This window comes from Phoxinus phoxinus, assembly GCF_949152265.1.
Source record: "Phoxinus phoxinus genome assembly, chromosome: 4".
NCBI lineage: Eukaryota > Metazoa > Chordata > Actinopteri > Cypriniformes > Leuciscidae > Phoxinus > Phoxinus phoxinus.
The window spans coordinates 14,609,073-14,868,921 of record NC_136879.1 but is presented as its reverse complement, the minus strand read 5'-3'; the positions used below and the strand labels follow the sequence as shown (position 1 = coordinate 14,868,921).

Below are 259,849 nucleotides of genomic sequence, written 5' to 3'. Positions count from 1 at the left end.
TGAGAAACCGCCGACACGGCTTTGTGAGCTTGGCTGTGGATGTTCACATCTCGTTGAGTCTGGCACAGGGTGAAGGCCAAGACGAGTGTCGGGGCGTGGTCGGTGACCTTGGGGAGATACAACAGTATCAGCTGCGGTCCAGGTTTGGACACAGGTGAGGTATTCAGGCTGGGCGGTTGCCCATGCTTGGAGGGCTGTGTTGACAGGAGCAATGTTCGTGAGTTGGGACCCCCTTTTCTCAAACCAGAGATCTCCTTCTGGATCTAAGGTGACGTTGTAGTTCTTAAAGGATGGGAGTTCCAGTGCTGTCTGGTACTCTTTGCTCGGAAGATGGTACCATGACAGGTTACTGAGGTGTGAGATGGCACCTGTCGGTACTTGAGTCGGCATACTCGGGTTGAGCAGGTTGACACGGCTGGTTGTATCATGCTGTTCGTGAGTGACAGTGGCTGTGTGCGCAGGTGTGTTAGCCAGCCATCGTTCACCTACAATCTCTGCTTGTGTCTCTGTGACTTGTGTGCGAGGCTTAGCTTCAGCAGGGCAGCGTGTGTGGCTGACCAGGGGTTGCAACTCGCAGATTCCTTCAGTGTTGTCTCTGAGGAAGGGCTTGCTAGGGCAGAGATAATGAAAGTCTTTGGTCAAGGTGCACCCGTGCAGGTTTGAGGCCGGGTACAGCAGGGTGTCGCTGTCGTGGTAGGCCACCACATCTGGAGTGCATATCTTGAACTGGGTCCTGCTTTTCCAGGACCCGATGTTGACAATGTCTTTGAGCCTGGAGGTTTGGTTTGACTCGATGATGGGTAGGTTTAGGAGAAAACCCACTTCTCTCTGCTCGGGGTTGACGTGAAGTGGGGTGGCGCAACCCAGAGAGTAAGCAAGGTGTGTTTGTAGAGGGTCAGCTGGCGTGGTGATGCTGGAAGCCAGCACAGTTCGCACAAGGCTTAAGAGTTTCAGGTACGGTGGGATTGCACCTGTGGCTATGCTGTCATTGGAGGAGCTAACCTCCCACAGCATGTCTATCGTTAGCGCTGTAATCAGCGGAGTCTGGGTAAAGTCATTCTGGAAGATATTAAACAGCGGTTTCATTGAGTTCACAGTCTGGTTCGCTGCGTTGACACTGGACATACCAATGCTAAACAGGGTTCTGGCGGCAGCTACGGCTCCGAGCAACGCTCCCAGGAACCGTTCGGATCGGTGGTTGGTGCTTAGGAGTCCTGATTGCGTGACAGTCACTTTCTCAAGTTGGTTGAGCAGGTGTTCGACCTTGGCTTTGGCGTGAGAGAGGGAGTCCTCTGTCCGTTGGGCACTTGCCCAGATGTATGGGGCTGCGGTGCTGGGGTAGTGTGCTCTGTAGACCGGGCGGGACTGGGTGAGTCGACCATACACTGGCTGAGTGTAGGTTCCGCAGTCGGTGATCAGGAGTCTCAGTTGTTCTCTCGGTGGCAGCTGTCCTCTGGATGGCTGACAGCACAGCATGACGACCCACAGCAGCAACCTGGTACAGATGACAGGGAGAGAGAGAGAGAAAGGGAAGGAAGAGGCAAACGAGGGTTGTCTTTGGTTGGACAGGGCAGTTCTTTTGCTTTGTGGGTGGCAGCTAGGTTTAGCTCGCCTTGGCCCATGTTTTGTCACATCTTTCTGCCAGCCTGTCGCTTGCTTCAATGTCTCGTCAGTGACTCTGGTGCTGTGTTGTGCCGCACATGATGCATCATAGATAAACATTGGCATGACCCCCCTTTTGCAACTGTTCATCACAAGCTTTTGCGCTGTGATGTCAACAGGTGCAGAACCCGTAATGTTGTGTGTATGCAGCGTGTGCATGTTATGCAGCGGTTTGAGGCACTGGCTGTCAGTGAGCTCAAACGGCGTGCAAGGGAGGCAGGAGGGGTATAAGTGGAGGCAATGCAAAGTCTTTGTGGTGTCAGAAGCCCGCATGTCCGCTAAGTTGGGTGTTGCAGACAGCGGAGTCAGCGTAAGAGGCACAGGGTTAGGCAGTGTAGCCTGTAAGAGTCTTATGCAGTGTGTAGTCGCTGCAACCGTGAGGGCGGGTGGGTGGGTCGGGTGTGACCCCTGCTTTCTGTTTAGTGCGCCAGGCTTGGCGCGGGCATGAGTTTGGTCATGTAGCTGCAGGTCAGTCTTGACCTTGGGACAGCAGTTGTTAAAGTCTTTTGTGAGCTGGAAGGTGCAGGGTAGCGAACTTGAAACTTGACCTGGTGCTAAGTCTGTGTCGTTGTGACTGGCTGTGGGAGTTCCCATGAACTGTGTGACCTGACAGTCTGGCTCTGTGAAAAGTCTCGTGACCTCTGTGATCTGACAGTCTGGCTTGGGTGGCCTGTGTGACTGGATGGGGAGAGGTTCTGGCACTTGAGCCCAAAGAGTTCGCTTTTTGAAGTCCAGTAAGGGCTCGAAACGATCCAGCAGGTCTTTGCCAATGATGAGTGGATGAGTGTTCATTGGTGAAACGTACACAGGGTGAGTCAGCGACATAAAACCTATTGACAGGTGGATTAGAGTTAGCTGTTCAAACCGGATGCTATTTTGGCTGTATGAATGCACATTTAGTTCACAAGTGTGAGATTCAAGAGTTCGATTCTGTCTCTTAGCTTCAACTTTGAGTCTGTTGAAAAGTTGAGATGAGATCACAGTGAGGTCTGCTCCTGTGTCTATCAAGGCTTCAAGTTTTACTTCCTTCTCCAAAGTGCAGGCTAGGTAGGGTTTCCTGGCCACCCCCCTTTCGAGAAGGTTGCCCAGAAACGTTGGCGTCGGGGCTGTTGTTGTCAGCCGGAATGCATGACAGGTGTTGTCAGTTTGTGATGCAACAATGAGTTCACTAGTTGGTGACCGACCAACAGTGTTCTGGGGGGCAGTTGCATGGAGGGAGTGAGTGGAGCTGCTATTTGGTGATGTAACAGCAAGGTTCGTGGGTTGCGATTTGATAACAATGTCTGGTGGGTTGTCCCCGGGAGGGACGTGTGGCTTGCTGCGGGGGCAGCTAGCCGGGACAGCACTTCCTGGGACTTTGTGATGTTGGTCCCAGGTGTGATGTGTTGTGCTGTTTCGTGTGGGGTGTGCAGCTGTCAGCTGTGGTGCTAGAGTGGAGCTGTCAGTGTGTGATGTGACAGCTAGCTCTGTAGTCTGTGGGGGACGAGCAGTGTTCGTGGTGCTTGGCTCAGGCAGATGGCAGTCAGACCGGGTGTTGGTTTCAGTTCTTATGCTTAGACATAAGATGTCTGGTTCGTCCTTGTCTCTCTTGCGATGTTTCTTGTGAAGAAACTCTTTCAGCATCCTCACGATCTCTGCTGTCTCCGACGTGGCTGCGCTGTGTTTTTCTGGTGTGTGATAAGACTTGGGCTTACCAGTAGCATGTCGAGAGGGGTTCCAGGGCCGGCTTTCTGGGCTTGGAGTTCTGGACGGCGGGTGATGCGGGTCCCAGAATCTTTTAGAGCGCTCGCTCCGATGCTTTGGATGAGCACCGTCACGGTTGTGCTGCCCTCTGCTGGCTTGGAACGGTCTTGACTCTCTGTTGAAAGATCTGTGACTGTGGTGCTGTTGGGCGCCCTCTAGAGTCAGCTCTGAACAGTGCTCAGAGACAGAGTAGGTTGTGGGGTCTTTTACAGTCTTTTTAGAAATAGTCATTTGCTTGGTGTAAGCTTTGTGGACCAAGTCACGTAGCTGTTGGGTGGACATGCTACGTGGACAGGCCAGAACGCCTAAGAGATGACTCACTGTGGGATGCAGATTTCGGAGGAACAGCGTCCTGAAGTTGACATCTTCTTCCATACTGGGCTCGTTTCGTGCTCCGAAGTAGGCGTGTCGGAGTCGGCCGTAGTAGGTCTGTGGGTGTTCAGGTCGGGCCTGTTTGACGTCCATGGCGGTGAAGACCCCTTGTTCTGATTCTGGATCAGAGAATTCACGGATCAAAGCTTGTCGCAGTTGCAGGTATTCCTTTTTGACAGTCTCTGGTTGACGGTCTAAGAAGCTGCGTACGGCGCGGCTAGAAGTAATTCTGAGCAGGTAAAACTTGTCCCAAGCTGTCACGTTGGCGACAGTTTGCAGGTGAAAGTCAATGTCTTGAAGGTACGCATGTACATCATGGCCTCCTGCAGCATTTGGAGTGAACGTGGGGATGTTTCTTGCCAACTTGTCAAAGTCTGTGGGGGAGGAGCTGTTGCTGGGGGCCCAATCCGTCTGGGGGGAATTCTGACCCTTTTCAGCTCCGCCCCCTTCAGCTTTGGGAGCCGTGCCGCGTTGAGCGGTAAGTGTTCTCTGTGAGGGCTCCCCCCTTTCTGCTGACAGGGGTTTCTGTTGGCTGGCTGGTGTGTACCGGCTGGTCAGGGGAAACTTTGTGGTGTGTGTTTCCCCTACCCGGTCACTGTTAAGTCTGTAAGAATGGCTCAGTTCTCTGTGAACAATGTCAAGTTCGTCTCTGAGATTGTGTCTCTGCAGAGTAAGCTCACGGATTTCAGCTCTGGCCACCTGTAAGTGTTTTTCACTGGCTGTGGCTTTAGCGTTTTGTCTCTTAGTTCAGTCTTTGCTCTCTCGAGGAGAGCGTCACTTTGTTGGAGTCTTTCGTCGAGGTCTTTACGGGTTTCTTTCTCCGACTGTTCTCTTTTGTCTGTGTCGAGGCGAAGATCTTGCAGGGCCTTTCGAAGTCTTTCTACTTCTTTCTGTAGCTCTGGATCTGTGGCGTCCTCTTTCTCGGTCTGGAGAAGAAGCTGGTCTAGATGACTTTGGGTGTGGGCCTGGTTCCTCCGGGCCTCCTCTGCTTGAAGCTTTAGCGCTGCTGCTTCCTGCTCCAGGTTGATGTGGCTCCTTTCGCTGAGCCGTGCCTGGGCGACGAGTTTGTGTGCGAGGCTTCCGACGATCTTGGCCCAGTCCTTGTAGCTGTAGCTCTGTGTCGGATCGTGGGTCATCAGTTCGACCAGGTCGGTGTCCAGCTGTTCTCGGCTCAGGGGCTCTGCGTCACCGCCGTCTTTGGGCAGGAAGTCGGTAGTCATGGCTCTCAACCACGCCTCGAGTTCGTCCCACTGGGCAGCCATACTGGACGGCCTTCTGCCTCACTGTAGGAGAGAGAGAACACAGAACACACACACAAAGAGACCAATGCAAGTTTGTTTTAAGGTTAACGAGCTATAATCATACGGCTATGCCGTTTATGAGAATTTTGGGGCTAACTGATGCCAACAGTTAGACAGTTCGCGGAGCCAATTACTCGGGTCGACTGAGGACCTGCAACTATATGTCGTGACGAGCAGTAGCCTGGCGTGTCACGTGGTGGCACCGGCTGCTGGTGGTCACTCTACTACTTGGCTTCTTGGTGGCTCTCTCAGGTCACTGTTTCTAGGTGAAATGAAAGAAACAAATCACAACAGAACAAAGGATAGAACAGATCAAAGTGAAATAAGATCAAACAATAGTAACACGGTATGTGTTAGAGAGAATAAGGAGGCCTAAGCCTATTACCACTGCTAGAGTTTACGATAGGGCCTACAGGTGAGTGGGGCTATCGGGGTAGAAAACCTAGGAAGATGGTGAGGCTTGGAGAAAAAGATATGGGCCAAACACTTAAATGACCGGGGAATATCTAATATTCTGTGGCTTATACTAAGTGTATGGGTTTTACCTTATTTAGTGTGCCTGGGGTGAAATGAGGTCACTCAGGTGGGAGCCGGCGGCGCGGTCAACCTTCTCGACGGTCCCAAACACTCGACCGCAGTGGACCCGGGCCCTCTGTTACTCTGTGTACCACGGTGCGACCTTCTCAAAACAACTTGCGACCTTAAACACAACCTGGCAACGCCAAGGTGTCAACTGCCAGACAGCACGACAAAAATGGGGTTTTCCCCGGAACCCGGCCCCTGCAGCAGGCCCTGGTTCAGGTAATTGTCCCGAAATTGCCTTGTGTGTCAGCTGGCGTGGTTGACTTTACCCTTGGAGTGCTAAATTGCTGATGTAGCAGTTGCGTGCCACCCCAATGGTAAGAGACAGAAGAGTGCCGGTGTCGGTCGTGACGACCAGGTGACCCCGCTCGCTGGAAACCAACCAGAGATGACTGTCAAATCACCACAGCGCCCTAGGGAGAACTACACATAAACACACAAAAAGGGGTAAACAGGTGAAAGTTAAAGTCAATTAAGGCTTTCTTGTTTAACCAAGTTTAGTAATTATGTATGTAGAAATAAAGGCAAAGGCTTTGAAATAATGGTAAAACAAAAAGGGAATTATGATAATGTTGGTGATTATCAGAATAACCTAACCAAAAAGAGAGATAAGAAAAATTAGGAATAAAAGTAATAATAAAAAAAAAAATTTCTTGGAAAAAAAAAATTTATAATAAAAAAAAATTTTTTTTAATAAAATAAAATAATGAAAAGACAGGATGACCCCAGAAGAAGAGACAGGCCGCAGTAGTGGGTCTGTCCCACAAAAGGGGCGCACCTCCTCTCAGCGGTCAACCTGTTTGAACAGACAAACTCATTCAAATTAAATTCAAACTGGTTTAAATTCAAACTTAAATAAGCCTGTGCAGAAATGTAAAAATCAGAGTGATATTTTATAATAATCCAGATGACGTTAAAGTATCAGTAATTACTATGAAATAATCAGAAGGGAAAGATGAAATAAGTACACACTTCAAAAGAGTGAAAAGGGAAAAAGAGTGGAACCGACTTAGTATCCACAAGGCCACACGGTGGCGCTGTTTCCTTCTAGTAGATCTCAGTGGCTGGCAGCCAAACACAATTTAAATCCAAAATTTAAATCTGGTTTAAACTCGAATTTAAATAAGCGTGTAAGGGGATTGAGAAATCAGAATGATATTGTACAATAATTAAGATGCATTAAAGTATCAGTAATTATTATAAAATAATCAGACGAGAAAACAGAAATAAAGCAATTCACACAGAATTGGAAACAGAGAAGCGAGTTGAATGAACCGCTTTAGCGGGAGGCGGCCACTGGGTGGCGGACTTCCCTCTAACTGGGCTCTCAATGGCTGGGCTGGGATTTAATATAAGTTTTAATTCAACTCTTGTTTGAACCAAACTCAAAGTAAATGCACCAGTCAAAAGCAGGAAAATTGTCTAACACGAAATAATATTCGCACGAGCAAATAATTATTGCAAATAATTATTGAGAATTTATACAAGCTAATTCACTATTCATTATGATACTTGAATTTGGAATTTAGCAGTACAAGAGCATTATCTGAAACGGCCACGAGATGGCGTAGTTGCGCTCATGCAGGCTGACGTCAGTGGGAGGTGGTGCTCACGCAGGGTGACGTCGGTGGGGCGCGTATTTTGAGACTCAAACACCTAAAAGGACCTCTGGTGTTTAGTCCGCGGAATTACAACCAACTTTAAATGTGACGGAGCTCAGAGCGTTCAGCTCGGTCAGCGCGGCGCTGACTAATGAAAAGGACAAGATCTTTGCAGATCTTTGGGTGCTATTGCACAAGAGCGTGAAGCAGGATTTCGTCGCTGCAAAACACAATTGTGGGCAACTCCCATAGACATTAATCCAAATAGCACGGATTTTAATGTATTAGGTTTTCGATTGATTAGCTACGTCAACGTTAACCAGGAGTTTATCGTTTTGCTGAATTTCACTGGGTTAACCACAAATTCAATAACGATATTTGCATGCAAGGCCTATATATGTTTGAAAGGAATCTCGCTTAGAAACATATTTATTAATACCGGTAATACGCACGTGAGACTTATTCGTTCACAGCGATTTCACAAATATTAGAAATGTATCGACTGCAGAGATATTTCTTCATCTCTTAACAGGACATTTGTAATATTAGGCTAAATACTGCGCAGTGTACATAGCATTTAACAGTGCTAAAATTGTCTAGGCATTTTTTAGCAACTTGTTAAAGTGTAAGGTACTGACTCCGGCTTTTTGCCTCGGTCAGTTAGGAGTGAGTTCGCGTTTGCGACTTATCTCATAATTTCATAACACATGTGCACAAAAATTATTAATAACCATATAAACAGACTGAATACTGAAAATTGCTTATAAAACGAAGTTTGAGATTGCCCGCATTCTCCACCATAAAATGTAGACCTTATGCCTTATGCTTCGGACTCTGGGTCCGGATGAATTAGCTCAAATGATCTATAGGGAATTTTAATAACTAATCATGAATATGATTAATATTCTGCCTATTACAGTTACATTAAATTATCGAAATTGAAAATGTATAGATTATATGAATATATGAATAATCGATCACAACGTCTTATAATTCCTCATTCATATATCAATAATCTTATTTAATTTCGATTATGAGATAACCTTTAAGGGAAATTCATGTAATGATCAAATAGGTGTTTGTCCTGCAAAAACCATCAAAGATCACCCATCAACCTCTCAGTAAAGCCATCTCCTTATAAACTCCAAGAAACATTAATTTTCTGGCCGTGAACATTAATTTTCCTGTGTTTATAGAATTAAAACTAGTAAATAATAAGAGCTCTGGCAGCTCTTGGATCTTTTAATCTCATTGACTCGTTTTTTTTTACAAGCACTTTCACAGAAACAGTTGAATATATTGTTTTAATAAATGCAAACTACAGAATATAACGGAATACACATAGTGATTATAGGTTTTATACGTCTATGTACAGTTACTTACATTAAACAGACAAGACAAACGGGTAACAGATGATGAGAGAAGGAGAGTGATAGAGAGTTGGGGAGGGGCGCGCGCCGTAGCACGCGCTGAGATTGTAGAGAGATAGAGAAAGAGAGAATGGTCACGTGTGACCATAGAACAGCAAACATCATAGAATAACGAAATCACAGACCTTTGAGAGCCAACCAAAATGCATCGAACCTTAAAACATTAAAAACTCGTTAGAGTGGATACTTGCAAAAGGTCGTGTGTGCGCATGTCTGGATCTGAGGGGAGCGCGCGTTCTCGTGTCTGAGGCGCGTTCTCTCGTGTCGTTTCTCGTTGCTAGAGCACGTTTCCGCGGGAGCTTTGAAGGCTGGTTGAAAGTGAAGTTGCTGAAGGAATTCAGGCTCCGTTCGTTCGACTCGTAGGTGGAAACGACCAAAGGAGAATTTGAAAATGGCACAAAAGAAACTTTATAAAGAAAATAAAAGCAGGGAACTCCGTGAGGGAGTTTAGATCGGAGACGTCACATGATGAGCAGTGATGAAGGCAGGAAGCGCAGAGCAAGAGAGCGATTTTTGGGGGAGCTTTGGCCTTTAAAGAATGTATGGTTCACGCCTAGTTTGGCACGATTGTCCAATCACCTTCAGTGATCTGAGAGCGGGAAACTCTTCTTTGTCTTGTCTCGTGTAGTTTATGACAGAGCTCCAGGGCTAGTCATCTCTACGACTGAAAAGGATTCATATAGTAATAATCATATCATTGCAGTCTATTATCGAGATTCAACTCCGTTAGGTCTCAAGATTTAAAATGATATGAAACACATCAGGTTTACGGTTAGGCATACAACGTTTGATTATTATGCATTAGTATAGACATTTAAAGTTCGATTAATGTTACACTTGGACATATATATGCTTTCCTATGGTTTATACACACATCTTAACACAAAAGGGATATATTTATTACATTTAAGAGTGACTACTTAGCAGTCCTTTTTCTCTGTGCAAGACACGGGGGGGGGGGGGGGGGTCTTGGTGTGTGTGTGTGCGTGTCTCTCTGGAGACGTGGGTGTCCAGTTACATGAATTCCTTGGTGTGAGGAATTTGGGCTGGGTTCTATGGGGAGCCACCAAAATGTCTTGTCTTTTTCAGACAAAGAAGTATGTGTTCTTAATTCACCAATTGGCAGACCAGATGTCGATAGTCAATGTTGCTACATATTCCCCCTTTTTGTTCGATTAAGTCAGGGGATGGACTTCATCGAACAACAACTTAGCACAATGGATGACAGGTGGTTTGCTAGACTGATGGCTCAGCCCACATGAGGTTGAGGTGGTCGATGGTGTGGGGTTCTGTGAGAAACCGCCGACACGGCTTTGTGAGCTTGGCTGTGGATGTTCACATCTCGTTGAGTCTGGCACAGGGTGAAGGCCAAGACGAGTGTCGGGGCGTGGTCGGTGACCTTGGGGAGATACAACAGTATCAGCTGCGGTCCAGGTTTGGACACAGGTGAGGTATTCAGGCTGGGCGGTTGCCCATGCTTGGAGGGCTGTGTTGACAGGAGCAATGTTCGTGAGTTGGGACCCCCTTTTCTCAAACCAGAGATCTCCTTCTGGATCTAAGGTGACGTTGTAGTTCTTAAAGGATGGGAGTTCCAGTGCTGTCTGGTACTCTTTGCTCGGAAGATGGTACCATGACAGGTTACTGAGGTGTGAGATGGCACCTGTCGGTACTTGAGTCGGCATACTCGGGTTGAGCAGGTTGACACGGCTGGTTGTATCATGCTGTTCGTGAGTGACAGTGGCTGTGTGCGCAGGTGTGTTAGCCAGCCATCGTTCACCTACAATCTCTGCTTGTGTCTCTGTGACTTGTGTGCGAGGCTTAGCTTCAGCAGGGCAGCGTGTGTGGCTGACCAGGGGTTGCAACTCGCAGATTCCTTCAGTGTTGTCTCTGAGGAAGGGCTTGCTAGGGCAGAGATAATGAAAGTCTTTGGTCAAGGTGCACCCGTGCAGGTTTGAGGCCGGGTACAGCAGGGTGTCGCTGTCGTGGTAGGCCACCACATCTGGAGTGCATATCTTGAACTGGGTCCTGCTTTTCCAGGACCCGATGTTGACAATGTCTTTGAGCCTGGAGGTTTGGTTTGACTCGATGATGGGTAGGTTTAGGAGAAAACCCACTTCTCTCTGCTCGGGGTTGACGTGAAGTGGGGTGGCGCAACCCAGAGAGTAAGCAAGGTGTGTTTGTAGAGGGTCAGCTGGCGTGGTGATGCTGGAAGCCAGCACAGTTCGCACAAGGCTTAAGAGTTTCAGGTACGGTGGGATTGCACCTGTGGCTAGGCTGTCATTGGAGGAGCTAACCTCCCACAGCATGTCTATCGTTAGCGCTGTAATCAGCGGAGTCTGGGTAAAGTCATTCTGGAAGATATTAAACAGCGGTTTCATTGAGTTCACAGTCTGGTTCGCTGCGTTGACACTGGACATACCAATGCTAAACAGGGTTCTGGCGGCAGCTACGGCTCCGAGCAACGCTCCCAGGAACCGTTCGGATCGGTGGTTGGTGCTTAGGAGTCCTGATTGCGTGACAGTCACTTTCTCAAGTTGGTTGAGCAGGTGTTCGACCTTGGCTTTGGCGTGAGAGAGGGAGTCCTCTGTCCGTTGGGCACTTGCCCAGATGTATGGGGCTGCGGTGCTGGGGTAGTGTGCTCTGTAGACCGGGCGGGACTGGGTGAGTCGACCATACACTGGCTGAGTGTAGGTTCCGCAGTCGGTGATCAGGAGTCTCAGTTGTTCTCTCGGTGGCAGCTGTCCTCTGGATGGCTGACAGCACAGCATGACGACCCACAGCAGCAACCTGGTACAGATGACAGGGAGAGAGAGAGAGAAAGGGAAGGAAGAGGCAAACGAGGGTTGTCTTTGGTTGGACAGGGCAGTTCTTTTGCTTTGTGGGTGGCAGCTAGGTTTAGCTCGCCTTGGCCCATGTTTTGTCACATCTTTCTGCCAGCCTGTCGCTTGCTTCAATGTCTCGTCAGTGACTCTGGTGCTGTGTTGTGCCGCACATGATGCATCATAGATAAACATTGGCATGACCCCCCTTTTGCAACTGTTCATCACAAGCTTTTGCGCTGTGATGTCAACAGGTGCAGAACCCGTAATGTTGTGTGTATGCAGCGTGTGCATGTTATGCAGCGGTTTGAGGCACTGGCTGTCAGTGAGCTCAAACGGCGTGCAAGGGAGGCAGGAGGGGTATAAGTGGAGGCAATGCAAAGTCTTTGTGGTGTCAGAAGCCCGCATGTCCGCTAAGTTGGGTGTTGCAGACAGCGGAGTCAGCGTAAGAGGCACAGGGTTAGGCAGTGTAGCCTGTAAGAGTCTTATGCAGTGTGTAGTCGCTGCAACCGTGAGGGCGGGTGGGTGGGTCGGGTGTGACCCCTGCTTTCTGTTTAGTGCGCCAGGCTTGGCGCGGGCATGAGTTTGGTCATGTAGCTGCAGGTCAGTCTTGACCTTGGGACAGCAGTTGTTAAAGTCTTTTGTGAGCTGGAAGGTGCAGGGTAGCGAACTTGAAACTTGACCTGGTGCTAAGTCTGTGTCGTTGTGACTGGCTGTGGGAGTTCCCATGAACTGTGTGACCTGACAGTCTGGCTCTGTGAAAAGTCTCGTGACCTCTGTGATCTGACAGTCTGGCTCGGGTGGCCTGTGTGACTGGATGGGGAGAGGTTCTGGCACTTGAGCCCAAAGAGTTCGCTTTTTGAAGTCCAGTAAGGGCTCGAAACGATCCAGCAGGTCTTTGCCAATGATGAGTGGATGAGTGTTCATTGGTGAAACGTACACAGGGTGAGTCAGCGACATAAAACCTATTGACAGGTGGATTAGAGTTAGCTGTTCAAACCGGATGCTATTTTGGCTGTATGAATGCACATTTAGTTCACAAGTGTGAGATTCAAGAGTTCGATTCTGTCTCTTAGCTTCAACTTTGAGTCTGTTGAAAAGTTGAGATGAGATCACAGTGAGGTCTGCTCCTGTGTCTATCAAGGCTTCAAGTTTTACTTCCTTCTCCAAAGTGCAGGCTAGGTAGGGTTTCCTGGCCACCCCCCTTTCGAGAAGGTTGCCCAGAAACGTTGGCGTCGGGGCTGTTGTTGTCAGCCGGAATGCATGACAGGTGTTGTCAGTTTGTGATGCAACAATGAGTTCACTAGTTGGTGACCGACCAACAGTGTTCTGGGGGGCAGTTGCATGGAGGGAGTGAGTGGAGCTGCTATTTGGTGATGTAACAGCAAGGTTCGTGGGTTGCGATTTGATAACAATGTCTGGTGGGTTGTCCCCGGGAGGGACGTGTGGCTTGCTGCGGGGGCAGCTAGCCGGGACAGCACTTCCTGGGACTTTGTGATGTTGGTCCCAGGTGTGATGTGTTGTGCTGTTTCGTGTGGGGTGTGCAGCTGTCAGCTGTGGTGCTAGAGTGGAGCTGTCAGTGTGTGATGTGACAGCTAGCTCTGTAGTCTGTGGGGGACGAGCAGTGTTCGTGGTGCTTGGCTCAGGCAGATGGCAGTCAGACCGGGTGTTGGTTTCAGTTCTTATGCTTAGACATAAGATGTCTGGTTCGTCCTTGTCTCTCTTGCGATGTTTCTTGTGAAGAAACTCTTTCAGCATCCTCACGATCTCTGCTGTCTCCGACGTGGCTGCGCTGTGTTTTTCTGGTGTGTGATAAGACTTGGGCTTACCAGTAGCATGTCGAGAGGGGTTCCAGGGCCGGCTTTCTGGGCTTGGAGTTCTGGACGGCGGGTGATGCGGGTCCCAGAATCTTTTAGAGCGCTCGCTCCGATGCTTTGGATGAGCACCGTCACGGTTGTGCTGCCCTCTGCTGGCTTGGAACGGTCTTGACTCTCTGTTGAAAGATCTGTGACTGTGGTGCTGTTGGGCGCCCTCTAGAGTCAGCTCTGAACAGTGCTCAGAGACAGAGTAGGTTGTGGGGTCTTTTACAGTCTTTTTAGAAATAGTCATTTGCTTGGTGTAAGCTTTGTGGACCAAGTCACGTAGCTGTTGGGTGGACATGCTACGTGGACAGGCCAGAACGCCTAAGAGATGACTCACTGTGGGATGCAGATTTCGGAGGAACAGCGTCCTGAAGTTGACATCTTCTTCCATACTGGGCTCGTTTCGTGCTCCGAAGTAGGCGTGTCGGAGTCGGCCGTAGTAGGTCTGTGGGTGTTCAGGTCGGGCCTGTTTGACGTCCATGGCGGTGAAGACCCCTTGTTCTGATTCTGGATCAGAGAATTCACGGATCAAAGCTTGTCGCAGTTGCAGGTATTCCTTTTTGACAGTCTCTGGTTGACGGTCTAAGAAGCTGCGTACGTCGCGGCTAGAAGTAATTCTGAGCAGGTAAAACTTGTCCCAAGCTGTCACGTTGGCGACAGTTTGCAGGTGAAAGTCAATGTCTTGAAGGTACGCATGTACATCATGGCCTCCTGCAGCATTTGGAGTGAACGTGGGGATGTTTCTTGCCAACTTGTCAAAGTCTGTGGGGGAGGAGCTGTTGCTGGGGGCCCAATCCGTCTGGGGGGAATTCTGACCCTTTTCAGCTCCGCCCCCTTCAGCTTTGGGAGCCGTGCCGCGTTGAGCGGTAAGTGTTCTCTGTGAGGGCTCCCCCCTTTCTGCTGACAGGGGTTTCTGTTGGCTGGCTGGTGTGTACCGGCTGGTCAGGGGAAACTTTGTGGTGTGTGTTTCCCCTACCCGGTCACTGTTAAGTCTGTAAGAATGGCTCAGTTCTCTGTGAACAATGTCAAGTTCGTCTCTGAGATTGTGTCTCTGCAGAGTAAGCTCACGGATTTCAGCTCTGGCCACCTGTAAGTGTTTTTCACTGGCTGTGGCTTTAGCGTTTTGTCTCTTAGTTCAGTCTTTGCTCTCTCGAGGAGAGCGTCACTTTGTTGGAGTCTTTCGTCGAGGTCTTTACGGGTTTCTTTCTCCGACTGTTCTCTTTTGTCTGTGTCGAGGCGAAGATCTTGCAGGGCCTTTCGAAGTCTTTCTACTTCTTTCTGTAGCTCTGGATCTGTGGCGTCCTCTTTCTCGGTCTGGAGAAGAAGCTGGTCTAGATGACTTTGGGTGTGGGCCTGGTTCCTCCGGGCCTCCTCTGCTTGAAGCTTTAGCGCTGCTGCTTCCTGCTCCAGGTTGATGTGGCTCCTTTCGCTGAGCCGTGCCTGGGCGACGAGTTTGTGTGCGAGGCTTCCGACGATCTTGGCCCAGTCCTTGTAGCTGTAGCTCTGTGTCGGATCGTGGGTCATCAGTTCGACCAGGTCGGTGTCCAGCTGTTCTCGGCTCAGGGGCTCTGCGTCACCGCCGTCTTTGGGCAGGAAGTCGGTAGTCATGGCTCTCAACCACGCCTCGAGTTCGTCCCACTGGGCAGCCATACTGGACGGCCTTCTGCCTCACTGTAGGAGAGAGAGAACACAGAACACACACACAAAGAGACCAATGCAAGTTTGTTTTAAGGTTAACGAGCTATAATCATACGGCTATGCCGTTTATGAGAATTTTGGGGCTAACTGATGCCAACAGTTAGACAGTTCGCGGAGCCAATTACTCGGGTCGACTGAGGACCTGCAACTATATGTCGTGACGAGCAGTAGCCTGGCGTGTCACGTGGTGGCACCGGCTGCTGGTGGTCACTCTACTACTTGGCTTCTTGGTGGCTCTCTCAGGTCACTGTTTCTAGGTGAAATGAAAGAAACAAATCACAACAGAACAAAGGATAGAACAGATCAAAGTGAAATAAGATCAAACAATAGTAACACGGTATGTGTTAGAGAGAATAAGGAGGCCTAAGCCTATTACCACTGCTAGAGTTTACGATAGGGCCTACAGGTGAGTGGGGCTATCGGGGTAGAAAACCTAGGAAGATGGTGAGGCTTGGAGAAAAAGATATGGGCCAAACACTTAAATGACCGGGGAATATCTAATATTCTGTGGCTTATACTAAGTGTATGGGTTTTACCTTATTTAGTGTGCCTGGGGTGAAATGAGGTCACTCAGGTGGGAGCCGGCGGCGCGGTCAACCTTCTCGACGGTCCCAAACACTCGACCGCAGTGGACCCGGGCCCTCTGTTACTCTGTGTACCACGGTGCGACCTTCTCAAAACAACTTGCGACCTTAAACACAACCTGGCAACGCCAAGGTGTCAACTGCCAGACAGCACGACAAAAATGGGGTTTTCCCCGGAACCCGGCCCCTGCAGCAGGCCCTGGTTCAGGTAATTGTCCCGAAATTGCCTTGTGTGTCAGCTGGCGTGGTTGACTTTACCCTTGGAGTGCTAAATTGCTGATGTAGCAGTTGCGTGCCACCCCAATGGTAAGAGACAGAAGAGTGCCGGTGTCGGTCGTGACGACCAGGTGACCCCGCTCGCTGGAAACCAACCAGAGATGACTGTCAAATCACCACAGCGCCCTAGGGAGAACTACACATAAACACACAAAAAGGGGTAAACAGGTGAAAGTTAAAGTCAATTAAGGCTTTCTTGTTTAACCAAGTTTAGTAATTATGTATGTAGAAATAAAGGCAAAGGCTTTGAAATAATGGTAAAACAAAAAGGGAATTATGATAATGTTGGTGATTATCAGAATAACCTAACCAAAAAGAGAGATAAGAAAAATTAGGAATAAAAGTAATAATAAAAAAAAAAATTTCTTGGAAAAAAAAAATTTATAATAAAAAAAATTTTTTTTTAATAAAATAAAATAATGAAAAGACAGGATGACCCCAGAAGAAGAGACAGGCCGCAGTAGTGGGTCTGTCCCACAAAAGGGGCGCACCTCCTCTCAGCGGTCAACCTGTTTGAACAGACAAACTCATTCAAATTAAATTCAAACTGGTTTAAATTCAAACTTAAATAAGCCTGTGCAGAAATGTAAAAATCAGAGTGATATTTTATAATAATCCAGATGACGTTAAAGTATCAGTAATTACTATGAAATAATCAGAAGGGAAAGATGAAATAAGTACACACTTCAAAAGAGTGAAAAGGGAAAAAGAGTGGAACCGACTTAGTATCCACAAGGCCACACGGTGGCGCTGTTTCCTTCTAGTAGATCTCAGTGGCTGGCAGCCAAACACAATTTAAATCCAAAATTTAAATCTGGTTTAAACTCGAATTTAAATAAGCGTGTAAGGGGATTGAGAAATCAGAATGATATTGTACAATAATTAAGATGCATTAAAGTATCAGTAATTATTATAAAATAATCAGACGAGAAAACAGAAATAAAGCAATTCACACAGAATTGGAAACAGAGAAGCGAGTTGAATGAACCGCTTTAGCGGGAGGCGGCCACTGGGTGGCGGACTTCCCTCTAACTGGGCTCTCAATGGCTGGGCTGGGATTTAATATAAGTTTTAATTCAACTCTTGTTTGAACCAAACTCAAAGTAAATGCACCAGTCAAAAGCAGGAAAATTGTCTAACACGAAATAATATTCGCACGAGCAAATAATTATTGCAAATAATTATTGAGAATTTATACAAGCTAATTCACTATTCATTATGATACTTGAATTTGGAATTTAGCAGTACAAGAGCATTATCTGAAACGGCCACGAGATGGCGTAGTTGCGCTCATGCAGGCTGACGTCAGTGGGAGGTGGTGCTCACGCAGGGTGACGTCGGTGGGGCGCGTATTTTGAGACTCAAACACCTAAAAGGACCTCTGGTGTTTAGTCCGCGGAATTACAACCAACTTTAAATGTGACGGAGCTCAGAGCGTTCAGCTCGGTCAGCGCGGCGCTGACTAATGAAAAGGACAAGATCTTTGCAGATCTTTGGGTGCTATTGCACAAGAGCGTGAAGCAGGATTTCGTCGCTGCAAAACACAATTGTGGGCAACTCCCATAGACATTAATCCAAATAGCACGGATTTTAATGTATTAGGTTTTCGATTGATTAGCTACGTCAACGTTAACCAGGAGTTTATCGTTTTGCTGAATTTCACTGGGTTAACCACAAATTCAATAACGATATTTGCATGCAAGGCCTATATATGTTTGAAAGGAATCTCGCTTAGAAACATATTTATTAATACCGGTAATACGCACGTGAGACTTATTCGTTCACAGCGATTTCACAAATATTAGAAATGTATCGACTGCAGAGATATTTCTTCATCTCTTAACAGGACATTTGTAATATTAGGCTAAATACTGCGCAGTGTACATAGCATTTAACAGTGCTAAAATTGTCTAGGCATTTTTTAGCAACTTGTTAAAGTGTAAGGTACTGACTCCGGCTTTTTGCCTCGGTCAGTTAGGAGTGAGTTCGCGTTTGCGACTTATCTCATAATTTCATAACACATGTGCACAAAAATTATTAATAACCATATAAACAGACTGAATACTGAAAATTGCTTATAAAACGAAGTTTGAGATTGCCCGCATTCTCCACCATAAAATGTAGACCTTATGCCTTATGCTTCGGACTCTGGGTCCGGATGAATTAGCTCAAATGATCTATAGGGAATTTTAATAACTAATCATGAATATGATTAATATTCTGCCTATTACAGTTACATTAAATTATCGAAATTGAAAATGTATAGATTATATGAATATATGAATAATCGATCACAACGTCTTATAATTCCTCATTCATATATCAATAATCTTATTTAATTTCGATTATGAGATAACCTTTAAGGGAAATTCATGTAATGATCAAATAGGTGTTTGTCCTGCAAAAACCATCAAAGATCACCCATCAACCTCTCAGTAAAGCCATCTCCTTATAAACTCCAAGAAACATTAATTTTCTGGCCGTGAACATTAATTTTCCTGTGTTTATAGAATTAAAACTAGTAAATAATAAGAGCTCTGGCAGCTCTTGGATCTTTTAATCTCATTGACTCGTTTTTTTTTACAAGCACTTTCACAGAAACAGTTGAATATATTGTTTTAATAAATGCAAACTACAGAATATAACGGAATACACATAGTGATTATAGGTTTTATACGTCTATGTACAGTTACTTACATTAAACAGACAAGACAAACGGGTAACAGATGATGAGAGAAGGAGAGTGATAGAGAGTTGGGGAGGGGCGCGCGCCGTAGCACGCGCTGAGATTGTAGAGAGATAGAGAAAGAGAGAATGGTCACGTGTGACCATAGAACAGCAAACATCATAGAATAACGAAATCACAGACCTTTGAGAGCCAACCAAAATGCATCGAACCTTAAAACATTAAAAACTCGTTAGAGTGGATACTTGCAAAAGGTCGTGTGTGCGCATGTCTGGATCTGAGGGGAGCGCGCGTTCTCGTGTCTGAGGCGCGTTCTCTCGTGTCGTTTCTCGTTGCTAGAGCACATTTCCGCGGGAGCTTTGAAGGCTGGTTGAAAGTGAAGTTGCTGAAGGAATTCAGGCTCCGTTCGTTCGACTCGTAGGTGGAAACGACCAAAGGAGAATTTGAAAATGGCACAAAAGAAACTTTATAAAGAAAATAAAAGCAGGGAACTCCGTGAGGGAGTTTAGATCGGAGACGTCACATGATGAGCAGTGATGAAGGCAGGAAGCGCAGAGCAAGAGAGCGATTTTTGGGGGAGCTTTGGCCTTTAAAGAATGTATGGTTCACGCCTAGTTTGGCACGATTGTCCAATCACCTTCAGTGATCTGAGAGCGGGAAACTCTTCTTTGTCTTGTCTCGTGTAGTTTATGACAGAGCTCCAGGGCTAGTCATCTCTACGACTGAAAAGGATTCATATAGTAATAATCATATCATTGCAGTCTATTATCGAGATTCAACTCCGTTAGGTCTCAAGATTTAAAATGATATGAAACACATCAGGTTTACGGTTAGGCATACAACGTTTGATTATTATGCATTAGTATAGACATTTAAAGTTCGATTAATGTTACACTTGGACATATATATGCTTTCCTATGGTTTATACACACATCTTAACACAAAAGGGATATATTTATTACATTTAAGAGTGACTACTTAGCAGTCCTTTTTCTCTGTGCAAGACACGGGGGGGGGGGGGGGGGGGGTCTTGGTGTGTGTGTGTGCGTGTCTCTCTGGAGACGTGGGTGTCCAGTTACATGAATTCCTTGGTGTGAGGAATTTGGGCTGGGTTCTATGGGGAGCCACCAAAATGTCTTGTCTTTTTCAGACAAAGAAGTATGTGTTCTTAATTCACCAATTGGCAGACCAGATGTCGATAGTCAATGTTGCTACAGTAGGTTTAGCGGTGGGTTTAGGGATCAGGGGGTGGAGATGGGTAGGTTTAGGGGTGGGTTTGGGGATCAGGGGGTGGAGATGGGTAGGTTTAGGGATCGGGGTGGAGATGGGTAGGTTTAGGGGTGGGTTTGGGGATCAGGGGGTGGAGATGGGTAGGTTTAGGGGTGGGTTTGGGGATCAGGGGGTGGAGATGGGTAGGTTTAGGGATCGGGGTGGAGATGGGTAGGTTTAGGGGTGGGTTTAGGGATCCGGGGAGTGGAGATTGGTAGGTTTAGGGGTGGGTTTAGGGATCAGGGGGGTGGAGATGGGTAGGTTTAGGGGTGGGTTTAGGGATCAGGGGGTGGAGATGGGTAGGTTTAGGGGTGGGTTTAGGGATCAGGGGGATGGAGATGGGTAGGTTTAGGGGTGGGTTTAGGGATCAGGGGGTGGAGATTGGTAGGTTTAGGGGTGGGTTTAGGGATCAGGGGGTGGAGATTGGTAGGTTTAGGGGTGGGTTTAGGGATCAGGGGGTGGAGATAGGTAGATTTAGGGATCGGGGTGGAGATGGGTAGGTTTAGGGGTGGGTTTAGGGATCAGGGGGGTGGAGATTGGTAGGTTTAGGGGTGGGTTTAGGGATCAGGGGGTGGAGATGGGTAGGTTTAGGTATATGTAGGGTGGGAGGAGTTGGATATGGACCCTAGATTTCGTGTTCTGCAGTGAGGACCATCTGGAGCAAAGAAGAACCTTGTTTGTGCATGTGGAGTCCACCTGTGAAGCATTTGATTACTGCTTATTGCTGAACACAAACATTGACCTTTAATTCTCAAGCCTTTTTTTCCAACTGGTAAGATGTGTTTTAGTTGATCTGATCACAAGTAGATGAGGGAGACATTTCCGTTTACATCTGGTCTCTTTTGTTCACTTTCAACCACTTCTGTCCTGATTTCTTTGAGGGGAAGAATTTCCAGCAATGAAAACCTCAAGAAGCTTTATGACAAGTTTTACGGCAGTGATATCAAATGCTCATTGATGCTGTGTTTCAGGTAAGGTGCATTTGAATGAGAAATGCCTTCAAATAATGGATCTCACAAAACCACTGTATACCACCAGAGAGGAAATCAGTACGCCATACTTTTTTTTATTGTGATTACACTGTCTGTCTGGTACATTTGTCTTAGCCTATAGATTGTAAGTTTGTGAGTGTGGTTTTTGATTCAAATTAATGTAGTTTATTGAAATTATTGTTTACATTCAATATTACCAACATATAAAAAAAATAATGGCAAGTAATGTAAAATGTATACAAGATTAGAATTCTTTTTTGGGACTGGGCAAGATAAGGCTCAGGTGTGGCTCTGTTTTGGTTTACTTAAGGCTGATAATTAGTACCAAGAATAAACCCTTTTCTGTCTCAGGACAGGGCTAGTTGTGGGTTATTAAATGGATGAGGGTTTGGTTAAAAGCTGGTGTTGACATGCTTTATTAATGACTGAGAATCTGCGCCACTATTAAAACCACTTCTGGCCCAGTTCAGGCCCTGTAATGGTTATTAAATGGCTGAGATTTGGGCTAGTGTTGGCCCAAGTGTGGTCCATGTCTTCAGTCCGGATCTGAGCCACTACAGGGCCGTCATTCTTTGTGGTGTGTGGGCCGAGGGAAATAGGGTTCTGTGGAACGGAGCTGGGTCAGATCAAATTAGCTATGTGGGAATAAGACCAAACATTGCCTGTTTAATATACCTCAAATTATTTATATCTCATGTTTAACCACGATCTGCATACAGTTCCTGAAGGACTGGCCGAGATGACGCTGTTCTCTGCAGGTTCATGAGAGCTGAATGGCAGCTGACGGCCTGGAACTCACATCTCTAAAAACTTCTGAACAAATTTTAAAATAGGCATTATGTAGTTATTAGACCTCACATATGAGTCACATATGTGAGGTTTAATAACTACATGCCTAAAAAACTCTTAAAACTACATTATCATGACACAATAACAGTAGTATTTGTAAAAGATATGGTGGAATTGGTACGCTGATGATACAAACAGTAAAACGGTTAGAGTGCTGATACTGGGGGAATATCGCACAGCTGGAAAAGACTCTCAGCCAATCAGATTCGAGAACCAGTAACAACTGTTCTCTAAATTATATATATATACATACGTAGAATACAAAGAAGAAACAAAGACTTTGATATATACAACATAGTGTGTTTTTAATATATTGTAAGTTCTCCTTACATTTTATCATCAATATCATTGTCTTGCCTTATGTCAATAATCAAGTTTATTTATTTTAGAATTGTGGTTTATCCAGCACATGGAAATTATAATATATCAGTTCATTGAACAATCCATTTTTCTTTAAATGTCTTTCTTTTTTTCTTTCTGGCTTTCTTTCTGTTTGTCTTTCTTCCTTTCTTACAAATGTTTCATTCACAAAACATAACAAATTATTGACATGTTTCATGCAGTAAGTCAAGGCCTCATTCATATAGAAAGCACATAATCTTTGCGATGTAAAAATGGCTACATTTCCAATCAAGAGTCTTTTGATTTTAGTGGCTCTCCAGCTCAGAGTCTTGAGGAGAACAGACAAGTTTGAAATTGTCCATAGAAGATCTAAACGAAAAGTTTGCCCCAAAATAAAAATGCTGTCATCATTTATACACCTGCATGATTAAAACTTAAATAGGGACTGGAGCTTTCACGTTTCCAGTTTATTAAGGCCTTCTGAAGTGAAGCGATGCGTTCGTGTAAGTAAAATATCCATATTTTAAACTTCATCGTCTAAAATAACTAGCTTCTGGCAGACGGCCGTACGCAAGTCAACAATGTGACGTGAGCAACCCTTCTGACAGTTGTAGGTATTCTAGTAGCTGTGCCGAGAGAAATCTGAATCATTCCCTTCCGAATCTTGTAGAAACGGAGAGCGTGAGTATTAGCTGTCCATGAGCTAGCAGCAGGATCAACTTTATCACTCTCTATGGGCTTCTCCCTTGACTTTATAGGACTTTATGCCTCCACATCCCCCCGATTGCCTGCGAGCTTCTCCGCCTGTCTATACGGTAATTTCTCGGCTGTGCGACAGAGTCGCGTGGTTATGACGCAATCGTTAGCCTATTTTTACAAAAACTGCTTCTACGAGGTCATAACATAAGATACAATTTCTTTAGAAATAAATAATGGACAAATAGAGTCTTTGGACGCCTCAGATGTAAAGTTATTCGCTGTCAAAGTGACGCCAAAATGAATGGGAGTCAATGGAATGCTAACAGCAGGTGATGTTCTGCTACAATGGCGGCGCCCGGGGGAAGCTTCAGTTTCCGGCTGTTGGGTTACCCCCTTGGTTTGAACCACGAGAGGCGTCAAAGCTTACGCTACTCCTACATCATACATTTTCAAGTGTTACTCTTTTGGCGTAGGTCGACTTGCGTACGGGCATCTGCCAGACGCTAGTTATTTTAGTCGCTAAAGTTTTTTTTTTCTTACACAAACACATCGCTTTACTTCAGAAGGCCTTTATTAACCCCCCGGAGCCGCTTTGTGCACAAAAAAATATACCCATTGACTCCCATTACAAGGCTTGGGACATTTTTTTATATGACTCCAATTGTATTCGTCTGAAAGAAGAATGTCATATACATCTGGCTTCAGGGTGAGTAAATCATGGGCTAATTTTCATTTTTGGGTGAACTGTCCCTTTAAGTCTTCACTCTAAAATATGCTGGGTTGTTTCAATCCAATTTTGGGTAAAATATGGACAAACCCAAACGTTGGGTTAAAAAATGTAATTAAAAAATTCAACCCAACGGCTGGGTTTGTCCATATTTTACCCAAAATTGGATTGAAACAACCCAGCATATTTTAGAGTCTTTAAACACTGAAAATCTTGGCATCTGCCCAACATCTCCTTGGCTTGTTCAAGTAGCCTAGTGATTCTTGATTCAAAAGTTGTTGTTTTCCCCCCCAAATGAATTTAATGTTTAATCTGGTTCACACTAAATAATTCGCAAACTTGGCCAAACTTGTTGGTTTCTTTACACAAAACTGTTCATTTAAAAAGCCTCATACAATATAGGCACAAGTTGGGGTGATTTTTAATGATTACCGGTAATTTATGGTGCTTTTAAAGCTTTATTGGCACTTGAAAGCTGCAGTCCTTATTAATTGTGATAGTACTGGATAAATAACCAGCATATTCTTCAAAATGTCTCCTTTTCTGTTCCACAGAATAGATATTCAGAATAGATATTGTAACTGGAATGTTTGTAGCACAACTATTCATAGGTGCTTTGTTTGAGAAGCTTCAATTATGTAAAAATATTATATAGTAATATATTGTCCCTTTAAAGATATATAGGCATTGTTTACAATTAAATGATTTCATAGAAACCCACTTTTACAAACGATTGAAGAGAAAAAAAAGTCATAAACGGTTGTTGCATTGTCATGTATCTTTTTTTATATATATATATATTTTATATATACCCATAACTTTTACCCATACCCATAACTTTTTAGATTAGATGATACATTGGTTCTTTTGAAAAGTGGAAAAAAATTCTCAGTTGAGACATAAGACATTATAAAGATTATTCAATTTGGCAGCTTTTTATAATAAAAATACTAAATCCAGTTCCTTTTTGAGTAATTAAAACAGATCAAATTCCATACGTTAAATATGGTTTAATACTAAGCCACGGCCCTCCAACTCCTCCTCTGTTCTAGTCAAAGGAAGAATCTATGAAACAAAGCAACATTAAAGGCATGCTACCACTGACGTTTGATTTAGCTATGATGAGAAACCATTGCCTCAACCCCAAAAGACCCTCAAATATCCGAGGCACTCAGTGGGTGGCCTATCAACTAAAACCTCACCTTCTAATCGCTTCAACGACAAGGTCACATTTTTCTACACTTAAGTTTTTATTTTACACCCTCGCAGGATGGAAGAGACGAATGTGAACAAGAACACAACAACTTCACGACTGTGAGTGTGTTAAAGGGTGTCCCATTTTTCCAGGTTATCTCGAAAGGGTCTCTCGTATCGTCACAGGAAACAGGAAACTCTTATCTGCGCGTCTATCTGTCATTCAGTTTGGGCGAATCGGCACCCTCCTCTTCTTCATCTTTGTCGTCTTTTGCCCCAATCAGTCGTTGCCGAGCAAAGTCCTCGAAGATGATGTCATCATCACTAGGGACAAACAGTCAGAGAAGAATTCAGTTGTTGTGTTTCCCTAAAAGCACTTTTTGCCCTGCGCATTACACACTGTTCTTGTTTCTTATAGACAAAACAAATGCCAGAGCTAAAGAATTTGTAGGCAGAAGCAGACTTTTTTGTTTAGTAGATGTCTTGATGCTTTTGTAGAGTTTTTTTTTATTTGAATATATATAATATATATATATATATATATATGTATGTATATAGATAATTACAATAAATCATACACTACCGGTCAAAAGTTTGGAATAATTACGATTTTATAGTGTTTTGAAAGTCTCTTCTGCTCACCAAGGCTACATTTATTTGATCGAAAAATACAAAAAAAAAACAATAATATTGTTAAACATTATTACAATTTCTATTTCTATTTTTAAATATTTAAAAATATTATTTATTCCTGTGATCGAAGCTGAAATTTCAGCATCATTACTTCAGTGTCACATGATCATTCAGAAATCATACTAATATGATGATTTGCTTCTCAACATTTCTGATTATCAATGTTGAAAAAAAAAAATTGTAACTTACTTTTGTAACATTATAAAAGTATTTTCCATTTTAAATAAAAAATGCTAAATGCTAAATTCGGCAAATGCTAAAAAAAAGCCAGTGCATCACATATTTGTCTTTCGCTTCGGAGCCAGACGGTGAATGCTGTCCAGACGGTGAATGCTGTTTCTGCTTTATCGCTATCCACTATCGTGTAGCCACGGCCATCTCCCTGTGCGCTTCGGCACCAGAGAGAGCAACCCTGCATCTTTTTCAAGATGTCATTCAGACCGCGTGTTTCTGGATGCGGTCGATGATCTAGTTCTTCTTCTGACCAGTGAGGGCTTCCCCGCCGAGTCAACCTCCTCTGGCCCCTCACTCCTCTTTAACGGTGCACACCGTGGAGCTTCCAAGAGAGTGTGCTGGCCCTCCCACGGGGGTGCCAGTTGTTTCTTTTGGGGCTCCACCAGATGATCAGATGTCAGTTGCTGCATCGGAGGGGGAGCTAATGTCCTCTGGGGAGGAGGATACGGCTGCGCTGCCTCCTTCGGGTGTGGCAGCGTTGCCCGAGTCAGACCCAGAGCTCACGGCTATGCTTTCCCAGGCCGCCGCAAGTGTTGGGCTCGAGTGGAACCCTCCACCATGTCCCGAACCTTCGCGGCTGGGCGATTGGTATCTCTGGGTGGCCCGTGCTGGTTCTCAGCACCCCGCCCCAGTGCGTTTCTTTCCGGAAGTGCATGATGAGGTCACTAGATCATGGACGGAACCTTTTTCTGCCCGAAACCGGTCTGGTGCCTTTTCCTCCCTCACTAACCTGGCTGGCGGAGTGGCTAAAGAGTACGTGGAGCTCCCCCCAGTGGAGCGGTCTGTGGCGATGCAATTGTGTCCCAAGACCGCTACCCTGGGCGTGTAAGTTCTCATCCGCTCTTACGAGTAAGGCTTACTCAGCCTGCGGAGAAGCTGCCTCCGCCCTGCATGCCATGGCGCTCCTGCAGGTCTACCAGGCCAAAGCGCTCAAGGAATTGCACAAGGGTAGTTCTGACAGGGGTTATGCAGGAACTGCGTACAGCGACGGACCTCACTCTACAGGCGACGAAAGTCACTGCACGCTCCCTGGAGCGACACCTGAGGCCTGGTGAGTATGAGTTTAGGGGCGGCAGTTCATGTAGGTTGTCTACAAACCGGAAGGTTGGTGGTTCAATAACCGGTTCCACCTGACCAAGTGTCGAGGTGTCCATGAGCAAGACACCTAACCCCAGCTGCTCCCGACGAGCTGGATGGCGCCTTGAATGGCAGACACTGCCGTCGGTGTATGAATGGGTGAATGTGAGGCAACATGTAAAGCGCTTTGGTGGCCATTGGGTCTGGGAAAGCGCTATATAAATGCAGTCCATTTACCATTACCATGAGTGAGCCAACCAGGCAGCGGCCGGCCGCAAGAGGAGCGCCCAGCACGTCCAGGCCGCCACCAAACCAGGTGGCAAGCGTAAGGGCAAGCGCCCTGAGACGGGCGACCCAGCGTTGGAAGGAGTTGCGCCCCGGGAGATGGTGACCGCACCATTCCCCCGGATGTTTTTATCCGTTCCCTCCTTCAGGGTTACCATACGTAACCGAGACATTTCTTACAAAAACATGACGAATCTTAATGAATTATTCCAAATTTTTGACCGGTAGTGTTTACGACTGACAGAATTTTTGATTAAACAAAATAAATGAATACATTAAATACATTAAACCAGCATCCTAAGACATATGTGTAACTATTTATAAATATGAAGCTCAAAGCAGTTTAGTAGTTTAAAATCCAATTAAACCATAGAAAAGACTTTCACTTACTTTGTGTCAAATTCAATGAGGTTTGTGTCAATGGGGGCATCATTTTCTGGGGCTAGAACAGAAAGGTTACAGAAATGAATTTTGATTACAACTCTGTAGGTAATATACTTAATTTCTTACTTAAAAAAACTTGTATACTCCATTAATAAAGGTCTATACATACATAGTGATGTTTTTATTTGTCAAAACAGTAATTATTTTTGAAACAATAATTGTTCGTATAAATAAAACATATTGACCTTTTGACTCTTCTGCATATATTTTTAAAGCTGAAATTCACTACTGACATGTTAGGACACTTTACGAGTTAAAAGTCTTATTTTAAAGTGTATATTTTTTTTTATAAATATTTTTTTTTTTTTAATATTTTATATGTTATTCATAAAAATATATTTATATTTCCAGTACAAGTGAAAGTATATGTTTTAGGTGCCAGAACATGCTATAATAAATCATAACTAGTTCAAGAAAGCAATGTGAAAGCCGATAAAAAGGCAGTCTGGCAAATACCATCTCTGTAGAACGATTCCTCCAATGGTTTGGGATGCATTAATGTAAAGGGGAGCTCGACTGCAACATCACTGGAGAGGGAAACACAAATCATGCATCCAGTAGACATGATAACCAAATAAACCCCAGCCAACGCTGCTCCCAAACCTCAATCCCACCACTCATGCGGTGCTAACAGAGTGCTGGAACCACTGGCCTAAAAGCATCAGCACAAATGGTCCAGTAATTGATGGCATCTTATCAAGTGTCTGAGCCTGTCTGTGTTTCTGGCCAAAAGCTTGGCTACTTATAGGAATCTATAGTACTCACAATGGGCTGTGTAAGACACACTCTTCAGTATACGGTCATGCAGTCTTAGTAATGGAGCAGCTTTAATCCGGTTTCAAAGCGAAGGTGTCAAACATTTACACACATTACACAGAAACAGAAGCATTTCTGAAGAATGAACAAAAATAGCACAGTACCTTGAGGCAAGATCTCCCAGCAGTCTGGAAAAAAAATTTAAACATGATCTTACTGCAGGCCTATTACAATAATTAAGGCATTATTGATTTGGTGTGGCATATATTGACTCGGCAAAGTCATTTTAATGTACCCCTAGAATGCATAAAGAATGTCAAATTGATCAGTTAGTGTGTGACTTATTTTTTTGTGTATGTTTTTCAGTTATTCAATTATTTGATATTCTATGCATCTCTACTAAGTCATGACTTAGTAGAGATTTTGTCCCACATTTACATATTTTCTGGTCATGGGTTCAGGAAAATAAAATGTTTGTTTTCGTATCACTAACCCTTTATATATATACATATATATATATATATAGTTTTATGGTCATACACTAATTTTTCAAGCAATTTGACTAATAATGTAACAATATTTTTACACTTTCTAAATGTTTTTTGAATGGTCCTCTCTGCTAAACTCACAGTTACATTGACAGTTACATTACATTACTCTCTTGACTCTCTTACTTAATTTGAATAAGTAATTACTTCATGACTGCTAAAGTATGTTCTATATAGTATGGAATATGTGTAGTAAGAATGTAATGTGGACAAACTACATCCGCCATGTTTTTATTATCATGTGATCTGCCAGCGTAATTTTTAGTCGCTTCACTGCCATTTACAAATCCTCTCCCGTGGCCTCATGGGACAGTAAAGAGTCCCATAGTAAACTTCAGAATCTGGCCGGAAGTACAAGGTCATGGGAGTACTTTTTTATGAGTTCTGTGAATTCAGACATACTACTTTTGTCACATACTGTTTTTTTCCTACTATATATATTTTTTTGAGCTTTTTTCGAGTGATTGCTAATTGGTTGTTTACTTGCCCATGTCAAAAGAGCCCATCTTCAAGTCTCTCTGATATTCCATGACTCTGGTCCCTTATTCAATGTGCATCTATGGGATGTACCCCCCACAAAAATGTATGGTCTAAAGGCTGGTTCACACGGCAGGATAATTAGGCCGATTTTAGCCCCGATTCACCTCTTCCGACCATCTTAAGGATGCTCCGATTATCGTCAAATAATCTGATCAGATATTCCTGCCGTGTGTGGTGTGTTAAGACTGATCTCGTCTGCTCGGAAGGACGTCGGGACCGCTCCGATCTCAAATCGGGGATATCCAACATGTTGGATTTTTTTGGCCCGATTTCTCCTCGTGTGTGGTGTCCCCCGAGGACAAACGAACTCGCAGCCTGTGGACTGTGGCGTGTAGCCAATCAGAAATCGAGGTGACGAGGCGGCGAGGAAGCACCGGGAAACTAAATCAAAACAGCCGGCGGCATGGCGCACCAGAAAGTCCGGTAGATGTCGGAGATGGAGGATAAAGTTTTTTTTTCCGGTTAAAAACAAACTACAAACTATCGCCACTGCATCCTCTTTGTCCGCCATGATTGTTTACTCTGAAGTCACGTTTGATCTCGAGGGATTTTGCAAGATTTCCCGTCTGACCTGGGAATGCTCGGGAGTCAAATCGGTTCGTGTGTGATGTGTTGATTTTGCCGTGTGGTTGCGCACCACACACTGTACGACCAAAACTGTTAGACCCGTGATTTTTTTATCGCCGTGTGTGGGGTCTCTCAGGTTTGGAAAATCGCCCGACGATTTTAAAATCGTCCCGTGTGAACCAGGCTTAAGTTAAAAAAATAAGTAAAAAAATAAAAATCAACCCGTCCTTCGGATGAGACGTAAAACAGAAATCCTGACTCTCTGTGGTCATTAAAATTCCCATGGCATTTCTCGTAAAGAGTAGGGGTGTAACCCCGGTGTCCCGGCCACATTCCCTCCAATGGCCCTTACCAATCATGGCCACCTAATAATCCCCATCCACTAAATTGGCTCTATCACTCTCTCTCCTCTCCTGTATCTGGTGTGTGGTGAGCGCACTGGCGCCGTTGTTCTGTGGCTGCCGTCGCATTATCCAAGTGGATGCTGCACACTGGTGGTGGTTGAGGAGAGATCCCCTGATATGATTGTAAAGCACTTTGGGTGTACAGTAAACATATGAAAGCGCTATATAAATGCCTCATTCATTCATTCATTCATTCAAGTTCAATTGCTTAGAAAAGTGATAGCACACCCCTTCTTCAACCAGTTTCATGTCTAGCACAAATTCCTGGCAAGTGCTATGTAAAAAAATTTAACCGAATTGTAAAGTTTGAAATTTATTCCACCCTCTCATGCCACACAAGATGAGCAAAATGCAAACTTACCCTCCGCGGGACACCACCAGCTTCACTTTCACCTTATACGAAACAATGATGCCCAGAATTTCTTTATTGGCCCCCTCTCTTAACCTTTTAAGACAGCAATGCCATGGAAAGGTGAATTAATACACATGACAAGAAACAAAACACACTTTCAAATGGAAGAATCAGAGATTAGACTCACAATGTACTCGATGCTAAATTTGTGTCTTCATGTTTGAGTTTTCCATCCAGAGCCAAGCCGCGTTTCTCTCGGTTATTCGCCAGGAATGGGGTGAGAGTATATACTTTGCAAAATGTGGCACTGGGAGCCACAAAATCACTAGAACACGGCACAAAGCAGAGAGCAATGAGACAGATGTCAAGATGTGTTCTCGTACGGATTAAGCGCATGGTTTAGTTTGCAGTGTACATACTCTGATTCCTCTGTCGCCACTGGACACTTGTACTGGGCAGTGTTGAAGAGGCAGATATCAGCATATTGACGCACTGCAACGTTTTATAATAGAAATAAATGTTATTGGCAAGAGTTTCTTATCTACACACCGATGTAAATGCAAAGTCCATCTATATAAATAACTGAATGACCTGAAATCTTCATTTTTTTTACTGTCTTGTTTGTGTTGTTTGTGACATGGACGTTGACACTAATTGGTTCACCATGATAGTAAATCTGAAAAACATTATGCACATACAGCATCATGCAAACAACAAAATTAATTGATAACAGCAGCATAGGTCCAAAAAAAAATCTGTACTCTGTACAGTTTGTGTTTCTGAAAAAAATTGTATAGACTGATATGGAATTAAATTATTATCTACACTCATTTGCATCACATTGAGTTTAAGTTTTAAGTTTGTCTATGTCAAAACTGTGTGATCCAATTGGATGGACATTTAATAAACAATTCAAGTATATAAATATTACATTTAGACCTAAATATTCGTGTTTATGTTTTATTATCTTCAAGGAAAGACTCCAAACCTTTTTTAGATACTCAAAAATTTTGTAATAATAAGCAGGCAAAGGATTTAATCATATGTCAAGTCTGTAATGACATGCTGAGACCCCAGGTCTAAAATATGAAGAAATCGAATGAATTTTCATATGCCAGATATTTCTGTGAACGCAGTACTGATTGTAGCAATACACATTCATGCCAAATGTCTTTTTGGATTTGTTTTATAGTTATATTTTTGTTAAAGCTTCAATAATATCTGCATAAATTTCTAAGTTTAGCATAGAGTCATATCAAAATAATTTAAAGAGAAAATAAAAGCTATTTCTATTAGTATTAGTATTATTAGATCCTACTACTACTACTACTATACATAACATTGTGCCCACAGCATTTCAGTTGCAATTGCGTTTTTCCAACACTAGGTGTAGATGTAGATCAGTACAGCAGAATCCTACTGATGTTGCCTTTCCTCAATCAATCGTCAGATATTTAATCTTCTTCAGAGCGGCTGAATAACTACACAAACCCACCTCTTTGTCAAGTGAGGCCTCCAGGTGTAATGGTTTGTCTGACATGAGAAACTGCCTTGTGGTTTCAGCCATTGGCTGCGGGCCCGGCTTCTCTGGAGCATACTGCACTTTTCTGATGACAAGACGCACTGAATTCCTGTGGAAGGGCCAGTAATAGGAGAACCATATCATAATTTGTGACATTTATTGACTTCAACAAAAATCTATGTTGCAATCTATGTAATACATCTTTGCGATGTTCTGGTCTTCTTCTTTTTTTTTCAGACATTTTTCCGGACCATTTAGACCATAATCGCACATCTTTCTTCAACAAATCTCCTTTTTAAAGTATTATTTATATTCATGGCACAAATGGTGTGAGACCATTTATGAGTGTGAGCAAGAGTAATACACTTACGGAACAAAAATATATGGGAAAATACTGCAAAATATAATTCAATATATTACATCATACATTTCTATACATGTGAAACTAGTGCTTATATTTTTCAATATACTGCAATATATGCATTAACCATGTGGCAATATACAATATTGAGAATTAAAGACAAAAATAGCATTACATGTAATAAGTTGAATCCTTTATTGTGTACATATTGCACATACATGTTCCCACATAAGTGTGAATGTACACAACAGATTTCTAGTTCCCAGCATGATTTGCTTCTGACTGTTAAAGGAGAGTAAACGTTAAAATGAAGTGTTATTTAATGTGTTTTGTCCAATATTAATATAGGGGGAGATCTGCATTTAATGTTCTATTATTTTTTTATTTAAAAAGTTTTATTGTATGTGTGAGTTTTTGGTTGTCACCATTGTGCTGAAGAGTCGAGCCTGTGGTTCGGTTGACGATTGACCGAAGACCATTAAGACTATATCTTACTCTATAAACTACTCACTATAATGCCAAAATCCTCAAATGACTGTATGGGCCCTATCTTACACCCAGCGCAAATTACTCTGTTCACCGACGCATGTATCAATCCTATTTTGCACCCGACGCACAGCAGACTTTTCCCTCCACAGACGCACGTCGGTAAATTAGGGAATGAACTTGCGCTTGGGGGGGCGGTTCAACGAAAAGAGGAGTCGTGTTCTGGCGCAAACGTTCCCTGGTGCTATTTTGCGGTTTCAGAAAACAATTCCGCCACAGACCAGGAAAAACCTAGTCTAAAGTCAGTGGCGCGTTATTCAGATGCTATTTTAAGGGCGCATGCTTGGCCATAATGTAGCGTGAGCACAACGCGCATACACTTCATCTACACAGACGCAGCAGTTCATATTTTTGCAACACATTGGTATATGAGGACATCTGACAAAGTGGGATGTCCGTCAAGAATCAGGAAACAAAATTCTGAAGACTGTGAAATCACCTTTACCATCATGTAAGTTGCGTGCGCCTGCAAATCCGCCGTTATAATAGCAATCCACCATGGAACAAGCGCACCTGATCTTAAAGGGAATGTGAGAGGACGCTCTGATTGGTTTATTTCACGTTACGCCCAAATCACACCTATGAATAATGTAGCGACTTCAGACCAACCCATTTTAGATTTGCGTCGAGATCTACCCACAAAGTTTATTAAACTCTATTTAAAAAGTAACAGCTGTGCCCTCTTCAGCACAGTGATAGTCACCTTGCTAAATACTGTAGTACATGCTACATGTTTTCCAAAAACGCATACCAACAATGTTGCAAATATGCATAAAAGAAGAGTAATATTTTATGTTTGGCTCTGTGTCTGTTTCTCAGTTGGGTGCCATTGTGAAAGGTTGTACCTTTTGTGGATTTTTTCTTCAACATTTTCTGCACAAAAAGCTTTGACTTCAAAGTCAACCCCGCAGGCCTTTGCAGACAAGAAAAAAGAAAATGTTACTCTGGAGAGTGGAGAATTCTGCATAGCCCTTTTTACTCTATTAATACCAACATCATAAAACATTATGTGTGGGAAAATGTACCTTTCCTGTATCTTCTGGCCCTGGTTGTAACGTGACAGAACAGGGTAAGTTCGGAGTAATCTGTGAGTAAAGGATATTTAAACTTGAGATTGAAGTGGTGATGAAGGGTCCTAATTTAATCAACAGAGAATCCAATCATCTCTGCACAACATAACATAGTTGCCATTATATTAATAAAATCAGAAAGAAGTTTCACCTCGAAGGTGAAGGGGTAAGCATGTTCTCCGAGTTTCTTTATCAATCGCTCTTGTAGACGTGTCAAGCCCTTTTTCTCTTCAGGCACGGGAGGAAATGCCTGGATGTTGGCCACAAAGAGGTCTTTGCGGAACGTCAAGCCAAGAACGTCCAAGTCCTCCCGTCCATAGCGGAAAGCACATGTCAGTGTCACAAAAACTGTGGGGGAATTTAAAAAAAAACAGAGTAACATGTAAAGTTAATGGATTTACAGTCAACTTTGTTCTTCCAGTTCCTAATAAAAGAAAACCAGTTACATATGGAACAATTATTGACATAGACTGAGTGTACAGAGCTATAAAATTAATGTGGGTTGCACATCTCAGATGAGTGATGAGTGATGTTTGAGTTTATATTGAGATCTCTGATTTATGATGATTCCAGACTTTGGTATCTTTAAAATCTGAGTCCGGTTTATAACACTGAAACCTCTTCTGAATGTGCGATTAACAGGGTCTTCTTCTTAGGAGAAACATCTGTGCATCGGGAACTTCTGCAAATGATCTGTTCTTCATTTAAAGCACCCCCATTCTGCTATTTACTGTATAAGGTCTCCTACAATAGATTTTCATGCATCCAAGATCAAAAAACACTTCTCATAATCTACATTGTAGCATCACCACTTATCTCACAGTGTCTGAAACAGTTCGATAAAGGATTCAGCCTCTCTAAATTACTCCTTTCTGATTGGTCGGTTGGCCCTTCCTCAGCACATGATAAACAGTGATACGAATGGAAGTGATTGTGTCGGTTTTACCGTATCAATTCGAGCCAGATTCCTCATCCTTTGGAAGTGCATGTAAAGTGGATTTGCTTTGACAGTGCAGAGAAGATAGTCTTTTTGACATGTCGACAACACAGATCAAACTCTTCCAGACTCAGCTACAACTACAGTGTGTGTGAGGGTCAAAGTAGACTATGTTTGCAGGCAGCCATTGAAGACCATAGGCTGGCATTATGCAGATTTGTCACGAACCCACATGCGTTCGAGCAGTATGTAAGACTGGAATTACTGACGATTCATTTCAGTCAGTTCAGAATCGATTCTTTCTTTTGGGAAAAACTCCATGTATCCTGCACTTTGATCTTTTAGGGTGCTTTCACACCTGCCTCATTTAGTTGGGTTGAATCGCACTAGAGTTCGTTGTCCCCCTTAGAACGGTTCATTTGGGCAGGTGTGAATGCAGCAATCGCACTCGGGTGCGCACCAAAAGTGGACCAAACGCTTTCGAGTGAACTCTGGAGCGGTTCGCTTGTGGTGAGAACGTGATCTGACCTTGAACAGACCCAACTGCCAAAGAACTGCGCATTTTTAGACTAAACCAGCTGCCGTAGTCAGCGGCGCTGTGCATTACGTCACTGTTTAGCAACATTAATGCACGTCTCCTCCTGAAGTGACTTGCGATCATAGACTGTATAAGATGGACACAGCGACCCCATAGGTTTCAACGGAGAAAAGTGAAGCCAATTAGAAGCACTCACTTCCTGTTTGCCAGGCGTACTGCACAGGCTCAAACTGAGCTTGACGACGTAGATGTGACGTGAGCAACCTGTCTGACAGTTGTAGGTCTTCTAGTAGCTGTGCCGAGAGAAATCTGAATCATTCCCTTCCGAATCTCGCAGAGACGGAGAGCGTGGGTATTAGCTGTCCATGAACTAGCAGCGGGAGCAACTTTATCACTCTCTATGGGCTTCTCCCTTGACTTTATCGGACTTTATGCCTCCACGTCCCCCGATTGCTTGCGAGCTTGTCCGCCAGTCTATACGGTAATTTCTCAACTGTGCGACAAGAGAGTCGCGTGGTTATGACGCAATCGTTATCCTATTTTTACAAAAACGGCTTCTACGGGGCCATAACGTAAGATACAAGGTAATGGAGCCTTTTATACATTGTCGTGTTTCTTTAAAAATAAATAATGGACAAATGGAGTCTTTGGACGCCTCAGATGTAAAGTTAATCGCTGTCAAAGTGACGACAAAATGAATGGGAGTCAATGGAATGCTAAAAGCAGGTGATGGCTTGATAGCCAATGGCGGCCCCCGGGGGAAGCTTCAGTTTCCGGCGGATGGATTACCCCCTTGCTTGCGATGCGCCTTCGCCACGTGCAGTGCATTAAAACATTATTTTCAAGACACATCCTCGCTTCATTCTCAAATGTTATTGTTTGCCTGTGGTGTAGACAAACTATATAATAAACTATGACCAGGGATACAATCAGCCCACGCAGTCGTCTCTCCATAGTTAAAAGTGGCGCGTTGTCTGACGGATTTTCCTCCTCTTTGTTTACTTCCGTCAGTTCTGTTGGAATTTTCCCGCATGTTAATTCGGACCAATCGAAGCGCAGTTATGGAAATATGTTCAAGACACATCTGGCCAACGAGTGATGTGGATGTTGTCACGTTACTGCATTTTGGTTCGTTTCATCAATTCATCAACTGATTCGGACCAGAGCAATCAGTGTGAAAAGGAACCAAAACTCCTGAAAAATGCTACAAAATATAATTTTTCGCCCTTGGTCCGGACCAAATGAACCAAACTACAGATGTGAAAGCACTTTGCAGACCTTTTTCTAAAACTTTGCAGACCTTTTTTACTCACCAACAGCTTTTAACAGACTACATGATAGATAATATCCGGAAAAAAAGTATAATAGAGGCACTTTAATCTTGTTTAGGAGGAACAACTGTGATATAAAACATTGCTTTTTTTATGAGACCACATAACATATTGGTATACCATGGCTCATAAAAAATGGGGGAAAAAAGCTCCTCACCTTTTCTTTCTTTCAAGTACTCTGGATCAATTAAAACCACACCATCTGCAATAGGAAAAATATATTGTATGGGTAAAATGTCAGCTGCATAACAGCTTAGCTACGAAATTATTGTTCTTTATTACTTTAATTTGTAATTCAATTCCTCAACTATTTAAAAAAAAAAATATATATATAAAAAATAAAGTGTTTTCTTTGATGAATTATTTAGCAGATAATGCAAAATAATGCACTATTATAAGGTCAGACTTGATATAAGATGTCTTTAACTACTATGTACTTACATAAAAAAGGTTTAATGTATAGTGTAATTATGTACATATGTACTTATGTGTGTTCATGTCTTTTGCTGCTATTGAGGTCAGATACGGGTAATGTTAGGGACAGGATTGGTGGTTTAATTAGGATAAGTTGTAAGGGAAGAGATTATAAGAAATTACAAATTAAGTACACATACTCATTTATAACTTATTAATTACAATGAAACTACAATGTAACATGTTTACTAAGATAAAGCTAAACTAAAATTTAAGATTGTGATTCTTGTTGCCTACCGACAGGATCCACAAGGTCCACATGGTCAACGAAATCCCTCTTACCAAGGTACACAGTTAGCTGAAAAGACAATCATAAAATTAAAAATCTGCATAATTCAAACGAAGAACCATTTTGACTGAGCTAAAATGCCAATTTGCACCATTGTGAGTATGCACAGTTCTATATTTATCTTTCATTAACCTTATCAAAACAAATGCTTTTAAGTTATGAGCACAAATTTTGTAAAAAAGACCAATTTGTACCATTCGAGAATATATGTTTACATAATAGTTGTGTTGTGCCGATGCTTAGAAAAGCCTTTCCCAGCTTTTGCAGAAGGCTGGGTAATGAGTCACATGCCCCTCTTTCATATTCGCCCCACGCCCGCTTCCTGCTCAAGGACTGTTGTGGCGCACCACAGGTCTCCCTGCTAATGATATAGACTCGAGGCTAGGCTATATGCTAACCGCACAGCCATTGCGAGCTGGGACTCATCCGTCTGGATCACAAGCATCAAATACAATTTTGGAACAAGAGGTTCTTTGTTGTTCAATATTTGTGGTTGTTCAGACATAACCATTTCATAACAGGCTATGCTGTAGACACTGACAGAAAACATTTGAAGTATCAGATTCTAAACAACTGACACACTAACATGATCAGTAGACATGAAGGAGGGACAAAATGAACGTAATATTACCTTTCCATTCGGACTTGCCTTCTTGAACACCCTGTGGAAATACAAGAGGGACAAGTCACCTTTATTTATATATAGCGCTTTTTTTTCTTTTCTTTTTTAAACACATAACACATAAGACACAGCATGCATTAAATTACCCCTCGACAGATTTCACTGAAATAAGTGTCTTGAGAAATCACATTTAGCCCCCTAAATCATTCCTTCTGTAAGCTCCTTACTTACTTTTTTTACATTTGCTTAAATAATATATATATATATATATATATATATATATATATATATATATATACGTATACACACACAACAGTTCATTCTGGTTCTACAAGTATCTGTAAAGGATGTGAAGAGAGTGTCAACCAGTATAACAAAAATTGGGTCATGAATTTTAAGTCTTGCTTTGGATCATGAATTTTAACCTTGTCATTTAAATGCATGATCTAACCATGGCAGTGATTCACATCACCAAATTTAGTTTAGGCTTTTTACTAAACCAAATTGTTATTAAGGTTTTATAATCCTCAATATGTCTAAATAATAAATGAATATCTCCAATTTACCAGTATATCCAACTTTATCCATAAACATACAATACACTCATGTCCAGGGATATATGTATTATATAGTGTAGTAAATCTAAGCCATGATTATATCTTTGCAAATTGTATTATAGCACAGCTATATATTAAACAAAACAAAAGAGTAGCTGAGGGTGTTATGTACACAGTGACCAACCAACCAAACAAATAAAGAACATGTGTGTGATAATCAGTAATTCAATGAATATCCATGGCGACAAACGTAAAGAGAATAGAAACACAGGAATTGTCCATAAACTAATTAAGAGTCCTTGAAAAACGAAACAGAAACACTACAGATTGAGACTATACTGTAGGCCAATGTATGCAGAAAAAGTTGGATATTCTCACATTAAGTGATATTTAGTGTAGCAAATCTCAACTGCTTGACTGTTTATACCAGTGCACAATGTAAACTACTTTATCGCACAGCTCTATATATAAAGTTGGAAATGTACGTACATCAAACTTTATTCACATAGGCCTACATGTTTTATACTTGTATGGCGATACAATATAGCAAATCTCAACTGTTTGATTGTTTGAATCATCACAAAATGTAAACTATTATTACCCAGTGATAAATCTATAAGCAATATGTACTATGTGTATTGTGAAAAGTGCAAAATAAAAAGTAATTTGTGATGGCATTAAGTAGTCAAACATACAAAGGCCACATTAGCTGCAGTATTTGCAAAGAAACCCTTAACAGTTTTTCTTACTCAAGGTGCAGGATAGAACTACTGTTTATTTTCCAAGAAATCATTTTTTCTTTGTGGAAAGATTGACTGCCTCAGTGGCTCTGAAATAATACCAAATCTATTAGATCCTCACCCACCGTTCAGCCATTACTTTCACAGATAGCACCCTACAGCAAACAACAATAAATGAAGTCGTAAATCAGCCTGTGCTGATGTGATGGCCTACATTTTTAAAGGAAGGCGTTTTATCTGTTTGTATATGGCCTAAACTAAATGAGCTGTTTTCTTTCTGGACAAAGATTTAGGGTGCCACCCTTTGTAAACCACAACACAAGAAACAAATTAAAACATTTTCACATTTGTGAAATTGATAAAGTCAAATGTACAGAGGCTTAAGGCTATGTTCAGAATATAATACTGCAGCAAACTGCTTACGTTAAACTGCAAAGTATTCTGCAATATATCCTGCACTGATACTTCCTTTTTTGTAATCGATAAAACGTTTTAAACAATAGTATGCTGCGATATGCTGCATGTTACATGATCTCAATTTAGTGAGAGGTGTAAATAAAACCTTGAAAATACAATAGTTAATCTGCATCTTTAATCTAACTTTATTTCAATATAAGTATTATTAGTCTTTAAGTAGATGTCAAGATCATGTTCTGTTTTGTTGAGTTTCCGTGGGTTATGTTCCTGTTTGTCTGCCTGATTTCTTATAGGTTACTCATTAATTAATTATTCTGTTCTGATCCAATCTGACTTCAGACCTGTAATTCTGCCTGAATCATAATCATACACTGTTCACTCGTTGGCCAGAGGAGAACTGGTCCCCGACTGAGTCTGGTTTCTCCCAAGGTTTTTTCTCCATTCTGTCACTGATGTAGTTTTGGTTCCTTGCCGCTGTCGCCTTTGGCTATTGGCTTGCTTAGTTGGGGACATTTAATATTCAACAATAATATTGATCTGCCTGCATTGACACCATTATATGATAACTGAACAGGGCTGTGTTTCCCGTACAACGGCGTAACTCGCTGCTTAAAGCTATGGTCTACGATTTCAAAGATTGTTCATTATTAATAACCTCGTTTAGATGCTGGTTATGGTTCTACAGTACAATCCTAACAATATGAAGAGAAAAAAGAATTAAAAAAATCCATTCACTCTATTGGGTGTACAGCTGCAGAGAAGTTGACCAATGTAAGCTGTCCGGCCGGACAGCTTTACATCCTTATCAGAGGAGTGTCCTCATTAATGGACGTTAAGCTTTCAGAGGAAGCATTTTGGTATACGATAAAGAAGTGTGTTTTGCTGCGCTGCTCACGCTCAATTAAAGTGAAAGTACACTTTTGATGAACAAGATAAACATGATTTCACACAAAAAGTGCCCAAAATGCAAAGAATTTGCATGTCTAGTGCATTTTAAAAAGAACTGGAGTATGTCAGAAAAGAAAATGAAGACTTAAAAAATTAATAAATAATATATATATTTTTTAATTATTCAGTTTGGGTGAAAGTATGCTGTATTATTAAATAAAATTGTAAACTATCCAGAAAATATGATATAAAATAATAAATAATATATAAATAAATATAATTGTGCGTGCCACAACTAGTTGGCAATGATTTTAACTCAGGTAATGTGGTGACTCGACTCGGACTCGAACACTGGAGACTCCGACTCTTCTTTGGTGACTCGGACTCGGACTCGAACACTGGAGACTCGAGACTCCACTCGGACTCGAACTCAGGTAGCCTAATGGTGACTCGACTCGGACTCTTCTTTGGTGACTCGGACTCGAACACTGGGGACTCGAGACTCCACTCGGACTCGAACTCAGGTAGCCTAATGGTGACTCGACTCGGACTCTTCTTTGGTGACTCGGACTTGGACTCGGACTCGAACACTGGGGACTCGAGACTCCACTTGGACTCGAACTCAGGTAGCCTAATGGTGACTCGACTCGGACTCTTCTTTGGTGACTCGGACTCGAACACTGGGGACTTGAAATTCGACTCGGACTCGAACTCGAACTCAGGAAGCCTAATGGTGACTCGACTCGGACTCTTCTTTGGTGACTCGGACTTGGACTCGGACTCGAACACTGGGGACTTGAGATTCGACTCGGACTCGAACTCAGGAAGCCTAATGGTGATTCGACTCGGACTCTTCTTTGGTGACTCGGACTTGGACTCGGACTCGAACACTGGGGACTCGAGACTCCACTCGGACTCAAACTCAGGTAGCCTAATGGTGACTCGACTCGGACTCTTCTTTGGTGACTCGGACTCGAACACTGGGGACTCGTGACTCAACTCGGACTTGAACTCAGGTAGCCTAATGGTGACTCGACTCGGACTCTTCTTTGGTGACTCGGACTTGGACTCGGACTCGAACACTGGGGACTTGAGATTCGACTCGGACTCGAACTCAGGAAGCCTAATGGTGACTCGACTTGGACTCTTCTTTGGTGACTCGGACTCGAGCACTGGGGACTCGACACTCGACTCGGACTCGAACTCAGGTAGCCTAATGGTGACTCGACTCGGACTCTTCTTTGGTGACTCGGACTTGGACTCGGACACTGGGGACTCGAGACTCGACTCGGACTCGACAGTTGGTGACTCGTCAACAACACTGTGTCAAGCATGCACGTTTATGCTTCCATTCACCATACTTGATGTGCTCTATTTGCATTGAATAATGTTTATATGTGAATAACAGATTCTTATTCATCATATGAAGCAAGTCTTCAAAAGACTTGGGTTAAATCGCTTGATGTACATGGATTTCTTTTACAATGTCTTTATGTACTTTTTGAAGCGTCAACATTTTGGAATGGACTTTCAGTGTAGGGACAAAAATGTCTCAGGTTTCATTAAATATAATGTCATTTGTGTTTTGAAGATGAGCAAAAGTCTTATGGGTTTGGAACGACATGAGGGTGAGTACATTTTCATTTTTGGGTGAACTAACCCTTTAAATCGAGGCAGTATGATCAAATAATCAAGAAGCAGATTTAAAAATGCAGCTGATATCACTCTTATTCATTTGTGACATTAGAAATGGAAGGTCTAATCAAGCACATTGCATTGTGGGATACAGTGCCATAGATACTATTCATAAAGCCTTTGCTAGTTAAACTGCTCTAGCAGACCATGGCTAAAGTTAGACAGGTGAGGCGCAAAAGCTTCTCAACCTGTCTTTTCAGTGTCCTATGTAGTGGTAGCCTACAGGCATGTTTATTCTAGTTATAGGGCTTCAATTAAATTACACAGCTTTCCTCTCTGTTAAGTCCTAATGCTGCTGCAAATTAGCTGTGGTGTCTCCAGAAATCCCTCTGGGCACCAGCATATCCTCTCTCAACTTTACATCCTTATCAGAGGAGTGTCCTCATTAATGGACGTTAAGCTTTCAGAGGAAGCATTTTGGTATACGATAAAGAAGTGTGTAATGATGGGGATCTTACAGGCAGTTAGCAAAAAGCTGTTTACTATTAGAGCAGTGAGTGTGAACCATTAGCGACTTCAAAAACACAAGTTTGTGGGATTTTTATGGCTTTAGCATTATAGGACAAATTTGAAGTGGTTTTAATGGCACTGATGTACAAAATGTTTAGTGCAAAACTGATATAAAGAGACCACAATATTAGCTTCACAATATTAACCCCAATTTAGGGTGGCCTCAAAATTACTAGTTATGCCAAGCTCTAAAATATTTGATCTGGTAAAAATTATGAGTAGAAAATGTTTTTAACAAATATTTCTCCAATAAATCATGAATGGCAGGAAATGTCATGTAAAAAAGAGAGCGATCCCCGAAGAGTATTCAGCTCTCAGAACTAATGATACATATAGTTTCTGTAAACTAAAAAAATGGTATTTAACTATGTGCTAACATTTAAATTTGAAATCATTTGTAATAATTGCATGCGGTAAATTTTTACATCCCTCATGGAAGAACAAGCTTCTATTTTTACTTTATTATTACTGTTTTTGCAAATAGTGTGGTCTTTTCTATAGCTTTCCTGTAGCTCAGTGTTAAGAGCATTGCGTTAACAATGCAGTTGTGGGTTTGATCCCAGGGGATTGCACCATACCTATGTATAAATGTATAGGATAATGCAATGTAAGTCGCTTTGGATAAAAGCGTCTGCCAAATGCATAAATGTAAATGTAATGTAATGTCTAAACATTTGAGACCACTAATGATTCTTTATTATTTTACATCATACACTAATTGTTTCTTTTTTTTCTTCTTTTTTTTACATTTGTGTTTATTTCCAGGTTTGAATGAAAACAAACAAATTTTCAATGTGGTCTAAGATCCAAATTTATGTTTCTTAAGTAGATTTGTAGTATTCTCCAAGTTATGAAACAACATGTAAAACAACGTTACATTACTTTCATTCTTCACAAATGTTATTGGCACCATATCCTTGGCTCATGATTGCTGGGGTTTTTTTAACAGCATATGATAAATGAATGAAAATAAATCAGTGACTGTCACTGTTACCATGGTACAGCTGGCACTGCTTAAAAAAATTGAGAAATGTACCCTGACAGCACATTGGCTTTCGGTGAAAGAGACAGTCGGCATGACAATGAATGATGCATTTTAACACTCAGTGCCATGGCTCTAATTAAATAGGGCACTGACTTTACAATATGTTTTATTCACACTAAAAATTCTAAAAAGAAAAAGTGCACTTTGGAAAAAACAAAGTGTGGAACGTTGGACACTTCATGCACTCAACTGTCGCGGCTTTGATTACGTAGCGGAATGGAAGGGGCTATCAGACTCTGATGTCGAAAGACAAAATAAACTTCATACACAACACGGTTGAGGTCATTCGAAAAAGAGTAGGGGTGTAACCCCGGCATCCTGGCCAAAAATATGCCCATTGGCCTCTGTCCATCATGGCCTCCTAATCATCTCCATATACTGATTGGCTTCATCTCTGTCTCCTCTCCACCAGTAAGCTGGTGTGGTGGTGGGCGTTCTGGCGCAATATGGCTGCCGTCGCATCATCCAAGTGGATGCTGCACATTGGTGGTGGTTGGAAAAAAAAATATATATATACTTTTTACCCACAATAGTTCGTCTTGTGCTGATCTGCGACACGCCACACATTACGTAATCACGTTGGAAAGGTCATTTTCATACATTTTTTTTTTTTTTTTTAAATGACCGATCGTTTCGCTAGCTAAGACCCTTATTTCTCGACTGGGATCGTGGAGAGACTTTGAAGCTGCATAGAGACGGACATTTGAACCTTCTTTTGAACATTGACTTTGAAGCTTAGAGACGGACATTTGAACCTTCTTTTGAACATTGGGATAGATGGTTGCCATTGAAGTCCATTCTGTGTAGAACAATCCTGGAATGTTTCCTCAAAAATTTTAATTTCTTTTCGACTGAAGAAAGAAAGACATGGACATCTTGGATGACATCGGGGTGAGTAAATTATCAGCGAAACATTTTTTGAAAGTGAAATAATCTTTTAACTTGAGGTATGTCTACACGACAATGATGTACTACAAACTATTTCGTGTTTTCGCGTACAGAGGACAACTAGTCAAAAGATCCCCATTCACACTGATCCACGAATATGACTAAAACGCTGTATTCTGCCACCAGGCCAGTAGTTGGCGAGGTCACTTTGTATAGAAACACTACGCGACTATAGACTGTACACAAGCATTTGCATGACGTCAACGTTTTCACAAATTCAATTACAAATCAAGTACAATTTTTTGTAGTTTACAATTAGATGAAAAAAAATTCACTTTGAACAACACTTTCAGGCCCCCAAAATGGTGCTGTCATGTAAATGAACGGCCAAAATGCATAAAAAGTTTTCCGTTTCCTGGTGTAGTGTAAACGGCCCCTTAAAAGGCTGCTTGCTAGGGAATTAGGTATTTGCTAGAATGACTGATAGTAGGGGTGTACATGTTTTCTTCCAAAACCGTCATGCTATGGATGTCACAGTTCGGTGCAGAGAGTCAAACGATGAATACAAATTAGTCACAGATGATTCACACTCCAATTCAGAAGAGGGTGCAAGGTAATGGTAATGCAACGCTGTTTGATAACCTCCACAACAGAAAATAAAGCAGAGGAAGAAAAGACAGTCTATGCACCGACTCAAAACAAGGGCATTTATTACCAAGTCCATGGTAGTTTGGACTTGCCAAGTTTGTCTCAAGATTACAAACTCCCGAGGACGGGAGGACGCAATTTCGGTGATTCTGCAAATGGTACAACAGCGTTCTTGATAACGTCACTCAGCTCTCCTTGGCTACTCCAGTTATCTGTATTTACATATATTTACAATCAAACTAAATATGTACACCAGCCTGCCTCTTTTGGTTTTCATTTTAAAAATCTTTATTAATAGCCACACAAATGTGGTTCAGGCAACGCACACATTGATTATCTTCACTGCAAGTATATTTATAACAAAACGAAATATAAAACGCAAACCTGCCTCTTTTCATTTTCATTTTAAAAATATGAAACATGTGGGCCAGGCAATATAAGCACATACTCTGATTATCTTCACTAAATATACATTTATAATAAAATGAAATGACACAACCCTGCAACTACATACAATTCAGTAAACCGTGCAACTATCTCAGGGGGGACTAAATGCCGCTGGGTGAAACAAACTGATAGACATATACTGTATATATATTTAAAAAAACAGACAATCTTTTCACATACAAATGCTGGTAATTTTGGAGGGAATAAAACTAATGCTCTCTTGGTTTAAAAAAATTTGACAAACAAAAATCCAATCTTCATTTGCTTTGCTGAATCATCTTGAAATGTAAAGGATAAGTTCATTGATTTTGAATTAGCATTGTATTTTTACAATGTCAGTAGTATGTAAATACAATGTTTACTATTTCTCCATGTTACCTACAAAGATATCCCCATTCATTTGTCAGCAAAAGTCTGGCAGATGATGTAAACCGAGTCATTTTGCATCATCCAGTGGCCATCATCCATCTTGCCAGCCGTTAATTCCCCCTTTAAGGGTTCCTCTTCAGTCACCAGCTGGGATCATTAGCCATGGGACCAAGACATCCTACTACAGTACCATGAGCCAAAAAAGTAATGTCTTACTACCGAAGAGTTAAGAGCAGATTGGCAGCTACAGTGCTCCAGAATATGCCATGCGTATGCAAACACCTGGGAAGAGAAGCAGCCATTCAACTTGCCTCTCTGCAATCTCCAGAGTCAAATTGTCTTCATCTAAATCAATGGCTCATTCAGTGGAGCCTCTTGTTATGCTCCCTTGGCTCAGGCACTGGCAGCAAAATAATGACAGACAGTGATTTAGATCATTTATGGCAATTACAGTGAAATATATTCAGCCTTTTCACACCAAGCTTTCCTGAGAGAAATAAAGAGGAAATGATCAATAGGAAAAGGCAAGGCTCTAGAGTAACAAAATATTCATGAAGAGGAAAGGGCAGGATGTGAGATGTGATTATAAATAGAGCCTCTTCATTCTGTTCTGTCTAAAAACTGGTCATAATAGTCAGAACCTTTACAAGAGGAGTCCATGTTTTATACTCACACTGTGAACATTGGGGAAGCTACTTTGAAACTCTCTATCAATAAGGAAAATAATTCATCCTATCATTGAGACAGTCAATAATTTTTGATCAGATTCCAATCGGATACATGAATAATCGGATTTAGACTGACAGTGTGAAGCCTTAGGCCGTGTGTCCAGCGCTGTGAGCTGTGGGCGCTTGAAAGAGTTTTGGCAGTGCAGAATTTTTTTCAGTTGAGACGCTTTGCTTGCTATGATCAAAAATATCCACGGAAGTGTTACTAGTATCTCTTTTTACAGATAGTTTATTTCTGTATTGTTTCTATTTTAAAATGTTAATACAATGTAAAGTATTTGCTCTGGCTCTTGTTTTAAATGATTTTGTTCTGTTATTATGCTTGTTGTCATCTTGTTCACGCTGTACAGGCAGAATGTGACAGTTGGTCATGTGGTATTTGTCCCGCCCTGTGATTGGACGGCTGGGTAAAAAGTGACAGTGATCAGCGCTGTGTTTTACCCAAAAGTTTAACATTCATCAACTCTCTGCGACTGGTAAAAAACACTGAGCGTTCAGCGTGAAATAGACACTCAGAACCTCGTTAGGCTCCTGCCGTATTAATAATAATTGGAAAAATATGCTAGCCGTGGAGAAAAATACTTTGGTGGACAAAGCCCGGGACACACCAAGCCGACGGTCGGCCGTCGGGCAGTTTTAGTGCGTCGGCCGACTAAGTTTTCTCAGTGTGTTCCGCACCATCAACATATTGAATCGGCGTCGGGCCGTCGGTGAGAGAGAGAACTATGATTGGTTGTTCAACTTACTGAACGAGTCAGTGCACGAGAATAAAGGTGCGTGCACACTACAAGCGACTTTGTCGCTGCAGGTCGCCAGTGGCTGGCGGTGAGGTCGCTAGTGGGCGTTCCCGCTACTGGTTGCCTAGTAATGTTTGTGAGTGACATTCACGGATGTTTCTCCATGTTGTAGACAACAAATCCGTTTTCTTGCCACTACAAACAAACATTTTGGAAGAAAAATTCAAAATATAAATGGAATCAGTATAACATGCATAATATTAAAGATGAACGAGAAACTGTGAGTGCTTTTTGCTATCGCGGCTATTTAATTGCAACAAACGGGCAAATACCGGTCTATATGGGTCCACGAAACCAATCAGGCTCCGAGTCAGTACTGTGAACACCACTGTATGTACACGGAGATATATCACAACTTATAGGACAGTTTCTGACTGCTAAACTTAGCTTCTCGTTCAACTTGTCTCAAAACGGTGCAGATAGAAGGCTAATGTTATGTCATCTTACCGGAGTGTTCCTTGGTGAATATTTGAATATTAACATGAGCAGAGGGGAATAAAGAGTGTTAAGCAGGACTGATATTCAAACCGGACTGCCTTGTTTATGGTTTGTGTAGGCTATCTGCAGCCTGCAGTGTCGGTTTCCATTTTTGAACAACGAATATAGATTAATATATCTGCAGAAATAGACAGTCATATTTACGCGCATGCTAGCTGACAGTCGGCTGTAGTTCTCTCGGTGTGTTCAAGTGCAGCTTTTTTCTCCCGACGCGAGGCGACAACACAGTCTGCTTTCATCAGCGCTAGTTCTTTGGCGTCGGCTTAGTGTGTCTCTACCTTTAGGGGGCTTTCACACTGGCAGTTTAGTTCGGAACGGGGCACGGTTCGCATGAAAAATCGCTAATGTGAACGCTGTCATGCGGACCCGGGTGCGCACTGGGGTACCGAGTTCGGTTGCTCCCGAACCATGCCGCGGTTCGCGTGAATGTGAAAGCAACACGGACTCGGGTCCGCACTTGTTCAGGAAGTTAAGTGACCTGCACATGTGTTTTAGCTGATTATGATGTATTTAGTTAAATAAAACACATGTATGATGATGATAGTGTTGATGATTTACCTTGGATCATCATATGAATAAAAATATGTATATATGATTTAAATAATATATTTACATAGACCGCAACATTCTGGGAAAAAAAAAGTCCATTTTGATTTCATGGTAATTTGAAAGCCTGAAAAGGGTGTATATCCTTTAATATCCTTAATATTTTAACATTTAAAGCTAGAAAGATGAAATTGTCACGTGACATACTTGCAGAAGATCAATAATATATGTATGTTGTATAAATGATTTATTCATTTCTGTGATTTTTAATACATCCTGGCTGCTTCTACAAACCAGGAATGAATTAAAAATTAATTATTTTAGCTGAGCACATGACGTGGTCATGCCATAAACCCTGATTCATCAGGAAGGAAATTAGTTTGGAGAGATATTCCCAGCATGTCCTGTAATAATGCGTTCATGAAAATGTGTGCCTTTGACATGCAAATCAAGAAAGACTACAGTCATGTATAATGTTTTTGTTGATTTATTTTTATTTTATATTTGACTTTTTTATTCTACAGGATTTTATGACTGACTTTTAGAAGCAGCCGCAGTGTATATTTTTTATAATAAATTTTTTTAATGTTGAAAAAAATATATTTTTTTATGTAACACTCAGATCCAGAGAAGATTATAAAATAACATACGATGTATTACGAACTCAGAATAACAAGCCAACATGTGAGACAGTGTGCTATGCACAAACAACAGCCGACAATGTACAGCACAAAGGAAGGAACTTAAATACACAGTGAAGTTAAATACACTAAAAGATGAACAGCTGTGATGTTTATTGCCAGTTGTTCATAACATAACGGTGATAATTTAAAGGTTAAGTGTAGAATTTCAAAAAAATTCTCATGCAGTGCCAAATGGAATTGCTCAACCGAATAATATTTATATAAAGCCACAAACTGTTTAGAGAAGTCAACCTACAAATGGCTTAAATATAGTTGACAAACTGTTGCTACGGACACAAGGTGATCTTTGGCCTCAGGAAGTTGAGGACAACACTGGCTTTTTAATGCTGATGTAAGCCTTACTTTTTTTAAATTGCATGCATAAACTACAACCTACATTACTTAAATAGCCATAAATATAACTGTCATTTACTTTTTATTTTAAATATTACTGTTTTTACTGTATTTAGTTGAATAAATGGAGCCTTGGTGAGCATAAGATTCCTTCATACTTCGTTTGTTGAACGGTCTATCTATCTATCTATCTATCTATCTATCTATCTATCTATCTATCTCTATCTACTGTATCTATCTATCTATCTATCTATCGATCGATCTTTATCTATCTATCTATCTATCTACTGTATCTATCTATCTATCTATCTATCTTTATCCTATCTATCTATCTATCTATCTATCTTTATCTATCTTTATCCTATCTATCTATCTCTGTCTATCTACTGTATCTATCTATCTATCTATCTATTCTACTGTATCTATCTATCTATCTATCCATCTATCTATCTATCTATTGTTTTGGCACAATGTATTTCAGATAAACCAACCCCTAAAAGAAAATATCACATATTTTTGTGACATATTTAGGCTATTATTACCATACTATTCATAATATTAAAACTGTATTTGGTCAAATGTAACAATACTGTACATCTTGGTGGTCTTACAGAGGGTCATGGCTCCCTCAGATCCCACTGCAGACTGAAACACTGATATAAACAAGGCAATTACAACATGTTTTATCTTAGAATTGTGGGTCATACGGCACAGTAGACTTCACCACATGAAGCCATAGGAATTCATTCTTTTCTCAGAATAAATAAATAAACAAATACTTGCAGCTGTCTCTCTGACCTACATTTAGCCTCATTCACAAAGCCACATTAGAGTCGGCGGAAGGAACGACGTATTTAGGCGCATTTGAAACTACATTTGAATTAACCGTTTTGCTAAAACTTACACACAATCTTCAGAGAGATTATCATTTTCAGATGCATAACCATGAGACCAAACAAACTTGCTTATGATACAATTGAAGCTGTAATTGTTGGACCTTGGGATTATTGTTGATATATGTCGATATATCAGCAATGTGTCACCTAAATGTAATTTTATGGAAAGCTGTATGCAATTACGAACCCACCACAGCTCTACAATGGCTGATGTGCCCATACATAGACATTCCCTAAAAGCATTAGATTATGGCTTAACATAAACATGCCAAAGACAAAGGTTTCATGAAAATAAATCTGAGAGGCACCAGGAAGCTTTCAGCCCATAATGTGCTATCTCACTCCGGGTTTTAATAGCCAAGGAACATAAAGTAAGTGATGTCAAAGTGTATGTATGAATTTTTAAATATGGTGCATGCAAGACTATATGCAATCTTTACTGTACTCTTAAGCTAAAGCAGCAATACTGACTGGCTACCGGTGTCGTTAAATAAGTTAACTATTTAGACCTTGTTCAGACTAAATTAGTGAAAATGTTCTAATTGTGGGTGAAGCATGTTCTGAAAAAGTGTACTGTTTTTATTTACTTGTTATGAAGGCTCACTAAATGAAACCATCATTTCTATCAACACACTTTCATTTTTATTTATTTTTTAAGTTTGCAGATTTATCTCTTGTCTATACAATGAGAGGGGATGGTGATGGATGCTATACATTTCCAAAAAGGATGATACATGAATCATAAAAGTAGTCCATGATGTCAAGTACTCAAGTATGCTCCTCTAGTTAGCTAGGAAAAACAGAAGCAAAAAAATGCATCCAAGCCTGCCCTTTTAAGCTAGTTTGTCATTTTGATACCCAAATTCCAGAGTTGGATGAGTCATAAACTTGAAGGAGGGAAGAATGATTGCTGCTGTTATTGCTATTCTTTCCTGATCCCGGTCTGAATTCGGAGTTCTGATGCAGCCTGAATCATAATGACACCGTGTTCATTTGTTGGCCAGAGAAGAACTGGCCCCCCAAATGAGCCTGGTTTCTCCAAAGGTTTTTTCTCCCTTTCTGTCACCTGATGGAGTTTGGGTTCCTTGCCACTGTTGCTTAGTTGGGGACACTTAATATTCAACAATACTATTGATCTGACTACACTGACACCATTGTATGAGAACGTCTAGGTTACTAATGTAACTCCCGTTCCCTGAAGGAGGGAACGGAGACATTATGTCAGACTGACGTCATGGGGTCTCGCCTGGGAGCCCATTCACCTCCAAGTGGTAACAGAAAGAACCAAAAAACATTGGCCAGTGAGATTCGCATGCCAAGTCACACCTACCCGGACATACGGGTATAAATAGCACCAGCATTACTCACTTCATTCATGTTTTGCTGAGGAGCAGAGACAGAATCCCGGGCATTCAGCGGTGGTTCAGGGCTGTGGCAGGGGGGACATAACGTCTCTGTTCCTTCCTTCAGGGAACGGAGGTTACATTAGTAACCTAGACATTCCCATTCAGTTCCCATTCAGTCATGGGGTCCCTATTGGAAAGCGCCATAGCCACTGAACTGTGTTATGAGTGTTGGAGACGCAGATGTTGCTGTCAGCGATGAGTGCTGGGGCCGAACATGAGATATACAGATTCCCAGAGTAGAAGCAGTGAGTTTGGCGCACTTACCTGGCTCCGTGGGTCTCGTGAGGGACTGGGCAAGAGTGAGGCGATGCGTCCTCAAAACGCAACCCTCTGCCCGTGGAGAATGAGGGTGTGGCCGAGAGTGAGGAAGAGGAGCGTCGCTTACTGTCACCACGGACCCAGTATGACCCAGAGGTTTTGGAAACTTTTATTGAGAATGTGGGTACCAAGGGCCCCAGGGCCAGCAGCAGAACAAAAGCAAAAAGAAACACAAGATTCTCCACCCAGACTCTGGGGGAGACTCTTCACCATGTCCTGGATCAGAGTAGCTCTCTCCATCTCTGGGCAACCCGTCTTAGGGTTGCTTCGATGTGCACTTTGAGGGTTTAGCAGTCTGGATGGGCTGCGTCGCCTTCCTGCGGTTGGCTCGGGGTAGACGGGATGCCTCCAGTCTTCTCAGAGCTGGTGCAGCCGCAGGGAGATGCCCTGGACGACAAGCAGGCTGGGGGCTAGCCCGCGGCGGCATGGTGGCAGTGTCACGCTGGGGGAGGATGTGCTTTATGGCCTCTGTCTGCCTCTGGACTGCCGAGAACTGCTGGGCAAAGTCCTCAACAGTGTTGCCGAAGAGGCCGGCCTGGGAGATGTGGGTGTCGAGAAAGCAAACTTTGTTGGTGTCCTTCATCTCAGCCAGGTTGAACCAGAAATTAAGTTCCTGAACCACCAGTGTGGACACCGCAATTGCACGCTCCACCTGTGGAATGTCCACGTAACCCTTGGTGGTCCTGCTGAGTGGTTGCTCAGTGTGAGCAACCACTCCAGAGGTGGGTAGCTTAGCTTCCTCATCCTCTTCAGAGGACAAAAGCACTCCCCGATGCAGTGATCGACATCTGATCCTCATCCGGAGGCCCGAATGAGACAGAAGGTGCCTCACGTGAGGAACCCGCACCAACATTCGGCAACTCAATGGCAAATTGCATGCTAGAGGAGTGGGCGGTTCCTGGGGGCAGGCAAGACGAAGAAGCTCCCACTGTAACCCTCAGATCTCCCAGGGTGCTAACTAGACGGCTCTACTACGAGAAGCGGCGGGGGGCTGGGTAGCAGCAGAGAGGGCTCATGCCTCCTTATTGAAGAAGGAGAGTCGAGACAGCAATGCCAACATGGACATCCTCTCACAGTGAGAGCGTGCACCATCCACGAAGGCTCTCTCAACATGCTGTTCCCAGGCATGAGAGACAGCGATCATGGCCGTCAGATGAAGTCAGGTAACCGCATCCAGAAACACATGGACGAAAAGACATCTTGAAAAAGGTGCTGACTGGCGGTGCTTGCTCTTTTAGGGAACAGCTCTTTTAGCCGAAACGCCCATGCTGCAAGCTGGATGCAAACACAGCTGGAATGTGCCTTCACAACAGAAGAGATATACCACGACAGGCTGCAGGCAAAGTAGCAATTAAAATTGCTGTTTTAGGAGTCTTTTTGTCCTAATAGCAATTAAAAATGCTGTAATTTGCTCTTTAGAAATGTACTCTTCAGTAGAGGTGAGTTGGAAAGAGCGATCACTGTGCAACTGCTCAGCTCCCAAGCTTTTTTTGCAGAACTGCTTTATAGATTAAATAAAGAAATGTAATAATTGATGATCTTTACAATGGAACTGAATCAACGCTAAACTAACAGCTGAACAGCTTGTTGTTAAAGAAGTGCATGTTTACAAATATGAATAATTATTTGAAGCATATTGTATGCTTTATACACAGTGACAAAAGTCAGTTTAGTTTGAGTATAGTTTAGTTTTTAGTTTTTTCTATGCTGTTTAATGTGGTTAATCCAGGTGTAGCCTACTGTTGACCCGCAAAACTTAGCCGGTTAAGCTGATTATTATCCAAGGAAGATTGTTAGTTAAGCTTGTTAAGAAGTCCCATGCTGGTATTTTCAGTGGGGTATCATCCTCCTTTAATCAAAAACAAATAAGTTCGACTTCTAGTGGATTGTCTTTTTCACATCTAAAGCTATTATCTTAATAGCATCAAGCTAAGTTCAAACACACACTGTACGTTTAACAGCGAAACGTCTTCCACATTTCCACGACATCTAAGAACAGGTTAAATCTGTGTTCAACTGCATCCCCTTCATCCCATGCAGCCTCCAGCCCTCGGCCTCTGAAGACACAGGATGTGCACCCAGGAACAAAGAGCATGGGTGGGATCGAGGCAGGTGGGGGTTGACTGGGGGAGGAAGCGGAAAGGATAGATGACAGGCCCTCTCTGTTTAGCACGCTAAGCATGACTTCTGTCGGTCTTACACATGCAAGTCTTCATTCTCCAGACTATCTCAGACTATCAGTATCTATTCTGACAAGGAGGAAAAGTGCAGAAAACACTTAAACACCATCCTAACAATAGTGACAGACATGATCCATGATTAAAGAGAATAGCATGTTTTTAGTTCTATAGCAATATGTGGCACTCTGCACTGCCTCACTTTATGTTCTTGACTGTAACCAACAATTAAAATCATACAATATTGTCATCAATTGGGGAAAAATTTTAACCGATTTTTATTCCAGTAAAAAAAAAAAAAAATCTTTTTTTTTATTTTATGATCAAAAAAGTAGTGTAACTGTGCCAAAAATGCTAAAAAGCTTAAAATTGGTAAAATACTGTAACTGTCTGGACGCTTTTCATATAATGGGCAGACAGATAAATAATCTTATTGCATTTTTACATTGTTGTGTTTTTGTCAACCATTTAACCATGTTACAAAAAAATTGTAAGAAAAAAGAGTGTATACAGTTGAAACATTTGGGATCAGATCTTTGTGTTTTTGAAAGAAATCTTTCATGCTCAGCCAGGCTGCATTTATTTGATTAAAACTGAAACTGTAATACATTATTATAATTTTAAATAACTATATATTAGATTATGCATGTGATTTAAAGCTGAATTTTCAGTATCATTACTCCAGTCTGCAATGACATGATTCTTTAGAAATCATTATAATATGCTTATTTGCTGCTCAAGAAACATTTCTTATTACTATCAATGTTGAAAACAGTTGTGCTGCTTAATATTTTTCTGAAAACTGTAATGCATTATTTTCAGGATTCTTTGAAGAATAGAAAGTTAAAAGGCCTGGAAAACTGAATAGCATAGCTGATTGTCCAAATGAACCAGCGGGACGGGCTGGGAAGTGCTAGGCTCCCAAGCTCCATGCAAGCGGCACCAGAGGGAAAAACAATATACCTGCAGAGATGTAGTGAGGAGTGCTGGGGCTCAACCCGAGAAGGGGGAAAAGGGGGGTTTGAGGCTGAGAGTTAGGAAGAGCAGCGTCGCTAACTGCCAGACTGCACCAGTATGATTCAGAGACTGAGGAAACTACTCTTTAATTGAAAATGGACTAGAAATTAACTATTTTGAAAGAAACAAAAGATTCTCCATCCGGCCCTCTTGCGGGGAAGGAGTGGTGCTATCACCACCTCCTGATTCAGTGCAGCTCAGGGCCGCTTCGATGGATGTTTGGAGGGTTTAGCGGTGGCCTGAGGGATGTACCACCCTAACCCCCACCCTTTCTGCGGGGGTGGGGGCTCAACGTTTCGGCCGAGGTGTTGCTTCTGGTGGCCTCAGAGCAGGTGTAGAAGCCACAGGGGAAAACCTTCAGCGACGAGCAGACTAAAGGCTGGCCCTCGGCAGCCTGGTGGCGGTGGTATCACGGCGGGTCGGATGTGCTTGATGGTCTCCGTCTGTTTTTGTTCAGTTCCTGCATCGAACCGGCTCAGTACTACCCTCATGCATTTCTTTAAGTGCTTTGGCCTGATGTACCTACAGGATGACCATCGCACGCAGGGCAGAGGCACTGTAAGCCTTAGCAGCCAAGGGTGATATCAACCGCGAGCACTCAGGGTAAGGTGGAAGGTTTCACTAAAGCCTGTGGTGCCTCGGGAAAGCATGGCCGTCATCTCTGAAACTAATCACTGTGGCCCTGTGCTGTACCGAAAAAAAAAGCAGGCTGGGTGGCAGCAGAGGGGACTCCACCCTTCACAAGGAAAGAGTCGCAATCGCACTGTCGTCATGGTCATATTCTCGAAATAAGGACATGAACCATCCATGAAGGCCATGCTCAGCATACTTACGGCCCAAAAGTGTGACAGCGATTGTGGACGTCAGCGAGGCCAGGAAAACGACCGCATCCAGAAACACACAAATGGAAAGGCATCTTGAAAAAGACTATCGCTGACCCATGATTGCTCTTTTAGAGAAATCTGCTTTTTCACACGAAGCATCCAGGGGGGAATTGCTCAACTTAATTGTGCGTGTAGATGGCGAAACATCGCTGTATGCATCGTAAGTTCTTCCAGCAAAAGTGTTTTGATTGCTCTGAAGCAAAAATCTGAATGAATAGATGCAGGCACCATCTTATATACGTGTATGTCCGGGGAAGTGGCTAGACATGCAAGTTCCACTCACCAATTTCATTGACTTTTTGTCAACTCAGAGGTGATTGAGGCTACCAAGTAAGACCCCAAATGTCAGTATCGACATAATGTTGAAACTGACTGACAGAAAAGGGAACAGAGGGCTTAAATACATGGAAAGTGGTAATAAAACTGAACAGAAACTGGTGTGAGGGACTAATTAACAAACAAGGAAACTAACTAGAAACTCAGGCAGGCAAAACAGGAACAGAACTGTGAAAATCAAATGAATAAACACGTTACAACTTGCTGAATAAAAGGGATAATTTCTTCTTCTTTTTTTAAAGAATAATAAATTCTATTAAATCTGACTGACCCCCCTGTTTGCCTTTGTTTTTGTGTTTTTACAAGAGTATATGTTTAATTTAATGAATTTTATTTTTGAATGTTTACTGCTATAAAAAAAAAACAATATCACACAAATCAGGATTTTAAAATATAATTAAGAAATGTCCCACATTTTGGTAACAAGGTTGCAATAATATCTAACCTAAAATAAAATTAACTAATAATATATATGTTTATTCTGACCTCCTAAGAAATATGATTAACATTTTCGAAAGGTTAAGCTCCTCACTGTCCACTGCACTGCAAAATCTATATATATATACTTTTTAAATAGTTTCAGACCCTAATTTGTGCCCTATTCATGGAGAATACCATTGTAGGTCAGAGTAAAGCAAAGCTGCCACAGCTGAGTGAGTGATTAGCAGGTCAAGGCGATCACTGAATAACCTCTGCTGTACTAATCAGATGTTGAAGAAGAGAAAGCCATTCTCTTGCAGTCCATGAATAAAGAGAACAACAGGACAAAACACAGGGGAAGACAACCAGTTTATTGGCAGCTGCTTGAGACTATCTTGCTGTGGCAATAGATTTTGCTCATGGTTATGTCAGAGGCTTTCAGCCTGAATCAATAAATGAAGTCAGTGCTCTTAACAAACAGTGGTCGTGCCCTTTCAGATGGTGGGCTGAGAGCAAAGCCTCTCCCCTCACCACCTCCACTCATTCACTGGCAAACAACTGCCGCCCTTTACATTAAGCCAATAGAGGTGCTTATGATAATCATCAAATAAAATGGTAGTGGTATTTATTGTGATTAAAGCATCTAAGATCTACAGTTTAAAGTGAAAATAAACTGCCCCACTCTTGTTTAAATGGACTGAAACGATATACGATACACTATAAAAACATTGGCTGCAGTTGCCAGAATTTTACAGTACAAATAGAAAGACAGTTTTTCAAAGATTACAGGATGTGATTTTTAATTGACAAAATTCCATCAAAACACATATTCTAAAATAAGGTGGTACTCTGCTTAATATTCATTAATTGTAAACTAATAGTAATTCATATTTTTTGACATTTTTTTGTATTTGTATAGTGAATACAATTTTTGTTATTTTATGTGTACTGCCTTGTTAAATATTATGGACATTTTAACCATGTGTTAACATTAACATTTTAATGCAAATACTTTTTGTTTAAAAACAGGGTTTTGCTTTTTTGCCAATTACATGTTTTCTCTTATTATCAAAGTAATTTATACTTTATAAAATATATTTAAACAGTAATTTATAGTAGGCTACATTTACGTGTATTGTTTTGCTGAGTATTTTGCCAATTTTAACCATATGGTAACATACAATACAAACATACAGCTGATGTATTAACAAGCAGTAGTATTTTTTTATTTTTCAGATCAAAATATTTATACGTTTTACAGCGTACCTTAACATTTTGCAAAAATATTACTTTTTGTTTATGACCAACACAACAAAACATCTGAATTCAAGGAGCTTGAGCAAAACAGAAAGTCTGTATGCACTGTATGTCTGTCAGCTTAGGGAACCGCACAGAGACCACAAACTTGATGTTACCTGGCATGACAAATCGAATTGCTTCCTCATGTCATGCAGGTCAAAGGTCAATTGAATATATCCAGCGATTTGACACATTTAACAATAAAATTGTGCCAATCATTCTGATGTGTCCTGTCTGAACACTGTTCACAACCAGTAAGACATTCCCTGCTGATTCTGCTCTGATGAAATACTGTCACATTGTTTATGTGCAACTTTATGACTGATCGAGCTGTTATTTTAGTATGACTGATGTACTGTAAATTTTAAATTAGAAATTGTTTTTAATATATATATATACTTTGTTGTGTGTTTTTGTCATGTTTATGATTTTTTTTAAATAAGGTTTTGGTTTAGTTTTAGTTTTAGTTATTTTAGTACTTCAACTTTCAACCAAAATGATAAATGTCGCTTTTTGCAACACGCTGAAATAAAATGTTGTTGTTTTTTTTAGTTAATGTTTATTTTATTTCAAGTAATGAAAGTGTTTTTATGGGATTTAGTTTTAATTTCAGTTAACAATAATAACCCTGAACTGAGGCTTCAAGCATGCTCTCTAAAACTGGTTTAATATGCAACATTGAAAAATCTGATTATTTTCTTTGTGAATTGGTTTGTTTGTATGGCACATGATCATGAAGTGGATGAAAATGTTGACCTGCTGACCTCTACTCGGTTATAGAAATTAGGTTCCCTAGGGCCCCGGTGTCTGAGGGGCCCAACAAGATGATCAATAATAAACGCAGATCATTAGTCCCGATAGGAAGATCATTTAATAACACTGGGGTTTATTTTCATTATCACACAGAAGGACCAACAAACCCGCTTGCTCTGGTCATATATTTAAAATGACATTGTCCATTTAAAGATCTCTCAAAACTCTATTTGTTGGTATCTTGTAGTGTAGCTAATTGTATGGCAGAGCTGCTTGACTACAGTTTCACTTAAAATTACTGGTAGCTTTATAAACTCGTTTCAAAGTAGCTTCTTCAACACTGGAAGCACAAAACTGATCCTAGACTACTGTAAATGAGATCAGATCTGCAATAATCTCCTTTATTGTGCGTAGTTTAAAATGATTTTTGGCATAATTTTACTTTCCACTCTCCAAAAACACTGGACACATACACGTAACACTGTGACTAAGCCATGTGCAAAGCAACAAAACATCCAGCCACAAGTAATTTATCTATGCTGAAACTGAAAATGACAGTAAACACCAATCAGAATGCCAATCATACTTTATTTTTAATATACCAGCAGTGATGTTGTAGTCACAGATGTGCACATACTGTGATTTTACCAAGTACCTAAACACACACATACACCCCCCCCCACACACACACACACACACACACACACACCCATACACACACACAGCTGCACAAACCCAAACACATTTTGAATTTGTTTGTATTGTGTAAAGTGCTACAGAAATAAAGGGGACTTGACTTGTATGCATATGCAGTATATGTTTTGATTTTACATGATTTAGGTAGGTATGAATTAGGTAGCCTGTATTTAGTAATAGAAGAGGGTAAAAAAATGTCTTTCTTTACGAAAACATGGAGTTTTGATTTCTGAGTGGTCAAAGTATGTATGTATAAGTGTTTTCACACATATTTGTTGGGTGTACACAGTAGGTATTTGGGAAATGATTGTAGCATTTACACAATATTGCCAAATGTTTTAGGACGTCTGCCTTCACATGCACAATGCACATGAACTTTAATGACATCTCATTCCTGATCCGTAGGGTTTAATATGGAGTTGGCCCACCCTTTGCATCTATAAACAGCCTCAACACTTCTGGGAAGGCTTTCCTCAAGGTTTAGGAGTGTGTTTATGGGAATTTTTTACCATTCTTCTAGAAGCGCATTTGTCAAGTCAAGTCACCTTTATTTATATAGCGCTTTTTACAATACAGATTGTATCAAAGCAGCTTCACAGTGATAACATGAAAATAATACAAAAAACTATTTCATCATCGTCCACCTTTAAGGCAGATCTATAATATTGTTGAATATTAAATGTCCCCAACTAAGCAAGCCAGAAGGCAAGGCAACAGCGGCATGGAACCAAAACTCCATCAGGTGACAGAATGGAGAAAAAAACCTTGGGAGAACCCAGGCTCAGTCGGGGGCCAGTTCTCCTCTGGCCAATGAGTGAACAGTGTATGATTATGATTCAGGAGCATTACAGGTCAGAAGTTCAGAATGATTCAGAGTATTTGTCCAGTTCCGGTTGGTTGAAGTCGGAGTGGAGAGGAGGCGCTGGTCCTTCATCAGATCTGGATACGGCCTGGTTCCGGTGGACAGCGGTAAACCTCGGGATAGACAGAGAGACTAATATTTGTGAGCTCAGGCACTGATGTTGGAAGAGTCTGGATCGCAGTCTCTGCTCTAATTCATGCCAAGGTTTTTCTATCAGGTTGAGGTCAGGACTGTGCAGGCCAGTCAAGTTCTTCCACACCAAACTCGCTCATCTTTGTCTTTATGGACCTTGCTTTGTGCACTGGTGCGCAGTCATGTTGGAACAGGAAGGGTCCCCAAACTGTTCCCACAAAGTTGGGAGCATGAAATTGTCCAAATTGTCTTGTATGCTGAAGCATTAAGAGTTCCTTTCACTGGACCTAAGTGGCCGAGCCCAACCCCTGAAAAACAACCTCACACCATAATCCCCCCTCCACCAAACTTTACACTTGGCACAATGTAGTCAGGCAAGTAATGTTCTCCTGGCAATCCCCAAACCCAGACTCGTCCATCGGGTTGCCAGACAGAGAAGCGTGATTCGTCACTCCAGAGAACACGTCTTCACTGCTCTACACCATTGCATCCGACAATTTGCATTGTACTGGGTCTGGGTGATGTAAGGCTTGGATGCAGATGCTCGACCATGGAAACCTATTAAGCTCTACGCACTGTTCTTGAGCTAAGCTGAATGCCACATGAAGTTTGGAGGTCTGTAGCTATTGACTCTGCAGAAAGTTGGCGACTTATACTGTGCGCCTCAGCATGCGCTGACCCCGCTCTGTGATTTTACGTGGCCTACCACTTCATGACTGAGTTGCTGTTCCCAATTGTTTCCACTTTGTTATAATACCACTAACCGTTGACTGTGGAATATTTAGTAGTGAGGACATTTCACGAATGGACTTATTCCACAGGTGGCAACCTACCACGCTAGAATTCACTGAGCTCCTGAGAGCGACCCATTCTTCCACAAATGTTTGTAGAAGAGTCTGCATGCCTATGTGCTGGATTATATACAACTGTGGCCATGGAAGGGATTAGAAGACCTGAATTCAATGATTTGGAGGGGTGTCCCAATACTTTTGGCAACATAGTGTAAATGGCAGTGTTTTATTAATGAAATGCAGGAGCTGTTAGTTAAGTTTTATACATTATTTGTATTATTACTATACATTATAAATACATATCTGGCAATATAATATTATCTTTTAGCTGTTTATTACATTATTATATAATGTATTATATTTTCAGTGTGCTTCTATGATTTATTGTCTTGTTTTATCATTATCTCCACATAATAATAGTTGTCTAATAATAGTATAATAATAATAATATAATGTGGAAAACGTACTGCAGCTGTTTCAGTGTGCTTTTATTATGGGGAATGGAATGCTTAGCATGTTTACTGCATTCAGCAGCCTTTTGCCAAATTATGAGTTAATTTTATATTTAAAAAGAAGAGATAAATCAATAATCAATTAAGTATAAGTGTTACCCATCCCATGCACGTTGAAAAAAAGTTTAGTTTTAAAGTCTCTATCAGGTGCAGAATAACAGCAGCTTTTCTTGTGTAATTGCAGTTTTCTTACAAAAATACATTAAATACAACAAAACCGTTATAGGATTAAAGACATGTGCCTTCTATTATTGGATTCCATATCAATTTAATGGATTTGCCGCTTAACGGATCACGCACAAGAGACAACTCATTCTGAATCTAGACATTCGAACTGTGATTCAAGTGCTCATATGCATCATGGGAGATTCAGATTGGCAGGAGGATTCAAAAGCTACTGAAGAGCTCTGTGATACTCAAACAGTCCCAACACAAAGACATTTAAAGCATAAAAAACATTCAAAGTGAACAATGAATCAGAAAGAATACTAATTTATTTTAAATGTGGGAAGCACAAGTAGGACGCCAGTGCTGAAATCACTGCACATGAGATCCATAAAATAAATATTCTAGAACTGAAGGCTTTTGAAATAAAAAGCACTTCAAGTAACAATAAACCATTAAGGGCTATAAAAATGTTAAACTTGCTTACTGCACCGGAAACTCAGAAATCAACCTCTGAATTTAACGAGCGCATCAGTGCTGATAGCCTGATACAATCCTGAATTAGATTAAGTGCAACAACAAAAAAAGAGAGATTTTTTATCTCACAAAAAAGCACTTAAGCAGGAGTTGCAGATAATGCAAAACTTTATCACACAAAACATTAACTGCCAGAGAGTCCTGAGGCATAGTTTCTGGATTGAATGGGGTGTCGATTCAGAAGTAACATGGCTGATAATGCAAGTCCATAGATTTTCAGGGGGTTATATGTTCCTACAACTTTCAAAGAGCAGAAGCAGAATTGATTCTTTCACAACCATGTTTTATTTCATGCAGTGTCTGACTCTAATGGTCAAAGAAAATGACATGTCCGTTTTAATCTAGGAACTCTAAACAGGTTATCTGGTTACTCCAATATTGGCAGCTAGCCAGTAACAGATCATTAGGATCTTTCTTATCTTTAGGTTGCCTTTCAAGGTTAACTCAAACTTATCATATACTATTTGAAAGAATATGTGAAAAATAACAAGCATTAATCCTAATTTGGGGTTCACAAATATTCATGTTCATTTTACAATAACTAATTTATTGATTTATACAACTTGAAATGCAAAAAAAAAAAATTTGTAGCAGTTATGTTCAGTTTGGTTTTTATTATGACTCCACCCTCACACAAATCACAGCGCACTCCCTCTCCTGCTTACTGATCACACACACCTGCACGTCATCAGTCCTGCAATCACCTCCAGCACTTAAGCCCCACTCTCACTCTCAGTCATTGTCCGGAATCGTTTGCATCAAGACGCTAAACGCTGTGCTTACCTCTAGGACTCCAAAGCTATTTACCTGTTTCATTGTGATCTCTCCAAGCCTTCCTCGTTTTTCCTCATCTCCAGTGTGTCCTCCCGAGTCTGCTCCATTCCGATCGACCTGGAGAGCGTCGCACCCCGATCCAGCACACAGCCAGACCCAGAGCCCAGATTACCACTCTCGACCGCGGAGAACTCGTGCGTGCCCCCCGCAGACGGAGAGCTACCACCCGCGACGACGCGCCAGCCAGAGCCCGAGATGCTGAGGACAGAGCTGACCCTCGCCCCGGAGGAGGAGCTTCAACAGGAGTCTGACTAGGGGTGTGAGCCCACGACATCTGCAGGTGAGGGAACCCAATCAACGGAACACGAGGACTGGCTGATTGACTTCTCAGAAGAAACACCGTTTCCCACCCTATCCCACCCGTCATCTGCATCTTCGACGTTTTATCTCCACTCCAGTGACTGTATCTACTCTACCATCTTAACACCCAGCTCAGCCAGTCCTCCAGCCCCGCCGCTGCTGGATGTACGCAGTCCTACACCGTCTCCGGGGAGTCCCCCTGACGTCGAGCCACATGTCAGCCCACCATCCGCAGCTCCTGTGCATGAGGATCCCACAGCTCCGCCTCCAGCCTCGGTCCTCTGCACTCCATCTCGGCCTGTCGACCTGCCGGCTCCGTCTTGGCTCCTCCCACCCGCGGCTTCACAGGAGACCCTCGAACTGACGGCTAAATCGGGTTCCCTCATCCTGCCAGCTCCCCCTTGGTCAGTCGTCACTCTACCTCCGCCACGGACTTACGGTCACCCCTTCGGCTACAGCGGGCTTCTCCTTCCCCTTGGCGTCACCTCTGTCTTCCCTCACCACAATTCCGCCTCTGCTCTCGGGTACGCCGGCTCCACCTCCAGCGTTCGTCGCCGCTATGTCGCCTAGGTCTCCGAGTCCAGCGACGTCGCTTGCGCCCTCCAGCTCTCCGTCTGCGCCGATAGATCCACCCGCCGAATCTCCGTCGGTTGTTCCCCAGCTACCCTCAGCCCCTTCTCCACCTGGTCTCCTCCCTCCCTCCGTCGTGGGCTGTCGGTACTGGACTGCTCTGGGTCTGCGCCACCAGGCTCCTTCCATCTGTGCCGCCAGGTATTCGTCGTCATCCCTTCACCATCCTGTCACTTCAGCCTCTCTCCTTCACTTCTCCATCACCTCGTCCACTTCCAGAACCCCCTCGGGTCCTCCCTCCGTTGTCCTGTTACGGCGCGAGGACGCGCCTTGCCGGAGGGGGGAGTAATGTCACATTATGTTCCGTTCATGGACTTTCTGTTGTCATTCATCACTTGTGTTTCCCTGTCTGTGTTTCCCGCCACCAATCTGTAACCATGGACTCTGATCACCTTCCTCACAGCTGACTGTCATTTGTAATCATCATCACTGTGTATTTAAGTTCCTGTCTGCATTCAGTTCATGGTCTCACCCGTTCGCCTGTTCCTGAGTTTACTTTATTATAGAAAGTGTTATCTCTACCCTCATCTCCGTCATCCTTCCTACGAACCGTGACAATTTTAAGGCATGAAGAATTTATTTTCACAAGAAAACACTTTTAAATATGTCATTTTGGTGATCAAAGATGAGTTTTAGGGGGATACAATTATTGACTACAGGAGGACTTTAAGTGAAAATTCTACCATCATATTCTGGTTAATTTAGCTTTTTTTGTGATGTAATTAAGTTGTAAAAAGCCAAACAATTATTATATTGACTATATTAAGTAGCTAACATTTTGGCTTATGTCTAAAAAATATATAATGATTATGTATGTGTGGTCTTTATAATAATTATTTATTTAGAAAAAACGTTTTACTTTTTATGAATGTTTTTGTCTGTGGGAAAATAAATATTTTTGGTTAATATGAAAGCTTTGCAAACAGACTTTTACAATATGGACTTCGACAGTATTGCCACAACAAAGTAACTGTGTTAATTCTAATGCCTGATCTATGATCAGCAATTTCTGATATGTAATAATTCATGTACATCCTAGTGAAAAATAAATATACCAAAATGATATGTTTATGCTACATACAAACACATTTACATATTTATGTACTAATATAAATACTTTACAATTGTAATTTTGTACATGTAATAATAGCTATTTAATAATTTAATATGCAAATATGTTAGCCAATCACAGCAGTGGGCGTTTACACTGAAGTCTCACATCAGAGACGCCCCTTCAAAGAGGGCTAAAATCAGGGTAAGAAAAATGCCTTTTTTTTGTGTGTAAAAAAATCATACTAACGATATAACTGTACCCCTGGAAACATTATAAAACAATGCAGTTCATGACTAGCCTGGTTCTACCAGACTCTTGTACATTTCATTTGTACAGAGAGTCTGGCCTCTCTCCATTGACAAGCGTTAATTTCCTTGAAGGCAGGTACTCAGTTGAAGTTTAAAGGGGTCATGACATGGTTTTTTTTTTTTTATTATTATGTTCCCTTAGGTGCAATTATAGTATTACTATAGTTTTTTTTACAAAAAACTTTTAAAATGTAGTGATTTATGACCTTTTCCCACCCTGTTTCTCATCCTCTGATTCAAACAGTCTGTTTTGGGGGTGTTTCCCCTTTAAGAGTTCAGTGTTAACGCCCACTGTTATGATTGGCTAACGTCAGTGCCTATGCATCAATTATTAATGCCCCCAGCCAGAACATTTGCGGATTCAGCGTATTTAAAAAGTACTTTAAAGTTTTAAATACATTACTTACAGTTTGCGTCGTCGTTGTTGAGCCCAGAATAGTCGGCATGGACTTATCTTTGAGCAACAGTTTTCTGGCAAAGCCAGCATCATTTTGGGATTTGTTCTCAAAACAGTCATCCTTCAAATGTATAGAACAAACGCTTAAATTAACACTGCCGTGACTGGGACGTCCGCAAAAAATAAAGTGCATCCATTTTCCCCTGACGACTGGATCTTTCGCAGCGTATTCAAAGATGTTGTTTGTCCACAGCCAGGAACAGCACATCTGCGTGGCATCGTAATTTCCCTGTACACAGACCCACTCGCTGTCCGTCGACTGAACACTTGTGAGGCGCGCAATGCGCGGGCGCGACAATGATACGAAATGAGCGTAGTTGTCTTGCGCTTCAAGCGTAGTTGTCTTGTGACGGAGGTGGTCATATGCAAACGCTGGTACGTCACTTCGTACCGTGACGTCACTTCTTACCATGGATCCAGAACGAGCTGTATTTAGAGCTTGATTAAATAAATTATTCGTTTATAATGGGGAGGACCGGACGTCTTAAGCTATGAAACTTGCAGGACGTTTTAATGACACAAAGACCTCTTATATACCAAAAGATCAAGGCAAATTTGGTTTCTCATGTCATGACCCCTTTAAAACTATTGGATCTGCCCAGAGCTACTCTGGATCTGCCATAACCAATCACTAATGTTTGGTCGTCACGTATGACGCGCACAACTCAACGTCATCGTTCTCAGCCACTCCCTCTGTTCGCTGATTGGACCAGTAAAAAATTTACTGGAGAAAACCCAAGAATATACCACAATCCCAGACCTACTGAATTAAAAAATTAAAATTGAACGGAAGTATGTAGAAGGGCGGAGCCAGGCTAGTTCATGACCCCCTTAAATAAAAATGTACGGTCTGAACCAAACCTTTTTTTTTTTAAGTTGGTCCGAAGTATTTTTCATTGTATCAATAACCTAGATGAACAAATATTGTAAAAGCACTGTTTGTTTTTAGTTCATGATACAAATGCATTAACTAATCCTACTCCTACTACTACTACTACAAATCCAACTAACTGAACCTAGTTGTAAAGGGTTTCCTGAATGTCTTATTGGTAATGTTGTGAGAAGGGTGGTATAAATAGGTATAATAACAGAGAAAAGTAATTTTTGATCAGTATATTTAAGGTAATAACAACATCTACAAGTCACATAATCATGTATGAAGCAATAGATGATAGCCAATGATGCACTTCTTTTTACTTCTTGATCTCACTGGCTTTTGGAGGTATGCAATTTCCAGGAGCCAGAGTGTACATGTATTTATCGGACTCCCAGGAAACTCATGTGGTGGCAATTTTATGATATTCATTGATCTTTAGTAAAATATAGATGATTCAAAGAATGTCACATGTGTGTCTCTCACTTGTAGTGAGAGAAGATTATGTTTATGTACCTGGGGAGGCAGAAGGGAGAGGCACTCCAGAGAACAGACGAACAAGGACCTCTGACCTAGAATGTCAGAAGGCCATTTGGTGCAGGGGGCTTAGTGGGCCAACTAGTGACGAATCTAAACTAGTGTTATGGCTCCCTTGTCTATGGAAAACTACTGGATGGAAAACTACTGGGAGGAAGGCTCTGGCTTGAAACTAAGATAAAAGCTAGTTGAGTCTGTCCGAGGGTGTGTCACTCTTCTGCACAGGGTAACAACTGTGTATTAGACTGCTCCTATTCTTGCAAGAATAAATACTTCTATTTTATAATTTGACTCTGAGTGTCTCTTACGCAGTGATGTTTGTTTGATGAATTTTTGCCACAACACTCATATCTACAAATTCTTAAGTTGTTACAATGAGCACTTGTAACAACTAGAAAGAGCTAATCACTGCGAGGTTAATGCAACTGAATTTAATAAATGTGTTTAAAACAATTATTAACAAGCAAACAAGACATTTTTGAGCACGTTATATTCCACTTTTCTCTTACGTTTATATTTTTATGTATCATATTTCTTCTAGGAATACGCCAATCTGACACTCAGTATCTTATTGGTCCAATCAGGTATCAATCAAACAGGACTGCTCCAAATTCGATACTGCAAAACCAATTACAAATTGCTATGAAATTGCATTGGGCACGTCATTCTCCAGATTCAACATTCAAACAGAATGTCACATTCGGGTAGGGTAAAACTCGGTAAAACTCTCTTCAAGATGTTCTAACATTCCCCCTTTGTACGCATAAACTGAACATAAAGGCCTGTGCTTTTGTTTAAAAAGACTGTATTTTGTTGGATATTTTTGGTGACTCTGAATGATGTGGTACAAGCAATTGGGTGTCTGTCAGACGAGTGCATGGGAGTAGCAGACTGAATGAAACATTCATTATGAAAGGAGATTAAAAGCGAATTATTATATGTCCAGAAAAGGTGATTTTGTGCCACTCTGCATTGGAGCCTATCATACTGTTTTTTGCAATAAGAGATTAAGGTTTAGACTACGTTTTTGTTCTGTCATATCATTAAAAATTCTGCGTCATACATTGCAACAAAAAAAACTGTTTATTGTTTGTATTTATTAATGTAGTATGACCTATTACAAATGCAATGTTATGTCACAAATATAAAAAATAAACCATAAGGGTTTCAAATAAAATTAGTAAATCATATCAGAATTTTTAGAAACTATTGATTTATGTGGGTGATTATTGACCAATATAAACTGTAATGTGGTCTGTCTGTTTTTTTATTTTATTTATTTTTATTAATCGACAACACTGATGGAACCACTGAAAGTTTAAAAATATGTCCTATTTTAATAAGGGGTACTGCCTAAGAGTTTGGTTGTAACTAGCTCAATTATAAAGCCAGATTCCAAAAAGTAGTTTTCGCAGCGATGCCATATAAGAACTATTTTGGGTTCCCCAAAGAACCTAACAGTACACAGTAGGGGTGTTACCGTACATGTTTTCTTTCCAAACCGTCAGATGTCACAGTTCGGTGCATACAGTTAGATAACGAAAACAGTCAGTCACAGGCGATCCACACTCCAATCCAGAAGGGGACACGAGTGGTAATGCAACACTGTTTGCTAACCACCACAACAAGAAGAGACGTGCACCAACTTAAAACAAGAGTTCAGATGGCACGCAAGAGCTTGCTAGTAGCCTATACACTAGTAGGCTACTAGTAAACTAGTAGTTTGATTCATTTAAAAAAATGTAAACACGCTCCACTAACTTCAAGAAAAATGAAACTGGGATTGCAGATAGAGGCATCCTGTGTTTTTTCCTTATTTTACAAAAGCACAATGTTTTGTTTTTATTGTGAGTGTTGAGAGTACACAAATAAAAATAGCCTGTACCAACTAGCCTATCTCGGGGGGGACTAAATGCCGCTAGGTGGAACAAACTGTAATTTGCACTACTGTCTGTTCAAAATAATTGAAAAGAAATCTAACATTGGGGATTTGTTGCTTTTTCCTGTTGTACAGAACTCATACCGTGACCCCAAAACCGAGGTACGTACCGAACCATGACTTTCGTGTACTGTTACACCCCTAATAGTAACTTCTTAAAAGAACCATTTTCCTCACCGTGAAGAACATTTCAATAATAAGAAGAAACTTTTTACACCTTAAAGAGCCTTTTGTGCAATAGAAAGGTTCCATGGATGTAAAACGTTCTTCAAAGAACCACAGATGCCAATAAAGAAAAATGTTAAGCATGATTTAGAGATGATGTTGATGAGTAAACTGTTGAGTTATATCATAAAGCTTTGGGCTTTGAACACTGACCTGCACACAATCCTGCTGAGAGTTTAGAAACAGTGGGTATGTCCAGGTCAAATGTGTCCTTGTGTGAAATGTCAAATATCAATGGAAATGGCACTATGCCAAAACAGTTTGATACCTCCACCAACCTCTAAAACCTTCCTAGAGAACTGAAGCAAACGAATTACAGAAACAAATGGGTTACATTTATATAGTGGTTTCTGAAGGGTTGCAGTTTTGTTCCTGCTTGGGTCACAGAGAGGACGGAGTGGATAAAAATGCAACTGACCATTTGGCTAATTGTCCATTTAGCATATAGCGAATAGGCTGTGCTGTGCAAGTGCTCAAAAGGGCAGGTCCAAATCCAGCCCGTGTCCCAATCACATTCTCTCCCTCCACTTACCTGTCCAGTTTCACTGTTTTCATTTGAAGTAATACAACATTTTTTTTTTTTTACTGTAAAATGCTAGTAAAAAAACCTGCTAATTGGTTAACAGTAAGTTCGCTTACTATATGCGGGTAAAACTGTAATAGAACAAGCCTTTCACATTTCATGCAATTCTTCAGTAAAATACTGTTAAATGTACCATTTTGCACATAAGAACAAATAATCTTATATTTTACAGTGAAAAGCTTATGACATATTAAGAGTTTGCTGGTTTTTCATTTTAATAATTGTTTCTTCTTAGTTTTTTTTGTTATCAGTTATGCACATGGGAGCTGTATTCTACATCTTATGTTGTTAAATGAATGTTCATGGCATTATTTCAGTGTCATATGATGGTGGTGTTTTGTTTTGCACCTACATGCATTGCAAACCTACAGTAGCTAACGTTAACTGACTGCGTTGAGCCACTGCGATGTTAAATGGCCAATTACATCTTAGAACACATAGAATAAAAAAGAATAAAAAAACTGAGCAATTGTACAGTACAATGTCCTCCTGTAGCAGCTAATCCATCTGAAACACACGGCTTACCTTGTGCCTTTATCGCCCATCGCGAGGATCTGCGTGCGACACGTTCCCCCGAAACTCTTCTGCTAGTGGGAAAAAGATGAGAGGGGTTGTCGAGAAAAGAGAGGGGGGCACAGCCGATGGAAAACAGGAGGATGGAGAGAAAGACTGAAGGAAAGATAATTTACTACGCTGCGTTACAGAACCGCTGTCACTTAAGCTGCTCTCCTTGCGGTTTGAGAGCTTTCCAGATGAATCCAATTACAGGAGCATCTTCCACTGCCGCTTGCCAACAGACAAACCCCGCGTTTCCCAATAAAACAAGCGAAAGTCGGCGATTCTTCGCTGCCTTCCTGTGCTGCTCTGGTTCAAGAGTCCTTCAGGTGGGAATTTACAAAAAAATAAATGCTGTTTGGTAAATCCTAAAGCTATAGAAGCGTCCGTTTGATATCCACACTGCCTCCGTCTACCAGAGCTCTCACCCTCCCTTCCGCTGTGCTTCTCTCTCTCCTTCACTCACTGACATACACTCACTGCTGTCTCTCCTCCTCTCTGGGTGTGTGAGGGTATGTGTGTGTGTGCGGGTGCTGACTGAGGTGAGGTGAGTGGGTGATGATACTCTCCAACGCTGAACAGATTTATTCTCAGCTCGCCATCACTGTGTGAAACAAGCGCGCGCGGTGTCTGTCGCCGAGGCGACGGATGAAGCATTATTTAAATCTTGACATTGACATCATTTGAAGTGGTGTCGCATTTCGGTTCTAAACTCCCTAAGCAATAAATCAATAATGGACAGGAAGGCATATCAATCAGCCATTGAGTGGGTTTAAGATGGTTTTATTAATTGAGAAATCATCCCTGATGTTTTTAGAGTGTTTATCACGTTAAAAAAAAAAAAAAAAAATTGTTATTGGTTTAGAGTAGGCTATCAGTTCAGTAGGCTATAGCTATAAAATAGCCTAAATTCGTAATACAGTAAACTGAAATTATGATTTCTAAAAATGAACCATACAATGGAATCAACCAAGATGCATGGTATGGAAGTTTGTTTCCGCCACTGAATTAAAAAAGAAAAAAGGAAGTTGTGACTTTTTATCTTACAATTTTTATCTTCCAAAGTTGCGTGATATAAACTTGCAATTGTGAGGAAAAAGTCAGAATTGAGAGAAAAAAGTAAGAATTACGAGTAAAAAAGTTAGAATTGCATAATATAAAATTGCAATTGCGAATTATAAAGTCAGAATTGCGAGACATTTTAATTCACTCTTTTGCTGGGAGTTTGATTGGCAGGCGTTCTGACCAATCATAATCCCGCCATCCGCCATTTTGTCCGACTAAGCAGTCAGGAGAGTTAGTAGATTAATGTCGGTGGACTTGAACTTGAAAAACGGTGTGTGATGTCTTTCTGCGGTTGAAACAACATTCCTTCTGATGTTCATTCATGTTTATTTGATACTATAAATTTACAACCGAAGTTGATCGGTTCACAAGCAGCTTTAACTGAGGTGCTATCTGTCATGGCACATTAAAGAGTCACAAAATGGTATTTATTGTTTAAATTTCTTAAAGAAAAGACCAAATTTGAAAGCTGAGACTTTGTTTCATATCAAAAGTAACCTGCTCTGTCCCGTCTACTCCCTGTTCCGCGATGTATTTGTATATTGAGGACATGATGTGTGGCGTGAGAGCGCTATGGCTTGTCGGACGTAGCAACAGTAACTAAAGAGGTCTTTGCAAACGGTCAATTGTGAGTTTATAGCCCCTTTCACACAGCAATCCTGGTAAATTACCGTAAAATTATCAGAATGACTTTACCGGGAAATGCACAAATATGCTGTTCACACAAGCAACGGCGTTCTGGCTTTTTTCCGGTAAGAGACCATTCAAACATCAGCAGGAAAATACCGGTAAATTCTGTGATGTCAGTCATCAGAAATGATCTTTAAACGCAGTGCCGTTGTCTTCATCTGCCCGCATGAGGAGAATCACTTTAGTTTCACTTTCTGTTCAATTTGACCAAAAAATATAACATCTGAGTGAAACGCATAACGGATGATCAAACAGAATGCGTTTTTGTTCTTAAAAACGCGAGACGTACCTGATAGTAACCAACTGCAGAGCCGCAGCGTTGATGAATGGAAAAGGCGGCAGGGTCTCGTGCGCGACACGTTGAAAAAGCTGCGAGATGTGGCGCAACTGTCAAAGATGATAGTTTAGCACATATTTAAATAGAAAACATATTAAAAAGCTTACTGTAAACAGCGCAGAGTAATCATGTCATCTTCATAAGTCTTTATGATTGGCCCAAAGCAGACTTCTTACGCCAGCGCATTCTGACGTAATCATACCGGTAATCTTCATTCCACGTTCACACAGAGCACATTACCGTAATTAACTGGAAATGTTACAACTTCCCTTACTGGTAAAATGCCGGAACCAATTTACCGGCATTTTTGAAAAGGTCCTGTTCACACATGATCTGTTACCGGTAACTTACCGGTAAATTAAGACTGCATGTGTAAAAGGCTTAAATCTCGAAATTCCGATTTTTTTCTGCAATTATGACATTTTTTCTCAGAATTGCGTGATATAAACTCACAATTCTGAGGAAAAAAGTCAGAATTGCGAGATGTAAACTCGGAAAAAAAAGTTGTCCTTTTAATAAAATAAAAAAAATCATTCAAGCAATAACCTTTTTCATTTTTTATTCTGTGGCGGAAACAAGCTTCCATGTAATATAGCCTAATGATATTAAGATAAAAAATTACATATGACATCAGATATTACACAGCAACATTTCATAATTAATTCACTGTTATGACAAAAAGTGTAACTCTTAAATACATGAATATTCTAAATTGAATGCTAAAATCATGTTATATTGGCACTTTCCACAAATAGGATAAAATTTAGTGTCCCATTACACTTTTATTAGACACCAATCAAAAGTTGACACATTTTAAAACATATAAAATCTCTCAAACATTTACATTTCAAACAGTTACTGTAAGAAAGAAAAAATCGAACAAATTTTTTTTTTTTACTTATGGTTCACAAGCTATCACCAACTACAAACAAACAGTTTAGTCTCAAACTATTGGAACTCTACAAAGTGATAAATCTCCAACCCTGTTACAGTACTTACAACACAGTTCAATTATTTAATTTTGATGTTCATTTAATGAAGAAAACATTTGAAAGGGTTTAAACTATGTCATGACATGAATGTTGATGTTTCAGGACCTATTTTTAACCTACAGTATTAATAGAAAGTGCCTATTAGAACAAAGACAAGCATGGACTTATATTCTTATTTGCTCTTGTTCTTTATTTTCCAGTAAACAACAGACTTCATCATCACTTTGAACTCACTTTTGGTCCTTACTCTGTAGTTTTGCATGGTATAATATAATACATTTTTTGGTCACAAAACAATGATAAAACTAAACCTAACCCTAACAAATATAATAATAATAAAGAAAACACTTTCCCCAAACAGTACATTAAGCTCTTTTCAGAGAAAAGCGAATACAAAAATCCCTGTTTTTGTAAGAATTTTGCTGTTCAAACTAATTTAAATGCATAACCGTTATTCTCATATAGTCAAGATATCTATACCAGATGTTTTCTTGTCAACAGATGTTTCTCTGATACTTAATCTCATGTAGTGGCTTCATCGTTTTTAATTCACTTAACCAGATTATTTCAAATGTTTTCAAGCAGGTCATGAAAAACATTTAAACATATTTAATCAATCATTCAATCTCTCAATCTTTTTTTTTTTTCTTTTTTTTTTTTTGCATTGCATTGCAACATTTTCATGACAGTTAAGTACATTTCCATCTCAATTCTCATTACTACATGGTGAAAGATCATCATATATATACATGTAAACATATAAAGTAAAGTATTAGATTTACGGTAAGTAAGTTTAGTTTTAACTATGGTAGAATTGGTTCCACTGTTTTTAATTTATGCTGATAATATTTAAAAAAAATAATTGTGAATAAATACCTTCTTGTTTTATTTTGATTCCAGGATGAAATATGACCATGTTATAATTGTACAATAACTCACAATACAAGGATTTACTGTAAAATCAGTGATTTCTGCCTAAATCATTATTATATGGCAGTTTTAGCTTAATAAATATTCTAGACTTTACATTAAACTCTCTGGTCCAACAGCTGACAAGGGTAAGACGGGCATTAGACTTTCCTCAGCCGGCCTATAATTAAGTTGCAAATGAACGCAGCAGATTAAATGACGTGCCGTCTTGTGTGATCTCTGATGGCAGTAATTTGGTTCTTCAAAGTCAGTCAGAGACAGAAGGCCCTTTTAAATGTTAATCTGAGCGCAGTTTAGCAGTGAGCACACTGGGTCTCTACGGCAGCACTAAAGAGTGTGGCGGAGGGCAAGGCTTCCTCTCATTCATTTTTAAAACACCAGTCCCTTTTTATAATAAATGACCAGAGTGGATCCAGTATGACTGAGCTCTTCCCTGAGGCAGTGATTAACAACACACACTGGGGTCTCAATGTCTGAGACCGCTATAGTGAAAAATGTTTCTATTTTGCATTTTTCTAAGTTACTAATTCAAATTTGTCTTTTATATTTCATAACAAATTATATTAGCAGAATAACATTTTGAGTATTAAAACTCAAAATATGATATTCAGTGTGTCTCCCTTTTGCTTTAATGTCAGCAACACTCAAGCTGAACTTGAACTGTGCAAACCTGAAGATCATGTTATTCTGCACGTGATATTAATCATTATCATAATGATAATTTCACAAATTTGATTTAGTCGATTTCATTAGTGATCTATATCAATAAGATCAAATAAATCATAATGATTCAGATTTTCACTGTGGTAAGACATCTGATATATATTACGGTTCAAAGGTTTTGGTGTCTGTAAGATTTTTTAGACAGTCACTTCTGCTCAGCAACAAATCACAAAACACAGCAACAACAGTAATATTTGATATATTAATACAATTTAAAATATTTGTTTTATTTAAATATATTTTAAGAGTAATTTATTCCTTGGCAAAGCTGAATTTTCAGCATCATTCCTCCAGTCTTCAGTGTCACATGATCATTCAGAAATCATTCTAATATGCTGATTTGCTGCTCAAGAAACATTTCTTATTATTTTCAATGTTGAAAACATTTTTGTGGAAACAACAAAAAAAAATTCCATGATTCTTTGATGAATAGAAGTTTAAAAGAGCAGCATTGAATTTTTTTGTAACATTATAAATGTCCTTACTGTCACATTTGATCAGTTGAATGCATCCTTAAATTTACTAAAAAATGTATATATATATATATATATATATATATATATATATATATTATATAATAATAATACTATATGTGTGTATATATATATATATATATATATATAATATATATATATATATATATATATATATATATATGTATGTATGTATATGTATGTATGTATGTATGTATGTATGTATGTATGTATGTATGTATGTATGTATGTATGTATATATATATATATATATATATATATATATATATATATATATATATATATATATATATATATATATATATATGCATAACTTTGTAATATTTATATCTCTTTTTGCATTGCATTCAAGAATCAAAGTCATTGTGCGATAATATGCAATGGGCTTTAACCAGGCATTGAAAATGATGTCTGTGTTTTGGTCTCTAAAAATAGGACTGATATGTGAATACGCTGGGGTCGAGTTTCCACGTATTCAGAAATGTGCTGTCATGTTCTTAAAACTGGTTGGTTCCATTTTGTTCATGTTTCCCTTTGATATCAAATCCCAGAGGCTGAAATATCTGGTGCATGTCAAGAGATCTCCGATTTTAAAGTGGCTGGCAATTATAGTAAGAAGTCCAGCACCAGGAAGGCCTACAAATGCTTCGCCACGTCCTGCGTCAGTAATTCATTTGTAACAAGGTTTCAAAACAAAAACCCAGACAGCTCCGCTCGACAGACGCCAGACCCCTGTAACATTAGCACATCTGTTTGTGCTTTTGAATGACACGGCTTCTTAGCAACGACGACTGTCACAACACTGAGGGTCGTGCTCTTGATGGAGTGCAGGGTGTGAGCTTTTCCCGACAAGGTTGTGTTGTGATGACATCCCTGAGTGCATTTCCAGGAGTGATTTCAGTTGATAAGATGGAAAAAGGAGAGCCCATGTCTGGTCTCAGATATCACTCCAGAGCACAGCTCGACGGCTCTTGTCCACGCTTACCACGTATTCGCCCGACAACGACCAGGCTACAGCGCTTATTGGAGCACTGCAAAAAGAATGAAATCTTAGAAATCAATTTAAAGGCAAAATTAAAGAGATAATTCACCACATACCACACACAGACAAAATATTGACACAACAAGCACCATAAAAGTGGTCCATATAACTAAATTATGGATTCCAGTTATTCTAATGTCATCCTTAATACCAAGATATAGCTATGCGTGAGAAACAGACAGAAATTTAAGTTAACGGAGTGTCTATTTACACTAATGCAAATAGCCCACCTTGTTGGCAGAGGCTATTTACACTAACTCCACCCACTGACGTCTGGTTGGGCAGACAAATTTACGAAAGACGATGGATTGTCAACAGTAGCAATAGTGTAGGGGTAAAGTACATGACAGGAAGTTGTGACGCAAATCAACCCAAGTTTGAATCTGCCTTTTTCTGAACTTGCTCTACTCCCTTTTCCCATCACATCAGATCGGAAAGGCATTTATTTTCAATAAATTGAAAATAAAAAATGTTTGAAAAGTGGAAATTAAGTGTCTAACGGTTATTTAATAATAAAGTGTGTGTGTGTGTCTGTGTGTGTGTGTGGTGGGGTGGGGGGGGGGGTCAGTTAGGGGTGTAGGGAGGGCTTTATTTTCCCAATAAGGCGGCATCCATATGATAATTTACACTCTATGTTATTATTGCATACCGTTTAACGTACAACATTAACGTGCAAATAGTATCTGCCACTATTTATTAGTATAAATAGCATCTAACTATAATCTATTGCAACTTGCACTTAGTGTAAATACAGTTGTAATCGAAAGTATTCAACCCACATAGCAAATCAGGTTTATTGGCCAAATGTACAGACTGTCAGCTGTTTGCAAGGAACAAATCAAACAAAAGTAATTGAAATAGCTCAACACAACAAATGTTTCAAGTGGTTTCCCCAAACTCAACTGAAAATGCTACTTTTAATGACTTTTGTCTTTAATGTTTTAGTCTCAAAGATTATTCAACCCCTTCATGTCAAGCATATTTAGTACTTAGTAGAACAGCCCTTTTGCTGTTATGACCTGCTGCAAACGAGATGTATAACCGGACACCAGCTTCTGGCAGTGTTTCTGAGGGATCTCAGCCCATTCCTCATGAGCAATGGCCTCCAGTTCGGTAATATTCTTGGGTTTGCGTGTTGCAACCGCCTTCTTAAAATCCCACCAGAGATTTTCTATGGGGTTCAATTCAGTACCTGATGGCCACTGTAGAAACTTCCAGGGCTTCTTCTGCAACCAAGCCTTAGTGGAATTTAGGGTATGCTTGGGATCATTGTCCTGTTGTTCAAAGGTCCAATGACTCTCAAGCTTCAGCTTCCTCACTGACAGCATGACGTTTTCTCCTAGGATTTCCTGATCCTGCCTTCCACACGCTGCAGGTTTTCAGTGCTAGAGGATGCAAAGCAGCCCCAAAGCATCACGAGCCCCACCATGCTTAACAGAGTGATCTTTTCAGCATATACTTCATTCTTCTTCCTCCAGACATATACCGCTGATCCATAGAGCCGAAAACTTCCAGTTCTGTTTCATCGCTCCACAGAACAGAATCCCTGTGGCTTATTTATATGATTTTGAGCTGATCTATGCTTCCAACTGTGTCTTTAGTAACATTTAGTGCCTTCGCTATACAAAACCTGTTCCTTGTTTGTGAAGGGTGATGATATCTTCTCTTAACTTTTTGGACAATTCTTTTGACTTAGCCATATTTATAACATGCAGTCAAACGTGACACTCAACAAACCTACCCAGTTCAGATCTTTCATGTGTTCCCTTTCAAAAGCTACAATCGATGCTGCGCTGCTTAGCGCATTGGGAACGTCTTTAATCATGACCTGGTGTGAATATAGTGTGTAAAAACATAGATGAAATTGACCAGAAGTAATATAGCCTCGGCCGGTGACGTCATCGGTGCGCACCCGCGACGCGAGGCTATAAATAGATGAGCCGCAGGTGCATCGTCAGGTCTTTAGTCTTCAGAGACCTCTCTGTGTTTGGTGTGCAAGCATTTATCTCCTCTCTATCTACTACAGATCTTTGTTAGGAGTTATTTAGTTTATCACTGGGGACTGAATATTGAAAAAGCCATCAAAAAAAATGATGGACTTTGAGAGTACAGACTTCTCTCGTTATGATAAAGCGTGTGAGAGGTTACTCGAGTTGGTGACTCGTGCAGTGGCCAGATTACAGCTAGACTGCCCTCCTTGAGGATCTCCATGACGTTAACTTGTGCATGGGGAAACCTTACTCTTTGTGTATCTTTGTGCCCTCGACGTCAATTTCTTAGACTATCGTGGGTGCAGGGGCGTGTGCATACGATGATGCGCCAGTCTGAAGAGATGCTCACGGGCTATCTCATCTCTGTGGCTCATCATCATTTAAGGCGAGACACGGCAGGCGAAAACAGAAGGTTTTTTTCCCCGGTCAATTGTGAGATTTTGGTCTATTTGTCTTCAATAATATGTCTTCTTTCAGACTTGTGGTGAAAAAAAGTCCAAAATACACATTTAGGTCTTTATTTTACTACACTTTGTCTATTTGCGTCTGTAGATTTCTCAGAAATTCAACAAAAGTTGGCGTTATAAATCAACGCTCCGCGATCTCTGTCTGCTTCCTTTAATCTCACACACGTCTGGAAAGCGCTCTCTCTCCTGTACAATGCTGTCGGATCCAAATATGGTAATTTCCTTTTAATGATTCACGATTCAACCAATCGTAAAAGTACAATGGGCATTTAACTGTAAAAGCGGAATCTCATTGGCTGATGTCAATTTCTGACAAAGTGATTGGTTCAGATGCATCACGTGACGCGCTCTGACATTTAGATGTGTGTTTGTGGCTGTTTTTCTGGTCAGTTAAAGGCCATAAATGCTGTGTTTATAAAATTTTGATGTGATTTAGGTGGTTTGTATTGTTGTTGCTAATGATTTGATAAGATATTTTGTCAGTAAATAGTTGTTTCCACTAAAAAAGTATGATTTTTTACATTCCAAATCTTTAAATGCCTTTTTCTCAAAATTAGTTTTTTGTTATTCTCCAGTGACACATCTCAGCCTATGTTGCACCGATGTACACCAAACTTTCCAGTTATACACTTAGCAGTATTCTGAAGATATGTTCAGAGGGATTTGTTAATAAATCATTCCTGGCCTGATTCATGTGACATTTTAATAAAAAAAAATATGGCGAAAATTGTTTTTTTAAGGCTATGGACAGTATATTTTGATTTCCTAGGTAATAAAAGCATATATCCTGAAATCCCTCTAAACATCTTTTTTCATCTTATGTGTAATCAAAATGAAAAAATTATGTTGCACCTGGCTTTATCATATGTTCAGATCTATCTACCGAAAATACAGTATATGCAAAATTGCACATATTTAATGAGGTAATGCCTAATTTGCATAATTAAACATACAAATTTCAAAACCTTGTAATACATTTTTTTTATGAACTTGTGTAAGTGATCAACTGAGGAAGTTTTATGGTGATATCTATTATTTTAAAATTGTACCCTATTCACCTGTAGTGTCTCGCCTTAAGGAGTCAGCACTCCCCACCAAGCCGTGTATAATAACATCCACGCTGGTGGGGGTCAGACTGGTGCTGCTCTGCACACTATGGCAGTGTTGCAGGCGTATCAGGCTGATCTGATTTAAAAAAGGAGGGCTCAAAAGCAAAGTGTGGCGAGTTGCGTTCCCCCTCATAAAGACTGGGGACCGGCTCGTCACACTCAGCAGCCTTATAATATACCAGCAACAAAAATCCTGAGTGTTTTTTTTTGTTTTTTGTCCCAGGTCTGTGGGGGTTGTGCCCCTTCGGGATGGGGCATGTAAAATACATCAATCAGCTCCTACCTGACACCCTCACGAAACCACTGTTACATCTCTGCCACCTCTGGTGATTCGGGGGCAGCGGTTTCCAGTGAAATGTTGAAGGTTCAGTTGCTTCCTGTTATCGCCCAGGACACAGAACATTTAACATCCCCCCAATATGAAGTATTAAATTTGGTACCCGTTAAAGAGACTTTGGCAGCGTGAAAGCTACTGCCGGGGATCTCTTTTTATGCCCTAAAGACAGTAAAAAGGAGTATGTTGTCCTCCTCGTTTTAACGGTGTGTTTCCACTACCATAAAACAGGAGTAGGCGCATCTGCTGTCACAAGAAAGAAATGGGGGACTGCGTCTGTTTTTAGATCTTTGAGGCTCGAACGCTCAAGTTCAAGATGCTAACTATCAAGTAGATCGTGTTGCAAATTCAACATCGCGATTGGATCTTCATGGTAGATCTTAAAGACGCATATTTTCACATAGAAATATTGCCACAACATAGGAAGTTCCCGAGGTTTCCCTACACAACCGTAAAGAGTCCAGACACCTTCAAGCACGGCAGCATGGGTATTCTCGTTCCCAATGCGCTAAGCAGCGCAGCATCGATTGTAGCTTTTTCAGTGAACAGGGTTACAGTAACCCGGAACGTTCTCGCTCAAGCACACCTGGTACAACTAACGAAGCCCTTAATTAGTTGCATCAGGTGTGCTTGAAACAACACCTGTTTTGCAGATTTGTGATGTTATGAGGAATTATATTCAGGGGGTTGGATCATTTTGAGATGGCAGAAGTCATTAAAGGTTGCATTTTCTGTTGCTATTTAAACAGTGTAAATAGCATCTATCGCTAAGAAAATATGCTATTTTAACGTAGTGCAAATAGTCGCTGCCAAAAGTTAATATTTGCTGAAAATCTTTCTTCAAAACATGTCACACTTTAGGGTTCATTTAGTCATAATGACACATTTTGACATAATGATGGCTTATTTGAGAGTGACCACATTGGTTCAACAGTATAGAACAGTCCTTAATGACATCATCAATTCTGCTAATGAATTGCTTTGAGATCGAATTTACTGTATATATATTGTACACCATGTTAGTTTGCTTATTCTACTCAACAGCATGATCTAAGTCTAGATGTCAAGTCAAGTCACCTTCATTTATATAGCGCTTTTAACAATACAGATTGTCATCTATATTGAAAAAGTCAATATTAGTCATACTAACAAAAAACTATGCTTCTAACCACAGGTCGAGAGCTGTAGTTCCAAGTTTACGATGCTGTTTGCGAATGTTTTGTTGGAACTAAAGTTTGGAGAAACTTTGGTTTCTGACTCATTGAATTATGTTGGTAATGACAGAACTTACATACAGAACATACTTTTTCAAAAAAAGTATTGTTAAATTGGTTGACCATGGTGGCCCATCATCCCCGAGTTACCTGTGCATGTCTGGAAGCCTTTTTTCTAGGTTTCCTGTGTTCACATTCCATATGTACACGGCACCGTCCGCAGAGCCAGCTGCCAGGAAACTGCCATCTGGACTGAAATAGAGAGAAAACCCACAATTGTGACTGATGACTACAGACTGATACACATTACTCTGGAACTTATTCTCTCTAGCTGTATAAATCCCTCAGGCAAGTGATCTGATCAAATGTCAGGAACCTATACAAGACAAGACAAGTCTGTTCCTAAACCAAGTGAAAGACCTTCCAAGAATGCACTTCAAAGAATAGTAGCTCGTTTTATTTTATGCTAAAATGATGCTGCCTTCAAAGATACATAGTTTTGGACAAATTAGACATGGCATTGAGTATGCAATGAAAAAAGAAAATAAGATGGGGGACAGAGTCTATGAGAATAGAGTCCAATGTTGAGTGTTTCAAATCAGTTGAGGCTTCATTTCAGACAGGATGCAGTCTTAGAAGATAGCTGCCTATGTAAGAGTACTGTAGCCAATAACCATCTGGACACAATTTTCAAGTTTTTTTTGCTCTATTCCATAACACTGACTTCAAACGGTACTGTAAGCGATTTCAGCTTTGCTAACTTCTACTAGACTCCATTAGATCACCTTCTCTTTATAGCCCGCCCGCCCTCCGAAGACGTCAGCCAACCGATGTCAGCCAATCCCAAAGGCACAAAAAGACTAACAGGTAAAGAGCATTTCTGATTGGCAAGTTTTATGGTCGGCTGTTTACAGAGTCTAGGGCTGTTTCTCAATTCCAAGAACGCAAAGAACGGACTTGCGTTCTTGTGGAGACCGGTCTTGCAAGGCGACCTTAAAAGAACGAATTTGAAAGGACGCGAGGACACAGAACGCATCCTTGTAAAAATTGAGCCAAAGAGAAGACTTTTGGAATCCCAGAGCCCAGCCAGGATGGAAACCCATGGCGGCATCAAAAGAGGGAGGAGCCATGGCGCTGATTGATGGTGACCGAGTCAATGGTGGTGGAGCTCCAGGCGCAGATAGAGAGCCGATGGAACCGGGCTACTCCGAAGGCTTCAGTGGCCACGACGGAGCTGCAGCGATGAAACCATGAGGTGGAACAGAGGTACAGGAGGGCTGAGGCAGAGCCAGAGCCCAGCAGATGGCTTGTAGGTCCGTGGCGCAGGATGGGTTATGTCTGACCGAGGTGGAGCTGGTGGTCCGAGAGAGCCCTGTGGAGCTGTAAGCCGATGGTCTCTGGTAGAGGAGAGGTAAGGAGGAGCCAAGGTGGAGGAGTCAGGGTGACAATCCAAGGTGGAGCGAAGGGATCAGCGACCTGAAGCAGAGCCAGGGGATCCACATACCCGGGAGTAGCTAGCTCACGGAAGGCCTGAGGTAGATCCATGCCACTGAGAGGAGGCTGTGTATGCAGCACAGGGAACAGCAGAGACTGGGCAGAAAGAAAGGCTACCGTCTGAAGAGAAGGCAGGAGAGAGAGGCTGGGTGGGATCCAGTGGCGTAGAGCAAATCCACGGGGCACTCCCTGCGAACTGCAAGACTCGTTGGGGTGGGGTTGATTTAGCGTACTTGTATATTTACTCAGTTATTTAATAATTCACTTGATTTTATCACTGGAAATTACACGTGCAAAATCTAAATCAAGGTCCATTATTTTGTGAACAATTGTTGGTAAAGAAAATCTTCGGACACTATTGGACATATTTTCATTTTAAACCATGAAGGCAAGCCAGTGGATATCACGAAAGCAATGTGCAAACTTTGCTCTAGAGTTACGGCAGTGAAGAAGTCTCAAACCCCAGTCATATTTAAAAAGAATCCCAGGGAATTATCCTCTCCAAAATCAAAGCAACTGTCCATAGAGTCCAACAGAAACTCACTCACATTGGTGAGAGTTTGGGCGGGGTTATAATCCATTCCCTCGATCTCCACTAAAACTCCCACGGCGATAGACGATGTTGCTGAGTCACACTGGGTCAGACTCACTGTGGTTCTTCAGCTCCGGGACAATGGTCGGCGCGGTCATCCTCACAGGCTCCTCTATCGCGGCAGGTGGAAAATCCCCGTCTGTGGATGGCTCTGGCATCATCTCCATGCCTTGAGAGACTCTCCAGACAGCATAGGATTACCTCCCCCCATGTTCTCTAGAGCGGTAATAGTTAGCCCCAATCCAAAATAGTGACTTCAGGGTTCCGTCATCTAAGTTCACTCATTGGGCTAGTGTGTAAATGTGAATGGAATAATCCATGAATGAAAGTCCTCCCTGGCGAGGGAAGTGAAAGCTGTAGCATAGTCCATTTCTTTCATTTGGTGCGTTCTTCTGTCATGAACAGGCTATAGTAACACAAACTATGAAGAAGATAAAGATCCAATACGGTCTTTAGTAACCACTAACCACAGGTAAATCCAATCAGTGGCAGGCAGGCAGGCAAGCAAACACAACCGTAACATTGACGAGACAGGACAAATGATTACTGAAAACACAGGAATGTATATACACAGATCAACCAAGGTAATTAATAACGAACAGCTGAACGAAATCAAATGGTTCATGGTTACAAACTCAGGCGGGAAAACTGCAAAGTCTAAACATAACAGAACCGTGTATGATCAGATTGAACAGATTTATCATTCTTTGCACACTGCTAAATGTTTTGCCAGATAACAAATTACTTTATAGTAATTTGTTTTAAGATGAAAATATTATGTCTGAATTAACCTGACCAAATCAGGATAAATAAACAAAAGTATTTTTTAAGGTCCAGAATAGCTAGAAATAGTGCCTTAAAGTAACAACTGTAAAAAAAAAAATGTTCAGTATAGTTAAATATGCTATGTGCAACAATTAGTTTGAGTGAAATACACTGTTTCCTAACGGCAGTGGGCAGCCTAACAGAAAAGTGTTGGCCAATGAGGAAGATGTTGAGTTACTGTATATGCCTGGCACAAGGGAAAATGTTGCAGGGTGAAGGTGTTGATGAATGATTAAGTGACCATTGGGTTCCTGCTTGTGGCTCTCGCTCCCCTTTCAAATGTTCATGCCAGATCTAGCCGAGAAAAAAAAGCCACAGAGCATTCTGGCCTTACTGTCTCCATGGAAACAGTGTATATGTCTATGCAGGGAGGTGCTAAAAAGACTCATCTGTAAGACTCAGTTCTCATCTCACATCATATGGAGCGTGTTGCATTTACTTTCTAACAATGCTGAGAATATTGCATGAGGATAAGGGCTGCAAAAGCTCTAGGATTATAGAAAATACATCTGTAGTAATGTATAGTAATAAAAAAAATAGTTTTAATATAGTAACACTATAGTAATAATAATAGTAGCCTAATGTGTTTTTTAGGCTAGAAGAACACAACAACAAAAATGTTGGCAAAATGTAACCAAATCTACAGAGCAAACTAAGAAATCATATTGTGCATAAAGAATATGAATGTGAAATATAAAGTTAGATTCCAGAAAAAAATCCCAAGGAAAACTGATTTGTAGCTTCTGGAGGAGCTGCAAGCCAGTGTGATTTCACCTTTGCATAATTGAAGACCTACAGTAGCCATAATTCTGGAAACGTATCCACCAATCAGAAAAGTCGCTGTTACCATGAATATGGAATTCGGGAGGAAATGCTCCATTGCAAGAGTCCACTCCTAAATCACTACAGTGTAAATGAATCTCCCTACACTCTTAAACAACTTATATATTTGTATGTTTCAATATTTTGCAATAAACTTAAAAATATATTGCATTATATATAAATATATTGAAAAAAAACAAAGCATTTATAGTGTAGTGCTCTTTTTATAAAAAAAAATATTTCAAAAATACTTCTGGAAAAAAGTGTCTGTTGTCTAGTTTTATTTTAGTATCACTGATAGTTTTTGTTAATATTTTGAATTACATTTTATTTTTTTATTTTCTGTTTTAATTTTAAAGTTTTTGGGTGTCATTTTATTAGCCGCCCTAAGAAAAATGTCTGATGTCACGAAGGTCATGAAGTAATCACAAGCACAAGCCCTTTGGCCTTAAGGACCCGAATAACCCCCAGAGGATTCAAGCCTGGGTTCAAATCATAAATGTGTATAGAAAGGGCCAGCCTGACACAACACAAGCAATTAATAAATAAAGTCCCAAGAGACTCCTTTCCCACAGAGTGGGTCCTTTAACCCGGGTAAGAAGCCACTGTCTCCGAACTCACGTACACCTTAAACGTAGATGCGGATAACCCTGCTGAGAGGTGCTCCTGCAAGAACTCCAGCACTGAACCAACTGGGCAGTCCTGGCTCTGTACGGTGGTGCATACCATGAATTTGTTAATATAATGGGCTGGTCTACATCTACATCTAGGAGTGACATATAATGGCCTGGAGAGAAGATTCCTCCTGGTCGGAATCTCCCGAGGAGAGGTCATGTCTGCACCATGATATACCAGCCTTAACAGAGCAGGAGGTGTGGGGGTGAACCAGAAGAGAAAGTCAAGTCAAGTCCTCTTCATTTATATAGCGCTTTTAACAATGTAGATTGTTTCAAAGCTGCTTTACAGAGATAAACGGATAATTTAAGGTAACAGATTGTTTTGGCTTTATAGTGGTTCTTGAATAATGTTACTTTCCAGCTAAAGTTAGTTTTGATTGATTCACTTCCGGCGAAGTGATCATTTGTTATTAAATTAGGGGCCGCTAAGACGACACCGTTTTTCTCTAAACAGACTTTAAACGCGAACCTGTGAGAAACGCTCACGTGCGCATCAAGAATGAATTCTATAGTTCTATGCGTTTGAATATATATATGCGCAGGTTTGTAATTCCCTGCAAACCATGCCTAAACAAACTACTTGTCTTAAATTTTTATACAGAATTTTATTTTATCACTTCGGGTTAGGATAGCGAGCCGAATTTCCCCCCACAACGCTTTATCTGTAGAGTGGTAAAGGGATCCTCCATAGGGAGAGACTAGCTGGCCTACTCTTCTGAAGCTCCCGTTACCTGAGCGCCAGGAATACAGCCTTCATCTCCAGGCAATTTATGTGCCAAAAGAGATGTCTTCTCTCTGGGCTGGGTGACCATCCAGAATGGCACCTTAACTTTTTAGGGAGACATAGTAGTCACTGTCTTGCCTCCAGTGGGAACCGGTGAAGGCCTCTGTGTTTTACCCTTATCTTCTTAGCCAGCTTTTTAGCTGGAAATTAAATGTGTAGAAGAATGGCATCTACGCTAACTAATGTTAGTCTTTATGCTTATTCCGAGGTTTACTGTAATCATCTGGATCCGGGCCGTATCCAGATCAGATGGTGGACCTGCGCCTAGACACGACCACAACGCATCCCTGTCAGCAGAGGTTGTGTCAACTAGACTCTCCCCTGTGAAGGCCTCATCGACACGACAGCCATCGGCACTGATCCTCAACAAACTCATCTCCATACCGGCGTGATGACTCCGATCTTCAACCAGATGGAACTGGATAATATTATGAATGTTCCAATCCAATCTGACTTCTGACCTGTAATGCTGCCTGAATCATAATCATACACTTTCGTTTGTCGTTGGGCAGAGGAGAACTGGCCCCCGACTGAGCCTGGTTTTTCACAAGTTTTTTTTTCTCCATTCTGTCACTGATGTAGTTTTGGTTCCTTGCCACTGTCGCCTTTTTCACCTTTCTTGGCCTTTGTCGCCATTGGCTATTGGCTTGCTTAGTTGGGGACATTTAATTTAATATTCAACAATATTATTGATCTGCCTGCATTGACACCATTATATGAGAACTGAACTGAGCTGGACGATGGCATCACAGTTTTCTCCAAAGTGGCTATATACATAAATTAACTAAATTAATAACTTTTCTTTTTTTTTTTTACAACAAAATTAATCATCATTGAACTTACTTAAGCTGGACTGTGATGCTATTTTCTTCTGGAAACAATCTTTGTTGCATTATTTTCCTGTTATCTCTGTAAAGCTGCTTTGAAACAATCTGTATTGTAAAAAGCGCAATATAAATAAAGGGGATTTGACTTGACTTAAAGTTTTCTTGTGGAGGGAGCTCTAGAGTTTAGGATGGTCTCAAACACCTAGTTGTTAAGAAATCAAAGTATGTTGATCTCCCTCAGGGGCCAAACCCACAGTTTCGACATCTCCGGCCGGTTGAGGGAAGCGTCTGTTGTAAGTTTGTTACGACAACCAACCGTTTCAAAATTGATAATAAAAATAAATGTTTATTGAGCAGCAAATCAGCATATCAGAATGATTTCTGAAGGATCATGTGACACTGAAGACTGGAGTAATGATGCTGAAAATTCAGCTTTGCACCACAGAAATAAATACAATTTTAAATATATTCAAAATATGATTTCCGGTAGTTATTTTAATATTAGTTATTTCACAATATTACAGTTTAATTGTATTTTTAATCAAATACCTGAGGCCTTGGTGAGCAGAAGAGACTTATTTTTTTGCTAAACATAAAAACATAGTACCCCAAATGTTTGAACCGTAGTGTACATAAATAATATAATAATTAATATAATCTATAATATAATTATATATTTTTCCTTAGACTACAGTAATCTTGAATAGGCTTAATTTTCACAAGTTTTGTGAGATTCACTTTAACATATTATGCAACACCACAGCCAGAATCATCCAGATTTTTACCTGAGAGAAAATAAGATGCGAGTCCTGCTGAAACTAGAAAGTGACAAGACTAACAAATTAAATCCATCTCACCAGCTATCTCTACTCAGAGGGGTCAGAGTCTTCCCCCATTCATTACGGTACACGAATTGGATTTTCCATCTGTGTAAATCCACGTGACCTCTCCAATGGCAAAGAAAAAAAGTTAGGGTTGATGTAGATGCCAGAAGCGCTCGGCAGCACAGTGGTACGTTTCAGGGGTTGTAAGCCTCACAACGCACGCCATCTCGAATGAGACATAGCACAGACATGTCCTGTTACTGCGCATATTGATAGATGGTTAGCGACGGCTCATAGCGTCCTTTTTGATGTCACTCACCTGAAGATGGCCTTGGTGCTGTCACTTCCACATTTGAAGCCCTCTGCTCTGAAACAACAAAGACAAGCAAAAAAAAAAAAAATTCTTGAGTGTTCTGTAAATTGGACAACGAAACGAATCACGAATAAAGCTCATTCAGCTTTACAGAAAACTTTTTAGATGCTTCCGGCCATGTTCTGTATATATAACGAGTATCCTTGTAATTGCATTTTGACTTGCTTTAAAACAAAGGATAATGCTGAAAGGACTGTGGCAGTCACAGCTGTATCAGGGTATTGAATAGTCATGCTTTAAATAACCAATACATTTTTTCTCTCTTAGAACTTAAATGAATAGTGTGAGTCTATTTCAAAGTAAATTGCAGTGGCTTTAAAAGAAGGTAGTTTCTTATTCCATAATTTAAAAAGATTAAAAAACATTTTTATTGTAAAGCTGAATCTGTATCTGTATTTAGAAGTCATCTGTCATATACAGTATATATATATATAGACTTATACTACAGGGCCGTTGAATGCTTGAATCTGATTGGTTGACAAACGTTCTACGGTGTGCAATTATTTTCAGGGAACCGCACGGCTAAAGTAGTTCCGGCAGGTCTTGACCTCATTACAGTTTCATATCACTGCGCGTAGTCAACTGTAATAACGGACAATATGATACAATTCATAACAAGAAAAAGCTGCAGCCCCATGCGCTTGATCTGCAATTTTCAATGTCTAACTTCACAATCAATGGAAACATGCAGTTTAATTGTAATAAATAAAGTATATAGTCCTATACATAATCAATAGAAAATTAAACAGAATATTTAAATAAATTGATAGTCCTGTTGCACGGGTTTTTGTAATTATTGAAGATAATATAACAAATAAATAAAATTGATAGGCCTATACTTGTTAAAAGGGCTTTGTGTTTCATTTATTAGTCTAGTCTACTGTCACTAATAGAAAAAAAAAGAATGAACGAATTAATTAAAACGAATTTAATTAATAAATAAATAATAATATTGACGCACATGCTTCTCTCTAAGGGCGGTTATGAATGTAATTTGATACTTTTGACTGATCATGCACGCGTTTTCAGCGCGTTCAGTGTGTGTTCACAGCGGTGTTTAAAATCTGCTGTATTCACAGTCAGAGAATGTTTCTAGTGTCCAGCATTACTCTGCTATCAGCGGCTCAAACCTCCGCTAACTCTAAAATGACGTTCTGGAATTAGCAACGGAGCATGGGTTTAGATGCACAAGGAATTAGTCCTAAATACAAGAGCGTTTTAATGACAAAAACTTTACAAACGTCTTGAAATACATCATCTGAACAATATTTCGAGGTGTGGTAACTGTAGTATAAGCGGAATAATTGACGACAGACCGTTGAATTATTAGAAAAATAATGCACACCCGAGGTGTAACGGCCACTCTGCTTCGCGTCGTGACCGCATTACCACCTCGGGTGTGCATTATTTTTCTAATAATTCAACAGCCTGTCGTCAATTATTCCTTACTTATACACTACCATTGAAAAGAGGTAATATAATGAAATATTTTAAAATGTAATTTAGTCCTGTAATGAAAAGCTTAATTTTTAGCATCATTGATCTACTCTTCAGTATCACTGTGACAATCAGCGGCTGGAGTGCCCGCTTGAGCCACTGGGGGGCACTCCTTCTCTAGTTTTCATTTACTACTTATGGTTTCATTTGTACTGATTATGCTTTATGTCTTTCACCTGGTTTTGATTATGCTTGTTAGCTTCTATGATTTAAGCCTTGGTTTTCCTTTGTGTCTTTGCTCAGTATTGTATGTGTCTGACTGCATTACCTAGCGTTTTTCCAGTTCCTTAGTGTTTCCTAGTTTCTCAGTTCCTGGACTCCCTGCCTGTATCTGGTTTTCCCGTTTGCCTTGCCCCTGTATTGTACTTCTGCTGTATTGGACTGCTTACCTAGACTCTGACCCTCTGCCTGTGTACTCGTTGTGTTATCTGGATCTTCCTCTCAATAAAGCCTGCATTTGGATCTCCACTGTCTGCGTCCTCGAGCAGTTCATGACAATCACATGATCCTTCAGAAATCTTTCTTTGTGGTGCTCAAGAATGATGATCAGTTATGTTTGGTGCGCAGCTATGTCAGTTTGGCAATACCATGATCTCCCGTTGAACTACAGGAACTCTTCAACACTGAGAGTCAGACATTATTCTTAAAATGCTTTAATGCTCCATTGGCTTTTGGCTTGCTTGGTTGGGGACATTAAATTTAATTTAATAATCAACAATATTATTGATCTGCCTGCATTGACACCATTAAATGAGATGGCACAATGACATTTTCGGCATTCACGGCATTATTTTCCTGTTATCTCTGTAAAGCTGCTTTGAAACAATCTGTATTGTAAAAAGCGCTATATAAATAAGGGTGACTTGACTTATTGACTAACTGGTGGGGTTTTTATTTGATCGCTACATGCAGGTTTAACTGTATTTGGGGCTCAGAGAGTGTTCATTTTTAACGCTGAATAAAATCTTTTTCAGTTCTGTGTGTGGTACACAAAAAATCACAGCCACCTGTGCATAACCTCGTCTCAGATGTGTGTTTCTACCTGAAGGCCACCCTGTCGTTACTCTTTCTCAGGTCGACCAGCTGCAGGATGTCGTCCCGGGAGCAGCTGAGCAACTGCCTGTGGTTAGGGCAGAGGTCCAATGACGTCCCTATGCCCTGAAGAGGCACTTCCTGCGTGCAGGTCGCTGCCCTACGGAATACAGACATGGATTCATTTACCAGATTTCATTATATTTTAGTGCAACTTAAATTAAACCCAGTAAACATAACAATTACATTTTTTTTATTAAATAAGTTTACATACCACTTGCAGAATATGCAAGATGTTAATAATATAAACAACATAAGAGGTATCATAAAAATGGCATGTTCATTTTTTGAATACTGTCCTGAGCAAGCTGTTTCACAAAACAGATGTTAACACATCTAACACACAAGGCAAAATAATAACTTAATATTCACAAATAAATTATTTTAAAAGTTTACATACCCTTGACAAGTAACCCCAATCATCCAATTCAAAAAGTAATACATATTCTGCAAGGGGTATGCAAACTTAAGGGTAGAACTGTACTTTTATTTATTTTATTTGATTATTTCTGGGATTACTATTTGCTGTTTAACATGTTAAAAGTAATTCATTTAATTCGAGCAGCATTAATGTCTTCAATTAAAAGTTGTTATATTTTTAATGTTCTGTAAGAGGCAGCCACTTTTTTATAGGGCTGTAAAAATAGCTCAATAATTTCTGTGATTTCTATTTGCTTTTTAACACGTTAAAAAACGTCTCGGTTAGGTATGTAACCCTCGTTCGCTGAAGAAGGGAACGGACGCGTTACGTCAGAACGAAACTGACGAATTGGGACCTCGTCTGAGAGCCCAATAACCTTTGAGTGTAAACTAAACGAGCCAATGCACATTGGCGTGCAAGATTTGCATCACGCACCCTGCCCTGCTGGTATAAAAATATGGAAGCGCGAGCAATCGCACATTCAGGTTTTCAATGAGGAGCCGAGCTGGTGACCTGGCCGCTCAGCGGTGGTGAAGCAAAAAAACGGGACATGACATCTCCTTTCGCTCCTTCAGGGAACAAGAGTTACACACGTAACTGAGACGTTCCCTTTCAGTCAGTTACATTCGACGTTACGCCAGAACAGAAATTACGAATTGGGATCCCTACCAAAGCGCCACCATTGCTGCCCCTTCAGCTCCGCGTAAGCCACCTGATACCCCTCCGCAGTTGTTTAGACAACTGCATTGAGCTGGTCTCTGCACCTGTATATCCTATATTTTGCTCTCCTATAATATGTTATTTTATATATATGTTTAGATTTATTAATTTATATATATTTACTGTTTGCACTTCTGGTTAGATGCTAACTGTGTTTCATTGGCTCTGTACTTTTACTCTGCACAATGACAATACAGTTGAATCTGAGTCTGACCTACTGGGGTGGAAGATGGGACAGGGATTTACGCAGATATTCCTTCTGACCCATTCAGTGAGACTATTGCTTAACACCGGGAAAGCGTGCCTTTTCCAACGGGAAAGGAATTCTATCGAGACCACATCCTACCCGTAGGGAGGTGACATGTGGAAGTTACATATATGGACTGGCCACTGCTACATAAGGAAGGTCTACCGTGGAAGCCGTACCGTGGAAGGATACACATATGGGTTTGCCGTAGGGATCCCCTGGTGTTTACTGGCTACTTGAGGCGAGTATATGGGAGGACACTGGCTCTACACGAAGATTATAAAATCTGGAAAACGTGTTGGGTGTCGTTCAGCCCGAAGCTCTACATATAACTGTCAGCGATGACTCGCCCTGGGTTTGGTACTGGGTACAAGGGCAGCGCTTGGAGGTTCAACACCTTGTCCCTGAAAGGAATGGTGGGAACCTTGACCAAGTATCCGGGCCGGGGTCTCGGGATAAAGTGAGAGTTGGCTGGCACGAATTCCAGGCACGATTCGTCAACCAAGAATGCCTGCAGGTCCCCTACCTTCTTCACAGAGGCCAACACAGTCAGGAGCGCCATCTTTAACGACATGATCTTAAGCTCTGCTGACTGCAATGGTTCGAAGGGCGATCTTTGCAAGGCTGTTAGCACCAAGGAGAGGTTAAGGTGAGGACGGGAAAGATCTAGCCTCTCAGGGACGTGATGATCAGGTCATGCTTCCCCCCAGATTTACCATCTACTGCATCATGATGTGCGGCAATAGCGGCAACATACACTTTCAGGGTGGAGGGAGACAGCCTTCGGCATTTCCGGGGGTCTTCTCGGTGAGTAGAGTACCACTCTGCGAACTGGTTCCACTTCAAAGCGTAAGCGTGCCTTGTAGAGGGCACCCTCACCGAAGTGATGGTGTCGACTACCGCTGGGGGTTAGGGATGAGTATAGTTAAGGTTTTAACGGTATTACTACTCTTACCGATACTGCTTATCGATCCGGTACTTTAGCAGTATTCTTATCGGTTCTTTTTGTTATAAAAAAATATATATCTATTGCAAAAGAAAAGGCAATGCTTTAACAAAATGAATACAACATCTATTTGCAGCATTTTTGTGTTTTATATACATGAGATAGGAGTAGGACACGATAAGCAAAAACAAAGATACAAATTATATACACAGTGCTTTAATTTCAGGTAGGTCTACTAATATTACTGTTCAGGGAAGTAATACGGCCTAAAAATAAATCTAAATCATAGTTGATCATTCTTTTACGATAGATTCATTCTTATTAAAACTGTTTGTAAGTGAAACTCCAAGTAGGTAATTTTTACATATTTTTGTGTATATTTGATCGTTTAGACGCGCACACGAAACCCAAAGTATAATTAGCTTGTCTCGTTGCAGTCCGTTTCGGAGCGCGCGCCGCGCTTGCACAGACTTTTGTGCTATTAAAAGCTCTTTTTATTATCAAACACGTCCTGCAATTTAACAACATAGAGACTGAATTTTACAACAATCACTTATTGTGCTGATACTGACGTATGGGAGAAATTACAGTGCACTGCTGTGAAAGGTAGGAAGTTGCGCTAGACAGAATGCGACTCTAGTTTTTAATGGTTTTACCTCAAATATCTTCTTTTTATAATCATTGGAAGCCAAAATCTAAATCTAAAATAAAATTTGATTAATTTCACAGATCTAAAGTGTAACCACTAACCATACGTTTGAATGCTTAGTTCTGTCCTCCATCGTTACTGCAGAAGGCTGTCGTGTGGCGATATTTATCTCTCTCTTCTGAACTACGAATAGCAAAAATGCATCACAGACAAATTGTTTAATATTATTGATATTATATATAGAAATGGCTGGCGAGACCAAATGTGCAAGATAACGTCTTTTTAGCAATTATAAATAGTAAGTGTATTCATTTCTCCAGTACCGACAGCAGAACCGATAACGTCCAAGCTTATCGATACAACAGTCATTCATAATTCAGCACCGGGTTTCGGTACACATCCCTACTAGGGGTAGGTCACCTAAGTCCTCCACGTCCCGTTCAGAGACCACACGTGGAGGTTCTTGAGGTCTGGACGCGGTATTTGTATTTAGTGCCATAGGGTGCCCCGTCTCTGAGAAAGCAGGTCCATCCTCAGAGGAATGCATCAGGGAGCGGCTGTTGCGAGGAGCATGAGTTCTGGGAATCAGGTCCGGTCGGGCCAGCAGGTCGCAGACAGCAATACGTGGTCTTCATCCTCCCTGACTTTGCACAATGTCTGTGTGAGTAGCCTCACTGGGGGAATCGCATCCGTGCTGAGGGTCCCCTCGGTCAGGGAGTAAAACAACTGGCAGTGGGAAGTGTCTGGAGAGGCAAACAGGTCTACCTTTGTAGGAACAGTACGTGCTTGCCTAGAAATAGCTTTTTGAAGCGGCACAGTGCAAGCCGTACTGTTAGCAACTCGAGGCAGTTGATGTGCCAATGCAGTCGGGGTCCCGTCCAAACACCCGAAGCTGCATGCCCGTTGTACGTTGAACGGTCTGTGTCGAGGGAAAATTGAGACATGAAAGTACACGTCCTTCAAGTTGATTGCTGCAAAACAATCTCTGGGATGAATGCATTAGAAAATGCGTTTCTATGTAAGACATTTTGAACGGGAGCTTGAGAAGGGCCCAATTCAAAACTCGCAGGTCCAAGATTGGCCGTAACCCACTCCCATTCTTGGGTACAATGAAGTAGGGGCTGTAGATCCCTGACTTCATATTGGCTGGAGGGACCGGCTCTATCGCATCCTTCTCTAGAAGGTCTGCAATTTCTGCCCGTAAGACAGGAGCATTCCTGTTCAGCACAGAGGTGAAGTGAATGCCCCTAAACTTGGGGGGACGCCGGCAAACTGAATTACATGAGCCAGAAAGACGGGCTGGAGAGCACTAGCCAGGCTCCCAGAGACTGTACAAGTGGGACCAGAGGAGCCGGATCAGCTGCTCGGCCCCGAAGCGAAAAGCTGAATGTGCGATTGCACACGCTTCCATATTTATACCCGTGGAGTGGGGTACGCGATGCAAATCTCGCACGCCAATGTGCATTGTATCGTTTAGTTTACCCTTGAAGGTGATTGGACTCTCAGACAAGATACCAATTTGTCGGTTCCATTCTGATGTAACATTGAACGTGACTGACTGAAAGGGAACGCAATTAACGCAGCATTCAGTTTTTTTTTAAAATTCAATTCATAAAGTAGCTCATTTCTTTTCACTTAAAAAAAAACATGGCATTTGTGTCTATTAAAAAACACCACAGTGTTTCCTGTTTGGGAAAAGTGCCACTAGTTGTCATTATTGCCATCTGGCCTCATATTATTTGCGTATTGCATATTAGGACAGATCAAGCACCATGATGCCTGAAGGCGCATCTGAAAGTCTGAAATCTGTCAACTGCAGATCTCTATCGAGTTTAAGCAAACTGATGTCATGATAGTTTGTCTCATTACACTATGAATGATGGACATAATAAGACAAGAGAGGCGACTGCAGATGTGCAGCCCGAGGTCATAGTCTGCTCTTTCCTTTTATATTCTAACCAATTATCATTTGGACAAGGATAAGGAGAAAGATTTGGAATCTCAAGGCCTTTAACATATAAGACATCTGGGGTGTCGCCCTGTAAACCATAGGAGCCTTGTCTCTCTGAGCGTTGCACAAGACAATGATTTGAATTTTAATAGCAGAGACATGCATTAGTGTTTATTGCCTCTTAAAGCAGCATGCGAACAAGAGATGTTTAGTGAACACGTCTGTCATTAAATTGACACTTGAAAGTAACTCTTCTCTCCATAAGATTAAAAAAGGGTCAAAGCATTGCATGGAGAAAAACGCAAATGTCATAATATTGCACAAATCCTATTACAACAAGATGAGAGGAGAAACAATTATGTGGGCTGACAGTTGCTAGGAGACAAGCGAGCCGTCGGCTCCTTGGCAGCTGAGAGCTGTGGTTGCTGGGAGTGAATGAGAGATGTCAAGGACTGAGACATGGTGTAAATAATGGATCCTTTTCTACCTCTGTGGCGTCATCTATATTTGTAAGTTTCGTGAATTACGCTCGCCGTGAGGCTTTGTGAGAGCACAACTTTGCTGGACTGACATCCTTGGTGCTATTATTTCTCTTATCTCTTATCTCTTATCCAATCCGAGCAATCGAAACCCACTGAGATGCTGAATAACGAGGGTTATGCAACAAACGCTCTGTATTATTATTACAGGGTTGCTTCGACCGCTACAAGGTGATTGTCAAAGCAGCCTTATTTAAGAAAACCCGACCAGCTCCAGTGTAACAGACGATTTATGCAACAACATTAATATTTAGTAGCGAATGATGTAATCTGTTGTTACGGCATCACTGTAATGAATCAAAGACACCTGTTTGCTGTTGTTGTTTAAGTCAAGACACAACAAGGGTCAGATTTTAAATGATAGATATCGCCTTACCCAGTTGAATAATCACAGTACATTAAGACAATTTTTAAGTGTTACGCATTTTCTGAAATGTTATGTTTAAAATGCACTAATTTGCATACTTTTCCAGAACAAAAACCTGAATATTGGGTAAAGCCAGTTTCAAAATTCTAGTTTCATCTTATTAACATTTTGGATTTTTTTTTTTTCAGAGGGATTTTCGATATCTCTTTTTATTACTTCATAAATCATGAAATTGTGTACACAGCCAGAAAACAAATTCTCAGTGTTTTTAGGAATAATGTGTTATATAAACCAGGCGAATGATACATGAAGAAACCCCGCTTCAAAAACCTTGAGAATATGGATATGAATGAAACTGGAAAGTCTGGTGTAAGTGAGTTTTGGCTCAGTGCAGGAGAAAAAAAAAACTTTTAATAAACCTTAAAGAAATGTTTTGTAATAGAAATCTACAGATGCAATTGATCACGCGTAGTAATATAAACACTTAAATATGTAAATCTTTTCTTTCCACTTGTCTGACAATGACAAAATGGAAACAAAATAGCCCAAAATAACCAGTGCATTAAAAAAAACATTTGTTTTGAGTTACTTCCACAACGGTAGCTCTATTCTTGGCTTGCATGTGTTTTTGTCATTCAGATTAATATTTGTTGTTGTGGACAAGTTTGTCTCCTGTCATGTTTTGTATGTAATGTCTATGTTATGACTAGACGTCACGTCACTTTCAGAGTAGACCATTGATTATAATGAGCAATGTGGTTTTGTCATGTTGAGTCACAAAGTGCTGCTCGATTGCAGTGTTGAAGTTCTTTTTGAGTCACACTATTATGCCGTTATGAGAAAGGGAGAGTGTATTTGTCACCAAGCATGCGTGTGCACAAATTTGTGCGTGAAATCTGCGTACGAACATTTTCACGAATAAATCATGATTTACAAAAAACAAAAATGTATTCTAAATATAAGTATATAACTGAAAACACATGTGCGCAAAAAAAACCTTTTATATTATAATATATTATATTATTTACAAAGATTCGTTGAGGTTCTCGATTCTAATTGGCTGAGAGCCTTTTTCAGCCATCTTTCACAGCGAGTGTCATGGTGGACGAGCAAACCACCATAATTTTACAAATGCTCTTGTGTCACAGAATGTAGTTTTAAGAGTTTTTATGTGATAAATACGTTATTTAGACCTCAGATATGCAATGCATTTGTAAGTTGCGCCTTATTGTTTACAACCTTGTTTCGTCCTTTCAATATAAAAGTCTTTGCTGCCATCTAACGGTGTAATAATGTATCTTTCACTGAAGTCGAAATCACAATCTCTACAGACCCTTTCTCATTAACAAATAAAACATGCTATTTATATAAAATATTATTTATTGAAAAATAATATTTAAATAAACAATATTAGCCATTATAAAAGTACAAGAAGTTTGAACAATAGGAAATAAACACAAGCAAATAGTTCAGTCAAAAGTACAAATGCAGCGCTAGTTATAGTGCAGGATTTAAGTTTAATGTAAATATAGAGTTATGAAACTTAACTTTGCCCTTGGCCAAATTGACTTGCTCTGGAACAAGTAATAGATTAATAAGACCAAAAATTGCCCGTTTGATATACACTAAATCAATAATACTGTATGTCATGTTTAAACACTATCTACATAAGAGCCAGAGGCAAATTCCCGAAAGACTGGCCGAGATGAAGCTGTTCTCTGCGGGTACATGAGTGTTGAGAGGGCGCTGACGGCCTGGAGCTCACATATCTGAAAACGTCTAAACAAATTGTCTATATGTTTATATCTCTGTCATGGGAAATCCCCTTAACTGTTAAAAGGAGGAAGACGAATACATCGCTTTCCTCAGTGGACATTCAAATAGATTCTGTGATTATGAATAAAAGATTGACCTGAATATTATCAGATATGATGCAGATAAACAAACTCTCTTCATAATACTCTACTCTACATAATACAATAAGCTTCAATAAAGCAACTCAATGTTCCTTCGTTACTATAGTTCGTTACTCTAAAGTGACGTTTTAGAAATGTTTTTTTTAGAATTTAGAAATCTAGAAATTAGAAAAGGCTTGGGCTCAACTGTCAAACTGTCAACTTGAGATTTAAATCTATGGTGGAAGGAGGTAGTTTGGCACAAAGGAGGGTTTTAAAGACACTTTGTGTTTGTTTATTATTTATTTACACACTTGTGCCGTCAAACTGTTGTATAAACGCAATATCACACTCATAGCCGTGCGATGCGGCTGTGAAGCAAACGTTCTTCACGACACAATCACAGTCATTCAGAAAAGACCTAAGTTTTACAGTGGGAGTGGGATTTTGGATCAATGAGATTTTATAATGAACTATCAAGCAGGGTGACACTGAAAAGGCGACTGTGGCCGGTTAGGGTATGGTGCAACTTTCTTTATTAAAAGAAAATTATTATTCCAAAAAGTACACTGAACTTTTAATAGTTTACTTGTAATAGTTAATTTCAAACTGTGGTTGATGCAAAAAAAAAATTGGACTTGGAAAAATTATTTAAAAAGAGATTCCTTAAAAACCTGCACTCTTTTGTGTTAAAATAAATTAAATCTTACAAAAACAGGTCAAGTTCACAAATTTGTCTCCAATCAATCAATCAATCAATCAATCAATCAATCAATCAATCAATAGTCTGTCCATCCATCCATAATTTGAATTTAGAGGGTTGAATTATTTTGAATAATAAAACTTTACATTCTCAGAATCACTCAAATGTGTATTAATAAACTTTCAATAATAATTCAATGATGCCTTTGTTGAATTGTTTTCATAAAATGTTGTTCTCAGCAGCAGACTGTCTTTCAGGTCAAGGTGGTTGAATAATTTTGATTGCAACTGCATATATATTACAGTTTAAAAAGATTTTTTGCATAATAAAAATGTGAGATTTGTTTGCATCACAGTATGAAAACTGGGGAGGACAATCTGCTTACTTATTACTTGTCATGAAAACAAATGTAAACCATCAAAAAATCTTAAACCAACAAACAGGTTTAATTTTCCTTAAACCAAATACAGTTTCTTATGATTTTGAACTGATATATGAACTGAACATATTCCTAGAAGGTTTTGTGAGACTGAAGGGAGATTGGGAGCATTGAAGGGATAGTCCACCCAAAAAAAAATTGATTGTTTGGTGTTGGAACTTTTTCAATTATAAACCATCTAAATGTCGAACACATTCACCAGAGGGTTTACGAGTTTCCACTTGACGTAACGGTGTTGTGTAAATGTGTTGTGAAGCTGATAAGTGACAGCCCGCTACACTTCCGCAAGCCTCACAATGCGCTTACGTTTACACCAAGTGTAAACTCCACCATCTTGTGAACATGGCCTATAATGGTTTATACTAAAAAAGTTAAAAACATTAGTAGGCCTACCTATGATTTGGCTTCAGCAGACATTGATTCATGTTGGCTGTATGTGCTTATAGGAGCATGAACATTTGGGAACCCATTCACTTGTACTATATGGACTCACAAAGATGGATTATTTTTCTAAAAAATCTTCTTTTGTGTTCATCTGAAGAAAGAATGTCACATGGATCTGGGATGCCATGGTGGGATTTTCGTACGGACCATCCCTTTAAAGGACTATCATGTTTTTTGACTGAACTAAAAACATCAAAGGATTTATCCTAGAGAGGAAATCACATCTGGAAAATGAACTCCATGCAGATCAGCACGAATGCCTTTGAGCATCACCCGTCAACACGTGTGGAAGACGTTTCTGTCCGTGCGACTGGGCCAGTGGAGAAACCAATCTCACGCATTACCGCCACAGCGTTAACAAGCCGTCTCTCGCCAGCGGTGACAACACACACACACCGGAGGCGACACACTTTTAGGTCACCGTCCTAGCCTGACATGTGGTGACGGACGGCGCGCAGTGCCAGTCCGAGCACTGCCAGCTGAGTTCATTATTCACGTTTAATTGCACCAGCTGTACTTGAGTCAGTCCTGGAGACCTGGACGGTTGCTGTGAAAAGCACTATAGTGATCAACACATTTATGATGTGTAGGTTTTTACAATGCTACAAAGCCATCAAACCACCGCTTGTTTAACAAATCCAACAATACATTTCAAAGGCTATTGCTCTCGGACCAGAAAAAATGTTAATAGCTGGTCTGTGTACACAAGCAGACTCAGACCCTCTTTACACATGGCATCAATATCCGTCTCAGGTGATCTGATAACAAGTGCTTATGACAGAATAATAACAAGTGATAACAGTGTTTACACCACAGATGCTGTCGTCACATGCTTTACCTCCAAATGGACACTACCAGTCAAACAGTTTTGGTTCGGTAAGATTTTTTATGTTTTTAAAAGAAGTCTCTTCTGCTCAACAAGGCTGCATTTATTTGATTAAAAATACAGAAAAAATTACAATTTACAATTTAAATCAGCTGTTTTTTATGTGAATATAGAGTAAAGTGTAATTTATTCCTGTGAGCAAAGCTGAATTTTCAGCATCATTACTCCAGTCTTCAGTGTCACATGATCCTTCAGAAGTCATTATAATATGATGCTTGAGAACCATTTCTCATTATTATCAATGTTGAAAACATTTACATTTTTATTCCAGGATTCTTTGATGAATAGAAAGTTCAAAAGAACAGCATTTATATGAGATAGAAAGCTTTTGTAACATTAAACACTACCGGTCAAAACTTTGGGGTCAGTAGGAATTTTTATTGTATTTTTGGGGGGAAATAAATAAATACTTTTATTCATCTAAACCTAACCCTACCCATAACATTTCCCTAAAACCAGAGGGAAATGATAGTGAATAACACTGATGTCGAAGCACATAACCCTGGTAAGTTGACATTAAATGTAAACTTGTCCCTCAAATCTGATTGGTTGATTGGAATGTTGTTCCAGGGCCAACAAGGTTATTGATCCAGGAGCATGTTCTACTTGGTGAAACCACGTTCTCCATGGCCATTTACACATACTGTCCGTTTAAAAAGCCATGTACAAAGCCTTAGACAGCAAAAGCCCCAATGTTAACCACACTTTATACCAATAGTCAAAGTCTGGCTATGTCAGACTAAACTGATATTAACATTTCATCATAAGCATGTATTAAGATCATTTTTTATGTTGTTAAAAAGATGTGTAGGTAATGGGTGGTGTTGTAATTGCCCTGTTCTTACCTGCTGTCCCAAAACCGTATTTTTCTGTCATAATGGCTACTGATGATAAGGTACTCGGAGCACACAACATCACTGCAGAAAGACAAAACCTCAATGGTTTGTATGCCTGTGCAGAGAGAATTATGAAATTAGTAACTGATCTGTGGTAATATGTTGAGCAATGTATTGCAGACAGATGCGAAAAGTCTCATTGTTAATGCATGAGTGATTTGTTGCATATTTTGACATACACGCTGCCCGCTGGAGGTCCCATATCTTGACGGTCCTGTCCGCACTGCCCGTGACCACCTGCCTCTGACTGTATTTAAATTTGGCTGCTGTCACTTTACGAGAATGGCCCGTCAACGTAACCTACACAACAACAGCAAAGCACTTATTAATGAGAGGTTGAATCTCCATGACATATTCCGGGCCAAACTAAAATAAATAAACAAGACATTTTTATTGCATTAACAAAATGAAGACTATTTCTAGGATTTTTTATATATTTCATGACAATTTAATGATTTATGTTGTAATTAGAATGATTTGTGAAAGATAATGTGACACAGAAGTAATTGGAATAAATTACAATTTATACTTTTTTACAATTTTATCTGGATGCTAAGAAAATAAGAGCATTTTCTTAAAGGATATGATGTTTCTCATTGCTCTATCAAGACTCCAGATGTTGTGTTTCTTAAAATTTGTGAAAATAAAAACATAACATTAACACAACATTATTAAGGTCACATATCTGACCCAGTTCTCAATGTTTCATTTGTCCTCTTTATTGTCTCACTAGTAGTTTTTAGTTTTTATAGGACATATGGGTCATTCCTGTTATGCAGTACCTTTTGAACTTTGTACCTTATAAAAAATATATAATTTAAGTAAATATTTCTATATACGGTAAGTGCATATCAGAATCCCAGGCACCTTTTAAAAAAAATGTACCTCTATGATCACATAATTGTTATATTTCCTTCAAAGAACGAATACGATTTCCACCTTTAAAAATTGTGAGATTAGGCTAATATTTTATACAATATCTTAAGACATATATATGGGCCAATAAAAAGTCTAAGAATGACACACATCTGGGACTGTTTGCCTCCAAAATCATGAGAGAAGCCGATTCCTCCCCATAAAACTCTCCCATGCCCGCCTCACTGTCATGTTCAACACAAAGCAATCCAAGCCGGCACAGCAACACACATCTTTAAAATGGTTTATCCTGTTCTGTCTCATCTGATGATGCCCTGGAGTAATTCAGAGAGACAGACTAACCCACGGGAGGTTTGGGTGGGTATGAGGTGGGAAGCTCTGTTACCTTGGGAACGCTGTCCTCCAGCCTCCAAAATAGCGCTGACTTGTCATATGACGCAGCTAAAATCCGAGTGCCCTGATGGAAAAGCACAGTGACACATCCCACAATGCATTAGCACAGTAACCAACCACAGCATACTCAACTCAAGAGCCTTACAGGAACAGAATCCTTATATTGCTGACAAAGATCCTTCAAGGGCTCTTATAGTGCTAACAGCTCATTGGTACATGCTAATTAACAATGACTCATCAGATCATCTAAAGCAGAGGTTTTTATCTCAAGAGCCGCTGATTGGTTCTTCCAAGCCGGAAGCCGGAAGCTGGAAGCGCATCCAATCGAATTGTCTATCCTATATGCAACCTTATTTATTCCCATCCCCAGTGTTACGTGCATTGAGAATGTTGTTGTCCCTCCTCCTCCCCAGCTCCACCTGTCTGGATGTGTTACAGGATCTCCAGCATGTGTCCTAATCCCTGTTATTCTGAGCACGTTTCAGCAGTAAGCCTTCGCTCATGCCAGAAGCAGTGTAGCAGACCTAGTGTGCCAAGACCTATCCTACCTACACTCTAATCAAATAACAAAATGCTAATAAAATCTATTTTGAGAGTCGTTTTGACTTAAATATGACTAACGCTATAATTTACATTTTCACTTTCAGGGCCCTATTTTAACGATCTGAAACGCAAGTGTCAAAGCGCAAAGCGCAAGTAACTTTGTGGGCGGATCCCGGCGCTGTTGCTATTTTCCCGGCGGATAAACGACTCTTGCGCCCGACGCAAATCTAAAAGGGGTTGGTCTGAAGTAGCTTCATTGTTCATAGGTGTGGTTTGGGCGTAACGTGAAATAAACCAATCAGAGCGTCCTCTCACATTCCCTTTAAGAGCAGACGCGCTTGTTCCATGGCGGATTGCTATTATAACGGCGGGTTTGCCGGCGCACGCCAGGAGCGGTTCACAGCCAAAGAGACCGATGTTCTCGTCAGGGCCGTAAAACACAGAGAAGTGACATTGGGGATGATGGGAGAAACCCACCCAAATTAGCTTTGGTTAAACAGGCGTATCATTTGGGTAAATGTGTAGCCTAATCTAGATTTTTTTTTTTTTTATCTAGATAGATCTTTTTCACATCTTCACGGACACAACCTCCCTCGTGTGTTAATATTTTTCCTTGTAATAATGTATGATTTGCAAAAATGAAAACTGCTGCGTCTGTTTATAATTATTAGAGAATCAAAGTGGATGCGCGTTAACACGTTACATTATGGCCAAGCACGCGCCCTTAAAATACCACATCACTAACGCGCAACGCGCCACTGTCTTTAGACTGTTTTTATCCTGATCAATGGCGCAATTGCTTTCTAAATCTGGAAAATAGCACCAGGGCAGTTTTGCGGCGGAACACGCCTCCTCTTTGCGCTGAACCGCCCCCGCGAGCGCAAGTTCATTCCCTAATTTACTGACGTGCGTCTGTGGAGGGAAGAGTCCGCTGTGCGCGGGTGCAAAATAGGAATGATACATGCGTCGGTGTTCAAAGTCAATTGCGCTGGGTGCAAGATAGGGCCCTCAATCTCTCTTATTCTGCTTTCTAAAGACTAATTTGAAAACATTCAAATGAATTGACCGCTCGCAAAGACCCGCCCACCCTTAGTTACTCGCTATGTCCGACAAGCTACGTCGCTCTCACACACACACTGTTCTCACGCAGTAAAAAACACATCGCGGAGCAGAGAGGAGACTGACAACACACTGACAGACAGGACAGACCAGGTCACTTTTCGGTTACGTTTTATGTTAAACAAAGTCTCTCCTTTCAAATTTGGTAATTTTTTTAAAGAAATGTAAACAATAAATACCGTTTTGTGGCTCTTTAATGTGTCTGACAGATCGCTGTAGAGCCTCAGTTAAAGCTGCTCGTGAACCGATCATCTCTTCCTTCTAGTTCATTTATAGCATCAAATAAACATGAATGAACATCAGGATGAATGTTGTTTTAACCGCGGAAAGGCGTCAGTACACTCCGCTCTTCAAGTTCAAATCCTCCCATGTTAATCTACTAACTCTCCTGACTGCTTTGTCGGACAAAATGGCGGATTCGGCTGATGGCGGATTATGATTGGTCAGATCGCCTGTCAATCAAACTCCCTGCGAAGGGTCAAATGTGATTTTTTTTTTCTATTAACAGTTATTACATTAAGAAATCATAAACATATCTGAATATGGAAAATAAAATAGTTAATAATTGTGTTTTCTTGTAGCTTCCTATGAAGTTTTAATAAAATGGGGTGTGCTGGGTGAATAGGGTGAATTCAATTAACAGTTGCACTACTTTTGTGCATGATATAGCAGAGCAAAACGCTGCATCATATCACAAACTACTTGCAATCAGGTTAAACCAGGCACTAATTTGTGTGGTCAGTACTTTTTTTTTTACTACAGTAGTCGATTACAGATGTTCAGTTTAGGTCTGCACTTATTGAGTCAAAGTTTTCACTTGAGTTGTGTGTTTCATACAGGGTTCATACTGGAAACTGTGTAAACCTGCAGGGACTGACAGCTTCAGTGATTGTAAAGGGGGGCACTCTTGTACTGTGTCTTGTTTAGGCCAAAGTATACTATTATTTTTTCATGCACGCTGTCACTAGTGTATACATACAGTTGAACGCGTAACCTTTCAAATCATACTCCATTTGCGCAAAACACAGGCGGTCGACATCCACTCTAGAAAGTGTTATCTTTGTCTAGTGTCTACGCTATTTTTCTCCAAAAGTTAAGACTGAAAAAAAATGTCTTTGTATTCTTTTAAACTAAAGTTGCAGATATCACATAAACCTCCTCACACAAGCGCTCGTCAATGTGTTTTTGCAGTATTGTGTTGTTTTTGCAGTATTGTGTTGTTTTTGCAGTATTTTATTGTTGTTCCTGCTCTGTCTCTTGAGTTTAGTAACAACAGCCCCGGCAAGTGTTGCCACCTTGTGGAACAACTGATTAGTGCACAACAGATTCAATGCGCATGTCCGACCTTCTGGTGACGAAACTCTGTGTATAATTCATTTAAACAAAATTATGTGTGTGTGTGTGTGTGTGTGTGTGTGTGTGTGTGTGTGTGTGTGTGTACCGTAGGGTCGAACTCAATGCTGGTGATGCCCTCATTACTTCCATCTAACGTCCCTCTGTTCTGAAGAGTCCCTGTGTAAACAAAACACTGCACTATGTCACATCAAGCCTGGGAATATACACTAAATCCTGTTGTGTGTCTATTGACTGCATAATAGAGCTCATCACATGAGATCATGGTTTATCTACACACAGCGATGCTTGCCCATGCTAAACGTTCTGACATGATGGTGTGGTGTTTTGGGTGTTTGCCACGGCTTTTCTCTGTGGTTGCTAAGTGCTTGGAGTGGTTTTTATTGTGTTGCATTGTGATATTCTGGTCTCCGCAAAAAAAGTGATTTTCGTATTCATGGTTTTAGTATTTTTTTTATTTCAAAGAAATATCTACAAATCTAAAAAATAACCTTAGTTCAAATGCAAAAAATCCTACCGCATTGGCAGATATTTTTCTTGTTTTAAGAACAAATCTCACTTAATTTTGATAAATTTCTCAGAAAACAAGACTTCTTATCTTGTAGTCTCAAGTTAGTGTTTAGATATTGTGCTGACACCTGCTGGTGGCCACAGGCAGTCACATGTACTGACTAAACCGTTTAGTATCACTTGACGTGATTCTTTATTATCTATCTGAACTGTATATGTCTATAGTCTATATGACTAAAGCTGAGAATGAAACCGATCAGTTTTGTGATGTACCTGCTTCAATGTCCCACAGTTTGATGACTCGGTCAGTCCCTCCTGTAGCCAACAGGTTTGAACTGGTACTGAACCGCACAGCGTTGATTCCCAGCTCGTGAGCATCCTGAAAACACAAAACATACATTCATTTCTAATTCTTTACATTCACATGTATGTATCAGACATTTACATGTATTAAGACATTTTTTAATACAGAGCAACATTGCAGTTAGGTATACATTTAATCAGTTAATGCATTGAGTGTTGTAATCTTTTAAATACCCCTAGCAAATTCCCAAAACTGCCTAGCAACCAAGTAACCACCCAGAATCCCCTACCCTGTCATGCAATCGAACCCATGACCTTGGCGTTGAGAGCACTATATTATACTTTTTTGAGCTACCAGAACACTTTTATGCCGCTTACTTTTATTACAATTTAAAATAACTGTTTTCTATTTCAATTCATTTAAAATGTCATTTATTCCTGTGATCAAAGCTGTATTTTCAGCACCATTACTCCAGTCTTCAGTGTCACATGATCCTTCAGAAATCACTCTAATATGATTATTAGCTGTTCAAGAAACATTTGTTGAAAATAGTTGTGCTGCTTAATATTTTTGTAGAAACTGTGATACACTACCATTCAAAAAGTTTGGGGTAAATAAAATAAAACAAATAAAAATAATACTTTTCTTCAGCAAGGTTGCATTAAATTGCTCATAATTGACAGTAATGACATTTATAATGTTACAAAACATTTTTATTTTAAATAAATGCAGTTCTTTTTACCTTTCAATTCATCAAAGAATCCTGAAAAAAAATTATCACAATGTCCACAAACATATTATGCAGCAGAAATATATATTGATAATAAAAATAACCATTATTAATAATTTAACTGCAATAATAATTGAGCAGCAAATCCCGGTATTAGAGTGATTTTCTGAAGGATCATGTGACACAGTAATGACAGGAATAATTTAATAAATATATATATTTAAAATATTCAAATAGAAAACACTAATTTTAAATGATATAATATTTCACAATAGTACTGTTTTTTCTGTATTTTTGATCAAATAAATGCAGCCTTCGTGAGCATAAGAGACTTCTTTCAAAAACATTACAATTCCAAAAAACAAACCAAAAAATGATCAGAGCTGCTGTCAGAAGCTTTATCTCTCCTGCTTATTAATGCTGCAGGAACATTATTACAGTATGCATATAACATGGTGTTCACATGGCACCTCAAGGTATAATCTTGTTGTTAAAAAAACGTTATTTTAACATGGTACAAGTCCAAATACCAAGGTACAACAATGGTACTTTTTGTTTTATAGTAGGTATGCATCCCCATGCGTCTGATTTGAAGGAACTTCACTACTTCACTAATAACAATAGCTGTCATGCTCAATGTTATATCTATACACTCACTTACAGATTGTGAAACTGAAGAAGGGGAAAGAAACGTTGCTAAGGTGTGAAAATGATAACAAGCAGTGTATTACTTTACACTCAAGGGGAACTTAAAACAGCGGGCGATAAGCACTGCGATATTTTGCCATCAAGAATACAGCGATCTGAAGAAATTTCTTGATGAAAAACGATGATGAAATGACAAGAAATAGCATTGACGTGCCAACAACCAAAAGATCAACAGGAAATGCAAATGAGTAATTGTGACACATGTCCATTTAAGGAAGTGGAAACTCCTCTCCATAACACGACTCGGGCTGGTTCCTGCGGTCAGCTGTTCAAATGAGAAGGGGTGTCTGCACATGACAGAGCTGCAGTGTCCCACAGAAAGACACTGTTTCACAGCGACACACAGACGCTTTGTTCCACAGCCTCGTCATCCACAGACCACCATAGCGGATGTGCTTGTAAAACACCATCCCTTACATGCTATGACCCCTTCAAGAACCACAAGATTAATATTACTGGCCATTTAAATATCATCACTCCATCTACTAGTCCAACTGCTTATATAGGTTCCTACTAGTCAACATGTAATATAACAGCACAAAGTATGTGAGAAACATGTTTTGTTGTTGATGGTGTTGTAAACAGTAACACGCACCAGTGTATAAATCGCCTTGGTTGGGACTCTGGCAACCAGACAGACTCCTAGTGGAATAAAGAGATCTTCTTCTGACCTGCAGACTGATTTACCTCTGACCTTCCTCCTGGACACACAAACAACAGAACACACATCAATAACACTGATAAATACTACATCGTATATATATATATATATCACTTATCTGGCCATAACATTCATTTGGAGTTGGTTTTGGGAGTTCGAAAAGCTGGTAAGCACCTTTGAACTATCATTGGTCCGTGGCGATTATGTAATGAGTAATAGGCTCCGCCTTCTTTAAGGTGGAAATCTTCATTTCTCTGTTCAGTCTGTCGAGGTCAGATGCGAGTAAAAGTGAACACTAGAGAGCCACTTTATGGGAGAAACTGAAAAACTAATTGTTAAAGCAACTGGCAGTTTGTGCATGTTTAATACTCGAAAATTGTATAAAGTTGTGTCGGGAGTCTTTCGGTAACAGTCTCTTGCTGCAAAGGTATTTCAACCTTTTTTTTAACACCTAAGCGAAGAACGAAAAAGAACTTTGCCTAGTGTATTTAATTACCATAAAGTCACATTAGTGAAACTTCACAAGCAAAAAAAAAAAGTCACTTGAAATCTTCGTGGAGAAATCTTTCACAACCGCATGGAGTTCTATTGAAGTTATTAGATTTCAACTGTGAAAAAAGTAATATGCACTTACTTTCTAGTTTAGCAATATCCAGGTCTATATAGAATCTGATGACTTTTATTTCCTATTTTGAGGATTCTGTATTATATTTACCGGTACATATGGAACTGAGAGTACTACACTGTTATTGGCAGTTAAAAGCTTCAAGTTAATTTAGCTGTATAAAAACAGTCCATTATGTTGCTTGATACTGGTGTTTGTTATCATATTTTAATGTATTAACATAATCATAAACAGTAGTTTGTAACGCAAACAGTTTTACCATTTACTGCACTTTGTCAAATTTTCTAGTTATTTACATGCTAATGAATCCAAAGTCTTGCATATTCACAGAAAATAACGTTTTGTGTTGCAAAATAAGGTGGATAGTAACTATTTAATATTAACTAATGCTGCCTTCACGTGCTATCGTTATTATCTTATGCGAGGCAGAAATTGGACACTGTTGCCCTCCATGTCGTATTTACAACTGGGAAACTTGGAGATAACTTTGATACCCAAGTTCCAGAGTTGGGCGGGCCATAAAATGTGGAAGAGTATTAGTTTTTTTCTCAAAACTAAACCTTGTCTTGTGCATATTTACATATATGAACAATAATTTGAAGCATTTATGTTTTATACACAGCAAAAATACCTCTATTTGACCCAAATTCCAGAATTGTTAGCAAGCTTACTATTTAGATAGTGGAGTGAATGTTTATATGGTTGTCAACAAATGGGATGCTACATTTTATTAAAAAATTGTATCTTTGGCTTTTCTAAGATTTCCCTAATAAATAAGCAAGAATAACCCTTGTATCTTCCATTATATCTATTATTTCTGACAGCAAAGCTCTTGAAGTTATCGGTTTCACTTGAAGCACGACTTCAGAAGTGGGAAGTAGGATATTTCCGATAGCATGTGAAGGCAGCATAATTACTGCAAAGCATAATAATAACGTTTCTCATAAAGCAACGTACAGCAGTAATAATAATGTTTCCCATACAAACAACGGCTATGGAGATAGAATGGATGTGTCACACAAATATTATTGTATTTATTCAATTTTAAATATTTCAGATTGTTGCCAAGTTGCCAAGAGATGTGATCACATGGTGCAGGTGCCTATGATCAAGATGTATGAACTAGTTTATTCAAATCATATTTATATATATATTTACCATATTTTAAGTTCAGGTTAACTTTCCAAGCATTAATTGTTTGTGTGCTTTTTATGCTACGCATAATTAAATAATTAAAAAAATATGAATATTCAACTATGGGATTTCCTTTTGGCAAAATTGTATTTTATGCATGTTTATTGAGTATTTTTCTGATCTGCATATATATATTTTTTGCATTGATCTATGTGTTCTAGGTGTATATGTTTCTGTGTACCTATCTGAAGCCTTTTGTTTTTACACTAACTTGCTTAGTTTGTCTTCTGACTAATACGTTACTATTAAACGTAACATTCCCCAACACTCCCAACTTATGCTATACAGAGATACATCATGTTGCTAAAAACTTAAACTAAAAAAACTAAAAACTTACTCAAAGAGTCCTCTAATGGAGCTGATGATTCGGGGGGACGTAGCTGAAGCAGACCTGAGGAAACATTTACAATCTGAACAATTTGAAGAACTCTGAGATGGAAGATCAAGAAATGACTGTAATAATAATAATGCATAAATGCCACTACTGTTACCTGAAAAGTGCTCCATGGGATCTTTTGACTGTCTCTGCAGTTTCACTTTTGGGGGATGATGGTTCGGAGGGTGACACATTTCCAGACTCTCTGGCAGGCGAAAGCAAAACCATTGATGAAAACTCACAAATATAAAACAATAATTCATGATGATCCATATGTTACCACTTTATAATGTTGTTTATGCTGCCCACATATGCTGATTAAAGGAATAGTTCATCTAAAAATCACGTACTCACCCTCATGTCATTCCAAACCAACATAACTGTCTTTCTTTTGTGAAACACAAATACATAAACGACAATGCATTCTTTAACATGTCTCCTTTTGTGCTTAACCGAAGAAAACAGTTATACGGGTTTTGGATCGACACGAAGTCAGATTTACGCTGCAGTGTCACTTTATACAGTTGTTACTTACTCATTAATATTCACGTTCTTACTGGCAGCCATCTGAAGCTCTTTGTGAATACTGGCCTCTCTGGCTCTAAGAAAGAAGAGGAAATGTGATCAAGAAGGATGTGGTGTTTATGGAAATGGGCAAAACGTGCTCTCAAGATTTAGGAAAAAAGGAACATACAAACGAGCTGCCAGCAGAAAAGCCCAGCCGCTAAGAGAATGTGCTCAGTGGACTTTGAAATATGGCCTTTGTTTAACAAAACACCAATTCATTAACTACATTAACCATCTTCTAATCTAAGCCATTGAATTTTAATAATTAAATAATGTTTCTACTGTTGTATGACATGGCCTTGGTGTCGCTTACTCCTTGCTGACAGATGTTGCGTACAGTACAATGACCTCAAAACTTATTTGGACACTTTTAACGTAGTGCTTTTAGCTCCCACATTGTAACATATATAGGCCTGGTTTTGCAGACAACTGCTGTTAAATTAGAACCTTTATGTAGCTTTCAAAAATGTGTCTTAGAAAAAAACATTATTGGTTTGCATTTTGAGACAAAGCAATGGCATTGACATATTTTAAGATATTTCAGTGCAAGTTGCTTTCAGTTAAGACAGCTCAAACATGCACTTTAGTCTGTAAAACAAAGACAAAGTCACTGAAGTCTTAATCTTATGCTATTTTGTATTTAACATTTCATGTAGTGTGAGTGTAAAAGTTCTTAAAGTTGTAAAAGATCAAAGTGCACAATAAAAGGAGTTATTGAGTTATTAGAAGACACTGAGGGCTCTGGCTGGAATTGATATGGTAAAATTGGCGCAATCGTTACTGTTATCACTGTGTCTAATCCCTGAGGTAGGTAGGTTAACTTTATTGTCCCCAAGGGGAAATTTAGCTTGGGCACAGTGCGGAGTTGCTTCATAACAAACATCACAAAAGACATCACAAATCACAAAACACATCGACAGAACCTGAGAAGCATCGACATATTGTACTTCACAAAAAAAAAAGTAAACAGAAGAAAAACGGACATTGTTGACAACACATTTCCATGGTTTAAAGTGCAAGTGCTAAAGTGCTAGTGTGGTTGTTGCACATTGCCCCATTGACACAGTCTGTTGTGATTGGTCTACTCTGCTCTGATTGGTCAGATGGCTCAGTCTTTTTTGATTGGTCAGATGGCTCAGTCTTTTTTGATTGGTCAGATGGCTCAGTCTTTTTTGATTGGTCAGATGGCTCAGTCTTTTTTGATTGGTCAGATGGCTCAGTCTTTTTTGATTGACCTCTTCGGATTGGTTTGTTGTGATTGGTCTACTCTGCTCTGATTGGTCAGATGAGGAAGATTCGGAACTAAAATGCAGATATGGTAATAATAATTCATTACATTTATATAGCGCTTTTCTCTGCACTCAAAGCGCTTTACATAGAAGGGGGAATCTCCTCAACCACCACCAATGAGCAGCATCCACCTGGATGATGTGACGGCAGCCATATTGCGCCAGAACGCCCACCACACACCAGCTTACTGGTGGAGAGGAGACAGTGATGAAGCCAATCAGTATATGGCGATGATTAGGAGGCCATGATGGACAGAGGCCAAGGGGAAAATTTGGCCAGGATGCCGGGGTTACACCCCTACTCTTTTGAAAGACATCCTGGGATTTTTTGTGACCACAGAGAGTCAGGACCTGGGTAGGACATCCGAAGGACGGTGCTCTTTGTCAGTATAGTGTCCCCGTCACTACACTGGGGTGTTAGGACCCAAACAGACCACAGGGTGAGCGCCCCCTGCTGGCCTCACTAACACCTCTTCAAGCAACAACCTGGTTTTCCCAGAAGGTCTCCCATCCAAGTACTAACCAGGCTCAGCCCCGCTTAGCTTCAGTGGGAAACCAGTCTTGGGCTACAGGGTGATATGGCTGCTGACAATCGATAATGACTTGGCCATCTGAACAATAAGAGTAGACCAATCACAACAGACTGGGCCATCTGACCAATCAGAGCAGAGTAGACCAATCACAACAGACCAATCCGAGTAGTCCAATCAAAAAAGACTGGGCCATCTGACCAATCAGAGCAGAGTAGACCAATCACAACAGACTGGGTAATCTGACCAATCAGAGCAGAGTAGACCAATCACAACAGACTGGGCCATCTGACCAATCAGAGCAGAGTAGACCAATCACAACAGACTGGGCCATCTGACCAATCAGAGCAGAGTAGACCAATCACAACAGACTGAGTCATCTGACCAATCAGAGCAGAGTAGACCAATCAAAAAAGACTGGGCCATCTGACCAATCAGAGCAGAGTAGACCAATCACAACAGACTGGGCCATCTGACCAATCAGAGCAGAGTAGATCAATCACAACAGACTGGGCCATCTGACCAATCAGAGCAGAGTAGATCAATCACAACAGACTGGGTAATCTGACCAATCAGAGCAGAGTAGATCAATCACAACAGACTGGGCCATCTGACCAATCAGAGCAGAGTAGACCAATCACAACAGACTGGGTAATCTGACCAATCAGAGCAGAGTAGATCAATCACAACAGACTGGGCCATCTGACCAATCAGAGCAGAGTAGACCAATCACAACAGACTGGGCCATCTGACCAATCAGAGCAGAGTAGACCAATCACAGCAGACTGGGTAATCTGACCAATCAGAGCAGAGTAGACCAATCACAACAGACTGGGTAATCTGACCAATCAGAGCAGAGTAGATCAATCACAACAGACTGGGCCATCTGACCAATCAGAGCAGAGTAGACCAATCACAACAGACTGGGTAATCTGACCAATCAGAGCAGAGTAGACCAATCACAACAGACTGGGTAATCTGACCAATCAGAGCAGAGTAGATCATTCACAACAAATCAATCAGAGCAGAGTAGACCAATCAAAAAAGACTGGGCCATCTGACCAATCAGAGCAGAGTAGACTCTCAGAAAGGAGGGGTTTAGAGAGGCTGAATCCTTGATAAAACTATTTCAGACACTGTGAGAAAATGATCTCTGCAATATACAGCAATATGCAGTATTAAGGTGATGCTGCAGCTGCAATATACAGTATTATGAGAAAATGTACGTGTTTTTTGACATTGGATGCATGTAAATGTATTAAAATAATGCTATCATTTACTCACCAACAGGTCATTCCAAACCTGTATGACTGACTTTCTTCTGCAAACACAAAAGCAGATATTTTAAATAATTTTCTGCCCATTCAATAACTGTCAATGGGGTTCAACATAGACCACATTGGCTTTCATTGAATGGACAAAAAAAAAGCAGTGAGATATTTTTCAAAAATATCTGTTCCACAGAAGAAAGTAAGTCATACATGTTTGATGATGAAAGAATTTTAGTTTCAGGAACGAACAATCCCTTTAAATCCATTCTGCAGAATTAATGCACAATGGCTTGAATAAGAAGATGTGAGGTTTGTTTGAGAGTGCATTTCTTGCTTTTCTCTTTGGTGACTCTTATGGCGCAGTAATCACATGTTTGACCTTTAGGAGATTATTACTATGAATAATTATTGCGTGTAACTCTTTAACGTGCGTCCCCTCCCCCCTCTGACCTCACTCTCTTCTCATTGCGATGGTTCATGCGGGCAGCAGCCTGCTGTTTTAGCGTGATCATGTTCTCCAGGATCTCGGAGCTGTGGAGTTTCTCTTGCCGGTACGTCCTCTCCGTGCTCTGGTGCTGCTCCAGCAGAGAATCATAGCTTTGTTTCAGGAGTCGGTTTCCAGTCTGCACCTCAGCCACGCGTTCCTGAAGCACACTGTGCTCTAGGGCCAGGAGACTGAGATGCTTTTGGACCTCATACAGCCTTATTTTAAAAAACACACACACAAAATGACTATAGATATGCAAGATGTATGATAAAGTGGTTCCACTTTTCAATACTTCAGGAATTTGATTAGATATACTGTATATTGCAGAGTGTTCAGTGTCTTTTTCTGTACAGTGAAAGTGGTGTGTTAGCTTTCTGACCAACATTTCGGAAATTATTCACTGATAATCACTGAAGAGTCAACAGATTGAGTATGAATGAATGGCACTTTCTACATATAGGATATAAAATATGGTTTAAATCTCTCTTAAAAAATAAATCAATCAATTTGGTCCCACTCTATATTAAGTGGCTTTAAGTACTATGTACTTACATCGAAAAATAAGTGCAATGTACTTATTGTGTTCATGTTTTATTGTGAAACACTTTTGCTGCTATTGCGGTGTGATACGGGTAAGGTTAGGGACAGGTGTGCTGGTATGGTCAAGTTTAAGAGTGGGTTAAGGTATAAGGGAAGGGTCAACAGTGTAATTACAAATGTAATTACATACATTAATTACAGCTGTATTTATATGCAGGTATTTTAAAAATATAAGTACAATGTAAAAACATGTATGTACACAATAAGTCCATTGTATCAAATTAGTGACTTCAATGTAAGTACATAGTACTTAAAGCCACTTAATATAAAGTGGGACCCATTATACACACATTATATATGTATTTATATATTTATTTATATATATATACTGAGTATATATATATATATTTATTTATTTTTTTCAGTCAAAAGTTTGGAAATTTCTATTTTGAATAAATGCTTTTCTTTTTAACTTTTATTCATCAATGAATCCTGGGGAAAAAAAGTATTAAGCAGCACAACATTGATAATAAATCATCATATTAGAATGATTTCTGAAGGATCATGTGACACTAATGACTGGAGTAATGATGCTGAAAATGCAGCTTTGCATCACATATATAAATTATATTTTATTCGTATATTCAAATAGAAAAACATACAATTTTAAATTGTAATAATATTTCACAATATTACTGTTTTTTCTGAATTTTTATCAAGCAGAAGAGACTTCTTTCAAAAATATAAAAAATAGTAATGTTTCCAAACTTCTGACCGGTACTGTGTGTGTATATATAATGCAATTTTAATTCAACCTATAGACCAGTAGTGGCCAGCAGGGTTGACACTTGCTGATTTATAGTTATTTCATAACATAACAGCACAACACGTTCATATAAATCAAATAAAAATATTTGTTTAATATATTTGTTTGTTATATTACAAAAACATAGGTAACAGGGATAAATGCTTTGAAAATGTTATGTGACAATTGTGATTATTTTATACTACAATCAGTTTTATACATGTGTCAATATTAACACAGTCATAAATGTGTGTCATGCATTTGATGTGCTTTATTGTATGTTAATTTCATCTTAAATCAATCAGATCTAATAATTTTTAGATGTCCCTCTATCCCTTTAAATTCAAATATGTGCCCTATTTGTGGAAAGTGACACATTTAAAGGGCGGTGAGATGAGAATAATGTACATTCTGTGTGTTTTTGAGGTGTAAAAGAATAAGGTTTACTTGGTATGTTGTTCATCCAGTGTCACGTCCTTCATCTGGAGTCGCTGCTGCAGTTCCACCACTTGGTATGCGAGCTGCGAGAACAAAAACAAGTGGAAAGCCAAAAAAACATATTTCAGAGACGGAAAAAAGCCATGAAGGGAAACTCAAGACAGTGTAACTTCATTACTATATTAACACATGTTTTAAAGGAGTTGTCTATAGCTAGATACAGGGAAGAGGACTTGTGTGTCGATAAAGCAAAGATATGCAGCAGGTTTTATCACATGCTTTCACAAAAAATGTGCCGCTGATCTTAGGACAGCCTCAATGCCAGATTAGGTGTAAGAACTGGTTATGCTCGATGCTCAGACTATACAGTGATCATTTCCTAATGAGGAGTCTACGTTAGACTAATATGCTTTTACTACACGCTTTTGGATTTACAGGTGAAAAGCCATCCGTTCAGAGGAACTTTGGCTTGCTTGTGGTAGGTCTGGTGGTGCGACTGTCTGCGAACAGGAAGAGATAACAGCAGGCAAACCTGTAAACCTGTTTCGTGAAACATGTCACAACTTGTGCCATTGATAAAATTCAGTTTGTTCTATAACGGTTCATTGGTAATCCAAACATCAAACTGCTTTCTTATGAGAGAGTCTGATTGTGTTTTTCCCACACATACTGTACTCTGCCATCATCTCATACCTCACCGGTGGTCGTCTTTAGAGACGTCAGTGAGTCTTCAGATGAGGGGACCGATGAGGGCCTGCAGGGGAAGAAAAAAACAGCATTTAGAAATCAAGAGCAGGAACAGACTCACGGTTGAAACTGATAGAGTGTTATTTATATGGTAACCCAATGTAATTCAAAGGATTCATGCTAATGCTATGTTGTCACGTCGGTACAGCGTGGTTGGGTAAAGAGTTGCATATTGCAGATTCTGCATCTCAAAAAGACATAATGGGGGGAAAATAAATGATTTCACACGTCATGTGGTAACATCTACATTAACTTGTTGTATTCGTGTGAAAAATATGATTAAATATGACTGCATTAAAGGTTACTCCAACGAATTACATTTTCTAGGGTCACTTTTTCCAGTAACACATTATGACTCAAGAGTAATAGGTTACCTTGACCCTGATCCCAGAATGCCTTTGGTTATGAAGGCTCTCTGCTTGGACTTCTCCAGCAAACTGTGATCTACAAGAAGAACAATAAGGCAAACTACGTCTGAACATACATCCAGAGCATCATCTTTATATTTGTTTGAAAAGAGGCCAGCTGATGTTTACATGCACTCCAAGTGTGTTGGTTAATGAGATTTTTCATTTGCACCCAAGTGTCAGGATTCACAGAATGAGCGAGAACTTGCACAACTCTGAATTTCCTTTGTATCAGTGTTATACTCAAGGCAAATTAGACCTTTATAGTCACATTTTAATATTCTGTTCTTAGATCCAAATAAGCGTTCATAAAATGGAGCAAGGAGAAATGTCATAGCATATAAACTACATTATAACTATGTTATAGGTTAAATTCTAAAATAAAACAATATAAATAAATAATAGCATACATCCAACATTTAATAAAATATACTGTATATTGTAGAACTATATATATATATATATATATATATATATATATACACGTATATATATTTAAAAAAATTTAAATGCTGTTTTTAAATACTGTGTGTGTGTGTGTGTGTGTGTGTGTGTGTGTGTGTGTGTGTGTGTGTGTGTGTGTGTGTGTGTGTGTGTGTGTGTGTGTGTGTGTGTGTGTGTGTGTAAAAAAGCATTAAAAAAACTTTGAATATGAATATAACATAAACAAATCACAACATATAATACTAAATTATGATTTCACATGTTGTATTTTAACTATTTTGTATTTTGTGTATAATACATAATTTATTGTATTAAGTTGTTACAAGTTCCTAATCATATTTAAAATTAAATCAATTGAATCAACCATACAGACATGAAAGATACAAACTGCATCCAAAACAAGTTTCTTCCTTCTCATAGCACTGCATGCTTTAATGAGTTAAATGATACTAATAACATGAATAAAGCTTACATGACTCTATAATGTCCTGGAAGACGCTCGTCTGTGTCCTGTTGCGATGTCTCAGCTGTCTAATAATGTGACGCTTCCATGTTTCGCTCTGTTTAACTTCAGAGTTTCTCGCGCGCTGCAACGCGTCCATGATCATAAATAATAATAGTATCGTTACAACAACCTAACGTTACATTCTTAGACATAGTACATAGGTTTACGAGCCGTCATCTGAAACTTATAAGTATGTTTTCCATTGTTATGAAGCGAATTCATAGGAATGCGGCAGAAAGCGGTGCAGCTGTGCGCGCTGAGACGCGACGCGTCACTTCAGTGTCTGTCAAGTCCGTGTGCTGTAAACACATGGAGGACCCGCCCGCTTCTGTGACTTCTGATGAGTAATCATGACTAATCTGTGCGAGAGTCTCAAGCGCAGAAACAGAGCGAGCAGAGCGGCCAATAGAAAGAGCAGAAGATCAAATGGGCGTGGCCTATTGTCATGTATCATGTGACGGGAGTTACTTTTCTAAGCGATTAGTCATGATGGACCAATCACAGTCGACTCGTCGTGATTACAAGTTGCGGTTATTTTAAACAATTTATTCTTTTTTAAAGTACTTTTTTTTCATTCTGAAAATATGTCTGATAACTCCCATATACATAAAATATTTAAAATTTTATACATTTACTGTACTAATGAGTAAAAAAAACGTCTTTAAATTTGAATGCTGGCATGGCAGTTCGGTTTTCTGAGCACCAAAGCGCCTCCTGTCGTGACTAGCTTGGGTGTGCTGTAGTAGAAATAGTTATATTTGCGAGGAACATTGCCACCCAATGCGGAAAAGTGCTTCAGCTGTACAAACACTTCCCTAAAACACTACAGGCTTCTTTATTTAACACTTCAGCACAGAAACCTCAGCTCACACAAACGCTATTGTGATTTAATGTGCAAGACTGACAGTTTGCCACTATGAGGCTGAGAGTCGCACTTCAATAACAGTTTATGGATGACAAATACCTTTTGTTTTAATATAAAATGTCAGCTTAGTCTTAGTGTAAGTGGAAAATATTGGGTAACACTTTATATTACATTGTCAATTACAAAATCATTTCTGCCAAAGGCTACATATTAGCCTACTTTGATAGCAGTTGGCAAACTGGTGTGTGTTGCCAAACAATTTGCTGGGGAAGTTGCTAAAAACAGGTCGATTTGTTGCTAAAATTTTTTGCTAAATTACGTTTTGATGTCATTGTGCGATGACGTCAATGCATAGAATTCACAATAAAATTATATGGTAGTATAAAATAATATAATAGCCGATAAACAATTTTTCCAAGTCATCTAAATGACAAAAATTTCCCCCCTGTATGTGTATATATTATTTGTAAAAGTAATATTAACTTTATGCATTTTTTATATGATTATTGAACAGTTACAATTTTTTTAACAATTACATTTTTTGCATTTTCTTATTAACAAGTTAAACTACACATGCTGTACAATTCTAGTTTTAAGCTATGGGTAACGCATTGTGAACTAATAAATTAACGCATTACTTTTACATTTACAAAAAACATCTTAGCTACTTTTTAGTAACGCAAGTTCGCTACTTTGTATATGGTAGCTAAAATACAGCTAGCTATTGGTAGCTGTCAGTCCATTTTTGGACGGACAGTTCTCCTGAACCGTGAGTAAGTGCAGAGGTGTTGTGTGTAATCATGATGCTTATTGTAGTTCTAGACTAAATGTGAACAATGAACTCGCATTTACTCATCTCACTGCACAAAACACATTCAGTATTCCTCAAAATGAACAAAATCAGTGAAATGCACAATCAGAATATTACACAAACCTACAATATTAAAATAACACGCATGCTTCATGCGTTTAATCTCACTTTATTAGCCACACAGACGTGAATTTGCTCTTCAATTTGAGGCTTATTCATTTCACTTTTGGTGTGAAAGGGCCTTAACATTTGACAACAAAAATAACTTTTAATGGTATTAAAAAACAATCAAGCAAGTCCAGCCCAGATGAGAAAGAGTAACAGAATGCATTGCTTTCCATAAAAAGTAAGCAAGTAATGCAATTAGTTACCTTTTTAAGGAGTAACGCAATATTGTAACCCTTACCTTTTAAAAGTAACTTTCCCAAACACTGGTTATAGTTTGCTCTGCTGCATGAAGAAAATTCCTTAAAAACAGGGCACAATACTGTGTTGATATGAAGGAATTTTCCGTATTGATTTTTCACAGGTGTGTTATCCATATTTTAATTTAAGCATTGTGTTTTAGGGTTACAGGAAATGTCCGTTAACTTAGCGGATGATGTCCTGGCAGAAAATCAGTTGTTTCACAATTTTTTCTTGCAATTATAGGTACAAGCTAATAACAAGGTGCATCATACATTAACAATAGATCATACATTAACAATAGAGCAAGAGCCTTTTTTATCATCTGACGTGAAGAAAGAAAATAAGTTATTGTTAAACAAAACAAATATTTAAAATGTTTTCATTAATTACAAAAATGAAACCAAATATAAATATTTGATGAAAAGCAACTGGAATTTAGAAATGTTGCTTTTAAGTAAATGAAGTTTTATTTGATGTACTGATTTACTAAAACTGATTTAGAAATACAAAAAAAAACTAAATAAGACAAAACTAAATATAAAATAGGCTACACTAAAATACACCTACAACAAGCAGGGAAAAAAGTAATATAATTTTTTTTAAACTAATAATATTTTGGACATTTATACTATAATTTCACAGTATAAATTGGGTCTTTACACATGAAAATATAGGTCTGTGGCATTTAAAAGATAGAAAACACCTGGTACAGAAATTTTCTCTCTTATCCAAGCTTTAAAACCATAAAATAAATAAATAAAAATCATGGCGTCTTAACACTTTTCCAAAATGCAAAATTCCACGTTTTGCTAAATGATTTCTCTTGCTTTTCAATAGACTGCTCTTGATTTATAATGTGTCTTTCAAATGAATAAAGAACCACAAAAAACATTCATATTTAATTCATATTAAAATAATATTTTAAAATGTTTAATATTAAAATAGTGTAAATGGCTGATTAAAACATTTACAAAGCTTTCCTAAAAAGTTAACTATACATGTTCAGTGAAGAAGAATTGCACAACATGACGAAGCATGATCCGCACACGTGAGTCTCAGAGCCCGGTGCCTCAGGAAACATGATATCTACACATTCAAAACCATTCAGAACAACGCGACAACGGAACGACTCGTCGCTAGTCTGCGTGAAATGGTGAGAAACTACAAAAAGCATCAAACATCAAGAACTGCAACACAAAACTCATAAAGTACATAATTCAACTGCTTGTATTCCAAAAGTAACACTGTTTCAAACCTCTACATGAAATATGGAAAAAAAACGATTGAAGGCAAAGGTCCTGAAGAGTTTGCCTTGAGAAATCTTTAAAGGATAAAAATAATTAAAGTGTATGAGAGCAAATACACTCCGCTATTGAAATGTAGTGGAAAAAAAACTTTACAAAAAAAAGCTTTAAAATGCATGTACATGCTCGCTTAAAAGCATAAAACCAGCGCAAGACATTAAAGTTTAAAGGTGCTTATGGGGGCATGGCGTCAGAAGTTCCTCTCGGCCGATAAAGCGAGCCGTTACTCCAGTGCGGGCGGAGCTCCCTTTTCAGTCATTCGCAGTAAGAGCATCTCGGAGTATTTCTCCAGGAGGGCCACGGTCCTGTCGTCCCGCAGCTGGCGGCCGGGGGAGTCTTCCGGCGCGGGACGGGCGCGGGTCTCCTGTGGGCACAGCGAGAGTAACTCGCACTGTACGCCCACAAACACCTCCTGCAAAATGCTCTTCATCTGTTCCTGCTGCTCCGACGGCTCCGGGATGGAGCACAACTGCAGAGCGAACACAGGTTTACCATTAGATGGATTTAAGCTTTTCACTTTGAAGAATGCTATAGAAAAGGGGAATCCTCAAATAGCGGACCCTAGCTTGGACCCATCCAGACTGCGACAATAGCCACGTTTCAATTACCATTCAAATTGCGCAAATAGAAATTTCAAATTGGAAATACACCCAAAGGAAACGCGTCAATTTTGCAAAAACTCCTATATAAATCGCAAAAAGGTTTTTACGCTCGCAAGAAGCTTTTTCAGGCAATTTGAAAGGAATATTTCGCAAAACTGCAATGGAAACAGTTTTTCGCATTGAAAGGTCACCTGACGTACGTCACAGTCGATCGTTCTTTAAAGATGACGCGGTGTGTTTGGACAGAAGACGAGGCCGAGTTCTTTACTGTCTCGTAAAAGACAAAAGTATGAAGTGAATACTGGATTGTAAACCACAATGAAATGCCACAATCAAGAGGTTGAAGCAGAGGAAGGAGGAACACCTCATATGTGCGCTCCCAGTATGAGAGTCTTTAAAATGAGGATAAAGGACTATTCGAGTATAAATGCGCACGTGCTGTTACCGAGTGCTGCTGGGGATTATGCTGAGATTGTTAAATTGCCAAAATGTCTTTCTGTTAAATGTTTGTACTTTTAATATGGAACTATTATTCTGCTGTCTTGGCCAGGACTCCCTTGAAAAAGAGATTCTGAATCTCAATGGGATTATTTCCTGGTAAAATAAAGGTTAAAAAAAAACAAAAAACTACTACTACCCAGATGGAAATGTAGACATATTCCTAAGAGATATTTTCCGAACCTCCGCTGGGAAGGAAATATAGTGACTAGGGATGGGAACCGAGAACCGGTTCTTCTTCAGAACCGGAGCCCAGTGAATCGATTCCTTGGAACCGTTAGAATGCCTGCTTAACGATTCCGCTTATCGGTTCCGCTCGTTCAAATGTGACACGACGTTACACACGTGCTGCGTTGTTTTGGTTCAGAATGTAGCAAACACTATGAGAAAACATGGCATCGAGGCAGAAGCGCTCTGACCGCGTCCTAACTACATGCGACGGTGCGACACGTAATAAAAAATATAATTTTCCATGTTAATCAAAGTTTAACCAGCCGCAACGCGCAACGATTCTATTTGAAACAGATCCTATTTTACTGCGACGTCGCGCTGGAACAACAATCTCAAAGTGTGGCAATGATAATATCAGGTACTATTTATGTGCTTTATTTAATGTTAAAAGCGTGTATAATGTGACTGAATATCATTTAGTGCTCCCAGCTTTGTAGCTGTAAAAACAGCAATGGCTAAGTCACATCAGATCTTGAAATTAAACAAATGGAAACAAAAACGTTCAAAATGTGAAGAAAACCTGTGTATAATTTGACAAAGTTTGTTTTAGTGATCAATTGCCTAATCCAAATGAGCACTGTTAATATTCCAAAAGGCACAAGCTCTTCCTTAACTGTTTTCAGTCTGTTTTTATTTTTTATGGCACATAAATGGCAGTTTTATTTTTATTTTTTGTCCGGACCAATGAATGTGAAAATCATCAATTTGATCAGATATCAAACGAGTTAATACAAACAAATTTGTACTTAATTCCTCACCCCAATAAGAATCGATAAGAGAATCGATAAGGAATCGGATCGATAAGCAATATCGATAATGGAATTGGAATCGTTAAATTCTTATCAATTCCCATCCCTAATAGTGACCGGACCTTTTGAAAGTGTAATTGAACGCCCCTGCTATATAATTTCAACAGAAAAAATCAAATAAATATATATTACAATTTAAAAACATACAGTTGGTAAAATTGTTTAAATTTAAATTTTTTTTTTTTTTAAAGTTTGTTCTGCTCACAAAGGCTGCATTAAATCAAACCGTAAAAACGAATTAAACTACTTTTGTGAAATATTTTAAAATATAATTTCTGTGAAAGAACAGCCTTCAGTGTCACATGATCCATCAAAAAAGAAAATCATATATATATATATATATAAATATAAGACATTTCATATTACCATCATGCTGAAAACAGTTATGCTGCTGAAGATTTTTTCAGGAATATTTCTTAGAAATAAAAACACTACGCCTGGTTTCACAGACAGGGTTTAGATTAAGCCAAGATTAGGCCTTGGATCAATTAGGACATTTAAGTAGCTTGTATAAGTGCTTTCTAAGAGCCTTAGAATAGAAAAAGCATTACTGATGTGTGCATCTTGACAAAACAACTGTACTGACATATTTTTAAATATGCCGGTGCAAGTTGCTTTCAGTAAAAACGAGAACAAGAGAAATCACCTCGCTATAAAAGCCAGTTGCTTTATGGATGGTGTGCCAGAGTTCATTCACCATCTTCTTACACATCTGGACACTCAGCGACCCTGCAGAAAGACCTGAAGACAAAACAAACCAATCCAGTCAATAACTGCACTTACATACAAAACACACAACAACCCTACTACGGTAATTCGAATCCAGGAATATTCTGATAGGCATATTGTGTAAAAAGATTAACCTAACGGCAAAAACCTGATTAAGCCAATAATCAGACAGCAGACATAAACCCATATTAATCTGATTTTTGAGCAACGCAAACACGAAATTGGATCTGTGCACATCTAGATGGAAGTATTTATTTGTATGTATTAAGGAATACTTCAGTGTCTATGGAGCATCTCTTTCAGAATTAAGACTTGACCAGAATATTGAAACAACTGCATTCATGGTCAACAACTTATTTGCCATTTAATATGCATTTTAGTATGTAGCAGGGCTGAACAATTTGGTAGGAAAAAATACCAAATTAAGATTAATCTGAAGAAAAAAAAAACTGAAACATGCAAGCACATTATACTATATACATTTATATATTGAACTTTTATTTTGACGGAAATCCACAGGGGGACACACAGCCATTATATATTTAAACCAGTAATATCCTATACTAAACCTAAACTAATCTTGACAAACTATATATAATTTGAAAGCTTACAATCTCTAGTTTACATATTTGGTGACTGATTTTCAAAATAAATTACAGAGGAGCCGTAATTTATCAATGTGCAACAATAATATTTTCATACTCCTAAAGCGTGTTCAGACCTTTATTTTGAAATCGTAATGAACATGAAAAATCATGAAAGATAGTTTAAAATCTTTTAAAATCTAGTTTAAAAGATAGCATCCATTCAATTATTTTAGAAAAAAAGGTCTGAAAATGTTTTGAATATAAAGAAAATAATAATAGATTCACCATTTGTGATGTGGCAGCGAGTTATAATGCACATACGGGATCTTTTTGTGTTTCTTAGAGATTTAATTCATTTAAAATGTGCCAAACTTCCAACACTACTTCTGAATAGGATGTCTACTTCATAAATTGTATGAAAATTGTACAAATAATGGTTCAGATCACTCGGACAACATATGGAAATGGAGCCGCCCTTATATGGGCAGTAATGTCAACTAGTGGAGAAGTGTGGTACTGCGCACAAACAAAATCTCACTGAAAGCTGATTTTTTGAGATATCAGCCTCAAATTTGAAACACAACTTGTTCCGATTTTTGCCTTTGATTTTGTTGCATTTTCCTCCAGGTTTTGAAAATATATATTTTATATAAAATATGAATAATTAAATTTAACACTGTATATCTTTTTTCTGTTTAACTTTAATTTATTTCACTTCTACAAAAATCTGCCAAATGTCTTCTTTAAAACAAGACCAATCTTACATCTATATTCCAAAGCATTCTTGAATTACAACCATTTAAGTTCGGCATGTGCATTTTCATGTCTATTTAAAAAGGGGGAGTCGCTTAAAGGGTTAAAGCTTCTCTTTGATAATAGATCATTACGGATGTTGCTCTCAAAAGCGCGGATTATTATAAGCAATCCGAACTCAGAGACGGAGTTACAAATTACCTGTGTTCTCCCCAAGGCAGTCGTGTCCTGTCGAATCCTCTCTGTCTAGAGTTACTGCGATCTGACCCGAGGTCTGCGTGTTCTCGCATGACCCTGTAAACTGCAGGTCTTCAACCACCGTGTGACCGGCTTCCGACACTCTGGGCTTCCCGGAAAACATTTCGGACCCCGTTGAGAACCTGCCGGAAGTCTTCGGAGCCAAACTCTGCTCAATATTAATGATCTGCTTCCGACACTCTTTCCCCAGTGACCGCATCTCAGTGGGCGTCACCAAAGCCTGTCGACACGGAGACCCGGGACCTTCCACTTTCCCCAGACGAGTCTTGAGCGACACCGGAGACCAACTGGCCAGGCCGGGGCCAACGAGGTCCAATCGAAGCGCTGCCCGGGCACTGTGGTTTCCCAAGGCAGGAGTCGGATGAGACGGTCCCGAGGGAAGAGCCGAAGAGGAAGGAGGGACAATGTTCTCTTTGCTTTGCTCTACAGTTGTGTCCAGTGACGAGGACAGGGTGTTTAGCGGCGTTTCCTCCGACACACACACGTTCAGACCCTCCACAGAGTTGCTCTGCGCGATCTTAGCGCGGGAGCTTGCAGTCGGTCCCATGTAGCTTTGGCGGGAACGTGTGACCGATGCATCTGCATCCTTGGTGTTGCTGGCAGATTTGGTGGCAAGAATTGTTGTAGCGTTGACCGTATTATTGGCAGCTTTGGAATGAATGGTCTTGTTTGAGATTTCTGAAAAGAACAAAATACATATTTGGATTTGTGCTCTTTTAATAAAACTTCTAATGTGACTTTTAAAGCTGGTAGTTCAAACCCCAGTTGCACAAAGAAAACCAAGAAACAAGAACCACAACCTAAAAGAGATAAACTGAGCATGAAAACACCAAGGCTGCGTCCGAAATCACACTCCATGAGTAGGTACTAGGGCTGGGGATTGACAAATCGATTCGATTTCGATTCACAAGCTTGCAATTCGATTGCCAGAGCGATCTCATGCCACAGCGACAAAATGGTATTTGTGTTTTTGAATTTTGTAAGAACATGGACGTAATTAGAAATCTGAGACTTTGCTACTATTGATATGAAACAAAGCACAAAGATTATTGCGATTTATTACATGGCTTGGTTGAATTCTAATGTAGAAACTGCTAAGGATAACACACCTTTGCCATGAAAAACAGAGCGTTGCCATGGAGACAGTGTTCTTTAGCGGAAGCAATACAATCGTTTTTAAATCAAACTCCTTTTTAAATCAATATTGTGTCAAATTATTGATTTATTTGGTAGGTAGCCATGTAATAAGCGAGATAATGTAGAGCGAGTCCGCCTTACTTATAGGATGGGATGCGCACTACAATGTTCCATTCATTCATCAACTGAAAACAGGATGACTTGTGGGATTTAAGAATCGATATCAGTTTGTAAAAATGACAATCGATTACAATCGAGAAATCTATATTTTTTTACCCAGCCCTAGTAAGTACGTCATGACCATTAAGAAACTTAGGCATGTTCTTCTGCATAGTAGAGCATGAATAAGTGTAGTATGGATTTAACCTTGGTATACTACGTCTGCCATGTTGTCATGTGACCAACTAGTGTCAGTTGCACAGCTTTATTGCCATTCAAAAATCTTCTCCCGTGGATAGTAAAGTGTCCATTGGATGCACACTTCAGAAATTCGGCCGAAGTAGCAGAACTTTCAGGGAACTTTTCTTCTACGGTTTAATGAATACTGTGAATTCGTACCGTTTTCCACTTACTATAGTAGGGAAGTATGCGATTTGGGATGCAGCCAAAGACACCCATGTGAAATTATTCTGATTGGTGATTTTAAAACCCCAGACATTAAAAACCACCCAACACACTCTTACAGACCTCCCAGAGCATTTTTCCAGCGTAACAAAGATACGTTTCGGCAAGATTTCCGGGAAGACATCGAGGAACGTTTCTTGGTAACTGGAGGACAAGATTTTTTAAATTTTAAATGACTAAAACAGTGCCAGAACATCCAATATCTTCCAAATCACAGCATTTCTGAGAGGATTTTTTAAAATTATGTTGTTAAAGAGCTCAAACCAATAAAAGTACTTCATAAAATGAATATTCATAAAATCCATGTACTTTCTTAGAGCTGAAGACTGAAGTTACTTTACATGGAGAGGATCATCGGACCAGACATGTTGAGATCACATGACCAGTCAAATTCTATTCTTAAGGCCCCGATACACTTCAACCGAAATCGAAGAATGACCTGGAGTTTGAAATGGCTTCCCAGAGTGAACTTTCTAAAAATGTTTGCTCTGGCTGGTAAACGCCTTTGAACTACCATTGGTACATGGAGATTACATAATATGTAGAACTCATTGGAGTCTTCATTTCATTTCTTCTGTTCAGTCCGTTGAGGTCAGAAAGTCCACAAGAAAAACATGAACACCCTGAAGAACTGCTTTATAGTTACAATTTGAACAGACACGGACTAGTTTTTTCGTGTTTGATGCTATAAAGCATCTTGCTATTGCATAAAGTGCAATTTTTTCTCACTGCTGTCCTTTTTGTTGCATGTTCACTATCATTACATTCATCTAAATGCTGCTCCCAGCATCTTAGGACAGCGTTGAGATGTTTGCTAACAGTATACTGCTACTCTCTTGAACTTTTTTGCGATTCGGTATATAAGGGTCTTGAACACTTTCACTCACAGTCAGAAGTAAAATGCATTGTATTAACAGGTGACCGGACATACCACTCTTCTCATTCTCCTCAATGCTTCCACTGTTGTTTGACAGAAGCTTTGACTTGTCCTTAAAAGCAGGAGAAAAAGAAAACATTAACAAAAAGTCCAAAAGACAAAGACAGTAATTCAAACTATTGAGTTCGATTGAAAAAGTACTCATTTAATAGAATTTTTTTTTGTCAAAATCTCATATTGTTTATACTGACAGAACCAATATTATCATCTCCTAACTCCTATCATATCCTATGTTTATAGCTACTGTATAGTTTTACTTCGAGCATAGGAACTAGAAGTAGCGTGGCTTTTAGTTTATAGCCGCGTTTCCACCGCAGGAACTAGGATCTTTGGGCTGGTACTCTGTGTTTACATTGCAGGAATCAGGGTCTAAATGAAGTTCCAGGTAAATATTTCCCCCTCCGAAAGTCCCTGCTGGCGAGGTAGTACTTTTTCAAAGTTCGGGAACTTTCGGGGGTGAGACTTGAGCACTGAACATGCTGATTGGTTGTGATCACGCCGCATTTTGATTGGATGACTCCACGCAGCGTTCTATTTTAACCGACATTTTCAAAACTATGCGGTTCGTGGCTTCATGCAGTAAGAGTCGTCTGTCTGCAAATATTGAATTTAATAAAAAAAAAAATAAAAAAAAACGCACAGCTGGACCGACGACGAGGTTCAGGCTTTATTAAGCGTATTTGTGGAAGAGGAAATGTTCTGCGTGTTCGCCCCAGCCATCTCACGGCCAATGTCCGCATCGTCAAAATTTATAGCATTACGAGCTTTCTGAACATGCTTTAGTATCAGTGCTCGTCTCTTTTCTGCCGTTTTGTTAATTTCCTCGTTAGTAAACCAATACATCACAAGCAGCACAGTTTAAATCTCCTCCATACTTATTATAAATGTGCCGCTCAAAACTGATTACTGTGCGTCGCAGACTGGGACGAGCAGTCGCGCGCAGTTTACCTAATCTTCCCAGTACTTCAGACCGCGGTGTAAACGCAGAAAGCAACCGGTCTGGGGCAAAAAAAGTTAATCGGAAAAAAGTTCCTGGGACAAATTGTTCCGGGTAATTAACCGTTCGCAAAAGCCACGCCCCTTAGTTATTGTTACTACGCCCGTCAAACAATTGAGAACCAGACACATAGTGGGTTGAGCTCCATACATTAAGTGATTGGTTTTGGAGTAATGCAGCAGACATATCCTCCAGGGCACGACAGAAAGTATAGACAGAATAGCGCACGGGAGCAGATGCACAAAACAGTTTTTTTAAATTATATATCAATAATTTTTATTTGATCAGATATCATTTTACAAAACTGTTCTGCGCATGTGCTCCCGCGCGCACTATTTCAGTCACAACACTGCAATCAGAGGACGCGCTGAAACCATCAACTCTCGATGCGGTTCTCTTCATTCATAACTCGTAGCCGACTGAGAAGGATATATTTGTGTGAATAGTTGTGCAACTGCGCAAACTTTGTTTTGAAGTTTAATGTTTGAGTTCCAGAGGAATTTGTGACTGTGTACCTGTTCAACCACATCAAAGTTTCGTAATTAGTAAGTCCGTGCTCTCTTTTTTTTTCCTCTTGTTTGCTGACTGATGAGGGGCCGCAGTGCCGTAGTGAAACGTGTTTGTACATGTAGCCTATTTTTTTATCATAGTTGCAAGCAATCATAAAATACAGCATATGAAAAATAAAAATAAAATAAAAAGGTGAGAAACGCACCTCAGGTCGGGCTTAAAATATAACCGTAATGTTCGGGTCGGGTCAGTTTAAATTATTTTGGGTACGGGCCGGGTTCGGGCTTAAGTTTTAAGCCCGTGCAGACCTCACTGCCATAGGCGCATCGTTTCACTATCTTGCTGAAATCGCAATGTTTGACGGAGGTCCTTCTCCTTAGTTACAGTTGCTGAGCTAGGATTGGACGAGAACCGTTCGAGGGCGGGGTTTTGCGAACGGTCAATTCCGGTGGAAACGCGGTTTATGTCTATCAGATTTGAGGTCATCTTTCCTAGAAGTTTAATCCTAAACATTGACAAAATTAGCAGATATACACTTATGACTTAAAGGAAAAGCTCACACAAAAATGTAATTGTAAGTAACTTTATATGATGAACAGATTTAAAGGGTTAGTTCACCCAAAAATATAAATTGTAATTTATATTCTTTTTATTCACATTTGATCAACACAAGTACATAGAGCGCATTTGAGCTACTGTTTCCCATATTTGATGATGCACTCTATGTACAGTATGAGCATTTATCAATGTTTCAGAAGACTTGGATTAAACTACATCATAAAAAGTAATCTACATGGATTAAGCAGTGTTATGATCTTGGTGGAATGACCTTTGAACGCAGGGACCAAAATCATTCAGGTTTCAAATATCTTCACTTGCGTTGCAAAGATGAATGCAAGTCTCATGGGTTCAGAAAGAGATGAGTGTGAGCAAATGACATTTTCATTTTTGGGTGAACTATCCCTTTAAAGAGTTATGAAAACCTAAAATCACATTTTTGAGATGCTAATATACATAGGGGTTACACATGGAAAAACAAATGGCATCACACATTATTTTTAACAATAAAGAAGAAGTGGTTAAATTTAGGATTGCTTGCGCCATTTCATTCTTCTGGCTTTAAAAACAAAAGCTGAAGAAATGTCACAATGATGTGGCATATTAGTGTTCAGTCCGAGTCTAGACCGATATGAAGAACCAGCGCGCTCATATTGTATAATACACACACCATTCAGACTCCGAGTACATAACATTATTCATGAGAGTGAGTATCATACCGGTGTTGCGTCGAGGGTTTGACAGCCATCACTGGACTCATCGGGTATACTGGGCAGACAAGCGGCGAGCCGGCAAACAGCACTGCTACTAGACCCTACAGTGCTGAAACACCACACACACACACAACAATGTCATTTAAACCATGACTCACCACTACAATATACACAGCTACTTCACTCATTTCATTAAGATCTAAAAAGGGAAGGGATAACTAGAAGTGCAAGCTCATGTTTCTCCATCGCACAGCTTGACAGCACGCTGTGGACTCACCGGAAGCGGCTCTGAAAGCGGGAGAGGAAGCGTGTGGAGAGACTGAGACGGGGATTGAGGAAGTTACTCTCTGTGCCGCTGGGCTGCAGACAGCTCAAGTCTGTGTTGAACTTTTCTGCAAGACAGTTTCCACAGCAGATTAGATCGGCAATAATGATTTCAACATCATCTTAAGACTGGAATACACTACATGACTAAAGCATCATACAGTTTCCTCTGCGCCATCAGACGCCAACCAACGCAGACAGTCACCGGATTACAGTACACACACGACAAACACAGATTCAACATGTGGGGTAAACTGATCCAACAAAACCCCAAGTGTCAGTTGCCATCTTTCGGCAGTGTGAATTGGCCTATACACTAAGGCCTCATCCACACTACTGTGTTTTAGTTTAGAAACGGAGAATTAAAACGAACACAATCTCCGTCCACACCAGTGTTTTAGCTGCGTATTAGAATTGATCTCAGTCCACATTAAAACGACTGAAAACGCGGATCACGTGACCATTCACCAACACTGGGCATGCGCGTGCCGTTGTAAACAGCATGTAGGCAGTATTAGCATTGTAAAATGCAGAATTTACTTGCACAACAGCTGCTAGCAAAGACATGTAGTTGAAGACTTGTAATTCGTTATCCATGTTGCAGTCACTAACGTTACGTAGTCCAGGCTGGTTTTGTATGTTTTATTCCCGGGGACGGGTCATGTGATGGGTGTCTGACGAATCAGGGAAGGATACGCCATGACTGATGACACCCAATCATAGAGCAGAGCGTGAGCCTCTGCGTCATCGTTTGTAAAGTCCTCCGTTTTGACCGTCTTCACTAAAACGCCCTCCGGAGATTCAAAACGCAAAAAGGGGTCGGAGCGTTTCAAAACTTCTCCGTTTTAGGTCTTCGTTTTTGCCGTTGTAGTCTGGATGGGAGGTGCAAACGTAGCAAAAGGTCTCCGTTTCTAAACGAAAACGCAGTAGTGGGGATGGGGCCTAAACCTGCACCCATCATACACTACGCAACGGTCAACTCCACCTAATATCTGCACACTAAGAGTTGAACGACTTCTGATTTTTTCAAGTCGACATTTATGTGATGACAGTCGAGTGGATGTCAATTAGTCACCTCAGCTCAAGGTTCAGGGTTATTTGTTTATCAAACACACGTTGCCTTAAGCACAGCTATGGCATTTGACACTACATAACAGCTTATTTTTATCAGTTCTTTATATTTCTCAGAGATTTCTGCTCCTTCTGAATAAGATATAGATAAAGTAGCACAGTAAAGATTACATTTACATGAATGCATTAGTGTGAGAGAGAGCGATTGCGTGTGAATTGCACCTGACAGTGTTTCTCTACTAATAGTGAAGCTGTGGGTTTTAGTTACTAAATAAAATAGCTCAGAAAAGGAAGTTCTAGCATATTTTTCTGATAAATCACAGAACAGAGATTATAATACATTTCTGCGCTACTGAATGAATCTGTGTGCACGCGATCTTCACATGATAAGTGCGCTACGGTCTGTGTGTGTGCGTGTGTGTAATGCAGCATCAGTTTAGAACAGCGATTACATAATTTATCATGTCATGCATGTTTTACAGAGTATCCAGATGGTATAATCAAACATATCTTGTGGAGCGCTCTGTTAAAATGACAAATAACTGCATACTCAAAGTAAAAGTGGACTTTTTCAGGATACAGATTTATTATCCTGTTGCGCCCTCTATAGGCCATGAATGATCAGCGACTAGTCGACGTCAAGCATAAAGCGTCATCAAGGCAGACCATTGAAGTGGACTAATCTGTTCAACCCCCACTGCACACTGGCTCTGATTTTTGGCAACTAGCATTGACTACTACACTGTGAATTAGCAAAAAAAAAAAAAAAATCTTAATTTCTGTAGAGTAGCTCCGCCCTCCTATGTACTTCCGCTGAATTTTACTTTTCCTTCAGAACGTCGTCTGGGTTTGCGGTGTATTCGTGGGTTTTTTTCCGGTCAATTTTTTACCGGTCGAATCAGCGAACAGAGGGAGTGGCTGAGAATGATGACGTTGAGCGCTAGTTTGAGTTTTGAGTTGCGTTAGCGATTGGTTATGGCAGATCCAGAGTACACGCCTACAAGGAAGTCAACGCTTGTCAAAGGAAAGAGGCCAGACTATCTGAACAAATGAAATGTACGAGAGTCTGGTAGGACCAGAGTGTATTCCAGCCTTTAGTGTAAAACTAATGAAGCCCTTTGAGATATGCTTAATATACTCTTTTTCTCTAAACCGATCCTTTAACAGTCGGGCATTTTCAGACCAGCACAAGAGCTGAAGTTGTACCATTAGCAGCCACACCCAGAGTGTCGAAATGTTGGCGAAGCAGCGCTCCAGAATCTTCTTCATCCTCTTCCTCTTCCACTCCCGAGCTTCCCGTGGAGCTCACCTGACTGAGCGAGTCTGTGTCCTCTAAAAACAACAACAACAGATAAAGTCACATCAACAGGAGGATCTTCAGCTCTTCAAGGCCACTACTAGTGTGTTAGGGCACGTCGTGCTCTGCAGCACACAGTGTGTAATGTGACGTACGGTCATGGGGCTGGTCACTGTGGGAGGCTGGACTCTCAGCAGAGCAAGCGCTATCTGGGCTGAGCTCCTCGTCCTCAGGGTCACCACCTGACCCCTCACACAGAGCTTTAACATCGAACTCTCTAAAGGGAAGAAACAAAACAACAACAAAAGATTTATTATTAGTCAAGTCACCTTTATTTATATGGTGCTTTTTACAATACAGAATGTTTCAAATGCAACAAGGTTTGTTTTTAGAAGAAAAAAAAAGTGTCACAGTCCAGCTTAAATTCAGTGATGGTTAATTTTTGTTTTAAAAAAGTTATTTTTGTTGTAAAAAAAAGTTATTAATTTAGTTAATTTGTATATATAGCCACTCTGGAGAAAAGCGAGATGTCATCGTCCAGCTCAGTTCAGATATAATGGTGTCAACGCAGGCAGATCAATAATATTGTTGAATATTAAGTGTCCCCAACTAAGCAAGCCAAAAGCGACAGTGGCAAGGAACCAAAACTACATCAGGTGACTTAAAAGTACCTCAAATTAAATTAACTCAAATGTCACTCAATGTGGGGGACTGGTAACATCAATCAAACACTGGGATACCTCAGGGCTTGATACTTGGACCACTTCCTTTTCAGTATTCACCACAATGTGACAAACTCATCATCCAGGCATTTTCCAATATTAAAACAAATTGCATCGCAGCAATTCTCCGGTTGCTGGATAAGCATCTGCTAAACATATAAATGCAAATAAACCTATTCCCAAAATGGAAAAGGCACCACAGCCAGATGTTATTAGTGGTTTACCCTTCTCCGGTGGATAGAGCGGTGCTGTTGGCAGGGTACAAAATGTATCCAGTCTTCTCTGGTGAGCTGTGCTTGGGATTGAAGTTCTCCTCTCCATGTGGCAACTGCAGGAAATCTGGCCCTTGGAGAGAAGAGCTAAACCCATCTCTAGAAACCTACAAGAAATAAACAAACACTTTTATGTTTAAGTTATAGCAGCAGACAATTATGTGGTTACAATTGTAATTGAAGTTACTCTTGTCAAGACAAGCATCACTACTACTATTGGCTCATTCTTTGAGTATTAGATTTTAGGTTGTTTGTCCCACTAGATGGCTTGAAATATTACTCTCCAATATCTGGTCACGTGATGCCAGGGATAAAAGACCAAGAGTACCAAACTAACAAATAGGGTTCAGACAAATTTTCACTAATAAATGTCCATGTTTTTTTCCCAGTAGTTCATGATCAGTTGTTAAAGGGATAGTTCACTTGAAAATTTTAAATTCTGTAATCATGTACTCACCCTCAAGTTGTTTCAAACCTGCATTAATGTATTTCTTCTGTTGAAAACAAAAGATGATATTGTAAAGAATATGGTTAACCAAACAGTTGATGGACCCCATTGACTTCCATAGTAATTTTTTTTTCCGACTGTGGAAGTCAATGGGGTCCATCAACTGTTTGGTTATCCATATTCTTCAAAATATCTTCCTTTGCGTTCAACAGAAGAAAGAAAATGATACAGGTTTGAACAAATATTTATTATTAACATTATTATCATTTAAATTTAAAGCTGCAGTCCGGCACTTTTTTGGGTTTAAAAATATCAAAAAAGACATTTTTGAAAAAAAACGTAACCAGCCAGTGTTCAAAACGATCTGCTTGCCTTACCTCGATTCAAAACGGTAAGCTTGTAATAATGATTTTAATTCCAGTGGTACTGGTGGATTTCCGCGGGAATTTCGAGCATGTCTTTGCGTCATTACGTCACTTCTGTACACAGAGAGAAGGAGTCCCCGGCTAGCGTGTGTGGATGATGGAGGTGGAGATTTAGCTTAGCACTTGGTATGGCGGATCCCAAAAAGTTTAAAGCGACAATCACCAGTGACAACTGGAGATTCACCAGTTGTAAAACCCAAAAGACTTCGGACTTCAGAGTGGCTACAGAAAAAATATATTTTTCACGTTTTGACGTGATATAAGCAATCGTTAGATTTAATCAGCATGATATAGTTACTGCAATGCTTCCCCCACCCCCCGAATTTGGTCAGAACAAAAGTGAATGTTACTTGTTCAGATGACATTTTCCGATGAAAATTCTAATGTTGACACTTTCATAAAGTATACTCTGAGATTGCTGATGACAGTACAGTATCCACAGCGACGCGGCAGCCTCAATACATTGTGTTCATCCGCGCTGTTTCATGCCGATTTACTACCCACGCACAGTTAATAATTCCGCGATTAACTGCAATTGCAGATTTCGAACAGAGATGGCGACAAAGAGGAAAAACGACGGACTGCAGCTTTAAGCAAATTAAATGTAAGAAAACATCACCCGCCTCGAGAGCAGGCAAGACAGGACAGAGATTTTCTGGAGTGATTTAGATTGTAAAACCAACATTTATATAATAAAATGACACATTGAAAAAGACAAACTGTCAGAAGTCTTAAAGGGTCTTATAATGCTCTTTTCACAAGAATAAATATATATAGCATGTTAAAATTGTCACTTTTTGAGGGTGAACAAAGACTCATCGTTTTGTGTCTGTCCCTTTAAATGCAAATGAGCTGCTGCTCCCGGCACAGGGGGCGGAGCTTCAACAGCTCATGTCCTTTTACCTTTCTGAAAGTTTAATACATGCACTGAAAATCTTTTATGTTCAAACCGGAGTCAGACAATGATGGAGACTCAAGAAGAAGTGACAACATGTAGAAGCAACAGGACATTTCTGAATGGTTAGTTGATGAATTTATGTAGCTGAAGTGGAGTTAACTATCTTGTCACTGATTAGCATATTCTGTCATGACAATCTATAAATCGGGTTCAGGGGCGGGGTTTATGTAAATTTTAGGGTTAGTGATGTCACTAACCCGGGAGGAATGTCATGTAGTCCCTACCAGCCGTTTGTTGTAGTCCTTAAAAAACGATTTCTTTAAAAGCAAATATCTTCCTTTGCTTTGAACTTTGAGCGTTGTAACTGCAGATATTGTTTATGCTCAAACAGCAACATTACACACTAACTAAATTTAGGAAAGTGGATCAACCACCCCTTTAAGGAGTTTGATTCATACATTGTAAGTTCATGATGACGCAACGGGCAGTTTAACACTGACACCGTTCATGCTAAATTAACAAAACTTACACTGCAAGTTTTCTCCTCTTCATCCAGATCATCGTCTTCGACGCCTTCATCCAACAGACTATCCAAACTCTGCGGGTGGAAGCGAGAGTCTTCCTCGAACTCGTCCTCTCCCACGGCTCTGCTGGGAGTGTGTGACAGGGGAAGCTGCATGCTCTTCATCTCCAGTACTGTGCGGATGGCTAGCGGATCTGACTGCACTGCCCAGCGTCCCTGAGGCTGGTACTGAGCTCGATTATCTACGCCACTGCCATCACTCTCACCTCCTCCACCCTGCCATATCAAGCCGATCCATTCGTCATGACAGAATTCAATATGCAAGAACATTTATTGAGAACAGGAACATACATACCAGTCTGCGCACCCACATGGGCATTTTGCCATTGGTTTGGAGCACCACAGAATCCAGAGATGCTAAAGTGTAACAGTCAAGCCCATTAAATACAATTTTAAACAGAAAACTAGACATTTGCACTTGATGTAGGGCCCAATGATTCCCACCATGTGTAAAACGCAGACAAAAAAAAGGGCTATTAATAAATTAATTTACAGTATAATGCAGAATGCACCATTTTGGACAAATAAATCAAAAGTAGGGCTGAATAATTAATCAAACTAATCTTTTTCAGCATCTGTCTTCTCTATATTTGAACCATCTCCAGTGCTGCTCTGAATCACTTAATTTGCTAAAACTATTGTCAGATACATAATATTATTATCTTTAGTTTTAATTAAAACCATAAAGTAAACTGTTCTACGACTGTTTGCTAAAAAATAAAAAAATCATTTGATTACATTTTCAAAGATTAATTGTTAATGCTTTAATGCCTTCATCCGATAACCATCGTTTTAGAAAATTATTTTATACAATTTTATTAAATCACGAATCCAGAAAAATTCAAACAGACAATAGCATTTCTGAAATGGCCCTATTATTGTAAAAAAAATATATATATATGTATATATATATATATAGGTAAAGTTTTATGAATTCAACTTATTAGAAATGCTTTTTGATTATAAAAACTTAAACCATTAAAACAGAATCCAGAAAAAATACAACAGAAAATTAAACATTTCATAGAGCTTGAAAATTACATTTTTCTGAAAGTTTAATAAATTGTTAAGCTGTAGAAGTTGATTTGAATTAGACAAGTTTTTTGATTACTAAAATTATTTAATGATAAAAATGAAATATAAAACAGAATTTGGGAATGATCATAGGGCCCTAACTTGATGTGATCGAGAGGCTAGCCGAGAAGAGCACCATGAACGCACCATCCGTGGAGTCGAGTCTGTCTGGAGTCCTGCAGTCGTCCACAGCATCTTCTGGACTCTCCTCCGGCATCAAGCCCTCCTCCTCCTCCTCTTCCTCCATGTGAGGCAGTGCAGTACAGGGCACAGCGATGTAGGTCTCTCTCCTGAACAGCAGCAATTTAAAGAGGAAAATAATGAAATCAGATAGTCTTTCTTTTTTTACTTGTCTTAAAGGTGGTTTCTAACAAGAGGCTAAATGTCTTCACACCAAACAGGCAAACTAACTCACAAGTTGCTTTCAAAGCCTCATTGAGTTTATAAATCACGCTCTTGCAAACTATTTTAACGCAAACTTTTATGGAAAATGCCTTTTAAAAAAATGTATTACTTTCAGCTTTTTACTTCTGCCGACTGTATTTAGGCTTATTATATACACACTATAAAAGTCACTGTTTGGATTTAAACAGGCAAATATTTAACAGTCTATGACTGGATCATTATTGCAGTGATTATTATGTTTCTAGCATGTTGTATGTTTACCAACAGTTCTTCTAACTCTAATTAATGGAGTGTGTAGCTTTTCATTTCTTAAAAAACCATGTATGAAGACACATCGTGGCCATATTCCAGGATAGCAATGTCAAGATTCATCAGGCTCAGATTGTGAAAGGTTAAATTTGTTAAATGAAAACTTCATGATTGCAGCAATCTATTAAGCTGTATTGTGTACTGTACTGTGCCCAGATTTAAAACCTCTTCAAATAATTAAGATTTCGTTATAACATTTAAGACAATTCAAAATTTCACAGCTAAAATGCAGTGGGCAAAGAGGTCAGCAATCTATTGTCATCTGTGTAGCTAGCTATGCATGAAGCATAGCTCAGTCAAACCAGTTGTGAAGTGTACATGGGGAAATTGACTGGATTTTGTGCCCACAAAATTGACCAAACAAAAGCAAATGTAACCGCACCCAACAAGGTTTTTGTTGACGCTGCTCACTGCTAGTGGTACGTTTGCTAAATGCTTTGATCACCAATACAAATGCCCCTGGAAGCTGCTTAAAATATACATAATTTACACACACATCAACTCAAACTGGATCTACGCAAACACCTCTAGTGTGAATGTGGCATAGGAAGAGATGAGATTCGCCGTTTTCACGGGGCTAAATGACTCAACCTGATGACTTCTTGTTTGCTGGGGGCCCGTTGAACCCTCAGGCCTGCTTTCTGCTTTCTCTCCGCCAACCTCTTCCTCATGGAGTTGGTCATCTGAGAGTCCAGCCGCCACACAAACACACAGCTGGACACACAAACACATATTAGACCGTGATCGGAGTCAGTGAGTGTGTTATTAACATGCACTGAGGTAAGGTTGAGCAGAGAATATTTTTAAGAAAGAATTTGAAGGGTTGCTCCTAATGTCAGAGTATAGAATATCAAAATGTCACAAAAGCATTTGTATTAGTCTAATTTACTTCAGCCATTTAACAAAACTGGTGCCTTTCAGCATATGCGGCTCAATTCACTTGTAATCTCTATGCTTTACTACTCCCAGCTGCTCACCCAAAGATGAAATGAAATACACTTTCAAACATCAAAAATATATTAAATATTGCCATAAGTCAACTAAAGAAGATCATAAGCAATTGCTTATTACACAAACATGGTATTTATTGGATGCAAACCGCGCTGAACACACAGCAGTGCCACATTTTGACTTTAAATTGATCACTGAACGTTCAATGAAATCATCACCTATTGAAGTTTAATAATCACATTAACTGTATGATGATTCCCGTTTATTCATGCACAAATTTAAGACCTCTTAAAATGATAATTAAGACTTTTGTTATAACATTTAGGATATTTAAGGCTTTTTACAGCTTTAAATTTGATTTGACAAGACTTTAAGGACCCACAGGAATCCTTCAATCCACGTCTGCACGTTGTTTGATAGCGGAATAAAATGTTAAAATATTTAAAAGGTGAATGTATACCCCCTTTTTTTAATACTGTATAAAACAGTTTCTTGAAAAATCAGTACCGGTAATAAAAAAATTTTTTTTAAAAGATGTACCTGTCACCAGATACAGTGATCAGATGCCGGCAGTCCTGGCTGAACTTCATTCCTGTAACAATTTCTGAGGGGGAAGAAATGTTTGGTCAACAATAAGACGACCCCAAAACATTAAAAAATATATATATATAATAATAAATAAATAAAAAATTTGTTGTGTATATAATATATATATATTTCTGAAGAGTAAGAATTAAATCATTGATTAAGAAAAATAAACGTACCCGAATGTCCAAATAAGGTGGCCACACATTCGCCCGACTCATAGTCAAAGATGCAGATATTTTTGTCTGAACAACTGGTGGCCAGAAACATCCCAGAGGGATCCAACTGGACCTGAGAGCAGAAAAACTATTATTGCTAAAAATGCAAAGGATTTTGACTGCAAACAATTTACTCAGGTAGTCAGTTACACAATAAACAGCATTATACACACACACACCTTGAGCACTGTCCCATCATCATTCAGGGAGCCCTTGAAACACTTCTTCATCTTGCCACTCCTGACATCGTACACTCTGAAAATGCAAGAGACAAATTATTATTGTACCGAGCATAAAACAAACAAACATATGAATTGACCCTTTCAATCAGAAGTTAACAGTAGAAGCGGTAATAACACCTCACACAGCCCTACCTAATATTGCGGTCCTGGCACGCAATGGCCGTGTGTGTGCGCGTGGCGTCCAGGTCCATGTCATACAGTGTGGTCTTCTCCACTATGTGATGCGATCGTGAGAAGTTCAAGCCCTCCGAGGTCTTGGAGCAGAGACACACAACAACAATAGTTAGAAGGTACATTTAAAAAAAAGTGGCATTAAAAGGCACATTATTCAAAAGCAAATCCAAGAAATCTATTTGCATGTTAATTTTTCAGATTAACCCTTTGACACATGATGATGTCCACTACAGCGGACTGGTCTTTTAAAGCCTTTTAACCATTTCGTTTTTTTCCTCTCCGTTTAAAATTCCATTTTAATGTTTTAAAGGGGTCATGACATGTTTTTTTTTTTTTTTTATTATTATGTTCCCTTAGGTGCAATTATAGTATTACTATAGTTTTTTTTACAAAAAACTTTTAAAATGTAGTGATTTATGACCCTTTCCCACCCTGTTTCTCATCCTCTGATTCAAACAGTCTGTTTTGGGGGTGTTTCCCCTTTAAGAGTTCAGTGTTAACGCCCACTGTTATGATTGGCTAACGTCAGTGCCTATGCATCAATTATTAATGCCCCCAGCCAGAACATTTGCGGATTCAGCGTATTTAAAAAGTAGTTTAAAGTTTTAAATACATTACTTTCAGTTTGCGTCGTCGTTGTTGAGCCCAGAATATTCGGCACGGACTTATCTTTGAGCAACAGTTTTCTGGCAAAGCCAGCATCATTTTGGGATTTGTTCTCAAAACAGTCATCCTTCAAATGTATAGAACAAACGCTTAAACTAACACTGCCGTGACTGAGACGTCTGCAAAAAATAAAGTGCATCCATTTTTCCCTGACGTCTGGATCTTTCGCAGCGTATTCAAAGATGTTGTTTGTCCACAGCCAGGAACAGCACATCTGCGTGGCATCGTAATTTCCCTGTACACAGACCCACTCGCTGTCCGTCGACTGAACACTTGTGAGGCGCGCAGCGCGCGGGCGCGACAACGATACGAAATGAGCGTAGTTGTCTTGCGCTTTAAGCGTAGTTGTCTTGTGACGGAGGCGGTCATATGCAAACGCTGGTACGTCACTTCGTACCGTGACGTCACTTCTTACCATGGATCCAGAACGAGCTGTATTTAGAGCTTGATTAAATAAATGATTCGTTTATAATGGGGAGGACGTCTTAAGCTATGAAACTTGCAGGACGTTTTAATGACACAAAGACCTCATATATACCAAAAGATCAAGGCAAATTTGGTTTCTGGTTTCCCCTTTAATAAAATTTTAATTGGTTTAAAAAAGCATGTCTTACTAATTTAAATCATGGAACTTACACAATTTTACATATATTTATTAAAAGATTAGCACAAATAAAATTAGGGCCCTATGAAGTATAGGTGTTTTTTTAGTTATTTATTTATATTATCCTAGCATACATTTATATTTTACAAAAAGTAATATATATATATATATATATATATATATATATATATATATATGACATTTTTAATCTAATATAGAGCACCATATTAATTTATTTAAATCATTAAGCATTATTTTCTTTCCCTTCTTGATTTAATAATTGATGTATCAGAGGGTAATACATTGATAATATAAAATAAGTAAATAAAAAAACTAGAATGTGGAGCCCATGGCATATTTAGCCTGCATAATTGTTGTTGAATATCTCCAAAAGCATGATGATATTTTGAATGATCTGCTCATCTATCCGAGTGAAACCTCGATGCAGTAGATATGAGAAGATAGATGCCTCTATAACATTATAGCAGTAACAAATCTAAACGCAACCACTTCATCCTCACCTTCTCAGCAGATCGAAAATAGATGCTCTTGTCAGCTCCACAGCTGACCATACACAAGTCTGAACTCACACCTACAAAAACACATGCACGAAAGACAAGAAATGTATGAAATGTCCAAACAGCCGAAAAATTTGGTGGAAAACACTTTAGTTGAAGTATTTATTGACTGTGAACTGACCTGTGAATTTGATGGCAGTGATGGAGGCCGAATGATCGTAAACCGTCTGCACTAGGTTGCATTTCTTCTCCATGTCAAAGATGTGAATGAGCCGATCACGACTCGCAGAAGCCAACAGATTCAAACCTGACGGGAAAAACACACTCTTCTGCACTGTAGATAATGACAATTTGTAGTGATATAGACTACAACGAGCCAATCACGACTCAGCTCAGCATGTCTAACACTAGTGTACATTTCTCTTCTTCACTGATTTTCAACCTGCTTTGCATTGTGATGACAATGTCGGTAGTATTTATAAAGGAAGAATGTTTACTCGTTCTCTGTGTTGAGATAAAAAAAATATTTAAAAAATCATCCGGCGGATTTTTGAAAGCTCCAGGGCTTTAGTGAAAACTACAGATTATATTTCCACATTTTGTATCCCTGCCCACAGACCGTCGGATCGACAGAGGGTTATTAACAGGACAGTTATTGTAAGGGTAGAGTTATTATCTCTGGAAATGGTAACGTACTGTCACTCTTTAAACAGAATGATGGTAAAAAAGCAACACAATGACAACAGCTTTCTAATCTGGATGCGACTGTTGTGCTTCGGGACAAACTGACAATGGCACTTTGTTTCAGTTTTTCCTCTCCTTTTGGCATAAAACGTTGCCTACAAACACACAGGTTTTTCACATTTTCCGTCACGGCGTTCTCTCCGTATTCTTTGCAGCTTTTAGCCACTGCCCACAACACACTGGATCCTTCACTGGAAACTGAAAGTAACTCACTCCCGCTAAACATTTACTCTTTGAACTCTTGTACATTGGAACAATAAAAGTCGCCACCATTATGACTGAAAGTTTGCCAAGAGGCATTTCCTGCTAAAGCAAGGCGGTATTTGACTCTGGTCAAGCGTATCCATAGCAGACTGATGGGAGTGGCCTTGGACAGCAGCATGTCCAGTGCATTATGGGTGTTTCCCTACTTCTTTGGCAAAATAGCCTTTTTCCTCAGTTCTCTCTGGTAAGGTAGCACCAAATAAAAAATTAAAAAATTCAACTTTCTACTGCATAGGCAACCTAGTTTTACTGAAAGCTCATTTTGCCAATGGCGAAGAATCCCTTTTAAGCAGTTGTGCATTACAAAATCTATGTATTTGAAATAAAGGCTCACTTACCGGTCTCATTAGGAGAGAAGGCCAGACACAAGACCTCCGAATCATGAGCCTCGATCTTCAGCAGTTCGTCCATAAACAGCAAGCCAAAGATCCTGAAGAAGAGACCATCGATTCAGCATATATATATATATATATATATATATATATATATATATATATATATATATATATATATATATATATATATATATATATATATATATATACACACGATTTAGTTCTCTGCAGAGACCCCTCATTCCTCTCACCTCAGGTTCCCACTGCGGTCCCCAGCTGCCAAATGCTGTCCATCTGGGCTGATTCCCATCACCCTGATCCCAGATTTCCCATCCTGGCCTCCTCCCTCAGCTTTCTCAGCCTCAGCTTTGAGGTACTGCGTGTCATCGTCCACATATACTATCCTTGCAATGTCCTGCAACACAATCACATACAATGAACCAATGAACACAAGACGACACTGGCAAACCATTCTGTCATCATTTACTCTGTTCCTCCATATGAATCAAGTGGATTAATCCAAGTCCTCTGAACAGAATCAATTTATACGATGAACAGATTTAATTTAGGCTTTTATTCAGTTATAAATATGTATATTTTTCTTACAAAAACGCATGGCTTCACTTCAGAAGGCCTTTATTAACCCGCTGGAATCGTATGGATTACTTTTATGATGGATGGTGTGCTTTTTTTTGGGCTTCAAAATCTCAGGTAATATTCACTCCCATTATAAAGCTTGGAAGAGCCAGGATATTTTTGAATATAACTGTGTTCGGCTGAAAGAAGAAAGTAATTTAAAGAAGCCTAGGATGGCTTGAGGGACGAGTAATTTATGGGATAGTTTTCATTTTTGGGTGAAAAAACCCTTTAAAGGAGAACTCCGGTCAATTTTAACATTGAGCTCAATTTTTAGTAAATTTGGAGTGCTGTCAATACAAAGAACAACGACAAAAATCGGTGTTGCCTACACAGTGTTATCCTCTTTTTAAAATTTACACCCTATTGACTTGAATGGGGCAAGTTTTAAATGTAACCAGTTCTTAGTCTTATCATCCTTGATGTGTCATTACAAGTGCCCAGCCATGTTGAGTGATTCCTTCAGAGTGAACACGAGTGAATCTGACTGCAGTAGATGTGAAAGATATGAATAAAAATGATGTTATATCAGCCAGCGCAAATACCTGTATTTAGTTCCTGTTTTCGGTGGAAGTCCAAAGTAGTCGATTGTCGAGTTCACGCGCGTGATCATAGTAACTAAACATATGCGCGTGAACTCGACAATCGACTACTTTGGACTTCGACCGAAAACAGGAACTAAATACAGGTATTTGCGCTGGCTGATATAACATCATTTTTATTCATATCTTTCACATCTACTGCAGTCAGATTCACTCGTGTTCACTCTTAAGGAATCACTCAACATGGCTGGGCACTTGTATGACACATCAAATATGTTAAGAGGATAAAAGCAGGTTTAAAACTTGCCCCATTCAAGTCAATAGGGTGCAAATTTTAAAAATAGGATAACACAGTGTAGGCAACACCGATTTTTGTCGTTGTTCTCTGTATTGACAGCACTCCAAATTTACTAAAAATTGAGCTCAATGTTAAAATTGACCGGAGTTCTCCTTTAAGGATATTCAACCCAAGCCATCAAACTCACATCAGAGAAGGAACGCCAATCCAGAGCAAATTTTGTTTCCTGTGCATTAAGTTGCACGGATTAATGGTCCACCACAAGACTAATAATGTGCGCTAACAAAGTAAATGGGGTCGATTTTGATTTCATGATGACTTTAATATCTTCATTTGTGTTTCAAGGATGAACAAAAAGTATTTTAAGAGGACATTTAGAGCAACGGAGTAACGTCTGGCACTGTCGCAGCCATCAAAGAACATAACTTCACGAATCCTAAGTACTGTCATTTGTTCAAGCAATATCATCAATTACACCCGGGCCTAAATTTAGTTTTGGAAAATGAGGGGCGTTAGTAAAACTATGCGCACTACCAGCAATCAAACTCCGAAATTCAGGCACGGATAAATCAGATTCTATTATACAGGTATTTGTGAAACCATCATCCACGACTTTTCCAAAAACTTTCTGGGTTTATTTATTCTTCCCAAATTTTCCCAGGACTGAAAATTGGCATTTTAAAAGTACACAAGTTTTTCAGGTTTATCATGACCGTACGAACCCTAAACAACTAATTAAAAAGACAAAATATGCTTTCTCTGCTTTTCAGAATGATTATGAATTTTTTTTTGTAAGCTGTGACGTCCCGCCCCGATGCAGTCGTCCGTACCTGGCTGTAGAGGTTGTGCCGGAGGCCGAGAGCTGAGCCGTGACTCTGCGGGGACTCACTCCTCCACAGGCGGATGGTGTTATCAGACGAACAGGTGAGGAAAGAGCCGGGCGACAGACATGCTGACGAGTCTTCAAGATCAGGGTAGGTCTGCAGAGGACATTATGCATTTATGCGTGACGCTCATCTGATAATCTCAACATGAACTGGTCTGTGAGTAACGCACCTCCACACTCCACACACATCCGCTGTGGTACAGAGCTGAATAGACCTTCCCAACACTGCGAACGTCCCGCACGTCCCATACGTACACACTGTGGTCATTATACACACACGTCAAGTGCCTGCTCACAGGGTCAAAGGTTAAAGCCAGGGTATCTGGATACTGTGCTTCTGGGTTTGCACCGAACAAATGCCTATGAAAAGAGAAAAGATATGCAACGTTTGAGGTTAAATGTTTGATTTTAACATGCCGTTCAACAGGAAATTGTTTAAACAATTATACATATAAGATCATTCAAACCACAAGAACACTGGTAATTAATTTATTTTGCCAACATTACACACACACCAGAGTTGTTTTAGCATTGACACTATTATATTTTGTTAATATTTAAAAATATATTATTTTTTTTACACTTTGTTAATATTTCAAATTTGGATTTATTTTTATACATTATATTTTCATATTAATTCTAGTTAAAGTTAATTTGTGTCATTTTATTAGCTTTTTTATAAATAGGTTTATAGTTCTTGTTTTAGTTATTTTAGCACTAGCTGAAATTAAATATTAACTTAAAATATATAAAATTATTTTATGTTTAATTCAATAAATGCGAAATAAATCAAATGAATCAACATTAAACTTAGAACAGTTGTGAAGATAAAGCTATATGTCTTTCTGGAATACGTTCTTTATCATCTGAAACCTGCTGTGATTTATAATCCAAAGTTAAGGTACGCCGAATACACCATGTTTGCGATTTTTTATTTATTTTTTCTCACAAAAAAAGTGAACAAAGTATGTGAAAATGTTTGCGATTGTTCACGTTCGCCATTTTTACTTTTTAACAGATTTTTGGATACGAGTGAAGTACAAAGAATAAGAGTTTTAGTATAAATGGAAGCGAATATAGAAACATTTGGATTTGTGAAGAATGAGAGGTACGTGAGATCTGGATTAAAGCATACGCTGGCTTTCTATTTCTATTGTTTTGCAAGCTTTGAACAATATTGCACTGGACTCCATGTTAAATATTGTTTCTCCCACATCCTCATTCATTCACTCACACAGCCTTTTTATGCAGGAGATTTATTTGTTTAAACATTTATTTTCTTCCTTTCGTTTAAAGTAGAAAAACTGTAGATCAGATATAGTTTAAACTCAATTTCATCTTTGTTTTTTGCATGTGGTAAATGACGGTAAAGAGTCATTTTCAATATTTCATCTCACCTCACATGTAACTTGCCAAATTCCCACATGCCGGCAATTCAGTTTAGCTTTAAATTAGTTTAGACACCGTTTATGTTTTTTTAAACGAAATTCCATAAATTTGAAGATCTTTTTTTTTGAGTGATGGAAACTAAAATACATGTTTATAATGTCGGTAAATATTTCATTTAAATCACCAGTATTTTACATTATTTCAGACTGTAATAATAAAATGTGACTTGTACATCGATGTAACTAATGCGTTTTTTTCTCACTCACCAAAGCGATTTTGACCCAGTCCCTAACCATTCTGTCAAGTCTTGCTGTGTGTATTGGTGCATTATCATGCATTGGTACCACATACACGGATGTGGGAAAGACAGACTCAGAGAACAAGACATGTTTCTCATTGTCCACACCCTAAGATTTGACCAAAGGCTTGGCTTTAATTGCGCATTTAATTCTGCAGTGAGTTGGGCAGCTGTGGTTTTATGTTGTTTTGGATATAATCCGGGTTAGTACCCGGACATCTCTTTCAGACAGCTCCTCTTGCGTTGACAGTTCCTCCTGTTGGATGTGGCTCGTCTGATGTGGTGGGATGCCGACATTACCGTGGATGCCACAGATCTCGATATGGACTTACAGCGCTGGTCACAATGAGCCATCGAGACGCGCACGAACAATCTGTCCTCTTTTGAACTCTCCCATTATGTTGCAATATTTTATGTACAGCTGTGCTATTGCTCTGCTAATTCAACCTTCACACTCCGCTCTTACTGATGCACATGTATATGTGTGAAACCTCCAAACCCATATTGGCCAGTGTTTCAGTTTCATTGTCCAACCCCTGTATATTTACTGTTGATGGTGGAAGCAGGTGTTCACACAGGACGGGTCCTTACACCAAAACACAGTGCTCTCATGACACATCGGTCAAAACTGCACTAATTTTAACATGTGACTGCATCTAACATCATGACACTTAAATGGCATTGGCATGCAAACATACATTACTGTTATCAAATAGCAAGAAAAGGAAACCGATGCGTTTTTAACCAATTGATTGAAAAGTTTAAAGTGGTCATATGACACCATTTTAAAAAGTTCATTATTTTGTATGGTGTCAGAGGTGTACTAGAATAGGTTATAATCCTTTAAGGTTAAAAATATACTGTACATAACTCTAGCTCCTCTATTCCCAGTGTACCTAAAAACAAGCCGATTTCTACAAGGCCCTTCCTTCCGAAAAACCCACAGTGCTCTGATTGGCCAACTGCCCCAGTGCGCTGTGATTGGCCAAACACCTCGAGCATGTGTCGGAAACATAACGCCCTAAACCATAATCACGAGCTTCAGCTTTCAAGGCTTCTATGCAATTGTACACAGTTAATAATGTTATCTGTATTCAAGCATCAGTTTGAAGACGAGTCAGATTCTAAAAAAAGTGAATGATCAAGCAGGAAAACATTAAAAAGCATCATATGACCCCTTTAAGTCAACAAGCGTAGGCGGTTTTAGCTCTATTCCAGCCCAGGCTGGTGTGAAAGTGTCTCACCCAGGCTGTGTGCCCTGAGACACGTCGACCCCCAGGCAGTGTGGCCGGTGCAGAGTGGTGATGTAGCGCAGGTCCTGAGGGCTGAACACGCGCACCGTCCCGTCAGCACAACCGCAGAACACAAACGTCTCGCTCACCGACAAGCACTGTGATGACGTCGTCTACAGAAGCAAAACAAAGACACATGACTGCATACTTTATACAGAACATCCTATAAATCCTGTCCTATTTGTCTCTGAGACATGTTGTGTAATAAATGCTTGAATATTTTGTAGGGTTATACTGGGTTATTTAGGATGTGTGCAAATGTACTTTTTAAAATGGGGATTACTACAAATTACAAGGGACATTAGACTTTTTTTTTTAGTATTTGTTATTTTTGGCATTCTGCTGGTTTATTTCACAATAATGATCAACTGACCAAAACTGTATCATCCAAGAGTGCATCTGCTACTCAAAAAAACAAACCTATTGGTGCTCCAGAAAGGGGAACAAGACGAAACAATTGTGGGAGATAAAATTCCACATCCAGGCACTCACATTGATCATCATCTATGCCTGCATGTGGGATTTTATCTCTTCATCGCGATAGGAAAAACCTACAATGATCAACTGAAATTTATTGGCATTATATAAATGTTTAAAATGATTGATATAGAGCAATTTAAACAGATTTAAATTAGGCCTGCACGATTCGGGGAAAATGTCATATTGCGATTATTGAGATGAATATTGCGATATAATAAACAAATGGTTTCATGAGTCAACTTGCTTGGTTCTCAAGGAAAATGCACACACAGATTAGTAATAATGATGAAATGTGTATTCTCAACAACAACTAAATTATTGATAACATCAATAACGATCAATAAGCCATTGATGTCTGGATAAAAATCAACATTTATTAGGCTATTAGGCAAAAAATAACAAATTAATTTAAGTGAACTTCAAACAATCCTCACATAAACCCATAAAAATTAAAACAATATCATATACCTGTGCCCGTTCTGTCTAACAGGTAGGACAAAGGCTACACTACAGAAATTGAATAAAGTTATCAAACAGTCTGTGCTGCATAAATTATATATCGACCAATCCTTATTAAAGTTACAAAAGTTCTTTAGTCTAGAGAGGTTAGTAATGTTCTCTGTTCCCTTTGTTCTTTGATTAACTTTAATGACAGAGATAATTAGCGGATACTGTGTGTACTGTCCCTTTAAGACCAGCCGCTGCTGAAAAACTATTAACTTGGCTGTCAATAAATTTTTTTGTTTTTATAATATTTGAATAAAGAGAGAAGTAGTACATTTTCTTAAGTCAGACATAACTATTGGCCACTACTGTGTATTTATATACAAGTTACCTTCTGATGTTAATTTCGTGCAGTCACATTAAAGAGTGCCAAAACGCTATATATCATTTGAATTTCATAATAATACCTACATTACTATAATATTAAAGTTTAAAATTACAAACTGATTTGAATAGAAACATTAAGTTGTACATAAGACCTTTTTTTTATATAATAAGTTTATAATACAATTGGTGTCATAAAAACTATTGACTTGCCTGTCATTCAATTTTGGGGGTTTTTAATAATATTTGAATAAAGTGTGTAGTAAATCTTCTTAAGTCAGACATTAGTTTTGGCCACTACTGTATATGACCTTCTGAGGTTCACTCATGTTTATTTTGTGCAGTCACATTAAAGAGCGCCAAAACGGTATTTATCATTTAAATTTAATAATAAAACGGGCAGAATTTGACAGCTGACATATCAAAAGCAACAAAGCTTATTGCCATTTCTTGGATGGCGAAATATGCCTATTGTTTAGTGAAGTTTTGATTGAGAATCGATATCAGACTAAACTCAAGAACTGGATTAAACCCAGCCCTATTAGAGGAGTTTGGATGGATCACAGCAATGAAATGACTTGCCTTGAGGTCGACCCAGGAATCGAGCTGTCGGTTGCTGTTGAACTGGCACAGCAGACCCGTGTGTGTGATGCAGTAGGTGCTGCTGGCCATAGAGCCGCGGCCACACGCCAAACCACAGAACTGACTGTTCTGGTGCTCGCCGAGCAGCCCCGAGCGACCAATCAGAGGCACTGTGCTGTTCACCTGCAGGACAACAACAGGTGTTCAATCTCCACGAACGACGTGAAGAAAACGTGTGCATATGCTCTCTTTGGTAAGAAAACAAAAACCCAGCCACAGAAGGATGTGGGCAAACAAAGGAAACTGCACTAAACACACTTGAAGTTCTAAGGTTGCGAAAAGCACCAAAATAAATGTGCAGATGCCATTCACATTAAGAGAAAATGGCATTGCACGAAGTGTAAACTGATGTAAGATAGTGGCAGATGCTATTGTAGCACATTACAAAACAGCATGCAAAAAATAAAAACATTCTGTGTATATGCTTATAATTATTCAAATCTTTAAATGGATGCTGCCATATTGGGTGATTACTTGTCCCTCTACGACTACACCTCAAGATCCATAACATTTAAAAACAATTAAAATGATTCTAGATATTAAGTATTTTAAAACTGTGTTTTTCAGTGCATCTGTAGACAGCAGCAACATGTGTCAAGCGTCTCACCCGTCTTTCCTTTGAGGCGTCAAGGTACCAGAACTTAACATGTCTGTTCCCCGCCGTAACGAAGTAGCTGTTGTCCTCCGAGAACGACACCGCAAGCACTCGGCTGGACACCTTATTGGATGCGATCACAGTCCCCTTCTACAAGCAAGGAGAAGATTTAAAAGCATTATTTACATGTTCTTGTAAACCAGACTCACCAGCTGCGTCCCGATTGGCAGTTCCCTATGCAGCGTCCCACACTGCCGCAGCAAATACACCCTCATTTCGAGTTCAGATTCACATGAATAAGTGAGTGACGTCTTATTTACTAACTGGGAATCACAAAACTCCAGATGATACTAGAGTTGCGAAGTGTAGCTTTTAAACATGGTGCAATATAATACAAATAATAGTATGGCCTATATCTATAATCTCTATATCGAGAACAAGAGAAAGCGAGTCTGTAGGGAATGGTCTCAGCTTTCACAATAACAAACATTGCTTGTTCGTGATCCCAGGTGTAGGTAAGGGATGGAAATTAATCATTTTCATTTTGAATTTGTTCACAATACAAGTATTTAGTTTGTTCAAGGTAGAGTATGAAAAAGCAATTGCATGTGTCGAACTCGTCCATCCTTTGAAAGCTGTGACTGTGCGCGAGTGGACAGATCTTCCCACAAGCATTTGAAGACCGCATTAGCTCAAGTGACATAATGCTCCTGATTCTTTAAAGTCCAATGAACTAAAGTCTCCAATGGCTCTTTAAAGTTTCTTTAAAAACTCAAAGCTTTTTAGGCCCCGTTTAAACCTGGTATTAAGATGCGTGTCGGTCGATCGGATCACAAGTGGACGGCGCTAAATACAGGCGTGAACGGGGTCTTAAAACCTTTTGAGCTTGTCCACTTTCCACCACTTCCAGAGGTAGTCGAAAACATTATGGGAAGCGCACCAGCCAGACGGGATTTAAACTGTCAGATGGAGACCCAAGTTTGGTTTGAAGATTAAAATCATACCAAACGCAGTGTTCTCTCAGCATTCCTGATTTCTAACACACACTCACAGCGTTCGGCGTGATCTTGCGTCTGTCAGATCAGAAACTAGAGCCGCTACTCTCTGTGTGTTTTCCCATTGTCTCCTCCGAGTTCATGTGTAAATTGCGCGAGCTTATTTTACCCATTAGATCGAAAAACACATTTAACACCCATAGACCCTCCCCTCAAAGTAATCAGGACAGAAGTGGTGTAAAGTGGACAAGAGAAACACCATGTGTAAACGGGAACGTGTCTCTCGTCTACTTGTGATCCAATCAACCAAAACGCATTTTCTAATACCAGGTGTAAACAGGGCCTCAGAGGGGAAAACATTTTAACTAATTTGCATTAAACTATGATAAGGCATTTCATTTCTGCAACATCAACAGAATTGCAAGAACACCGTTTTCAAACCCATGTAGAAATAAAAGTTGTCAAGATTACAAGAATACTAATGCACTATTGTCTTTGTAATCTTAAACTCCGAGTCCAATATCACTTTTCTGGGGTTCATAGCATCCCGGCAGACGTCTGTCAAACCCACCTTCCACTCCCAGACGCTGACGGTCCTGTCGTGCTGGTATCCCACAGACACGATATAGCTCCCGTTGGGGGAGAACGACACGCACGCCACCCCGTACTTGTGGCACTGGACCTCTGCCACCTGCGCCCGCTCTGCCACGTCCCACACACGCACACAGGGCATGTGCCCGCTCTGCCCGGCAACAGGGAAAGAGACCGTGAACAGATGAAGAAGAGTAACAGTAATGCATGAAATCATAATAAATGTGTGCTAACCCAACATCCAGATTGGTCTACCCAACTATAGAGTGCAAAAGTCAGGTTACGAGAGTAAAAAAGCCTATTTATATTCTCTGTAGGGGAACTTATTTTAAATGCTAACTTATACAGCTTTTAAGACCTACTGCGGGCCAAGAGGTTGTTCATCGATTACATATGCCTTTGTTGAAGCCATCAGTTCACATTATAAGTGTTTAACAGCGGAATCTATGGTGAAAAACTACATTACCCATGATTCTGCAAAAACCTCCACCAATCAGAGAAACAAAACACTCCAAAAGAACTCTTTAGCCCCGCCCACTCCCATAATGCACTGCAAATGACGTAATAGAGTCAAGCTGTGTCCCAAATGACACACCATACACTATGTACTATATACAAAACATCTAGTGCATGAATTTTATATGGTAATTTTGACACTATTTACACTATAAAACGGCCCAGATAGAGCACAAGTACACAAAATGGGACACATCTTCAATCTCCCTTCGCTATCAAACCGCTTATACATGTTATATCAATTTTGCAATAAACTGAATAAATTGATTCCACACACATGTATTTAAAACAATAGCTTAATATTTGTTTATAGTTTTTATTATGTCATCCGCAATGCTTCATGGGATTGTAGTTCTTTTTCTCCTTAAAAAGGTGAAGTACAGTCCTGTACCTTTGTATCCGATTTTGTTCGGTTCATGGTTATTACTCATTAACAAAAACTTTTTAAAATCCCTAGGCGAAAAATGAAAGGAAAAAATTTAATGCATCCAGAACCAATGGCGCTGAAAAAGTAGACGTGCGCTCTATTGTGGCCAATAATGAGATTAAACCAGACTATATTAAAAAGTCCCTTTCAAGGAAAGCCTGTTCACTCGGCGGCCATATTTGCAACACCTCCGGGCCGCTCGGGCATCCAAGGCAAAGTCCTGTCTACTTGAATGAGGAAATCCTAAAAAAACTTTTCAAAATCTGACATCAACTGTCCCATAAAAGTTTCTTATGCTCAAATAGCGTGAAAAACATATTTCATAAGCACGCGTCTCACAACACTGAATGTTTTTATGGCAACAGGAGCTGCAGTGACGCTATGACTTTCTATATATAAAGTCTCTGCTATATTAAAAACCGATTCATTTAGGCTAATGTAGCAGGTAACTTGGATACTTTATTCGTACACACTGCAGAAATAGTATGAGTAGTATGACAGTATGCTATTTTAGATTTGATTTTCATTTACTAGTTTTCAACAGTCAGATAGTGAGAAAAAGCATGAGTGGAAAAAGCAGCCAGCGATAAATAATCATGTGTCAGAGAATGTAGGACAACATGAGCCTTTCAAGAGTTTAAATGGTGACTAATCCTCCTCTAAACGCAGCTGCAGTGATATGAATCTTGTGACTCAAACTTAAACCGTTGAAGGAATACTTCACACAACAGAGAACTGTGCATGACCGCCATCCCTAACCCATTTGAGGCTATTCTTTCTGTGAAACGCACAAGGAAAAATATCTGAAGAATCTTCCAGTGGCTTTTTTTCACTCACATTTTCTCTGAGTGAACTATTCTTTTACTTATCTGCCAACTCCCCAACGCAACACGCAGCATTATTAGTCAGACGCCTAAAAAAGTGAGGCATTGCACTGCACTTGTGATCTGCTGTCGCTACAGCGACTCTCTGTTGGTTTTCCGAGTTGGGACAGACACTGGGCCTCACTATGACGAGCGGGGAGCAGGAATGCGCACGGAGAAGCCCAGACATAAGCCCTCCTCTACCACATATGCAGAAGATAACCGTACGGATCAGTGAGGGACCGCCTCTACGGGCATTCAGCACAGTCGTCATTCTTCAGGCCCTCGTTAAACATCTCAGAACACTTACCTCACCAGTGACCAAATATTTTCCATTCTGCGAGAAAGCCAAAGCACTGAAGGTTTTCCTAAGTAACAAACACACGGATTTAATTCAGTTTCAATGTACAACACTATGCCACTGTAAAGATAATAAGCGTGTCTTTACCTGGATGTGTTAAATATGTGAGTCTGCTTGTTTTTCTTTGGGCTCAGGATGACAATAACACAACTGAAACACACAACATCATATCTGCATTAGTTCACATGTGAAAGAAAATGTGCAGTTTGGATTAACTACTGTCCAAAGGTTTGGCGCAAGTAAAAAAATACGTTTTTGAAAGTCTCTTCTGCTCACCATGGATGCATTTATTTGATTAAAATACAGTAAAAATTATTAATTACAACATACAAATTCGAGTTTTCAAACTGCTAAATATTTTTTGTGGAAACAGTGATACAATTTTTTTTCAGGAATCACCGATGAATAGAAAGTTTAAAAGCATTTATTTGAAATAGAAATATTTTGTAACATTATAAAATGATGAATCAATTTATAATGTCTGCATGCTTTCTTTTACACTAGTTTCGAAGTTTCTCTCGTTCCCACAGATGTCCGAGCAGAACAATCGCAAGTCTAACTTGCGTTTAAAGTTCACCTAAGATCTAAAATGGTCATTTACTCGTGTTGTTCCAAACCTGAATAACTATTCTTCCTCTTTTTAAAGAAAGGCTGCAGGCTTTTCCTTATAAATAAAAGCGAAAAGCTGTCGAGCTCCAAACATAGAAAAAAAGACAATAAAAGTCCTCCACACAACTCTATATTTCAAGTATTCGGATATCATTACAAAACTTTATGCAACAAACTAAGATTTAGGGGATAGTTCACCCAAAAATGAAAATTATCCCACAATTTACTCTCCATCAAGCCATCCTAGGTGTATATGACTTTCTTTCAGCCGCACACAATCAGAGTTATGATTAAAAATATCCTGGCTCTTCCAAGCTTTATAATGGGAGTGAATAGCAACTGAGATTGAGGCCCAAAAAAACAACATTTAGCCAAGTAATTCAGGTCCAGGGGTTTAATAAAGTCCTTCTGAAGTGAATACATTTATTTTGTAAGAAAAATATCGATATTTATAGCTTTATAAACCATCACTGGATTCCAGTAAGAGCCGTACAGAGATTATAGTTTATGAAGTTATAAATATGGATATTGTTCTTACAAAAACACATGGCTTCACTTCAGAAGGCCTTAATTAACCCATTTGGATTACTTTTATGTTGGATGCCACACTTTTTTGGGCTTCAAAATCTAAGGTCTCATTCACTCCCATTATAAAGCAGTCCAAATCGTATGGGCTACTTTGCTTCTTTTGAGCTTGACAGCTCCGGTCACCATTCAGTCAGGATATTTTTCAAAGATTAACTTTTTGTTTTACAAAAGAAGAAAAAAGTAACGTCAAAAGTGTGAGTAAACGTCAGTTTTCTTTTTTTGAATGACATAAGTGTGGCATTTTTAAAGTGTGGACACACAGAAAACACGTATATAGAGACAGTCGTAAGTTTACCCTGCAGGATAAGCCACTAAACCCGTGTTGTGGTCGCAGGTTAAAGCACTGCTGCTGGAGGCACTGATGCCCAGGACCTTCTCCAGGACGACCTGCAATCACAACACAACTTCATGAAACATTTCATACATCCAATCATCTCGTGCACGTCAACATTCAACGTGCATGCTGGTCAATGCAATGCAATAGACGTGCAGTTGTGTATGAATGACACAAAAACAATAACAAACTTCAAGAAGCCGAATGTAGAAACGGGAAGAGTGGTTGAGTTCTGGCCTGTGAATCATGGGTCGTGTTGTTGTTGCTCATACCCGGTTATGAATGTCTCGTCTGTTGCTCTGTCGAGCTTTCCTCCTCATGTTCGCTGGGATTGTAACGCTGTTGTTATTGACTTTCCTTGCTCGAGAGGTCAAACAACTTGCGTTTAGACTCGCTCCATCCGCCATAGTGCAACACTCCTTTAAAACGGGTCAATAAATAATCCACACTCTAATGTCACATATTCGTTTGCAATTAAAACGCGTTAAAAGCTGTCCATTGGTCAGAAACGCGAGCGCGCGGATATTTTATACTCGGTATAATACTGATTGTGGGTTAAAAGTTTTAGTTAATAAAGTTCGATGATGAGATGACTTCTATTTGTTTTTCGGCTGAAAACGAAACTTCGACAATGTACAAACAGCTGTAAGCAATGAAGTCCATGTAACGTGATCGGATCTGAGACTGGCCGTTTCAAACATACACCGTGCCCTGTGATTGGAGGAATCCCGCACGGGAGGCGGGATCACTCGTGTAGCTCGCTCACTATTGGTCGATTTATGTATGGGTTTGGCCACACGTCTCAACCATGGTCTCAACTTATTATCATCACTGCAAAAGTTGTGATCATAAATCCATCATCACAGATCCTTTTTGAACACATAATCATTAATCATGAACATAATGAAAGCAAGAATCATTTACAGTTTTTCAAAATGACAGTTACATAAACATTAGGGTAGACACTACATTACTGTTGAAGAAAGAGTTCATGAAATACAATAATTTTAGTAATTATAAGTACATAATTTTATTATTATTATGTAAACAGGGCACAAATAATTTAGGATTTTTATTTTTGGATGCTAGCTATATTTTGATTCAATGATTATTTTGACTCAAAGCTCTCACTCATTTTACATTTTATTTTTGGGGTATATTATATTGTAATTAGCAGATCGTTGTTGATACTTTATTGATTCTTACGAAATAATAACACAAATAATAATATAATAATTATGATAATAAAAATATTATTATTAATAACAATAATTATTTGTGTTATTTGATAAATAAACATCAATAATAATAGTTATAATTATTAACATTGCTTATGTAATTATTATTTAACAAATATACATTATTATTATTATTATTAATATAATATTATAATTATAGTTATTACTAATAATTCAATTAATGGTAACAACAATGATAATAATGTTTTTATTTATGAACCTATTAATAACAAATGTACTGATTCAATTATTCACTAATTCTATATTATAATTACCAATTATAATAAGTATTATTGTTACTGTTATTTATTTAAATAATGATCAATTATAATAATCAATAATATTAGTAATAATCATAATTATTATTATTATTGATACTGTAATACATAAACAAAATATTTAGAAAATAAATACTATCCTATATTCATAAACATCATTCATAATTAGTAATAGTCATTCTAATTGTAATTATTGTTATAATTTCTATCAATAATTAAGTTAATAAAAAAACAATTAACAAAAATATTATTTATTACAGTAATAACAATAATAATTGTATTTAAGTACAATTAAGTACAGAAATATCCTATATTCAGAAATAGTAACAATAATTATTGAGAATATATAAGTATATTATTATTATTGTATTATTGTATAAACAATTATCAATAATAGTAGTAATAGTAATCATCATAATTGTTATTATTATATGTGTCATTTAACAAATACATTTTTCATTTCATTCCTTCATTTAATTGATCTTTTTTTTAACTGAAGAGAAAATCCCCAGTATAATAAATGTCACAGTTTAAATCAGATATCCAGTGAAAGGGGGCGTGGCTTGACTGTGTTTAAAGCCCTGATTCTCCTGCTGGGATCCAGGATTTAAACTCACTCCGGCTTTTGGTGGTGTTTCAGATTCACACACACACACACACACACACACACACAACATCAGCGAATCGAAAGACAATGCAGAACTCCACTCAGTCTGAATCTGAATACGTGTTGGACTACGAGTACTACTACGATTACGTGGACCCGGTCTTTGTGAACGCCACTGCACTGAAGTACAACAGATGTGAGCTGCTTTACATCCTCTTCTTGATCCCAGTTCAGCTGATGTGCGTCTGACCGTCCGTCTCTCTCCAGACTCAGTTGTGCTGATCTTCTGGATCATTCTAGCTGCATTCATTGGCTTCTTCTTCTTGATTCTGTCACTTATATCACACACAGGCCAACTACCAAGGTAAGAATGAAAAAGCTAATTTCACTGTATAAACATGTTTATTTATCACACTGTGGCCATTTTAGAGATGTTAATTTTACATTGTTTTAAAATACTTTATTTGTGCAGTTGCTTTGTTTATGGTTTCTAATTTAATTTAATTCTCATACTGCTTTTTAATAACCAACAAGACATGTTGGATCTATAGACATACTCAACTAATTGGATAAACGACCAATAAATATTTTATGAAGTGAATATTATTATATATTTTTTGTTTATAGGGGTCCTCGTGTCAAAAAATCCGGTTTGCCATTAATGAAAGGCTATGGATCTCCTCAGAAAAGATACTAATAAGAAGCTGACACATGAAGACAGTAAAGCCATGATGAGATCTGATCCTGTACACGAGTGAAAACACACTGTTGAAAAATCACTGCCTACGAACTGACATTAAACCATGATATCCTGATCAATGTGTATCTCATATATATATATATAATTTGGTGATGGAAAATCAGATGTACATACAGTATTTACTAAAAAGTAACTACAAATATATGAAAAAAATGAAATATTAACATGTGATCATGTCAATAGATGACTGACAGTTCTGACATTTCAGCTGGTAATCTCAAAACCGTGGAAGCTTGTTTCCGTCACAGAAAATAAAAAAGGTGACATGATCTCGCCATTCAGAGAAATAAAAGTCGCAATCTCAAGTCTGAAAAATAAAGTCATAATTGTGAGATATAAACTCGCCATTCAGAGAAATGGAGTCAGATATGTGAGATATAAAGGTCAGAATTATGATATAAACTTGCAATTGTGAGAAATATAGTTGATATTTTGAGAAATAAAGTTGCAATTCTGAGATATAAAGTCAGAAATGTGAGATATAAACTCTCAACTGGCAGAAAAAAAAGTCAGAATTGTGAGATATAAACCAGCCATACTGAGAAAGTCATAATTGCGATGGATAAAGTCTAAATAGTGAGATACAAACTTGTCATTCTGAGAAATAAAATCAGAAATGTGAGATATAAACTCGCAATAGCAAATTATAAAGTCAAAATGATACATTTTCAGAATTTGACTTTAAATGCTTGTATCTCATGATTCTGAGAAAAACTATGAATTGTGGGACTTTTCTAGTAGTCATATCACAGTTCTGAGAACGATGCGAGTTGTGAGTAGCTTTTGTGCTGTATTTATTCACTGATGGCAGAAACGAGCTTCCATACAAAACGGTCAAATATTGGGCGGGTTTTTTTGGGCCGTACCAAACTATAAAAAAAGTGCGATGTAAATGCAATCATACTGAAATCATTAATAGGCACACAAAAAACACAAACACAAAAAGGCCCGTTCATCTTTTTTATTTTAAAATTATAAAATTACAAAAAGATCCACTTAACAATAACATCTATTACCATTTAGCGTAACAATGTGTGTCAGGGGTCGAGCGCAGACAGGATCTCTCCGCACATGAGCAGTGTGTGAGATGTGGGCGTCCTGCTGCAGGTCCTGGAGCGCATCAGTCTGGCGTGGGTCAGCAGGAGGTCAGGTGACCGAGCGCCGCTCCACAGCTCATAGATGTACAGAGACAGCAGCTTCAGACCGCTCTCTGACAACAAAACAAACAAGCAATATTTCAGTGCAAAAACATATCAACAAACTTAATCATCTTAACAGGGTTTTCAAAAACATTCTTCAATAAAGAGCTTTAAACCAAACTATCCAGCCTTCAGGGGAATAGCAAATGTTACCATCTTTGCTCTGAAGAGGGAAAAAGGAGCTAAAATTGGGTGGGAAGAGAGTACCTATAATATCATTACAGTGAGTGAATGAATCTCATCACTTGAAGAACTGCACGTGATGCGTAACCCCGGTTCCCTTTCAAACATTCGCTCGGTATCTCACTATGGGATATAGACAACTCCCGTATTGCAGATATACTGTCTGAAGCAGGCATGTCAACCAACTCAGTGATGTATGTAACAAACACACCACAACGAGTACTGCTTTTTCTTTTTTTTACACACTTAGGGCGGAATGAGCCAGTGATGACTCAGTGATATCCAGTCTATAAAATCGGACAAATGTGTGAGGCGAAGCCCAACTTGCTGCTGCACATGTCCTGAACTGAAACGCCCACGACGCAGCCAAGCCTCTGGGAGAATGAGCCCTCAGCCCCTCCGGAGGACAGAGACCCATGCCATTATAACCTAATATAATAGCTTCCACCACGCAGTGGGACAGGCGCTGACGCGAAATAGGTTTCCCTTTATGAGGAGTAGCCCATGAAACAAATAACCGATTACTCTTCCTTAGTGCTTTCGGTCTGTCCACATAGTGACGCAACGCACGGACAGGGCACAAGCAATGAAGCCGCGCATCCTCTGACGAGGAAAAAGGCTGCGGATGGAAACCCCGTAAATTCACCTGCTTACAGGCGAGAGCTGACTCGCTAACTTTAGGCACAAACGCTGGATTCGTTTTGAGAGTTACTCTCGAGTAATCCATAGCGAACTGCATACAGGAGTTATGAACCGATAACGCGTGAAGTTCACTACTAACCTGCTTTGCGGTTGAAAGAGCCAATAATAAAGCAGCCTTTAGCGAAAGGAGCTTTAATTCCACACTCTCTATAGGCTCAAACGGGGGCTGCTCAAGATACCGACGGGTGTTGACGCGCAGAAATTGCGGCCAGATAAACCTTAACAGTTGACAAGGCAATAAACATAACGCATCCGCGACAGAACAGAGAAAAGTGACGATGTGTGCGCACCATTGCTCAAACACAGTCCATTTCCGATCATAAGCAGAGCGCGATGAAGCCGCTCTGATTTGTTTCAATCACCCTCGGACGCAAACCCTTCACACTCCAGTTGACCCTCTCACGGGCCAGGCACATAGAGCCACTTTATCTGGGGCTGGGTGAAAATATGCATCCTTCAGATCGACTGACGTAAGCCAGTCCTTGGGACGTATAATTTGAGATAACGTCTTTAAGGTCAACGTTTTGAACTTGTATTTTCTGAGGGGGTTGTTGAGGTTCTCGAGCATTTAAAGCGGCAGATGATATCATGCCCCGGTGTGGGCACTAAGCTCATGTGAAGAGAAGAACCAGATATGCTTGAGCATTTGTGACATCACATCTTGTTTTTGTTTCGTTTAGATGTCTTTGGTCCATGTTGCGTTCACATTTCAGTCGAAGCACACCATGGGCCCTATTTTATGACCGAAGCCAGGGGTGGGGAACGTTGGTCCTGGAGGGCCACTGTCTTGCAGAGTTTAGTTCCAACCCTAATCAAACACACCTGAACCAGCTGATCAATGTCTTCAGGATCACTACGGCTACAATCAGGAGAGTTTTTTTTTCAGGGTTGGAGCCAAACTCTGCAGGACAGTGGCCCTCCAGGACCAACGTTCCCCACCCCTGATCTAAGCACATGGTCTAAAGCGCAGGGCGCAAGTGCACTCAGGGCAGGTCCAAATCCACTTTTGCTAGTTTAACGAAGGGAAAAATGTTTGGTGTGCCCGGCGCATGGTCTAAAAGGGTTGCCCCTATTCTCTTAATGAGTAATAGGTGTGTTTTTGGCGTACCGTGCAATAAACCAATCAGAGTCCCATTCCCTTTAAAAGCCAGTTGTGCTCGCGCTATGACAGATTCGCTATTTACATGGAGGAATTTGCAAGCGGAAAAACTGAACGCTTCTCTAGCGAGGAAACGGCTCTGCTCGTGCGCGAGGTTAAAGACCATCTACGGGACAAGCCGGATTCCACCATATCTTTATGTACACAATATTAATCTTTTACTTTGCAATCCTTTAATTTTGAATATATGGCATGTTTGTGTGCTGCTGTGTGTGTGTAATAAGCAGAGTGTACCCGCCTATAGGCTCATATTACTAATGCGCTCTTTAAATAATATAAAAATAACTGCGCCATTGACTTTACACCAGGTTTCAGTTGGTCAATGGCGCAGTCTATTTCAGTTTCCTCAAAATAGCAACGTGCCAAAATAATAATAATAATAATAATTTGTTACATTTATATAACGCTTTTTCTGAGACCTCAAAGCGCTTTACATAGAAGGGGGAATCTCCTCAACCACCACCAATGTGCAGCATCCACCTGGATGATGTGACGGCAGCCATATTGCGCCAGAACGCCCACCACACACCAGCTTACTGGTGGAGAGGATACAGCGATGAAGCCAATCAGTATATGGGGATGATTAGGAGGCCATGATGGACAGAGGCCAAGGGGCAAATTTGGCCAGGATGCCAGGGTTACACCTATACTCTATTTCGAAGGACATCCTGGGATTTTTAATGACCACAGAGAGTCAGGACCTCGGTTTAACGTCTCATCCGAAGGACGGTGCTCTTTTGGCAGTATAGTGTCCCCGTCACTACACTGGGGTGTTAGGACCCACACAGACCACAGGGTGTCGTAACTAACACCTAGTAGTAACCACTAACACCTCTTCCAGCAGCAACCTGGTTTTCTCAGGAGTCTCCCGTCCAGGTACTAACCAGGCTCAGCCCCGCTTAGCTTCAGTGGGCAACCGGTCTTGGGCTACAGGGTGATATGGCTGTAGGCAATGCGCCTGAACACACCTCATTTTTAGACCAGCAGCCCATGGGCGCAAAGATGGTCGCAAATACATTTGAACAACGTGGTGGAGCAGGACGGGAAAATGATAACTGCGTCGGGCTGAAACTAGCAAAACACACTTCCGTCGCATCTGGCGCCGCATTGTGCTGGGTGTATGATAGATAGGGCCTCAGTCCAAGTTCTCAGTCCACTTATTTTTTTTCCACCAATGTTCGGATGGCACTCGTTCAATTGATCCACACTAACACAGTTTGTTTTAATCGAAGTGTGAACACGCTAAATCTGAGAACTAAGTGCTAAGTCTCTAGAGAGGAAATGACGGGGATTGACTGATGTGCTCTATGGCTGTAGCCTTACCTTTCTTGGCACCATCATCTGTATTTTCAGACAGGCACGTTCGTAACACCGTCTGGTGGATGACGTCCGGAAACCCGCCGTGCGCCTCGAGCAAATGAACCATGACTCTAGAGAACAGCTGAAGGGTGTCCACTGTTGAGCCATGCTCTTGCGCTGTGTTGTGATACAACCTTAGAAAGTCCTTTCTCGTGATTTCATCGGACAGAACAGCGTCTACGATAGCGGAGCGCGGCAGAATGACGCTATTCACCCATTTTAAAAGAGCTGAGGTGCTGCCGTCATCATACGGGCTCTCGGTCAATGTCTTCAGGGCCCACTTGAGAGTTAAACATGCAGTTGCAACGTTTAGATTGCTTGAATCAGGCTTGTCTACGGGTTCAGGTTTGGGTTCCCAGTGTGTGAGGATGTTTCTAAGAAGTGGTTTACACTCATCCAGCAAAGCCAGCTCCAGTTTTTCCCCTTGTCCGTCTGCAGTCTCTGTCTGTTTTTCCATCTGAAGTTGAGCGTGCTTTGCTGAGTGGCATTTTCCTTGCCCTCTCTCTCTTCCAGAGCCTGAATAAACACATGAAATGTTTAGTTAGGAACAAGAATGTGTCAAAACATGTGATCTGTGTGTCTAACATTCATCTAGTTTCCACAAGGCCAAGGACTGTCCGTGTTCACTGCCGTTCAAAAGTCTGGGGTTGGTCAATGTTCGTAATTGTTTTTGTCAGAAGTCTTTTGAGCTCACCAAGGCTACATTTATTTAATTCATAATACAGTAAAAACTGTAATAATGTGCGATATTATTACAATTAAAAATAACTTTTTTAGTTTTACTTGTGATGTCAAAGCTGTATTTTCAGCATCATTACTCCAGTCTTCAGTGTCACATGATCCTTCAGAAATCATTCTAATAATATACAGATTTCATGCTCAAGAAACCTTTTTGTAACATAATAAATGTATTTATATTAGGGCTATCAAAAGATTAATCACGATTAATCGCATCCAAAATAAAAGTTTGTGTTTACATAATATATGTGTGTGTACGGTGTATAATTATTTATATATATAAAAACACACACATTCATGTATATATTTAAATATTTAAGTAATTAAATTCATGTAAATATGCGATTAGACTAATGGCTTAAAGAACTACTACTAGTCGTCTAGAAAAAAACTTAAGTCGTGCACGGGCAGCCCAACTTATTTCACATATTGTTGAACCAGCGTGTCACACGGGCGTTCTGAGCTAGCGTAATCTCCAGAAAGACTCTCTCTGCTCTGGAGGAAATATTACCACTCCGCCCACATGCTCCGGTGTGATAAAACGTGTTGTTCTTCTGTTGTCTGATATAGTTGATTGACAGCTTTTATGTGCGTTATTGGCAGCGTCGCCCTTTGGTTACATGAACGCGTCACTAGTGTAGTAGCAATTTTAATCTTTTCTTTTGCTTCTGTGTTTTCTCAATGATAATATATGAATGCCATATGTTCTGTATTTTGAGCTTTATGCTGTAACGTTGATACAGCTGTGATTGTGACACTGAGACAGAAGACCCTAGGCTAGGGAGGGGTTGAGGCAACCATGGGGGTTCCTCAGTTCCTGCCCCCTGGGGTGGGTGTTTATAGAATGCTTTGATGAGAACATTATAAAGACTACCAGAAAAACACCTATCTGGGTCTCACTCTGCCTGCAGATTGGGCTGTTAGGGTTGGTGGGTTTTCACCCTCACCCTGCAGCTGGCCTGTGTGGCTAGAATGGGAACTATTCTGCAGAATAAATGTATATTTTCTTTTAAATACAATTTGAATATTGACGTCTCTTTTGCCTGGGAATGCTGCGTTTGTTAAATATTGTTTTGCCACAACACTAGCGCATCAGAACCGAAAACATGGGGATTTTTTTAAAGACAATAATCGCACAACCTATTCATTATTCTATAATAAAATCAACTAATCGAATATTCGTGAAGTCTCATCCCTAATTTATACATATTTGTTTAAAGTATATGCTAAATTAAAATAACATTATTAACCTGTATTTATTCTAATCAAACCGTTTTCGTAACGGTAATGTTTAATCAGGAACGCAAAAATATTGATTCTGCTCGGAGTGAACCGATTGATATTTTTTGTTTGTTTTTAAGCCCTGATTTCAAACGACAGTGACAGAATTGGACGAACCCTTTAACTTGCACTCGGACTCTTACCCATCAGCTCTTTGACTCTGTGTTTGTTGACGAGGGTCTGAAGAGCGGACAGCAGTGAGGCGTCCCGGGCCAGTGTAGCCCAGCGCTGCAGGAGACTGAGCACTTCAGAGCACGACACTTTCTGTGGGTGTAGCGTCAGCCAGCCTGCCTCTTTATGAGCCTTCAGAGCTGTCCCATGATGCATCAGTACTGAGTCGAGTGTGTGCAGGACTGCCTTCAGCTGAAGCGCGCTCACACCACTCCTGATCAGGAACAGAGAAAGAGCAAATGGTTAATTAAAACGATATCCTTGCGTTTGATGAAGAATTGTGTGTGGTCCTATTCTGCTTTTTTTACATGTTCAACTTTCTTTAGTGTAATGTTGCAGTTTGAGAATGGAAAAGGTCTGCAAAGATACAAAGCACTCCAAAGGGAGTTATTCTTTATGCCAGTGCGCACGGTTTCTGAACTCACTAAAACGCCTCGTTTAAAGTCTTGAGTTTTCTTCTGTCACAATATTCCTCATTTAAATAATTCCCGCCCAAGGCAACGCAAAAAAGTGTCCTGGTCTGGTGGAGTTGTGTTATAGTGTGTTGAAACTCGCGGTTTGGTTTGAGGATCAAAACACGCTCAAAGCGCTTGACCAATCACAACAACACACTGGTCCATCCAACCAATCAGAGCACATAGTGCTTTTCAGAAGGAGGGGCTTCATAGAGACAGGAACTAAACAGAGCATTTCTGACAGACTGGGAGGAGTGGAGCTGCAACAATGGTGAGTATGGGAAAAATAATGTGTGTTTTGAAAAAATGTCAGTTTGAGTCCAAAAATAAAAACTAAGACTTTAAAAAAGGGGGCATAAAACATTAACAGAATCTACCCATAACATACTCAAGTATGCAAACGTTTCTAGCCAAGCAAGGTTTTTTTTTTGCATCAAAAAAAATCTTGAATTAGTTTTTCATGACCATTTCCAACCTTTCTTCTGTCGTTCCTCACTCTGCATGTTCTCCCACATTTCAGCCTGAACTGTTTTATGAATCTATCATAATGCAATGTAGTCTTAGCAAAAAGGCTGTTGAACGATATGTGACACGACAGCACGTTCAAAAAACCTGTTGATCATTTCACACAAAAAGGCTGTGATTCTTAAAAAAAGCAACAACAAAAAAATCTGCTTACTAAAAAATATTTTTTTACTTGCATGTTGCGTGACAATTAACCACCATCAGAGAGCTGTAAACATGTGAATGTGTCCTTAAATTATTAAATGTATTACATCTAAGGGGTTCTGTTAGAAAAAAGCTTGTGAATTCCTGTTCTAAGGCGTAGAGAGAAAGTGGAAAATGGACACGAAAAACTAATACATGACTGTTTTTGGCACAGGAAAACCATGATATATTATTATAATATTGTAAGCTGACCTCATGGAAATATGCATTTTTCACAGACGTTTGATGTTTTACGGCCTTACCCCAGATGCCTGATGACTGTGAGCAGCGTGCACAGGAACTCATTGATGATCGTCAGAGGAAGACATTTGCCTGAGGTCTGTGGCCGCTCTGCTGTAGTGCTGTGTGCTTCTGGCTTCCCCTCTTTATTACCCAGATTAGTGAACCACAGAGCATGAAGCAACTCGATGACCGAACTCAACAGCTTACTGTCAACATTCCTGCAGGAAACAACTCTGATCAGTTTCTAAAGTGACCCCACAACGGACTGAGACTGAAAACACATGTCAATGCTTAAGTTAAAGTGCAGCTGGTATATATTACATTAGTTAAATCACCTCTTTTCTATAATCTGTAGTATCCATGTCAGGACTCCATGCTCTTTGGTGAGGACATACGCTGCTCTGTTGCCATGAGCCGTCTGCCGCAAAACATTTATAATCTGAATCTGGGACAGCAGAGCAGAAAATTGTCAAACCAGCAGTTTTCCAGCGATGCCATGCCATATTACACAACAAGTATGACTATATGTGACAATTAGAAACGTGTATAGCACTTTATAAGGCTTTAAACCCTAAGTTGAGGTTTCACACTGTACATTCCTAAACCCTGGGTTAACGTCCTGATTTGCATATATGAACTGTCAGTGTCATCGATTGGACAAACGCCGCACACGATACGTTAACAAAGGCATTGCACATCCTCATATAATATATTGCAGACTGCCGTTTACTTTACTATCAGATTAATCCTGAACGGATAAATTCAGTGTCTCTGCAGACTTCAAAAGATCCCAGCGTCAGGAAACATGTCAATGATTTATTGAATAGTGTCCCAGATCACGGCAGAGGATTATATGTTTGTTCGGAGCATTTTTGTAAAAAAATAAAAATAAATTGAAGTCGTACAAATTGTTATTGAGAGTTTGCAAAGAAACTTTTGTTGAAAGATGAAGCAGCAAACTGTATCGGCTCTGACATCAGCTGCACCACAAACAGTAAGTCATTTTTCTTTCTGATTGGTTATTCTGGGATTTTGAGCGGTTGCTGATGTCTGATTGGTTAGGACAGAATGCAGTCCAGACTAACGAAAAAAAGTGAAACTATGGATTTGCAAGCGCGCACTGCAGTGATGCCTGCAATCACAGTTAAAAGCAAGATGTGCAGCACCAATCTGCCATATACATAACATCATAATGAGAACATTACTGTAAAAGAACATCGTAAATTATTTGTGCTTTAGTTGCCCGTGTTTCAGCGTTATTGTTACAGGAAGAGCGCATCCACAATGGGAGTTACACATTCAGACAAGCACGTCAAGTTCACGTTCGCGGCCCTTTGTGCAGATTCAAGTTGTAATATGACTTATGTTGTTGTATATATCTGATTAATCTCATATATGGTGCGTTTGGTTGAGTTAACGCGCTAGCAAATCGCTTCTGTTTAACGTTACCTATTTAGACCAGCTCAGGTTACTACACCTTTTAGGACTTCAAATTTCAGTTAATACATTTACAGTTTCTTCCTCATTAAAAATGTATATGACTTACTTGCGTACTTACTAATTTAAACCTAAAATAAAGTTTAGGATAATAAAATTAACAACAAAAGGTATTTAAAAAAAAAATTGGATTCTGCACTAGTCAAGAAAAATATTTTACATAAAATTACTTTTTTTTTAAAGGAACACTCCACTTTTTTTTGGAAAAAGGCTCATTTTCCAACTCCCCTAGATTCAGATTCAGATTATTTTATTTAATGCCATGTCAGCATTTAAAGCTATTTTCATGGCAAAAATTTAATTACAAAAATGCAAATATCATATAAATATAATAAAAACAGAACAAACAACAAGTCATTATACAAAATTAACTCCCCTAGATGATAATGATATTACACAGCGCCTGAAAGTAGTCCCCAGCTCGGTAACTTCCAACGTGACCGGCACTAAGTTTGTAATATCATTGCGCTGCTGGTACGGCAGTTCCTTGATTATTACGCAGGAATGAGAGTATAGTTACTAGTAATATTGGCCTAGAAAATCGCAACTTTCATTTTCTGTCGGTCTTAGTACACAATGTAACTACAGAAGAGTCAAGTTTAAAATAGGAAAAATATCAAACTCTTTGGTCATTTTTTTGAGAGAGATGCTAACGGTCTAATCAGATTGAATGATCTATGCTAAGCTATGCTAAAAGTGCTACCGCCAGACCCGGAGATCGGCTGAATGGATTCGAAAACGGTAAAACTCAACTGTTTAACTCTCGAGGGGAGTTGGAAAATGACACTATTTCCACAAAGTGGAGTGTTCCTTTAACATTTTTAGAGCTTATTGTATTCTGCAACTAATTCTCAGTTGCAACTTATTACAGCAGTAATTTTACACAGAGGAGACGTTGATGTGCACCTGAGAGGCCTGGTCACACAGCAGCGTGCTGCCGAAGCCCAGCAGGGTCTGATAGATGCCTTGCTTCTCACAGAGCTCGTAGCACAGCTTATCCCGGACCCCTTCCTCCAAAATACTCAAACCCCACTCACGCTCCATTTTGTGCTGGACAGAGAAACAGAGTCGAGTCTTCAGCAACTACAACATTCATTTGGTTAAAGACATGTTTATTTAAGTGTCTAATCACATGATCTCTGATGTTTCATTACCTCCAGATCGAAGCTGTAGAAGAGTTTGAAGAAGTCGGGAATTCTCTTGAGGTCCAGAAACTGAGTTCCCAGAAGAAATCTGCTCACCACCATGTACATGTGTTCCTCTGCAGCAAGGAAAAGTTGGACTCTTCACTCTTATTATATGTTAACAGGTCAAGTGAGCACTCGACTCTACGGCTCCATGAACACACTCACCAGGTCTCAAGATTTGCTGAGCGACTTTAGCAATGAAGGCCACGTGTACAAACGGTACCTGGAGGTTTCGCTTTTGGATCCCGTTCTTAACGGTGTCGAGCAAGTACAGTAGCTGGATATTATATAAAAACATAAATATTAAAATGAATAAATGCTATAATAAAAAAATTCAAAAGTTGGGGTCAGTAAGATTTAGCATTTATTTGATACAATACAATAAATAATATTGTGATATTATTTACAATTTAACATTTTAAAATCTATTTGAAAATATCATTTATTTGAGTGACGGGAATGCTGAATTTTCAGCAGATATTAGTGACACTCAGTCTTCAGTGTCACATGATTTTTTTTTTTTTACAGGATTCTTTGAAAAATAGAAAGTTAAAAAGAACAGCAATAATTTGAAATATATATTTTTTTGTAACAAATGTTTTTACTGTAACTTTTAATCCATTTAATGTTTATTCACTAATCTTACTGAACTCAAACGTTTGAAGGGTATATTATATTATATACAAAAATGTAGAGTCAAATTTTATTAATATTTCCCATTATTACAACACTGAAAGCAAAGTATAAAATAGCATAAAATATGGGGGGAAAAGTAAATAAATGGAGCAATCTTCAAATAACTCTTACTAACGGTGATATTTGACACTTGTAAACAGTGACACACGTCTCTACCTGTCTCTTCTCTCTGAATCGAGCGCCCTCCAGGTGCTGGTAAAAGGATCCCAGGACTTGGTACGCTGCGGCCCTCACTTTAGGGTCACAGCTGCTCAGGGCCGCCACTGCGACACCCAAAGCATGACTGGAGACAAACTTCTGGCAGTCCACCGCAGACTCTGATGAGAGAGAGAGGTCACAGCACGGGTGAACACATGTAAATAAACCACGAAATGTGTGACCTTGAAAAAGCAGGCTTGCATGCAAATGTTTCAATCTGATGAAATGTTTTAAGATATAAAAAAATCTTGACATATGTCTAGATACTGACTAAAATGTTTACAATGATTTTGTTGGCCATATAAAATTAATAATTAATTAATGTGAATATTGTGTTGATTTTATGGCAGATTTAAAGGGGTCATGACAAAGATTTTTAAAAACATTTATTACTTGAGGTACACTTATAATTTGAATTCAAATTTTTTATATAAATAAATAAAACATTATTCGTTTTTTGCACACAAAAAACGAATACTATATATATATATATATATATATATATATATATATATATATATATATATATATATGCGTATTTTTAAGGGGCGGCTCCTTTAAGGCTTTAAGTTATAATTGGCTATTTAACTCGGTATTAAAATTGGTGTTTTTAAAACATTATCCATACAAAATCGTCATTTACAGTGAAAGCATAATGAAATCATTCACTTATGTGCTGTGATGCAGCTGCTTTCAGATGAAATACAGCTGACTGCTTCATATGTCAACAAAAGTTAATTTGCAAACTTTCCGTTACACAAACCTTGTTTACAAAAACAAAATGCTCTGAACAAACATATAATCCTCTGACATGATCTGGGACATGCTATCAAATAAACCATCCACTTGTTTCTGATGCTGGGATCCCTTTGAAGATGCAAACGAGCTCGATACAAACTCGAGTGTGTGGATACATCAGAAACTGAACACACATCTGTAAACTGTATCCAGTGTAGACGGCGTCACTGATTATAATGGCTTATAATGACGCTCATATCCAGGGACACATCCATCCTCTGGAGGCAGTCATTTGCATATGTATTTGCCTATGTGACGTCACAGATCCCACAATATAAAAACGAGCCGCTTTTGGAGCTTGATTAAATAAATGCTCGACTGAAAATATCGACTGATACAATAAATTGAAGGAAGAAAAATCACTAATAACAGCCGGCAATATGGTCCCAATACATTGTATACAAGTGCTAGTCAAAGTACCTAAATACTAGTAAATACACAGAGCCAATAACCAGCATTGTGGGCATGCCATGTCAGGTTACCTGGGCGAAGGATGAAGCTGAAGAGAGGGAGGAGGAAACAGGGGTCATACAGAGATGACAGATCGACAGAACGCTTGCCTTCCTGCGTGTACACCCAGCTTCTGCTGCCCTGTGGAAAGAGTTACGTGATGTTCATGCATGACTCTAAAATGGTACATTTAATAGTAATTTAAAATGGTACAATTCATTTTAATGTAATAATGTAAACAGGAATAATTAAATTTAGAATTTGTTCTAAAGGTTAGTTCACCCAAAACTAACTAAAAAAGGCGTTCATAAGGAGATTGTAAAATAAATCCGTATGAAACAAGCGGTTTAATTCAAGAAAAAAATCACTTTATATGATGAACAGATTTCATTTAGGCTTCTATTTGCATATAAACAAAAGCAAACAGGACTAAAACTGTTAACTAGCTTACTACTCTGTTGACATTGCACTCCCTCAGGTACGCCTGTTAAACTTGTTAACGCAAATATCGAATCAGCCAATCACATGGCAGCAACTCAATGCATTTAGGCATGTAGACATGATCAAGACGATCTGCTGAAGTTCAAACTGAGCATCAGAATGGGGAAGAAAGGTGATTTTGAATGTGGCATGGTTGTTGGTGCGAGACGGGTATTTCAGAAACTGCTGATCTACAGGGAATTTTACGCACAACCATCTCTAAGTGAAAATATGAATTTAGCCAAACTTCTGTGGGAGAAAATGCCTTGTTGATGCCAGAGGTCAGAGGAGAATGATCAGACTGGTTCAGCTGATAGAAAGACAACAGTAACTCAAATAAGCACTAGTTATACCTATCTGCAGAAGAGCATCTCTGAACACGCAACACATCAAACCTTGAAGCACAAGAGCATCTCTGAACACTCAACACATCAAACCTTGAAGCAGAAAAGCATCTCTGAACACTCAACATGTCAAACCTTGAAGCAGAAGAGCATCTCTGAACACTCAACACATCAAACCTTGAAGCAGAAGAGCATCTCTGAACACACAACACATCAAACCTTGAAGCAGAAGAGCATCTCTGAACACTCAACACATCAAACCTTGAAGCAGAAGAGCATCTCTGAACACACAACACATCAAACCTTGAAGCAGAAGAGCATCTCTGAACACACAACACATCAAACCTTGAAGCAGAAGAGCATCTCTGAACACTCAACATGTCAAACCTTGAAGCAGAAGAGCATCTCTGAACACTCAACACATCAAACCTTGAAGCAGAAGAGCATCTCTGAACACAGAACTCATCAAACCTTGAAGCAGAAGAGCATCTCTGAACACACAACACATCAAACCTTGAAGCAGAAGAGCATCTCTGAACACACAACACATCAAACCTTGAAGCAGAAGAGCATCTCTGAACACTCAACATGTCAAACCTTGAAGCAGAAGAGCATCTCTGAACACACAACACATCAAACCTTGAAGCAGAAGAGCATCTCTGAACACACAACACATCAAACCTTGAAGCAGAAGAGCATCTCTGAACACTCAACACATCAAACCTTGAAGCAGAAGAGCATCTCTGAACACACAACACATCAAACCTTGAAGCAGAAGAGCATCTCTGAACACTCAACACATCAAACCTTGAAGCAGAAGAGCATCTCTGAACACAGAACTCATCAAACCTTGAAGCAGAAGAGCATCTCTGAACACACAACACATCAAACCTTGAAGCAGAAGAGCATCTCTGAACACACAACACATCAAACCTTGAAGCAGAAGAGCATCTCTGAACACACAACACATCAAACCTTGAAGCAGAAGAGCATCTCTGAACACACAACACATCAAACCTTGAAGCAGAAGAGCATCTCTGAACACTCAACACATCAAACCTTGAAGCAGAAGAGCATCTCTGAACACAGAACTCATCAAACCTTGAAGCAGAAGAGCATCTCTGAACACAGAACTCATCAAACCTTGAAGCAGAAGAGCATCTCTGAACACTCAACACGTCAAACCTTGAAGCAGAAGAGCATCTCTGAACACTCAACACATCAAACCTTGAAGCAGAAGAGCATCTCTGAACACACAACACATCAAACCTTGAAGCAGAAGAGCATCTTTGAACACACAACACATCAAACCTTGAAGCAGAAGAGCATCTCTGAACACGCAACACATCAAACCTTGAAGCAGAAGAGCATCTCTGAACACTCAACACATCAAACCTTGAAGCAGAAGAGCATCTCTGAACACTCAACACATCAAACCTTAAAGCAGAAGAGCATCTCTGAACACTCAACATGTCAAACCTTGAAGCAGAAGAGCATCTCTGAACACTCAACACATCAAACCTTGAAGCAGAAGAGCATCTCTGAACACTCAACACATCAAACCTTAAAGCAGAAGAGCATCTCTGAACACTCAACATGTCAAACCTTGAAGCAGATGAGCATCTCTGAACACAGAACTCATCAAACCTTGAAGCAGAAGAGCATCTCTGAACACTCAACACATCAAACCTTGAAGCAGAAGAGCATCTCTGAACACTCAACATGTCAAACCTTGAAGCAGAAGAGCATCTCTGAACACTCAACATGTCAAACCTTGAAGCAGAAGAGCATCTCTGAACACACAACACATCAAACCTTGAAGCAGAAGAGCATCTCTGAACACTCAACACATCAAACCTTGAAGCAGAAGAGCATCTCTGAACACTCAACATGTCAAACCTTGAAGCAGAAGAGCATCTCTGAACACACAACACATCAAACCTTGAAGCAGAAGAGCACCTCTGAACACAACACATCAAACCTTGAAGCAGAAGAGCATCTCTGAACACTCAACACATCAAACCTTGAAGCAGAAGAGCATCTCTGAACACTCAACATGTCAAACCTTAAAGAAGAAGAGCATCTCTGAACACACAACACATCAAACCTTGAAGCAGAAGAGCATCTCTGAACACACAACACATCAAACCTTAAAGCAGAAGAGCATCTCTGAACACACAACACATCAAACCTTAAAGCAGAAGAGCATCTCTGAACACACAACACATCAAACCTTAAAGCAGAAGAGCATCTCTGAACACTCAACACATCAAACCTTGAAGCAGAAGAGCATCTCTGAACACACAACACATCAAACCTTGAAGCAGAAGAGCATCTCTGAACACACAACACATCAAACCTTGAAGCAGAAGAGCATCTCTGAACACTCAACACATCAAACCTTGAAGCAGAAGAGCATCTCTGAACACTCAACATGTCAAACCTTAAAGCAGAAGAGCATCTCTGAACACACAACACATCAAACCTTGAAGCAGAAGAGCATCTCTGAACACTCAACACATCAAACCTTGAAGCAGAAGATCGTCTCTGAACACTCAACACATCAAACCTTGAAGCAGAAGAGCATCTCTGAACACACAACACATCAAACCTTAAAGCAGAAGAGCATCTCTGAACACTCAACACATCAAACCATGAAGCAGAAGAGCATCTCTGAACACTCAACACATCAAACCTTGAAGCAGAAGAGCATCTCTGAACACTCAACACATCAAACCTTGAAGCAGAAGAGCATCTCTGAACACACAACACATCAAACCTTGAAGCAGAAGAGCATCTCTGAACACACAACACATCAAACCTTGAAGCAGAAGAGCATCTCTGAACACACAACACATCAAACCTTGAAGCAGAAGAGTATCTCTGAAAAAGCATCTTTGGAAAAACGTTGCCTGGTCTGATGAGTCTGGATTTCTGCTGCAACATTCAGATGGCCGGTTCAGAATTTGGTGTAAACAACATGAAAGCATGGATCTGTCCTGCTGTGTATCAACGGTTCAGGCTGGTGCTTGTGTAATGGTATTTTATTGGCACAATTTGTGCCCCTTAGTACCAATTGAGCATCGGTTAAAAGCCACAGTCAACCTGAGTATTGCTGTCCATCCCTTTATGACCACAGTGTATCATCTTCTGATAGCCTCTTCCAGCAGGATAACAGGTCATGTCACAAAGATCCTCTCAGATCATCTCAAACTGGTTTCTTGAACATGACAGTGAGTTCACTAAACTCAAACGGCCTCCACAGTCTCCAGATATCAATCCAATAGAGCAACTTTGCGATTCGAAGAAACGGCAGATTCACATCATGGATGTGCAGACGACAAATCTGCAGCAACTGTGTGATGATATCATGTCAATATGGACCAAAATCTCTGAGGAATATTTCCAGCACCTTATTGAATCTCTGCCATGACGAATTAAAGCAGTTCTGAAAGCAAAAGTGGGTCCAACCCGGTATTAGCACCAACGTTTGGGTGGAATAGACTTTCGATGGAGAGACAGAAATCTCTCAGATATCTTAATTTGTGTTGTGAAGATGAAAGCAAGTATTACGAGTAAATAATGACAGAATTTAAATATTTGGGTGAACTAACCTTTTAAGACAGATACATTAGAATACCTTGTAAATGCTGTATGTTATTTACTCTCTCTCGCCTGTGGTTACCTGAAGGATGATCCGTCGCTGCTGTGGGAAGTGTGTCACAGTGTTTAACATCATGTCTGTGGTGAGCAGTGACAGCAGCTGCTCTGAACTGGGCTTCTGCCACAGGGAAGGTCCCAGGCTCTTACGGGCTTTATGGTGCTCCACCGCGGCGGGACCCCAGAGCACATACCTGACCGCAAACACACACATGCAGTAAACAACCCTTTTCTGTATGTGGAGATCATACTTAAAACGTGTGAAGTGAAATATGCTGAAACGTACTGAAACTCTGTGAGACTGATGTTGTTCTTCTCATATTCCTGGAGCAACAGTAGAAGCTTCTGGTCTGCGATAACCAAAAAACATTTCACTTAATCACATAACTGAACTAATCTCATACAAAGTCCAACTCAAATGAATCATGTCCAGTGGGTGGTGTACCTGTGGTGCTCAGCGAAGCTCCATACGCCCCCAGCAGCACGAGGAAGTGGTTGCTGTTACACACTTCAGGACATTTCTTCACCAGCGTGAGCAAGAAAGATACCAATGATTCTGGAAAACATTATTATTATTATTATTATTATTTTTAAACAACAATCATTCAGAGGAGGTTGTTTGAATCCGTAATCCTAAGTCTAAGGAACAGTGATATGGACAGAAGGCTTAGCAAGCAGAACTAAAAAAAAAAACGATATTTTTTTTTGAACAACATTAGGAGTGTAACGGTACACATATTTGTCTGACAATTATCGGTATGGGTCTTTCGGTTTGGCATGCATGTGTGGCGAACGAAAGCATTGTTTCAACCACTGAAAGTGAAGGACATTGTGTGTGGAATGTAAGTTTCCCAGCTAGGATGGGACAGTACTGTGTACATTGATTTATGTTGCAAAAACATCTGAAAATATTGAGCTGTTGTGGGAAAAGTGGACAATCCAAGTTGTCCTAAACATTAGACATGCTTTATATGAAGCGCTTCAAACTAACTCATACCTACTTTTTAAAGCAGACTGCCCTCCTGTCAGATGCGTGTCATTTCATTTTAGCAAGCAAGTCTGCGTTAAACTTCACAGACTTCAATGAATGAGCGAGGATGCACGTGCAACCCCAACAGATGGAGCGCAATAGAACAAGAACGCAATAATTATGACTAAAATATACATTTAGCGAAAATATTTTTCATCTAGAAGTAGAAGCACTTCCAACATCATCTTCCATTTACAGAAGGACTATAAACTGCAGAATGAAGAGTGTGCTATGGAAGCTTGTTTTCGCCAGAGTATAAAAATAATAATTAAAAAAAAGTCTCTTTCTCTCACAATTTAGACTTTTTTTCATGTAATTCGGAGGGGGGAAAAAGTCAGGATTACAAAATTATCGTAGAATTGTGAGATTTTGCGAGAAAAGTTGCAAATTACCTTTTTTATTTGGTTATTCTGTGGTGGAAAAAAAATGAATTGTGATGTAAACTCAGAATTCTGAGAAAAAAAGGTCGAGGATACGATATACGAACTCAAAATTGTATAAAAAAAAAAAAGTAAAAATAGCAAGATGTAAACTTGCAATTGCAAATCTGAGGAAAAAAAAGTCAATTACAAAATATAAATATGCAATTGAAAGAAAAATAGTCAGAATTGAACTCGCAACTGAGTAATAAAGTCAAAAGTGTGAGATATAAACAGATAATTACTGTAATTATTTTTTTGTGTGGAAAGCTTCCATAGTTGCAGCAATATTGATTATTTCAAGGACATAACCATTTAGTTTACTCTGTTTAGTTTAAAAAAGCATGTTTTGTTTTTTTCTCCCTTCTGTATCAAAAACCGAACCGTGACTTTAAAATCGAGGTACTGACGAACCGTGATTTTGGTGTACCATTAGACCCCTGATGAACATGTGTTCATGCACATACAATTTTGTACAAATTCTCAATATACTTATTTCTTATTGACTTGACTGCACTGACACTATTGGACTGAACTGAGCTGAGGACGACATCACTGTTTTCTCCAGAGCTGCTTTATAGATGAATTAAACTCGCTTCATATTGATCATCTTTACAGAGTTATTGACCTGAACTGAATCAACACTGAACTGACTTCAGCTGAATAATGGCTGTTTACTATTGTCTTTGTAGAGCTGCTTTACAGCCGAATCGAACTCTGTTTGCATCATTGATCATTATTTTCCTGTTATCACTGTAGAGCTGCTTTGAAACAATCTGTATTGAATATATATAAATGAAGGTGACTGACTTTAAACTGATCATCGTTAATTTAAAAATGACAAAAAACATCCAAATATTTACGTTTAGATGCCAATCAAAAGATAAGCTTCAAGTGTTCAGGACGTTGAGCTGCTGATATGGTTGGTCTCCATTACCTTTAGACGGATGAGGACTGTGGGACTCGTTCTGTGCGGCCAGCATCGTGGGCAGGAACAGAGAGTGACTGGTGGTCATCATGTGGATGGTAGACATGGGCAGCAGCTCTTTAGGCGTCTCTGGTCTTCCATATATGATCTCCACAAGGGTGTTTAAGGTCCCCAAAAAGCTTGAGTCACTGTATCGATGCCTGAGGGTGGGATTTTAAGAGCAGTTTAAGTTAGCCAGAGCGCACACTGATAGTGTCATCGGAGTAGTAAGCTAGTAAACGATGTGTCCTATTAGCTTTTGTTCATTAAAGGGGCTTTCGCACTGGATAGTTTTAGGAACGAGCCACCAGTGTGTTTCCAGCAGGAACTCTGGAGTGACGTGAGCCGTGCTTGTTGTGACTTTTATTTTGACGGCGCTGAGAACACCAGAGCCTGAGCAAACAAACAGCGCTCGCATTCTCCGTGTTCATTAGTTTACAATCTGTCTAACACGTTATTAGATATAACTTTTCATATACTGTCTACTTTCTATGTATAACAGTGCTAAGTGTATGTCGTGTGGTTGGTGTCCAGTGTGGCTGAGCAGAAATACATAATCATGTTTCTCTTGGTCCCCTCAAGTTGTGCTGGTCCCCTCAAATTTTCTCCTCAGCATAAAGGTTAAGAGGCCCATCTACCACTGGTTTCCATGTTCGTAGAGTTAATATAAAGGCTATAATCTGTGTTTATACAACATTTCTTTTTTAAATGGCGGGGCTGGTGTTTCCATAGACAGTATATAAAATGGTGTTTCGACAATAGTTCTAGGAACTATGAAAAGGTTCATCCGGTGCAAATGCCCCTAAAGGTCCCCCTGTGGTGAAAATCCAGTTTTTAATGTTGTTTATATGTCTATGTGGTGTTTTTAATATGCTTTAAAACAAACCATGTGCAGAATCATAAGTCGACAGCATTGCTGAATATTTTCTGCTTAAAGCTGCAGTGAACCAAAGACAGTCTCAAAAACACGGTTTGAAATCGCTGGTGTTTCTGACGTCACAAACTACCTTGTAACCAATCAGATCAACGTGTGATCATCAACCAGTGGATCTCTGAGCTGAGTGAGTGAGTGGAGGCGGGGTTCATAGAACTGCGTATAATAAATGAGGCAAGGGTGTAGAGTTACACTCAAGCTATTTTAAGGCTTTTCTTTTTTTTTGAAGGAAACAACTTTTTAAATATGTAATTTTAGTGATCAAAGATGAGTTTTAAGGGATCAAATGATTGACTGCATGAGGACTTTAGGTGAAAAGTCACTTACTTCAGCCCAGACTTGACAAAGGTGTTCCAGTCTGATGCAGTGATATTTTCTGGAACGATCTGCAATAAACCAAACAAGCAGTAAACATCAGCTGGATGTTGAGCTATTTACATCACAAACATGTGTAAGTGTACAAAATACTGTACAAATGTATATAACCACATTATGCTTATGTGGCACAAAAGTTGTTATTAGCACAGTTTATAACAAATAGTTGATGTATGTGGATAAAATAATAAAATGGACAATGGTATGCTGTATTAAAAACAACATTCACATAATTCACACAAGTACATAAAAGTGAATGCTTTGTCAATCAATTACAAGTGCGCTGTTATTGAAAATAATATGATTTCATAACTTCTGACTTACACCACATAAAGTTTAAAATATGCAGTTTCGATAGTAAAACAAAAACACTTACACGTTATCATTAGGCTAGTTTGAAACACTTTTCAACTGTAAACATCTAAGTCTGGAAACCTCAGTAACTTTTGAATAATATTAAAAGAAAAAAAATGCTAAATAACTATCAGTAAAGTCCTGTGTTCATGGAGCTAACACCACCCACAGGAATTATGATGATAACCTTAACCAGATGTTCATCCACCGAGAGAAGTAAGATGACAATGCTAATGCTGGACCCACCAGGAGTGACGTGAGTCTTGTCAGCACGGCCTCTTCATGAGGGCACTGCGGGTCTTTCTGCTCTTTATACACCGCAGCCAGCCAGCGGAGAGCGGCCGAGAGCAGAGACGTCCTCCACTGACTCCGTTCCTCTGAACCATCACACAGCTTCTCACTGATGCAGTCTGCCAGCTTCCACCTGAGACCACACGTGCCAGCTTCAGCTCAAGACCTCACATATTCAAGTAGGATCATGTCAAACAGTTCAACTTACTGGAATCATTTCCACGGGTCTCTTTTTTTAATGAATAGGTTCAATTATTATAATTGTTTTAATCATCTAAAAAAGCATAAATACTAAATCTATCCGTTTACTACTAGGTATTGTTTCATTAGTGCAGGGATTCACACACTTTTTTTTGTCAGATGAACCCGTTGACCTAAAATGTTTAGTTGTTTACTACAGATGTATAGTAACCTCCTCAGGTTTTAAGTTTGATATGTGTTCTCTGATGTTGGTTAATGATCACATGAAATGCATGCAAACAGATAAAACCTTTTTTAGCAATTGATTTACTTTTTTTATTATTATTAGCTTATATGTGTACTTTATACATATGGTCACAGAAAGAGTGATGAGTTTGGTAACGTTACGCTCCACGTGGACTTGTATATTTTTATCTTTCTCTGTTGTGTTTTTGTTTCTATTCATTACTTTTAGGTTGTGATCATTGGCTGTCACTACGTCACGCGTCAGAGCTGACGTTCCACCAATCCGCTGACGTCCCGCCGGGTTTAAAAGGCCCTTTGACCAGGAGAGAGCAGATCAGCGCCAGATCTCAGTCATCTCGCATGCATTGAGCTGTTTTGTCGAACCATGATCACGTATTTGGTATTGTTAATGTTTATGCTTATGTGGTTTTGAGTAACACTCCTTCGGGTTTGTTAATTCTGATGCTGACGTATTATTGCACTGTTCAGTGTTAAGTCACACCAATACTCGTGGTGCATTTGTGTGCGTGTGACCGATCCCTGTTAATCCGAACGTGTTAATGCAGTAACCTGTCTAACCATAGAGCATTTAGATTTGAGTTTCCCCATTTTGTGTTCTACTGATTGCTGGCCTCCACATCTGCGGTAGTTTTCTTGTTAGTTAGTTGGAGAGTTAGTTGCTATCATTGTTATTCTTTTTATTTAGTCAGCGTAGTTTATTTAAGGCGGCGTATACGCTGAAGATTTCGGGTTTGTTTCTACATTTTTCGTTTGGTAGGTAGTTTTAGAGGTTTTGGGTAAATTAGTTATGGGAATTATGTTTTGATTATTTCATTGATTTGGCGACACTCTTGTTTTTGATTATCCGTTTCTCTTTTACATTTATAATGTTTTTTTAGTTTTTTTGTAACTTCATCCATCTTTAAATTAAACGTTTTTAACGTTAATTCTGGTCTTGCTGGTTGTTTCTGCTACTTGCACACATGGCAACAGTATCTCACGCTAATGTTGCATAGTCATCCCGTTTACATCTTTAAGCATTTGGTGGTGGCAGCGGTGGGATTATTATTTGCTTATATGTGTACTTTATACATATGGTTTAGTTTGAAAGAAAGAGTGATGAGTTTGGTAACACTTTACAATAAGTTTCATTAGTTAACATGTTCATGCATTAACTAGGGATGCACCAAATCCAGGATTCGGCCGGATATTGGGCTTTTTGACAGGGTTCGGTTTCTGCCGAACCTTAGAATATTTTTCCACCGAACCGAACCCTAGGCTAGCGCTACGCTGGACGACGTCGCGCCGCCGTTGATTACGTGTCTGTGTTTACGTAGGTGGACTGTTCGAATGCAGTAAACTGTGAGAAAGTGAAAATGAACCTCGTGAGCAGAAAAGGTGTTGTTTGGCAGTACTTTCAGTCAAAAGAAGGCGATTCAAGTCCAAAAGTCAATTTGCAATGACGATTGGTCTCGTGGTGGCAAGGACCCTAAACAATACACAACATCGCCGCTGTTGAAACATTTGCGTATGAAACATCCGAAAACAATACGAGTTGTGCAATCTACAGACAGCAGCCAAACAGCAGCAACTTCAGGTACGGCAAAGGAAGGACAGTCACAGCTAAAGTCATTGGCCTATGGTTATTGTCAAAATAGTTTTTCCCACTTGTCATCCTGGAATAATGTTGCTTTTTTTTTTTTCTAAATGAAAAATACACTTCTGTGGACGTTGTTTACTTCATTGATGTGTTTACTGTGTTAATGGACTGAGGATGGGAGTAGGATTCGCTATTCAGTTTCGGCCGAACCCCAAAAATCTGGATTCGCTGCATCCCTAGTATTAACTAACATAAACGAACAATAAGCAATGCATTACAGTATTTAGTAATGTTTGTTAATGTTAGTTAATAAAAATACAGGCGTTCATTGTTTGTTCATGTCAGTTCACGGTGCATTAACTAATGTTAACAAATACAACCTTTGATTTAAACTATGTATTAGTAAATGTTGAAATTAATATCAACTAAGATTAAAAAATTTGAAAAAAGCATTGTTCATGTTAACTAATGTTAACTAATGTAAAGTGTCACCATGAGTTTACCTTTGATGACTGTCTGGTTTCTGAAGGATGGCAGGCAGATCTTTCATGAGTTGAGCGAGGTCGGCGGTCCCAGCAGCCAGTCGGATGAGACCGGACAGGACCTCCACATGCAGGTCGCTCGTATCGTCCCCTCGCTCTACTGCGTGCCACAGCTCAGACAGCAGAGCTTTCTTCAGGGCCTTCAGGACTGATTTATGAACTGCGTACAGCGATAGATAAGACCACATGAAACCTACTGTATGTCAAATACGAACAGCATTATTTGAGCCACTACACAGAAAGCAGCGACACTGACTGTCTTTAGGGCGGATGGGATCATCGCTGATGTCTCTTCTCAAGTAGGCGTTGAGTAGAGACAAGAAGCCGCTGCTTTGGGAGCTGATCTGCGCCAGGTTCGACGGCTCCAGGCACCAGAGCTCGAAGCGGAGCACATGTGTGGAGCAGTTCTGCAGGAGAACGACCCCCACGGCCTGGGCTGAAGGACTCTCTCTCTGCATGCAGTGCAGGAGAACGTCCGTCTGGATGAGTTTGGCCGTGCCTGGCTCCCGGGACAGCACCTAGAGAGAGAGGCGGTTTTACCGAAAGTGTGCAAAAAGACAATAGCATCTCATTATCACTACTCTGAAGGCCCTCGATATACTTCAAGCTAAATCGGAGAACGAACTGGTGTGACGTCATTTTGAACAAAAATGAACATGTTTACCCCTAAGTGAAGAACTTCCCCGTGATTATATCAGCCCCTTGAGTGTTAAGTTTCCCAGTTGTGTGTACCTGCAGCAGGAAGTCCTCGAGCGCCACACACTGGCAGGGCGTGAGGAGAGCAGCCAGACCTCTGAGGTGATCCTGAGACAGAGAAACACATCTGCTGTGGTCCTCAGAGAGCAGCTTCAGCACCGCGTGCCCGTACACGCTCAGCTGGCCCTCAGGGGCCACCAGGCTCTTCTGGGGGAGCAGCAGCAGAGCGGACACCACCTCCTTCAGGCCAGACGCCTCCATGAAGTCGTGCAGAGACAGCAGCGCTCGCACACACAGGGACTGCTTTCTGGGACAACTTCTGAAGAGCAAAACGGGTTTCTCAGTGATGCACCAAACAAAAAACTACCGGTACATACTATTTTGAGCACAATAAGACCTCTACAAACCCAAAACCCACTACAAATGACAAAATGGCCATTACACAACTACAGCACACTGAATATCACATCCCATAATGCAACACACTCAACTCAACACTTCCTTTCTAGTGTGTCTAATGAATTAGAAGTAACGGTCCCACTTTATATTAAGTGGCCCTAATACCTGTGAACTTACATGGTATCTACATGTGTACATAGTATGTAACTACAGTGTAAGTACACATTAGTACATAGTATCTACAGCTGTAACATTTGCGTAACTACACATATGTAACAACCCTCAGAATGGTATGTGTAAGTACAAATGTGTAACAGGACATTGGTAACAACATTTTTTTCACTTCAGTAAGTACACATGTGTAACAGTAATTATGTAACTACATTTTGTAACAACAATATGTAGCCTATTTGTTGTTCCACTTCCACATGCAGTTTTAGATACTGCAGTTACCAGTTGGAATACATGTATTTATGACTGGCAGGACTAATGTTGAATTACAACTAAAGTTTCACCTTGTGATACCAGTGTTACATGGTAACTCCTCAGGAACTGTCCACTTAATATAAAGTGTAATTGTTAAGGTAATTGTTGTGTACATCAACTGGTAACTGCAGTATCTAAGACTGCATGTGGAAGTGGAACAACAAATAGGCTACATGTTGTTACAAAATGTAGTTACATAATTCCTGTTACACTGAAAAAAGTGTTGTTACCAATGTCCTGTTACACATTTGTACTTACACATACCATTACGTGGGTTGTTACATACGTGTAGTTACACTAATAATACAGTTCTAGATACTATGTACCAATGTGTACTTACACTGTAGTTACATACTATGTACACATGTAGTTACCATGTTAGTTCACAGGTATTAGGGCCACTTAATATAAAGTGGGACCGAAGTAACAGCAACCATGATTTTTAACGCCTCTTCGTATATTAGACTATTATGCACCATTTTTGGTAAATTTTAATACAAATGCAAAACCACATTTATTTTAGAGATGATAACTGGGCGCCACTGGATTGTAGTGAGGTTTATTGTTGCACAATGTGTACTGTATTACATACTATGTTTTTAATTAAGTATACAGTATATAGTAAGAGGTATGCTATTATTCCATTTCGAAAATCTGTGATTCGAAACAAAAAGTCAAACTTAAAAGGGATTACTTTCAATTCAAAAATAACTGTCATTTCAAACCCATAAGACTTTCGTTCATCTTCGAAAACAAGATCTCTATTGAAAGTCCACACAACTAAAACTTTGACACTTCAAAAAGTTCATAAAGCCTCTGCAGTGTTTTAGATTTAAGAGATTATAAGACCTGCACAAATAAAATGAACACGGTATGTCCATACAGAACAAACCCACATCGTTTCAAAATAAATCATGCATCTCAGATTCTTTTCCTTTATTAAATGGGCTTATTCAACTTCAAAACAGGGTCACTGCAAGTTTAAATACTCAAACCATATATATATATATATATATATATTGAATAAAACTTGTCTTATGTACTAATATATAATAGATACGAATTAGAGGTTGATCGATATTGGATTTTACTCATCCGATAATAATGTGTTTAAAGAAAGGCAATAGGCAACACACATTATTATTGTGCTAATACTTGTTAAACCTATTTACTGGATGTATTTTAAGCATAATGCAGGACTTTTCATTGAAAATAGAGCAAACGATGCATCAACAATAGATCAAGAGCAACTGCTTAACGTTTGGACTTTGAACATGCAGCGCTCAATGAAACGTGCTTGCGTGACACAAAACAAACATTTGTGTTTTTAAGATGAACACTTATGGGTTTGGAAGAACATGAAGGTGTGTAATTGAAGACAGAATTTTACATTTTTGGGTGAACTATCCCTTTAATATCACAGTATTATTAACTGTATTGTAAAATAGTACGTAAACAGATACCTATCCTTTTAAACGGTATTCAACCTATCAGAAGCCGCATGTTTGGACATACTTGCTGGTCCTGTGGTGTAGTTCTGCGAGCACGGCTCTCTGCACGGCGGTGAGGTACGAGCTCACGATCTCCAGGCCGTCCAGGTCTCGGAGCGCGCCGGCGCTGGACTCCAGCAGGGTGAGCGTGCCCTCGGTCAGACGGACACACAGATGCTTCAGTCTCACTGGATTCAGGCTGTGAGGAGGGAAACAGCTCAGCTCCAGAGCCAGAAACCACTGCTCCACTGTGGGGTGTTTAAACACTGATCTGAGGACAGCCAGGGTGATCTGGAGAGCACAGGAAAGACAGGGATCAACGTAAGGACTCGATTCCTGCAGTCGCCATATTGGGGGGTGAGGGGGGATCGAATTGTGATTTTTCAGTCAATTTGCCCCACAAATGTTCTGTCAGAATATTTGTTTTTCCTGTGTTTGTTCTGTGTTAAAAAAAAATATATATATATATATATATATATATGTGTGTTCAAATATGATTGCGATTTACAGAGGGCTTTTTGGTAGGGCTGCACAATTATATTATACTATAATTCTGATTATATACCAATATGGCTTTATAATATTAATAACAACAACAATCCATCTATCTATTTTTAAAAAATGATCTAACACTAATATTGTATACAATAATTTAATAATATCTCTACAAACACACATTAAAAAATCTAAAATAAATATCGATAACAATAATACTAATAATAACAACAACAGTTATATAAAATCTTTCATACTAACATAATAATATTGTTGTTATTATTACATCATTTCCATTTTCCTGGCTTCTCTTCTGTCACAAGTAAATGAACAGTCCCACTAGGGGTGGGCGATATGGCAAAAATATCATATCACGATTTTTTTCAGGAAAATCACGATTCACGATTTTATCACGATTCCTTTTCATGTTGGTTTTACTATTTTGCAAGTGACTGAGCCTCACAGCCAAACTAATGTCCCTATTTTAAAAACAAAGCCTTAGGTAACAAAATATAAAATAAAAAAGAATGGCAGACATTTAGGCCAAAGTGGCGAAGATAAAAAATATTTGTCATTGTCTTTGTTATTAAAAATTAAGAACAAAGATACACATACACAACTTAATATACAAATAAAAAAAACAGTGCTTTATTTTTTCAGCTGTAGGTTTATTTAACAGCATTGAAGAAAGTAATTAAATGAACAAATATGAAAATAAAACACAACATCGACTTCACTGTATAAATTTTACATTGATTCTTATTAAAGCGACTATTGAAGTTCTCAGTCAAGAGTGAGTGAGATGCTCTTTGTATTTTGTTGTTTTATTAACAGGTATAGTTCTCCCAAAAATTTTAATTCTCTCAAGCCGCTTTAAACCCGAATAAGTCTCCCTCTTCTGTTGAAAATAAAAGTTATTTGAAGGAATATGGGTAAACAAACAGTTGATGTACTCCAGTGACTTCCATAATAGTTTTTTTCCTACTATGGTAATCAATGGGGACCATCAACCGTTAGCCACACTCCTCAAAATATCTTCTTTTGTGTTCAGCACAATAAATAAATTAATACAGGTTTGGAACAACATTAGAGAGTGAGTAAATAATGACAGAATTTTTATTTTTGGGTAACTGTCCCTTTAAGGACAAGCGGCAGCATGTTTACTATTAGGGCTACTGTCACTTTAAGATCTGCGCGCAACGAGTCTACACGCATTTGACAAGGCAGATTTTTTCTTATTTTTTTCTATTGTTCTTTCACTTTAGACATAACCAACTTTGTTTATGTAAACCTTGTGTGTATTTGACAGTATTAGCGCAATAAGATAACTTAGTTCAGTAACGGGTGCTGTTAGACAGGCTTTTAGTGCATGTGCGCGTCGGGTCTATTGCGCTCAGAAAAGCGCCCGTTAGAACAGCGCATCAGCAGCGAATGACATGTTTAACCGGCAAGGCTTTAAAGCACATGCAAATAATTCATTTTTATGAACTACAGTGTCCCGTTCCTCTGCATTTCATGTGGATATACGTCGCGCTGTACAGTATGTTGAGACGGAGGCGCCAGAAATGCAAACTGATAAAATGGACGATCCTACGATATTTCTTCAAAAGCAGATCGTGGAGACATTTTAATCGTCCACGATCAAAAATCGTAATATCGCACACCCCTAAGTCCCACGCTTCACTCTGAAACACGCAGCGCATATATTTACCGTATTTTCCGGACTAAAAATACGCAAAAGACTAAGTCGCATCAGTCAAAAAAACGTATAGTCCGGAAAATACGGTAATTCAATCACAGCCTTTGCGATTTGATAACCATACTAAGCAAAATACGACTACAGTCTTATTTTAATTAATCGCGCATTTATTTTAATTAATCCCTCCCCCAAATAATGTTTCTGAAATAACTCAGGATATTACTTTAAAATAAAACCAAACATTAAGATCAAGGCTGGCTACCTGTTTCTTATCAATGTCCTGCGCAGGAACATGGCTTGTGTCCAGAAACAGGTCCTCCTCGCCCTGCTGTCCCGCAGGCTCGGGCTGAGTGGGCTGTTGAGTGTCTGAGCTCAGCAGTTTGAGGAGGAGGGAGTTCAGCACTGCCATCAGACGGCCCAACACCTCAGCTGCCGTCTCCTTGGGGAGCTGCGGGAACACAGTCACAGTCATGAGGACTCACGCTCTTTCCTCAGACAAACTTTTCCCCAGATTTGAAGTTAATAATGATCACAGGAATACATTGTAATCATATTTCACAATATTACCGTTTAGGTGAGTATAAGAGATTTTTTTTCAAAAACAGTAAGAAAATATTTTGTCTGGTAGTGTAGTTTCAGGGATTTATTGCTTCTTTTTTTACTAGCTCATATGAAACATACTTAAGAAAATAATTTATTTAAATGTTAGTATAGTTTTCTGCAACTAAAGGGAGAATTAAAATGTACTCACCTTGAAGTGTTGTTCAGTACTTTCTTATGTGGAACATCAATTATTTTGAGAAATATCTGTGTGTGTTTTTACCATACAATGGGAAGTCAATGCTCAGCAAAATGGTTTTGTTACCAACACTCTCAATATGCGTTTATGTTCCACAGAAGAAAGTAAGTCGAGGTTTGGGACAACATGAGGGTGAGTAAATGATGCCAGAATACGTGTAAATTATCCTTTTAATACCTTGAATTGGACACTGTTTGCCCAGTTGTTAGTTTACATACAGAAACCACTCATATATATTTTTGAATGGCTCAATACCGAGTTGAAAGTGACGACGAAGCTTCTGAGGTAGAGAAGCACTTGATTGACAGCCACTGGGAATTGGGACACATCCAGAGAGGTCAGAGCGTCCTGTGCCGCCTCCTTAAATGAGTCCCGTAGGAAAGCATCTGCTCCTTCACTATAGATGGCCTTCAGCAGAGCGGTGAAACCGACGCTAGATCGATCCTCACTGAAGTCTTCAGTCATGAACTGTGAGAAAGATTGACAAGTCAATCAGGAACATCAAGAAAATGAGCTTTGAAACTCCACACAGCCATTTATATAAGAACAATTTATAATCTACATTTGAAACGGTATCACTTTACAATAATAGTCCATTTAATAACATTAGTTACATTATAAGTTGCATGCATATTTCTAGGTGAATAGTTAATAGTGAGAATTGGACCCTAAACTAAAGTGTTACCTACTAACCAACATATATATATAAAACATTTTGTTAACTTTCAGGCTAACTTTGTCTGAAGAGTCATTTTTAGTGAAAATTGGACCAAAAGTCTAGGTTCATGTACTTAAAGGGATAGTTCACATTGAAATAAAATGTTGTTATGTTTTAGCTTACCTCAAGGGCATCCAAGATGTAGGTGTCTTTGTTTCCGCAGTAGTTTAAATTTTGATATTTTTAGGTCAAACCGTTCTTGTCTGTCAGCCATATCATGCAGGTCTATGGTCACCGCCTCAGAGCATGCACAGAGAAGTCCAAATTACACAATTCCCCATCGCAAGTACACATTGATGGCCTAAGACACACGAAACGAGCGGTTTGTGTGAGAAAACGAACAGTATTTATACATATGTATATATGTATTAGTCCGCAGACTAAGCCAGAACGTGCGCACACGTCACACACCAGGAAGTGTGCGCACGCCCTCAGATCACTTGGACGTGGTTGTGTACAAGAGGTAAAAACGATATAAATACTGTTCGTTTTCTCACACAAACCGCTCGTTTCGTGTCTTAGGCCATCAATGTGTACTTGCGATGGGGAATTGTGTAATTTGGACTTCTCTGTGCATGCTCTTTGAGGCGGTGACCGTAGACCTGCATGATATGATTGTCAGACAAGAACGGTTTGACCTAAAAATATCAAAAATTTAAACTACTGCGGAAACAAAGACACCTACATCTTGGATGCCCTTGAGGTAAGCTAAAACATAACAACATTTTATTTCAAAGTGAACTAAAAGTTAAAATGTGTGGCATAACTGTTTTCAGCGTGAACCAATGAATCTATCAAGACCAGACAGCAAATTTGCTATGATAACAGACTGTCCTCCATCTGTGTGCCAAATGTCATAACTTCTCCTAAGTATGGTTTTATAAGCTTCCATACACACTCAAGAAGAAGATAAAGGATGAGATACTGAGTACTGAACCAACCAGTGTCTTGCGTGTGTTTTTGGGGAGCCATTGTGAGTAGTAGTGGTAGAAGGTGAGGACAGAGGCGTGAGGAGGCGATGAAGACTCTGACGAGTTGAGCTCTTCGTCGTAGTGCTGGAGGGTCAGACACAGAGCCAGCGGGTCCCGCTGACAGTGCAGGACATCACACAGGACCGACGCCATGTACTCGTACACCACACCTGAGCAACACACAGGGCATTGCCTACATCAACCTCGTGGAAACATTCACTGGTGCTCCAGAAGGAATCATGATGCATTAAGATGCATGAAAACGAGTACATTTCTCTTATTTTGTTTAAATATAATATTTGTTCACTTAGGACTGCCTGTCAGAAGCTACTTACGTTTACTTATGTGACAAAATAAGAACACTTCACCCTGATCTTCAGATTCAGAAAGTTACCTTTCCCATCTTTAAAACTCTCTGGCAGTTTGTTGCGAGCCTCTAGCACGGCGGGTACGATGGCGCTAAACGGGAACGTCTGGAGGATGATGTCTTCGGTGAAGGACGGTCCGATCTCCTCCACGTCCCCTTCACTGCCCTCCACTATAACATCAACCATGTCGAGCACATCTAAAACACAGAGTAAAACACATGTGTAACCCTCATCCTTCCCTCGTGTCCTGGAACAAATCCTTCCCGCGCGGAGTCAAAATGACCCGAAAGCCCTAAAATTATACTTCTTTTTTTTTTTTTTTTTTTACAGAAAGCTTATTTTATTTCATTTTGATAATATTCCTTTTCTATTATTAATGCATTTTTCTAGAGATTTTTTATTTTACTTGCCTTTAAATTAATAGATTTAATAAATAAATTATAAATAAATAGTAATTTAAGTACATTCCTCACATTCTTTCAACTTAAATTCAAAATAACTCACAATTTCATGCATGACCCTTTTAATTCAGCTCAAAATATCTTACATCGGGTGTCTTTCTCGACCTCTTGTGGAAAAAAAATGATATAACATGATATTTCATGACTCTAGCCAGTAGATGGCCTTATAGCACTACTTGGAGCAAATGAGCTCTTCCGCTGGGTCCTAAAGTCATTTAACTTAAATATGCATTTAGATACACATGTAGACAATATAAAATCATATTTGGTATTGTTTAATCATTTTTAGTTTGAATTTTGAGCATTTTTATTAGGGCTGTTTTTTTTTTGTTTTGTTTTTATCGATTAACAAGCTTGCAATTCGATTCGATTTTGATTAAATATTGATTATTTTGGACACCAGGTACAATACATAGCAAATTTTCTCAAGGAAAACAAATCTCTTAACTAATGCTGTAAACTATGGGAGTCAGTTGTAGCCTATTAGCCTAATATAATACTGAAGGTAAAAATTTACTGATTTGTGTAAACACTTAAATTACACTTATTTATCTGTATAATAATAAAGTTATATGAAATATAAACATTTAAATGGTGGCTGTCATAAAAACTTTAAAAACTGTAATACGGTGCATATATTTAGCAAAATGCTCCTCTCTAGAGCTAGGTTGGGGACCTAGTAACATTGCCGGGATTAGGCCCGGAACGTGCCATGTGTGAACAAAAGCCAGGATCAATGCCGTAAGGAGTGTGTCGTAGTGATGACGCACATGCCATCGTGCGACTCTGTTGCTCTTAGAAAAAGAAAGTTTGTGTTCGTCATCAACAAAGAAAAAACGAAAAAATGTCAGCAAACTGGAACGAAGCAGAGACCAGGAGCTCCTTACTATCCGTGCTGAAGCTGAGATTGTTCGCCAGCTTTGTGGGACGGTAGCCTACGCGATGCGTTAGTGTACATGTTTTCGACACGTACGTTACACGTCTCATCCTGACGATCATACCAGGATGTAAGAAATCCTATACATTATCTGTGTATTTTCTGGAATCTCTGTGTGAAAGGGGTCAAATTGACCCGCGAGAGAAGGATTTGTTACTTTTTAAAATTTCAACCACAAAACTCCTCGAATCCATTCAAAGTGTGTGTGTGTGTGTGTGTGTCTGTGTGTGTGTCTGTGTCTGTGTGTGTGTGTGTGTGTGTGTCTGTGTGTGTGTGTGTGTGTGTGTGTGTGTGTGTGTGTGTGTGTGTGTGTGTGTCTGTCTGTGTGTGTGTGTGGTTCAAGTGTGACAAAAGTCCAGGGGTTTTGGACCCCTCCGATGAACCCCTCATTTTTTTTTTTTATATATCAAAAAAAATATTCCGGGTCAAAATGAAACAAGGTTAAACAACTAAATCCATATTAGCATCCCTAACAGTGCCAGCATGACTGTAGATGTACATTTGAAACTGTGTGTATTGCTAACCGTCGATGTGTGATATGGGGATGCTGGCTTCGTCTCCCTCCTGGCCGCTCAGATTGGCCTGCAGGAACGCTGCCTCCTGGACCGCACTCGCTGCTTTCTCAGTGTACACGTGTGGGTCACACACCACGCGCATCAAAACCTGCACGCACAAAACACCAACTTCAAACCAATCGCAATGGTAAAGGGGATTATACTTAACGTTGATCAGAGGATAACATGTATGTGAATTGGGTAACGTTTTTAACTAAACTTAAATAAACTTTTAACTTAAAAAGATTTCACCAAACATCCCCAGTTGATTAATCACAGTACATTAAGACAAGTGTATTACACTTTACAATTACAAAGTATTACAAGTTTAGAGAAAACAGTTCCCTTTTAAAGACGGGTGAATTCAGGTTAATCGGGACACATTTTCCATTGAGATGACTGGGAAAAGTGTCTCAATAAACCTGAATTCACACCTATCTTTATTGCAATTGAAATCTAGACAAAAATAGTTTAAAACTTAATGAAACAAACACTTAAATGTGTATTTTGTACGTCTTCGTTCTAACAGTCTGAAAGAAGACAATGATGGAAGCACAAAAATCTCAAAACTGACCAGTGCATTAAAGTATCTTTACACCATAATTATTAATTGTTAACACTTTTTTGGGAGGATTTTCAAAACTCAAAAAATCTATATATTTTATTTATCAACACTTTGAAGTCAACATCACTTCAAAATGAACCATGTATTTGATTAGGATATAAACAAAGTCCTTCCCTAAATATTTTCTCACTGAAAATCTTGCTTCACTCAGGCATTAAACGACAAGATTATCAATTTATCATTCATAACACTGGCATGGATATGTAAAAAGCCCAGTAAGAGTGGTCAGAATGCAGTACATGGTCTAAAAACTGGACAACGGCCTCCTGCTGGGACGGGTCCAAACGTGCCAGACGGTCCAGCCACAACTCCAGCTCCTTCCACGTGTGCTCAAACACACCGCTGTCCCTCAACACCTGAAAGCAGAGCACAAGTCAGCACCCAGCGGACCATTGAGCAAAGTATATTAAAATATTTGGTCCCACTTTATATTAAGTGGCTTTAAGTACTATGTACTTACATTGAAATTAATAGTTTGATACAATGTACTTATTGTGTACATACATGTTTTTACATTGTACTTATATATTTAAAATACCTGCATGTAATTACAGCTGTAATTATTGTATGTAATTACATTTGTAATTACACTGTTGACCCTTCCCTTATACCTTAACCCACCCTTATACCTAACCATACCACCACACCTGTCGCTAACCTTACCAGTATCACATCTCAATAGCAGAAAAAGTGTTTTACAATACAACATGAACACAATAAGTTCATTGTACTTATTTTTCGATGTAAGTACATAGTACTTAAAGCCACTTAATATAAAGTGGGACCAAATATTTAAACATGTTCTACAATTCAAAGTTTTCATCTTCTTCTGTTGTTGGGTGCAGGTGAACTCACCTTTAGGACCAGCATCCTGGTTGAGGTCTTCAAGTAGCTACTGTTACTACTTACAAACATCTTAAGTAACAAATAAAAGACAGATTTCTCTCCTTTTTCTTGATCTGGATCTGCCAATTCCTATGTTTGGCCGGGGGGAAAAAACAAGAAAAAAAATTAAAATCTTCAACTTACCAAATAAGTAATCTGAAAAACATCAGCAACTAAACCAACTGTTGAAAAGACATACGGCCACGTAAACCTGAATAAAGTGAGTGTCAAGCTAACACACAAACGCAGCATCCAAGAATAAAAAGCTTTCACCTGAACGCGGAACCAGGAGAACTTGCTCGCAGGAAGTTCAAGAGCCAGTTGGAGAATTTGATCCTGTAGAACTGGAGGAACTTCCTGTTTCATTCCCCTCTCCGTCACAATGCCTGCAAACGTTTCAAGAAGTCACTCTCTCCTTCCACAGCAAGTTAGAAGCTAAATGCTCTTTATAAAACGGATAGTTCCAGTCCTTGATTCTGATTGGTTGAGCCGCGTTCAAAGCCGTTGTAAATTACTCAACAAACACACACCTGTGAGCGCATTACATTAGTTACTGCGCAACTGCCGTTTGTGGTTCTTCGTTGCTGCATATGTTGCTTAGCAACCTCTTTCGAACTACATTGCTTGGCGGAGGAATAAATGTGTTCTAACGTTATATTTTTTGTTGCTGGCGTTTATTTTATGAATAAAATAAATATTAAAATTTATATTTTTATGGAGTAACCGTTTTATAAAAGCAATAAGCCCCTTGAAGCCGTGTTTTACGGTGGATTTAAAACAGCTAAGGGGGTTTTACTCCACGTCGTAGCTAACAACGCCACTTAGCTGTTCTAAGTCCACTGTAAAACACGGCTTCGCTGGGCTTATTGCTTTAATGTCTGTTCTCAATTGTACCTTTCAGGAGTTTGCTGAAATCGAATTTGCTCTGGCTGACAAGGTGAGGCACGGCCCGCTGATACAAACACATCACCTGGAGCAGAAGAGCTTTCACCAGGATGAGCTGAGCATCGTCCTGCCGCGCTGAGTCAGAAAAAACACTTCATTTTTATAGTGTTAACAGCAAGTCTATATATTCAACAACAACAAAAGATTATTACGGTGTTCTTTGGTCTGTTTTTGATCCGTGTTCTTCGTCTTTGCCACATCTTCCTTCTCTTTCGAGAGCGACTGCCAGTTGGAAACCACACACATCATGTCCGGTAGAATCTGTGGCACCAAAAGGATAAATATCTGATTGTTTGTTTGTTCCCTCGGTTTAAACCCTTTCACTGCTGTCGTTTTTGCATCACCCTCACCTTGCTGAGCGCCTCTCTGTACAGCTGCACGAACTCCTCCATCACGGCAGGGCTGTGGACGTCTGAACTCTCCCAGGCCGTTTTGTCCAGGCAGAGCTCAATGTTCTTCTGAGCTCGCTTGAGGATAAACACCAGGAGGGAAAGTGTTGTGTGCTGGACCACCAAGTTATGTATCTATTAGAGGAAGAAGAAATGTCTCATTTTAAGATGACATAATAAAAAATAAAAAAAATTATCCATCTTTTAGTGTTGTTTATATGTCTATGTGGTGTTTTTAATATGCTTTAAAGGTGCCCTAGAATGTGAAATTGAATTTAACTTGCCATAGTTAAATAACAATAGTTTAGTACATGGACATGACATACAGTGAGTTTCAAACACCATTGTTTTCTCCTTGTTTAAATCTCGTTTTTGAAAAACACCCCTGAAAAACGGGCGAATCTCCACATAACACCTACTGTGACGTAACCGATGGGATCATTAATATGTACGCCTCCAAAATTTGCATAAGCCAAGCCCTTTCAGAGATACGGTGCTACACAGAACTGCGCTGCGCAGGTGAAGCACACACACACACACGCACACACACACACACGCACGAACGAACGAACGAACGAACGAACGAACGAACGCACATACACACACACACACGCACACACGTGACTGTTAAGTTCGTACTGAAAATAATGAATAAACTTACCACTCCGAAACGTCCATTTGCATTCTACAAACAACCGCTTGTTCCTCAAACCCTGTTTGCTGTGCCTCTCTGAGCTCTTGTAATGAGCCCACAGTGAAAGAGCCAATCAGAGCAGAACTCCTCATTACTATTCATGACCCTTCCAAATAAGGTAAAAACAGACCATTTCATTCTAGGGCCAATTTATAGGGTTGGAAATTGACCTGTAAAACCTTTTCTGGACATTTTAAATGGCTTTTTAACCCACATACCCTCTATGTAGATATCAGGGACAAAATTTAAATATTATTTCAACACATTCTAGGGCACCTTTAAGACTACCATGTAGATTCATAAGTCAACACCATTGCTGAGTATTTTCTCCTTAAAAATGCAGTGAACCAAAGAACAAAAACAAAAACACGGTTTGAAATCTGACGTCACAAACTACCTTGTAACCAATCAGATCAACGTGTGATCGTCAACCAGTGGATCTCTGAACTGGTGTGAGTGAATGAAGGCGGGGCTCATTTGCATATTCATAGAACTGCGTATACTAAATGAGGCAAGGGTGTAGAGTTACATTCATTCAAGCTATTTTAAAGGTACACTGTGTAGTTTTTTTTAAGTATTTTATTAGCTAAAATTAATTTTCTTATTCATAAATATGTCCTCATTGGTGTAAAATTACCTCTGCCAATGATCTGACTTATCCTCGTAAGCGAAGAATTTCTTATCTATATTTACATTGGACGGGCAAGTCTACGGAGGCTTCCATGTCGTTCCGCCATCTTGAAAAACTATAATAGCAGAGAGGGACAAAAAGCACTAGCCTACCACAACGCGTTTCCGTTCAGAGCCAGCGTCACGGAGATCACAAGGAATCCTCGTCGCCAAAAAAGCAAAAAAAAATATTTAAATGAAAACGTGACCGGCAAATTCAAAAAACGAGGGTAAATGTCGGGATAGCTTTTCCCAGGTGGAAAGAGCTAATGAAGGAGAAGGACGCTGAAGTTGCCTGCTTTCTTCTCGACGGGTAAGTCAATGTTACGGTCTAAATTACAAGCTGTAATTTTTCATTGCTTGGCTGTGTAATTCATCATATAGGAAGCATAACATGTATAGTTAAACTCGATGAAGTGCTATTGGAAGACATGTTGTTGTCATAGCTTCTTGGCACATAACGGCTACCGTAGTTGCAACACGCATTTGACAAAGCGAGGCGCTAGAGAGCACTATTTGTTTGAATGCGAAATACAATTTCACCGCTAGATGGGAGAAATTCCTACACAGTGTACCTTTAAGGCATGACGAATGTTTTGTCAAGGAAAAAACTTTTAAATATGTCATTTTGGAGGGACAGAAAGCTCTCAGATTTCACTAAAAAGATCTTCATTTGTGTTCCGAAGATGAACGAAAGAAAAAACGACATGAGGGTGAGTAAATAATGAACTATCCTTTTAATACCGGTAATAACGGTATAGCTAAAAAATATACTGCGCATCACAACTTCTGATGATGTGATTGGTTGAATCTTCCACTTACATTGAGACCTTGAGTGAAGAAGACCTTATTGCACACTGAAGGGAAAGACGTGACCAACACCATTGACAGCAGACGAGGTAAAGGAATCACTTCACCGCTCTGGAAAGCCTTGGACACCTCCGGCTGAGCCTCATAGATCTGTAACAACATCAAACCTTGAGCAAGTAGCATCTGTAAGATCCAGTAATGCAGAAGAAGTTACAACATAATTAAGAGGTACATTTTCCCCGTTATTACATGAACTCAAAGCACTGCACCAAATGACATAAACCACATGAAGCAACCAAAAGGAATCAGACTCACTTTCTTGAGCAGAGTGATGTTGTCCTGCCAGGCTTTGGCGATTCGTGGAGAGAACGAGAACTGGGTTTCTTTGAAGTATCTGGTCAGTATATCAGGACTGCCCTTCAGGACACCAACAACCAGCTCCGCCACCATCTCGTCCTCCGTCGCCTGCTTCAGCCCCACCAGGAACTGCAGGAGAACCAGGTTTCCGGCTCTGGGGATACAAGCACAAGATGGATGAAGAGCGATTTGGGCACAGTCCATCTTTTTTTTTTTTCATTTGAGAGTTTTTTTTTGGAAGCGTTTGTGCTGGTGTTGTCATATTTCACTGGGACAAGCTGATAAAACTGTTTTAAAGGCACACCGCGGAACTTTTGGCCTCTAGGGGCGCTAGACCTGTAACTTTCACGTCTAGCGCCCCTAGAGGCTATAGCCTGGGTTTCCCCATACTGCCTTTGCGCAGCGCGATTTTATTCTCGCTGAAAGGCAGTCTGGATACCATGGACCAGATTTTCGCCTCATCTAGGGAACCAATCACAGAACGGGGAGGGAGCAGCAAGACGATGACGACATCTATGCGACACAACTAAGCAGTTTGTTTATATCCATATATACCTTCGACCCTCATGTTTATCTTGCACAAACGGCAATAGTCGCTGAACGTCATTGTTTACACAAAAATATCTTACCCATCTTCTTCCTTGTCTAATTTCTTTCGCTCTACATACGTTGTCTGGTATAATGGAAACGATTGGCTATGAGCTACGTACAGGCGCATTTGATAGACATTCTTAGCACCCGATAAACGGCGCCGGGCATTCGTAAACCACGCCTCAAATACGAGAAAATGCACATGTGGTTCCCAGACCCAAGTCTCAACGAGAATTGGGTCTGGCGTTAGCCAGGCTACAAAGAACCAGTAAACAAAAATAAATATATGTAATTTCTACAGCAAACTTACAATAAAATGTGCTTTAGAGTTGAAATGCTAAATATTTAAATTTACCAATTCACAATGACCATATTTGTGCCCCTAGAGGCCACAAGCGCCGGAGCACTGTCGCAAAAGTCAAGACGACATCCACGATCCCTCTCGCGTTTTCTCTTTTTTGCCTCCTCAGAAGCAGTTTTGAACTTTTTCCTTGCCTCAGCCATTGCCAGGAGTCGAGCAGGTGGAAAAATAGTAGCAAAAGCGTTAGCTCCTTGAGTATATCAGAGCTTGTGGTCACGTGACGGTCGTAAAGTGATTAGTTCTCCAGGCATTATCCAGGTCACATGACCTGGCCAAAGACGGTGCGTCTTCTCCAAACTTACATAGGCGGTATTTCAAGAGGATATTTCACAAAGTCCGCGGTGTGCCTTTAAGCATATATGGATCATGTCTAATTTTGTATTTAGGTGATAGTGCTGTAATGTATTTTTGTAGGACAAAACACACAAGCGCATTTCTGGTTTCATCGTCCCGAAGTCAATGGTGTTTTTTATTGGGTTTTTGGTTAAATGCCTGACATAAGGTTTGAGGTTAACACAAGCTCAAGATATTTTTGAATGTTATTCTATGACATAAAATACATCAGTAATACCTGGTGATTTCTTTAAAGCTTTTTACTTGCTAACAAGTGGCTAAACGTGACTACAGAGGTTATAGAGGACATTAAACGTCTTCAGGCCAATCAGATCGACTCACTACTCTTTTTACAACCTCATTGTGTTTATAAATCACACTGTTGCAAATTATTATAACCTGAATGTTCAGGGAATCTGTTCTTAAATAAATACTGAAAGACTGGTCAGAAGCTTAGTGATGGTGAAGTCATGTGATGTAGATTTACTTTTTATTACACCAATTGTATTTAGGCTTCAAAAGTTGTGTATATTAGGGAAGATTATCATGAACAAAACATGTAAGATGCTTATTTTCTGCAATGATCCAAAAGTGTCCTATCCTAGTTCTGTGGCGGTCGTGGACTACCCATTAACCCTGTTAAATGAACTAAGAAATCAATTGTAGCTGCAAGACTGGCAACATGAGCATCTGAAGGACTCACCTTCCAGCGGTGCCCAGGCTCGGGTCATGAAAACTGATCCCATGTTTGCGAGAGCAGCATATGTCCAGCAGGAAGTTATGCACCAGATCCCTCACTATACGCTTCCCTGCCTCTTCGTCCTTCTGTTTACAAAAGATGTTCATTATTACGGATACAAAAACTTAAAGACAATATGAAAAGCCATTGGCAATGTATTAAACATTTGTAATGTAACGACTTTCTGAGCAAAACAGAACATGCAGTGGGAAATGTAGGACGAGACTTCTTGCTATCCATCAGAGTTTGATTGGATAATAAGGAGTGAAACATGGGATTATTAGATAATATTTTCTCCCATCTCCAACCTTGGTTACAACAGAAAATAGAGTCCGCTCGATTCAGCGAGAGTCGAAACACAGATCAACAGCAGGAGTTTATCTCGAGAGTGAGGCGAGCTGACTGACGAGACGATGGCGGAAGATTTGGTTTCGAAGCGCAATGTGAAAGCGGCAAATTATTTGGCAAAATTTTGGATTTAAACCCAACGCTAATAGGGAACCTGCAAAGGATTAGTTGTGTTTTTCTAGTTAAGAATAATGATGAATCCACCATTCAAGCAATGGCTGCCCCCGAATTGGTGCTAATTCGAAGCGGCCGGCATTCATAACGGTGTGTATGCGCATCTTACTTTTGCTTCGAATTAGCGATTAAAAGCCAGGTCCAAAAGAGGGAGAACTCCAACAATCCTGCAGCCTGAACCACTGTTAGGAAACCACCTTTACAGACGCGTGGTTCAGGTTAACCCTTAAAGACCTAGAACATTTTTGGGGAACCTGACTCGTCTGGTCTTTTCTTCGTTTTTCTAACTAATGTTTGCACACCGCATCAAGTGCCATATATCATTTTAAACAGGAGAACTTGAAGTTTCCATCTAGCTCATTTAAATTCCAAATTTTACATTCATTTTGGCATGGAATGGATGAATTTACCAGATTTAAGAAAAACGGTAGCACATTTTTAGTGATTTATTTTTTACTCAACTCAAACAAATCCTCCTGAAGTTTGGATTATTTCCTTTAGAAAGATTTACTTGGATATTCTAGATATCCAGATGAAATTTTGACTGCATGTAACAATCCCTAAGCAAGTTATAGCCATTTATTACAACATTATTATAGGCGATTTTCAGTGAAAAAAATGGTGTTTTTTCAATTTACTGACAATGTTGTGTCCATTATTGTGTGGATTAACGGTTCAAAAGTTATTAAACATTTAAGAACAATAGTTATTTTTAGCCGCCGGCCGCTGTATAGGTCTTTAACGGTTAAGCAATAAAATATTATATAGTCATTCAAATTAGTCATATTTAACTTTCTAATACAGTCAAATCTATTGGATCATTGTAAACCATAGAAATGAATGGATTAGTATTTTAAACAGGATTCGATTTCACGCCCCAAGTATATGACGTGTTGCATATAGTCTATAGTCAATAATCTATATTGACTAAAATGTCAGAGATGGTGTCATTGGGTGCAAGGGTGTCCAAATCTCTACTGTACCTCATTCTCATCCATGCTGACATCCACAATCCCGTTCCACTTATAGAGCGAGGCTATCTGTCTCAGGACAGAAGCACTGAAGAAACGCACTTTCTGAGTTTTCGTGATGGTCTTATTCTGCACAACCTATGGACAAACATAGTACACAGTTACGCACAGCATCTCACATTGGTAAATGGCATTCATGAGGGAGGGTCTTACTCTGGTTTGCAGGGTGGATAGAATCAGGTTTACAATGGAGATCCTATCATCTGTGAGGCCATTGGTCAAGATTTCAGACAAGAAATCTAAAGAGCAACAGAATTTTTTTTTATTTTAAGATAACTCAAAAAGCTAAATTCATAACGCACACAGATCCAGTCACTGATACCTTTAGTGTCCAGAACCTGGCCAATAGTTGTATTGTCTCCAGACATCAGGAATGAAAGGACAAACTGGATGTAAGCCATTCTAACATCTGGCTTTCCCTGGAAAAATAACAAGTATTACAACTGCATGAAAAAGCAAATTACACAACTACTATGAGTATATCCAACCTTACCTACAGTACACTCATGTTAAGAGGCATGCACTGTACTATACAGCAAATCTCAACTCGGTGATTGAAATATCATCAAAAAATTAAAACTATATTATCGGCGAGAGATATTAAAAGTTGGATTCATTGTAGAATACTAGTAATGTATTATAGCAATTATCATCTGTATGCTTGTTTATGTTAATAAAATGAAACCGCATTATCACAAGGCTTTATATATATAAAGCTTTATTCACATAAATACAGCAAACTATAAAGTAAAATATATTGCATATCTCAACTGCCTGATTTTGTATTTTGTAGCCAAATGCAACTATATTATTGCCCAGCTCTTTATATAAATATGTCCAACTTTATCCACATACATACAGCACTTTTACGTAAAGCAATATATAATATATAGCAAATCTCAAAAGCTTGATTGCTTGCATCATTTCAAAATGTAAAATATATGCAAACCCAGCTCATATCTGCTAAATATGATTATTAGGCATGAGAATATTAACTTGTTATAAATATTAATATCATGATCAATAAAAAATGCTATGTAAATACATTTGGACATTTAAAAAACGAATAGGGAGTGTTTTTATCACAGCCAGTCAATGTTTTAATTTAATATGCGTGTGTATTTAATGCATATGCATATGTATATGTATTGCAATGTATGTTTATATGTCATTCACCAGACTTCTTAAGTGACTTGCCTGGATAAATGAAGGTTAATTAACTGACTTAAGTCTGAGTATCAGGTAAAGAGGGTCTCATTTTGGTCCAGAAAGTTCATTTGTAAGACACTTTAGATAAAAGCGTCCGCTGAATGAATGAATGAAAATGTAAAGTTTGCAGTTTGTGAAGCACTTACCGTTTTGTCTCTTCTGTGAGCGAGGTTAGTGAGCCCTTTGCTGAACTGCATCAGACTGAAGATCTCCCTCGCCGCCTCCGCACCCTGAGACACCAGAGCGGACAGCAAACACAGGCACTGACGGACAAACCTGAAGAAAAAAGCAGGTGCGCAAACAACATTGAGTGCATTTGCAAACATTTGGTTCAGAAAGTGGTTCATTGATATGCCTGTTGTAACATGTACCCGAAAACCAATAAAGATAACGTCCTACAAAGATGATCATGAAATAATGCATCGTTCATTTGTAATAATGAAAAAGTTCAACAAGCTTCGAGAGATACCTGTGATTGTCCGAGTGTAGAGAGGAGAGCAGAAGTTTGATGTGAGCGGAGACCGTCTTCCTGACGATGTTGGATCCCACCATGCTCAGCTGAGACAGATCACTGGCCGTGCGCAGCAGGATCATCTCCAGACTCTGGAATATCAGCGTCAGCTGCAAAACACATCACATGCAATTTATCACTGTGATGCAAATCAGCAATGCCAAGCCGCACTCTTTGTGGAGCGAGAAGAACTGACGTTGGCTAGTCTGTATGGAAGCTTGAAAAAGCGAATTGCAGCTTTTTAATCTCACAAATCGACTTTTTTGAGTTTATATCTTGAGTTCCCGAGAGAAAAAACGGCAGAGTTTCGAGATATCAACTCACAACTCTGATGACTTTTTTCTCCCTCGAAGTTGTAAAATATAAACTTCGAATTGCAAGAAAAAAAAAGTTACAATTGTGAGATATAAACCGAAATAAAAAAGTTGCAATTATCTTTTTTTAATTGCTCGTTTATATCTCACAATTGTGACTTTTTTCTCGCAATTGCGAGTTTGAAATGATGATTGTGACTTTATCTCACAACTTTAAGAGTTTATAACTGGCAATTCTGACTTTTTTTCTCTGAATTTTCAGAAGTAAACTTGCTAATTTGAGGTGTGTGTGTGTGGGGGGGGGGGGGGTTGTGAAATAAAAGTCACACTTTTTTATTTTTTTATTCCGTGATAGAAACAAGCTTTCATAAATCTGCATACAACATGCATAACAAATTCATAGGCGCTGTCAGCCATAATCTGCAGCATGAATAGTGTGCATAGTAAGCAAATATCCCATATGGGATACCTAGATTAACTACTGTAAATGCCTAAATGTATATAACATTTTAATACTCTATCCTTCAGTACAATGTGACTTGACCTTACATTTCCTATGAGACGAAGACACTTTTACAAAATTAAATAAAAAGTCTGTTTATTTCTGAGATTTTAGTCAAGTCACCTTCATTTAAATAGCGCTTTTAACAATATGTTTCAAAGCAGCTTTACAGCGATAATAGGGAATTAAAGTAACAAAAATTATACCACCTACTGAATTATGTTCAAAAATAGTAAGGTCATTATGACCACAGTGTTGCATACTGCTGTGTGAAATATTTCTTATTGCATATTGTTTCATATACTATCAATTAAAAAGGCATTATTCAGTGTTACAATATAACACAGCAATATACAGTACCAGCCAATACCCTGGTTAAATTAAAATAATAATGGGAACACGTTATTTCGATGGTCCACTTTATACATTCTACTGACTATAAGTAACTTTGCAACTACATGTCAACTTATTCTACTAAACCCAAATAGTCTCTACTACAGTCTACCAATACTCTAATGAGAGTCAGTTAACATGTAGTTGCAAAGTTATTAATAGTTAGTAGAATGTCTAAAGTGGACCCTCAAAATAAAGTGAACCCCATAATAATAAAAAAGTACACAAACAAATAGATAAACAAATCCAAATTCTAATGCAAGACTTACTTCTGTCTCTGAATTATTTTCTTCCTCCAGTAATTCGAAAATCTCTGAACATTCAACTGAGATTTTTATGTATCCTTCGACCACATCGTAGAGGTCTTCACAGGGAAGTTTCTTCGCCATTTTTATGAAGGTGTCCAAACCTACATGATATTACAGAAGTGCATGTCAATATAATATCAATATCAAGTACATGCCATGATAACATTTATTTTCTTAGACACTGTCATACAAATAATCTAGATGTGTATATGGGTGATTCTTAGACTACGGGCACTTTTATGTACTTTGGTCATATTTTTAAAAATACATATAATTTTGGACAAATTCCTCTTTCTTAGTCAAACTAACAATAAAACAACCTTAAAAACTTTTTACCACCTTTCTATTATAATTTTTTCATACTTTTCAACCTCCTTATAGGTGTCAAAATCACTGTTTTCTCCTTGTCCCACACCCAGACTTTTTAACTTCAACAATGAAAATACAGTTTAAAAATATGAATTATCTGGTAACTATGAATATACCTAAATCAAGCACTAGTAGAATAATTAAAATACATTATAATATTTAATGTGAGACCACTATTAATATTACTTTTTATACAAAATATAGCTGTCCCACAGTATTGGTGTCATTTCCACCACAACACTGTAATGTCCCTTTAAAAAGTTTGTGTGAGAGATTGTTTAGGTGGTTTCTATGGAAATGTTCAGTGACATCAGAGCACATGTTGGACATGGAGGCAATTTAATTTTTCATCAAGAACATAAGAAGAAAAATCAAGGTAAATATTGCTTGATCAGTTTATATTTTTATTCTACGTCATTTCCAAACATGCTGTACCTTCAAGGGTGTTTTTAAAAAGTTACAAATTTTAAGTTAAATAAGAGTATTTTGCATACATGAAATGCTAGTATTAATTCAAAGCTAATCAGTGAAGCTATCTTCCATTTTTTCACAAAAAAATACAGAAATGTCATTTCCACCACAGTCATTTCCATCACACTGCCCTATGTGGTGGAAATGACAGCATGTGGTGGAAATTACATTTATGGTTACAAAGTACAATTGATTGATTATATTATAATGTATTACAATACTTTTTATATTTATATTATGATATTATATATATATCCCCCTCCTCCTTGAACTGCCACCTTATAGTGGTGGAGGGGTTTGAGTACCCGAATGATCCTAGGAGCTATGTTGTCCGGGGCTATATGACCCTGGGAGGAGTTCGGTGAGGCCATGGAGAAGGACTACCGGTTGGCCTCGAAGAGATTCTGGCAAAGCGTCCGGCGCCTCAGGAGGGGGAAGCAGTGCCCTACCAACACTGTTTACAGTGGAGGTGGGCAGCTGTTGACCTCAACTGGGGATATCGTCGAACGGTGGAAGGAATACTTAGAGGATCTCCTCAATCCCACCGACATGTCTTCCATTGAGGAAGCAGAGGCCGAGGGCTCGGAGGTGGACTCGTCCATCACCCAAGCTGAAGTCACCGGGGTAGTCAAGAAACTCTTCGGGGGCAAGGAACCGGGGGTGGATGAGATCCGCCCTGAGTACCTTAAGTCTCTGGATGTTGTGCGGCTGTCTTGGCTGACACGCCTCTGCAACATCGCGGAGTGTTTGGGGACAGTACCTCTGGACTGGCAGACTAGGGTGGTGATCCCTCTTTTCAAGAAGGGGGACTGGAGGGTGTGTCCCAACTACAGGGGGAACAGTAAGGTTTTTTATCCCGGTCATGAAACACTGGACCAGCTCTATACCCTCTCCAGGGTGCTGGAGGGTTCATGGGAATTTGCCCAACCAATCCACATGTGCTTTGTGGATTTGGAGAAGGCATTCGACTGTGTCCCTCGTGGCGTCCTGTGGAGGGTGCTCTGAGAGTATGGGGTCCGGGGCCCTTTGCTAAGGGCTGTTGTACGACCCTGTACGACTGGAGCAGGAGCTTGGTTCGCATAGAGCTTGGTTCCAGCAACCATATCACCCTGTAGCCCAAGACAGGTTGCCCACTGGCGCTAAGCAGGGCTGAGCCTGGTTAGTACTTGGATGGGAGACCTACTGAGAAGAAACAGGTTGCTGCTGGTAGAGGTGTTAGTGAGGCCAGCAGGGGGCGCTCACCCTGTGGTCTGTGTGGGTCCTAACGCCCCAGTGTAGTGATGGGGACACTGTACTGTCAAAGAGTGCCGTTCTTCGGATAAGACGTTAAACCGAGGTCCTGACTCTCTGTGGTCATTAAAAATCCCAGGATGTCTTTTGAAAAAGAGTAGGGGTGTAACTCCGGTGTCCTGGCCAAAATATGCCCAGTGGCCTCTGTCCATCATGGCCTCCTAATCATCCCCATATACTGATTGGCTTCATCACGGTCTCCTCTCCACCAGTAAGCTGGTGTGTGGTGGGCGTTCTGGCGCAATATGGCTGCTGACGCATCATCAAGTGGATGCTGCACATTGGTGGTGGTTGAGGAGATTCCCTCCTTCTATGTAAAGTGCTTTGAGGTCTCAGAAAAAGCGCTATATAAATGTAACAAATTATAATTAATTATTGGTTCGCATTGGCGGCAGTAAGTCAGACTTGTTCCCGGTGCATGTTGGACTCCGACAGGGCTGCCCTTTGTCACCAGTTCTGTTCATAATTTTTATGGACAGAATTTCTAGGTGCAGGCAGGGGCCGGAGGGTGTCGGGTTTGGGGACAACACGATTTCGTCTCTGCTTTTTGTATGGATGATGGATGATGTTGTCGTGCTGGCCCCTTCAGACCAGGACCTTCAGCATGCACTGAGACGGTTTGCAGCCGAGTGTGAAGCGGCTGGGATGAGAATAAGCAACTCCAAATCCGAGGCCATGGTCCTCAGTCGTAAAAAGGTGGCTTGCCGACTTCAGGTTGGTGGAGAGTTCCTGCCTCAAGTGGAGGAGTTCAAGTATCTTGGGGTCTTGTTCACGAGTGAGGGAAGGATGGAACGGGAGATTGACAGACGGATCGGTGCAGCTTCTGCAGTAATGCGGTCGGTGTACCGGTCTGTCGTGGTGAAGAAAGAGCTGAGCTGCGAGGCGAAGCTCTCGATTTACCGGTCAATCTACGTTCCTACTCTCACCTATGGTCATGAGCTTTGGGTCATGACCGAAAGGACAAGATCCCGGATACAAGTGGCCGAAATTAGCTTTCTCCGCAGGGTGGCTGGGCGATCCCTTAGAGATCGGGTGAGGAGCTCGGTCACTCGGGAGGAGCTCAGAGTAGAGCCGCTGCTCCTCCACATCGAGAGGGGTCAGCTGAGGTGGCTCGGGCATCTGTTCCGGATGCCTCCTGGACGCCTTCCCGGGACTATGTCTCCCGGCTGGCCTGGGAACGCCTCGGTGTCCCCCCAGAAGAGCTAGAGGAAGTGGCTAGGGAGAGGGAAGTCTGGGCATCTCTGCTTAGACTGCTGCCCCCGCGACCCGGCCCCCAGATAAGCGGAAGAAGATGGTTGGATGGATGGATTATGATTTTTTTAATTTTATTATATTACTTTAATATTAATTGATTTAATTTTTATCTATTTTTATTTAAGTATGCACTGTAACCATTCATCTGTGGGAAAAATCAGTTTTATACATCAAACTCAACAGTACACTAAAACAGGTGGTTATGTTTAATGACTTTGTGAATCGAGTTTAATGAGTTTGATGAGTTTAATTTTTTTCTAATAAATATCTCTACTGTTTTTATACATTCACGTTAATTAATTGTCATTTCCACAACACCCTGTCATTTCCACCACCGCCCTGTCATTTCCATCACCACACACACTTTTTTTAAATATTAAAAAAGTTCTCATTACACATTAAAAATGTATCCACAATTTATGAGATCATGCTCTACTTAATATAAAAATTCAATTTATTTATTTTCTAATAAGCTCTTGCCCAAACCAATATTAACTTTAAGAGTGTGGAAGGTGTACAGTTCAGCGTTTGGTCCTTAGGGCAGTTAATTTATCTCATTGACAAATGTATAATTGTTGTACATTGTGGAAAAACTGATAAAACTAGTTACAAAAATTATCTTAGACAATTCTTGAGTGGAATAAGTTATTCTATTTTTAAATAAAAGCTGTATATTGAGATGTGGTGGAAATGACATTTGTTCATTGCAGGTCGGAAAAAAAATAAAATATTTACAATTTCTCTTGTAATCTAAGTTTGTCCACTTACAGGCCTTAAAACTAGACAAATTATTTAAACTTATGAGACTGTGTTTCGTGACCTTTGAACACATTTTTTTTATTCAACTTTACAAGGCTAAAAGTGCCCGTAGTTGAAGAAACGCCCATATATTAGATGTACATATGTACATCTATGTCTATATACATAGTGTATATGTATATAGACATAGATGTACATATATACATCTAATCTGGTATATGTACACATACACACACACAAATACACATACATACACACACACACAAGTATGTACGGGGTAAGTTATTTACTTAGGCTACATTGCAAAACTATTGAAAATAATCAAAAGAGTACACATTCAATTACAAGAAACTGTTGCTTGATTTAGCAGTTTCAATGAATGAAATACTTGTATTAATAAATAGATAACTAATTTAAGAAATAATTTCGTATTATTCTGCATTTTTTACTAACTTAAAAGTTCTACGCATGCACAATAAAATATGAAAACAAAATAAAAGTCTGTGGAGATGAACACTGCAACGTGATATTTACCGTTTAGAGAAAATGATTAATAACAATGTACACGAATCGAGCATTTGATGTTTCATGTTTTCATCTGTAAGCAGAAGGACACAAACACTCACCCTTTATCGCTTTAGTAGAGGAGTCCTTCAGCATGGATTTAAAGACAGCGCCGGTAAACTCGCTTTCCTGTGTTTTGGGTTTCTTTGGTGTTGTAACGGACTCAGGAGGATTCTCATTTTGACGTTTAGTAGCCATTGTTATATCCCAGTAAACGAAAATATACACATGGAACAGCGGAAGTGTAAAGCTAGAAGAGCTAGGACAAAACACGTGGAAACGCGTATCTCATGAATATTAAGTTTGACGTGCTGACGTTCATCATTTTCTCTCTAGAGCGTCATCAGAGCGTCAAGAAACCTAATTAATATTCATAAGTTAAAGGGATAGTTCGTCACGAGAATGAAAATTGTGTCATCATTTACTCACCCTCAAGTTGTTTCAGTTTCTTTCGTCTATTAAACACAAAAGAAGATATTTTGAACAATGTCGTTGGTAAAAATGTAATGAATTAAATGTAATGAATTATTACTCAATCAGTTGATGGACTTCCATAGTAGGAAAAAAACGATCTGATTACCAACAACATTATTTAAAAAATCTTCTTTTTAAAGGCAAACATTATTGATCTATTATTTATTTTTATTAATTTCATATTTCATAGACTATTTCATATTGTAATGGCCGTCAATGGAGAAACTGGCTTGACAACATCAGGGTCTATTCAAAGGTAATTGAAAGATCTGGATGTACTGTAGATGATACTCTTCTCTCCCCACAGTAAATACAACGCCATAAAATGAGTTTGTATCCACAATAAGTTTCAAATATTTAGTTTGTTTTAATATGTCAAATAATTTATCATACAGAATAAATAAACATGACCTGAATAAGCATGAGAACTCCAGCTATCCAGGTTGAACGCACATAAATATTCCACTAAGCCTTTCAATAACAACATTAAAACGCTGCAGGCCAATTATGCAACTCTTCAAGGCAAAATGAATGAAAGCGCATGTTTATAAGTATTGAAACATCTCACAGTGTCATGTGAGCTACTGATGTCTTACACATTTCATGAACATGTTTTCCTGTAGAGCGCTTACATTCATTACATCATTCTGAGAGCTGAATCGTCGCTTTCGGCCGCTAGAGAAAGCAAGATGGCTTTTGGAGTATTCTCAAACAGGGCAGCTCTGTTCTGTGTCTGGCCCTTCTTCACCCAGTGTCCATAAATCTTGAACGCACAGGCATCGATGAGCTTGCGGATGGGTTTTACTGCATAGGGGTCACTCTTGATCACTTCTTTGGTAACTGGTTTGGCACGTCGATAATTGCAGTAAATGCGCATCGTAGCCAGAACTGTCATGCAGATTACCTGAAAAACACAAGTGATTGAAATGAACCTAAATCCATGGGCATTGTTTGCTTTTTTAAGGGGCAAACTTTTTCTGTACACCCCATATTTTATGTCAAATTCTTACATTTAATCAATCAATTAAATTAGAATATTAAAGGGGCGGTTGAGTATGAATTCACTTTTCTAACTGTAGTTAGTGTGTAATGTTGCTGTTTGAGCATAAACAACATCTGCAAAGTTACAACGCTCAACGTTCAAAGCAAAGGGAGATATTTGATTTTAAATAAATAGTTTTTTAAGGACTACAACAAACGGCTGGGAGGGACTACACGTCAGTCCTCCCGGGTTAGTGACATCACCAACCCTAAAATTTACTTATACCACGGGCTGTTTAAATACTCGATTCTGATTGGCTGGAAGGTGTGCAGTAAAACAGTTTAATGCACAGGTAGTTCCAGTCAGTTTGATTACAGTTCGAAATTAATCCGCTACAAACATTGGTAACCAAAGTAACTCTTGCAAACAGAGTGAGAGACACATAATAAAAACGTTTATTTAGGTAGGCTAAATGGATGATTTTTGCATATCGTTTAATTTGTGTGGTGAATATGGCAATTTTGAGAAATGGGTCCAGGCACAAGACGAAATAGAAGACTTGAAGAAGACGTTGAATGACAAAAAGCGGCACAAAGAATTAATGTAATGTGTCTTTATATAGTAATCGTGGTTAGAGACGCCGGTTTTATTTCACACTCTACATAATTCATTTAAATAAATTACATGATTAGTTCAAATAAAGATGGCCTTGTCACTGTCAGTGTTGCCTGTCATTCATAAATAATTTTAAAGCAACGAGGGGACTGTAACGTTAGACTTTAGACAAAGAGACGCACACAAGTAACTCGCGCACGCATCTCTCTCTCTCTCTCTCTCTCTCTCTCTCTCTCTCTCTCTCTCTCTCTCTCTCTCTCTCTCTCTGTTCCTTCTCTTTCAGTTCTGTCTCTCTCTTTTAATAATGAATTTAAATAAATGTGATAATTCATTCAAATAAAAGCAATCTGATGGCTCTACTTTATTTAAAGCGGACGGAGTGCTAGAACTAACTAGCCGTAACTTAAGTAAATAACCGTCATTTTTACCCGTCTGTTAAAAAATGACACAGTTACAGCTTTAACTTGTTTTTAACTTGGCAAATAACCAAGGTATAAGCGTCGGGTGGTTCTTCGCCTCTACGTCATGTATTAAAATCCTTTAATGCATGGCTAGCCGTGGATTATCCCTTAGACCCTTACATAAACCCCGCCCCCTGGAACACGATTTATAGATTATCAAGACAGAATATGCTAATCAATGACTAGAAACATGAAATGATGGGCTGAAATTAAATTGTAGTCTACTTTTAAAAACTAAAACCACCATTAGGGAGTCATTGAATCATCCATTCAACAATTTTGTTCAAGTGACTATGACTGCATCTCAAATCGCACACTTTCCTATTATAGTAGGCAAAAAACAGTATGTGACAAGAGTAGTATGTCCGGATTCACAGTATTCAGGCAAAAAGTACCTGGACGACCTCTTACTTCCGGCGGGATTCTGAAGTGAGATTTGTGAATGGCAGCGATGCGACACAACTGACGCTGGTAGATCACATGATAATAACAACGTGGCGGATGTAGTAGCTATTCATATCACACACATTCATATTATATAGAACATACTTTTTAGTGCTCGCAAAGTAATGACTTATTTTGAGAGATTATGCGTTTCCAGACGCAGCCTGTCTTTATCAATGGGTCATTGAATTATTCCCTCAACCGATCTGTTCAGAAACGCAGATTCATTCATTAATGACACAGCACCACATGTTGCTCAGACACGCACAATGGTTCTCTGGTTCAGTGGCAAAAACATGATATTCAGTTTAAAATGTTGCTCTAAACCTCTATGAGTTTCTTTCTTCTGCTGAACACCATAGAAGATATTTTGAAGAATGTCGGTAACCAGACAGTTGATGGACCCCGTTGACATCCATCGTATTTTTTTTCCTACTATGGAAGTCAATGGGGTCCATCAACTGTCTGGTTACCGACATTCTTCAAAATATCTTCTTTTGTGTTCAGCAGAAGAAATAAACTCATACAGGTTTGAAACAACGTGAGGGTGAGTAAATAACAGAATAAAAACATTAACTATTCCTTTAATAAATGGGGCTTTTTTTGCACCAATCCCTGTTAACTTTTAACCCTGGTATAATATTTATTTAATCCATCATTCATTATTATATATTTTTGTTTTACTAATGTGACTGTCTAATAATGATGTGAAGTGTTTTCCTACAAATATGCAAGAAAAACAGCTAAATAAATCAATACTTAAAATAAATTCTTAATTGACCCTTCGCAGGGAGCTTGATTGACAGGTGATCTGACCAATCATACTTCACCATCCGCCATTTTGTCCGACAAAGCAGTCAGGAGAGTTAGTAGATTAACATGGGAGGATTTGAACTTGAGAAGCGGAGTGTACTGACGCCTTTCCGCGGTTAAAACAACATTCCTCCTGATGTTCATTCATGTTTATTTGATGCTATAAATGAACTAGAAGGAAGAGATGATCGGTTCACGAGCAGCTTTAACTGATGCTCTACAGCGATCTGACAGACACGTTAAAGAGCCACACAACGATATTTATTGTTTACATTTCTTTTAAAAAATGACCAAATTTAAAAGGTGAGACTTTGTTTAATATGTTTAATATCAAAAGTAACCGAAAAGTAAGCTGGTCTGTCCTGTCTGTCAGCGTGTTGTCAGTCTCTTCTCTGCTCCGCGATGTGTTTTTCACTGCGTGAGAACATGGTGTGTGTGTGAGAGCGGCGTAGCTTGTCGGACATAGCGACAGTAACTAAGGGGGGCGGGCCTTTGCGAACGGTCAATTACATAGCCCACCTTGAACTTCCTGTACGGGCTGAAATGCCGCACCTCTGCGACCACGTACTGCTGGAAGAACGGGTGGTTTAAGGCATCCGTGGCAGTGTAACGCGTCTCGGGGTTCACCACCAGCAGCCTGGAGATCTGAAAGTGGAAACACCCAGTGAAGAGTGCAGGTTAGTAGATCTGCTGCCGGCTTGTATTAGTCTTCAATCACTCTTGATTATTCGCAGGTCTGCGGCAGACGCACCAGGTCTTTGACAGTGTCTGATCGGTCGTCCCACTCCGGAGAGGTGAACTGGTAGCTTCCGGCCAGGATCATACGCAGCATTAGCATCTGCTTTCTGTGCCAGAACGGCGGGGAACCTGCAAGAAGGGTGTACATGATCACCCCCGCACTCCAGCTGGAAAAGACAACAAAAAAAGGGTGTGATTTTTCTCAATTCAGTCTAACTTAAAAGTTGAATGTACATGAGTTTGTCTTATATAGACCAAGCTCTTATATAAATGCTGTGAAAAGCCTGTCCGCTACTCACAGATCAACGGCGGTCCCGTAACCCTGGTGGTGAGGATCCATCGAGCACTCGATGATCTCTGGTGCCAGATAGCCGGGCGTCCCACACACCTCTATGACAACACAAGATCAGAGGTCTTATAATGAAACATGTTATCTAATACTGCATGCACAACATGGCCTCAAAGGTCAGTTTATCATCCAGTATAATTCCCAGGTACTTATACTGGCTGACAGTCTCCACTGCTGAGCCATTTATAATGGTGCATGGCAAGGCAGATGGTTTCCTACGGAAGTCAAACCGCATGTCTTTAGTTTTAGCGACATTTAACTGTAGGAATGACTCCTCGCACCATTCTATAAAACTGTCCACGACTGGACCATGGCCCACCTCATGGTCCTGCAAAAAACTAAGTATCACTGAATCATCAGCATATTTAATTATGGATGATGATTCAGAAGTACTACGACAGCAATTTGTATACAATACAAATAACAATGGCGATAAGACACACCCCTGGGGTGATCCAGTAGAGCAAACCAGGGCCTCAGACAAGGTGCCATTTACACGTACTCTCTGTGGCCTCCTAGTCAGCCAGCCAACCAACCTACATATAGTACCAACATCTATTGCAGGAATTTCAGAGAGCCTCTGAGCAAGAATATGGGCCTGCATGCAATTAAAAGCTGATGAGGAATCACTAAAAGTAGTCAGTACATGTGTCTTTGTGCCCTCTAAGTGCCCCGTAACACGGTCCAGCAGTGTGGCTGTGGCATCCTCTACCCCTTTGCCTGCCTGATATGCAAATTGGAGTGGGTCAATAATATTCTGTGACATAGCAAGCAAGCTCTTCTTTACAATCTTTTCTAGCCCTTTCATGACTAATGACGTAAGAGCCACAGGGCGGTAATCGTTCAGTCCCTTAGGTGATGGAGTCTGAGCCACAGGAACAATAATTGATTCTTTCCATAATGCAGGAACATCCATCTGAGCTAAAGAAAGCTTAAAAATACAAGAAAAGATATCACATAAAAATAAACCACAATTTTTGAGCAGGCGGCCACAAACGCCGTCAGGCCCGGGACTTTTTCTCTGGTCAGTCCCCATATTTTCAGATACCACAAAACATGCCCTGATAGATTACTATTTCATTAGATTCGGGAGCCTGATCAAATATCGATATTATGATATTATGAATGCAACAAAACTAATTACATTTTATTTACTCACAAATCCAACTAAAGTATAAAATACTGTATCCCAAATGGACATCAACAACTGAAAATAAACTGCATTTTTTTCAAATATATAGAAAAATTGTCTTTTTATAACAGAAAAACAAGTCTTCTTCTGGTCTCTTTTGAGACATTGTGTGCAGATGTGGCTAACATGAGAGTGTTAAAATGAAGTTGCATCTTAAAAATATTTTGTTTTACGTGTTGCATCAATACATCTGTCACACTCAGACGAAGGCAGACAAGGTTGAGGTGAGTACAATAAGTTTATTTAAAGTGCAGAGAGTGAGCAATGCAGGGGAGTGATGCAGATGTGATGAATTCTGATTGTAGAACTGGTGATGATGACTTAGCTGACGGTAATGATGAATGTCTTTGCAGGTATATGCTGACGAGAAGAACCAGGGTGATTAGGATCAACGGAGACAGGAACGACAGGACTTCAGGTAAGTAGTCTGAATTCTCGGGTGAGTGGTCTGTAGCGCTTGTCACAGACGAGGAAGGTATACAGGAACAGCGGAAACTCAGGTGAGAAGACGGAAGCGCTTGTCTTCGACGAAGTATATCATAGACGAGACCAGACAATGAGACTGGGTGACGAGTGTGCTTAAATGAAGATAATGAGGGTGGTCGCTGACAGGTGCAGGTGGTTGTGAAGGAAGTGCAGGTGTGGGCCAAGGAGGATGCTGGGAAATGTAGTGAAGAGCTGGATGATTAACTGGTGACTAAGTGGAAACTGTGACAACATCATATTGTTAGTCATTTAATGGATGCAACAATCCATATCGATGTATCATTACACCCCTGTACTATCTAGTTCTGGAATAGGCTTCCTGATGATGTTCAGGTCTCAGAGACACTCTCCCAGTTTAAATCTAGATTAAAGACACATCTCTTTAGCCAAGCATTCACATAATGCCTCTCATAACCTTGTACTCAAGTTATATCAGATCAAATGCACATCATTATCTTTGCTTGAAATGTTATGAACAGCTTCTACGCTAATTACGTTCCATTTGCTTTTCTGTTGTATCTCGGGATGCCAACTCTCTAAGTAACTAGAGAGTGCGTCGGCTCTAGTGTGGATCCAGCCTCATATGAAGACTTCAGATGCCACAACACCTGTGAAGAGATGACCAACTCCTGCGAGGACTTCAGATGAAGCAAACTCTGAATCAATATGCACCAATCGTAAATGTACATATATTGTAATCATTATGTTCACAACTTGTAATAATAACTTCAATGAGGTAATTTCCTCTGCTAACAGTTCACTCTAAATTGTAATGTAGACACACACATGCATTTTCTGTAAAGCTGCTTTGAAACAATATGTATTGTGAAAAGCTCTATACAAATAAACGTGAATGAAATTGAATTGAATTTACCATTGAGTTTTTGTCCTGGTGCAATCTGCACAGCAAAGCCAAAATCAGTGAGTTTGATGCTCATATTGTCATCCAGAAGGATGTTCTCCGGCTTTAGATCTCTGTGCACAATGTTCTGAGAGTGGAGGAACTGAACCACCACCAGCAGAGCGCGCATGATCTTCCTGCAAAATGAAAACAGAGCAATGCAAATATACACGATATGTACTGTTGTACATTGAGCCATGGTAAATACATTGGGGTGAATCTCACGAAAACATGTCCAGGTCACATTTCACCCTCAAGTCAAGACAAAAAAAAACAAGGCGTCATATTCTCAGTACCATAATTATTCCCAAAGGTAATTTTCATTTGATAAAAAAGGGGATAAAAAATGTAGTTGCTAATACAAGGCTATATCAGAAATGGACAATAATAAATGGACAAAAAAACATTACGAAGTCCAAATACCAATTGTATAGTTATCGACATAGAACTCATAGTTATTGTGATAGTTTCGTCCTTACATCTAGTACAATACAATATACTGTTAGTCCCGATCGAGAGTCTTCTCCAACAACCTCAAGTCTACGCCATAATGATAATACGATGATAATGAGCTCTGAGGGGGGAAATAATCTCTGAGGTGGAGTGAAACCCGAACTGAGCCAGGCCCCCATTGCGCTGGCTGGAAGACAGTGAGCTCTTGGCTAGGTTGATCCTGAGTCGCAGGCATTCCCATGGCTGAGGAGCAAGGACCTGTGAGTGTCCAACTCGGCCTCCGACTGGGCCAATACGAGCCAGTCGTTGAGGTAATTCAGGATGCGCACTCCCTTCTGTCTCAAGGCGGAGAGGGCCGCATCCATGTACTTTGTGAAAGGTTCTGGAGTTCTATGGCGAGATTTGCCCGCTTGTATAGACGGGTTTATAAGCGGGCCCATTTCGCGGGCTACAGTGGCATAGGTTAGTGCAGTTTCTGCGTGATTCAATCAGGCTTCAGTATTTTGGAGAAAAAATACGTTTTCCATACCGTCTCTATGACGCAATACGAGTGAACCATATCGATAGGGAACTTTTGTTTAGCACGTCAGAGGTTCTGGGTTCTTATTTGCCTTTGTACAGTTTTTTTTTTCTCATTAAAACCAAAGATATTCATCAGTGATTGTATATCAAAAGCAGGGACACGAATCTAAACGAATAGAGTCTCCGAAATGACATTAAGCAATAGATTGAAGAACTCGTCACTGTAAAAGACTGTGCACGAGCCACCGACACTGATAACAGCGGCAACGAACACTCAGCATGATTTCAAAAACAACATATTGCAGCGCCAGATCGCCTCTTATATAATAACTGAACAAAACGAATACTCTGCTAGTCAACTGGAGATGCTTCCTTTGTATTTGGTGCATCAGTGCCGCGAGATGTTTCAAAAAGTGGTGGGGGCAATGTCGACCCTGGCAAAAAGTGGTGGGTACATCATGTCCCACACGACCCGTCCCACACGCAAATACACTTAAGCTTGTGGCATAATGTTAATAACCCAAAAAAATATGTATTTGTCCCTACATTTCTTTACAATCAGTCTCTTACGATGGAAGTGAATGGGGCCAATTCTTAAACATTAAAAAAGGCTACTTACTGTTTCAAGTGTAGGGTAGCCACAAAATATAAACAATGTGTGTGTTAGGATGATTTCATCACCTTTTTTGTATATCCAAATTTACAACTTCATTGCCATGCAACAACTTATCTAAAACCTAAAAAGAGCTCAAATAAGACAACTTTTAACAGAAGAAATAAAGGGTTGGTTCAGGTTTCATTACAAACATCTTCATTTCTTTTTTAGATAAACGAAAAAGCCAGATTTTAAACTAGAAAGATTTTAAACCCTTTAATGTAAGTAATTTAATACAATTATTTATTATTTACTTCCATTGTACTTGCTTCACCTTAACCTTGATTTTTACTGTTTGTAAAGAAAATGAGGCTGGAGTCAGTATCTTTTTTTATGCAGTAATCACTGTTTTTTCTGTCGTAGACAAACGCTGTTGATTGAGTTTACAGTAACTTGTATCGAACTCGAAATATTCCTTTATATATTCCCAGCATAAATTAAAGGAAGTACAATGAATACTTTTATTATGTACAAAAACATTATATATATTTTTTTCTGTATTGAGAATAAGATATTTTTACAGAAAGGGAATGAGATTTGAGGAGTAAATTAGACAAAATTGTCATAAAAATAATGTCACAATGCAAAACGTCGTAACAATCATAAATCTGGCTTCATTTTTTTGTTTTTTGATTTTGTGATGAAATATCAACTGCACATGTTGACAGGTTTCATGTGATTTATTATAAATGACTAACCTTGTCTCTTTTTCACTGAGCGTAACCTTCTCCGTTAGATAATCAAAAAGCTCTCCTTTCTTCATCCTGTGAGAACAATATTTATTGCATTTAACTACTTTTCAAATAGTATCATAATTAAATGTTAAAAAAATGTTTTTATATATATATATATATATATATATATATATATATATAAAGTATGAAATCAATACTTACAAGTCAAACACCAAGAAGAAGAAAGCTTTAGTTTCAAAGTAGTCCTTCAACTGAACTGGAGAAGCAAGAAGCAATGTGTTCAAATCATGAGACTCTTTACAGATATAAATATACTTCATCTTCATGCTTCAAAGCTGCTACTATTCGATCCTCCTGTATACTTACTGATGTTTTCTTGCCCGCACACTTTCTTGAGGATGTCAATCTCTGTTGTCGTGGCATTTCTGATCTCCTCCATCTCCTCAATGCTCATCTTATCAGATGGCGTGATGTCTATGACTTTGACGGCATATTCCTGAGTGGTGCGCTTATGGATGCAGCGTCGAACCACACTGCTCACCCCTCTGCAACACAAACACCATGAGCGAAGCTACTCGCAGTGTAGACTGCTGAAGAACGTACGACATTGGGCATTATATAACACATTGCATTGTCCAATGAAGGGCCATGAAAAATCAATTGTACACAATCTTTGCTGAAAATCCTGTTGTACACAATCTACTGGGGGGGTTATAATAAAATATAATAAAAAACTATACCCCGTGGGGGAAAACACTTGAGGCAGGATCAGGACACATGAGAATGATGTACTAAAAAAAAAAAGTTTTCCCTTTGCTTTGTTCACGTACAGACGAGAATGTTGCAAAAACGATCCACGTTCACAAGGAAAATTACTAAAAACGCTGTATTATGCATGCCGTTTTCAAAAACGTGCACTTTGAAACCTGATTTCAAAACCTTGCGTTTTCAGGCCGCCAAAAGTTTACGTGTAAACGAACGGCCAAAATACATAATACGTTTTCAGGTTTTAGTTGAAAATGGTGTCGGTAAAACAGACCCTAAGACGACCAACTCGCACAGGACTGGAGGACAAATAGGGAGAGCAAACCAGATAAGACAAGACAATACAAACCCAAAAGTGACAGAGCCCTGACAGTATCTAATATTGGATTTTTCTGAGTATTATTTCATATTTCAGGCTTTACATAATATAATTACCGGTAGTTAACCTCCAACATATTTATAGATCATTAAATAGGACCTTAATGTTATATAAATCCTAATAATACTGAATACTTATTTCTCAATTGTCAAATACCAGACAATGTGTTATTTTTCTCTTTTAGTATAATATATAGCTTAATATTTCTTGTTTTTTTGAAAAATGCCCAAAATGGTGCACTACAAATGTCATGCTCCTCTAGTTTCATTTGCTGTTCATTAAATTACTGAAAATGAATGTTAGATTGTGAATCTAACAACGCCTTTCAAAAAAGCCCCAAATCAATGTTAAACATTTAGACATTAATATAAAAAAAGTCAACAAATCTCATTCTCATTCGCATGAAGTGAAAATAATAATGCTTTATTGTGTAAATTGAGGTGAACATGACCGGGATATTTTTTCATCTTCACTAAAATATGTGTCCAATCTGACAGTACCTTCCAAGGATCTCCTTTGGGTCGTACTTCTCATAGAAGTCCTGTGCTCCGGCCCAGTCGGGAATCTCATCATCTTTGGCCATTATTGTAACCTCACCTGTAAGAAAACTGGGTTATTACAAACATACCTCAGTATGTTGTTAACATTTGTTAAAGTCAAGATAAATGTTTAGAAGTTGATTAAAAAATAGCCAAATAAAGAGCAGAACATGTAGTAAAAAATTTAACAACAACAACACAAAAACTAATTAATACAAATTTAATTAAATTAATAATATATATATATATATAATAATAAACTGTTCGGCAAATAGTACTAATGAAACTATAGCCCTTACATAAAAAGTATGCAAGTGGCATAGAGATCAGATGGTAATACAGAGGTACTTTGATATACAAGCGTAAAGGATTAAATATATTCTAGTACTATGGTATTTACATGGTAATACCATGGCACAAAAACAACCTATTACATGGTACTTTTCTGTTCGCCAATTGTGTGATTTGTTTTCAGTAGTAGGCCTAATACCATTTTGCTATTGTTTTTTCTAACACTTTATTTTACAGTGTCTTTGTTACATGTGTTACATGTAGTTACTGTAGTAATAACTATAAATTATGCATACATGCAACCGAACCTGATCCAAATCATACATTTAGGCAATTAATGTTACTCAGTACTTAGCTTAAATGTATAATTACACTGTGACAGAGTTACACTTTATTTTAAGGTGTCAGTGTTACAGTGTAATTATACATGTAGGCCTAAGTACTAATAATAATTAACATGTATTTACTAGGATTAGGGTTTGGTTTAGGGTTAATATAATGCATTATAGTCATTAACATGCAACATGTTTTTTTGGTAAAATATTGTAACCAAATAAAAAGTGTTATCTTGTTTTTCTACTGCATGGCAATACAATTTCGGACATGTGCAAACATGTAAATACCACGGTACAGTTGTCACCCGGCTACTTTTAGTACGGCTCAAAAACCGCATGTTTTATATGTCTGCTGCTTTATTTTCTGTGTTACTGTTATTGTTTGCAGAGTTTTGACATTCAACCTATTGATTTATGATGAGCTGGTTGGCAAAATACAGGAACCAGCGATGTTTACAGTCGCAGCATCATCAAGCTGAGGCTGCAGCATCATGGACGGCATGACACCGGAAACCCGATCACAGGATTACATTACAAGCACGGATTCACAACACTCAGCAAACCTGTTCGAGTATATGATCCCCTGTGTTTAACAGTCTGCCTCTCCTTCAGCTCGGTCAGTCCATGTCCCAGTCTTCCTGGACGAGTGTACCGGTGGAGATATGACGGCTCTGCTGCCTTCACAACACTGCGCCGAAAGGGCAACCGTGAATGTCAAGATCCAAAAATAAAAGCCGCATTAAAGACAGGACAGTCCCGCATCGTGTTACCACTTACGGGTATACTCTCCATATCGATAAGAAAACCAGCTCACACCTACACTTACATTTCTGTAATTCATTAGAATGTTACAATGCAATGCCTCAGAAAATATCTACAACTGATTATTTTTTCTTATTTACTATTATACTGTAATATATATATTAGCATCTGCTAAATTCATAAATTACTATTAATATAACATAAATACTTATTACTTTTACATAATTATTAATATAATAAATCTACAACTGATAATTTTTTCTTACTATTATATATGCTTATAATATATATATTAGCATCTGCTTAATTTATAAATTACTATTCATATAACATAATTACTTATTACTTTTACATAATTATTAACATAATATTTAAATTAAGCATGTGGTCATGCTAAACATTTGAATGAATATTGTGCAGTTGAACATTTTAGTGGGAAATTGCAGTATATTCCAGGTTAATATTTGCATTACTTACAAAAAAAATGTCTACTGTGAAATTACTGTGAATCTAATGATTCTATTTACAGTATTGGATTTCTTTTTTTACTGTAAACAAACATCATACTGTATTTCTACAATATGTGCTATGAAGGTACCCAGCATGCAGTGCGGTGTGAATAGATTATGCTGTGGAGTTTCTTGATTCTTGTTGGTTTTATCTGTGCTGCTGAACTTACTTTCGCTTCGGTTTTAGCAGTTTGTGTTGTTGGTTTATGTTGTAATGTTGGTTTATGTTGTATAGTTGTTGTGTTATTGGTTTATGTTGTATAGTTGTTGTGTTTTGTATGTCAAGTAATCTCAGCAGTTGCTTCATTATTGTGAAAGATCCATCTACAGATATGAATTTGGAATAAGTATTGGTCAATATTCATGCTTAAATAAAACAAAATTTTCATATTCATGCTAATAGCTTAACTGAACTTTATCATATTTATAACTTGCCATCATTTTAACAAGTTTTTTTATTAGTCACATTTCTGAATTGGCTAGATCAGATATATGAATATGAATATGAATATAGAGGCCCCAAGATACCAAGCTAATGGGACACTGATCCCACTACTAAACTATATCATGTCTTACAGTGGCATCATGGTGTTCACAGTAAAGTACTGTGATGTCAGCATCCTTTTGCTATTGATTCACAGTAAGTTGTGAGACAATTACCCAGCATGCATTAATTTCTACAAAAGATGTCAAAAAGCATGTAAATGTTTCTGATCCTTTTATTTGCAATTCACATAATTTGAATCTAACATTTTCAATAAGAACATATATTGACAAAGAACCTCATCCAATACACATTGTGATCTCTTCTACAGTAACTCGCGCAAAGAAATCAGAAATCTGCAATTATCTACACCAATTACATAAACACTATGTATCATGTTACACAGCATTTCTCCCAGGATGCTTTGAACTTTCACGCAGGCGCTAATATTTAATTGAGTTGCATTAAGTGAACACTTGTTCCAGAAGTAAGCAGATGAACGGCTGTGGAATAGTTCATGTCTCCCATCCAAACATCAGGACATTCCTGTGGGGCGGAAAAAAATCATTTAATTACTTCAGAACAATTATAACCCATAAACATCTCGGTGGAAACTAGGATAAAGGACAAAAGATGTGGAGAAGCAATGTTGGAGGAGCACATTAGCCTAGCCTGCACTGCTTCATGATAAACTAGGTTTAGGTGCATTAGTCATGCGTTTAGACATTTCTCAGCATTTTTGACTGGAATAGATTATTAGTGAAAACCTGTAAATGTATTTTTGTAATCATAATGTAATTACTGTTGTCAGAAGAACTATTAATGATGTAATTAATGAGAACAGCTGTTGATTCCTGTTGAACGCATGGCAATGTAACTGTTGCTGGTTTGACTGCTCTAGACCTCAGTCACAGGTTAGACGCCATCATGAGTTTATGAAAACAAGCCTATGAGGGAAAGATTTACAGTCTTTACATTGGCATGCGCCAAAAACATGTAATTTCACAACTCACAACTTTCTTGAAAGTTTTTCAGACAACACAGCTCGTCAGCTGAACATCTGGTATGTTGTTATGCAACAGAACAATCCACTGAACACACGGTGACGGTACTAAGTTCATCCTTCTCAGCCTCCTTATCAGTCCTGTCAAACATTCAATATGGTGCTACTCTGACTAATTTATATTCTTTAATGACCCAACAGATGGCGCTATGATCAAGCAGAGAAGTGTAAATGTTGTTCAGCAATTATCAGTTGATAATTATATTACTTTTTCAAATGATATGTTACTCGCCAGTGTTCAGGCTAACGTGCTTTATGTAATCAGATTACTTTTTGATGTAACAAGTAATTCATTACTTTATAAAATGTACACATTAATATTTGAATTTCTTTTTTTTTCTTTTTTTTAATGTAATCCATGTTACTTTTTAGTCTAATCTATTTGCTTTTAAAATAGTCTTCTGCATAGCAGTCACAATGCGTTCACACTTGTAGTTCGGGTTTTCTCGGTTCGTTTGGTCTGGACCAAAACAGAAAAAAAATTATACATTTAGTCCTGGTTTGCTTTAGCCTGGTTCTACCAGACTCTCGTACATTTAATTTGTACAGAGAGTCTGGCCTCTCTCCATTGACGAGCGTTAAACTTCCTTGTAGGCGGGTACTCTGTTGAAGTTTAAAACTATTGGATCTGCCACAACCAATCGCTAACGCAACTCAAACCAGCGCACAACCTCAACGTCATCGTTCTCAGCCACTCCCTCTGTTCGCTGATTGGACCGGTAAAAATTGACCCGAGAATACACCGCAAACCCAGACGACGTACCGAAGGAAAATTAAAAGTTGAGCGGAAGTACGTAGGAGGGCGGAGCCAGGCTAGGTTTGCTTAGCACTCAGTTATTTATAACACAGCACCTAAAAGTTAAAAATAAAAACAGCTTTTATTACGTATATATTTTGTGAAGGAACTTCTCAAACCCATGCTGTGTGCTGGGCTAAATGCGAGCGTTTGTATGTGCGTTTCTACCAGCTGAGAACTCATGAAGAGCTTATCAAATGTGTAAAGGAGTCAAAACAGGGACAGGAATCCTCTAGTCTCTTCCCGCGAACACACAAAAAGTTAAAAATTAACAAAATACGACCCGTGATTTCCAGATATCTTTTGCACGCATTGCAGCACTTTCCATAAAAAGTAACTAAGTAATGTAATTAGTTACTTTTTTAGAAAGTGAATGCGCACCTTTCCCCAACACTGGCACTACCCAGTTCACGTACCGTAGGAGAACTTGCACTGTTTGAGCACGTCGCTGAAGCCCTCGCAGAGTTTGAGGTCGCTCTGGTTCTGTGCGCAGTCGATGAACTGCTTGAGCTCGTAAGCGCAGGGACTCTGACGCTGCGGCTCCTGCTGAAACCCTGACGGCTGCGGCTGAGCCTCCTACACACACACACACACACACAGTCAACAGCCCTTAGGATTCACTTACATTCAAGATTCTGACATTTTAAAGCAGAATTATTTAGCCAGATCAACCAGACATAAGAGATTTATATCATTTCATACATTAATTTGTCATCCATAATTACTGTATAAGGATTTAAAAGTATACAAGCACTCACAAACAGCAATTTTCATAGCTAATAAGATATATTAGAAATAGAAGTGTGCTTAATTGTATTGATCTGCACTTGTAGTGTACTTCAGATATTTAAAGTATTTTTGTTAAACTACTTGCAGATAATATAAATTAAAAGCCACTTGATAGGGATAAGGGAAAAGCATTAAAGGGGTGGTATAATGCCCTTTTCACAAGATGTAAAATAAGTCTCTGATGTCCCCAGAGTGTGTGTGTGAAGTTTTAGCTCAAAATACCCCACAGATATTTTTATATAGCATGTTAAAGTTGTCACTTTTTGAGGGTGAGCAAAAACACACCGTTTCTGTGTCTGTCCCTTTAAATGCAAATGAGCTGCTGCTCCCAGCACAGAGGGGGCGGAGCTTCGTGTTATTTTACCTCACACACACATGCACTGAACATTTCAAAAACTTTCAGTCTTTTATGTTCAAACCGGAGTCAGACAAAGATGGAGAGACTCAAGAAGTGACAAAAGCAACAGGATATTTCTGAATGGTTAGTTGATGAATTTATGTAGCTTATGTGTAGTTATCTTCTAGTCATTGATTAGCAAATTCTGTCATGATAATCTATAAATCATGTTCAGGGGGCGGGGTTTATGTAAATTTTAGGGTTGGTGATGTCACTAACCCGGGAGGAATGACATGTAGTCCCTACCAGCCATTTGTTGTAGTCCTTAAAAAACTATTTCTTTAAAAGCAAATATCTTCCTTGCGTTGAGCGTTGTGACTTTGCAGATGTTGTTTATGATCAAACAGCAACATTACACACTAACTACAGTTAGAAAAGTGGAATCATAATCAACCACCCCTTTAAATGCATCCATAACTTTCATTCTCTACCACTTGAGTGTTACTGAGCAGACTTTCATCACGGATCACACTTTCTATGACTAACACACTTAAGTGCATTTTTAAAAAGGGCCCTTAAAAAATTATATCATATTAAAAGTTTTCCTTTAAAATGCTTTTAAATCATTATTTTAATAATATTTTGTCATGCTTTAAAGAAGTGCACTTATTTTGACTAATATACTAAAGCACATGAAGTACACTTATTATTTGATATTACATTTTTTACAGTTAATATACATTTTAAATGCACTAAATTGCAACTTCATCTTTACCAATCTGAAATTACCAATATATTTAAATACATGACATTAATACAAATAAATACAAATTTAATTTGAAATGACATTAAAGTATATTTTAGTTTATCCTAAATGTTTGTCAGTACATTCAGCAGTAAACTTTAACTGTATTTCAAAGACAATAGAAGTAATTGTGAAATTACATATAAAGAAATACTTAAGTCCTTATAAGTGTAAACAAGACCCACAACGTTCAGCTGATTGCATTTAATATAAATTTAAACTATAATACATTTTAATTTAGTTTCATTTAGTGTCCAAAAACATCACATTCAGTTCGCAGATCCACTACGGTGCAAAAGTTTTGGGTCGGTAAGAGTTTTAAATGTGTTTGAAAGAAGTTCACACCAAGGCTGCATTTATCATTTGATCAAAAACTAATTTTTGTACAATTTAAAGTGACCGTTTTCTACTTGAATTCATTTCAAAATGTAATTAAATTCTGAGACACAAATCATAATTTACAGCAGCCATTAAAAACAACAGCATTCATTTAAAATAGAAATCTTATGCAGCATTATAAATGTCACTTTTAAATAAATGTGATGCATCCTTGTTGAAGAAAAGTACTAACTTCTTTAAAGAGAGAAAATTGTACGACCCCAAACTTTTGAACAGTAGTGCAAGTATATTCCTTTAAAGCATTTCTACATTATAATATACTCTCTTTTTTGTGTGTGTGTATATAATCCATAACAAGCACTCTTTTTAGTCCACTAGTTTCCAGAAGGGGGAAGTACTCAGACAGGAGGTTTGGGTCGGTGTTTACCTGATAGGTGACGTCAGGCCGCGCCGCCTCCGAGCCCCCGCCCCCCCCGAAGCCGCCGGTCATGGCGTGGCCAATGGTGTGTCCGACCGCAGAGCCGACCGCGACGCCGGCTGCCGTGGTGGCCATCTGAGCGAACATCCCCGGCTGGCGGGGAGCCGCGGCGGGGGCGGACACTGCGGAGGGCGGGGGGGGCGGCGGGCGCCGGGGCGTACGACCGCGGAGGAGCGGAGCGCGCCATCGGTGGAGGGGAGTAACTGCAGACAGAACATGCACTTGTTATCAGCAGCGATGCACTGCAACATCTTATTAAAGGGACAGTTCACCCAAAAAATAAAAGTCTGTCATCATTTACTAGTAGGGGTGTAACGGTACATGTATTCGTACCGGACCGTTTCGGTACAGGACTTTCGGTACGGTTCACATGTGCACCGAATGCAATCTTTCACGTAAATTAGGCAAGTTTTGTGTGCGGAACATACGTCAATTCCGAGTTTCCACACGAACATATTAAGTGTCGGAAGTCTCCACGTTGCACTGATTAAATCTGATTAATCGTTTTTGTGATTCAAATACATGTAAAATATTACCATTACATCTGTCTTCCTGTGTGCGGAAATTTGTTTATGTTGCTGTGACAACGAAACACGTGCAAGCGCGCCTGTGTTAAGAGCGCTGATGCGCTCATCTGTGGACATTTCCGAATGCCTTTCTGTTAAAACAAAAACACGGTTTCCACACAAACAAACGTACACGTGTCATTAGTATGAGAAAAAAAAATAGGATTTTAACTCTCGGGTCGGGCTCGGACATAAATATCGCATAAATAAAGATCACCACATACACGGCACGCTCGCTTTAGCCCAGCCTCTCGCTAGCTAGTGTCACGGCCAATATTGGTTTGAGAGTATTTTATTTAGTGGAGAACTTTGCAGCAGTATTTTATTTCTTATTCTTTTTTTATTTGATATCTTTTTTATTTATTAGCCTAACGTTATATTTTATTAAAAAGTGTGTTTAAAAAAAGTGTAAACAAATTGTTAAAAAAAAGTTTATAATAAACAACCAGCAGTTTAATGTTTTGCATTTCTTTCCCTTACTGTACCGAAAATGAACCGAACCGTGACTTTAAAACCGAGGTACGTACCGAACCGTGATTTTTGCGTACCGTTACACACCCCTATTTACTAGGGATGCACAATATATCGGCAACCATATCGGTATCGGACGAGATTTGTTCATTTTTAATGTCATCGTTATCGGCCTGTTAAGGAAATTTGGCTGAAATATTAAAGCCGATAAATAATGTATTATTTCCTTCAGCGGAGACACTTCAGATGCACACTGTTCAACACGATGGCTTGAATTGCTTGAAATATGATTGGAATCACTTCAAACAAGGAAAATACTGTTAAACGCAACATGTGCAGCGCAAGTCTGTCATATCGGCGACATCAAATTATAATGAGAACATTATAATTGTGTGTTTGGGACATGGCTTTTAATGATGAGACTTTTGTTTTTGTGATCAGGCTCTCAAAAGATATATCAAAAATTGGATTTAGATTTATCGGCCAATATATCGGTTATCGGCTTTCAAATATAAAGAGTTATCGGTATCGGGCAAGATGTTCATATCGGTGCATCCCCATCATGTACTCGCCCTCACGTCGTTCCAAACCCCAATGCGTGTCTTCTGCTGAATGCAAAAGAAGATATTTTGAAGAATATTGGCAATCACAGAGTTCCCATTGACTTCCATTGTATTTTTATGTCCTTACAATGGAAGTCAATGGGAACTAAAACTCTTTAGTTACCAACATTTTGTCAAAATATCATCTTTTGTGTTATAGAAAGAAACTCATAGGGGTTTAAAACGTCATGAGGGCGAGTAAATGAAGACCGAATGCTCATCTTTGGGTGGACTATCCCTTTAAACGTGGTTATTTACTTTATTATTATTTTTAATGGCTCATTGTTGAATCATTCAAACTAATTTTTGAATCAGTTCAACCAGTCAGGGACCAAATAAGGAAGCACAATATACATACTGGTGTTATCACCGATATAAGATATTTGTAAAACTTAAATCGCTATCGATAGATATTTATTAGCCATTGACAATTCCTTTTTAATACATTTAATGGTGCCGGTTTATTTATCTTTTTTTACATTTACAAAAAATGTTGTCCTCCCCTAATGCTCAATATTTAAAAACATGATGAGCTTTTTTATCTAGTTAAATTATTTAAGACAAACTTTTGTTGTTGGCGTGAGAAAGCCAAAAGCTAAAAGACTGAAGCAGTTTTAAAAGCTTAGAGGCTTAGGCAAGATTTTAAGGCCACGCCGTCTATCAAATAGATAAACAGTTGCTAGGATGTTCTGGATGGTTGCTAGAGTGTTCTGGATGGTTGCTAGGTGGTTACTAGGGGGGTTTGAACAATTAGGGAACAAATAGGGATGTGTAATACATATTGGTAAAATTCAAGGTTATCACAGATATGAGTTAAAAATGTAATTGCTATCGGTAGATATTGAACATTAATTAGACAATTCATAAATATTTGGGCTACTTTTGCCTGTTCATTTCCTCTATGTTGTCCTCATCTAACACTTAAAGCTTATATTTTAAAACATGAAGAATTTAATCAAACTTAGTATTCTGAAATTATAAAACACCAATGTTAATATCAGTGCTTCTAACATCTAAAGAAACATTCAGGAGGAGCGAACGACTTAAAACATTGTAGATTAGGATCGCATTCGCATCATACATTTAATATAGATTAATGATCATATAACTTAACTGTAGGCGGTCTTGTGAAGCTGTAGATGTCAATGATTATATACAGTAGATGTTTGTTGATGACACACACACACACACACACAACTCGTGATAACCACACACACACTCTCTCTCTCTCGTGTGTGTGTATTAACACTCACCTCGGAGGACTCATCCTCGATGATCTGCTTCGGCTTCCTCTCGGCATGTTGCTCTTATATTAATGTACAAGTTCCAGAAAAGATACTGGACTAGCTGGAGTTATTTCAATATGACTTACTGTATACACGCTTACTCTGTCTGTGCGCTACTGACCTTCATCCGCACTACATTTAATATCCGGGGAACTTTCTAGCACATTACATGATCGCGGTGCACTTCCGCTCATGCGCGTGCTGCACTTCCGCTCATGCTGCAATGTTCTGAAAGAAAATGTGTCCGTCACTGTAATAAGCCGTATTTTTAGTATAATACATTTTATTAATTCAATATTTGACAATAAATACGTTGACGTATTAGCGTTCATCATGTTTATTGAGAACCCAAAGTCACAATGAATATCAAAGTCTTTTTTAGTAACATTATCTATTATCCGGTTTTATCTTTCTTAACTGTGACTATAGGTGTCACCATTTAGCTTCAATAAACGGGCCAGGCTTGGTAGTATATATATATATATGTAAAAACTATAATATGCGTTTAATTATAGTAGCACTAGCCTACATTGCACTACATGATTATTCTAATGAGTTTCTAGAGGTCAGGACAGTCCAAAGACGTGTGAATTTAATTATGCTTATTTTGAGTAAACATTAGTCTATTACAATATTACTCTTTGCAAAATAAACTATTCACCAAGTAATAAGGCTAGATAAGACTTCATAATATGATTCATCACATCAGTGTTTCTTACCATTCCTGATCAACTTCCATGACCCTCCCAATGGCCATGCATTATTTCCCCCCAAAATAATTATAAAATAATTTACTTCGAAAGTAGCCCAGCAGATGATTTGGTTTTCTGGGCCTCAATGCACAGGATAATCAGAGACATTTACCTCAGCTAGACATTTCAGTGACTTCTTAATATTTTGTTACATTTCCATGAGTTTGTGTCTAATCTAAAGTTAATGACTGATGAAACCCTGCAGATGCATGAGCAAACTTGATATGCAATTAACAGCAAGTGGCAGCGAGCCAATTTTGAATACGCAGATTAAATTTCTTTATTAAATCGATTACATTTTATTGTCCAGATCGCAAATATACACTAGTCAGTAACATCCAGGCAGCTTTTTGAAAGAAAAAAAAGAAAAGAGGTTGAACTGCTGCAAAACATTTTAAAACATGAGTCACAATTGTTCCCTTGCAAAAGCAATCAACACAAAGACCCATTATCACTTTTTATTTTACAATCAAAAAAAAAAAAAAAAAAATGCAATCTTCTTTACAGGGTGACATTTCTAAAAGTGAGTTGCTGAGCTAACAGTCGTTCATGGTAAGCAATAAAAAAAGAACCAAAAACGGTAACAAAACCAAAATACTGGTACAAAAGCGTTTAAACTCTCCTCTTCCTTTAAAAACAGTGAGTTCAGTCAGTTTCACACTCAGCTTGTGCTGCGGCTCAATCAACATAAGGTCAACTCAACACGTCTGCACACCCAATCGCACGAATGAGCCATAAAGGACAATAAAGTAGCAGGGAAGTGAAGTGATGGGTGAGCGATGATACTGGGACTCAGTTTGCGTGCTGTGCAGTGGAGAAGCACAGCTTAAGTGTATATGGGTACGGGCCACCTGTGCAGAGACACAGAAACACAGGATGAGTACACAGATTGAAAAAGGGTATGAACCAAGTGAGAACTAAAGTTTACTTTTTAAAAATACTACTGAAGACAAGTTTTCACTGATGGTGCAATGCATTCTGGTATAGCAGTTTCTAAAAGCTACGTCACTTCCATCTAGGGCTGCACGATATTGGAAAAAAATTACATTACGATATTTTTTTCCCCAACGATATTTATTGCGATATTGAGAGCCATAACTCCAGGCTAAAGACAATAATTACCATTCCATGATATTAATAATTTCACTAATAAGCAAGCTTCATTACAAGTGACAAAAAGGTCACTTAATATTTTATTCCAAAATTAGAACATTTCTGTAAACACAAAAGCAGAACACATTTTTAAATAAAACAGCAGCTTTACACCAACCCCCTGATTGGTTTACAACAATATAGGCTAACTTAAAATATATTTTTTATAAAACAACTTAAGCATTTTGGTTCACAATCTTTTAAGTCAACTTTTCTTATCCAAAGTGCCAAAGTAAAACAGTGTTGGTCATCATAATCATATGAAATAAACAAAATGATATAAAACTTCAATATATTTTGTATTAAATCTTCTAAACAGATTAGAGAACATGTTTCTGTAAACATAAAAGCCGAACACATTTAAACAGCAGCTTTACCGCCTCTGTCAGCGTCGCCGCTCCCAGCATGCGCATCAAGAGCTGAGGGGGCACCAAAAAAATAGCCTAATGAAAAATCAATAATTCTAATGCCGATATTATTATAGATACAGACATCTCCTGGGAGTCTCCCGCATATTGATAGCGGCTCACTGATGCCCGCGAATTAGTTAAAATCTCCGGAATCTAGAGCGAGCGCGCCCGCGAGACAGAGACTGTGCTCCAAACCGCGCAGCGCGTGCACGGCAGAGAGAGAGGGAGAGCGAGCAAGAGACCGCGCGCGTGCCTCATGAAGCGCATGTAATATCTCCCGCTGGTGCTACTACCCTTCACATCGCATGCTCCGGCGATGTGACTATCGCTCACTCGCACATCGCGATGTCGATGTTAAAATCGAATATCGTTCAGCCCTACTTCCATCAAAGGTGCCCATCGTATAACAAATTCAGCCGATATACACATCTCCAAAGACGATATGGAATTTTTTTAATTAACGCCATTGGCCGATACTTATTTATTTATGTATTTGTTGGCCGATGTGTTGGATATGGGACTTTTATTTTGACAGCGATGAGAACGCGAGTGCTTGATTGTCTTTGCTCCTATTCTTCATCTTTATTAGTTCTCGGTTTAACAGTCATCTTTTAATAAATTATTAGACAGATCTTTTAAACAAAGTAAACTGTATGAAAAAGTAGAGCTGCATGATTCCAGATTAATTTAGCAACAATTTATAAAAAAATAAACGGATCACGAATCTCCGACGATACTAAATAGACTATAACTAAACTAGGTAATTTACTAGAGGTTCTGACAAAATGTTCATTGCTGCAGTCCATTAAAAAAATATCTAATTAATTTGAATGATTTGTAAAATTATTTTGAATGAATGATTCAATGGCTCACTAACCACGTTCCGGCAGCAGCAGAATGCGGTGGTCAGTCCAGTATTTGAGTCTTTAATGCGGTTACGTTCACACACACAGTTGAGTTGTTTACCGGAATGACAACCGCATGATCACCGAACTCACACCCGTAAATATTCAGGACTTGAAAATTAGTTTTCAGCTCGAATCTGAATCAAGTGTGATTGTGCTTGCCGAAGATTTAATAGACGGAGCCGAATCAGTGTCACTCAGGAATAAGAACGCATGGATGTTTGAATCAGGATCTTTTCATTAAAAAAAATTTGCGATTACTCCTGCAGCTCAATCGTTTTCACTTGTTTATTATTCGTGAAAAATTACAGAATCAAGAAGCTGCCTTCTAAAGTTGCTTTACAGAATTAGCCACTAAGTTTAAATTTTAGAAAATATGTCAAATATCAACTTAATGTAAGCAATTATTATGCATGCATTTCTACTATCTTTAAAATGTGTGTGGTACTGTATATTTTGTCATCGGCCACCCTGCTCTCTAAGATATCAGCATCGGCCATCCAAATGTTTTTATTTTGTTTTTTTATCAGTGGAGCACTAAAGATGCGATCACTTACTGGGGTTCTTCATCTGGTGATGGTTCATCATAGCAAGGGCTTCCATTGCATCATTAACAGACTCCCACTCCAGAAGCCCTGATGAACTCCTCTCGGATGTGGAGCCTATTCAACCGAGACGCATTAGAGACATCACAACAGCGGAGCTGCACAGGTGACAAACGTCTCCCGCACAAAACTGACACAAAGGCTGCACTGTAAATTAGTTTATGTTGAGTTTGGCTATGATTTACAATGCAAAGATGGCACAATTATTCTATTACATACCTTTGGCTGCAAAAAGTTTGACATTGGCAGGACTCTTTACACCCAGTTCTTCGCAGATCTGAAAAGAGACGAAGGTACTACATTTAGACATCAAATCGCATCATAAGACATGAAAGGTCCAGCTATGCTCTGATGTGGTGCACTGACCCTGGTGAAAGACTCTGGTGAAGCCTCGGGGGCTGCGTTGAAGAAGTGGAGGACGTTGCTGGGGTGCTGGATGCGGTTCTTCGCCGCCTGCTCTGGAGAAGTGAAGCGGTTGTTTCTGCTCCCGTGGAAGTCTTTGAAGCTGCTGGACCCGTCCTCTAGCTCGTATGACTGGCCGGGCATGATGGCCTGCTGCTTAGACACACTGACACGGAGAAAAACAAACAGATGAAACCGTTGAATTACTCAATTATGAAACCTGCAGATGCTACTGCCATTAGATACACAGAAACAAGCATGTAGACATGCATCCCATAGCAGATCTAGGCAGGTGGAGCTGGGGGAGGTGGAGGGTTTCAGGGGAACTGATTATTGCACTGCAGGACTAGATTACAGCAAATACTCAACCAGAATATTGAAAAGTTGAGTAAGCAATCTCATTGGCTGCAGGATTAACAGAGGCCAATCAGCTTGAGCCTTACGGTAATTATGTGATTGCTTATAGATTGCATGTATAGGCCCATCTTGAGTTTCATGATGGAACTGGATCCACTACTGTTCAAAACTCTGGAGTCAGTATTTTTTAATGAATGAATAAAATTAATACATTTAGCAAGAGTGCATTCATGTATTAAGATCAAAAATAGTTATTTTAAAGTGCAATAATATACTACATATTACTTTATTTGTGATGCAATAAATGCAGCCTTGGTGAGTGTAAGATATTTCTTTCAAAAATATTTAAAATAAATAAATAAATCTTACAGACCCTACATTTTTGAAAGGTAGTGTTGGTCATATTTTTCTCCATAATCAGATGAAATGATAAAATAAAATATTTAGCAGTTTACTTAATGAAGACAAGTTTTAGGAAAAAAAAAATAATTGTGACAATCAAGAACATTTTCCCTTTAAATTCTTATTACCATAATGTTAAAAATATTCTCAGTGTAAAAAAGTATTTTAACAACGCAATTGTAATATGCCTTTAATTATTAAATATATAAATTGTCAAAAATATTCAAAAGAGTTCATCCGATTAGGCTTCATTTTTTTATGCAAAATAAAATAAGATCCACCTGCCATTATTGCTAAATAAAAAACAAATAAATCTGCAGTCGAAACGTACCACACGTTGAGCTTCTGATTGAACAGGAAGTTGTTGTTGAGATGCGAGATGGCACGATCCACCGCATAGCAGTCTCCCATCTCCACCATGGCAGCTCCAGGCTTGCTCTTCATGAACTTCACCTACAGTCAGAAGAGAAAAATGGCCTTTCAAATAAAGCAGTTTGCATTTTTGGCAGCGTCTGACTCTCGTATTGCTGTTGTACGTACCCGTTCCACATTGCCATACAGGCAGAAGATGTTGAAGACCCTGTCCGCGTTTATTTTAACGGGATCCAGGCCGTAGACCATGATCACTGGGGAGTCTGCGTGTGCACCATATTCTCCAGGAGGCGGAGGCGGGGGACCGTACTGTCCACCGTAGCGCTGACTGGTCCCACCGCGCCGGGGCCCAGCACCACCCATGGGCGGCCCCATCCGTCGCCCTTCATAGGGAGTGCCATAGCTCTCTTCTTGATATCCGTGATAACCACCTCCTGAGGATCCACAAACGACAAATACACACGTGGGGCGGGGGTTATGGGCAGGTCCGGAGTAAACAAACATTATCCACACCCTTCACTTAAATTTAGCTTTTTATCGTCAACACAGCACCATCTTGCTGCCACCGTGATAAACGCACCCCAATTTGTTGTCGTTTTAACACCCAGTCCCCCGTTTGTGAGCAAATGGGTAAAATGTGTAAGCGCGTGTACCCCGCGAGCCTTACCATACTCTGGAGGGTGGTCTCCTAGCAGAGCCGGCTGCCTCTGGCGCTTGTTGGGGTTGGCGTTCATATCTGAGAGGCGAGAGAAAGAAGAAGGCCAAGAAAGGGAAGAGGGAGAGAGTGAAAAGTGAGTTCGCTGAGAGGCGACAGGACTTTGTAATGTTAATGTGACTGGCGTGTGCTTCAAGATCAGCAGAGAAGGGGACACACCAGAAGAAAAAAAATATGGTGTTGGGTGAAAATTAGGGTGAATCTCAAAAATATCTCGTTTTCTTTTATTTCTTTAAATAGACTTAAATTTCTTTACAAATATTCATAAAGAAAATTAAGTTTGTCTATTTTGAATCATTAAATGTTGTATGATATATCATGCATCAATGTGACCAAACATTTTTGTCCAGTTTTTTTTATACTTACCAAAGGAGATTCTTTTTATGGAAAATTGATCACAGTTTTTTGTACTACATCACAGTATAAAAATATTGTAATGTGACTTTAAAAAAACAAAAATACAAAAGTTGTTTGTTTTCACCATGAGTTTTTTTGCATTACAATAATGAGAATTGCCACAATAGTAAAAAAAAAAAAAAAAGATTAATGATAATGGTATTCATATTCTTTAATTTAAAAATGATTTTAGGGTGAAATTTTACACTTTGACAGGTTTCATGAGATTCACCAATTAAATATGACCCATTTATTACTACTCACAAACAGTCAGCTGGCTAATCTTTCTTTTGCGGTGTACCAGCCCAATCAAGCTTATAATAAAGCCACAGAGTAACTCATCATGACTATGTGGTATGTCATATGTTTGGGAGTGTGAGTGAGTGAGTGTGTGTGAGAGTGTGTAGGACAGACGGTCTACTGCAGACACACACCTTGATTGCCCCCATTGCCATCAGCATCTGCACCTGTTCAAGTACACACAGTGCAAACATCAATCTCACTGACATTTATGAACAATCACATTACAGGGTTCTTACTCTATTTAGGAAGTTTAAAGTGTGGGCCACCGTGCCTTTATTTGCTTTGCTTATTACAAAACATGCAACACATTGAAAATGATAAATATAAAGATGTAAACAACTTAACTTAAGCAGCATGATTTTGCACAATCTAGTTCTCGTCCCACAACCAGTGATTTTAAACCCAAAGTATACTTGAGTTTTCGTGCTTAGCGAGTTAGCGTATGCGTTCAGCTGAACAGTGTTTCAAAGGATACTCTTTGACTGTGTGCACGAACACAGATGCTCAACACGTGCACTTGAAAGTTTAATTGTTTCTCTCCAGAGGTCACAAGTCACAACAGATAAAAAATGTCTGTACTTAAAGGGTAACTGTCACAAAAATTGAACATAGGCTCTTTTGGTTAATCTACCCGAGTCAAACTTTCGTACAAAAGCATAATTAGAATGGAAACGCCACTTTTAATATTGAGTAAGGAGGACTAAGGAGGCTCGACAACATGAAACTGTGCTGGAAGTATCACCAGCGGCTCTACACATGAACTCCAAGCATTGACTACATTGTGTACACTAAGTTTACTTTGCATTCGGAGATCGACTACTTTTGACGGACAAAATTCCAGCCACCGGAAACACTAACTGATAAAGTGAGTCGTACAAAACCTTTCTTTTTAGTAAACTTTGTGTACACAAACAATGTAGTCAATGCTGGAGTTCAAGTGTAGAGCTGCTGGTGATACTTCAAGCACAGTTTGAGCTAAATCGACAATACGGGCAATCTTAAAAGTGCCGTTTCCTTTCTAATTATGCTTATACATGAAAGTTTGACTCGGGCAGATTAACAAAAAGAGCCTAGGTACAATTTTGTCGATCTCGCATACGCACATCTAATTTCTAATGCTGTGCCCTCAGGAGGTCACATGGCGGCTGTATGCGTCGTAGGTCTCAATTCAGAAAAGTAACCGTCACAAAATTTAGTTATTCCTCTTGAGGTGTAAAATTACTGTAATTTATTTCTTACTTTGTAATGTAACGGCTACTTTTCTGAAATGAGGCTCCTCAATGACGTATGTGGCCAACAAATGCAACCTCCGGAGGGCGCCGCCTTCAAAATGAGACAAAGCAGTTGTTGCCGCCTCATGTTGGTTTCTTTTTTCGACTGTGAAAATGTTGCCAACTTATTGATGAAAAAAATTGTGAACCGAGCTAAATGAAGAAATTTAAGCCGCGCTCTGTTCAAATAGCACTGCGAAAGCATAAAAACGGAAGTACACTTTGGGCGAACTCCAAGTTTAAACTAGGGATGCACCAATAAACAATTTCCAAACCGATCCGATATCCAAAATACTGAATATCGATACCAATCCCAGTCGAATGCCCACTGTAGAATATATATATACACCCGAGTGTGTGTGGAACTGATGAGTGATCTTTTAGGTGTTAAACATAATCCACTAATTTCCAGGGGCGTCGCTAGACCAATTTCACAGAGGCTTTAGCTCCTCTAAAATATTAATTAGCCCAAAAACAGATCAAAATATCAGTCAATATATTCTCAGTGGTTTTGTTTTTGTCAACCGTTGCAATTGCATCTCAAACTTCTTACTCTGTGTACCGTGAGCTACCGTGAACTTTAACGTAACAACAAATATTTGTCAGTTCCCCACATTAAGCTATCGAAAGGTTCAGAAGATTTGAATATTGCGCACAAAAATGAATGGTGCTTTTTAATATTATTTGCCTTTTGTGGAGCTTAACAGTAACAACCTTGAGCATTTTTCAGGTTCAATCGTTCCTGTCTGACTTGATACCCGATCCGACAAAAATTGCAATTTCGAAGCGGATACCAACACTGACTATCAAATTGGTGCATCCCTAGTTTAAAGGGCCTGTACAGGGGTCGCGTCTCCCAAAAGCATGGTTAGCCAACTATGGTCGCAAGTTCCATTGAACTCAACAGAACTTGCGACCATAGTTGGCTTTGAGAAAAGCACCTTGTATTTGGTATAAACACATAAAATGGTGCCAGATGGGAGACTATTGCTCCGTCTGAGAAAAAGGGGATCCTCAAGAGGATCACAAGTATGATAATAATGCTCACAGAAGCACAACCCAACCCAGAGATGTTACATTTAATAAACATTTTAATGCACCTTGTTGAACTACATATGTGTAGCCCAATGAGGGAAAAAAAAAGAAAACTAAACTGAAAAGGAAAAGGTCAAGTTAGTCCAACATTTGGTCACACATCCCCATGAAACATTAGACTATGAGAGTATCACTCCAAGACAACAGAAGCTTGGGGTTACTTACAGTACACACGTAAGGGTTGGGGGTTGAAGGATGGGGCAAGTAGAACATGCCGTAAATTAGCCACCGTTGAGCGTCTTCCTCCATTTCGCACACAAGAACTTTCCATTTCTTCCCCCCACCAGTCCTTTCCACTGATTTCCCAAGCACTCTTCTTGGTTTCAGATGGGTTTCAAAGCTCCACTGATGCCAGCATTTGATCCATATTCACATTTCAATGCCTGTCTTCTTACGGAGGCCGTAAAGCTGGAGCAATTTATGCTCAATTCAGACTGACTGGTACTTCCACTAGAGACACAAAGCCAACCTGCATCATACGGAGGGTGTTACACAGTAGTCATACGACTGAAAAAAAGGGAAAAAACGTCACATATTGACAGAAAGAGAGAGGAAGGAATCGTGAAAGGGAAGGACTAGAGGAGGAAGAGAGTGTATTTGAAACACCAGCCTCCAGGGCAGAATTGCAGTGCTTAACTGAGTAAAAACACTTGACGTGTCTGCATGTCAGTGCGTCTGCTTGTAGGAATGTTGTCTGCAGTGTCTTCGGTGTCTCGAGTGGTTTAGTGTCATCAGCTGTTGGCGAGTGAAGAGGCAGGCATGTCGATTTGTAGGTGTGGGGTTTGTGTTGTAACGATCGGCACGGTGAGAGAAAGACGACGAGGCCCAGAGAAAGACAGACAGGTTCAGAGAAGGCTGTTTGTCTGTGGACATCAACAGTCTGACATGAATGAAGAGAAGAGGTCTGTTTGAATTGTGTCGTGGTGTCACTTGAGGATGCGTGTCAAAAACATCCCTTGTTAGCAGTGAGGTTAAGGTGATGTGTCACAGTGGAGTGTGTCTTGTTCTTGACCCCGTCAGAAACAACGGGAGAAAGTTGAATGGGTGTGGGAGCCATAACTACTTGTACCAACAACCCCAAATCCATCAATGTGTACTGCCGTACAACGGGAAGAATGTCTTCGTTGGCAGTGTCATTTCTGTAGGAGGTGATGAGTGCTAAATGGTGCGTGATTTTGTCAGGATGTCTTGCAGTTTTTCACGAGAGTAAAATGAGTGTTTGTCCTTCTGGAGAAATGTTCTCGCAGGTATAGGAAGCAGTTGTGGTTTGTTGACTGGTAACAGTGTTGGAAGTCTGTGGCACTTGTTGTGTCTTCTGTGAAATCTAGGAAATGTCCCCCATGTCCAGATGTACTGAGTGTTCTGTTGTCGCACTTGATATTCTGGAGGGCTCTGTGCTTTCGTGTCGGTCTCTAAATGTACCGCATGAATGTGAGGAGCAAATGGCCGGCGTGAGCACCAAAGAACATTGCTTTCAAAGGCATTTAGTGCGTCTGAACTGCAATTTGTAAGGGGGATTTCTCTGCGTACACTATAGGTGGCTATGAATGCCATCAGCCAACATCATGTTAGTTTTAGTCCTAAAAGTCAACATGAAATCAGATTTGTGCCCATTTACTTTTAACACGTCACAACTCTTTTGGTGAACAATTAATCAATGGATGTTATTCTGAAGAACAAAACAACTTTCCATTTTGAGCGATTTCACTAAAGCGTATTACATTTTTTACAATTCAATACATTAAAAAAAAAAAAAAATTCATTTCACCTAGAAAGCAAAATGGGTTTTAATCAGTTTCATGTTGACAATAAAATGTATACAAGTAGATCCCCATGCACAATACATGGTGCTTACCCAGAAAGCCACTTGCCCCTCACATTACTGAGATGTGACGGGCTTTGCTGGAAAAGGAAGCTTATGAGATATCAGAAGGACAACATTCGGAGGAAGCCTTAGCAAGATCACACAGATACGGCTTTTTACTTTGCCCTCAGAGAGTCAGGGAAACACACACAACATGCGGTGTAGATGTCGGCCTATATAGACGTATGCCTAACTCTCAGCACAGGGGGATGAAACAGCGGATTCGTTGCTGCGGTTGTAAGATGCCCCAATCCCACCCTCTTATTTGCCCCACAGTGGCAGTAAGAGCGCTGAGAAATGTCAGAGCAGATGTAGGGGAAACGGTACCTTGGGTGCTCAGGTTCGGATTGGTGTAGTCCCATGTGTCCTGGTCGTTCTTGAACACATTAAGGCGTGTTGGCTAGGAGAAATAATAATAGTTAATATAGTAAAATTTGCTTTCTACCATAACCTATGGCCATGCTTGAGTAGAGATGTATTGAGTATATTCAGTCCTTTAACTCTAATTGATGGAGTGTGTCGCTTTTCATTTCTTAAACCACCATTTAGGAAGACACATCGTGGCCATATTCAGGATCTTGACCAAAAATGTATGCACCTCTTGATGGAAATAAACGTGATGTTAAGAGGTGCATCAATGTTTGGTCGAGATCTTGTATTGTCAATGCAAGAGTCCAGCAGTCTGTAAAGTCTCCTCCAGAACTTCCCAAAGACTTTCAATCAATTTAAACTCAGATAAAAGTGCCGATTCATGTGTGAAAATGATTTTTCATGCTCCCTCACAACTATTCTTTCCCAATCTGAGCCTGATGAATCTCAGCATTGTCATCCTGCAATATGGCCACGATGTGTCTTCCTACACGGCTGTTTAATAAATGAAAAGCTACACACTCCATTAATTAGAGTTAGAAGAACTGTTGCCAAACATATAACATGCTAGAAACATAAAAACCACTGCAAAAATTATCCAATCATAGACTCTTAAACATTTGCCAATTTAAATCCAAACAGTGACTTTTTTGGCTGGGCAGTGATATATATATATATATTGGTGCAATAAGTAAAAATTGAGCCATGAAAACTTTTTTTTTTGGCTATAGTATTTTAACTTTTATTTAAAGTTTAACTGTATAACTTCAGCTTTCAAGGTTTTGAAGACTGGCTACAAATTATGGTTCCTCTGATACCACATTTTTAAGCCATTCATGCATATCGGATATCATCAAAACAGTCTGAAAAATTATTTAAAATAAAATAGTTTTAACATCATCACACAGTGAATTTAGATGAAGCTCACCTTGGCATACTCGATCTTTAGTGTGCAACAGCCGGAGTATATATCGGCCCCATTGAGCGAGGCCTTGGCCCTTTGGGCGCTCTGAACGGAGTCAAATGTGCGAGGAATTAAAGAAATACAGAGGAAATCTTGTGCGCCATCACTACAGATGACATTATTTAAAGCATTCCTGGAAGGCAACAAACTATAGGTTTCGGTTAATTGGCTTAAATAGAAACTTCCCGACAATGTTAGTAAGATATTCTTAAACCACAAATCTTACAAGAAGAAAGCATTGGAAAAGGACTCAAATGACAAGATCACACTGATTCATAAACACAAACAGCTTTGATATTCATTCTGAAGCAGAAAAGGATATTCCACCATGGCCTGGACACCATTCTTCCTGAAGATCACGATTCTTTGAACAGGACCACAGTTGTTGCAAATAGTATACAGAACATCCTATAAAATGACAAGAATATTAGTGTGAATTCAATTGTGAAAAAACACATTTCTATAATAAAAGCTGGTGGCTGTGGGTATTACCGTGGTAATGGGATAAATGGGGTTCATGATCGTGAAAAGCAACACATTATTAACACTGCGGGAGTCATCAGGGTCACCCGGCCTGGATATCTTCTGACTGGTAGAGTAGTTTACGAACGCAGGATGTCCGGCGATGTAGATCTGGTTGTCGTTGGCGTAAGTAACAGCATTGCAAGACCCATTCATATCCTCATATTCAACCAGGGCTTGACGCTTCTTGGGCATGAGTACAACATAACTGCAGAGAGATGGAGATGGATGATCCTCAATGCATTTCACAACCAGTAAAATCAAGGTATGGCATAACCTATGTAGATAAAGCCGGAAAGTTACCTGATGGTGCCAAACTCTTGCAGGGCTTCAACGATGTCCGCCTCCAAAACCCCGTCCACTAAACCTCGGACGTGCACCACAAGAGACGGCAGGGTCTTATGTGGGTCATCATATCCTTCCTATAAAAAATAAATCACCACATTATTCCAGTGAACAGGTATAATTAATAACTTATGCACAAACATAACTTATAACAAGACAAAATAAAATTATTCACATTTTGCATTATGTGTGTACGATCCTTATCGTGTACAAATTGAGCACATTCTCTAAATTAATATGCATTAACCCGTCGAGTATGTTGTGAAGATGCACAATATTTCCCCACTCATTGTGATAACAGCGTGTGCATCGTGCATCTATGATTGGGCTACGGCAACACGCAACAAATTCATTCATTCAGAAAACTAACAGAATTTACGTGTGGCATGAAAAATACATACATTTCATACGATTGATGCAAACATTTCCTCCTTAATGATTTCATGTAGTCACATTTGTGATTTTGTAATGGGTTCGGTGCAAACATCCAGCATGTTGTAGCTCAATTGTTTGGTTAGCTGGTTCGCTAACTAGCGCTATTTCAGCCAGCTAGCCAACTAAAGCTATATCATATAAAATCTCTAACAAAATATCTGATAGTATGTAAGCAAAGATTTGTCTTACGGTCGCCATTCCTCCCTCGCTTTCCGTTTTTTGGCGTTTAGTTGCTCTGCCACCTTCACTGTAGTAGCGGGCCGTCTGTGTCGCCATGTTGTCCCGTTACGATTCACGCGCAACAATATGAAATGGACGAAAACTACAGAAAATGGGACAGGCGGGGGTGACGCCCTCCGGACAAGAACCGTGGATATTACTGGTTGCCAGAACTGTCAGTCACCACTGTAATCCAATGAAAACAGTGTACCACAAAGCAAAGGTCCATGATTGGACACTTACAGTATTCACTCGTTCAGCTTCGTTGATACGGAAACCATAAAATAAAAGGCAGTGTTTTATTATATTTTTAATTTCGTTCACGAATTTGTTTTCTTGTAATCTGACTCTGGCATAACAATAAGTTGATTTCTCGAGATCACGAGTTTTTTCCCCCGCCAGAAATCGAGATCCAGTTTCATTTCAAATGTGCTTTGTTCCACACAATGCGCACACATCTGTAGGCCTACTAAATAAATGTAAATATAACACATGAAAACCAATGAGTTTATGTCCTTTGAATGTGGCATAGGTTATATTTTATATTTTCAACAACAAAAATAAATAAATAAATAACGGAATCAAAATGAATTCACTGTGTTTCATTATTGACATAAAAGTAGGCCTCATATTTAATAATAATAATAAAAATCAATATATTTAATCTGGGCCAGTGTCATAAACCTATTGATGAATTAAAGATTATGACTGTTAGGCTATCATAGTGTCTTCACATATATTGGAGTCCAATGATAACTAAATTCTCTACAAATCTACTTTAAAATACTTTTTGATTTGATTTTAGATTATAATTTTTTCTAATTACATTCTTTAATTTGGGCAGCCCTACCAACAATAATTTGTAGGCCTATTTATTCATGTTTTTATTTATACATGTCTGTGTTACTTTGAAAGGATGGACAAATGCTGAATATATTCCCTATAGATATATATTCTTGGTCTCTGGGTCATGCGCTTCCTAAGCATCAGGGACCCTGCCCCTAGAAGTCTGAAACTCGACACCAGAGATGGTCCAGCAGCCTGATCGGATGCTGCTCTACCTGTTCTCCTCGCCTCCCTGCCTGTTGCAGATGACGAGAACAAAGAAAGTTGTCATGTGATTGTTCCACAAAATCAAACAACCTCACAAAAATAACTTTTCTCCTATTCCCTCTCTTACTCACACTCACGCCTTACACAGTTCCCCGTCTACTCATTAGCGAACTGTCAGACCGGGCCACACTAAAACCTCTTGCGCAGTTCACAGAGGCATATCAAGGTGGGTGCTAAACATGATCATAAGTGGTTACACGCTTCAGGTTGCCCACAGACAAACCCACTTTCCCGAGGTGGCGTTGGAGGTTCAAGCTCAAAACTTCCTGGTTTTGAGGGCAGAGATTCACAACCTCTTCGGTAGATAGCCCCTCGACACAGGCGCTTTCTGAGATTTGCCTCCGAAGGCACGGCCTACCAGTTTACAGTCCTACTGTTCGGTCTGTGTTTAGCTCCACGTACATTGACCAAGTGCATGAACCCCCTCTTCGTCTGAACAAAGTACGAGCTATGAATTATTTGGACGATTGGATGCTTTATGGCTCCTTCAGCAAATGAGCTGTGCAGCCACAGAGATCAGCTTATCAACCACCTTAAGGGTTTGGGTCTTCCGATCAACCTGTAGAAAAGCCAGGCAATGTATTCCATTTGTGGGCGTGAGTCTGAACTCTATTGCTATGCGAGCCCACCCGGTATCTGAACTTGTTCAAGGAAGGCAGGGCATTTTCGCTAAAGAGTTTTCAGAAAGCGCTAGGTTTTTATGGAAGATGTCTCGGCGTTATGTCGCATGGGACTGCTTCACATCCAGCCAGTTGAACTATGGTTGAAAGCATGTGTCCCCATTCTCTCTTGGCACTCAGGCTCAATGCACGTCTGAAAGACTTCCAGGGCGGACATGCTGTCAAAACACAGGGTAGCCCAGGGAGGACGGAGACTACACCCTCAGACTGTGAATGTGATATGGAGCATATTCGGGCCAGCAGAGGTGGATCTCTTCACGTCAGCAGAGAACACTCAGTACCCACTGTTCTTCTCCCTGGTTGAGCACTCCACACTGGGAGTGGATGAGCTCCCCTGTGAATATCTTGCACCAAGAACTGTACAAGATCAGGGAGGAAAAGGAGTCAGTTCAGTTAATCACACTGAAATGGCCCACACAGGCCTGGTTAGCGGACCTGCTCAAGATACTGTCAGGTCCCCCATGGCCCATTCCTCTGGGGAGGGATCTCCTCTCTCAAGCGAATGGCTCAATTTGGCACCCCAACCCAGTTTTGGACCCTTTACATCTAGCAGTTCAATGGAGCCCATCAGTCTCAATCTCACTTCCATAACTATTTCAATACAGCGCTTTTACTTGCTCACGCTTCTATCAAACGAGTTGGCAACGTGCATGCTCTCACATGCGGCTCTAACGATTGTAAAGTCGTGCTTAAGCCGAGAAAGGGCTATGTCCCTAAAGTGTTCTCAACGCCGTTCAGATCTCAGGTGGTAACCCACTCAGCTTTTACCCCTCAGCGAACCCTCAAGAACCCACTTCCCTGCCGCTCTGCCCTGTGTGTGCTTTCCGTATTTATGTCAAGTATACTAGACAGTTTAGACTCTCTGAACAGCTCTTCGTGTGTTTTGGTGGTCGCCCTAAAGGCCTACCAGGATCAAAACAAAGACTATCCCATTGGATTGTGGATGCGATAGCTTTGGCTTATGATTCACAGGATGTGTCGTGTCCCATAGATGTGCAAGCTCTAAGTATCACTCTACAAGGCCTTCTCATGGGCATGGACAAGTGGCATGTCTATACAGGATCTCGGATCAGCAGCAGGATGGGCTTCACAGAACAGTTTTGCCAGTTTCTATAAGTTGGGCTTTTCTTCACTGGCTTCTCCTATCAGTGCAAGAAGGCTGGCTAAGGTAAGCTTGTTTTTTACTGCTCTCAGTGATTATTGCTTTTGGTACATCAGATGTTTTGGATTTGCTGTGTTCAGTGAACCTGGAGCAGATGGTAAACTCTGCGTCCTTACGTGATTGTGTAACAGCGCCAGCGCCAACAACAAGCCCTTATACAACAAGCCCACATTTAATTGCTGTCAATGATCCCCTCTTAAACGCTGAGCTTTGCCACGGTATGCATTGTAGCTTCAGCGGCCGATGGCCCCTAAACAACATGTTTACTGCATTGATTTCATTCTACTAACTGGCAGCAGTGTTACACCAAGGCCCGGGGGTCATCTCTTGTTGACGCATTTGTTGTTATGTTGTCAATGGCAGCTTTTCTCGGATGGTTATAAGCGGTTTTGTTACAGAAGAGGCTTCCTCTCCACTCAACATCACCAGAGGGAGCTCTCACCAGAATATTGACTGTTACTATTCGAACTACAATCCCCATAGGCCCTCATACCTGGGACTGATTACACACACAGCTACAGTTCATCACACAGACACTATTTCAACACTCCAGACACACACCACCGTTGCGAAGTCTTGATTTGGCGTGGTGGTAATTTCTGAGCGTTTCTACTGTGGACTATAATTCTGTGTTTTGATCTTGGACTGTTTCTCGTTGTTTGATTCTTTGCCGCCTGCCCCGATCTTTGCCTCTCTATTGGATTGTGTGTGTTTGCTGCCTGCCTCGACCCAGCCTGTACCTGTTTTTGACTCTGAGATAATAAAGCTGCAGATGGATTCTCGATCCGTTGACTCCTCATTACAGGTCATAAGAAGAGTTTTACAGCTTTCTATCTTTACTGTTGCGTGCACACACATACAGCGTTTAAGTAGGTCTGATTACATTAAACAAAATTATGTAGTAGGTGAAGCCGCCGCTGCTGCCGCATTGCCAACTTGTAACATAACGGATCCCCAAAGAATCATTTGTGTTTCTTGATCCCAGTAAGCTCCTCAGCTGTGTGTGAGTGAGAAGCTGTTGTCAGGTATAGGCTACTTATGCTACTTATGGACAGTGGCTGTAGCATTTCCGGTTACTGCTTATGCAAAGCTGCACTATTAATGTCTCTGCTTATGCTGATCGCCCTTCCTAGTAGCACAACATGAATGTACAAATTCCCCATAGCGTCAGCTAGTATATAAATATCAATCATGACAATTATCTAAATAGTTTTAGTATGTTATTGAATATGGCAATGTATTTGGTCTTGGCTCTTGGCGGACTAATTCTGCTGTTGCTGCTGCAGAGCAAATATGGACTTGCTAATGCTATAAGCACGCCGCTGTGAGCATGTAAGATATGCTGCTGCTGCTGCATGAATAGACAAACATGAATCTCGTAGCAGATCTAGGCAGGTGGAGCTGGGGGAGGTGGAGGGTTTCAGAGGAACACTGATAGCACGATGCTGGACTAGCCTATACAGCAAACACAAAACCAGACTGTTTAAATGTTGAGCAAGCAATCTCATTCGGTGCAGGATTAGCAGAGGCCAATCAACTTGTGCCATGCGGTAATAATGTGATTGCATGGAGATTGCATGTAAAGGACCAGCAACCTGCGCCATCTAGAGTTTGATGACTGAACTATCATGTTGTGAGATACTAAAAATATATAGCAATATATCATACATTTTTCTTGAAATATTGAAAAATGTGACAAATGTTGTTCTCTTTTTTTTGTGATTTCGTTTAAATTTAATGTCAGATGTTATTATTTTCCCTATAGACAAAGCACATTTAGAGTAAGGGTTAAATTAACGTTATACGTTAAATATACATCAATATACAAGCAGGAAGTTCCCCGCGTCGAGCCCTGGCTGAGCCCCTGTTCAGTGTCCGTGTCATTGCCGTGTGTGTGTGTGTGTGTGTGTGTGTGTGTGTGTGTGTGTGTGTGTGTGTGTGTGTGTGTGTGTGTGTGTGTGTGTGTGTGTGTGTGTGTGTGAGAGAGAGAGAGTGTGAGAGAATGTGTCCCAGCACTCTCAGTACTGTGTTAGGAAATGCATCCTGTGCCAAATCAAATGTGTGTGTGGAGTGGACCCTGCAAATGAACGGGAATAATACTAGGAAGATGGATAGTATGTTAAAGCTTGGTCTGAAAGTAAAAGTGCACACACACACACACACACACACACACACACACACACACACACACACACACACACACACACACACACACACACACACACACACACACACACACACACACACTTCTGGCTAAATCAAATGATTTGATTCATATGAACTTTGATATCCTGATATCCTATTTGATATCTCAATAAAACACACCTATCATTAAACTGCATTATACACCTTGTGAAATTATTATTAATTAGTGCTGAGATTATCATAAATCATTTTATTGGGCTTATTAGGTTTATTTGCTGCATTGAAATCCTCCAATGGAGGACCAAATGAATGTATATGGTTAAATCTGTTTATTAAAATTGCTTTAATAAATATGCACAGTGCACAGCACAACTCCAAACCCAGGAGTGAATATCCAGTTATTTAGGGAGCATTAGTTTTTCTTCTTGAAGACTTGGCGGCAGACTTTGTCCTGACAATGGATCTCCTAAAAAAAAGAGAGACACAGTGTGTTAGTTAGTAAGATAACTATTCACACATACACCGAGACATTTGGAAACACTTTATTTCAATGGTTCACTTTAGACATCCCACTAACTATAAGTAACTTTGCAACTACATGTCAACTAGCAGTCATTACAGTATTAGTAGCCTGTCTGCTTAATATCTGCTAACACTTTATTTGTATGCTACTTATGAAAGTACTTAACCCTAACAGTCTACTAACGGTCTACTAATACTCTAATGACAGTGAGTTGACATGTAGTTGCAAAGTTACTCATAGTCAGTATAATAACCAAACATTTATTACTACCCACGTAAAAAGTGCCAAATTGAGATTTTTTTTTAGGAAGTGTTCTTTTGTAACATAAAGTGTCATGATATTACCATGTTTATTTGGGTATGTAAAACGATATATCCTCTAAAATATATAACGGTACAATATGTTAATAATTCAGTACCATGGTATTAAAATACCATACAGATTTATGGTAACACTTTATTTTAAGGTGATGAAGTTACACGTTACTTCATGTACTTAACAGTAAATTATGCATAATTACAAGTAACTAACCATAGCTCTATAGTAAGTACATGTAGCTAATTAATATTACTCAGTAGTAACAAGTACAATGTTACTACATCACCTTAAAATAAACTGTAACCCGTGTGTGTTTACTAATGGCCTGATGTTGTTGTTTACCAGGTAAAGCTGGCCTCCTTCGATCCACTGCCTCCAGCCACGGTTCTCCTTTTCTCCCTTCTGCACACACACCAGTTTATCTCCATCCCACGTCACCAAGGTCTGAAAACAAATATTTCAACAGATGTGACAGACGTATAGGACCCCACCTGCACATCCATGACATAAAAGCAATTATTATATGGGCAAATTTGCCTATCAAGAACTCAAGGGGCATTAAATATGCTGTATTTATCATTCATAACAATGCACTCCAAAAATTTTAGGCCTAAATTTAAAGGTACACTATGTAAGTTTTTTTTGTTAAAAATGAACAAATTTAAAATAATGAGAGAATACATTGTCAATCCTTCTTCCAAAACGTGTTTTTGCCCTACTCAGATTCACTACGCTAAGCCTATTATAAGTGTTTGTATTTTAAATCTGACAGGATCTGCGGGTGAAGAGAGAACGCGGCAGAGCTCGTAATAAAACAAGAACCAACATTGGATTGGCTTTTCGGAGGTGGCGAGAACTGAGGAATTTGAAATGGTGTATAAGTGACGTGGAGATGGCGGTACGGTAGTTTATTTCACAGTGAAGGGTCACATTCATCCACACAGTCACGCAGAGCCGAAGCACAACCAAAACAATGTTCTTCTGCAAAACGCAGGCCGTTTTTAACCGCTAGAGGAACATGTGCAATGCATAGTGAACAGTGTGTACACTCTAAAAAATGCTGGGTTGTTTTAACCCAATTTTGGGTCAAATATGGACAAACCCAAACGTTGGATCAAAAATGCAATTTAAAAATGTAACCCAATGGCTGGGTTTTTCCATATTTGACCCAAAATTGGGTTAAAACAACCCAGCATTTTTTAGAGTGTACCTTTAAGAGTTTTGCATTGGAATGCATTCTGCACTCAAAATGTGTTTATTATTGTCAATTTGATTTCATATTTCTCATTCTTTTTTTTTCTTTTTTTATGTCTTATTCAAAACACTTTCAGCATAAATCTGTTCATGGAAAAGGCAGAAAGTCTTGATTGTGGCATATTGTTTATTTTTGTATGTACTGTATATTATTCTGCTTAAATTGTCTAATTTAAATGAAATGTTAGTCCGCACAAGCTACGTATATATGTGATGGTACCGTAAGGATTGCATCAATTTCGCTATACCTTTGTTTAGTGACAATAAAGAATCTTGAATCTTGAATCTTAAATTAAGGCCTTTTTTGAGTGGTGTAATTAATATGAATGGTTTTTTACCTTCACAAATCTGTTGTCCAGGCCTTTGGTGTGCTCCTCGAACTCCTCTCCGATGACGAAGTTGACCTCGTAGTTCCTGAAGGTGCTGAGAGTTTTGGTCTCAAACTTGTCTCCTTTCTGCACGATGACCTTAGACTGTTTGAGATGCGCCGCGATCTTACGGGTGGCAAAGTCGATGTCTGTGCGGGAGGAACAGAATCACATGCTGATTGTGCAAATGCATCAGTTTAAGCATGAATGTGTGAAACTGTGGCCGTTGTGGGATCAGTGGGTAGAAAACAGGCCCATGATGCAACAGAATGACCTCACACACATTCACACACTGGGACAAAGGTCGGCGAAGCGTTCGGGTTCGCTCATCTCGCACCTTTATCAAAACGATTGATAAGATACCGTAACCCTGGTGTGAACTTTGACCCTAGAACAAGCACTTTTGTTTATTAATTTACAAGCACTTGTAAAGATACAGTTTTTTTTTGTTCATTACAGCTATAATTGTCCTTAATTTGTCTATTTAAAGTCTAATCAAGTCTTTCATATTAATCCCAATGAATACGTGAATTCAAATCTGTTGCAGAATGAATATTTCTCATGTAAGACTGAATATTGTGCATGCATGAGGCATGAGGCATCTTACTCCGTTACTTTACACTGCATCCTCTTCTTCAGACTGAGTTTCGCAACAACTGCACTTTAATTTAAGCGGGATTATAGTGAGCTTGATCCTCTAAGAACCACTTAATATGTAGATATGAGAGCCTAATCTATATTTCTGGCGTGTTATGATTCAGTTTAGGCGTATAGTAGAAGAACAGCACTTACCCAAAGCCTTCATAACATCTTCAAAGTTTTCATTGCTAACCATCTCCCACGTTCCATTGAAATCAGCCGGCATTGTGAAGCTGGAAGTGGTGTGTGTGAGTGTGAGTGTGAGTGTGTGTGTGTTTGTGTGTGTGAGAGAAGAATAGGATGAGGAGAGCCACGGCCTTTTATAGCCGTGCGTGTGTGTGTGTGTGTGTGTGATGAAATGAACCATAGGGACAGAGTTCTTGTGATAAGACTCTTTATCTTCATTAAAAGAAGGGATGGGCTTTAGAAAGGGGATGTACTTGTGTAAGCTTTTAATATGGTCTGAGAGAAAGATACAGACAAGCCGTGCAGATATTGCAGTTGTCATGAATTTTTAAAGCCGTGACAGCACTGTCCCACGTCTTATACTTCCTCTCTACTGTTTGAATCAGCACTATAATCTCGTATCATTTCTAACGCGGAAAACTATTGAAACACATTCCCAAATCAAACGTCCAGCACTTGTGGAGCTCGTGTGTCCGCTGTTGTTGGAAAAATGAACAGGGAAACATCAAAATATTAACAAAGTCATGAATTATTGAACTTTTTATTCAGATTTGATTTGCAATTAATACTTTGTATTAAATCATAAAGAAATATAAGCATTTCCCCAGACTCTCAGACACATTTGTATACAGTAAATCTGAACTTAGCACTGCATGGGGTTGGTAAGATTTAGATATGTTTTTGAATTTCTGAATTTATTTCATCAGAAATACAGAAAAAACTGTAAATATTATTAGAAATCAAAATAATCTGAATAGATTTTAGGATCAAAGCTGGATTTTCAGCATCATTACTCCGGTCTTCATGATCCTTCAGAAATCATTCTGATATGATGATTTGCGGCTATATTTATTAATATAAATGTTGAAAACTGCGTAATATTTTTTACCTTTCTATTCGACGAATAGAAAGTTCAAAAGAAGAGCATTTATTTGAAACCTTTTGTAACAATGTGAGTATTTACTGCACTTTTGATCAATTTAATGCTTCCTTGCTGA

General features: G+C 39.5%; 9 protein-coding genes across 18 annotated transcripts; 1 reads left to right on the top strand and 8 right to left on the bottom strand.

Moving 5' to 3' along the window:
* Positions 1–24,730: 24,730 nt before the first annotated feature.
* Positions 24,731–72,089, bottom strand: arrb1 (arrestin, beta 1). Of its 2 annotated transcripts, none has more exons than XM_079608864.1 (16): positions 71,556–72,089; positions 38,288–38,318; positions 37,605–37,665; positions 37,051–37,095; positions 34,239–34,435; positions 34,043–34,102; positions 33,863–33,930; positions 32,084–32,219; positions 31,180–31,264; positions 31,008–31,080; positions 30,776–30,913; positions 30,598–30,681; positions 28,342–28,365; positions 27,878–27,948; positions 27,368–27,419; positions 24,731–25,012 (listed from the first exon to the last, which is right to left on the bottom strand). In XM_079608864.1, the coding sequence occupies exons 1-16, from the start codon at positions 71,573–71,575 to the stop codon at positions 24,901–24,903; spliced, it is 1,257 nt and encodes a 418-aa protein (XP_079464990.1). In that variant the 5' UTR covers positions 71,576–72,089; the 3' UTR covers positions 24,731–24,900. The 2 variants fall into 2 exon arrangements, with proteins under 2 accessions (XP_079464990.1, XP_079464989.1); XM_079608863.1 differs by having other exon boundaries at positions 24,763–25,012; positions 32,084–32,232; positions 33,864–33,930; positions 71,556–72,085.
* Positions 72,090–77,154: 5,065 nt separating this feature from the next.
* atg16l2 (ATG16 autophagy related 16-like 2) lies at positions 77,155–121,651 on the bottom strand. Of its 4 annotated transcripts, none has more exons than XM_079609531.1 (18): positions 121,273–121,651; positions 120,324–120,393; positions 119,896–119,956; positions 119,212–119,285; positions 117,383–117,634; positions 113,811–113,876; positions 113,391–113,480; positions 113,237–113,290; positions 111,015–111,120; positions 108,951–109,056; positions 108,256–108,326; positions 105,145–105,216; positions 104,063–104,183; positions 103,833–103,938; positions 92,731–92,880; positions 90,138–90,185; positions 83,124–83,225; positions 77,155–77,847 (listed from the first exon to the last, which is right to left on the bottom strand). In XM_079609531.1, exons 1-18 carry the CDS (start codon positions 121,406–121,408, stop codon positions 77,754–77,756), a joined length of 1,779 nt encoding a protein of 592 aa, XP_079465657.1. In that variant the 5' UTR covers positions 121,409–121,651; the 3' UTR covers positions 77,155–77,753. The 4 variants fall into 4 exon arrangements, 3 of the variants coding, with proteins under 3 accessions (XP_079465657.1, XP_079465659.1, XP_079465658.1); XM_079609533.1 differs by having other exon boundaries at positions 77,613–77,847; positions 119,901–119,956; positions 121,273–121,586; XR_013797159.1 differs by having other exon boundaries at positions 77,813–77,847; positions 90,138–90,180.
* A 2,340-nt stretch (positions 121,652–123,991) lies between these two features.
* wdr62 (WD repeat domain 62) lies at positions 123,992–161,600 on the bottom strand. Of its 3 annotated transcripts, none has more exons than XM_079608860.1 (31): positions 161,208–161,600; positions 160,897–160,988; positions 159,492–159,554; positions 159,354–159,411; positions 157,218–157,388; positions 155,664–155,801; positions 154,997–155,179; positions 153,059–153,219; positions 150,298–150,487; positions 150,072–150,221; positions 148,017–148,180; positions 147,769–147,860; positions 146,604–146,729; positions 146,426–146,496; positions 144,593–144,714; positions 144,398–144,473; positions 144,180–144,291; positions 143,956–144,019; positions 143,056–143,178; positions 141,898–142,040; positions 140,972–141,033; positions 140,623–140,892; positions 138,275–138,429; positions 137,484–137,605; positions 137,238–137,363; positions 134,914–135,028; positions 134,643–134,745; positions 131,853–131,910; positions 129,104–129,838; positions 127,480–127,574; positions 123,992–125,162 (listed from the first exon to the last, which is right to left on the bottom strand). In XM_079608860.1, the coding sequence occupies exons 1-31, from the start codon at positions 161,340–161,342 to the stop codon at positions 124,917–124,919; spliced, it is 4,521 nt and encodes a 1,506-aa protein (XP_079464986.1). In that variant the 5' UTR covers positions 161,343–161,600; the 3' UTR covers positions 123,992–124,916. The 3 variants fall into 3 exon arrangements, with proteins under 3 accessions (XP_079464986.1, XP_079464987.1, XP_079464988.1); XM_079608861.1 differs by having other exon boundaries at positions 137,253–137,363; positions 161,208–161,488; XM_079608862.1 differs by having other exon boundaries at positions 161,127–161,250.
* A 1,496-nt stretch (positions 161,601–163,096) lies between these two features.
* On the top strand, positions 163,097–163,808 carry mrap (melanocortin 2 receptor accessory protein). The gene is made up of 3 exons (XM_079610500.1): positions 163,097–163,254; positions 163,326–163,422; positions 163,686–163,808. Exons 1-3 carry the CDS (start codon positions 163,146–163,148, stop codon positions 163,753–163,755), a joined length of 276 nt encoding a protein of 91 aa, XP_079466626.1. The 5' UTR covers positions 163,097–163,145; the 3' UTR covers positions 163,756–163,808.
* Positions 163,809–164,747: 939 nt separating this feature from the next.
* urb1 (URB1 ribosome biogenesis homolog) lies at positions 164,748–215,528 on the bottom strand. Of its 2 annotated transcripts, none has more exons than XM_079609824.1 (41): positions 215,295–215,528; positions 210,487–210,626; positions 208,967–209,118; positions 208,644–208,773; positions 207,611–207,707; positions 207,442–207,527; positions 207,241–207,366; positions 205,700–205,821; positions 203,670–203,865; positions 203,367–203,504; positions 201,143–201,316; positions 200,945–201,053; positions 200,742–200,867; positions 200,121–200,233; positions 199,818–199,937; positions 199,202–199,318; positions 198,308–198,446; positions 196,412–196,582; positions 195,988–196,187; positions 194,584–194,796; positions 193,792–193,977; positions 191,361–191,626; positions 188,997–189,279; positions 188,521–188,782; positions 188,226–188,424; positions 185,652–185,829; positions 185,004–185,062; positions 183,713–183,903; positions 181,772–181,882; positions 181,613–181,676; positions 181,352–181,520; positions 176,875–176,983; positions 175,553–175,713; positions 174,866–174,977; positions 174,668–174,774; positions 174,420–174,563; positions 172,352–172,461; positions 172,037–172,234; positions 170,583–170,824; positions 168,385–168,936; positions 164,748–165,028 (listed from the first exon to the last, which is right to left on the bottom strand). In XM_079609824.1, exons 1-41 carry the CDS (start codon positions 215,428–215,430, stop codon positions 164,856–164,858), a joined length of 6,681 nt encoding a protein of 2,226 aa, XP_079465950.1. In that variant the 5' UTR covers positions 215,431–215,528; the 3' UTR covers positions 164,748–164,855. The 2 variants fall into 2 exon arrangements, with proteins under 2 accessions (XP_079465950.1, XP_079465951.1); XM_079609825.1 differs by having other exon boundaries at positions 205,700–205,818.
* A 351-nt stretch (positions 215,529–215,879) lies between these two features.
* Positions 215,880–228,104, bottom strand: phkg1a (phosphorylase kinase, gamma 1a (muscle)). Of its 2 annotated transcripts, XM_079609118.1 has the most exons (10): positions 227,885–228,104; positions 226,657–226,753; positions 225,379–225,557; positions 225,214–225,268; positions 225,016–225,081; positions 222,661–222,824; positions 220,059–220,149; positions 219,773–219,926; positions 219,541–219,666; positions 215,880–216,610 (listed from the first exon to the last, which is right to left on the bottom strand). In XM_079609118.1, the coding sequence occupies exons 2-10, from the start codon at positions 226,737–226,739 to the stop codon at positions 216,344–216,346; spliced, it is 1,185 nt and encodes a 394-aa protein (XP_079465244.1). In that variant the 5' UTR covers positions 226,740–226,753; positions 227,885–228,104; the 3' UTR covers positions 215,880–216,343. The 2 variants fall into 2 exon arrangements, with proteins under 2 accessions (XP_079465244.1, XP_079465245.1); XM_079609119.1 differs by lacking the exons at positions 215,880–216,610; positions 219,541–219,666; positions 219,773–219,926; positions 220,059–220,149 and adding an exon at positions 221,497–221,958.
* A 1,189-nt stretch (positions 228,105–229,293) lies between these two features.
* Positions 229,294–236,760, bottom strand: chchd2 (coiled-coil-helix-coiled-coil-helix domain containing 2). Its single transcript, XM_079608838.1, is given in 5 exon segments — positions 229,294–229,622; positions 231,352–231,511; positions 233,633–233,831; positions 233,833–233,886; positions 236,576–236,760. Coding segments are annotated over 5 exon segments (471 nt in total). The 5' UTR covers positions 236,623–236,760; the 3' UTR covers positions 229,294–229,611.
* Positions 236,761–237,195: 435 nt separating this feature from the next.
* hnrnpl2 (heterogeneous nuclear ribonucleoprotein L2) lies at positions 237,196–250,586 on the bottom strand. Of its 2 annotated transcripts, none has more exons than XM_079608836.1 (14): positions 250,434–250,586; positions 249,768–249,886; positions 249,435–249,672; positions 249,265–249,350; positions 248,907–249,003; positions 247,937–248,009; positions 243,511–243,543; positions 242,633–242,701; positions 242,134–242,399; positions 241,925–242,046; positions 240,799–241,000; positions 240,652–240,709; positions 240,385–240,489; positions 237,196–238,211 (listed from the first exon to the last, which is right to left on the bottom strand). In XM_079608836.1, the coding sequence occupies exons 1-14, from the start codon at positions 250,518–250,520 to the stop codon at positions 238,153–238,155; spliced, it is 1,614 nt and encodes a 537-aa protein (XP_079464962.1). In that variant the 5' UTR covers positions 250,521–250,586; the 3' UTR covers positions 237,196–238,152. The 2 variants fall into 2 exon arrangements, with proteins under 2 accessions (XP_079464962.1, XP_079464963.1); XM_079608837.1 differs by lacking the exon at positions 237,196–238,211 and adding an exon at positions 238,858–238,931.
* A 4,550-nt stretch (positions 250,587–255,136) lies between these two features.
* Positions 255,137–259,065, bottom strand: rbp2a (retinol binding protein 2a, cellular). The gene is made up of 4 exons (XM_079609125.1): positions 258,819–259,065; positions 257,997–258,175; positions 256,747–256,848; positions 255,137–256,029 (listed from the first exon to the last, which is right to left on the bottom strand). Exons 1-4 carry the CDS (start codon positions 259,030–259,032, stop codon positions 255,976–255,978), a joined length of 549 nt encoding a protein of 182 aa, XP_079465251.1. The 5' UTR covers positions 259,033–259,065; the 3' UTR covers positions 255,137–255,975.
* Between the last annotated feature and the right edge of the window lie 784 nt (positions 259,066–259,849).

Excerpts from the sequence above, each read along its gene's own strand:
- arrb1 (XM_079608863.1), bottom strand. The coding sequence starts at position 71,575 with ATGGGCGATAAAGGCACAAG. Across the intron at positions 34,436-37,050 it reads GTACTTGAAAGAAAGAAAAG|TTTTTGTGACACTGACATGT; the intron begins GTGAGGAGCTTT and ends ATTCCCCCACAG. Across the intron at positions 27,949-28,341 it reads CTGGGAGATCTTGCCTCAAG|TGATGTTGCAGTCGAGCTCC; the intron begins GTACTGTGCTAT and ends TTCCCTCTCCAG.
- atg16l2 (XM_079609531.1), bottom strand. The coding sequence starts at position 121,408 with ATGATCATGGACGCGTTGCAGCGCGCGAGAAACTCTGAAGTTAAACAG. Across the intron at positions 117,635-119,211 it reads CTGGATGAACAACATACCAA|GCTGTATGAGGTCCAAAAGC; the intron begins GTAAACCTTATT and ends TTTTAAAATAAG. Across the intron at positions 108,327-108,950 it reads ACTGTGGGACATTGAAGCAG|GGACTCTTCAGAACAGAGGG; the intron begins GTACATCACAAA and ends TTGTTTACACAG.
- wdr62 (XM_079608860.1), bottom strand. The coding sequence starts at position 161,342 with ATGGCGGATGGAGCGAGTCTAAACGCAAGTTGTTTGACCTCTCGAGCA. Across the intron at positions 159,555-160,896 it reads TTAGTGGCTTATCCTGCAGG|TTGTGTTATTGTCATCCTGA; the intron begins GTAAACTTACGA and ends TGTGTGTTTCAG. Across the intron at positions 141,034-141,897 it reads CAGACTCGACTCCACGGATG|CATCTCTGGATTCTGTGGTG; the intron begins GTGCGTTCATGG and ends GTTACACTTTAG.
- mrap (XM_079610500.1), top strand. The coding sequence starts at position 163,146 with ATGCAGAACTCCACTCAGTCTGAATCTGAATACGTGTTGGACTACGAG. Across the intron at positions 163,255-163,325 it reads TGCACTGAAGTACAACAGAT|ACTCAGTTGTGCTGATCTTC; the intron begins GTGAGCTGCTTT and ends GTCTCTCTCCAG. Across the intron at positions 163,423-163,685 it reads CACACAGGCCAACTACCAAG|GGGTCCTCGTGTCAAAAAAT; the intron begins GTAAGAATGAAA and ends TTTTGTTTATAG.
- urb1 (XM_079609824.1), bottom strand. The coding sequence starts at position 215,430 with ATGGCTACTAAACGTCAAAATGAGAATCCTCCTGAGTCCGTTACAACA. Across the intron at positions 199,319-199,817 it reads CCAGGATGCTGGTCCTAAAG|GTGTTGAGGGACAGCGGTGT; the intron begins GTGAGTTCACCT and ends CTCTGCTTTCAG. Across the intron at positions 185,830-188,225 it reads AAACCAGACAGTCATCAAAG|GTGGAAGCTGGCAGACTGCA; the intron begins GTAAACTCATGG and ends GTGTGGTCTCAG.
- phkg1a (XM_079609118.1), bottom strand. The coding sequence starts at position 226,739 with ATGGCCAAAGATGATGAGATTCCCGACTGGGCCGGAGCACAGGACTTC. Across the intron at positions 225,558-226,656 it reads CCAAAGGAGATCCTTGGAAG|AGGGGTGAGCAGTGTGGTTC; the intron begins GTACTGTCAGAT and ends TTTGTGTTGCAG. Across the intron at positions 219,927-220,058 it reads TACGGGACCGCCGTTGATCT|CTGGAGTGCGGGGGTGATCA; the intron begins GTGAGTAGCGGA and ends TGTCTTTTCCAG.
- hnrnpl2 (XM_079608836.1), bottom strand. The coding sequence starts at position 250,520 with ATGGCGACACAGACGGCCCGCTACTACAGTGAAGGTGGCAGAGCAACT. Across the intron at positions 249,351-249,434 it reads CCATTTATCCCATTACCACG|GATGTTCTGTATACTATTTG; the intron begins GTAATACCCACA and ends GTCATTTTATAG. Across the intron at positions 248,010-248,906 it reads TAAAGATCGAGTATGCCAAG|CCAACACGCCTTAATGTGTT; the intron begins GTGAGCTTCATC and ends TATTTCTCCTAG.
- rbp2a (XM_079609125.1), bottom strand. The coding sequence starts at position 259,032 with ATGGTTCATTTCATCACACACACACACACACACACGCACGGCTATAAA. Across the intron at positions 258,176-258,818 it reads AGATGTTATGAAGGCTTTGG|ACATCGACTTTGCCACCCGT; the intron begins GTAAGTGCTGTT and ends CCTCCCGCACAG. Across the intron at positions 256,849-257,996 it reads TGGACAACAGATTTGTGAAG|ACCTTGGTGACGTGGGATGG; the intron begins GTAAAAAACCAT and ends ATTTGTTTTCAG.